General features: G+C 39.4%; 6 protein-coding genes and 3 pseudogenes across 27 annotated transcripts; 4 read left to right on the forward strand and 5 right to left on the reverse strand.

Annotated features, from left to right (window-relative positions):
* Positions 1–58329: 58329 nt before the first annotated feature.
* RMI1 (RecQ mediated genome instability 1) lies at positions 58330–77382 on the reverse strand. Of its 2 annotated transcripts, none has more exons than XM_078367640.1 (3): positions 77307–77382; positions 62887–62977; positions 58330–61406 (listed from the first exon to the last, which is right to left on the reverse strand). In XM_078367640.1, exon 3 carries the CDS (start codon positions 61368–61370, stop codon positions 59493–59495), a length of 1878 nt encoding a protein of 625 aa, XP_078223766.1. In that variant the 5' UTR covers positions 61371–61406; positions 62887–62977; positions 77307–77382; the 3' UTR covers positions 58330–59492. The 2 variants fall into 2 exon arrangements, with proteins under 2 accessions (XP_078223766.1, XP_002742827.1); XM_002742781.7 differs by lacking the exon at positions 77307–77382 and adding an exon at positions 76140–76416.
* LOC118147960 (U4 spliceosomal RNA) lies at positions 69477–69600 on the reverse strand (annotated as a pseudogene).
* Positions 76500–89408, forward strand: HNRNPK (heterogeneous nuclear ribonucleoprotein K). Of its 11 annotated transcripts, none has more exons than XM_002742785.6 (17): positions 76500–76624; positions 78667–78747; positions 78826–78910; positions 79301–79398; positions 80559–80615; positions 82107–82150; positions 83024–83096; positions 83606–83677; positions 84180–84293; positions 84607–84735; positions 85407–85714; positions 85843–85897; positions 86214–86297; positions 86674–86689; positions 86767–86849; positions 87255–87424; positions 88143–89408. In XM_002742785.6, the coding sequence occupies exons 3-17, from the start codon at positions 78853–78855 to the stop codon at positions 88174–88176; spliced, it is 1395 nt and encodes a 464-aa protein (XP_002742831.1). In that variant the 5' UTR covers positions 76500–76624; positions 78667–78747; positions 78826–78852; the 3' UTR covers positions 88177–89408. The 11 variants fall into 11 exon arrangements, with proteins under 11 accessions (XP_002742831.1, XP_002742833.1, XP_008992750.1 ...); XM_002742787.6 differs by having other exon boundaries at positions 88203–89408; XM_008994469.5 differs by lacking the exon at positions 76500–76624 and adding an exon at positions 76912–77005.
* An 11550-nt stretch (positions 89409–100958) lies between these two features.
* QNG1 (Q-nucleotide N-glycosylase 1) lies at positions 100959–120831 on the forward strand. Of its 2 annotated transcripts, XM_017972554.4 has the most exons (5): positions 100959–101124; positions 101462–101552; positions 102081–102340; positions 109598–109793; positions 116399–120831. In XM_017972554.4, exons 3-5 carry the CDS (start codon positions 102167–102169, stop codon positions 116629–116631), a joined length of 603 nt encoding a protein of 200 aa, XP_017828043.1. In that variant the 5' UTR covers positions 100959–101124; positions 101462–101552; positions 102081–102166; the 3' UTR covers positions 116632–120831. The 2 variants fall into 2 exon arrangements, with proteins under 2 accessions (XP_017828043.1, XP_002742836.1); XM_002742790.7 differs by having other exon boundaries at positions 100959–101552.
* On the reverse strand, positions 116397–118945 carry LOC100406284 (uncharacterized). The gene has a single exon (XM_078367781.1). The coding sequence runs from the start codon at positions 117176–117178 to the stop codon at positions 116849–116851; it is 330 nt and encodes a 109-aa protein (XP_078223907.1). The 5' UTR covers positions 117179–118945; the 3' UTR covers positions 116397–116848.
* Positions 117332–224820, forward strand: KIF27 (kinesin family member 27). Of its 10 annotated transcripts, none has more exons than XM_035303673.3 (18): positions 117332–117644; positions 141491–141875; positions 149880–150080; positions 154333–155291; positions 160814–160957; positions 169626–169832; positions 172169–172338; positions 172827–172930; positions 174881–175036; positions 177996–178201; positions 182887–183084; positions 192376–192489; positions 194831–195007; positions 199628–199843; positions 202009–202215; positions 206638–206836; positions 217328–217492; positions 223708–224820. In XM_035303673.3, the coding sequence occupies exons 2-18, from the start codon at positions 141578–141580 to the stop codon at positions 224187–224189; spliced, it is 4203 nt and encodes a 1400-aa protein (XP_035159564.1). In that variant the 5' UTR covers positions 117332–117644; positions 141491–141577; the 3' UTR covers positions 224190–224820. The 10 variants fall into 10 exon arrangements, 9 of the variants coding, with proteins under 9 accessions (XP_035159564.1, XP_035159553.1, XP_078223713.1 ...); XM_035303662.3 differs by lacking the exon at positions 117332–117644 and adding an exon at positions 135528–135631; XM_035303653.3 differs by lacking the exon at positions 117332–117644 and adding an exon at positions 135698–136649.
* On the reverse strand, positions 119919–120367 carry LOC118154460 (histone H2A-Bbd type 2/3; the record flags this gene model as incomplete). The annotated part of the gene is made up of 1 exon (XM_035303730.3): positions 119919–120367. A coding segment is annotated over one exon (282 nt), but the record flags the coding sequence as incomplete, so codon positions are not given.
* LOC144581856 (small ribosomal subunit protein eS1 pseudogene) lies at positions 181317–182262 on the forward strand (annotated as a pseudogene).
* Positions 221527–222669, reverse strand: LOC103792453 (protein PIMREG pseudogene; annotated as a pseudogene).
* Positions 224821–228806: the final 3986 nt, after the last annotated feature.

Raw genomic sequence — 228806 nt, forward strand, 5'->3', positions numbered from 1 at the left:
CACATGCTCACGCTCCTCTCTGATTTCAGGTTATACTGGAAATCATGTTAGACTTGTCTGCATGCTTCTTTTCCTTACTAGACACCAAGTTCCTCAGGAGACTGGGTCTCATTCATCATTAAAGACTAGCAACAAAGAGGTATAAATAATTACTTTTTTTGACTGGGTGAGGTGGCTCATGACTATAATCCCAGCACTTTGGGAGGCCAAGGCGGGCAGATCATGAGGTCAGGAGATCAACACTATCCTGGCCAACATGGTGAAACCTCGTCTCTACTAAAAATACAAAAACTAGCTGGGCATGTTGGTGCGTGCCTGTAATCCCAGCTACTTGGGAGGCTGAGGCAGGAGAATCACTTGAACCAGAGAGTTTGAGGTTGCGATGAGCTGAGATCACACCACTGCACTCCAGCCTGACAACAGAGTGAGACTCCAGCTCAAATAATAATAATTATTATTATTTTTTCTCCTCCTATATTTTATTCACAATATATTGTGCTCCCAAATCCAGCATTACATCCAGTGGGTATCAGGAGTACCTGGGGGAAAAGAACATATTGAATGGGTGATATCTTCCCTAATATCAAACTAATTCTATTACTAATAGAATTACTGATTAACGGTGTCCTTTCACCAGTTGAAGCTTACTATTTGTGGTAAATCTACACTGTGTCTTTCCATTTGATTCATGCAAGATCTACAGTATTAGATCATAGCCATTTCTTAGCCAAGAGTAATTCTGTTGCTTCAAGCTATACATCTATTCTAATAGGTATTTTTGTTGTTGTTTGTTTTTTTACCCAATCTTGTTTGAGGTTTTCCAATGTTTTTGCCAGATAAGCCCAACATTAGTTAAGCACCCATTGAATATTTTGCATGAATACCACTGATTTATTCAAAAATACTTTGTTGAATATTTTAGGACTAATGACTGTGGCAGTGTGATATTATATGGAATCTCTGCCTTCAAGCAATGTCTGATGTATTGAGGAAATGAGACTTATACTATTTATACTACTTATGAAAAGTAGTATATTTAATGTGTCAAATGAGTAACATAAAAAATAAATTCCCTGAATTATAATTATTTTGTCTTGCCAATTATACTATGAGTACATTGAGAATATATTATTTTGTCCAAGATATAGGTATACTTAAAACATGTTCATTTTTTTCTTTTCTTGGACTTCGTTTTTCTGGAAAAAGGTTTTTTCTCAGTCAATTGAATTACTTTTCTTCATTTTTGTTTTGCCACCCTTAATGCATGCATGAGAGGCCCTAAGATAACTTTTGATAGCCTGAGAAAAAAACAGAGAAGACACCATGAACCCCATTTGGGAGAAAAAAACCCTCTATTTTCCAAAAAAAAGAGAGAAGATATTACTTTGTAACCTCAACACCTGCTTTTCAGTAGACACTGATTTTTACAAACTTCCCAGGTGATTTTTTTTTTTTTTTTGAGACAGTGTCTGCCTTTTGATCTTGGCTCACTGCAGCCTCCACCTCCCACGCTCAAGCAATCCTCCTACCTCAGCAGCCTCTTGAGTAGCTAGGACTACAGGTGCATGCCACCATGCCCAGCTAATTTTTGTATTTTTTGTAAAGACGAGGTTTTACCATGTTGCTCAGGTTCATCTTAAACTGCTGAGCTCAAGCAATTCACTAACCTCGGCCTCCCAAAGTGTTGGGATTACATGAGTGAGCCACCACACCCAGTCTTCCCAGATGATTCTAATTATGCTGAAGTTTAAGAATCACTACTGCAGACAATAGGAAGAGATTATAGGATTTGGGCAAGAAGACAGCATGATAGAGATATTTGATGAAGATTCATCTAGTGGAGTGCAAGATGGAGCAGGGCACTGGGTGTGGTGGCTTACACCTGTAATCCCAGTCTCAAGAGATCAAGACAATCTTGGACAAATGGTGAAACCCCATCTCTACTAAAAATACAAAAAAAAAAAAAAAAAATAGCTGGGTGTGGTGGCATGCCTGTAGTTCAGCTTCTTGGGAAGCTGAGGCAGGAGAATTGCTTGAACCCAGGAGGCTGGGGTTGCAGTGAGCTGAGATTGTGCCACTGCACTCCAGCCTGATGCCAAAGTGATACTCTGTCAAAAAAAAAAAAAAAAAAGGGAGCAGGGCATGGAGAAACTGAAGATAGAGGAGACTCAAGATAGAAAAAAAGCTGACTGCATTTTCCCATGCATGAGATAATAACACCAGAACATTCGGAATAGTTATGAAGGAAAGAAGGGGTAGGGATGGAAAACACTGAGAAGGAGGAAATCACTGAACTTGGTGACTGAGTATTAGAGAAGAAGAGGGAGAATGAAAAATAACTCCAGCATCTTTAACTTTAAAAACTAGAACAATAATAAGAGTAATAGCTAACATATATTAATCACTGTGGCATTCACTGTGGGCTGTCTACCTCTACAACAATGCCCAACTCTCTTCTCTCAGTACAGAAGCTAGAAAACTAGATCATTAGAGAATCTGGAAAACTACGTCATCACTTTCTTGGCCTCCTTCAAAGTCACGGGAGGACTTTTGACTTAGTCCTGGCAATAAGATGTAGAGAGAAATCTTTTGGAAGGCTCCTGGGAAAACTTTTGCTTTCCTGATGAAAGAGGCAGTTGATGCCAGTCCTGCCTTTCCCCCTTCTCTTTTCCTTGATGTCTGGAGCTGCAACAGCCTGGTGACCACCATGGTGATAGCCATGAAGATGAAAAGCTGACATGCTAAAGATAGCAGAAGGGAGAGAGAAAAAGACATGCAGTCTTTGGTGGCACCATTGAACGGCTGCAGCAAGACTAGAACATCCCACTTCCAGAATTCTAGCTACGTAAGATAATTAAGTGTATTTATTGCCTAAGCTATTATTAATTGGTGTTCTGTTACTTGCAGCCTAACACAACCAAACTGATGCAAGCACTGAGTACATTCCAGGCATTGGTCTAAACATTTAATTCAATTCTTACAATAACTTGATGAGGGATGTGTTATTATTACACAGAGGAGGTAAGGGAAGGCACCAAGAAGTCAAATAACTTCTCCAAGTCCACATATCTAGTAAATAGCACAGCAGGGATTTAAAACCCAGCAGTCAGCCTCCAAAGCCCTCACTTGCAATCACTATATGTACAGATTCTCAATAATGGTGATAGCACAGATAGAAAATAAGGAAGTTGGGAACTGGTATTAATAGCTAGAAATCCAAGTAGAAATATACATCAGGCAGTTAGAAATGCCAAGTCTGAGGCACAAGAATATAAATTATATTATTTAGAACAAAGAGCGACCTGCATTAAAGTAAGAGTTTATTCAGAGCCTGTAGAGGTTCCAAATCCTCCTATCTACAAGGTGAGTTAAATAGAACCATCAATACAGCAACTCTAGTGTGGCCTGAATATTCTTTTGTTGACAGAATGCATTTGACTATCCAAAAACTGGCTCCCTTGTTACTGCAAACGTTTAAGTTCTGGCCTATGAATCATTTAAAGGAATGCTGTGAAGCAGGGTCCAAGGCTGCTCTCCACTCCCGGCTGCCAGGGAAGATTTTTGGCTACACATAGCAATTCTCAGTTGTAAGCCAATGCAAAACACAGCATCAATCTTCCAGCCAGCTGCCAGTTTGCAAGGCCGCGCTGACCCAACAAAGCTACTCAGAGTCTGAAGTGGGCTTCTAGGGCTGCTGACTGTTCTATTACCTTCAACATCAGGGCAGCCTGTCCTCAGAAACAAGAACGGATGCTGTTTACCTTTATTTCACTGGTATTCAGAGTAAAAGGGCAGATGTCCATGAGGACCAAAAAGAGAAAGGGAGGGAAACAGATAACATTAATTCTAAATAATAAAAATAATGGTAATAAGAGCTTGCCATTTTTGAGCACTGACCCTGTGCCAGACTCTGTGTGGAGAGAATGCCTTTCATGCATTATCTTACTTGAAGCAAATTAATCTTGTGTCTGCTTCTATTTTAACGACACACAAGGTTTCTAAAGAAAATCATTGTTAATCACTGAAGATACCTTGGCATTTGCCAGTTTCTTTGGTCATTCTTGGTTTGATTCGGGTTTTTTTCTTTTTTTTGCCTTCTTTATTTAAAGGCCTAACAAAGGTCAGCTGGAATATGCCACTGATGCCCATGGACACTGCAATAATTCTCAAACAAGGCTGACAACCAGAGCAATAGATCAGTCCTGTGGAAAACAGATTGACCTGCCTGGGAGAACAGAGAGGGCACATATATGAAAAAGAAATTTCTATGAACTTTCCTATCACCAAGTTTGTCAGGATGGTATTTATATAGTTCTAGAAATGGGGCCAACATAATCCTTATTGATCCAATACAAGGCTATAAACGCTCAGCGGCATTGGAAAAAAACTTAAAAAGGGAAATACATCTGCTATAGAGTCCTGTTATTAGTCAGAATGTTTTGTACTTTCCTTGGTGACAAGTGCAATTAACCCAGTTCGGTCTAATCTGGACGTGCTGATCTTCATCACAAATCACCGATGACACTGGAACAACTTCACTGTCATTAAATGCTTAAGATGTTACAATCACCTAAACAACTAAAGTACACAAATTAAAGCTTTAATTTATAATTTTTTTGCAAAAGCACTTCTGTTAGAATTTAATTTTTCTCTAGACTCACACTTTAAGTCCAATCATTACAATTAATTCCAATCTCTCTAATCAAGGATGCATGTCTTTACTTAATTTCCCTAAAAGTAATGGAGATTATAAATAAATGAATTTCATTACTGTTCATGATTGTGGTCAATTATTCTCAGGTTCTCAGTCTGGGGTCCTTTTCCTCTGGGAGGCTATTTGAAAGATAAACAAACCTATATCTAGATACTACCAACAACAATAACAACAACAAAAGACCAAAAAATACACATCAAGCTTATTGCAGAGATAAGAATGAGACAGGCTGAGTCATCATTGAAGTGGTCAGCAGTCCAAGGCTACTCATGCTTCATAATCAGCAGCTGTGAAGGGCTTTGCCAAGCCCACTGGCCAAAGGGCAAGGGGTCAGAATCACTCCTGGACTTAGAGAAGTGCATTAGTGGCAAAATCCAGACAGACAAGAATAAAACCCACCAGTGAATCTGATCCAGTATTTATAAGTGCACAAGCAGGAAAGTAGTTAGCGAATCCCTTCATAATTCTGCAAAAGTTTATTCTTTGTCCCAAAGGAAAATAAGGAAGTATATTCCCTCCTAGGCTTTAAACTCTGAGGATAAAGAACATGTCATGGGAGTTTAGTAAATGTTTGTTGAAACTAAAATTAACTAACATGTCCTATCATTGAATCTGTATAACAGCTTGACAGAGTAGGCATTGTTGTCCTATTTTGTAATAAAATTAAGGAATTGAGAAAGATCAGTTTCGTAACTTGTTAACAACGAATAAAGCCAGGACTCAAACTCAGGTTTTTCTGGTTCCAAAGTTAGGGTTCTTTTCATTATGTCATGCTGCTGCAAACCACCTGCTTTGCCAACTTAAGAAAAGACCCTCAGCAGGCACTTTCTCATTTAGAGAAAAAAAAGAAAAGGCCCTTTCTGTTTCTTTTCTAATTGTAAAATGCACAACACTCTTCTATAAATGTAAAGCCCCCTTCTACTCCAATCTCCTTATTCCCTGCAGATGATCTCATTGTTCCTTTATTCAAAATGTGGTAGTGCTTCTACATCCATGTCACTTCCTGTCTCTTCCTTATCTTTGCTTCCTTCACTGCTGTCACAGATTAAAAAGTGACCTTCCTCTATTTCAAGGTGAAAGCCCTTCTCTATGGCTCTTAAACTCCCCAACCTGACCACATTTTAGTACTTCTTCATTCTTTCTTCTGTGACTTCTTCCTGCCAGTGTATAAATGGTTTGACGTGCTTCCCATTTTAAACTCTCTCTCTCTCTCTCTTTCTCCCTCTCTCTTTCTTTCTCTACCTCCACTCGCCAGGCTATCCCTTGAACTACATTCCTGTCCCTCCCTCATTCCCTTTACTATCAAGTTTCTTTTTCATGGCCTTCATCTCATCATGTACAGAAAATACTCTCTCGATAACAATTGAAAAATGAGATCTAACAGATTTTCTTAGTTTTCATTCTCCTCAGATTCTCTGCAGCAAACTACCACCACTAATTCTTATTTCTTCACATTATCTTCTCCCATTATTTGTATAAAGCGGTTCACTCTCAGATCTGCCTCTCTTTCTCTGACTCCTCTTTCCTCTTCTTACCCCAGAGGTAATTGCTGCCCTTGGTTATGTCCATAGCCCATTTCTCCTCTCCACATTTCCTCCTTTAGGTATTGTACTCAGTCTTTTCTAACAATCTTCAGTTCTGACTAGTGAGTGCTGCAGTCCACATTTCCATTTCCTGTTAGGTTTTTCTATCTGCCTGTTTCCTACTGATATCTCAAACTCACGAGGCTCAAAATATAGTCATCATCTTTTTTCATACATATCTATTTATTACATTGGAAATACTATTCTCTCAGTCATTATGGAAAAAAAGACGTTACCATGTTAAGGTTACAGTGTTCAATGCTACAAAGGCCAAATATCAATCATAAGAGGTCCAATATTCAAACAGAACTCATTTTTTCTTTTGTTTAAAAATCATTTTCCAAAATTATTGCATTTTTTCAAAAGTAATGCATATACTAAAAACAATAATTCAAAAAACACAAAATAGTATATTACCTACAGTAAAAGGTTGGTTGTCTTCATCCCTGACCACCATAAATCAAATTCTCTTCCGCAGAAACAGTATTTTTGCTACTGAAAATGTACCAGAAATATTCTATGTATTTGCAAGTATATATGCATAGATGCCTGTCTTAGTTCATTTTCTGTTGCTTATAACAGCATACCTAAACCTGGGTAATTCATAAATAAAAGAAATGTATTCCTGGCCAGGCACTGTGGTTCACGCCTATAATCCCAGCACTTTGGGAGGCCAAGGCAGGCGGATCACCTGAGGTCAGGAGTTAGAGACCAGCCTAGCCAACATGGTAAAAACCCATCTCTACTAAAAATACAAAAATTAGCCAGGCATGGTGGTGAGCACCTGTAATTCCAGCTACTTGGGAGGCTGAGGCAGGAGAATCACTTGAACTCGGAAGGCAGAGGTTGCAGTAAGCCAAGACCGCACCACTGTACTCCAGCCTGGGTAACAGAGCAAGACTCTGTCAAAAAAAAGAAAGAAAAAGAAGGAAGGATGGAAGGAAGGAAGGAAGGAAGGAAGGAAGGAAGGAAGGAAGGAAGGAAGGAAGGAAGGAAGGAAGGAAGGAAGGAAGGGAGGAAGGGAGAGAGAAAGAGAGAGAGAGAGAAAGAAAGAAAGAAAGAAAGAAAGAAAGAAAGAAAGAAAGAAAGAAAGAAAGAGAAAGAAAGATGTATTCCTTCCAGTTATGGAGGATGAGAAGTTCAAGGTAGTGTGGCTGCATCTGATGAGGGTCTTCTTCCTGGTATGGACTCTCTATAGAGTCCCAAGGTGGCACAGGGCATCCCATGGCAAGGAGGCCAAGCATGCTAGCTCAGGTCACTCTTCCTCTTATAAAGCCACGAGTCCCATTCTCATAGTAACCCGTAAATCCATTAATTATCTGACATTGTCTCATTATGGGGATAAGGGAGTTGGGAAATGTAGTGCGAGGGCAAGCAAGAGTGGAACAGTCTTGGATTTTGCTAATGAGGGCCACCTGGAATAGTGTGAAGACCTCCACAGAAAGATGCTAAAGATGTTTGGACATATGTCCAAGGGATATTGAGGTCATCCTAACTGACCAGCCAAAGGAAGTCATTCAACCCTGTCAAGACACCTGCAGGTGGAGATCCCAAAGCAATGAGTCTTTGAAAAAACCACTAAGGGGCCCCAAGAAAGTCTGATCACTACTAAATTCAGACAGTCTCATCCTAATAGATTCAAAGTCCAGGGAGTAACAGTTGAGTCATTTCCTACCCCTTGCCTCTTTAACCTTGGATATGTCAGATACCATAACTACTGGGAACAGGGATTAATAGGAGGTGCAGCCCAAACTAAACTAATCTTACCTGATACATAAGCATAAACCCTCAACAAATTATTGCACATGTGCACCAAGACTTGTACAAGGAGGTTCAGAGCAACAACATTTGTAAAAGCAAAATATCGGAGACAACCTGCATGTTCATGGATACATGGATGCATAAAATGCGGTTTTTTCCTATAATGAAATATTATGCAACAAAACAAATCGAGTATAGCCACATGCATCAATATGGATGAATCTCAAGAATATAATGTTGAGGAGAAAGGAAAGGAAACAGACACAAACTGTACAATTCCATTCATATAAGTTCAGCAACATGCAGCACTGAGCAATATACTCTTTGAGAACATATATGGACTGGTACAATTAAATAGGAAAGCAAGAAAATATTAAACATAAAATTCAGGATAATGGTTCCTTCTGAAAGAGGGAAGTGGGATGAGGAAGGACAATGGGAATTCTAAAATTCAGGGAGCGTTTCTAACTCTCAAACTCTGGGTTGGGTGGAGACACTTGTTTCTGTTTTATCATCATTCTTTAAACCTTAATATATATTACAAATATTTTTAACCTAATCATTATTTAAAACAAATTTCAGAAAAAATATAACTATATATTTTAATTAATCTGAACATTTCTTAATTTTCTTTCATTTTCATAATCATGTGGAATATACATAAAGTACTATCACAATGCTTGCAAATGGGATCTATTTTCATTTGCCTTCAATTCACCACTTGCTTGTCATTGGGGGATTTAAAACATCCAATCCAAAAGTAGCAAGGGAATTTATTTGCTAAGTACAAGTGATACTAGTGATATTGAGCAGCTGTAAGCAGTCCTGTGCCTTGTCAGCACAGCACCCCACTGCAGTGGGAAGACTGGAATTATCACACTACCCTTACAATGCCAAAAGTCCAGTGGGAATTATCTTCTCATCAAAGTGAATAAGTCTGTCCTTCCTGCTTGCACCGTTTGTGTTCAGCTTCACAACCTATCACTGCCTGCCTGTAACCTCCTACTCCAGGACCCTCAGTCATTATCTTCAGCATACTGGGTAAATGTGGCCACAACTCCATTAACTGAGCACTACTCTGTGCCAGGCACTGCTCTCTCTTTTACTCACAACATTCCACAGGGAAAGTGTGTATTAACCCTATTTCGCACCTGGCATGCAGCAATCTTCACCACAGGCTTGCCTTGATGATCCAATTTCCCAACCAACCCTCTTCTTTTTTAAGCAGGCAACTCTCCTTAATGCCTCCTGAATTAAGTCAGCTCGATTTGTGTCTATGCTTTTCCTTATGCTATTTTCCTGCTGCAACATCCTCTCCTCTTTTCCTCCACTCACCTAAACACAACACTTCTTTTGTCTTCATTGGGAACTACTCTCCTTGGGACGTCCTCCTGAACCAACACAACTCCCGAGTGGTCTCACTTTCTCAGAATCCTTTCTAACATCTAATTGTTTTATTAACTGGACTACAGGTTCCACAGAGTTAAAATGGTACCTTTCTTTACAGCATTTTGTTTCACTTTGTTTGGGGTTCTCCAGATAGACACATCCAGTGATTGCTAAATAAATGAAGAAACCAGGGATTTGGGTACTCTATAGACACAAACATAATCCCTGGGGCAGTAGTTCCAAAAAGACTCCAAATCTCCCTTGAGACTTATTAAATGTATAGATGCCAAGCTCCATTCCAACAACCTCACAAGGCAGAATCTCCCAGGACAGGGGCTGAAGGGAACTGAGTACCTATTTTTGTTTTTACAGACAATTTTTACGTGCACCCTCAGATGAGAATCTTAAGCGTTGTTGGAGTTCATGACCATGTTCATCCAGATAAACACACAAGGAATAGCTAAATGAAGACTACTGAACTAAAAAGCACCATCTTTTTAACCTATTTGATACAGTCAATCAACAAGAAATGAATCTTAATTGTTCTTAATTCTAGACTATATTGTTAGCAAAGATTCTGTGGGAGAATATGTCAAATGCCTTGCTGAACCTAAATACACTAAATGCATATTCCTGTTTTCTCAAGTAATCTATAACATTTTATTCATTCATTAGACATACCTCTCAACACTTATGATATTCACAACATTGAGCTAAACCCTGAGAATGCAGCAGTGAAGAAGACATTCAAATCCCTGAATCCATGCAATCTACAATGTGGCAACAGAGATAGTCATTGAACAACAGTGTTCACAATTAATTATTAAATTATAATTACAATACCAAAATATTGGTGGTTAAATTGTATAATGTCTAGGTGCACAGTTAAAATAAGGCTGACCTTGAGTTGATAAGTATTTAAACAAAGTGACAAAATGCAAGGACTTATTATGCTACTACTTTTTTCTATGTTTAAAATTTGCCATTAAAATTTTTAAATTATAGTTACAATAAGTCATCTAAAAAAAGTATGAAGTATTAGGAGAACACATATCAGTGAAGAGCTAAATTAATCTGATGAGGCAGAGAAGGTTTCTCTGAGGAATTGACTTTTAAGTTTAAATCTGAAGAATAAGTAGGAATTATCTAAATTGAAAGGGAAATGGAAGAGAAGAAATCCTTCCAGGAAGACAGAATGGCATATAAAAAAATTAAAGCAGGGAAGAACCGTATATGTTCAAGGAAGAAGCCCAAATGTGGCTGCAGTACAAAAGGTAAAAAAGAGTTGCTTGGTCGAGACCATGCTGGTCAACATGGTGAAACCCCGTCTCTACTAAAAATACAAAAAATTAGCTGGGCATGGTGGCGTGTGCCTGTAATCCCAGCTACTCAGGAGGCTGAGGCAGGAGAATGGCCTGAACCCAGGAGGCGGAGGTTGCGGTGAGCCGAGATCGCGCCATTGCACTCCAGCCTGGGTAACAAGAGCAAAACTCTGTCAAAAAAAAAAAAAAGTTGCTTGGTTTAAAAAGTAGTCAAGTAGACAGATGCCACATTATGGGGACCATTTGAAAAAAACTTTTATCCTATGAATAATGAACAGTTCTAGTTACATGATTAGATTGGCACTTTTAGAACAGCACTCTATGTGCCTATAACCAATAGACAAACCCAGAAATCATTCATGTATATATATGAGTGAATATATAGACACACACACACACACACACACGCACACACATATTGTGTCACTATACATACTATTTTGAAACTAAGTTGTATAATATATATTTATTTTTTAATGGGAAGGTAAACTTTAAAAAAAAAAAATAGTTACCTATATGGAGAGGAAGAAAAAGGGTGATACAAGGGAAAGAGCTAGAAACTAGACTTTTTAAATACATCTTTTTAAATCATTTGACTTTGAAATTATATCAGTATATTTCGTAATTGTAAAATAAAGGTTAATTTTAAAAAATGAATCTCTAAAACTTAAAGGTAAAATAAACTTATCTGTGTATTGCATCTGTAGCATGACCACACAGAAAAGAATGTTTTCAAGTGTTTTAAAACATAATACTTTGTGAGCATTTTATGTGAATTAAAAAAAAAAAACATAATACTTTAGGGGAGAGGCTTCAAGATGGCTGACTAGAAGCACCTAGTAGTTGCCACTTCCATGAAGAGGAACCAAACCAGCAAGTAGATAATCACACTTTGAATAGCTCATCCAAGAGAGAGCACTTTAATTCAACTGAGAAGTGATGAGAAGCACTGAAAGCAAGGAAGGACAAAGTGAGGCAGCCTCTTCGGCCAGGACTGGCTGAGAGTCTGGAGAGGCTCCCCAATGTGGGGAAAGGGTAAATGAGAGGCCCCCAGAAGTCTGCATTCCTGCTACAGATGCTTATAATCCTAGCCACAGGAGATCCTCTTGGCCCTAATGGGTCCTGAGACTAACATAGGGAGCTGCCTGGAGTCCTCGCAAAGGCATTGCTCCAGAGAGAGAGCTCACATTGGGTTCCATAAACCCCTGTGTCCTCAGCAGCTGCAGCACTTTGCCCTTTTGAGAGCCCAGGACCCAGCAGACTGTGTCCTGTCCTGCTACCAGGAGTCAAGGCAGGAGCCACAGGTAACAACTCCACCCCCACCCCCAGCAGAGGGGCAGCCACACATTTTCACATGCCCTGAAAACAAATTCCACTGCCTGTAACCACTGTTACAGGCTGCTGTGGGGCCAAAGTACCAGCAAAGTTCACACCTGCACCCCCCAGCTGCCAGCATATAGGCTGCTTCCAGGGAAAATAAACCCACCCTCCCCCCCAGCACAGCCACTGCCAACCCCCACCTGAGAATTCCAACAGCCTGGGGATCACCCTGCCTTCGTCTATCACAGCCAGCACCCTGCAGTCACCACCTGGGTGCCTGAGGGCAGGTTCACCCAGTCTCGTTTGATTTTGATTCCCTCCCCCAGTAATCAAGCATACCATCCAGGGACCTGGGGATCGCCCATCCACACTGTCCTGGGGCCTGGGATCACCCAGCCCGGTCCACCACTGGTGGCACCTGAACATTCCTCGTGGGGTCTGAGGTCCAGTCTTTCAACATGCTGCTACCACCACAGCTGACACCTACCTGCATATGCCACCTGCAGGCATGGGGACCAGTCCACCCAATCTGCCATGTCCACTACCAACACTGCCATTTTTGGCACCTAAGCAAGCCACCTGGAGGCCCAATAATTGGCCTGCCTAGACCCGCTAACACTGGTGCCAGCATATACAACTCTGGGGCCCAAGGACAGGCATGTTCAGCCCATCACTACCACCATGAGGCCCAAAGGCTGGCCCACCTGGCATCCCAGTCCCCAGAAGAACTTCTCCACAGCCTCCACTAATGACCACAACCTAAGCCACCAGGTAAACCACAGACTCCACTGATGCTGTTTACAGCTGAAAAAATTGTAGAAACTAAACCAAGTCACAGACTCAGAATCAAAGCCAAAGTGCTCTAGCCAATCAACACCATATGTATGTGTGTGTGTGTGTGTGTGTGTGTGTATGCATATATATATATATATCTTCAGGAAAAAGTCCTCCCTTATGAAAGCAAATTTTAAACATTGGAATACGTGACTATTACACCAGATGATATGCAGATAACAACATAAGAACACAGGAAACATGAAAAAGCAAGGATATATGACAACTCCAGAGGAACACAATAATTCTCCAGCAACAGATTATAATCAAAACAAAATTTCTGAAATCCCAGAAAAAGAAATCAAAATACTGATAGTAAAAAAGCTCAGTAGAGAATTCCCCAGCAAGATGGCCAAATAGGAACAGCTGCGATTTGCAGCTCCCAGCAAGACCAACCCAGAAGGCAAGAGATTTCTGCATTTCTAACTGAGGTACCTGGTTCATCTCATTGGGACTGGTCAGACAGTGGGTGGAGCCCATGGAGGGCAAGCTGAAGCAAGATGGGGTGTTGCCTTACCCGGGGAAATGCAAGGATCGAGGAACTCCGTCCCTTAGCCAAGGGAAGTCGTGAGGGACTTTGCAGTGAGGGATGGTGCTATCCAGCCCAGATACTACACTTTTCCCACAGTCTTCACAAGCCACAGACCAGGAGATTCCCTCAGGTGCCTATACCACAAGGACCCTGGGTTTCAAGCATAAAACTGGGCAGCCATTTGGGCAGATACTGAGCTAGCTGCAGGAGTTTTTTTTTTTCCATACTCCAGTGGCACCTGGAATGCCAGTGAGACAGAACCGTTCACTCCCCTGGGAAGAGGGTTGAAGCCAGGGAGCCAAGTGGTCTTGCTCAGTAGATCCCATCCCTGTGGATCCCAGCAAGCTAAAATCCACTGGCTTGAAATTCTCACTGCCAGCACAGCAGTCTGAAGTCAACCTGGGATGCTCAGGCTTTGTGGGGAAAGGGGCATCTGTAATTACTGAAGTTTGGGTAGGCGGTTTTCCCCTCACAGTGTAAACAAGGCTGCCCAGAAGTTCAAACTGGGAGGAGCCCACCACAGCTCCACAAACTGTAGCCAGACTGCCTCTCTAGATTCCTCCTCCCTGGGCAGGGCATCTCTGAAAGAAAGGCAGCAACCCCAGTCAGGGGCTTATAGATACAAATCCCATCTCCCTGGGATAAAGCACCTGGGGGAAGGGGCAGCTATGTGTTCAGCTTCAGCAGACTTAAACATCCTGTCTGCCAGCTCTGAAGAGAGCAGTGGATCTCCCAGCACAGCACTCAAGCTCAGCTAAGGGTCAGACGGCCTCCTCAATAGGTCTCTGACCCCCATGCCTCCTGACTGAAAGACACCTTTCAGCAGGGGTTGACAGACATGCCATACAGAGCTCCAGCTGGCCTCTGATGGGTACCCCTCTGGAACAAAGCAATCTTTGATTTTCTACAGCCTCCACTGGTGACACCCAGATAAAAAGTGTCTGAAGTGGATTGCCAGCAAAATCTAGCAGACCTGTAGAAGAGGGGCCTGACTGTTAGAAGGAAATGTAACAAACAGAAAGCAATAGCATCAACATCAACAAAAAAATGTCCACGCAAAAACTCCATCTGAAGATTAACAACAGAAAAGACCAAAGGTAGATAAATCCACGGATATTTATTTAAATTTAAAACCAGCATGAAAGGCTGAAAATTCCAAAAATCAAAATGCCTATTCTCCTTCAAAGGATCACAACTCCTCACCAGCAAGGGAACAAAACTAGACAGAGAATGAGTTCAATGAATTGACAGAAGTAGGCTTCAGACAGTGGGTAATAATGAAATCCTGCAAGCTAAAGGAACATGTTCTAATCCAATGCAAGGAAGCCAAGAACCTTGAAAAAAGATTAGAGGAATTGCTAACTAGAATTGCCATTTTAGAGAAGAACATAAATGACCTCATGGAACTGAAAAACACAGCACAGGCACTTCATAAAGCATACACAAGTATCAATAGCCAAATCAATCAAGTGGAAGAAAGGATATCAGAGATTGAAGATCAACTTAATGAAATAAAATGTGAAGACAAGATTAGAGAAAAAGAATGAAAAGAACAAAGCCTCCAAGAAACATGAAACTATGTGACAAGACCAAACCTACGTTTGATTGGTGTTCCTGAAAGTGACAGGGAGAATGGAACTAAATTGAAAAACATACTTCAGGATATTATCCAGAAGAACTTCCCCAACCTAGCAACACAGGCCAACATTCAAATTCAGGAAATACAGAGAACACCACAAAGATACTCCTTGAGAAGAGCAACCCTAAGACACATAATTGTTAGATTCACCAAGGTTGAAATGAAAGAAAAAATGTTAAGGTCAGCCAGAGATAAAGGTTGGGTTACCGACAAAGGGAAGCCCATCAGACTAACAGAAGATTTCTCTGCAGAAACTCTACAAGCCAGAAGAGAGTAGGGACCAATATTCAACATGCTTAAAGAATTTTCAGCCCAGAATTTCATATCCAGCCAAACTAAACTTTATAAGTGAAGGAGAAATAAACTCCTTTACAGAGAAGCAAATTCTGAGGGATTTTTGTCACCACCAGTCCTGCCTTACAAGAGCTCCTGAAAGAAGCATTAAACATGGAAAGGAAAAACTAGTACCAGCCACTGCAAAAGCAAACCAAAATGTAAAGGCCATCGATACTATGAAAAAACTGCATCAATTAATGGGCAAAATAACCAGCTAGCATCATAATGAAAGGATCAAATACACATATAACAATATTAACTTTAAATGTAAATGAGCTAAATGCCCCAATTAAAAGGCACAGACTGGCAAATTGGATAAAGAGTCATGACCCATCGGTGTGATGTATTCAGGAGACCTATCTCAAATGCAGACACACATCGGCTCAAAATAAAGGGATGGAGAAAGATTTATCAAGCAAATGGAAAGAAAAAAAATCAGGGCTTGCAATCCTAGTCTCTGAGAAAACAGACTTTAAAGCAACAAAGATCAAAAAAGACAAAGAAGGGCATTACATAATGGTAAAGGGATCAATGCAACAAGAAGAGCTAAGTATCCTAAATAAATATACACCCAATACAGGAGTGCCCAGATTCATAAAGCAAGTTCTTAGAGACGTACAAAGAGACTTAGACTCCCACACAATAATAACAGGAGACTTTAACACCCCACTGTCAATATTAGACAGATTAGCAAGACATAAAATTAACAAGGATATTCAGAACTTAAACTCAGCTCTGGACCAAGCAGACCTAATAGACATCTACACAACTTTCCACCCCAAATCAACTGAATATACATTCCTCTCAGTACCACATAGCACTTATTCTAAAATCAACCACATAACTGGAAGTAAAACACTCCTCAGTAAATGCAAAAGAATGGAAATTATTAACAGTCTCTCAGACCACAGCGCAATCAAACTGCAACTCAGAACTAAGAAACTCACTCAAATCCACACAACTACATGATAACTGAACAACCTGCTCCTGAATGATTACTGCATAAATAACAAAATTAAGGCAGAAATAAATAGGTTCTTTGAAACAAATGAGAAAAAAGACACAATGTACCAGAATCTCTGGGACACAGCTAAAGCAGTGCTTAGAGAAAAATTTATAGCACTAAATCCCCCATAGCAGAAAGCAGAAAAGACCTAAAATTGACACCCTAATATCACAATTAAAATAACTAGAGAAGGAAAAGTGACAAATTCAAAAGCTAGCAGAATACAAGAAATAACTAAGATCAGAGCAGAACTGAATGAAATAGAGACATGAAAAACCCTTCAAAAAAATCAATAAATCCAGGAGCTGGTTTTATGAAAAGATTAACAAAATAGATATACTGCTAGCCAGACTTATAAAGAAGAAAAGAGAGAAGAATCAAATAGATGCAGTAAAAGTGATAAAGGGGAGATCACCACTGATCCAACAAAAAAAACAAACTACCATCAGAGAATATAATAAACACCTCTATGCAAATAAACTAGAAATATCTAGAAGAAATGAATAAATTCCTGAACATGTACACCCTCCCAAGACTAAACTAGGAAGAAATCTAATCCCTGAATAGACCAATAACAAGTTCTGAAATTAAGGCAGTAATTAATAGCCTGCCAACCCAAAAAGCCCTGGACCAGAAGAATTCACAGCCGAATTCTACCAGATGTATAAAAAGGAGCTGGTACCATCCCTTCTGAAACTATTCCAAACAATAGAAAGAGAGGGAACCCTCCCTAACTCATTTTATGAGGCCAGCATCATCCTGATACCAAAACCTAGCAGAGACACAACAAAAAACGAAAACTTCAGGCCAATAGCCTTCATGAACATTGATGTAAAAATCCTCAATAAAATGCTGGCAAACCGAATCCAGCAGCACATCAAAAAGCTTATCCACCACGATCAAGTTGGCTTCATCCCTGGGATGCAAGACTGGTTCAACATACACAAATCAATAAATGTAATCACATAAACAGAACCAATGACAAAAACCCCACATGATTATCTCAATAATCGCAGAAAAGGATTTCAATAAAATTCAACACCCCTTCATTGTAAAAACACTCAATAAACTAGGTATTCATGGAACATATCTCAAAATAATAAGAGCTATTTATGACAAACCCACAGCCAATATCATACGGAATGGGTAAAATCTGGAAGCATTCCCTTTGAAAACCAGCACAAGGCAAGAATGCCCTCTCTGACCACTCCTATTCAACATAGTATTGGAATTTTTGGCTAGGGCAATCAGGCAAAAGATATAAATAAAGGATATTCAAATAGGAAGAGAGAAAGTCAAATTATCTCTGTTTGCAGTTCACATGACTTTATATTTAGAAAACCCCGTCATCTCAGCCCAAAAACTCCTTAAGCTGATAAGCACCTTCAGCAAAGTCTCAGGATACAAAATCAATGTGCAAAAATCACAAGCATTCCTATGCAGTAATAATAGACAAACAGAGAGTCAAATCATGAGCAAACTCCCACTCACAATTGCTGAAAAAAGAGAATAAAATGCCTAGGAATACAACTTACAAGGGATGTGAAGGACCTCTTCAAGGAGAACTACAGACCACTGCCCAACAAAACAAGAGAGGACACAAACAAATGATAAAACATTTCATGCTCATGGATAGGAAGAATCAATATCATGAAAATGGCCATACTGCCCAAAGTAATTTGTAGATTCAATGCTATTCCCATAATGCTATGCTGAGACCAGCTTGGTTGTGGAGACTCCAACCCAGGCAACGCTGAACAAATTAAGAAACAGAAACAAAGATAGAGTGCAAAAGTGGGAATTAGAGTGGGACATCAGGGGACTGACAGCATTTTACAGCTGAAAGCCTAGAGCAGACTTTGACCCACATATTTATTATTTGTGAACAAGTGATTATTTTTAACGAGCAGGTGTTCCATGTTTTTTCATAGAATAAAGAGCAGACAGCTAGTGCCTATTCACTCCTAATTAAAAATAAACTAGAAAGCATTTTTTACAAGGGAGAAATGGGGGTAGGGTCATGTATCCTGTCTTTTCAGAACTGGTTTAACTAGTGCATGACCAGTACATATTGTTTACTATTCTACAACGCCCTGAGCAGTTTTCTCCCTGGGGAGTGCTAGGTGTTCCTTGCCATATTCTCTCAGTAGACAATATATAACCCATCACACACATCAATATTTGTTCTCATCAAAGCTACCATTAACTTTCTTAACTGAATTTGAAAAAACTACTTTCAATTTTATATGGAACCAAAAAATAGACCATATGGCCAAGACAATGCTAAGCAAAAAGAATAAAGCTGGAGGCATCACACTACCTGAATTCAAACTCTACTGCAATGCTACAGTAACCAAAACAGCATGGTACTGGTATCAAAACAGAGATATAGACCAATGAAACAGAACAGACACCTCAGAAATAACACCACACATCTACAACCATCTGATCTTTGACAAACCTGACAAAAACAAGTAATGGGAAAAGGATTCCCTATTTAATAAATGGTGTTGGAAAAACTGGCTAACCATCTGCAGAAAGCTGAAACTGGACCCCTTCCATAAACCTTATACAAAAATTAACTCAAGATGGATTAAAGATTTAAATGTAAGACCTAAAACCATAAAAATCCTAGAAAAAAATCTAGGCAATACCATTCAGGACATAGGCATGGGCAAAGATTTCATGACTAAAACACCAAAAGCAATGGCAACAAAAGCCAAAATAGACAACTAGGATCTAATTAAACTAAAGAGCTTCTGCACAGCAAAAAAAAAAAAAAAAAAAAAAAAAAAAACAATTATCATCAGAGTGAACAGGCAACGTACAGCATGAAAGAAAATTTTTGCAACCTATCCATATGACAAAATATATCCAGGATCTACGAGGAACTTAAACAAATTTAAAAGAAAAAAACAAAACAACCCCATCAAAAAGTGGGCAAAGGATATGAACAGACCCTTTTCAAAAGAAGACATTTATGCAGCCAACAAACATATGAAAAAAAGTTCATCATCACTGGTCATTAGAGAAATGCAAATCAAAACCACATGAGATGCTATCTCATGCCAGTTAGAATGGCAATCATTAAAAAGTCAAGAAACAAGAGATGCTGGAGAGGATGTGGAGAAAAAGGAACACTTTTATACTGTTGGTGGGAGTGTAAATTGTTGGGAAAAGGAGCAAAGGAGAAAGGACTTACAGAGTGCCTACATAAATTGGTTATGAGTAACATATAAACAAGGAATAACAAACTGCAGAAGGCCACAGGAGGCCTCTGAGGATGGATGCCTCTCCATGCCTCATGTTCCCATGCAGGGCGACCTAGTCTCTGTTACCATAAACATTGTGCTCAAGGACATAAAACCCGTTTGTAGCACTATGACATAGCCAGACTTGTAGGCTCCTTGTAAAGCCCGCATTCCACTAGCTACCCATAGATAATAAGTTAAAGATAACAACATGTTCTTGTTTTGTGAAATTCCCAAACTGCCACTGTTATCTATCTTTAGAATGATACACCAGTTCCAGCTCATTGATTCAGTTCTGGCCCACTGATTCACTCCACTATCACCCTCTCCACACCATTACTCCATCCCTACCCTGTAGTTCAAAGTGGTTGTAACCAGCAAATAGAGTAGATGATCAGAGCTCAGGGCCTTCACTGTTTCCTCCAAAGTAGTAAGTGATGGCCCCCTGGTCCCACTGCCTCTCATAATCTGTTTTTTTCTCATTCCTTTGTCACCACCAAACTCGGGGTGTCCCTGGGTGATGCAGGGCTGGCTCCCTACATAAATTAGTTCAACCATTGTGGAAAACAGTGTGGCAACTCCTCAAGGATGTAGAACTAGAAATACCATTTGATCCAGCCATCCCATTACTGGGTATATATCCAAAGAATTATAAATCATTCTACTATGAACACACATGCACATGTAAGTATACTGCAGCACTATTCACCATAGCAAAGAGTTGGAACCAACCCAAATGCCCATCAATGTTAGACTAGATAAAGAAAATGTGGCACATGTACACCCTGGAATACTATGTAGCCATTAAAAAGAATGAGTTCATGTCCTTTGCAGGGACATGGATGAATCTGGAAACTATCATTCTCAGCAAACTAACACAGGAACAGAAAACCAAACACCACATGTTCACATTCATAAGTGGGAGTTGAACAACGAGAATATATGGGCAGAGGGAGGGGAACATCACATACCAGGGCATCTCAGGGAGTAGAGGATAAGGGGAGGGATAGCATTAGGAGAAATACCTAATGGAGATGATGGGTTGATGAGTGCAGCAAACCACTGTGGCACATGTACACCTATGTAAAAATCCTGCACATTCTGCACATGTATCTCAGAACTTAAAACATAATAATAATAATAATAATAATAAGGCCAGGTGGAGTGGCTCATGCCTGTAATCCCAGCACTTTGGGAGGCCAAAGTGAGTAGATCACAAGGCCAGGAGTACAAGACCAGCCTGGCCAACATGATGAAACCCCCCTCTACCAAAAATACAAAAATTAGCCAGGCACAGTAATGGACGCCTGTAATTCCAGCTACTCAGGAGGCTGGAGCAGGAGAATTGCTTGGACCTGGGAGGTGGAGGCTGCAGGGAGGCAGAGGCTGCAGTGAGCTGAGATCATGCCATTACCCTCCAGCCTGGGTGACAAGAGCAAGACTCTGTCTCAAATAACAATAATAATAATAATTAATAAATAAATAAAATAAAAACTTTTTAAAAACATGAGAAAAAAAGCTCAGTGACATACAAAATAATTCTGAAAAACAATTAAATTCAAATATACCAGAAAACCAATTTAGGATATGAATGAAAATTTTACCAAAAAGATAAATTAAACACACACACACACACACACACACACACACACACACGCACACAGACACACAAAAAGATTCTGGATCTGAAACATTGAGTGAAATATAAAATACAGGTGGGGCCTGGCAGCTCACACCTGTAATCCCAGCAATTTGGAAGGCCAAGGCAGGAGAATCACTTAAAGCCAGGAGTTTGAGGTCAGCCTGGCAACATGGCTGATCTCTACAAAAAAAATTTTTTAATTTAACCAGGTGGGGTGCATGCCTGTAATCCCAGTTACTTGGGAGGCTGAGGTGAGAGGTTCGCTCTAGCCCAGACAACAAAGTAAGAACTTGTCTTAAAAAAAAATAAAAAACCTTGAATGCTTCAACAATAGGCTAGACCAAGCATAAGAAAGAATCTCAAAATTTAAAGACAGATCTTCTGAAATAACCCAGAAAAACAAAAATTTTTTAAAAGAATAAAAATGAATGAAGCTTTCATGATGTATGAGACACCATAAAATGACAAGATATTCTAATTTTCATTGTCCCAGGAGGTGAAGAGAAAAATGAAAGGATTAGAACATCTATGTAATTAAATAATAAATGAAAACTTCTCAAGTCTAGCAAGAAATGCAGACATCCAGATACAGTAGGCCTTAAGATCCCCAAATAGATACAATTCACAAAGTTCTTCTCTGTGGCACATGACAGTCAAACTGTCAAAAATCTAAGACAAAAAGATTCTAAAAGCAGTTAAGAGAAGAACATCAAATCACACATAAAGAAATCTTCATTAAGCCAGGAGAGAATATGATATATTCAAAGTGCTGAAAGAAAAAGAACTGTCAGCCAAGGATACTATATTTAACAACATTATCTTTCATAAATAAAGGAGAAATAAAGTCTTCCCCAGACAAGTAAAAGCTGAGTTCATCATGACTAGACCAGCTTTACCAGAAATGCTTAAGGGAGTTCTACACCTGGCAGTGAAGGAACAATAACTACCACCATGAAAATATATGAAAAAATATTAAAAACCACCACAAAGAAGAAAGAAAAAATGCAGATGTTACCACTATGGAAAACCACCAAACCACAATGATGAACAATGAGAAGGGAACAAAGGATACACAAAACAACCAGAAGTCAGTTAATAAAATAATAAGACTAAGCCCTCACATATCAATATCCTTGAAAGTAAAGAGATTAAACTTTCCACTTAAAAGATACAGACTCGCTGAATAGATTTTTAAAAACATGACCCAACTATATGCTGCCTATAAGAAACTCATCTCACCTATAAAGACACATATAGACTGAAAATAAGGGGATGAAAAAAGATATTCCATGTAAATGGAAACCAAAAGTGAGCAGGGATAGCTATCCTTATGTAAGATAAAACAAACTTCGGAGACGGATCCAAGATGGCCGATCGCTAACATCCCGGGATTGCAGCTCTCAGGGAAGGCACGGAGAACTAGAGGACGCCACACTTTCAGACAAATTCTGGTTGTTCACAGAGCAGAAGATTCCCCCAGTGGAGGAAACACACGGGTGGCCAGTGTGACTCTCGTGGCCGGCGCAGCAGTTCCGCGGGCACCTCGGCGCGGCAGCTCTGGGAGCAGAGTAAACAGGTTCGGAGGACCCACACGGGCCCCCAGCACAGCACCAGAGCCCAGTGCAGCGGCTGTGACGGCACCTCGGCGCGGCAGCGCTCGGCACAGAGTAAACGGGACCGGTTCCCCTTCTGACCGAGGTTTGGAGCCCCGGGAAGGCAGAGTCGCCTACTGAGGACACAAGAAGGAAGCCAGACAGGAGAATCCTGGGCAGAAAAGCACCATCAGTTTTAACGCCGCTGCTCTGACCCTGGGAACTAACAACCTGGACGCCCACTCAAGAGACCTAATATGAAAGTTGGTAAATTCAAAGACGGCAGGAGGATAAATTTACAATGACGGGAAGAAACCAGCGTAAAAAAGCTGAGAATACTCAAAGTCAGAACGCCTCTCCCTCTAAAGATGATCACAGTTCCACATTGACAATGGAACAAGACTTGATGGAGAATGAGCGCATCCTGATGACAGAATCACTCTTCAAGGAATGGATAATAAGAAACTTCGGTGAGTTAAAAGAACACGTTGTAGCCCAATGTAAAGAAACTAGGAACTTTGAAAAAAGGTTTGATGAAATCCTATTGAGAACAGACAACTTAGAGAGGAGTATGAGTGAATTAATGGAACTGAATACAATACAGGAACTCCGAGAAGTATGCACAGGTTTAAACACTCGAATTGTTCAAGCAGAAGAAAGGTTATCAGAGGTCAAAGTCCAACTTAATGAAATAAAACGTGAAGAAAAGATTAGAGAAAAAAGGATAAAAAGGAATGAGCAAAGTCTCCAAGAAATGTGGGACTATGTGAAAAGACCAAATTTACGTTTGATAGGTGTACCTGAATGCGACGGAGACAATGAATCCAAGATGGAAAATACCCTTCAGGATATTATTCAGGAAAATTTTCCTAAACTAGCAAAGCAGGTCAACATTCAACCCCAGGTAATACAGAGAACACCACAAAGATATTCCTCAAGAAGAGCAACCCCAAGGCACATAATCGTTAGATTTACCAGGGTTGAAACGAAGGAGAAAATACTAAGGGCAGCCAGAGAGAAAGGTCAGGTTACCCACGAAGGCAAGCCAATCAGACTTACAGCAGATCTCTCAGCAGAAACTCTACAAGCCAGAAGAGAGTGGGGGCCAATATTCAACATCCTCAAAGAACAGAACCTTCAGCCCAGAATATCATATCCAGCCAAAATAAGCTTCACAACTGAAGGAAAAATAAAATCTTTTATGAACAAGCAAGAACTCAGAGATTTTATTACCACCAGGCCTGCTTTATAAGAGCTTCTGAAAGAGGCATTACACACAGAAAGAAACAACCAGTATTAGCCTTTCTAAAAATACACCAAAAAGTAAAGAGCACCAACATAAAGAAGAATTTACACCAACAAATGGATAAAACAGCCAGTCAACATCAAATGGCAGTAACCCTAAATTTAAATCGACTAAATCCCCCAATCAAAAGACACAGCCAAAACCCAACGGCATGTTACATCCAGACCTGTTTCACATGCAAGGATACACAAAGACTCAAAACAAAGGGATGGAGAAAGATTTACCAACCAAATGGAGAGCAAAAATAAATAATAAATAAATAAAAAGCAGGAGTTGCAATTCTCATATCGGATAAAATAGATTTTAAAGCAACAAAGATATAGTGGTAAAAGGATCAATGCAACAACAAGAGCTAATGATCCTTACACCCAGATACATAGAGACTTAGACTCAATGAGACAGAAAATTAATAAGGATATCAAGGACTCGAACTCAGATCCAGAACAAGTAAACTTAATAAATATTTATAGAGCTCTCCACTTCAAATACACAAAATATACATTCTTGTCAATACCACATCACACCTACCCATAGGTTTAAATGAAACATTGATTGGCCATTATTAATACCCAATTTTTTTCAGAATAAAGCAATATTTCCATTTACTCTCCCTCTTTCTCTTCCTCTTTCTTCCTCTCCTTTACTTATTTTTTTTTTCTTTCCTTCTCTCAAAAAAAAAGAAATCAACGTGTAAACCTCTAGATCCAGGTCGGCAATGTCTCTCTCATTGCTTGATTTCCTTCCTTCCCTTCCCTCCCTCCCTCCCTCCCTCCCCACTTCCTCCCTTCCTTCCTTCCTTTATCCCTGCCTTCCTCCCTACCGTCCTCCTTCCCTCCCTTCCTGCAAAAAAAAAAAAAAAAACAAACTTCAAGTCAAACACAGTAAAAAGAGAAACAGAAGGCCATTATATAATGATTAAGGCATCAATTCTACAATTCTAAATATATATGTACCCAACACCAGAGCACCCAAACATAAAGGCAAATATTAAGTCTAAAGGGAGAATACCGTAACAGTTCGGGTATTCAACACCACACTCTCAGCATTAGACAGATCATCAAGACAAAACATTAACAAAAAAAGTTGAATTTATACTCTGTATTAAAGCAAATACACTTAACAGACATTTACAGAACATTTCATCCAATAGGTACAGAATACACATTATTTTCATTAGCACATGGAATATTCTTCAGGATAGACCATATGTTAGGCATGAAACAAGACTCAACAAATTTTTTTAAAACTAAATTATATGAGGTCAAGAGATCGAGACCATCCTGGTCAGCATGGTGAAACCCCGTCTCGACTAAAAATACAAAAAATTAGCTGGGCACGGTGGTGCGTGCCTGTAATCCCAGCTACGCAGGAGGCTGAGGCAGGAGAATTGCCTGAACCCAGGAGGCGGAGGTTGCGGTGAGCCGAGATCGTGCCATTGCACTCCAGCCTAGGTAACAAGAGCGAAACTCCGCCTCAAAAAAAGAAAAAAAAAAAACTAAATTATATCAAGTATATTCTCAGATCACAATGAAATAAAACTAAAAATCAATAACAAAAGGAACTTTAAAAACTTCCAATATATGGAAATTAAATAACATACTTCTGAATGACCATTGGGTCAAGACAGAAATTAAGGGGAAAATCAAAATATTTCTCAACACAAACAAAAATCAAAGCACGAAACTAAGTAATACAGTAGAAATAGTGCTTAAGAGGGAAGTTTATAGCAATACATTCCTACATCAAAAAAGGGGAAAGACTTTAAATAATCTAACAATGCACCTCAAGGAATGAATAAAGTAAGAACAAACCAAACTCAAAATTAATTGAAAGAGAAAAATAAAGATCAGAGAAGAGGCTGGGCATGGTGGCTCACTCCTGTAATTCCAACACATTAGGAGACCAAAGCAGGAGGATCACTTGTGCACAGGAGTTCAAGATTAGCCTGTGCAACACAGGGGAACGTCATCTCTACAAAAAAGAAAAATAAACTCACTAGTTGTGGTAGCATGCACCTATGGCCCCAGCTACCCAGGAGTCTGAGGTAGGAGGATCACTTGAGCCCAGGAGGTCAAGGCTGCAGTGAGCCACAATAGTTCCACTGCATTCCAGCCTAGATGACAGAGCTGTCTAAAAAGGAAAAACAAAAATAGAGATGAATTAAATAAAATAGAGACTTGAAAATAATAATAATACAAAGATACAAAGGATCAACAAAATGAAAAGCTAGTTTTTTGAAAATATAAAAACAATAAACCACTTAACAGACTAATCAAGAAAAAAAGAGAAGACCCAAATAAATAAAATCAGAAATGGAAATGAAAACATTAGAACTGATACCACAAAATATAAAAGATCATCAAAGACTATTAGGAATAGCTGTACACTAATAAACTAAAAAAAAAAAAAACTAGAGGAAATAAATTTCTGGAAAGATACAACCACCAAGATTCAATCAGGAAGAAATAGAAAACCTAAACAGACCAATAACAAGAATGAGATTGAATGAGTAATAAAAAGTCTCCAAACGAAGAAAAGTCCAGGACCAGATGGCTCCACTGCCAAATTCTACCAGGCTTTCAAAAAAGAATTAACACCAATTCTCTTCAAACTACTCCAAAAAGTTTAAGGGGAAGAAGTTCTCCTTAAATCATTCTACGAGGCCAGCATTACGTTGACACCAAAACCAAACAAGAACAAGAACGCCACAAAAAAACTAAAGGTCAATATCCCCGATGAACATAAATGCCAAAATTCTCCACAAAATACTAACAAACAAAAATCAAACAGCACGAAAAAATAAAAATAAAAAAGCCATGACCAAGTGAGATTTATCTTAGAAATGCAAAGGTGATTCAACATACACAAATCAATTAATATGATACATCACATCAACAGAATGAAGGACAACACCATATGATTATCTCAATAAATGCAGAAAAACAATTTATAAAATTCAATGTATTTTCATGATAAAAACTCTCAAAAACTACACATGAAGGATGACAGATGAGGTAGATCTATTTAAGAAAAACTACATATAGAAGAAATATCCCTCAACATAATAAAGACCATGTATGACAGACCCACAGCTAGTATCATTCTGAAGAGGGGAAAATGGAAAGATTTTCCTCTAAGATCTGGAACATGACAAGGATGTGAACTATCACCACTGTTACTCAACATAGAACTGGAAGTCATAGCTAGAGCAATCACACAAGAGAAAGAAATTAAGGGCATTCAAATTGGAAGGGAAGAATTCATATTATCCCTGTTTATAGATGATAGGATCTTATATTTGGAAAAACCTAAAGAACTGATCAATTCAGTAAAGTTGCTACTGCAACTTTACAAAAGCAACATACAAAAATCGGTAGCACTTCTGTATGCCAACAGCGAACAATTTGAGAAAGAAAGAAAAAAAGTAACCCCATTTACAATCACCACAATAAAATTAAATACCTAGGAATTAACCTAAGACGTGAAAGACCTCTACAAGAAAAACTATAAAACACTGATGAAAGAAATTTAAGAGGACACAAAAGAATGGAAAGATTCTACATTCATGAATCAAAAGAATCAATATTGTTAAAATGTCCATGCTACCTGAAGCAATCTACAGATTCAATGCAATTCCTATCAAAATACCAATGTAATTCCTATCAAGAATATCAAAATTCTTCACAGAAATAGAATAATCCTAACATTTAGATGGAATCACAAAAGACCCAGAATACCCAAAGCTATTGCATAAAAACAGACACAGAGGACAATGGGACAGAATACAGAACCCAGAAACAAATCCACACATCTACAGTTAACTCATTTTTGACAAAGGTGCCGAGAATATACATTGGAGAAAGGACAGTCTCTTCAATAAATAGCGCTGAAAAAACTGGTATCCTTATGCAGAAGAATGAAACGAGACACCTATCTCTCACTATATACAAAAATCAAATTAATATTAATTAAAAACTTACATCTAAGACTGAAACTACTACAAGCATGGTGGCAAGAGCCTGTAATCCCAGCTACTCCAGAGGTTGAGGCAGGAGAATCACTTGAACCCGGGAGGTGCCGGTTGCAGTGAGCTGAGATCATGCCATTGCACTCCAGCCTGGGCAACAAGAGTAAAACTCTGTCTCAAATAAATAAATAAACAAACAATGCCATTAACACACTTAAAAATAATATAATCAAATATCCAGGTAGAGTGAGATTTTTCCTTTTCTTTTTTAATCTCTAAGTGAGAAAGTGCCTGTGGATCCATAATTTTTTTAATACATTACATTAAATAAGATCCATATGTTACAATTGGTTAATATGTCCCTTTTTTCTCATTTACTCTGTAAATCTGGACCCCTGGCTACCCCACCTCCCTGTTGTTGATAATGAAAATCAAAACAAAGTAAAGCAAAACCTAAAGCTGATAATTATTTATCTAGCAAAGTTTTTTCTTAATTAAAAATGTCTTGGCTGGGCGCAGTGGTTCATGCCTATAATCCCAACAGTTTGGGAGCCGAGGTGGGCAGATCACTTGAGGTCAGGAGTTTGAGACCAGCCTGGCCAACATTGTGAAACCCCGTCTCTACTAAAAATAACAAAATTATTTTTAGTAGAGAGGCATGGTGGGGCATGCCTGCAGTCCCAGCTACTAGGGAGACTGAGGCAGGAGAATTGCATGAACACAGGAGGCAGAGGTTGCAGTAAGCAAACATCACATGACTGCATTTCAACCTGGGCGACTGAGACTCTGTCTCAATAATAATAATAATAATGTCTTGCTCACAGAGACACCAAGAGAACACCACATGAACTGGATCCAGAGAATGGGAGTGATGCTTCTATAAGCCAAGGAATGCCAGGTCTGCCAGAAGCTGGAAGAGGTAACAAAGCAACCTCCCTTAGGGGCTTTGGAGAAAGCAAAGCCCAGCAGACACCTTGACTTCAGACTTCTAGCCTCCAGAACTGTCGGAGGATAAATTTGTGTTGTTTTAAATCAAAATAACAACAATAGTGTCTTGCTTAATGCAGGAACAATACTAGCTCACTGAAGGAAAATTAAATACTGCACAAAAAGAGTAAAATTTTAAATACCCATAATCAGTGACATGAAGTAGGGCAGTAAGGACCTCTGAAAATTCTCTTCTCCATAAAAACAATGAAAACATTGGTTAAAAATGATCAGAATCAACTTTTTCAGAACTCTGAAATTAACAAAAGGCTTGCAGTAATTCAGTGTTTATTCAAGAAAAATGGGTTCGTCTGGATAAGAACGAGAAGCTTTGTGACATCTTAACTTGCCCTATTCCCATCATCCCTTTTCTTACGCAGAAGTAAGACTTGGAAACCAGCATCCCATAATGATGGTGAAAACTAGCAACTTCTCAGCTACTGAAAGGAGTAATGGTGTAGCAGCTCCTTCAAAGCCCCTCTTACTGAAAATTGTCACTATTTGACTTATCTGGTGGTTCTTTAAAGACCCCACTCAGAAGGCTGTCTTTATTTGACTTCACTCAGTGCACAACCAGTGCTAATCACCTTTTCCCTGTGGGCACATGTAGAAAAACTGAGAGGCAAGTGTGTTTTTTAACTTTGTGGCTGCCAGAGGCAGTGGATAAGTTATGCTAAGTGAAGGCCATATACTGTAAGATTCCATTTACAGGAAATACCCAGAATTGGTAAATCCATAGAAATAGAAAGTAGATTCATGGTTGCCAGGTGCTGCAGGGAGGAGGGAATGGGGAGTTAGTAATGAGTAGAGGGTTCCTTTCTGGAGTGATGACAAATTTCTGGAATTTGTGGTTATAGTTATATAAATTTATTAATATATTTTTTAAAACCACCAAATTGTACCCTCTGAAAGGGTGAATTTTATGATATGTGATTCCTATATCAATTTATGGACAGCAATTTTTAAAAATAAATATACTCTCGATTACAATTTTGTTGTTGTTGTTTCTTTTTTTTGTTTGTTTTTTTGTACAAATTTTTTCTTTTTTTTTGAGACGGAGTTTTGCTCGTCACCCAGGCTGGAGTGTAATGGCACAATCTCGGCTCACTGTGACCTCTGCCTCCTGGGTTCAAGGGCTTCTCCTGCCTCAGCCTCCTGAGTAGTTGGGACTACAGGTATGCACCACCACACCCAGCATTTTTTTTAGTAGAGGGGGATTTCGCTATGTTGGCCAGGTTGGTCTCAAACGCCTGACCTCAGGTGATCCACCCACCTCGGCCTTCCAAAGTGCTGGGATTACAGGGATGAGCCACCATGCCTGGCCACAAATTTTTAAAATTTAATTAGAAAGAAATTCATAAAAACTGCACTCAGAATCCTACTGCACAGAAATGGCCACTTAATAGTTTGGTCTATTTCCAATCATGCTCTGCTATATCACTTCTATGCTCATTGGTTAAGAGCACTGGCCCTGGATCTTCAACCTGAGTCAGAATCCTGCCACTTGCTAACTATGCAACCATTAGCAAGCTCCTTAACCTCTCCGGATTTGTTTCTTCATCTATAAAATAGGGACAATAATATGTACTTCAAATGATTGTGAGAATTAAGTGAGTTTAAAAGTGTAGAGCACTTAAGCATGTGCCTGGCACACAATACGTGTTTAGTATATGCTGGCTTTGATTATTCCTAAAAATAAAGCTGTGTAAATATCCTTGAATATACTTACCTTCTTATTTGTCCAATTATATCTTTTTGATTGCTTCCATAAACTAGAACCGCTCTTTCAAAATATATGCACATGAATCAGAGACAGAATGTTATTTCAAGGTTGCCTGGAGAGTTTTTTCTTTTTCTTTTTTTTGAAACAGAACTCTGCCGCCCAGGCTAGAGTGCAATGGCGCAGTCTCGGCTCACTGCAACCTCTGCCTCCCGGGTTCAAGGGATTCTCCTGCCTCAGCCTCCTGAGTAGCTGGGATTACAGGTGTGTGCCACCACGCCCAGCTAATTTTTGTATTTTTAGTAAAGACAGGGTTTCAGCTTGTTGGCCATGCTGGTCTCAAACTCCTGACCTGTGATCCACCTGGCTCAACCTCCGGAAGTGCTGGGATTACAGGTATGAGCCACCACACCCAGCCGAGAGTTTTCTATTACCAGAATTAGACATACTACTTGAGTGCCCACACTTTGGAAACATGTGGAGGGAAAAAACAAACAATAAAAAAATGGCCCTGGAAGAAACAAAACAATTGAAGAATGGGGTAAAAAAAAAAACTTTTAAAAGTTATAATCATATTCTCAGAGAAATTTAAGAAAAAGTATATAGTCTATAAAATAAGAAAAGGAGATTGTGAGAAGAAAACAACCTGTGAATAAGAGATGTTTTGTAGAAATTAAAGCTAAAATTTAGTCAAGAGCTAGAAGTTAAAGTTGAGGAAACCTTCCAGAATAAAGAACAAAACACAGTATTAATTTCTATTTTTATTTTTTTAACTTTTAAGTTCAGAAGCACATATGCAGGTTTGTTACATATGTAAACCTGTGTCAGGGAGGGTTGTTGTACAGATTATTTCATCACCCAGATATTAAGTCTACTACCCATTTGTACTTTTTCTGATCCTCTCTCCTTCCTTCCACCCTCCACCCTCTGGTAGGCCACTGTGTCTGTTGCTCCCCTCTGTGTGTCCATGTGTTCTCATCATTTGGCTCCCACTTACACATGAGAATATGCAGTATTTGGTTTTCTGTTCCTGTGTTAGTTTGCTAAGGATAATGCTGTCCAGCTGCATCCATGTTCCTGCAAAGGACACAATCATGTTCATTTTTAGGGCTGCATAGTATATGATGGTGTATATGCCCCACATTTTCTGCATCCAATCTGTTATTTATGAGCATTTAGGTTGATTCCATGTCTTTGCTATTGTGAATAGTGCTGCAATGAACATACGAGTGCATGTGTCTTAAGAGAGAATGATTTATATTCCTCTGGGTGTATACCCAGTAATAGGATTGCTGGGTCAAATGGTAGCTCTGTTTGTAGCTCTTTGAGGAATTGCCACACTTCTTTCTACAATGGCTGAATTGATTTACACTCCCATACAGTGTATAAGTGTTCCTTTTTCTCTGCAACCTCACCAGCACCTGTTATTTTCTGACTTTTTAATAATAGGCATTCTGACTGGTGTGAGATGGTATCTTTGTGGTTTTGATTTGCATTTCTCTAATGATCAGTGATGTTGAGCTTTTTATCATATGCCTGTTGGCCACATATGTGTCTTGAAAAGTATTCATGTCCTTTGCCCACTTTTTAGTGGGTTTCTTTTTTTTTTAATTTGTTTTTTGTTTGCTGTTTTGTTTAAGTTTCTTTTTTTTTTTTTTTTTTTTTGAGACGGAGTTTCGCTCTTCTTACCCAGGCTGGAGTGCAATGGCACGATCTCGGCTCACCGCAACCTCCGCCTCCTGGGTTCAGGCAATTCTCCTGCCTCAGCCTCCTGAGTAGCTGGGATTACAGGCATGTGCCACCATGCCCAGCTAATTTTTTGTATTTTTAGTAGAGACAGGGTTTCACCATGTTGACCAGGATGGTCTCGATCTCTTGACCTTGTGATCCACCCGCCTCAGCCTCCCAAAGTGCTGGGATTACAGGCGTGAGCCACCGCGCTCGGCCTTGTTTTGTTTAAATTTCTTATAGATGCTGGATAGTAGACCTTTGTCAGATGTATAATTTGCAAAAATTTCTTTCCTTCTGCAGCTTGTCTGTATATTCTGCACAGCTTCGTTGCTGTGCAGAAGTTCTTTAATTAGACACTGTCAATTTTTGCTTTTGTTGCAATTGCTACAAAAGACAATATTTGACAAAATATGAGAGATAGATAAGAGACAGCAAGAGTTAATCTGAGACATGTCAGATTTGATGGATAAAGTTCCAGAAAAAAAGAGAAGAGAAAAAATGGAGGAGAGAAGATCAAAGACCTTCTACAAGAGGTTATCCCAGAAAGGATACCAATCTTCATTTTGAAAAGTCCTACCACATATCCAAAAGGATGAATGAAAAAGTCATAGACCTTTGGGAGACCAAGGTGGGCAGATCATGAGGTCTAAATTTTGTACTAAAAGTACAAAAAATTAGCTGGGTGTGGTGGTGCATGCCTGAAGTCCCAGCTACTCGGGTGGCTGAGGCAAGAGAATTGCTTGAAACCAGAAAACAGAAGTTGCAGTGAGCCGGGATCATGCCACTGCACTCCAGCCTGGCGATTGAGCGAGACTCTGTCTCAAAAAAAAAAAAAAAAAAAAAACGGTCATAGACCTAGACACATCTCTAAAATTTCAGGACCCAAAGATGAAGAAAAGATCCTAAAACCTTGCAGAGAATCAAATTGTGTGATGTGCAAATAAAAGAAGAAAAAGAAAAAATATAAGGAAAAGAAAAATTTTTTTAAAATGAAGTGAAATTAAAAAAAAGATACTAAAACCTTCCAGAGGAGGGAAAATTATGCACCAGTCTGCTTATCAGCAACCCAAAGTACTAGAAGTCAATCATACAAGCCCTTCAAAATTCTTAAAGAAAATTATTTTCAAATTTGAATTCTATACCCAAACTTTCAAACAAGTGTGAGGAGAAAATAAGAACATCATCACGCATACAAAGACTCTGAAAGTTTGCTTGCTCTATATATTCAGAGGTTACTTCTTTGCCGTTTACTTCAGCAAGATGAGGGAGTAGAATAGCAAAGAGTAATAAATGAGGAGCATTAAAAGGACAATCTTGGCCAGGCACAGTGGCTCATGCCTATAATCCCGGCACTTTTGAAGGCCAAGGCCTTTCAAAGGTGGATCACTTGAGGTCATGAGTTCAGGACCCTCTGGCCAACACAGTGAAACCCCATCTCCACTGTTAGCCAGACGTGGTGGTGCATGCTTGTAATCCCAGCTATTTGGGAGGCTGAGGCAGGAGAATCTCTTGAACCTGGTAGGTGGAGGTTGCAGTGAGCCAAGACTTGTGCCATTGCACTCCAGCCTGGGCAATAGAGCGAGACTCTGTCTCCAAAAAAAAAAAAAAAAAAAAAAAAAAGGAAAATCTTAAGAAAATAACCCTGCAGCAATTGTAGAAAGCAACTAGTCCAGAGTGAAGTAAGAAAATAGAGGAGAGTCATGGTTTGCTAGAGAGGGTTCCTATCAGCTAATGAAAGTCAATTATTAATTTTCAGGAGCACTGCAAGTCAGTTAACGTACTGTTATTAACACACTGTTATTAACACTTCATTTTCATAAATTAACACTTAAACAAATTATATTAAGAACAAAGATAATAAAACATGCAAAGCTCTTCAATTCCTAATTATTGGACTACTATCTATGCTCTTGATAGTATAATATTTACATCTATTTTATCCGTTTGATGAAAATATGTAACGGTAGGCTCCCATGCATTCCTTCCCAACTCCATGTTCAGGGCCATTACATTGTAGCTTGAATCCAGCCATGGTAGGAATATTTATACCATGGAAATTGGCAAACATATAAATCAGGTCTTTATTTATCATTTTGTTATCTATGTAAGAATTAAAGAAAGAGGAAATAAACACGAAAGGTGGCTCAGGCTTATTTTAGAGAAATAAACCTGAGAAGGGGACTTCCTTCAGAGGCACACTTACAGACTAAGAGTTTTTAAAGATTTAGGGCAGGAGAGTTTATCAGAGGCTTAAACTGCTTCATTGTCTTTTTGTTGTGCTAATCTGGGAGGGAGCGTTTGTATTTGTTCCCATGTATCTTCCTGTAGCTTCAGACATTCCCTGCCGAGTCTGCTTTTAGCATCCCTATCTTAGTGCACCTGAAGGGAAAGGAATGTGCTTATTAAGGCCCACTATTTTACTGGGGCCCATTGTGTGAGAGTGAAGTTTGGCAGTTACCCAAGAGACTTCCCCCTTCCCCTTTTTCCCCCAACCCGACCTCCCTCTGTGCCAGAGCTGTCTTATCTGTGTTTTCCTGTCTGCTCTTTCTGGCAGCTCCTTGTTAGAAGAGAAGTGATTTCCTTGAACTGCATGAAGCTAGAAAGGGAGCTGGAACTGAAAGTGGCGTTGTTTGTCCGAGATGACAGTGCACCTGCTCTGTCAATCTAGACTTTAGAAAGTGTTACATAAAGCTTTAATGCAGACTAAAGTATCTGTATCTGTTACAATAAAATATTTATAGCAGTTACATTATAATTAGCACAAAATTATACTGAGTTAAATTTGAGTTGCAACAATAGGCTGGCAACAGATACAAGAATTTGTTAAAAATCTCAGCATCCTTTCTGGTTCTCTTTCTGTTACTTGCTTTCCAGCTTGATTCCACTACAGTCAGGAAGCATAGTTTGTATTTTCTTCTTTTTGTAATTGGTTGAGTTTTGTTTTGTGGCTCAAAATATGGTCTAATTTGTGAATGTTTCATGTACACTTGACAGGAATGTGTACTTAGCTTTTGTTGGGTTAAGTATTTTATAAATAAATCAGTTAGATTTTTTAAAATCGGCATCCCATGAGAATTATTTGGTTACGTGAAATTTACAATAAAAAGTAGTATTTTGTATGTTATTATAATTTGTAAATGTGTTATACATCCTTCATACCAGTAAGTCATAATATATATAGCCTACCATTACATATTATTTTCATCAAACAGATAAAATAAATGTAAATGCCTTCAAGAGCATAGATAATAGTAATTAGTAACTGAAGAGCTTTGCCTGTTTATTATCTTTGCTTTATATATTTATATATGCTTACTATATATACTTATCTTTGTTTTATATCTATAGCTATACATATACTAAAAGAACAATATACTAGCATACCACTGAAGGGAGTCCAATAACAAAGTTTGAGGCTTTAAAAAAGGGAATCAGGCCTGGCATGGTGGCTCATGCCTATAATCCCAGCACTTTGGGAGGTCGAGGCGAGTGGAATACCTGAGGTTAGGCGTTTGATACCAGCCTGGCCAACATGGCAAAACTCTGTCTGTACTAAAAATACAAAAATTATCTGGGCATGGTGGTGCGTGCCTGTAATCCCAGCTACTCAGGAGGCTGAGACAGGAGAATCACTTGAACTGGGAAGGCAGAGGTTGCAGTGAGCCAAGATTGTGCCACTGCACCCCCAGTCTGGGCAACAGAGTGAGACTCTGTCTCAAAAAAAATAAAATAAAAAAGGAATTAGAGGTTCCATTTGAACCTGTTTTCAGGAACATTCTCTTTTAAATGGCTCAAGTTTGGGGACCTAGAACTCATAGGTAAAGAAATACAATTCAACAAAATATTTTGACTTTGCATAAACACAACTTAGATACAATAACATACATGCTTTTATAGGTTTCAATTTTTAGCTTCAATCTGCTCAAAGTTAACTTCTACCCTCTGAGAAGGTGAGCTAGCCAAACATACATACAGCAAAATTATTAAGATGTGTGCAAGAAACCTGCAATGCTAATTTAAATTTATTACTTATGTGGGAGAACACTCAAAATCTGGTGCCAGAATGGAAACAGTGATTTTTAAGTGTTCAAGGCATTTACATACTGCATCTCACTTGAGGCTCACAAGACTACGGGCCCGATAAATCATCGCCCCAACTTTACTAGTAAGAAAACTAAGGTTCAAAGAAATTAGGCAACTGCTAAGGACACATGCCCTAAAAATCACAATCTAGCAGCCCAAAATTTTTCTCTGTAACGCTGGAGCAGATCTGCCTTCTTCCAATGACCATTTCCTCCACTATTAGCTCTGGGTTGCCAGTCAGCAAAAATCCTTATTAAGAAGTTGAAAGTTGACTCAAGAACAGAAAACCAAACACCGTATGTTATCACTCATAGGTGGGTGCTGAACTATTAGAACATGTGGACACAGGTAGGGGAGCATCACACACTGCGGTCAGCGGGTGGAGGGGGCGGTCAGCTAGGGGAGGGACAGCTAGGTGAGGGGGGGATAATGAAGGAAGAAATACTAGATATAGGTGATGAGGGGTGTAATGGAACAGAAGGAGTTAATTAAGTTTACAAGTCATGGACAGACTTTATGTTGTCTTCATTTCCTTATCATTGGGAGTATTCCGAGCTCAGAATTTTCCCAATGCAAAAAAAGGCTCTGAAGAGCCGGACCTGGGAACCTGGCCAGTTCCCTGATCCAATTTTTGGTAAACACCTCAAGGATGTTAGTTACATGATGAAGACGTGGACAGTGTCCTGACTTGACCCTTCTTTGTTTTAAAAAGTATAAAAGATTGTTTAGCAGAAGCTGAACTGAGCTTTGATGGTGATTTGGTTTGGACTTGCGAAAACCCGTGCTGCTTTACTGCCGGTGTTGAAGTTTGTGAGCGTCTCTAGGTATCCTTGTAAATAAACTCTTTTTCTCTTTCTTTGTAAATAAACTCTTTTTCTCTATATACCTCGGCTGGTGTTTTTCTTCCCACGAATCTTCCTGAAAAGATTAGAAAATCCAAGCTTGGTACTGAGCAATGCTCACACAAGGGGATGAAGGCAACAAACCACCTTGCCATGTATGTACCTATGCAACAATCCTGCATGATTTGCACATGTACCCCAGAACCTAAATTATAATTAAAAAAAAAAGTTGAAAGTTGAATGTCTAATTATAATACTGCAATTCATATTAAGGTTTGGATGTTCAATAACTTGATTTTTAAAGGCATTTTAATACACCAATTTTTTTTAATAAGCCACAATCAGAAGGATGAACTAATTTCTTAAATCTCTGGAGTGGTGGGAAAAGGGAAAGGATTGTTTTTGTTTTGGCATATTCGGGATGATTTGGGAGAGAAGATATGGTCTGGAGGTGCCTTCTCCATATCGCTTAGCTACATTTTTATGCCATTACAGAAAGGCAAAAGTCAGGAACTTGTTTCCCCTTCTGAAAGTTAGCTAACTCCAACTAAAAGCCAAAACAGAAATGCTTGATAGACTTCTTTTCCATTCCTCTTCCAATTTCTATCTCTACTTCCCCTACCTCCACTCAGAGTTTAATGTTAAAAACTTAAAATCCTCTTGAGGAAATAGCTGAACAATATTTAGTGATGTCATCATGTAAACTTCCCAAGGACAGCCTCTCGATCTATATTTCCTGGAAATGTAACATAACAAAAACAGCTTGGTCCACGGGTTCTTTTCCACAAAAAGAAAAAAAAAAAAAAACATTAAATACATTTGGGCTTAGAGAACTCTGTATCATTTGTTAGCATCAAAGTCCCATCAAATCGACATAAAGAACCAGGCAATCATAGAAAACTAATAACATCAAATACATATTTAAAGTTGATTTACATTGGGTCCTAAATGCATTATAGACCTACTGCCCCAAATCTCAAAGCTACAATGAATACCAACAGCATTAATTTACAAACATATAAACAGAGAGATACCAAATGTATTGGATTTATTTATGAAATAGTCACCTGTCTCTCACTCCTAATTATCAGAGACAGTTTCAAAAACTTGCTATCCTATTTTTCATCCCAACATTTGAGAAATATTTAAAATCATAACTGGGGAGTAGTTACAAATAATTCACAGAAAACAAATGATCAGATTGGCACAGGTATTTCTTAAATTATAATATTTTGTATAAGTATTTGAGAGGTTTAGAAGTCCTAAACTCTTTTTTTTTTTTTTGAGACAGAGTTTTGCTCTTGTTACCCAGGCTGGAGGAGTGCAATGGCGCTATCTCTGCTCACCGCAACCTCCACCTCCTGGGTTCAGGCAATTCTCCTGCCTCAGCCTCCTGAGTAGCTGGGATTACAGGCACACACCACCATGCCCAGCTAATTTTTTGTATTTTTAGTAGAGACAGGGTTTCACCATGTTGACCAGGATGGTCTTGATCTCTTGACTTCATGATCCACCCGCCTCGGCCTCCCAAAGTGCTGGGATTACAGGCGCGAGCCACCGCGCCCGGCCAAGTCCTAAACTGTTAAATACTCCAGGTAATAGTATTAACTGTAAGAATTTTTTAACGTAGTAATAGCTGCCACTGAGTACTTACCATGTGTGAGACACTATGCTAAGCATTTTTAAACAATGTATTCTTTTATTCTCTCCATTTTATGGATGAGGAAACCGATGCTCAAAAACATTAGGGAACATACTCAAGTTCACAAAACTAGTAGAAAAAGAAAACAGAGCTAGAAGGCAATTTGGCATCAGGTATCAAAAGCCTTTAAAATGTGTATATATTTAGAGCCACCAATTCTCCTTGAATTTATCATAAATAATTATAGAAATAAACACTTTTGGCGGGTTGCGGTGGCTCACACCTGTAATCCCAGCACTTTGGGAGGCCGAGGCAGGCAGATCACCTGAGATCAGAAGCTCAAGACCAACCTGGCCAACATGGTAAAACCCCTGTCTCTACTACAAATTTTAAAAAAATTAGCCAGGCATGGTGGCATGTGCTTGTAATCCCAGCCACTCGGGAGGCTGTGGCAGGAAAATCGCTTCAACCTGGGAGATTGTAGTGAGCTGAGATAGCGCCACTGCACTCCAGCCTGGGTGCAACAGAGGGAGCCTCCGTCTCAAAAAATATATATATGTATATGAAAAAATTTTTTATAACAATGTCCATTGTTGTAATACTATTTATAAAGATAGGACGTACAAACAACCTAAATGTCCAACAAAAACCATATGGCTAGTATACCCTGCATTGATGTAACAGAATACTATGCAGCTATTTATTGAAACAGAAAATCTAGTCCCGCATTACATGGAAAAAGCAAAATACAGAGAAGTACATACAGTATAAGGTTTTACTCTAAATAGTATAGGTAGAAAAAGTTAAGAATAATGTACTCCAAAATGTTACATCATTATATCTTGTGGTAGGATTTTAAGTGATGTATTTCTTTACTCTTATATACTTTTTAGTATTTCTACAACAAAAATGAACTACCTATATAAACATTTGCTTAAAAGTTCCTAAGAAAACTCTATATGCTGCTCATGGATGCAAAACAATATTATCATTTTGGAAAACTGGCATTTCTTATCAAATTAAATACACCTTCGATATAATCCTACCATTCTACTCTTTGGTATGTACCTAAGAGAAATGAAAGTCTATGTCCGCACAAATTTTTAAAGTAGCTTTATTAACAATAGCCAAAAACTGAAAACAATTCAAATATCCATCAACAGGTGAATAAACAAAATGTGTTTATGTGTACATCATACAATGGAATACTACTTAACAACAAAAAGGAATGAAATATTGATATATGCCTGGATACATAACATGCTTAACCCTCAAAATCATTATGCTGAATGAAGGAAACCAGACACAAAAGAGTATACATTACAGACATATTTTGGAGATACTGCAGAATCAGTTCCAGACCACTGCAATAAAGCAAATGTCACAATAAAGCAAGTCACACAAATCTGTTTCCCAGTGCTTGTAAAAATTATGCTTACAACCTGGTGTGGTGGCTCACACCTGTAATTCCAGCACTTTAGGAGACTGAGGCAGGTGGATCACTTGAGCCCAGTAGTTCGAGATCAGCTTGGGCAACATCGTAAAACCCCATCTCTACAAAAAATACAAAAAATTAGCCAGGTATGGTGGTGCATACCTTTAGTCCCAGCTACTCAGGAGGCTGAGGTGGGAGGATCAATTGAGCCTGGATGGAGGCAGAGGTTGCAGTGAGCCGAGATCATGCCACTGCACTCCAGCCTGGGTGACAGAGCAAGACCCTGTTCCCCACACCAAAAAAAAAAAACATGTTTACACTCTACTATAGTCTATTAAGTGTGCAACAGCATAACATCTAAAAAAAATGCACCTACCTTAATTGTAAAATACCATATTGCTAAAAAATGCTACAGATCATCTGAGCCTTCAGCAAGCAAGTAATAATCTTTTTGCTGGTAGAGAGTCTTGCCTTGATTTTTTTTTTTTTTTTAATTTTAGAGACAGGGTTTCACTGTCACCCAGAATGGAGTACAGTGGTGTGATCATAGCTCACTGTAAGCCTCAAACTTCTGGGGCTCAAGTGATCCTCCCACATCAGCCTCCTGAATAGCTGAGACCACACGTGTGCCCACCATGCCCAGCTAAATTTTTATTTATTTATTTATTTGTTTGTTTGTTTGTTTGTAGAGACAAGCCCAGGCGGGTCTCAAAGTCCAGGCCTCAAGTGTTCCTCCCACATACGCTTAAAAAAGTGCTGCAACTACACGCATGAACTACCACGCCCAGCCTTCCCTGGATGTTGATGGCTGCTGACTAATCAGGGTGGTGGCTGAGGCAATTTCTAAAATAAGACAACAGTGAAGTTTGCCAGATTGATTGACTCTTCCTTTAGTAACAGATTTCTCTGTATCATGCAATGCGGTTTGATAGCATTTTACTTACTGTAGAAATTCCTTCAAAATTGAAGTCAATCCTCTTAATCCCTGCCACTGCTTTATCATCTATGTTTATGTACTGTTCCAAATATTTTGTTTTCATCTCAACAATGTTCATAGCATCCTCACCAGAAGTAGAGTCTATCTCAAAAAATCACTTTCTTTGCTCATCCATAAGAAGCAACTCCTTGGCCAGGCATGGTGGCTTAAGCCTGTAATCCCAACATTTTGGGAAGTCAAGGTGGGCAGATCACCTGAAGTCAGGAGTTCGAGACCACCCTGGCCAACATGGTGAAACTCTGTCTCACTAAAAATACAAAATAATTAGCCAGGCATGCTGGTGGGCGCCTGTAATCCCCCCACTCGGGAGGCTGAGGCAGGAGAATCGCTTGAACCTGAGAGGTTGCAGTGAGCCAAGAAGGTGTCCTTGCCCTCCGGCCTGGGTGACAATAGTAAAACTAAAAAAAAAAAAAAAAAAAAATCTCAAAACAGTAAATCTCAAAAAATAAAAGAAGAAGAAGAAGAAGAAGGAGAAGGAGAAGAAGAAGAAGCAGCAACTCCTCATCCTTTCAAGTTTTGTTTGTTTGTTTGTTTTGAGACGGAGTCTTGCTCTTGTTACCCAGGCTGGAGTGCAATGGCATGATCTCGGCTCACCGCAACCTCCGCCTCCTGGGTTCAAGCAATTCTCCCACCTCAGCCTCCTGAGTAGCTGGGATTACAGGCATGTGCCACCATGCCCAGCTAATTTTTTTGTATTTTTAGTAGAGACGGGGTTTCACCATGTTGACCAGGATAATCTCCATCTCTTGACCTCGTGATCCATCCGCCTCGGTCTCCCAAAGTGCTGGCATTACAGGCTTGAGCCACTGTGCCCGGCCCCTTTCAAGTTTTATTATGAAATTGCAGCAATTCATTCACATCTTCGGTCTCCATTTCTAATTCTAGTTCTCTTGCTATTTCTACCACCTCTGCAGTTCCTTCCTCCACTAAAGTTTTGAACCCTGCAAAGTCATCTGTATAATGATAAAAGGAGAGTCACTGTATAATGATAAATGGGTCAATTCAGCAAGAGGATGTAACAATTATAAACATCTATGGACCCAACACTGCAGCTGCCAAGTGTGTCGAGCAAACATAGATAGATCTAACAGGAGAGATTAAATGCAGGATGATAATAGCAGAGGACATCCCACGCTCAGTAACAGACAGATCATCTAAACAGAAAAGTCAACAAAGAAACATCAGAGTTATCTAACACACTAGTCCAAATAAGCCTAACTGACATTTGTAGAACATTTCATCTAACTGCTACAGACAAGGACACAACAAAACAGAAAACTGCAAGCCAATATCACTAATGAATATAGATGAAAAATCCTCAACAAAATACTAGCAAAACAAATTCAACAATACCTCAAAAAGATCATTTACTATGATCAAGTGGGATTCATCTCACAGATAATACAAGGATGGCTTAAAAAATGTAAATGAGGCCAGGAATGGTGGTTCACACCTGTAATCCCAGCACTTTGGGAGGCCGAGGCAGGAGGATCACAAGGTTGGGAGTTCAAGACCAGCTTTGCCAAGATATTGAAACCCTATGTCTATTTAAAAAAAAATACAAAAATTAGCTGGGTGCGGTGGCACATGCCTGTAATCCCAGCTACTCAGGACGCTGAGGCAGAAGAATTGCTTGTACCCAGGAAGTGGAGGTTGCAGTGAGCCAAGATTGTGCCACTGCACTTTAGCCTGGGCAACAAAGCAAGACTCCATCTCAGGAAAAAAAAAAGTAAATAAATAAACATATCATTTGGATAGGAGAAAATTTCAGAAAAAAAAGAAAAAGAAAAAATATATAAAAACAAAAATAAATATATAACATCAACAAAATCAACAACAAAAACATGCTCTGTTCAATAGACACTGAAAAAAATTTATAAAATTCAACATCCCTTTATGCTTAAAAAAAAACTCTCAACAAACTGGATATAGGAGGAACATATCTCAAAATTACAAAGGCTATATTTGACAAATTCACAGCTCACATTGTACTAAACAGGGAAAAACTGAAAGCCTTTCCTTTAAGATCTTCAACAAGACAAGGATGCTCACTTTCACCACTTTTATTCAACATAATACTTGAATTTTTGGCCAGAGAAATTAGGCAAGAGAAAGAAATAAAGAGCATCCAAAATGAAAAAAAAAAAAAGTCAAATCAACCTTATTAACAGATGACATGATTTTAGAAAAATATAAAGACCACAAAAAACCTGTTACAACGGATAAAAATTCAGTAAAGTTGCAAGATACACAATTAACATGCAAAAATAAACAGCATTTAGATACACGAAGAGTGAACAATCCGAAAAAGAGTTCTAGAAAACAATTCCACTTACAACAACTACAAATAATATAAAATACCTAGGAATCAATTTAACCAAAGAAGTGAAACATCTATACAAGCAAAACTATAAAACACTAATGAAAGAAATTAAAGACTCAGGCTGGGTGTGGCTCACGCCTGTAATCCCAGCACTTTGGGAGTCCGAGGCAGGCGAATCATGAGGTCAGGAGTTCAAGACTACCCTGACCAACATGGCAAAACCACGTCTCTACTAAAAATACAAAAAATTAGCTGGGCATGGTGGCACGCACTTGTAATCCCAGCTACTTGAGAGGCTGAGGCAAAAGAATTGCTTGAACCCCGGAGGCGGAGGTCGCCGTGAGCCGAGATTGTGCCATTGCACTCCATCCTGGAGGACAGAGCAAGACTCCATCTCAAAAAAAAAAAAAAAAAAAAAAAAAAAAGAAAAAGAAAGACACAAAAGAATGGCAAAAGAATGGCCAGGCACAGTAGCTCATGTCTGTAATTCTAGCACTTTGGGAGATCAAGGCAGGAGGATCCCTTGAGGTCAGGAGTTTGAAACCATCCTGGCCAACATGGTGAAACCCTGTCTCTACTAAAAATACAGAAAAATTAGCTGGGCATAGTGGTGGACATCTGTAATCCCTGCTATGTGGGAGGCTGAGACAGGAGACTTGCTTGAACCTGGGAGGCAGAGGTTGCAGTGGGCCGAGATCACACCACTGCACTCCAGCCTGGGCAACAGAGTGAGACTCCATCTCAAATAAATAAATAAATAAATACACAAAAAAAGGGAAAGATATTCCATTTTCAAGGATTGGAAGATTTAATATTATTAAAATGATAATATTACCCAAAACAATTTACAGATTCAATACAATCCCTATCAAAGTTACAATAACAATTCTTCAAAGAAACAGAAAAAACAATCCTAAAGTTTATGTAGAACCATGAAAGACTCCACATAGCCAAAGTAATCCTAAGCAAAAAGAACAAAGCTCGAGGCATCACACTACCTGGCTTCAAAATATACTGCTCAAAGCTACGGTAACCAAATCAGCATTGTATTGGCATACAAACAGACACACAAACCAAAGGAACAGAATAGAGAACCCAGCTACAAATTCACATATTTACTCATTTTCAACAAAGGTGCTAAGAACATACATTGGAGAAAGGATATGCTCTTCATTCTGGGAAAACTAGATATTCATAAGCAGAAGAATAAAACCAGATCTTAGGCTGGGCATGGTGGCTCACACCTGTAATCCTAGCACTCTGAGAGGCCAAGGTGAGTGGATCACCTGAGGTCAGGAGTTCAAGACCAGCCTGGCCATCATGATGAAACCCCATCTTTAAAAAAAAAAAAAAAAAGATCTTGATTTCTCACCATATACAAAAATCAAATCAAAATGGATTAAAGTCTTATGTCTAAAACTTGAAACTATGAAACCACTAGAAAACACTGGGGAAATGCTTCAGGACATTGATCCAGGCAATGATTTTTTATGTAAGGCCTCAAAAGCACAAGTAACAAAAACAAAAACAGACAAATGGGATTGCATAAAGCTAAAAAGCTTCTGCATAGTAAAGGAAACAGTCAACAAAAAGAAGAAACCCATAGAATGAAAGAAAATATTTGCAAACCAGCCATCTGGCAAGGGATTAATAACCAGAATATACAAGAAGCTGAAACAACTCAATAGCAAAACAAACAAACAAACAAATAATCCATTTTAAAAACAGGCGAAATATCTGAATAAACAGTTTCACAAAAGACGACATATAGATGGAAAACAAGTGTAAAAAATATGCTCAACATCTAATCATCAGAGAAATGCAAATCAAAACCACAATGAGATATCATCTCACCCCAGCTAAAATGGCTTTTATGAAAAAGAAAAAACAGGGAATAACAGATGCTGGCAAGGATGTGGAGAAAGGGGAACCCTCATACACTGTTGGTGGAAGTGAAAATTAGTACAGTCACTATGGAACACATTATGGAGGTTCCTCAAAAAACTAAAAATTGAACTGCCATATGATCCAGCCATTTCACCACTAAAGAAAAAAAATCAATATATCAAACAGATATTTACCCTTTCATGTTTATCGCAGCACTATTCACAGCAGCCAAAATACAGAATCAACCTAAGTGTCCATCAGTAAATGAACAGATAAAGAAAATGTGGTATACCCATACACAAAGGAGTATTAGCCATAAAAACATGAAATCATGTCATTCGCACCAACATGGATAGAACTGAAGGTGATTATGTTAAGTGAAACAAGTCAAAAACAAAAAGACAAATATTGCATGTTCTCACTCATATGTGAGAGCTTAAAAAGTGAATCTCATGAAGATAGAGAGTAGCTTGGTGGTTACCAGGAACTGGCAGGGCAGTGGGTAACAAAAGACTGATTAATGGGTAGAAAGATACAGTTTCTTTCTTTTTTTGAGATGAAGTTTCCCTCTTTAGTCCAGACTGGAATGCAGTGGCTGCAATCTCGGCTCACTGCAACCTCCACCTCCCAGGTTCAAGCGATTCTCCTACCTCGGCCTTCCAAGTAGCTGGGATTATAGGCATGTGCCACCACCCTGGCTAATTTTTTTTTTTTTTTTTGAGACAGTCTCACACTGTTGCCCAGGATGGAGTGCAGTGGCAAGATCTTGGCTCACTGCAACCTCCGCCTCCCTGGTTCAAGCAATTCTCCTGCCTCAGCCTCCTGAGTAGCTAGGATTATAAGCATCCACCATCACATCCAGCTAATTTTTTGTATTTTTGGTAGAGACAGGGTTTTACCATGTTGGCCAGGGTGGTCTTGAACTACTGATCTCTTGATTCACCCACCTTTGCCTCCCAAAGTGCCGGGATTACAGGTGTGAGCCACTGTGCCCGGCCTAATTTTGTATTTTTAGTAACCTCTGCTTCTCAAAGTTCTGGGATTACAGGCATGAGCCGCTGTACCCAGCTGAAATGTACAGTTTCATAGAGGAAATAAGACCTAGTGTTTGATAGATTAGTAGAGTGACTATAGTTTACAATAACTTACTATTCCAAATAACTAAAACAATTAGAATGTTTCTAGCATAAAGAAAAGACAAATATTTAAGGTGATAGATATCCTAATTATACTGATTTGACCTTTACAAATTATCTAAATGTATGAAATTGCCAAAAATCCCCAAAATATGTATATTATATATCAAATTTTTTACAAAAAGCTTTCGAACATGCCTTTAGATTTAGATTTGTAAATCTGAAGACTTAGAAAATTTATCTCAAACACCCATTTTCAGATAGTTACTTGAGTATGTGCCTCTACAAAATGAAAGCATATGGCCAGGTGTGGTGGCTCACTTACGGTCACAAGTTCAAGACCAGCCTGGCCAAAATGGTAAAACCCCCGTCTCTACTAAAAAATGTAAAAATTAGCTGGGCATGGTGACATGGGCCTATAATCCCAGCTACCCAGGAGGCTGAAGCTAGAGAATTGCTTGAACTGGGAGGTGGAGGTTGCCGTGAGCCGAGATCACACCTCTGCACTCCAGCCTGGGCAACAGAGGGAGACAACATCGGGGGAAAAAAAAAAAAGCATATAAAATCAAATCCCAGAAGCAGTGGATCCAAGTTAAAAGAAAAATGGAAGATAAAAATAGAAGATAGTCAAGATGAGAGTTGAGTAGCATGCTAGAAAATACTGAGAACAGATTAAACAAATTGACTCCAAAAAAGTTTTAATACACAGTGTCCAGAATTTTTACTACTGCCATTCTCCAGTAAAAGAAGACATTAATGATTCTAGGTCTGAAGAAGGAAATATAGAAGATAAGCCTTGAGCATCTTGTAATACCAGAAAGTAAAGTGCTTTAAAAAATGATGGGAGTGGCTGGGTGTGGTGGCTCACATCTGTAATCCCAACACTTTGGGAGGCCGAGGAAGGCAGATCACTTGAGGTCAGAAGTTCTAAACCAACCTGGTCAACATGTCAAAACCTCTTCTGTACTAAAAATACAAAAATTAGCCAGGCGTGGTGACAGGTGCCTATAATCCCAGATATGGAAGGCTGAAACACGAGAATCACTTGAACCCGATGGGGTAGAAGTTGCAGTGAGCTGAGACTGTGTCATTGCACTCCAGCCTGGGCAACAATGCAAGGATCTGTCTCCAAATAAATAAATAAATAAATAAATGAAATAATGGGAGTGTGTCCAACGGACACAAGAACCAAGAGAAAGAAGATCCCAATTGTCAAAGCTGGAACGATTTTAACAACAAAGTTTAAAAAGTACTACTGAATTATAGCCCAAATTATAAAATATATATCCATGAGTCTATATTCATATAAATTATTGAATAAATTAATACATGAGGGAAAAGAAATCTGTTTCAAAATGACTTCAAATAATTTATGTAGACACTCTGTCCTCAAGGAAGGAGGAACATAAATGGAACATAAATCTTCACTTTTTAAGTATAGGTTACACACAGTTACTTCTTTCCAAAGCATTCAGTGTGCAAAGGTTAAGAAAGAGTGGAAGAATAACTACAGCAGAAAAACTACAAACACTACCTCATCCAGGTGATCAAGGTCAACATGAACAGTGATGAAACATGTTGATAGTGTGTACCCTTAATATGATATATTAAAAATGACACTTTACCTGTGTGGTCTTCCTCCCAGAAACCAATTACCCAGTATCATAATGAGAAAAACATCATATAAATTCAGTACTTGACCAATATACCTCAAAGTTGTCAAGGTCATCAAAAACAAGGAGAGTCTGAAAAACTGTCACAACCAAGAGGAGCATAAGGAAACATGAAAACTAAAGGTAATTAAATATCCTGGATGGGATCCTGGAAGAGAAAGACATTAGGTAAAACCAAGAAAACCTGCATACAATATAGACTTTGGTTAACAATGTAACAATATTGGATCATCAATTGTAACAAATGTACCATACTAATGTAAGATGTTAATAATAGAGCAAACTTGGTGTAGGTATGTAAGAACTCTCTCAACTATCATCTCAATTTTTCTGTAATCTAAAAAGGCTTTTTTTAAAAAGAGTTATCTAGAAAAGTAAGAGATGCAAGAGATTTGATATTGTCCCTAAGAAGCTGGACGATGAACAGGAATTTCTGATGTAAAAAGAAATAAAAGAAGTTGGAAGAACTTAAGGATAAGAAAAAGGTGGGAAATTACTCCCAAAATGGACAGGCAAATAACCTCCTTATCTCCCAAAAACAGTGTCTACAAAAAGACTAGTAATGTCAATATACTACACATAACCTATGCAACACCAATATTTAAATAGTTGTAATAATGTGATCACTGTTTGACATTTAACTTTTAGAATAAGCTTATTGGGAAAATAGATGTCATAATTCTGATTAATTAACAGAATGCAAACTTATCAGTCTGATAATGTTGATGTATGAGGAGGCATTAAGTAGAAAAGAAATTTAGGCGTACTAATTAGACTATTTTGTAATATGAGTAGTCAGGAGAAATGGCCTACAGTTGTAATAAGAAATCAAAGTGTAAGATCATCATTTCATGTTTTAATAATAACCAATAAAGGAACTAAAAGAGTTTTGTAATGGATGGAAAGAAGAGATGCAGAAATCAAGTGAGTTAAAGTTTTATCAGAGCTAACTTGACAGGTAGAAGTCTAAATAATGGAAATTTCCATATTATATAAAGAATGAGGACAATCAATAGATACACTAAAAACAGACTTAAATAGGCAACAGTAGTCCCTCTGGGGAGCAGAATGGGAGTAGGATGTGGTAAACAGTGAAAAAGAGAATTGCTGCTTTTTATCATGGGTCTTTCTATACTATGTAATTTTGCAATTATGTTTATGTATTACTTTGATAAAAGGATTTAAACCTTCTAAAGAAACATTCTTTGTAAAGCATTTAGCACAGTGCCTGACACTCAGCAAGGAGCTCACAACCATGGCAAAGATTCTTGGATCCATGTATGGCACAAAAGCTTCAAATCTTACTTTGGTAAAAACAGTAAAAAAGAACACCATTTCTCCATCACATCCCACTTCTGGCACCAATTCTAGAGTGTTTTTCCAACACCAACAACCAATTCTCTGATTCTCTGGACACAAACTGGGTGTCCAGCAATTCTAGTCAATACTGAATTCAATTCAATTCAATTCAATACTAACTACCCGGAGCTAAAGCAGACCCCACAGGTTAAGAGTTCAGTCTCACAAGACTGCTCCCCACATCCAAGTCCAGACCACCTGTACTTCTGACAAACTGGGTATAAATCAGAGGTTTCCACAAGCCCTTCCTCGGGTTCAACAATTTATTAGAACAATAATACTTACATTTACAAGTTTATTATAAAGCAAACAATTCAATGAAGGAGGGGTCATAGCTTCCATGCCCTCTCCAGTTATGCCACCCTCCCAGTACTTTGATGTATTCACCACCTAGAAGCTCATCAAATCTCATTATTCAGGTTTGTATACAGAGGTCAGTGGGTGGGGCAGAAAGTATCCACCTTCTAATCACTTGGACTTTCTGGTGACCAGCTTGATCCCGAGTCCTTTTTGGGGCCCCACCCTAACTCACTTCATTAGCATAAACTCAGATGTATTCAAAAGAGGCTCCTTATGAATAAAAATGGACATTTCTGTGAGTTATTTTACAACTCTGTTAATTGTAGATAACTGATAGCAATGCAAAACAACTCTTGCCTTGTTCAGAGTTTTTTTTTAAACTTTTGTAGAGATGAAGTCTCACTATGTTGCCCAGGCTGCTCTCGAATTCCTGGCTTCAAGAGATTCTTCTGCCTTGGCATCTCAAAGAGCTAGGATTACCAATGTGAGCCACTACGCCCAGCCTTCTCTTTGTAATCCCAACACTTTGGATGTTAAAGAGTTAAAAATTACAGACTGTTCTCATGTCTGTAATCACAACTTTGAGAGGCCAAGGTGAGAGGATCACTTTTATGACCAGCCTGGCATAGGGAGACCCCCATCTCTACAGAAAAATAAAAATAAATTAGCTGGGCGTAGTGGTGTGTGCCTGTAGTCCCAGCTACTCAGGAGGCTGAGGTGGGAGGATTGCTTGAGCCCAGGAATGGGAGGCTGCAGTGAGCTATGATTATACCACTGCACTCCAGCCTGGACAAGAGTGAAATCCTGTCTCTAAAAAATATATTCAATACACAAACTTTATTAATTGAGAGAATAACCCCATATTAGACTGTTGTTTTTTTTTTTTTTTTGCTGTTGTTGTTTCTTGAGACGGAGTTTCACTCTTGTTACCCAGGCTGGAGTGCAATGGTGTGATCTCAGCTCACTGCAACCTCCGCCTCCTGGGTTCAGGCAATTCTCCTGCCTCAGCCTCCTGAGTAGCTGGGATTACAGGCACGCGCCACCATGCCCAGCTAATTTTTTGTATTTTTAGTAGAGACAGGGTTTCACCATGTTGACCAGGATGGTCTCAATCTCTTGACCTCGTAATCCACCCGCCTCGACCTCCCAAAGTGCTGGGATTACAGGCTTGAGCCACCGCGCCTGGCCCTAGACTGTTTTTCAATCAGCCAGTGTGATGGTACCAAGTAGGATGGAAGTAGTGGTAGGAGAAACAGACAGAATTTCTAAATAGTAAATAATCTGTGTTGGCTATGCTTCATCCGTTAATTCAGAATTGTCCTTACATAACAGATAAAAGTATTTGCCTTTGGTGTTGAGTAGTGCATTTTGATTAGCTACTGACTATGAATTATAATATCAATTATGTGGCAGAGTTTATGTAGAGTATTGTTTTTCTTAATATTTTGGAAGAATTCAGTGGAGATGTCATGAAAGACTAGAATTTGTGGGAAGTCTTCAAATTACAGATTCCATTAGTTTTTAAATTTTAGAAATATATTAAATCACATACCACAAAAATCATCCTTTAAAAGTATACAACTGAGTGGTTTATTTGCACACTCACAAAGTTGTGCAACTATCACCACTAACTCTAGAACACTTAAATCATCTCCAAAACAAACTCCATATCCATATACATTTGCACAGGGGTCCTCAACACCCGCCACAGACTACTAGTGTGGCCTGTTAGGAACGTGGCAGCACAGCAGGAGGCAAAAGGTAGGAGAGCAAGCATTACTACCTGAGTTCCATCTCCTGTCAGATCACTGGCGGCATTAGATTCTCATAGAAGCTCAAACCCTATTGTGAACTCTGAATGCAAGCGATCTAGGTTGCATGTTCCTTATGATAATCTAATTAAAGCCTGATGATCTAGGTGAAACAATTTCATCCCCAAACCATCTGCCCCTCACCCCCAGTCAGTGAAAAAATTGTCCTCCACAAAATTGGCTCCTGGTGCCAAGAGGGCTGGAGACCATTCACTATTCACCCCCATGCCTCTGCTCCCCAGTCCCTGGCAACCACTAATCTCCTTTCTGTCTCCATGAATTTAACTATTGTAGATACTTCATGGTTAATCTTATACTAGTAATTAACAAAGTGATTATTATGGATATTTCTAGTTGAATTATATGCTATGGGGTATTTTCTGTTGCTTCTTTCACTTCGAATAATGCTTTCTTTTTTTTTTTTTAGAATGTTTTCAAGATCCATCTATGTTGTAGCATGTATCAGTATTTCAGTTTCTTATGGCTCAGTAATATTCCATTGTATGTACATAACAAAATTTATCCATTCATCAGTTAGACATTTAGGTCATTTCCTTTCCATGTTTTGGCAATTATGAATAAAACTGATATGAACATTCACACACAAGTTATTGTGTGAGCATACCCTTTCAATTCTTTCAGGTAAAAATAAAATTGCTGGATCACATGGTAACTGTTTAACTTTTTGAGGAACTGCCACACTGTTTTCCAAAGTGGCTGTACTATTTCATATCCCCATCAGCATTATATGAGGGTTCCAATTTGTCCACATCCTCATCATAATTGTCATTGTTTTCTTTTCAGTTATAGCCACCTTAGTGGATATAAAGTAGTATCCCATTATGGCTTTTATTTGCATTTCCCAAATGACCAATAATCCTGAGCATCTATTCATGTGCTTACCAGCTATTTATTTATCTTTGAAGATAAAGCTATTCAAATAATATGCCCATTTTTTAATTGGGCTATTTGTCTTTCTGTTCCTTAGAATTCTCTCCATTCTGGACACAAGTCCCTTATCAGATATATGATTTGCAAATATATTCTTCCATTCTGAGAGTTGTCATTTCATGTTCTTGATAATGCCCTTTGATCAAAATTTTAAAAATTTTGATGATCTCCAACTTGTTTTTTCTTGACTGCTTGTGCTATACATGTTACATCTAATAAACCATTGCATCATCTATGGTTACAGATTTACATCTATTTTCTTCTAAAGAGTTTTACAGTTATAGTTTTTACACTTAAGTCTTTAATCCATTTTTAGCTTATTTTTGTATATAGTATGAAGTATAAATTCTTTTTTTTAAATCTGACCCACGCATTCATTCTCTGATGAGGTATAAATTCAACTTCATTCCTCTGCATGTGGTTATCCAATTGTCCCAAATAACTTCAGCTCTTTATGTTTTCCTTCCTTCTTTGTGCTTAATTTGCAGTTTTTGCAACTTATTGGGATAAATGCTCAAGCTTACTAATGTTTACCCTTTATTCTTTTCTAATAAGATACAAAGTTCCCTCTAACAGCTTCAGTGATACTCCACAAATTTTGATGTTTTATTATTATAATTATTTTCTAATTTTTATTGTTTTTTTTCCTTAATCTGAAGTTCCTTTGGAGTACATTTTATAGTTTATAGTTATGTGGTGCAAAGTAAGTGAGGTTTCTGCATTGTTAGAATTTGCCATTTGATACTGGAATACATTCTTAAATAAGCGTGGTTATGTTACATACCATCTTAATGGGCATTTCTTGCTTTATGTTTTTTGGGGTTTTTTTTGCTAATGACTTACTACTTGCTGTTTATGTTTATTTTGGACTATGGAAATGTTAGACAAAAAGCAAATTTAAGCGATTTTCTTATTGGAAAATTTTCTTATTGTAAAGCAGCAGAGACAACTTGCAACATCAACAACACATTTGGCCCAGGAACTGCTAATGAACATACAGTGCAGTGGTGGTTCAAGAAGTTTTGCAAAGGAGATGAGAGCCTTGAAGATAAGGAGCATAGTGGCTGGCCATCAGAAGTTGACAACCACCGAGAGCAATCATGAAAGCCAATCCTCTTATAACTACACGAGAAGCTGCCAAAGAACTCAGCATTGATCATTCTACAGTTATTTGGTCTTTGAAGCAAACTGGGAAGGTGAAAAAGTTTGATAAGTGAGTGCCTCATAAGCTGAGCAAAAATTTTTTTTAAATCATCATTTTGAAATGTCTTCTCTTATTCTACACAACAGCAACAAATCATTTGATTGCAAAGTGCCACAAAATGTGGATTTTAAACAACAACCAGCGAAGACCAGCTCAGTGGTTGGATGGAGAAGAAACTCCAAAGAACTTCCCAAAGCCAAAGTTGCACCAAAAAATGGTCATGAACTCTGTTAGGTGGTGGTCTGCTGCCAGTCTCATTCACTACAGATTTCTGAACCCCAGCAAAACCCTTCCATCTGAGAAGTAGCTCAGCAAATCGAAGAGATGCACTGAAAACTGCAACGCCTGCATTCAGCATTGGTCAACAGCAAGGGCCCAGTTCTTCTCCATGACAACGCCCAACCACACATTGTGCAACCAATGCTTCAAAAATTGGGCTATGAAGTTTTACCTCATCTGCCACATTCACCTGACCTCCTGCCAACTGACTACCACTTCTTCAAGCATCCTGACAACTTTTTTCAGGGAAAACTCTTCCACAACCAGCAGGATGCAGAAAATAATTTCCAAGACTTTGTTGAATCCTGAAGCAGATTTTTATGCTAGAGGAATACACAAACTTATTTCTCATTGACAAAAGTGTGTTGATTGTAATGGTTCCTATTTTGATCAATAAACATGTTTGAGCCTAGTTACGATGATTTAAAATTCAGTCTGAAACCACAATTACTTTTGCACCAACCTATTAAATGTAACATTTCTAACCATTTTTTTCTAGCTTACTTTATGATCAGAGAATATACTCTGTATCATTATAATCCTTTGAATCATATTCAGACTTGTATTATAGTATAGCAGATGGTCAGTTTTTGAAAATGTTCCACATATACATTAAAATGTATACTATAGGGCCAGGCATGGTGGTTCATCCACCGCCTTGGCCTCCCAAAGTGCTGGGATTATAGGTGTGAGCCACCATGACCAGTCAAAACAGTCTTCTAATCACCATCAATAAACAAGCTAAGCTGGGCGCCGGAGCTCACGCCTGTAATCCCAGCATATTGCAAGGCAGAGGTGAGTGGATCACCTGGGGTCAGGAGTTTGAGACCAGCTTGACCAACATGGTGAAACCCCATCTCTACTAAAAATACAAGTTAGCTGGATATGGTGGCAAGCGCCTGTATCCCAGCTACTTGGGAAGCTGAGGCAGAATTGCTTGAACCTGGGCAGCAGAGGTTGCAATGAGCTGAGATTGCACCATTGTACTCTGGCCTGGGCTACAGAACGAGACCCCCATCTCAAAAAAAACAAAAAGTAAAAAAAAGTGCACATTGTTTTCTATAAATGTTGACTTGGTCAAGTTTAATTGTATTTTCTATACCTCTCTCCTGTCTCAGCCTCCCAAGTAGTTGGGACTCCACTATTTAGTGTCTACTAATAATCTCCACTATTTTTAGTAGAGAAAGGGTTTCACCATGTTGGCCAGGATGGTCTTCATCTCTTGACCTTGTGATTTGCCTGCCTCAACTCCCCAAAGTGCTGGGATTACAGGCATGAGCCACCATGCCCAACCCACATTTTTTGATTGTGGGTCTTCCTTTATGGCTGCAGATTTTCTATTTCTCCTTGTAATTCTCTGATAAATTTATAAGCTATTATTGAATTTTATAAGTCTGGAATTGCTAAACCTTCCTTGTGAATTAGCCCTTTTATGATTAGCAACTGTTTCTCTTTACTTAATTAGTAAGTCTTTTGACTGAAATTCTACTGTTTGATATTACTATAGCCACAGCAGCTTTCTTTGGTTAGTGTTTAGACATCTTTTCATAACCTTTCCCTTTCAATCTTTCTGTATCTTTGCATTTTATGCATCTTATAATTTGGTTGTATTATTATCTTGTTTCTTTTATTAGAGCATTTAGCCTATTAACATTTAATGCAATTTCTAATACATCTGAATTTAAACTTACCACCTCACCAGTTGCTTTTTCCCATATGCCACTCTTTATTCCCTCTTTCCTGCCTTCCTTTGGGTTGAATGCAATTTGTTCCATATTATTCCATTTTTGTCCCATTAGCTTGGTGGCAATACACTCCTAAAAATCTTTTAAAGTGGCTACACTGAGTATTATAAAAGCAACTTTGAATATTCGAGCTACTCGGTCCCAGCTATTCGGCAGGCTGATGCAAGAGGATCATTTCAGCCCAGCAGGTCAAGGCTGCAGTAAGCAGTGATTGTGTCACTGCATACTACTAGCCAGGGCTACAGAGGAAGACCCCGTCTCAAAACAAAAAACGAATTGTAAGTAACCTAGAAATTATTTAAAGTACGTGAGAGTATGTGCATAGGTTATATACAAATACTGGTGCCGTTTTATATCAGAAACTTGAGCATTTGGATGTTGGTATAATGGAAGATTCTAAAACCAATCCCCCATGGATAACAAGGGACAATTGTACTCTGAAAGCAGAGTCACTCTCAAGAGAAAGAGAAAGTTCATCTGATTACGCTTATTTGTTTCTCCCCATTTGCTACTGCCAGGAACTCTTAGCATCATTCTTTTGTGTTAAATTCTCAGTCTGGAGATTATTATTCAGGTAACTTAAGTGTCTGCTTAGCCCCACATAAGCACAGACATAGGGCTACAAATTCTCAGGGAAAAGAACAATTTTTCCCCCAACCAACCAGAATCTAAGCCAAATCATTCAAGTTTTCTCACAGTCACTCTTTACTTTTGGGCAGATTTTTCTAATCTATTTTTTCACTAAAGAAGGCAGCTCTTGGAGATGTTGGGTATGCATAGGTGTCAGGGCTTTAAGTACCATGCTATTGGAATGGACTACAGGAAATCACAAAATATATTCAGCAACAGATGATCATATTTGATGAAATACTTATTGGAACTACAAGGTAAACACCTCAACCATACCCTCAAGCAGCTTACATTCCAAGAGAACAATGGTTCTCAACTGGGGGCATCTCTAGCTCCAGGGAATAACTGGCAATGTCTAGAGAGATTTATGGTTGTCACAACTGGAAGGATGCTGCTCATATCCAGTGGGTAGAGGCCAAAGATGCTGCCCCCTACCATGCACACAGGACAGCCCCACAAGACTTATCCTGCCAAAAATGTAGCAGAATAACAGATAAACAAGCACAATAAAATGCATATAATATTAGTCTGTACAATGTACAGGAGAGCATGCAATTGGGCAGGGGAATTCAAGAAACACTGTAACAGGCACCTAAAGCTTAAATTGAATTGGAAATTATTTCGGAAGGTAGGGGGATCAGGCAGTATGGGCACTATAAGCATGAGTGTGAAAGTAAGAGGCATATTCTTCTACATGTTTACTGCATTACAAATAATTTGGTACCCCTAAAAAAAACTTAGGGGCAAAGAGCAATAGGGCAAGATAAGGCTAAAAAAGAAGTCGGGGCCAGATCACAAAAAGCCATACATACTCAATGAGGAGTTTGGACTTCACCCTGTAAGTAATGGGGTGGGAGGAGGTTGGTATTAAATGTTAATGAAGAGAAAACAAGAAGAAATTTATTTTAGAAAGTTCACTCTGGTAACATTACAAACAATGGTTTGAGGGCAAAAAAAGAGACCAATTAGTAAACCACTGCAATAATCCACGCCAGAGAAGACTAGAAACAGAATGAAAGCACCAAGAACCAATATAGTAGCATAGATTGATAAAAAGTATAATAGTCAATCTTTAATGATAATATGAAGAGAAGTTCTAATCTCAATTTTCAAGCCCCATTCAGAGATAAGAGTATAGGAGGAAAACATTTAATGAAAAGTAATGAAAGATAATGCTATCCCATTCAGATTACTTATTAAAAAGCTATGCAAGTATATAGACAAGATCATTACTAGGGCATGTATCTGCAATATCTGTGTTCTGGTGCATTGAACCCTGATACAACAATGAAAATATTTTAAAAATCTTTCTCTTCTATTATCACATTTTCATATGTGTATTTATCTTACTTCCTGATATTTCCCATTACATTATTTTCAATAAAACGCCAATGTCTTCATTTTGTTAAAGATTTAATGTTTTAAGATTCAAAGCACTTTAAGACAAATGATTAATAAAAATAACATGAGCTTTCAAATACAACTTTGTAACAGCGCAATGGAAGAACGGTAAACAGCCTCCCTTTTTAGAAAAAAATCAGCACTTAAAACTAAAGGTAGGCTTTTATGTACAGCTAATTCAGAAAGGAAACCATGACACCCAAAGACATAGACAAATGCCTTACTTTAATCCAATAAATGTCCTACCTACTGGATCTCAATAATGACATTTTCAATATACCATTTAAAATAAACTATCCTTAAAAATAAGGCTTTAAATCATTCAATATAATGTATGAAATAGTATCTAGTTAACTGGATTACCTTAAATATACCAAATATTATAATCAGCAAAATAAAAACCAGTAAATCAATTTCTGTCTGAAAGCCTGATGTTCTAATCTACTGGATTTTTCCCCCTAAGATTAACAATATAAACAAATCTTTTGGGAGTATTCAACATATTATGACAAGCTCAGGCATGTTCATGGTGGTATGGCCACAGACAGTACTCAATATATTAGAAGCAAAATTCCTATTTATAAATATTAACTTTCAACAATATGAATCACCACTGAACATCAGTACAATATTTTAGCAATCATTTTATGTGACATGCCAAGTGGAAAAAAATTTCTCAACAATAGTGGGTCATCATATTCCTTCATCTAACAGTTACTTTTTTAAAAAATTAATCCTTGGAGGCCAAGACAGGATTGAGAGGCCAGGAGCTTGAGACCAACCTGGGCAACATAGCAAAACCCTGTCTCTACAAAATAATAATAATCATAAATTAGCTGGGCATGGTGGTACAAGTCTACAGTCTCAGCAACTCAAGAGGCTGAGGCAGGAGGATTGCTTGAGCTCAGAGGTCAATGCAATAATCTATAATCATGCCACTGTACTCCAGCCTGAGCAACAGAGCAAGACCCTGACCACCAAAAAAAAAAAAAAGATTAACTTATTTTAAAAAGCTCCACATATAACAAGCATGATTAAAATTAAACTGAAATAAGCTATGAAATTTCATTTTTCCTTTTTACATAAAGTTTCACATGTAAAATTGTGAACAAATTCTAAATATTTCCTTGTTGTTTTTAATTGTTCCTAACACTATTTAAAATTATTTATTCAACCGCTTCTTTAGATTCTCAAGGTGTTCCATATTAACATTTTGTAATGCCAGTACCATTGCTTTAGACAAGGAAGGATTAAATGAAATAGTCATTAGACAGCATAAATCTATTAGATCTCTCTGACATTTCTGCAAACCTTCCAGGAACTTTTGGTATTGAGGAGGATCCTTTTTTAACTGTTTCATTTCTGGTACTGAGAACCCTATCAGACTAGTAAGTATTTCATCCACAAAGTCTACATCTAGATATGCAGTACCATCAGACACCTTTGCAGTTATACTCCAAATGCCACCAGAACTTGAGAGATTTCCAGTTAAGGTCACAATAAACGCTTTCACTTTCACTGTTGTAACTTCCTTTGGTTTGCTGGCCATTAGAATAGACAAGTAGATAAAGGGTGGAGAATACAAATCCATGGCAACAGAAAGATTAGTGCTATTCTCTGATGATCTTAAAGAACAAGTCTGTAAATTGTGATCACTTGTATTAGAAATTTGTGAGCTCTTTTTTGGTACACAGTTGACCGCCTCTCTACTTATTATTTTATTATTTAAGAAATGTCCACCTGAACTGCTGGTTTGTTTTATTTTATTATCTGTCTCTAAGTTCGTATCTTCATTTGTAAAATCATGGGCTAAGGGTACATTATGATGAACTGAAAAATTACTCCTGTTTCGGTCTCTAGCAGAGGGACAACCAAAAGATTTGTCTTCATTAGTCAGTTGTTCTGATACCTTTTTTTCACCCCAATTATTGTTTCCATTTTTGCAAGTCAAAGAAAAATTATTCATAGTATTAGGATTATGTGAAAATGTCTCTAAACTTCGACTGGTATTTCTGTTAAAAGTCAGTGGCTGCAATTCTTTAGTTTCCACCTGTTCTTTCTTGACAGTTTCTTCTAAAAGCAAGGCCTCCTCCAGTGAAAAGTCATCTAATTCCCCATCCTCGAAAGGCATAGATAGGTTTAATGGATCCTCTTTTGGTCTTGGAGAAATAACAGATTCTGGCTCAAAACTTGACTGTCTTCTGGGAATAGCATTTGAGGAACTACCTGTGGTGAAACATCTTTCTGAGGAAGTGCCATTATTTGCTGCAAGCTCATCATTTTCCTCAAGACTTGCCAAGAGTTCTTCATCAGAAGGACCTAATGCAGGATCTAGAACATCTGTAACTCTGGAAATGTTTTGGTTAGAATTGTTTGGTATGACTGAAACTATAGGATCAGGTTCCCCTATTAATCTTGCAAGTACTTTTTCTTGGGCATATTCTCCTAAAAGAGCATCTACTTCACCTCCTAACACTTTTACATTTTCTGGTTTCAATAAGAGAACACCAAGACTGAAAGATACATTTCCATAAATCAAAATTTTTGTACCCGGAGGAAGATCACTATGAAGAGCTGGAATAGACTGATATTCCATTCCCTGTATTTGTACAATTCCATCAGTCAGCTGTAGCATCAACATTCGTGAAGGCTTTGCTTCCCAAGATTTTAGAGTTACTTGTGTTTCAGCTGTAACTAGATCATTTGTTGTATTCTTTCCTCTCAACTTCTGTATCTGGGAATATGCAGGCTGACTTACATCAACCAAGGAATTAATCTGCAGAGCATAAAATCCATTTAGTTCTCCTTTTGGAATTTCTAAAATGCCGTCAGGTAAAAGAGGATGCTCCAAATCCCTCAAATCAGTAAGGAGCCACTGCTCAAACACTTGTTTATTCATTTGGGCCTGACTCAAGTTAACATTATTATTTTCTTCTTGGATCCAGTTAATACAAGCTTCCAGCCACATTGGAGGTACTTTAATATGCCATGTAGCTAAAAGCCAGGTTTCAGCTCTTAATACAATACTAGTCACACTCATTTCTTTTAAATATAAGAAATAATATGCATCTACCACCTGAAAACAAAAAACAAAAAAATTATGATAATTCAGTACATTTGAACACAGCTTCTGTAATTCTCTAAAATGCACAGACAGGCACACCCTTTAGATTTTTCACTCTTGAGCATCTTAAAAATCTTTACTTTTTACATGGTCAAAATTCAAACACTACACATAGTCAGATGGTATAATGAGAAAATCAAAAGGTTTGAGACAGCTATACCTAAGTTTGAAAGCTGGCTGTCAAGTTACAAGCTATGTAAACTAATATAAAATTCTCCACTTCTGTAACCAGTTTTTTCATCTATAATATGTCAATACTACCATCTATCTTACAGAATTGTTATCAGGATCACATGAATTATATTTGTAATGCACAATGTCAGACCTATAAAGGATATTCAGTAAACAGCAGTTACAGTAGCCTCCCTTATCTGTGGGGACTATGCTCCAGTACCCCCAGTGGATGTCTGAAACTCTAAATATTACCAAACTTAATATATACTTTTTTTTTTTTGGAGGAGGAGTTTCACTCTTGTTACCCAGTCTGGAATACAATGGCGCGATCTCGGCTCGGCGCGATCTCGGCTCACTGCAACCTCCGCCTCCTGGGTTCAGGCAATTCTCCTGCCTCAGCCTCCTGAGTGCTTGGGATTACAGGCACACGCCACCATGCCCAGCTAATTTTTTGTATTTTTAGTAGAGACGGGGTTTCACCATGTTGATCAGGATGGTCTCGATCTCTTGACCTCGTGATCCACCCGCCTCGGCCTCCCAAAGTGCTGGGATTACAGGCTTGAGCCACCGCCTCTGGCCAATATATACTATTTTTTTAAATCCAATAACCAACCAGCTACTAAGTGACTAAAGGGTGGGTAGCGTAAACAGCACAGATACACTGGACAAAGAGATTATTCAAGTCTAGGGTATTATTTCATCACACTATTCGGAACAGTACAAAATTTTAAACTTGTGAATTATTTCTGGAATTTTCCACTAAATATTTTCAGACCTTGATTGACTGCAGATACCTGAAACCACAGAAAGCAAAACCATGGAGAAACGAAGACTACAGTATATTATAATGGATCTAATAAACAGATTTTAATCATTTAAAATTTAGCTAAGAAATGATGTTCACTAACATTCTTTATGTATGTATAATAGCTCTAATATAACTCTACTAAAACATACCACTGTGTTTGTCCATTTAGTAATTGAATATGTGTTCTAAAGATAAAATTATAACAAACAGCAGACACTGAGCTGACAGATATAAAACATCTTATGTGTTGAGCTAAATATTTTCAAAAGTCATGCCAGACAAATATATTAATACTTAACTTCTGATTTTGTCAGTATGATAAAGTAGTAGCAAAACACTAAAGCCTAATCATCCTTGTGTTCACAAAAGTATAATTTCTTCCTTCTACAGATGAAGATATTTCTGAAGTCGAATATATTAAACTTTTAATATGCCCATAAGAAAACTTACCACTTGGAATAGAAGCACAGGGTTTGAAGACAGAATTTGGAACTGGTTGTTCAGTGGCTTACTTGAAACCTTCACTGATTCAGAAATAGCCCTGGGAGATAAGACAAGAAGCAGTAAGAATTATAAGATGAAGTTGTAGAAAGACTGGACTATTTTCTTAAGTGCAAGAGTTTGACAGTATGGTTCATGGGGATCAGAAACAAGTGACCATGAGAAAGTTACGCACTTTCTCTAAGCCTATTTCCCTTTCTATATACTTAACTCATAGGTTTACTGTAAAAATTAAAGATAGGAGGTGAGACATAGTATTTGATGTTAAGAGTACATCTCTGGTGCCAGACTTATACACTCTTACTTATAAACTCTGTGACTCTAAACAAGTTACTCAACTTCACAATATCCTACTTATCCTTATCTCATTTGTAAAACAAGAATAACAGGATTTTCCTCACATGCTTGTTATGAAGATTAGATTAATATGGAAAAAGCAGCACCTGGCTCATAGCAAGAAATATATACTATTACTAGACTTTCAGTGCCTACTACAGTAAATGTATACTATTATTAGACTTACAGTGCCTACTACAGCACCTGGCAAAAAACAGCCACTCAAAAACTACTTATTGAGTATAAGTTTGAGACCAAGCTGGTCTCAAACTCCTGACCTCAAGTGATCTGCCCACCTCAGCCTCCCAAAGTACTGGAATTATGGGATTAAAGGCGTGAGCCACAGCCATTATTTTAGACTGAATGACCAATTCCTAGATTGGATAAGTCCTACACTGCTCTGAAATTAGTGAAATGAGACTTTTTTGTAGATTCTCAAACAATACGCCTACATGAGACTTTAGGAGTTTAAACCCTGAAAATGCTAATATGGCTCACATTAAGCTACCATTGTAACAAAACTATTTTACATTGCATCCCCAAAAACAGCTGAAAGAAATGCAGCACATCCCTCAGAAATGGAAGGAACTAAAATGCCAGTTTATTGCTGATTCTAACGCTACCAGTTGAACATCTTTTTTTTTTTTTGAGACGGACTTTCGCTCTTGTTACCCAGGCTGGAGTGCAATGGTGCAATCTTGGCTCACCGCAACCTCCGCCTCCTGGGTTCAGGCAATTCTCCTGCCTCAGCCTCATGAGTACTTGGGATTACAGGCACGTACCACCGTGCCCAGCTAATTTTTTGTATTTTTAGTAGAGATGGGGTTTCACCATGTTGACCAGGATGGTCTTGATCTCTTGACCTCGTGATCCACCCGCCTCAGCCTCCCAAAGTGCTGGAAATAGAGGCGTGAGCCACCGCGCCCAGCTGAACATCTTTTCATATTTCTCAGTGGCAGAGACTCCTTATACGCCTCTAAACAATTTCTCCTCTTTTGTTCTATACTTCTGTCCTAGTGCAAAATAAATGTATGTAAATGCTTGCTACCATTCTTTAATATCCCACAAAAGAAGACATGGAAGCATACAGCTCTCAGGAACCTATAAACAGTGGGTACATTATTAATTTAATTTAATGGATGGATGGTTAACATTTAAAGAACATAGGGAAGTTAAGGTCAATTACAGAATGGATGAATCTTTATATTAAAGAAAATGACTGGTGGCCAGGTGCAGTGGCTCACACTTGCAATCCCAGCACTTTGGGAAATGAGGTCAGGAGTTCAAGACCAGCCTGGCCAACACAGTGAAACCCTGTCTCTACTAAAAATACAAAAATTAGCTGGGCGTTGTGATGTGTGACTGTAATCCCAGCTACTTGGGAGGCTGAGGCAGGAGAATTGCTTCAACCCAGGAGGTGGAGGCTGCAGTGAGTTGACATCACACCACTGCACTCCAGCCTGGATGACAGAACCAGACTCTGCCTCAAAAAAAAAAAAATAAAATAAAAGGAAAAGAAAAGAAAAGAAAAAGAAAATGACTGAGAGTATAAACTTTTTTAAACTATATGTAAAAAACAATATAAAAAATCAAAAGTAGGAAAAGTCTTTACCTGTTGTGACGAAGATAAGCTAAGCTATGTAGATCAAATCAGCAGGTCTCCTTAACAAAGAAACCAAATCTCTATGCCAGCTCTCTGATTTACCAAATGGAAATACTTCCTATCTTGGCTTGGCATGGTAGCTCATGCCTGTAAACCCAGAACTCTGGGAGGCCAAGGTGGGAGGATTACTTGAACCCAGGAGTTCAAGACCAGCCTGGGCAACAAAGCAAGATCCCATCTTTAAAAAAAATTTTTAAGTTAGCTGAGCATGGTGGTGCATGCCTATAATCCCAGCTACTAGGGAGACTGAGGTGGGAGGGCTGCCTGAGCCCAGAGGTTGAAGCTACAGTGAGCTATGATTGCATCACTGCACTCCACCTGGGCAACAAAGCAAGACCCTGTCTCTCAAAAAAAAAAAAAAAAAAAAAAATCCCTATCTTATTAAGAAAAGCAAAATATAGACCAAATCCCCAACGTTGGCGGTGGGACCTAGCAGGAGGTGATTGAATTATGAGGGTAGACTTCCCCTTGGTGTTGCTCTCATGATAAAAAGTGAGCCTGAGAGCTGATTGTTTTAAAAGTGTGCGTCACAGAGAAGAAACCTCTGTGCCAGTTTTCCATGTGACACCCTCCTCCCAGAGGGTGTGGAGCTCCAGCCGAGGCCAGCCCGCCTCACTCCTACATGACCCGCCCACAGCCCACCAGGGTCCAGGGAGATATTTGTTCTTGCTTTAAGTTAGGAGTAACAGATAACTATTTTTTTCCGATCAAGAAAAAAAACCCCACCTCTACCTTTAAAACCACACCCAGAGCCCAGCATCCCACCCTATGTCCAATGTTGTTGCTAATGACAATACGATGCTTACTGTTATTCGAAAATGATTTTGATGTAATTAATGTATGCTTTCTTGTTTATAAACACCTGATTAAAAAAAAAAACCGTGTGACACCTTCCCCCTCTGTCTCTGCCACACCCCTGCTCTGGCCACATAAGACCACGCCTGCTTCTCCTTCATCACCTTTGCCACAATTTTAAGTTTCCTGAGGCCTCCCCAGCCATGCTTCCTGTACAGCCTGCAGAACTATGAGCCAATTAAACTTCTTTTCTTTATAAATTACCCAGTCTCAGGTATTTATTTACAGTACTGTAAGAACAAACTAATATAAAGGACATTCGGTATGCCAAATTTTATATACAAAACAGGAAAATAAGCACATTATGACTTACACAAAGTACCTCTAGAAGGATATACAAGAAACTTGATAAAACTTAAATTATTTAGCTATGACAAGAGTAAGATCTTCGTTGAGTCAGGAACAGATGAGAAACTTAGAGTGGTTAAGTAGGCACTAAAGCCATGCAGCCCCCAGGAAAAGGACATTTAGCTAAGAACAGTATAGCTAAAGCTTCAAAGCTCTAAAAGTCCAGCATGCCATGCATGGGACAGAAAACCAGAAACAGACTCCTTGCTGGAACTGGGCCAAAAAAAGTTCCACGCAACACCTATATGTGGCGGGAACAGAACTACCCTGAGAATAAACACTGGGCCTGCAAAACACATATAAGTAACAACCCAAATTCCTAATAAAACAGTTTACCTAGAGCTATATCAATGTCAGCCAGAGAGTAAACTCCAAAGCTACACAAAAGGGGCAAAACTATCCAACATGAGCCCGCAAACTAAAATTATAATATACTTTAGGAAAATTACTACCATCAGTAGACATACCAAATAGAATTTACACCTGATGACAGTTTTTAAAATGAAGAATCTTAATTTTAAATGTCTTTGAGCATACTAAATATACTTAAGTGGGACTAATATCCTAAAAGAAGAATAGAAGATAATTAAATGATCCCAAGCATTTACAAAAATAATCTACTGCAAATCTTGTAAATAGAAAACAGTCTCTGAAATTAAAATCAGTAGATGGGACCAACACCTGGCTAACAACAAATGAAGAGATAACTTACGCATTAGAAGTTACTTAGAGCACAGTATAAAGATTTAGATACTACACAAAGGCGAGCATGGTGGCTAACGCCTATAATCCCAGCACTTTGGGAGGCCAAGGCAGGTGGATCACGAGGTCAAGAGATTGAGACTATCCTGGTCAAAATGGTGAAACCCTGTCTCTACTAAAAATACAAAAAAGTTAGCTGGGCATGGTGGCGTGTGCCTGTAGTCCCAGCTAGTCGGGAGGCTGAGGCAGGAGAATTGCTTGAACACAGGAGGTGGAGGTTGCAGTGAGCTGAGATCGCGCCATTGCACTCCAGCCTGGGTAACAAGAGTGAAATTCCATCTCAAAAAAAAAAAGATACTACACAAAGAGGAAAAAAGAATTAAGAAGTAGGGAAGACAGGTTCCAACAGTGAAGTAATTACAATCCAGAAGAAAAAAATAAAAGAGGTGAAAAAAAAATTTTTTTAATAATGGTTGAAATTTTTCCAAGATATTATTTATTTTCTAGGTTGAAAAAACTCTATACTTCCAATCAGTTTTTTAAAATCTACACTTATACACAGCAATACAGCAAAATATAAACATTAAGGATAAAGAAAACTACCAAAGTCCTAACAAGCTGGATCTAAAATACAAGATAATAAAAACATCGAAGCCAGGAATGGCGGCTCATGCCTATAATCACAATACTTGGGAGGCCGAGGCAGGCAGATCACTTGAGCTCAGGAGTTCAAGACCAGCCTAGGCAACATAGCAAAACCCCATCTCTACAAAAAAAAAAATCAGCTAGGTGTGGTGTCTCCTTCTGGTGGTCCCAACTACTTGGGAGGCTGAGGTGGGAGGATCACTTGAGCCCAGGAGGGACCTGATCAAATAATCTTTGACAATGGTGCCGATACTCCACAATGGAAAAACAATACTCTCTTCAGCAAAGTGTTGAGAAAATTGAACACGCCCATGCAAAAGATTAAAGATGGACCTTACCTCACACTATATACAAAAATTAACTCAAAACGGATTACAGGTCTAAAGGTAGCACCAGAAGCCACAAAACTCCTAGAATAAAACATAGGGAAAAAGCTTCATGACATTGAAATGGGCAATGATTTCTTGGATATGACACCAAAAGTACAGGTAACAAAAGCAAAAGTAGACAAATGGGATTACATCAAACTGAAAAATTTCTGTGCACCAAAGGACACAATCAACAGAGTGAAAAGACAACCTACAGAATGGGAGAAAATATTTGCAAACCACATACCAGACAAGGGGTTATTACCCAGAATATGTAAAGAACTTCTTAACTTGATAATTAACAACAAAAAATAATCCAATCTGAAAACAGGCGAAGATCTTGAACAGACATTTCTCCAAAGACATACAAATGAGCCAGTAACAGTGGCTCACACTTGTAATCCCAGCACTTTGGGAGGCGGAGGCAGGTGGATCACTTGAGCCCAAGAGTTCAAGACCAGCCTGGGCAACAAGGCGAAACCCCAGCTCTACAAAACATACAAAAATTAGCCGGGCATGGTGGCACATACCTTTAGTCCCAACTACTCAGGAGGCTGAGGTGAGAGGACTGCTTGAGGTCAAGGCTGCAATGAGCCATAAGTGTGCGAATGCACTTCAGCCTGGGTGACAGAGCAAGACCCTATCTCAAAAAAAAAAAAAAAAAATATATATATATATATATATATATATACAATGGTCAACAAGCATATGAAAAGATGCTCAACATCACTAATCATAAAAGAAATACAAATCAAAACTACAATGAGATCTCATCCTCATACCTGCTAGAATTGCCAACACCAAAAACACAGAAAATAACAAGTATTGGAAAGATTGAGGGAAAATTGGAACCCCTGTGTACTGTTAGTACAATTGGAAAATGGTAAAGCTACTATGGAAAACAGTATAGAACCTCTTCAAACAATTAAAACTAGAACTACCATATGATCCTACTTCTAGGTATGTTTCCAAATGAACTGAAAACAAGATCTTGAAGAGGTAGCTGCACAATCCACATTCATTGCAGCATTGCTCACATGAAGAATATAGAAACAACCACTGATAGATGGATACAGAAAACATATTATATTGAGTATTATTTTTTTTTCAAAAAATCCTATCATATGCCACAACACAAATTAACCTTGAGGACATTATGCTAAGTAAGATAAGCCAATCACAAAAGGACAAATACTGCATGATTCCACTCATGAGGTACCTAAAATAACCAAGCACATAGAAATGTCAAGTAGAATGGTGGTTGTCAAGTGTTGTGAGGAGGGAGAAATGGGATGCTGTCACTTAATGGGTCGTTTCAGTAATGAAAGGTGAAAAAGTTATAGATAACTGTTGTATATGTAAATAATTAACAATGCCATAATGTGTACTTAAAATCTGTTAAGAGGGTAATTTTTTTTTAGGGCAACTCAAGTAAAGCAGTGGAAACGGGGAAGGAACAAAGAAATCTATAACCGATTGTGATCAATTACTTGTAAACAGCACTGCACTCAGACCAGTGGGTAAATTTATTTGATGTGCTTTTAATTACAATTTTAAAAGAAGAAAAACATGGAAGAAAAAAGGAATAATAAATGTACTGCTATTTGCTGATGACATGAATGTTTATGATGAAAATGCCAAAGAATGTATAAAAAAAGCTATTATCACCTGAGAAAAGTTTTTAATTAGCAATAATCGTGCCTCAGATAAATCTCATTAGCTACGATACTGCCATCGTGCAAAGTTCAAAAAAAGCCATATCACCTGATCTAGGATATAAGGCCAATATATAGGACAAAAATCAATTTTACTTTTATATAGTTGATCTTCATTCACAGATTCCTTATTTGCCTATTCAGTAAAATTTATTTGTAATCCCAAAATCAATATTTGAGGCACTCCCATGGTCATTCATGAACATGTGCAGAGCAGTGAAAAATTTGAGTCATCCAACATGCACATTCCCAGCTGAGGTCAAACAAAATGATAATGTGCCTTTTTGATTCAGGTTTCATACAAAACCAAGTCTCCTTTTAGTGCTCTACTTGGTGCCATGTTTTTGTGCTTTTTTTTTTCCTGGCAATTTTGATGTTTAAAATGGCCCCCTGCCACAGTGCTCAAGTGCTGCCTGGTCTACCTAAGCACAGGAAAGCTGTGATGTGTCTTATGGAGAAAATATGTATTTTAGATAAGCTTCATTTAGGCATGATTTATAGCACTGTTGGTTGTATAAGTTCAATGTTAATAATTTAATAAGATATATTAAACAAGGTGTCTTTAAACCTTCAAATAAGGTTGTTGACTGTACAAGCAATGGACAAAACAGTACATTTTATAATAGCACCGAAAAGCCAAACACTATGCTGAAAACTATAGATTACAGATAAAATAAATTAAAAACAACTTAAGCAAATGGAGAGATATGCTGTGTTCATGGATTGGAAGACTTTATCTGGTTAAGGTTTCAGTTCTCCCCATCTATAGATTCAATGCAATTCCATTCAAATCCCCAGTAATCTTTTTATAAAAAATGACAAGCGGATTCTAAAATTTATATTAAAAGGCAAAGGAATTAGAATTGCCAAGACAATTTTGAAAAAGAAAAACAAAGTTGAAGGATTCACACTATCTAACACCAAAATTTCATATAAAGCTTCAATAATCGACAGTGAGATGTTGACAAAATAGGAAGAGAAGACAGTCTACATTAGACACACATATACATGATCAATTGATTATCCGCAAAGTTGTAAAAGTAATTCAATAAAAACAGGATAGTCATTTGAACACATGGCGCTGAAACAACTGGATATCCATATGCAAAAAACTATGAGCCTCAACCAATACCTCAAACTATGTATAAAAATTAACTCAAAATGGAACACAGAGCTAAATGTAAAAACTAAATCTACAAAATTTGTACAAGAAAAGTTGGGAGAAAAATCTTTGTGACCTTGGTTTCCTAAGTTTTCTTAGAAAAGTGACATCAAGGCCAGGAATGGAGCGGGGAGGGGAAGGAAGGAGGGAGGAGAAGGGAGGGGGGAGGAGAAGGGAGGGGGAGGAGAAGTGAGAGGGGAGAGGAGAAGGGAGAGGGGAGAGGAGGGGAGGAGGAGGGGAGAGGAGACCTTTAGTTGCACCAATTCAATAAGGTGCCTATTTCCTCCAGTAAAATTAAAATAACAGTGCTGGCAAACAGACCTAGTATAATTTTCAAAGGTGTAAAAATGTGATGACAGACATTAGGTAAACTAAAATCAGGATAAAGTGTACTTTCAGTTGACTTTGAGGCTTCACAAGGAATGAATCAGTAAGAAAAGAAGAAAGACTGATTAGTTACGAACTGAAAACGTCAAGGCTGGACAGAAAATGAAGAAAAAATTTCAAAGATATTAATCCTGTATTTCCCACCAGGTACAGATGTATAAACAGAGAACTGAAGACTCTGCTAAAAACAAATTAAAACTTATTTTGTAAGACTTTAAAATTTTTTCAAAGACTTTAATTTTAAAAATGTACCTCTACATCTGAAATGTTATCTAAACCTCAAAACAGTAATTTTTGATACAAAGAGTATTATTATCTATTCGACAGTGATGAAACTGAGGCATGAAGATTAAGGCATAAACATCATACCCAACAGCAGACCCAGAACTAGAACATAAATTCTGCTAATCTCCATTCCTATACCTTTTTCTGTCAACTTCAGTTAACAGAAAGAGGAAGCAAAACCAGTCCCTCAATTCATCTATAAAATCCACTTATGTATAAAGTCCACATGTAAACGGCCATTCTGTAAGAGTGGTTTGCTACTACTATAATGAACAGACTTCTCAGATCTCATGTAAATAACAAGCTCATCTAATCCACTCTAAATTGTTTCATTTACAAAATCAAATGAAAGAAAAATTTAAAAGAATCACCTACACCTACTATATTTATCTTTGTGATAACTTTGACATAGTGCTATGGTTAAGTACTACTTTTCCTTTCACTATAACTCTGCTAACATACCACATAAAATATTTTTTACTTTTTTCTGAATCTTACAAACTGATATTCTAAGGCTATGTATCAGTTTTTAAATTTTTTTTTTATTCCAAACTTGGCTCTTCCTTGTATGTGCTATTGAATACCGCAAGTGGCAAAACTCCTTTAAGTCAAGAGTTGGGATGAATTCTGAAAAACACTGCTCAGTGAATCCCAACAACTAAACTGTTCCATTAAATGTATGTCAGTCCTAATTAATAACTCTAAGTACTACCCTCAACTTCTGAAGCTAACTGACATACTGTACATTCATAATAATGTTATCATAACTAAGCAAAGAAAAAAAAATCATGACTAAACCCCCAAAAGATAACCAAGACATTTGTAAAACACATGCAAATGTGATAAGAGATACTTAACACTGTACAAACATTCCAATACACCTATTCCCAAATATTTTACCAAAAAGTCAAGAACTTTGGGGGAAAAAAATGATTGCTAATGTACATCTGTTACACAGATTTCCTCACTTAACAGCAAAGTAAAGTAGAAAGTAGGATCGATCTAGGACACAGATATAATTCCTACAATTGCATGTCTTAATTATAAAAAGATGATGTATAATAGGTTATTTTCCCTACAGATTAGAAAGTTTATTAAAATGTTTAATCAAATGGAAAAATATTATGTAAGATCCATATTATAAAGTTTAGACTAGATATTAATAATTGAGATCTTTAATAATTTGCTAAATTATATTAATGGCATCTAGTCCTTTAGAAAAATTCCTAAGGTTTTCATCTCTCCTTTGTTTAGGAAATTGGGTAACCATAGTCACAGCAGGTAGAAGCACAAATTCTCAGAGGCAGAAAGTTAGCTAGGGTGGCACAAATTCCCATGTGCTAATGTACAAAGAACAGCTCTTTGATCCTAAAGAACTCCACTGTCCAAGAAAAGAATAATAAATTTGGAAAGATGTATTTTAAATTGTACATTAAGATATGTTAAAGACCAGGTGCAGTGGTACACGTCTGTAATTCCAGTACTTTGGGAGGCCGAGGTGGGTGGATCACCTGAGGTCAGGAGTTCGAGACCACCCTGACCAACATGGTGAAACCCCGTCTCTACTAAAAATACAAAAAAATTAGCTGAGTGTGGTGGCACATTCCTGAAATCCCAGCTACTCGAGAGGCTGAGGCAGGAGAATCACTTGAACCAGGGAGGTGGAGGTTGTAGTGAGTCAAGACTGCACCACTGCACTCGATCCACTTCTTTAACCTTCCAGAATTAAGGACACAATCATAAATAAGGCCCAAAAAACCCATATGTTTAAGGAGATAATATCCCAAGTACTGTGATTTGATCTTTACAAATTAAGTGAATATATTAAATTATCGCATGTACCCGAAAATTATGTACATCTTTTATGCATCAATAAATAACAAAATAAAAACAAAGATTTGTATGGCAAAGTGTTTACCACTAAGTTTTTATATTTTGAAAAAAACAAACAAAACATTCAAAATTGGAAAAAAGTGGCCGGGCATGGTAGCTCACGCCTGTAATCCAAGCACTTTGGAGGCCAAGGCAGGCGGATCACCTGAAGTCGGGAGTTCAAGACCAGCCTGACCAACATGGTGAAACCCTGTCTTTAAAAAAATAAATAAATAAACTGGAATAAAGTTAAATACCTTGCACTGCCACCATGAAATGAAAAGCAATAAAAGCTTTAAAGAAACCATTTTTAAGAATCAATGACAGGGAAATACATTCACATTGTTTGGGGAAAAAAAAGATATAAAATTACATACAGTTTAATCCTCATTAATTTTATCATCAGGAAAAAACATTTTTAGGAAAGCTGATTAGCACTGTGTGAATGATAAACTTGGCTGACTACACTAATCTACATTCTATATCTGGACTGCCAGGAACTGAACAGAAGAGAATAAAGTAGGAAAATTTTATCAGCTACCATTAAAGTCTAGGCATATTTGATTTATAAATTAATTTGTCAGCCTCACATATTCCAATTTTTTAAATAGAAAGTAAGGCAGGAGTGTTATCCTTTTGGACCTTACACGTGTCATTCAGACAACAGCTGAGACTTAAAAGCACTAACAAATACTTAAATCTCTCCACATTTCCATTATCTTCATCTAAATAAGATAAGTCTACATTTTAATTCATTGAGGATGATATCAAGGTAACCCTGGAATTTTTAAGAAGATACTCTGAAAATTAGGGAAGAAAAATTTATATTGTTTATGACTGAAATCATTAAGAAGTAATCAGAGGAGCTTTTTGTGGATCCTCCATAACCTAAGGTAAGGAAAAGACAAAAAGAGAATAGGTTTAGGATCTGAAACCCAATTTTGCTATGTGACCTTGGATATGTTCCTTAGCTTCTCTTAGTATTACTTCCTTCATCCATAAAACAAAGATAACAACTTACTCAAAGGACTCTAAAAACTATTAAACTGCCAGCACAAGATTTAGCATACAGTTGGGAACTAAGGAAATGGTAGTTACATATAATAAACAATAATCCAGCTGGCTAGTGTACAATCTCAATTATATTAGCCTATCTAAAGCAAATCCCACATCTAAGTAATATCTGGTTTAAATTCACTGAGTCCAAAATTATCCTACACCATTACACCATTGTACCAGTTACATAAGACTGGAACCAATGAATGTATTGGTAAGTTCTTGAATGCACAGAGGTATAAAATTGTTGGGTTGAAAACTCTTAATTTCAAACAGAGAATAAAAGGATGGAGAAAAGACAGACCTTCCTGTTATTTAAAGAGCAAACCTAAAAATTAAATTAAAAGAAGGAAGAAATCAAATGGGGAAAAACAGCAATGATCTAACAAAGGTATCTAGAGGGGATGAATAATAGCTTACACCAGTCGGGGTCCAATTCGGACAATGAAATTGGGAGGAAGAAGTTCCTATATAGAGCTGCTTACTTGGGCGTCCCAATCACCACTGCTTATCAAGAAAATGATGACTGCAACATAAATAATAACTTGAAAGAAAGCACAGCATCATTATTACAGTACTGCTATTTGTGCCTATTAGTGTTAGTGACATGTCCAAGTTTTCAATGACAAACTCAATTAAATGTTGCAAAGCCTAACTGGCGGATTAAATCTCTATGATTTAAGTATCCCCAGCCCTATATAAACTCAATTTTGAATATTTAATAAAATTCCGAACTTTGTGTTTTAGAACTAAAATGTGAGGTAAATTTTACCTACCCAACAAGACTATACACACTTCATGGTGAGGACCATTTAAAAAATATTACCAAAGAGAACTTTTATAAACTCCGCAATCCCAGACATTAACGTATCTCTCAGGATGTAAATACTGGTGTTTATCATGAAGTCCTCAGTGCACCCTAACAAGAGTTTTCCTCTAATCAGGCAGGTAAAAGATGCTGGGATGAATGTAATCATGACCATTTAAAAGAATGCTGGTATATATATTTTGCAAATTAGCCAAGGAAACATTGTAACAGGAATAAGCACAAATTCATCACCACTAAAACATATGAACTTATTCATATATGAATATGAATGTGCAGATTATAACATCTTTATGCTTCAAAATAAGTTTGGGATCGTGGGCGGAGGCTGGAAGGTTGACGAGTGAGGATGTGGAAAGCGGGAACTATCAGGGCTGGAGATTTCCCAAGGTTGTTACCGACTGAAAGTGACCTCATGTGCCTTAACAAAGGAAGTCATGAAAGGTTGGCAAGGGGCCTTAGAAGCAAGGAACCGTATACAATTCAAGTGTGAACTGAACCCGCCAGAATGGGAGCACATTTTAGGGCGAGGGTTTTTGTCCGTTTTCATCACTGCCACAAGGAAGGTGCTTTGAATGGAATGTGAAAGTATGCAACATATTTAGCAATATGCATTCATTTTAGGAGACCAGTGCGATATTTACTGCCTAAAATTTTTCTCAGAATAAACTACAGCGACGACACTACAAAATATTTCCATCTCAGGCCCCATTACCCAAGAGGAAAGTCTCGTAAGAACGAAGAGCCCTGTGAAACCGTTTGTGCCCTCTCGGGCGTCCTGAATCGGGAAAACCAAAGGCGAGAAGTTCTTCAGGACTCAGGCTCGCCCCGCGTTTCCCCGGCTCCCGCCCCAGCGCAAGGCGGGCGGAGAACCGCCAGCTGTGCCCCGGGGCCCGGCCTCCGCTGATCGGCGCCCCGGACCGTTACAGCGGGTTTCCGAAGCGACGGCCGGGTCCAGCGGACGCAGGCGGCCCGCACTTACCGCGGCGCGGCTAGTCCCGGAGCCCACAGCCCGGGGCGGGGTAAGGGGCTTCCGGCGCGAGTGTGCGCTGTGGAAACAGGCGCATAAGTCTGGGCCGAGCACCGTCCTGGGCGTCCCGCACTCCCCTCGTGTTGCGCCGCGCAACTATTAAGAACAGGAACCGCTGCGGCACGCTCCCTGATCCTTTTTTGGCACTTCCCGCCCGATTTGCCGCGCGCTGGCGCCCCTCCTCTAACCCCAAAGGACTCCTTCGGGCCTAGAAAAACGCCCTTTCCCCGCCCCCCCCCTGTGCGCGTGAACTAGGCAGTTGTTAGATCTCGCGAGAGGTTCGCCCCCTAAGCGCCCCTCCCCCCAGCTAGTGAGTGCGCGAACGAGAAAGAAGGAGGGCGCTCCAGGCGACAGCACTGAAGACGCCATTATCCTCTGTTTCTCTCCTCCACAGACCTCGACGTCTTGCCTGTGTCCCACTTATTCGCGGCCTATAGGTAATTGGAGTTATTGGAGCTTGGGTAATTCTGATTCTGGCAAGGGTCTGGCCTCCCTGAAAGGCTGCGTTGACTTTTCCCAAGCCCGGGTTTTCTCGAGCCCTTAGTGGCCTCAGAGCCCGAAGGGAGGTGCTGGCGGTAGGTGGGGTTGTCGCCTCCTCCGTTGCATTGATTGACGTGGCCGTGGGCCAATCGCTACGCCCTCGCGCCATCGCTGAAGCCCTAGCAGCCAATCGGGCGCGACGGCGGGGAGGACGCGAGAAGGCGGGGGAGGGGAGCCTGCGCTCGTTTTCTGTCTAGCTCCCACCGGCTGAGGCGGCGCGGCGGAGTGACGGCGGCCTCGCGCGCTGAGAAGCCAGGTTAGGGGAGCGACTTGTGGAGGTGAGGGTCGGAGGCCAGTTTTTCCTTTTGAGGGAGGCGTTCTGGGGGCTGGTGTGGTGGTTGGCCGCTTCTCCGAGTGGGAACGTTGCCCGGTGTCCCCTCCCCCACCTCCGCCATTTCCCTGAGCATGTATCCGCAGTCCCGCGTTGTGGTCCTAGAGACTTCGGGGATTCGCGAGGCATGTTCCTTTAGGATAAGCTGGAGTTACATGGCACTGGGAACTAGGAACCTCGTGGAGGGAAGAAGGCCGGCGGGGGCAGAAGGCTGTGCCGCCGCTCTCTTTGTGTGGGCCCCGCCTCACCTTGGGTCTCCCGGCCCAGGGTCGGAGCTGGAGCGGCGGGATGGAACGGTCCGGGCTGCCTCGGTGGCTTTGTCTCGGGCGGTGGGGGGGGGGATGCGGGGGATGAGACCTCGGGACCGCGTGGTGGGTGGGGGAGGGGGGGTCGTCTCTCGGCTCCGCCTTGTAGCACGTAGTCGCCATTACGCGGGCCGCCATTTCCTGTCGGATCCGGGTGAGGAGAGGTGCGGCGCTTCTGCTGTCGACTCTCGCTTTTTCCAGTCCAGTTACCCGGCTGTTTGCGATCCCGGTACTGAGAGGCGGGGAGGGGAGGGCGTGTTTGTGTTTGGCCGGCCGGGCACATACTTAGGAGATTTTCGGGGCCTGGGGACTAGTGACTGCAGGACCCGAAGGGTGAACGGCACGCGGCAGGGTTATTCTTACAGATAAACCTTGCTGTTTTTGCTTAACTTCTTTACCCAAGTCTTCTCTCACCACACCTCAGAAATTAGTGACTGCTGGCCCAAAACGATGTCGTTTCAGTTAGGACAGCAGTAAGTCGACCCGTTAACCGTGCGGACAATGGGAGGCATAAATGTGCCTGGATTGTTGGCTCTCTGCTGTCTTACCAACAACCTTCAAGTAGAGGCAACTTGTCAACTCTTAGTCCCGACAAGAGGGAAGCTTTAAGAGGCTGTTTGCAGTCCTATCGGCCGTTCTGACCCACAGACTCTAGTTTTTGTGTTACAGGCATAATTGTCGGTTGTACTCTGAAGCCTAGTTTAAAATAGTCCGCTACTGACTGTTGGTTTTCAAGGGCTCCATTAGCTTCGCTGAAAAAGATTGGTGGTAGCAGGTTGGGTCTGGTCCTATATTAGATTTTTGGATTTATCCCTCCTGTGGGTTTTTCTGGTTGTTGTTGGATGTGCTCGCAATTGCCGTTGTGTTTGTAAACTTTCGAGACGTCACAGAAGATCGCTTCAAGCATGAGTCGAAAGAAATAGAAAAGCAGTTAGAGGTTTTAATATAAAATTAGTTTTTCCAGTGAATAAGATGCATTGTAACTTTATATAAATGTATGCTTTGTGGATGACATTTTTTTTTTAGAGTTTTGTGAATGTACCGTATAAAACAATTCATTGCTGCGGTGGAACTTAATCCAGCGGCTAAGTTAGTGTTCTAACTTAGGAAAAAAACAAACAGGCTCCCTTGAATTTCGTATTTGTTAGGCATTTGAATTGTGAATCCCTGAAATGAAGAATCAGGTCTTAGAAATAGCTCGTTTCTTGGGGTCCAATCAGTGGGTGTTCGCTGTAATCAGAAGCAAGTATTCAGTAATGAGAATAAATAAAAGCAAAACTGATCTATGCGTTGGTTCTTATAGGCTACTGCAGCACTGGGGTGTCAAGTTGTTGGTCCGACCCAGAACACTTCAGTTCTGCTCTGCGAGGATATATAATAACTGGTACGTTCTAGAAGCAATGTCTTTTTTCAGCTTGCTTTCCAATAAGCCACATGTACTAGCTTCTTTATTTTTCAACAGATTGGTGTATCCATTTAATACAAGAATATGGAAACTGAACAGCCAGAAGAAACCTTCCCCAACACTGAAACCAATGGTGAATTTGGTGAGAAGAAATTTTAATTTTAACAGTATTTTTTTATTCTGCTAATACTACCTTATGAGTGTGGTGAAATCGTGCTATTACTCTTTATGTAGGTAATTTTGATTTCATTCCGTGATTTATCAGTTACATCTTAGATTTTATTTATGAAGTAGAAGTAACTGGTTTGCATATAAAGAATTTTTTCTTGCATTTCGCTATTTTGAGTCCTTTGAAGTATTTTGTCGAAGTATTTTGTGTTTGGTGCATGTTATAAGATAGAAGCATAAGGTTCAAGTTTATAACAGTACCTTTGGCCTTTTTAAAACATGCCTGAGATTAGTAACAAGTCTTTTGAAACAGAATGAAGTTGCTTTGGAGACTTTGTTTGAAATCTGAACTGTTAATTTTTAGGTAAACGCCCTGCAGAAGATATGGAAGAGGAACAAGCATTTAAAAGATCTAGAAACACTGATGAGATGGTTGAATTACGCATTCTGCTTCAGAGCAAGGTATACATTTTATTCTTGAAAATTTGAAGGTGGTTCGTGCTCAAGTAGAAATTAAGATAAGGTCTGGTTTGGCTGTCTAGAAATCAAAGTTTTACACAGAATGGAGAATGTAAAATACTTGCTTGTGGTTCTTTCTAAAAAGACTTGAAGGGCCCTGGTGGTTTTGTTATTTCACTAATAATTAAGATTAAAGTCTTTGTAGTGAACCACTACCGGTCAAACTAGGAGAGGAGAGTGTGATTCTTTTTGAGAGTGAGTCTCCTTCTGTTGCCCAGGCTGGACTGCAACCTCTGCCTCCCAGGTTCAAGTAATTCTCCTGCCTCAGCCTCCCAAGTAGCTGGGATTATAGGGCATGTCAGCATGCCCAGCTAGTTTTTAAATTTTTTAGTGGAGACGGGGGTTTGACCATGTTGGTTAGGCTGATCTCAAACTCCTGACCTCAAGATCCACCTGCCTCCGCCTCCCAAAGTTCTCGGATTACAGGTGTTAGCCACAACTCCTGGCCAAGGGTGTGATTCTTAGAGTATTAATAGATTAAATCTTAATTATGTGTGAAGTTCTTTTTTTTTTTTTTTTTGAGACGGAGTTTCACTCTTGTTACCCAGGCTGGAGTGCAATGGCACAATCTCGGCTCACCGCAACCTTTGCCTCCTAGGTTCAGGCAATTCTCCTGCCTCAGCCTCCTGAGTAGCTGGGATTACAGGCACGCGCCACCATGCCCAGCTAATTTTTTATATTTTTAGTAGAGACGGGGTTTCACCATGTTGACCAGGATGGTCTCGATCTGGTGATCCACTCCGCCTGGCCCTGTGTGTGGACTTCTTAGGAAGCTTCTTGCTTAGCAGTTTATTGTTTTGTCTCGTGTCACAATATGCAGGTACCCACTAATATTACTTGATTTATTAAAGGAGATATAAAAATCTGTGCTTAGTCTTATTTTATACTCGGTGTATTTCTGACGTTGAATACTCTTATTTAGTCCTCAAAGCACTTAGAATTACATTTTGGTTTTTGGGTTGTTTGGGGCCTGGTCGTTTTTACATTCCCTAATAGATTTTTTTATTCTTGTAACGGGATTTTTTAGTGAAAACTAAGAGCGTGGGTAGACATTCATTTTAGGGAAAGACAAAGTCATTTTTTTGTCTTTGTATCTTCTCCAGAATGCTGGGGCAGTGATTGGAAAAGGAGGCAAGAATATTAAGGCTCTCCGTACAGACGTAAGTATTAAAGAGTTAAAACTACTACACGAGCAGCTTCAGTTTGTATGTCTATAGAAATTTAAAGATTTACATCCTAGAAATCATTTAATAGTTTAGCTACAAGACATTTGTAATAATTGAACACAGAGTTGATTTCGAAGTTAACCATTCCTGTTTTAACAAAAGCCCAGATTGAGCAGGATGGGGGTATATATTAAAGCTCTTCCCATTCTAATAATGAGTCCACCAAATTATTCACTTCATCAAGCAAGATAACATCTTAATTAGAAATAGGGACAAAGTGTAAAAATCCTTGATTACACCATTTCCTGTTTGAATCAATTACAGAATTACTGAAAACCATTGCAGGTGGCTGGTTAAATCCAGAAAATCTGTTTTTGTTTCCTTTGGGAAGAAAAATGTCCATCTGTTCTTTAACAGCTTGCACATGGAGCACAAAGAATTTAGTGTTGAGGTTGCATGATTTAAATATGGGTAAAGAATAGAGTAGGCACTTAATCTAATAATTGGGAAACTGTTTGTCAATGCCTATGATTTGTTTGAGTCTTCATTTTACAGTGGGTTGACTCTTGTGATTAGACACATTAAATGTTGGCAGTGCCAGAAGTGAGCACATTTATAGGACTTGGCTACACTAAAATTTCTAAATTTTTTTTCTCGTAGTGTACACATTTCTTAATGTTTTCTTGCTAAAAATGAGGCAGATAATAACTTTGTGTTGAGTACTTATTTGACAGTATTTCATTTCTCTCTTGGTCGCAGATCTTTGTATGTTTCTCTTGATTACTGTAAACTGAACTTGAAAATTTGTTTAGAATTTTACAAACTTGCTGTTAGGATCTAGAAATGCGTTTTATACCTCCGGAAAACCAAACCAGTCTTTTATTAGTTACGGTTTTTGGTGGTGTGGGAATTTTTGTTTTGTCTTTTATAAACCTCTCTCCTCTTAATCCAGATGTTCTGTATAATTATCTGGGTTATTATATTTCCCCATTTCCTCAAGATTTCAGTAAACTTTGAGTCAGGTTTTGTGTCTACCCTCATGAGCCAGCCTGCTACTGAAACATCGTTTGTTTTTCTTTAAAAAAAAAAAAAAAGGCTAGAAACCATCATTTGAGGTCCTTAATGTTAAGCCACAGTCAGATTTAGAGAAGTCCATTATTGTGTTAGTCTTCAGAACAACTTAAGCTTGTTTCATTAATTGAGAGTATGAGTATAGTTTGTATTAAATTAAAATTTATTGCTTTTCCCCCTTTTCCCTCTCCTTGTTTTTTTGGCCATATATCTCCGTTGCCCATGTACTGGATCGACTTACCCCTGCGTTGCCCACCATGACGTTGGCCCATCCGCCCCTGAACGCCCATGTGAAAACCCTGGTTGGCTATGCCCAAAAATGTGCTCGTTGCCAAACGGGTACCATACTTGACAACTTCTGATTGAATGCCCATGCCCAATGCCAACATCCACGAACGCCAATGACCAATGCAGTACAATGCCAGTGTTTCAGTCCCAGACAGCAGTGGCCCCGAGCGGTATGTCCCAACAGTTTATGCCTCACTGCCTGATTAGAAAGAGAGAAATGTATTTTATTACCTGCCTTTTATATAATTAAATAGTATCCCCTTTAGACGGTGTATTGTTTTTCAAGTTTCTGTCTTATTTTCCCCATTAAGTCTTTTTGTCACTGAACTTTTACCGTGAGTTGCCCACCGAAACGATCCACTAATTTTATTTCGATGGAAGGAGCACAGCTTTCAAGTGTTGCATATTTGCTGCATTGTAAATCAAATTGTTACCAAAATAGTCTCTCGCTCTGTCTTTGTGGCCCACCTTGCTTCCCAACATTGCCTGTTCATAATTTTTTCTGATGAAATGCTAACTCTGGTTCACTTTCCTTCACTTCTCATTTGTGTTGTCTTTGTTTTGTCTTGCATTTGTATTTGTTTTCTTGCAGAGCCCATTAGTGATCCAATTTCTAACTGGTATTCATAACCTTACTCCAGATACAATGTTCACCACTTGCATATTCTCCCACTTTGCCTAAGAGAAGGTGTGCCAGTTTTACCAATGTAACAGCGAGGGTATCCCTAACTTAGTGGTGGCGGGGAACATAACTATTCAACTCCGCTTCAGTTCTGGTCAGTTTATTGCCCACTTAATCTGAGCCCTTCCGAAAGCCCATTCTCTCTGTCTCTCTGCAAGTCTCCTAATATTGTTATCATGTCTGTATTGGGTCTAAAACAAAATGCATGTGAGAAATCTATAAATAGGCTACTTTAAATGGGGAATATTAAATAATTATATGTTACATCTCTGTAAAAGTTTGTATAACTTGGTGACAAACACAAAACTCATTTTTCTTTTCCACCTTTTTTGTACTATCTGGTATTTGTGGTGTTTGACAGCATATTGAGTATCAGTGCTGATATTGAAACAATTGGAGAAATTCTGAAGAAAATCATCCCTACCTTGGAAGAGGTAGGCTCATTTTTTTTTTAAATGTATTCGATAATATGAGGGTGGGGAATGTTTGTTGTATTGGGGCATAATAGGGGAGATGGAAAGACAGTAGTGGATATGACAGTTTGTAGCAGTATCTTAACCTGCTACATAATTTTGTACGTGCATAATTTGTTTTAAAAAAAAGTTGGCCACTCCTGGAGTAGATACGAACTTACTTGTGGTCATGTGCTCATGGGTTTAGTATGCATTTTCTGGGCTTTAGTTTTAGAAGAGAAACTTTTAAAATGAGAACGTTTGTGGGAGTCTGTTGAAAAGGAGAATTATTTAGATTGTTAGAATTTTAAGATTCTACATAATTTACTAGGTTTATATAGAGAAGTTTTATATTGTCTTAATGTTGAATAAAAGTTTCATTATTTAATAATATAGGTTTAAAATATGTTGTAGTAGCTTTACCAATATATGCAACAATAGCCTGATCACGCTAGACACTTAACCTATTACTCTTATTTTTCTACTTTCAGGGCCTGCAGTTGCCATCACCCACTGCAACCAGCCAGCTCCCGCTCGAATCTGATGCTGTGGAATGCTTAAATGTATGTCATAGTGCCATTGAACCCCACTGAAGTATGGAGCCTGGCCCATAGGATCGATTATATTTTTAACATAGTGTGCTTTTCCCGTCTCTATAGAAAAAGGCTTAAAAACATGATACATGAATGGTCTTACAACTCACTGTTGACCCTGCTCCATGCTGCAGTGGGAATTAACTACATTTGCAAAGTGCTTTGCAGTCATTTTTATTATGGTGTTATTTGAATGTTAATAATAATTTTGTGGTAACAGCGACATGCTAAATGGCTGCAGTGTGGGTATGGTGTTGCAGGACCTGAAAATAAAATAGTTTTTTAAGGTGGTGCAGAATGTCCTTTTTGGGCCTGGCTATTGAGGATAATAAGCACATAACTGGTAAAGTTATTGAAATATAAATTCAGGTTGCTCACTGCAACAGTATATTATTGTTACGCTTATAGCAGATAAGTGTGTGTTGGGGAATTGCTGATTTGAAACTAAAATTTTGTAACTCTCCCTCCACAGTACCAACACTATAAAGGAAGTGACTTTGACTGCGAGTTGAGGCTGTTGATTCATCAGAGTCTAGCAGGAGGAATTATTGGGGTCAAAGGTGCTAAAATCAAAGAACTTCGAGAGGTAAAAAAAAATTTTTGCCATATTTCTTGCTAGAAAGTAAATTTTAGTATAGACTTGTTTCTGTGGGCTTGTGTCGCTTCCCCTCTGAGTTCCCTCTGAAGATTAATTATCCCAAAAGACAAAAATGTCTGGCATTACTAGACATGTTATTTTGTCAAAATTTTTACATCATTGCAAAGTCCTGTAAAATACTTAATGAAACATTTATATTATGAGGGGATAATTGTTGAATTCAATAGCTATTTTCACTGAACCTTGAAAAGCTAATTTCTAGTACTTTTATTCTAATTATTTTTTTATGCTCTTATTACAGAACACTCAAACAACCATCAAGCTTTTCCAGGAATGCTGTCCTCATTCCACTGACAGAGTTGTTCTTATTGGAGGAAAACCCGATAGAGTTGTAGAGTGCATAAAGATCATCCTTGATCTTATATCTGAGGTACTTCAGAACATTTTTGTTTACATTTTATTTTATGAAACAAAGTGATAACTTGCAAAAGTAGCTTCAGATCATTTAGTCTTATAGTCTTTATCTGTCCTTTCCCCAGCAATTTTCTATCACCTGGCTTCAGCCATCACTTTAATTTAGAAATGGTTTTGGAAAAGTGGAGAGTGGTCTTTTGTTGGTGGTATTTTTATAGCCTTTGATCCTTCTAATGAATTTCCTATAGTGTTGATTGTATCTTTGTAACTACACTGCAGAGCTTCCTATCTCAGGTGCCTCAGTATGGATTACAGGCTTGCCAAGATACTGATCTCTTCAGCCGTTAGGATCACTTCTTCATAGACCCCTTTGTAAAATGTGCATTGTAGTTTGTCGTGTGTAAAATGTGAGAGCTTTGTGGTTTCTTAACAATGTAATCATGTAAGAGCAAGCTGTTATTTTTCCCTGTACAAACAAAAAAGAACTCACTTTTGTTTAGGATTTGCCAACAGTATTGCATTTCTTAGGAATCCCTTACTTTGCTACTGTTAGTGTTGGCATAATTCTCATCCTTGCCTCTAGTACCCCCTGGTGGGGGAATGACTTTTTGTTGATGATGATGATATTAGAAGGGTTGGTAGGAAGTGGAGCACTTTTTCTTCAGTTTGTTCTGTCTCTGTTTTTAGTCTCCCATCAAAGGACGTGCACAGCCTTATGATCCTAATTTTTACGATGAAACCTATGATTATGGTGGTTTTACAATGATGTTTGATGACCGCCGTGGACGCCCAGTGGGATTTCCCATGCGGGGAAGAGGTGGTTTTGACAGAATGCCTCCTGGTCGGGGTGGGCGCCCCATGCCTCCATCTAGAAGAGATTATGATGATATGAGCCCTCGTCGAGGACCACCTCCCCCTCCTCCCGGACGGGGTGGCCGGGGTGGTAGCAGAGCTCGGAATCTTCCTCTTCCACCACCGCCACCACCTAGAGGGGGGTAAGTTTTTTTCATCTGAATTACTAACATAAAAGAGGCTGTGTGCTGAGCTCTAGATAAGGTAGACTTTGATTTGATATGTGTGGCATGTAAACAAGTTTAGATTACAACAAGTACTGTGCTTGCAGAGACCTCATGGCTTATGACAGAAGAGGAAGACCTGGAGACCGTTATGATGGCATGGTAAGAACTTTGGTTTATTATTACCAGTGTGTGTATGTGAGGGCTGTATGGACATAGTTCACATTTTGTTGAAGGTTATAGTAATTAAAAAGCTTTTCTTAAAAGTAAATTTTGTTTTGGATTACCAGTTAAATCCTTACTTCTATTATTTGCTGCTGCAGTATTGCGACTTTATTGAGCTTTGTTCCCCTCAATTACATAATTGCCTATATATGTACTTTTAAAATAAGGTGACGTGCAAATTAGGTATATAAAACAGCTTTATGACAATGCGGGTTCATGTTAATATTTCTAAATATTTCTGTCTCTAACATAGGTTGGTTTCAGTGCTGATGAAACTTGGGACTCTGCAATAGACACATGGAGCCCATCAGAATGGCAGATGGCTTATGAACCACAGGTCAAGTATCATGGTTGTTCATGTGTATATCAGTGATAATTTAAGATGCTTACCTGCTCTCCCGTAAGATTTTTATTCCCCTGAGGATTGTCTTCTGAAGTTTACTCACTGAATATAGGGAGGACACAGGAGGACTTTGGTTTCCTGAGTAGAGGGATTTATGAGTATTAAAATACTTAAATAGCGAAGCTGGGTGCAGTGGTGCTCACTCATAATCCCAACTAGTCAAGAATCTGAGGCAGGAAGATCGCTTGACCCTGAGAGTATGAGACCATTCTGGGCAACACAGCAAGACTCCATTTTGTTGAATAAAATTTTTTTAGAGTACTTGGTAGTAATTACAAAAGCAAAGTAATTTTTTTTTCTTTGTTTTTAGGGTGGCTCCGGATATGGTAAGTTTTCTCCTTTGTGAAATCAAACATTAATATCATGTTTTTAAAATGAACTTACTGCTCATTATTTAAATCAGATTATTCCTATGCAGGGGGTCGTGGCTCATATGGTGATCTTGGTGGACCTATCATTACTACACAAGTAACTATTCCCAAAGATGTAAGTATCTTTAATACTACCAGGAATATTATACCATTTTTATGATTATTTCTCCTTTGTTTTTTTTTTTTTAAATTCAGAAGGTTTTAACAAAAACACCTTTGGTATTGAGATTATGATAATGGGCTTTAGTGACCTGTGATGTCTGCAGTTTGAGTCTTGGCAAGTGATCAGTTCTATTAATAAAAGTAGCTAAGAGGGATTTGAGCCCTAATTAGCTAATTAAGGGAAACATTAGTAAGTGTGACATAAATAGATTGTAACTTAAACCTTGATATGTTTAGGGAGCATTAATCAGTTAAGAGTCTGAATAATAAAATTTAATACGCTTCATTCTCCTTGAAAATACAGGTAGTAAATTTTAAAAGTATATCATAAACACATACTTTTAAAAAATCTTTTCAGTTGGCTGGATCTATTATTGGCAAAGGTGGTCAGCGGATTAAACAAATCCGTCATGAGTCGGGAGCTTCGATCAAAATTGATGAGCCTTTAGAAGGATCCGAAGATCGGATCATTACCATTACAGGAACACAGGACCAGATACAGAATGCACAGTATTTGCTGCAGAACAGGTCAGTTTAAGTTTAGCTTTGTGTTAGCGCATACATACTAAAACCTTTAAAAAGCTTTTCTTCTGAATTGATTTTTTTCTTTTAGAAGCCATGGTGTCTCAACCTTTTGGGGACCTAACTTCTAAACATTCTAATAGTTTGCCTTAATTTTCTCCTGCTTTCTTACTAAAAACGAAGATATTCAATACTAATCTTGCTGGAAGAAGCTTTAACCAACCACTCTCATTTCTCTGGTGAAAACTGCTGCCAAAACCACTTGTTATAAAATTGTACAGAGCCTGTAGAAAATATAGAAGATTCATTGGATATTGGCCTAGTTCTGTGTGGAAGACTAGTGATTTTGTTGTTTTTAGATAACTAAATTGACAACAAATCACAGTCTGCCATATGGCACAGGCCATGCCTCTACAGGACAAATGATTGGTGCTGTAAAATGCAGCATTTCACACCTTACTAGCATTCTTTGTCTTTTCTACCAAATATTAACAACTTTCAATTTCGTTTTCTTAATTCTGTTGTACTAATGTCTGATTTACTATTCATCATTTTTCTTGACACTTAACATTGCTTTAATTTGTAATTGCTAATGGTTTTTGAACTCTTCTAATTGTAATGGACATGTTTATCATTTTAATTTAGCATTGAAATTGTCTTGATGTTGATTAAGATGTTACGAGCAAAAATTCTAATTCGCACTTTTTTTTCTTTTCTTTTATAGTGTGAAGCAGTATGCAGATGTTGAAGGATTCTAATGCAAGATATTTTTTCTTTTTTATAGTGTGAAGCAGTATTCTGGAAAGTTTTTCTAAGACTAGTGAAGAACTGAAGGAGTCCTGCATCTTTTTTTTTTTTATCTGCTTCTGTTTAAAAAGCCAACATTCCTCTGCTTCATAGGTGTTCTGCATTTGAGGTGTAGTGAAATCTTTGCTGTTCACCAGATGTAATGTTTTAGTTCCTTAAAAACAGGGTTGGGGGGGGGAAGGGCGTGCAAAAACTAACATTTAAATTTTGAAACAGCAGCAGAGTGAGTGGATTTTATTTTTTGTTATTGTTGGTGGTTTAAAAAAAATTCCCCCCATGTAATTATTGTGAACACCTTGCTTTGTGGTCACTGTAACATTTCGGGGGGAGGGACAGGGAGGAAAAGTAACAATAGTCCACATGTCCCTGGCATCTGTTCAGAGCAGCGTGCAGAATGTAATGCTCTTTTGTAAGAAACGTTTTATGATTTTTAAAATAAATTTAGTGAACCTATTTTTGGTGGTCATTTTTTTTAAAGACAGTCATTTTAATTTTAAAATGGCTGAATTTCCCAACCCACCCCCAAAACTAAACACTAAGTTTGATTTTCAGCTCCTCTGTTGGATATATATAAGTGGATCTCTTCTTGGGCATAGGCAAAATAACTTGGCAAACTTAGTTCTGGTGATTTCTTGGTGGTTTGAAAGTCTATTGCTGGGAAGAAATTCCATCATACATATTCATGCTTATAATAAGCTGGGGACTTTTTGTTTTTGCAAATGCTTGCCCCTACTTTTCAACAATTTTCTATGTTAGTAGTTGTAAAGAACTAAGGTGGGGAGCAGTACTACAAGTTGAGTAATGGTATGCATATATACCAGTATTCTGATTGGCAGCAAGTTTTATTATCAAAATAACACTTGGTTATGGAAGTGACTGATGCTGAAAAAAATTCGTTATTTTTATTAGATAATTTCTCACCTATAGACTTAAACTGTCAACTTGCTCTAGTCTCTTATTAGTTAAACTTTGTAAAATATATATATACTTGTTTTTCCATTGTATGCAAATTGAAAGAAAAAGATGTACCATTTCTCTGTTGTATGTTGGATTATGTAGGAAATGTTTGTGTACAATTCCAAAAAAGATGAAAAAAGTTCCTGTGGATGTTTTGTGTAGTTTCTTGGCATTTGTATTGATAGTTAAAATTCACTTCCAAATAAATAAAACACCCATGATGCTAGATTTGATGTGTGCCCAATTTGAACAAGGGTTGATTGACAAATGTAAAATTTGCCGAAAGTTTCCTCTTAAAAGGAAATACAGTAATCTTAATTTTATATATATATAGTGTGTGAAATGTTTTTCTAGCATTTACAAATGAAAGCTGGCAGGGGTGGTAGATGCAAAGTTGTGGTAGCTGGACTTGTAATTTATTAAAGTGGTAATCTAGCAAAATGAGAGCCTAGTTACCCAGGTTTTTTTTGTTTTTTTTTTTTTTTTAACAGCCGAGGCTTTCCTTGTGTTACCTTTGAGAAATTTTGAGTGAGTTAATTGGTTTCTTTTCCAAAATAGCTTTAGTTTGATGTCTGAGAATATTGGAGATAATGTAAAATAGCTGCAGAGTATGGTTCCTGTCTCATATTCCTAAAACATTACTTGTCAACCTCCAACTGTTCAGAAAGCTTGAAAACATTTTTTTTTTTGAGACAGGGGTCTTGCTCTTTTGCCCAGGCTGGAGTACAGTGGCATGATCTTGGCTCACTGCAACCTCCATCTTTGGGACACAAGTAGTCCTCCTGTCTCAAAACAGATGAACAACTATATAGAAATGCGTTTATGAATGTAATTGTTGAATTTAGGTAAGAGGCTTGTGTATAATAGAATGTCGGGCAAGTCTGGAATTCATGTCAGTAGTAATGGTATGAACAGAAATGCCTTTTAAGGGAATTATAGTTGAGCGACATTTAGTTTGTGGAGGGGCATAAAACGTTCTTTTGGTTAACGAAAAACATGAAATGTCAAAATATTACTTAAAATTAGTGGATGCTACCTGTGATACCATTTCCCCCAAAGGTGAAAGGTTAAATTGCCACCTGATAGTTACTTAGTCTCCCTCTTGGGGTTGCTTAGGGTGAAATGAGCCCTTATTGCTAGAGAAAAATTAATAAGGACATTTTAGTCAAATTGTTCTACTGGAGGAAAGCATCCCCAGAGCAAATGCTGGCTTTCAAAGCTGTAATCTGTTAACCTATAAATGTAACACAGGGACTCTTAGCTGAAAATGTTTTCACGTTTGCATTTTACAGCAATTTTAGATCTTAAACACATGATCCTACTGAAGAATATCTGGCATTGATATCTTGGATATACACCTTTGGGAGGGAGGGGCCTTTTGCATTACCACTACTGTTGATTGGTAAATTATATTTAAAATTTGGGTGAGAATAGAGACAGGTTGGGAGAATTTTCACAGAGGGAGGGAGAAGTGAACATAAGCTCTAAAATGGAACATTGAGCCAATTCTGTAAGAAGTTACTGGTACATAGGGTTGGTTTCAAAATTTTAGCATAACTTTGAAAATCAAAACGCTGACATTCGTCACAACCAAGCTATTATCGAGAATTTTAATACCCCTACTATTCAAATTTTGTTTGCCTTTCATTACTGTACTAAAACATTAATAAAATACTTGGGTCCTAAACCTGGTAATCAAATCCGTGGCAAAGAGAATCAAGGAACCAAACTAAGTTTTCTTTTAAAAACCATTTCATTGGCTTACGTTGTTTTAGTATTCAAAATTATTCCATATGAATTAGGCGATGAATTGCTTGAGATTGCTTTTAGGTAATTTTCTTCAAATTTTAAGACCAGTGAAAACTTTTCATTGTTTAGTGCCATCAAAAATAATTTTTACTGGAAAGATGTTCAATCTTGAAAGTGATTAGAAGTAAATTAGCCCTGTGCAGTGACACACTTGTAGCCCCAACATTTCGGGAGGCCAAAATGGGCAGATCTCTTGAGACAGCCTGGGCAACACGGTGAAACCCCATCTCTAAAGAAAATGAGAGAGCCAGGCGCGGTGGCTCAAGCCTATAATCCCAGCACTTTGGGAGGCCGAGGTGGGTGGATCATGAGGTCAAGAGATTGAGACCATCCTGATCAACAAGATGAAACCCCGCCTCTACTAAAAATACAAAAAATTAGCTGGGCATGGTGGCGCGTCCCTGTCGTCCCAGCTACTCAGGAGGCTGAGGCAGGAGAATTGCCTGAACCCAGGAGGCGGAGGTTGCGGTCAGCTGAGATCGTGCCATTGCACTCCAGTCTGGGTAACAAGCAAAACTCTGTCTCAAAAAAAAATTAGACAAGTGTGGCGCACACCTGTAGTCCCAGTTAGGTTTGAGGTGGGAGGTTTGCCTGACCCCAGGAGTGGAGGCTGCGGTGAGCTTTGATGGCACTGCTGCACTCCAGTCTGGGTGTCAGACCTTGTCTCAATCCAGTAAAAAAAATTTTTTTCTTTTTTTTTGTCTTTCAATCCAGTAAATAAATTTTAAGTTAAAGGGAACCAAAAAAGGGATGAGTACTCTTTTTTTTTTTTAAGATGGTCTAACTGTGTCACCCAGGCTGGAGTATAGTGGTGCTATCTCAGCTCCCAGCTCAGGCCATCCCCAGAGACCTTCCTATATTTCAGCCTGAGGCAAGACCAGTGGGGGATGATGAGAGCAGGAACTCCAGATGGGTTGAAAAGGACACCAGTATCGGAGAAACAAGGCACTAGCCTCACTTCTAATTTGGAACCCTGCAAATTATGACCACATGATAGCGCAGAAGAAATAGAGATAAACCGTGTTTTGGCACAGAAATGATCTGAGATTACAGACATGCACAACAGAATTTCCTTTTGACTCCCATATGTCATAAGAGGTACATCAGTTGAGAGCCAGTGGGGCTTGTGATGGGATCATAGGGTGAGTATGGTTACTGCGTATCAGCAGCTGTAAGATAAAAGCCCAGCCTACGGCTGGATGGAGATGGCAGAATAGTAAAAGATTTGCAGTACCAGTGAAAGCCAAGGCAAGATCAATTTAGTCAAGGAAGACCACTGGGTTGAGTGCCAGTTATACTAGTTTTTGGTCATTCAATAGTAGCTTTGGCGAGGGCAGAAACCAAAATTCACACACCGGACAGATTACACCTCAGCTAGAGATCAGACAGCTTGCTGGCACCGTTTCCTCTCGAGAAAGGGTAACATCTAAACCCTAAATCAGAATAACATCTAAACTTCCCTTTGCACTCAGAAGATATCTTGGAAACGTGAAGGGAAAGAAAGACCTTGGGGAGAAAGTAAACTGCTCTAATAAGGGGTTGACCTTTAACTATTTCCCATACTTGAGACCATTTAAAACTGGAAGACTATCTGCTATCAGTGGGAATGGGAATTTATGAGAAAAACTCAAAGCATATGTAGAAATTTACAGACCCTGGAATTCCCAAGAAGCAGGAGAGTTAAGACCAATGCTATCAAACCATAAATTCTAGTTGGAGGTGGTCTCACTGGGGAATGGGCCTGCAGATCATTTATTCATACTTTGTGTATCAAACTGGCACTCATTCTGTGTATAATTCAGACTCCAGAACTTGGGATCAGGCTGACACTAATCTCCAGCTGAGACTGCATCATGGTTTGACCAATTTTCCCTGCCTTGTGCTCCTTTCCTCATTCTGTTTCACCTGAGAGCACTCTCCTAGTGAATCAGTTGCACAAGACTCCCTGGCTTAGGCTCTGCTTCTAGGACTTGATCTCACACAGTTAAGCTAAAGCAGAAATGTACACATATCCTGGACTTAGATTGTGATGCAGCAAATAATGGGACTGGGTTGTCTCCCTCAGAAGGCAGGGTGAGAAACTTCTTTATGAAAGATAACTGCATTATACTAGTATTTCTGAAAGTAAATGAGAAAATCTTTTGAATGCTGAACAGCGAAAGAGACATCTTGTTAATACCACATCCGTTTCTTCTTTCTAATTGCACACAGTTTTCCTTGTGGAGTTTTCTCTCTCCATGGTACATAAGTTTGATGAGAAAGAAATCCTGGTCCTTACAGATTCCAGGTTCCAGAGGGTGGGCATTTGATTTAGGCTTGGCCAACCAGACTCTTTCTCCTGGGATTTTCAATCTTGAGCAGAATAATGCAAGCAAGCTGTAACGATTATAGGTTTTTTTGGATTTTCTTGTTTGTTTTTTGAGACAGAGGTTCCCTCTGTCACCCAGGCCGGTGTGCAGTGGCACAATCTCAGCTCACTCACTGCAACCTCTGCCTCCTGGGTTCATGTGATTCGCCTGCCTCAGCCTCCAGAGTAGCTGGGACTACAGGAACTACAGGTACACACCACCATGCCCAGCTAATTTTTGGTAGAGACGGGGTTTCACCATGTTGCCCAAGCTGTTTTGTTTGTTTGTTTGTTTGTTTAGACAGAGTCTCACTCTGTCTCACTCAGGCTGGAGTGCAATGGTGAAATCTGGGTTCACTTGAACCTCTGCCTCCTGGGTTCAAGCGATTCTCCTATCTCGGCCTCCTGAGTAGTTGGGGTTGCAAGCATGCACCACCACGCCCAGCTAATTTCTTTTTGTATTTTTAGTAGCGACAGGGTTTTACCATGTAGGCTAGGCTGGTCTTCACCCCTCAGGTGATCCGCCTGCCTCAGCCTCCCAATGTGCTGGGATTATAGATGTGAGCCACCATGCCCAGCCACAGGTTGGTCTTGAACTCCCTAAGCTCAGGCAATCCACCCATCTTGGCTTCCCAAAGTGCTAGGATTACAGGCATGAGCTATCGTGCCCAGCCTTTATAGTTCATTTTTTAAATAGCACTACTGAAAGAGAACTTTGGGCAGTTCCTGCTCTCAGTACTCTAAAGCTGCCTGTTTTCTGTTTGAGTCTGGTTCCCGGTCTTCTCTTCCATCATGTGAGCTTTCTCATAACCTTTCAAAACATTCCTCTTACCACAAAAATAATAACTATGAGATAATGCATTTACTAATTAGCTAGATTTAAACATTACAATACAAATATACTTCAAAACATCATGTTATACATAAGTACATATAATTGTATTTGCCAGTTAAAACTTTTTTAAAATTTTGCTTTAATTAGCCATTTAGTTGCTATTACATGCAGCACTTCAGTGAGAGGTTTATCTTACACAGGCAGCATTGCTAATTTCAGGGAGGACATCAACAAAATATGGATGACAGCTCTTGCTCCACCTCAGCTGCCTCTGCTCTCCACCAGTATCACTGGACCATAGTTAGGCCATATCTGGGGGTGATCAGTCATTTCCTAGAAAGTGCCAGGCTCTGCCTCAAGGTTGAACAGCCAGGGCAATGAGTAACATACCTGGGGCTTTTTTTTTTTTTTTAATTGAGATAGAATAGGATCTCACTTTGTTGCCCAGGCTGGAATACAGTTGGCACCATCTCAGCTCACTGCAACCTTTGCCTCGCTGGCTCAAGCCATCCTCCTGCCTCAGCCTCCTGATAGCAGGGACTAGAGGCGCATGCCACTACACCCAGATAACCTTTTAAAATTTTTTGTAGAGACGGGGTTTCACCGTGTTGCCCCGGCCGGTGTTGAATTCATGGACTCAAGGCGATCTGCCAGCCTCAGCCTTCCATAGTGCTGGGATTACAGGTATGAGCCACCATGCCCAGCCCCTTCCTAGGGTTTCCAGCTTTTCCTTTCACTTTAAGACTTGGATAAAATGCCACACCTCACAGGGATATGACTTCCTGAGTAGCCAACAAAGGAACTGGATGATGCAACCTGGAATTATGGAGAAGTCAACTCCCTGTGGGGCAAACTCTAACCAAAGGGAATTTGTTCTCCTTCCTTGTTCCCAAAAACTGCACTGAGGCAATTTCTCCATATAGTTTGTCTAGAAACTTCCTCAATGATTGTGCCAACACTCCTACTGACTGTCTTTCTGAGCATGTCATCATGAAGCAGTGGCAGGACAGTATGTCCCCCTCAATGTCCATGCCCAAAGACTGCACCTCATAGATTAAATATTAGCACTTAACCCCTGTCTCAGATTCTGTTTTCAAGGGAATCCAAGTTAAATACCCCTTTGTACCTGTTTATTTTTGTACTGTTTTAAAATAATACTTAGCTCTTCCTAAGTATGAAATATTGACTTCACAAATTAAAAGCTAAATATTATTCAAAAAATTCTAATTGGTATTGAACTGTGGTAATAATGTTAATAATAATAATGGAAAACAATAGATTTATTCCATTATAATTTAATATTTTAAATCAGAAATTGAAGTATTTAAGAGCCATGGTTTTCACAGAAAGATTCCATTCTATCCCTAAATCATATCCTATAAATGTAACATTCCAAACTTAGTAAGGAGAGAGTAGGAAGAACCTTCAATGGCACATCTATGGCACTAAGAAAACTAGGACACTATAAATGCCCTGCAGGCCAAAGGAGAATTTCAAGGAGGTGCTCAATCTTAAATACTAGATATGAATAAATCAAGAAGAAAAGGAACAGAAAAATGACACCGTAGTGAACCATATTTCTTTTCTGCTATGGCTTCTTGGGCATTCAGTCTGTCATTTGCGGTATGTCAGGGGAAGTAAAAATAAGAGGTGTCTCTAGGCAACTTTTGCAACTTCCTCTGTTGCCCAGGCTGGAGTGCAAAGGCACAAACACAGCTCACTGCAGCCTCAACCTCTTGGGTTCAAGCAGTCCTCTTGCTTCAGGCTCCTAAGAAGCTGAGACTATAGGCACATGCCACCACAGCTAGCTAATTTTTTTATTTTTATTTTTTATAGAGATGGGGTCTCACCATGTTGCTGAGGTTGGTCTCAAACTCCTGAGCTCAAGTGATGGGCCCACCTCAGCCTCCCAAAGTGCTGGGATTACAGGCATGAGACACCACAACTGGCCAACCCTCCATTTCTTTAAATACCTGCCATAGCCTATCATAGAAAATAGAAGATACAGCAATAATCGTTGCCAAGAGCTTGATATGTAATTTAGCTAATCAAAAATGATGACTGTCTTGATTACTGGAATAATCTAACTTGGATACTGTTCAAGGGGGGAAAGTTATATGGACACATCATTGATCATGCCTTCTTCCTTTGTTAACCTTTAAAATGCAAGCTTAGAGGTTATTTAGAGGTCATCACCATCTCTTCAAAAGCCTATGCCTGCAGGGCATAGTAGCTCACATCTGTAATCCTAGCACTTTGGGAGGCCGAGGAGGGCAGATCACAAGGTTGGGAGTTCAAGACCAGCCTGGCCAACATGGTGAAACCCCTGTCTCTATTAAAAATACAAACAATTAGCTGGGCGTGGTGGCGGGCACCTGTAATTTCAACTATGCAGTAGGCTGAGGCAGGAGAATTGCTTGAAACCAGAAGGCAGAGCTTGCAGTGAGCTGATATCATGTCACTGCACTCCAGCCTGGGCAACAAAAGTGAAACTACATCTCAAAAATAAGTAAATAAATAAATATTACTTTCATTTGAAGTACAGAAAACCCAACTTAAATGGCTTTAAACTAGAAGGAAGTTTATTAACTCACACAACTAAAGATCAAAAGTAGGACAGATTGAAAAATTGATGTAATCCCCTTACTAAAGTCCATTTATTTCTCTGTTTTTTTGGTCTTGCCCTTCCCCATGTGTTGACTTCAAACTCAGGTTGCCACCAAAAGGACTGCAGCAATTCCAGGCCTTACATCCAAGTTCAATCAGGTCCAGAGGGAGCTTGAATCACTTCTGGAAGTTTTCCTGTAACAGTGAGGAAAAGCTTCTCTGCAAGCATTCTGCAAATCTTGCAGTTCACTGAGGTAAACTGGAAAAGATGCATAAACCTAATTCAGTTGCTTGCAAGAGGTTGATATTACCAGTCCAGACTACTCTTGAGGCTGAGGATGCTAAACTAAGCTACAACGGACTGTGGTTAAGAGAGGAGTTCCTGAACAGTATCACAGTATCTGTTGGGAAGGAAAAAGCAGGAAAACCACGTTAAGTAGGTGAAGAACTCTTTTTTTTTTTTTTTTTTTTTTTTTTGAGACAGCACATTGCCCAGGCTGGAGTGCAATGATGAGATTTCAAGTCCCTGCAATCTCCGCCTCCTGGGCTCAAGGGATCCTCCCACCTCAGCCTCTGGGAGTAGCTGGGACTACAGGTGAGAGCCACCTGGCTAATTTTGGCTTTTTTTTTTTTTTTTTTTTTTGGTAGAGACAGGGTTTTGCCATGTTGCCCAGGCTAGTCTCGAACTCCTGGGCTCAAGTGATCCTCGGCCTCCTAAAGTGCTAGGATTATAGATGTTAGTCACCACAGCCAGCTCAACTCACTTTTTGTATTCTCAGCATCTTGTAGACACACTTAAAAAACCAAAAACAAAAATCCCAGACACACAAAGTTTATTTCAATGTTGAGTGAAGGAAGCATGTTGTATTCTTGTGCATAAATACCTTGAACATAGATAGGAATTTGACTTTCTGGGTGAGAGGGGGAATAGGGGTCTCACTTCTTTTCGAAGGCTGGAGTGCAGTGGCACCATCTCAGCTCACTGGAACCTCTGCCTGCTGGGCTCAGATTATCCTCCGACCTCAGCCTCCCGAGTAGCTGGGACCACTGGCACACGCCACCACACTCATTTAATTTTTTGTGTTTTTGGTAGAGACAGGGTTTCCCCATGTTGCTCAGGCTGGTCTCAAACTCCTGCGTTCAAGTGATTCGCCCACCTCTACCTCTCAAAGAGCTAGGATTACAGGCGTGAGTCACCACACCTGGTCAGCATTTGATTTTTTTCTATCAATAAACCTCAGTGAAGAAAAATAACCTCTAAGTTATTTACCCTTCTGGATTCTTTTGTAGGTTGCTAGATTTCCTTGCTAAGTCAATTCATCTCCCATGACTTAGGTGCTATAGTAGAAAGGAAAAATCCCAAGCCAACAGACTTACATTTCCTTAACAACTGTATTAACGTACTAGTGACTTTTTCTGGAAAACATATCATAGTGGAGTGCTTAAAGTTCCTTTCTCTCTCTTCTTTAAAAGTTCCCTTTTCTTCTTCCTCCTCCTCTTTCTTCCTCTCCTTCATTTTTTTCCTTTCCCTCTTTTTTTTTTTAAAAGTAAATGCCATAAACTATCATAAAAATGCAAGAACTCACAGAAAAAAAGAACTCTATATAAGCAAAAACTCTATGTAAGCAAATGTGTTTGGACTTAGCTCTTTTCTCTCTCTCCGTGTGTGTGTGTGTGTGTGTGTGTGTGTATGTCTGCCTGCCTGCCTTTTTTATGGCAGCCCAATTTGCCTACATTATATGCAGCCAGATACATTATCAGAGGAATCCTTCCTCTTTCTGCACATAATTTCCAAAGAGCTCCTTCAATATTAAAATGTAAGAAGATATGTTCCAGACATAAAATATGTTGGCCAGCCATGCAGCATTCTTTTCATAATGCTGGCAATTTAGATGTTTTTTTCAGTTCTTCAGTTTAATCGGTGGAAAATCATCTCAAGAAGGAGTTAATTTACTTTTAACAGCTTGTGACTTCCAGGATATGTCAGTAGGCTCAGGACTTGGGCTTGGCAAAAACCAGGCAGCTGAATTGTCAAGAGAAGTAGAAAAACCTGAAAACTTTGATTCTGGATTGAGGATGTTTCCCAAAGAGGGTTCAACAAGACAGAAGAGAGTGCACTGGACATCTCTCACCTCACTCTGAATCACTCAACAGCTGCCATTTGAGAGGCTCTGTATGTCATGTCCTCTGCTGGATGAAATGGGAAATGCCGATGTCCACTGACAACAAGTTCATGCTGGAAAGCCAGCACCAGCTCATGTGAATCAGTGATTGAACACACACACAAATAGGCTGAATCCGAATGTGAATGAAATCATAGCAAACAGTATAAGACATAAAGCCATAAATATACAATGGTTAGGTTATATGGCATGAACTATAATTATAGTACTATAAGTACTATAATTTAGACAGAGGTCATAATAGAGGTTAAGAACATGAATTATCACTATAGTCGCTTTTGTCATGATCCATCCTAGGTGAGATTTAGTACTTAAGTACACTGTCAGGCATACAAAGTTAATTTAACAGTTTAATACATTTATTTCCTCATCCTAAACGTTGGTTCGCCCAAACGGGGCCAGGTATTCACTGGCGAGATTAAAGTATTTATTGGAGTAATTTATTCATTGAAAAATATTAACTGGGTGTGATAGTTCACACCCAGTACCCCAGTACTTTAGAGGGCCGAGGCAGGCAGATTAAAAAAAAAAAGAAAAAAGTTCCTTTTTCTTACCAAAATGAAGAAACTGAAGGGATGAAGATCTGCTTTTCTAGGGTAACAGCTGTCCATTTTAAAAGTTCCTTGGGGATGGGCATGGTGGCTCACACCTGTAATCCCAGCATTTTGGGAGACTGAGGCGTGTGGATTGCCTGAGGACAGGAGTACCAGCCCAGCCTAGCCAACACGGTGAAACGCTGTCTCTACTAAAAATACAAAAATTAGCTGGGCGTAGTGGCAGGCGCCTGTAACCACAGCTACTCGGGAGGCTGAGGCAGGGGAATTACTTGAACCCAGGAGGAGGAGGTTGCAGTGAGCCGAGATCGCGCCACTGCACTCCAGCCTGGGCGACAGAGTGAGACTCTGTCTCAAACAAACAAATTTAAAAGCTCCAAATCCTCCAAAAATCCAAGGAAGACATTTTTCTGTAACTAGAGATAAGTACTGATGTTTATTTTTAATAGGTTATTTTCAAAGATGTGAACGTTATCCATGGAGATTTAAGTAAGTCTCCAAAAGGGAATAAAAATGCACACCTTTATACTAATACTTCATCATCAGACAAATTTGGATCATCGCTAAATTGGCTTCTATACCTCTCTCCTAATATAAGGTACTCTTTTAAGTTTGCAGTTGTGAGACACTTATTTCCTCATCTTTAATGTCTTCTCAGTGGGGCCACTGATATAGTCACTACTTGACTGACGAGAATGGTTGGCACTGGTGATTGGCTCATAAAGTGCCCTCGGTTTAGGGGGCTCAGTTATCAAAGGTTCAAATCCTAGCCCAAACCACTGCTGTGATTGGAGCTAATCGATGAACCACTCAGCTTCACTTGCAAAAGGGTTATCACTATAGTCGCTAGTCGCTGTTGTCATGATCCAACCTAGGTGAGATTTAGTACTTAAGTACACTACACTGTCAGGCACACAAAGTTAACAGTTTAATACATTTATTTCCTTATCTATTTCTCTAAACCTTCCAACTAATCCTAAACGTTGGTTTGCCCAAACGGGGCCAGGTATTCACTGGCGAGATTACAAAAAAAAAAAAAAAAAAAAAGCAGACTCCCTGGGGCTTGGGGAGGGGAAACCGCCACCCCATGTCCCAGTCTGGAGGTGGTTCAGCCCTTAGCACACAGATCCACCGCCATAATGCTCCTCGAGGCCCAGGAACCCGGATGTGGGGCGTTGCCTAGGGCGTCTTGCCCAAGCCGCAGGAAAGGAAAGGGGCGGGAGCCGGGTGAAGGCATCGCGACCCAGGCCACCGCGGCGAGACTCAGTCTTCGAGTCCCACCTGTCCGAAGTGGGGTGGGGAAAGGCACAAGATGGCAAAGCCAGGCACCTCCCAGGGCGGGCAACTCACGGCCGTTAAGGGCCGGACCCTTGGCAGTTTTCGGACTTTCGGAACCGGAAGCGGCGCCTGGGAGCGCGCCCGAGAGAGCGTTAACGGGGTCGCTTTACCGGAAGTGCTTACGGCTTCGGGCCCCGCTTTGCCCCGCGGCCTGTTCGGTTTCCTAATCAGGGGAGGGCCGCGGAAGAGGACCATTACCTTGGCTACACTAAGTTCTCAGCGCCACTCCCTAGCAGGGCGGGACCCACTTTAGGCCCTGTGATCTCGCGGTTAGTAGGAGCGCAAGGCGCCTAGGGACCCTGGACCTTGACCCGCCTGGGGAGGGAAAAAAGTTTGGCCCGGCGAGTCCCAAAAGGCAGAATGGACGGGCTCCTAAATCCCAGGGAATCCGCTAAATTCATTGCAGAAAACAGTCGGGATGTGTTTATCGACAGCGGAGGCGTACGGAGGGTGGCAGAGTTGCTGCTGGCCAAGGCGGCGGGGCCAGAGCTGCGCGTGGAGGGGTGGAAAGCCCTTCATGAGCTGAATCCCAGGGCGGCCGACGAGGCCGCGGTCAACTGGGTGTTCGTGACGGATACGCTCAACTTCTCCTTTTGGTCCGAGCAGGACGAGCACAAGTGTGTGGTGAGGTACAGAGGGAGAACGTACAGTGGGTACTGGTCCCTGTGCGCCGCCGTCAACAGAGCCCTCGACGAAGGTTGGTGCCATCCACGCCGTGGGTCCCAACAGTTTTTGAGATTTCCATTTACTTGGGGGGGAGGTGTAGAGGGGTTCCAAGGAGCGGGTTGGAAGATGGAATAATAGGAAGCAAACCTGAAGTTCTTCGTTGCAAGTCCTTCTGCTTAAAATAGAAGTATGAAAAGGGAAGGATTTTAGTGGGAAATGATCTTAATATTTATCATCGCAGCATGGAAGTTACCGTAGTATAAAAGTCAGTTTTGTAAAGAATGCCATTTGAATTACACCTGAAGAACAAAAGGACTGATGTTATAAAGCAGTTTACTCAAAATAAATCTGATACAATATTGCAGTAGTTAGAAGTGGGTGAATAAGTACAGACGAGTAGCAAATGAGAGTTTTGCTTGTGATTTTTTTATTCAGCCACTTTCGGTGCATTCCTATAACACTTATTTGGTTTCATATTAATTACATGTTATAAAAAGCAAGGGTTTAATGAATATAAAAGTATGACATTGATCCTCTGAATTTTATTTTTTCACTAAAGGTATACCAATAACTAGTGCCTCATACTACGCTACAGTGACCCTGGATCAGGTTCGAAATATACTTCGTTCTGACACAGATGTTTCCATGCCTTTAACAGAAGAGAGGCATCGGATTCTCAATGAAACCGGGAAAATTCTGCTGGAGAAGTTTGGTGGCTCTTTTCTTAACTGCATTAGAGAAAGTGAGAATAGTGCACAGAAGTTAATGCACCTTGTCGTTGAAAGTTTTCCTTCTTACAGAGATGTGACTGTGTTTGGGGTGAGTTGCTTCTGTTGGGGACTTTAGAGGTCTTAGTCATCTCAGAGTTAACTCTTTTACTTCCAGAACTCATTTTGAGAATAAAAACTTAAAATTTTTAAGTGTATTCCTTGTGGAATAAACAGTAACAAAATTTGGTAGTTTTGAAGTCATTTCTTATGTTTTCTAATCAGTGTATTTCATTCTTTTGTATTTTTTTTTCTTTTAAAATGTTTCAAACCTAAAAAACGTGGAACCCTCCATGTAATGTTCTCCTTATGGATAATTAGGTCTCTTTAGTACTTCAAAAAGTTTACTTTATTGAATGAAGATCAGATGTATGCAAAACTTCCTAACAAAAAGTATTTCTGGCCGGGCACAGTGGCTCACTCCTGTAATCCCAGCACTTTGGGAGGCGAGGCTGGTGGATCACCTGAGGTCAGGAGTTTGAGACCAGCCTGGTCAATATGGTGAAATCCCATCCCTACTAAAATACAAAAATTAGCCCGGTGTAGTGTTGTATGCCTCTAATCCCAGCTACTTGGGAGGCTGAGGTGGGAGAATCGCTTGAACCCAGGAGGTGGAGGCTACAGTGAGCTGAGATTGCACCACTGCACTCCAGCCTGGGTGAGACAACGACATACTCTCTATCTCCAAAAAAAAAAAAAAAAGTATTTCTTGCAAAGTTAAGTGTACTGTATATATATATTTTGTGTTTTCTTTTTCATAAAGCATACTTGAACGATTTTTTTTGGCACAAAGAAATTAAATAGATATACTTGTAAAATGATGATCATTTTGTTACACCTTCCCAGGCTACACCTGGATTTTGTTTTTGCCAGATTCTTTTGGAATCTCTTAAAACTGGGAGATGGAGGTTGCAGTGAGCTGAGATCACGCCACTGCACTCCAGCCTAGGTGACAGAACTAGACTCCGTCTCAAAAAAATTAAATAAAAAATAAATTGGCCAGGTGTGGTGGCTCACACATGTAATGCCAGCACTTTGGAAGGCCGAGGTGGACAGATCACTTGAGGTTAGGAGTTCAAGACCAACCTGGTCAACATGGTAAAACTCTTGTTTCTACTGAAAATACAAAAATTAACCGAACGTGGTGGTGGGCGCTTGTAATCCCAGCTACTTGGGAGGTAGAGGCAGGAGAATCACATGAACACAGGAGGCAGAGATCGCAGTGAGCCGAGATCATGCCATTGCACTCCAGCCTGTGTGATAAGAGTGAGACTCCATCTCAAAAAAAAAAAAAATCCAGCTGCCATCCACGTGACTAATAGTCTATGTATTGTAGAATCAGTTCAGTTGTAGTAGAGGAAGGGGTAGGTTAAGTTTAATGTGACTTCAGGACACCATGTAGTTTGCTTACTTTCAAGTTGTCATGAGTTTTTATTTTTGTGGGTGAAAGGAGTAAATTTTTTTGTAGATTATAATATTGATTTAGCAAACATTTGCTGAATTTCATTTATAGCACAGTGCTTTGCTTTTGCCTAGCTGAAAAGTTCAATTTTTAAAAAATGTACCAAAATATAGATTAATTTTAAGTCTGATTTTTTTTTTTTTTTTTTGAGATGCAGTTTCACTCTGGAGTGAAGTGGTGAGATCTTGGCTTACTGCAGCCTTCCTGGGTTCAAATGATTCTCCTGCCTCAGCCTCCCAAGTAACTGGAATTACAGGCACCTGCCACCATGCCCAGCTAATTGTTAATTTTTTACTTTTTGTAGAAACAGGGTTTCACCATCTTGGCCAGGCTGGTCGCAAACTCCTAACCTCAAGTTAGGGTGGTTGAGGTAAGAGGATTGCTTGAGCCCAGGAGTTCAAGACCAGCCTGGGCAACATGGAGAGACTCCATTTCTACAAAAAATTTAAGAATTAGCCAGGTATGGTGGCATGCCTGTGGTCCTTTCCTAGCTACTCAGGAGGCTGAGGCAGGAGTATTGCTTGAGTCCAGGAGGTGGAGGCTGCAGTGAGCTATGATTGTTCCATTGTACTCCAGCCTGGAAGACAGAGCAAGACCTTGTCCTGTCTCCAAAATAAATGAAAATAAACAATTTGCACAAAATAGTCATATGTTTTTAATATATATTTACTGAGATTATCATTCATTTTTAGACATGAACAGATTAATAAAGTTGACAATTTTTAATTTAGACAGATTTTGATGAGTGATTTCTCAACCTGGCTATGCCCCAGAATCACTTAGAAGGCTTAAAATTTGAATGTATTTCTAAACACCCTCAAAGATCCTGATCAGTAGGTGAAAGAGCTTTTTTTTTTTTTTTTTTTGAGACAGAGTTTTGCTCTTGTTACCCAGGCTGAAGTGCAATGGCGTGATCTCGGCTCACCGCAACCTCCCCCTGCTGGGTTCAGGCAATTCTCCTGCCTCAGCCTCCTGAATAGCTGGGATTACAGGCACGCGCCACCATGCCCAGCAAACTTTTTTTTGTATTTTAAGTAGAGACGGGGTTTTACCATGTTGACCAGGATGGTCTGAATCTCTTGACCTTGTGATCCACCCGTCCCAGCCTCCCAAAGTGCTGGGATTACAGGCTTGAGCCACCGCACCCGGCCGAAAGAGCTATTTTTTAAGCTCTTCAGTTTACTTTGATTTAGAGTAATGCAGTAACTTTGTAAAAATTCCGGCTGGGCGCGGTGGCTCAAGCCTGTAATCCCAGCACTTTGGGAGGCCGGGACTGGTGGATCACGAGGTCAAGAAATTGAGACCATCCTGGTCAATATGGTGAAACCCCGTCTCTACTAAAAATACAAAAAATTAGCTGGACATGGTGGCGCGTGCCTGTAATCCCAGCTACCCAGGAGGCTGAGGCAGGAGAATTGCCTGAACCCAGGAGGCAGAGGTTGCAGTGAGCCAAGATCGCGCCATTGCACTCCAGCCTGGGCAACAAGAGCGAAACTCTGTCTCAAAAAAAATAAAAATAAATAAATAAATAAAATTCTAATTAACAAATTGACTTTCTTATTGTTACTGTGACATACTGATAAATACATATGAAGAACATAAGCTTTTTGATGTTTCAATAGATAACGTTTTATGGTTGGTTGGTTGGTTGGTTGGTTGGTTGGTTGGTTTTGAGACGGAGTCTCTGGAGTCTTGCTCTGTTGCCCAGGCTGGACTTCAGTCGTGTGATCTTGGCTCACTGCAACCTCCACCTCCTGGATTCAAGCAATTCTCCTGCTTCAGCCTCCTGAGTAGTTGGGATTAGAGACATGCACCACTACACCTGGCTAATCTTTTTATTTTAGTAGAGATGGAGTTTCACTGTGTTGGCCAGGCTGGTCTCAAACTCCTGACCTCAGGTGATCTACCAGCCTCGGCCTCCCAAAGTGCTGGGACTACAGGCATGAGCCACTGCGACTGGCCTTTGTTTTTTTTTTTGACGCGGAGTGTTATTCTGTCACCCACGCTGGAGTGCAGTGGAACAATCTCAGCCCACTGCAACCTCTGCCTCTTGGGTTCAAGTGATTCTCCCACCTCAACTCCTAAGTAGCTAGGATTACAGGCACCTACCATCATGTCTGGCTAATTTTTATAGAGGCAGGGTTTCACTGTGTTGGCTAGGCTGGTTTTGAACTCCTGACCTCAGGTGATCTGCCAGCCTCGCCCTCCCAAAGTGCTGGGATTACAGGTGTGAGCCACTGCACTGGGCCTGTGTTGTTCTTAAGTATTTGTAATCCTTGAACTTTCTATTATTCATGATAAAATTATGGAAAAATTTTTTCAGGAAACTTAACTGGCCCGATGTGATGGCTCTTGCCTGTAATCCTAGAACTTTGGGAGGCCAAAGCAGGTAGATCACTTGAGCCCAGGAATTCAAAACCAGCCTGAGCAACGTGGTGAAACCCCATCTCTGCAAAATAACAAAAAAGTTAACTGGGCTTGGTGATACACACCTGTAGTCCCAACTATTTAGGAGGCTGAGTTGGGAGGATTGCTTGAGCCCAGGGAGGTCAAGGCTGCAGTGAGCTGTGATTGAGCCACTGAATTCTAGCCTGGGTGGCAGTGAGGCCTTGTCTAAAAAAAAACAAACAAAAAAATTAACTCATGGTCATAGAGCTTTTTATTGACAGTTATTTTATAAAGGTGCTGTTGAGAAACTATTTAATCACAAAGCAATATCATGAAACATGTAGGGAACAGTTATTTGGAGATTTACTAGTATTTTTAGTGATACCAGTTAGTATTTTAGAGATCCAGAATTTGATTATAAAATCATTTGATTTCTAAAACCATAATGAGCTTACTAAGAAAATGTTTTATAGATTATTTGAATTTATTTTTAGATTCCTCACTTAAATCTTTTTGTCCTTTTTTAATCTTAAAATATTAAATCTGTTATAACCTATTATTTATATAGACTAGTCTGCTACTATGGAAACAGCAGTCACATGAAAATTTGTTTTCTTAGACGCTAGCACTGATTTTGTTATTTTTATTTTTATTATTTTTTCCCCTCTGTAGGTTGTTATATAAGTTTGATTCCTAGGTTTTTTTCATTTTTGCTCTATGAATCTTGTTAAAAATAGCAGATAATGGCTTCTATCTATTATAAACTTTATGGTGTAGTAATTGTATTTGATAGACATTTATAAATTGAGTCTTATGTCTTGCTGTTTTATAAACTAGATTTGAACTAGAAACCTGGTTGCCATATATAAATCCAGTGTATATAGAGGAACAATTGCCAGGTTGTCATATTTAAATCATATATATATATAATAATTATTATTATTGTTATTTCAGACAGAGATTTTTGCTCTTGTTGCCTAGGCTGGAGTACAATGGCTCGTTCTTGGCTCACTGCAACCTTCGTCTCCTAGGTTCAAGCGGTTCTCCTGCCTCAGCCTCCTGAGTTGCTGGGATTATAGTTGCCCAACATCGTGCCCAGCTAATTTTTGTTATTTTTAGTAAAGACGGGGTCTCGCCATGTTGGCCAGTCTGGTCTCGAACTCCTGACCTCAGGTGATCCACTCACCTTGGCCTCCCAAAGTGCTAGGATTACAGGCATGAGCCGCTGTGCCCAGCCATAGGTATTTTGAAATTGTGTGTGTGTGTGTGTGTGTGTGTGTATATTTAGTTGTCATATTTAGATAGGTTTGGGAATATAGGGTGATAGCATAATGTAGGAATGTTTTAAATTGTGATTTGATCCTTCAGCCCCTCAATTTAATTTAGAGACATTACACCACATCAGAAAAAGAGCATGTATGTTTGCCCTGGAAAACATATTCTGACTTTCTTAAATGTAGCTTTAGAAGTTTTAATTTATTTAGTATAATAAAAGTAGGTCTGGAACTCTTGCAAAAGGCATGTCTTAAGGTTAAGCAATGTTACGTTATTTCTTATTTTAACAGTATCACTGGAGTTTTCTTGGTAAACAATCTGTAGTATCATCTTAATGAATTTTTGTATAGAGCCTTTCCTTAAAATTTTAGTCTCATATTTATCTGTTTATTTCATTTACTAGTTAAAATATTCTCCTCCAAGGTGGTCAGGATATATTTTGGGAGCTTGTAATATTGATAAACATTTATAAAACATGATTTAAGGTTATTACCATTGGGGCTAGTAGTAGATTGTAATTATCTCATAGTGTAGGCTGATTTGCATTTGTAGATTTACGGAAGTTTTTTTTTTTTGAGATAGAGAGTCTCAGTTGCCCAGGCTGGAGTTCAGTGATGTGATCATAGCTCACTGTAGCCTCTACCTCCCAGGCTCAAGCAATCCCCCTGCCTCAGCCTGGTGAGTAGCTGAAACTACAGGCATGTACCATCATGCCTGGGTAATTAAAAATATATATATTTTTTGATAGCGACGGGATTTTGCTGTGTTTTGTAGAGATGAGGTTTTACCGTTGCCCAGGCTGGTCTTGAACTTCTGGCTTCAAACAATCCTCCTGCTTCAGCCTCCGAAATTGATGGGATTATAGGTGTAAGCCACCACACTTGGCTAGAATTTTTGTTGGCTAGAATTTTTGAGTTAAATTATAACTCGCTACCTTATAATGCTTGGTTAAATTTGTCTTTTCTATATATTTTCTTTCTTTTTTTTTTTTTAAGGCAGAGTTTTGCTCTTGTTGCCTGGGCTGGAATGCAGCAGAGCGATCTTGGCACACCTCAGCCTCTGCCTCCCAGGTTCAAGCAATTCTCCTGTCTCAGCCTCCCGAGTAGCTGGAATTATAGGCATGCGCCACTATACCCTGCTAATTTTTTCTTTTTTTTGAGACAGAGTTTCGCTCTTGTTACCCAGGCTGGAGTGCAATGGCACGATCTCGGCTCACTGCAACCTCCGCCTCCTGGGTTCAGGCAATTCTCCTGCCTCAGTCTCCTGAGTAGCTGGGATTACAGGCATGTGCCACCATGCCCAGCTAATTTTTTGTATTTTTAGTAGAGACGGGGTTTCACCATGTTGACCAAGATGGTCTCGATCTCTTGACCTTGTGATCCACCCGCCTCGGCCTCCCAAAGTGCTGGGATTACAGGCTTGAGCCACTGCGCCTGGCTAATTTTGTATTTTAAGTAAAGACAGGGTTTATTCATATTGGTCACACTGGTCTTGAACTCCTGACCTCAGGTAATCCACCTGCTTCAGCCTCCCAAAGTGCTGGGATTACTGGTGTGAGCCACCGCACCTGGTGTGGCTATTTTATTTTCACATTTGGACTTACATATCAACCTTGACCATTTCCAAAATTGATAAATTTGATAATTTTCTAGCTGTTGATCATTTAATGTCTTTGTCTATAAAACAAATTAATCATATTGTCTAAAAGGAAACAGTTAAAAATGAATCTTGTGGTTCTCTTCAGACCTGAGCTTATGGATGATTATTCTTATTTATTTATTTATTTATTTATTTTGAGACAGAGTGCAGTGTGGTGATCTCAGCTCATTGCAACCTCTGTTCTCTGGATTCACGTAATTCTCATGCCTCAGCCTCCCCGAGTAGCTGGGATTACAGGTACCTGTCACCACACCTGACTAATTTTTGTATTTTTAGTAGAGTTTTATCATGTTGGTCAGGCTGGTCTTGAACTCCTAGGCTCAAGCAATATGCCCACCTCAGCCTCCCAAAGTGCTGGGATTACAGGCAGGAGCCATGGCGCCCGGTCAATCTATAAATTCTTACCAACAAAGTAAGATTATTCTTCCTTTTTAAAAATGTTTCAACCTGCACCTTTAAAAAATAGCATATATAAAGCTTTCAGAGTGCTGAGATTACAGATAACATTTATATTTTCTTTTTCAGGGGAAAAGAGTTTCTTTTTATAAGCGAGCCCAGATCCTTGTAGCAGATACATGGAGTGTATTGGAAGGAAAAGGAGATGGCTGCTTTAAGGACATCTCCAGTATCACCATGTTTGCTGATTATAGATTACCTCAGGTTCTTGCTCATCTTGGAGCCCTGAAATACTCTGCTGAACTACTGAAGAAGCTTCTCAAAGGTTTGCAGCTTTAAGTCATTCTTTGTTACACTGTGAATTGTTGAGTCTTGGTTTGGTTTCTTTTACAAAAGGTCTCCTTTACTTTAAAAAAAAGTACTATTCATTGTTCATAGTATATGTAAAGGAAATGCAAAGACAAAATGTGGAGAAAATGATTTTTATTTTTGTTTACACTGTGAAATGTGGATATTGTAGAAAACTGTGCTATTTAACATTATAATTTCATAGCCTAATGAAACCTAAATTTATGTTGCATGAAAGTATGTAACACTGACATTTCATCAGGTATAGTATATGAAGAGCGTTAATTAAGCTTAAGAGCACACTACATCCCAGCTACTCAGGCGGCTGAGGCAGGAGAATTGCCTGATCCCAGGAGTCAGAGGTTTCGGTCAGCCGAGATCACGCCATTGCACTCCAGCCTGGGTAACGAGCGAAAACTCCATCTCAAAAAAAAAAAAAAGAGTACACTACATGGTGATATGGAGGATAGGCTGAAAGTTAGGTAATATGAATCAGATTTTGAGTGAAGAGACTCCAAGATCTGCACTGGGTTATCTTGTACAAGTCACTTACTTCTCTAGGCTTATTCACCATTATTGGCTATGATTATTGATGTCAAGACTAGGAGCCTTACGGTTTATAAGCAAGCATAGGTAATTGGGTTGAAAAGTTTGTATGAAAATTAGCTTTTTGTATTTTAAACAATCCTTTTTATGAGGAAAAGAAATTATATAATTTTCATGTTAATTTCTCTTTTAGGTACAGTATTTTCTGCTACTGTTTTCTTTTAAAAATATGTTGCCCAGGCTGGTCTCCAATTCCTGGGCTTAAGCAGTCTTCCCACTTCAGCCTTCCAAAGTGCTGACATTACAGGTGTGAGCCACTGCATTTGGCTCCTTTATGTTTTTTTTTTTTTTTTTTTTTGAGATGGAGTTTCGCTCTTGTTACCCAGGCTGGAGTGCAATGGCACGATCTCGGCTCACCGCAACCTCCACCTCCTAGGTTCAAGCAATTCTCCTGCCTCAGTCTCCTGAGTAGCTGGGATTACAGGCACGTGCCACCATGCCCAGCTAATTTTTTGTATTTTTAGTAGAGACGGGGTTTCACCATGTTGACCAAGATGGTCTCGATCTCTTAACCCTCATGATCCACCCACCTCAGCCGCCCAAAGTTCTGGGATTACAGGCTTGAGCCACCGCGCCCACCCTGTTGTATTTTTTTTTTTTTGAAACAGAGTCTTGCTCTTGTTGCCCAGGCTGGAGCGCAATGGCATGATCTCAGCTCACTGCAACCTCTGCCTCCTGGGTTCAAGCAGTTCTCCTGCCTCAGCCTCCCAAGTAGCTAGGATTATAGGCTTGCACTACCACGCCTGGAAAATTTTTGTATTTTTAGTAGAGACAGGGTTTCTCCATGTTGGTCAGGTTGGTCTTGAACTCTCAACAGGTGATCCGCCTGCCTTGGCCTCCCAAAGTGCTGGGATTACAGGCATGAGCCACTGTGCCCGGCCCTTTATGTATTTTTTAAGAGAAGTAGATTCTATGATTGAATAACTTCCTCTTGTGAAATAGATTTGAATCTCCCCAAATCAGAATAATACAGAATATAAAAGTACCATTATTTCTATGGTTGGCTATTCTGGGTTTTTATGCTGCCTTGGGCAATCTATTTTGTCTTCTTTTCCTCATTTGAAAAAGAACATACTATTTTTTTTTTTTTTGTCATAATGCTCATGTCAAGTGTCATTAATCATTGGATACCTTTAAAAGGGACAATCAGTGTTTATTTTTCATACGGCCATATCGAGCTGTCTTTTTTTTTTTTTTTTTGGCCCACATACATATACAATATTTATTTCTGTCTCTGAGCATTCTCTTACATGATTTCTGTTGTCCAAATTTTCTTTTTATCAATTCAACTCCTACATACACAGAGGCTTTACTCAAATTCTGTCCTTGCTTATAGTGATTTGTCCATCTCCTTCTGAGTTTTTATAGCACTTAATTGTCTCTGCTACTATGAGAAAAATCTTAGTGAGACAGGATCATCCAGCATAGTTGTACAGAGATGTCAGAGTTTTCTTCTCCTATTCATTTCAACTCCAGAGGCTCTTTTCCAGTCTCTTTCAGCAGCCTTTACTGCCTCCATTTATTCCTTGCTTCTAAAAGGGTACTCTGCTATCCTTAGCTAGGGTAGGCAAATTCTTTTGCCACTTAGTTCATTTAAGCAAAATTTGGATTTTGTTTTCCAAAAAGTATTTTACTGCAAAACTAGAGAAAAGTAAACAGAAACTGTAAATGTAATGTAACAGACATAAGCATAGTGTACTGATTTTCAAAAACTACGTTAAGTGAAATCTAGGGCCAGCTTAGTTGGACTAGGTGAGGTAGGACATTCCTTAACTGGCTTCCAATGGTACTTCCAAACTTGAGGATGTGCTTCATTTTTATTCCTTCCCTTCTCCCCTTATCTGGGTATCTCTGGGACAGCTCTTGAAAGGTGGACTTCTGTCCACCCTCTCTTTTTTTCTTTTTCATGATTTTAACATTTTATTTAGTAATTTAAAACCTTTTTTTCCTTTTTTTTATTATACTTTAATTTCTGGGGTACATGTGCAGATCTTGCAGGATTGTTACATAGGTATACACATGCCATGGTGGTTTGTTGCCTCCATTCCCCCATCCCCCACATTAGGTATTTCTCTCAATGTTATCCCTCTCCAATCTCCCCACCCCCTGCTATCCCTCCCCAGCGCCCTACCCACCATCAGACATCATTGTGTGATGTTCCCCTCCCTGTGTCCATGTGTTCTCATTGTTCAACACTCGCCTATGAGTGAGAACATGCAGTGTTTGGTTTTCTGTTCTTGCATTAGTTTGCTGAGAATGATGGTTTCCACATTCATCCATATCACTGCAAAGGACGTGAACTCACCCTTTTTTATGGCTGCATGGTATTCTATGGTGTATATGTGCCACATTTTCTTTATCCAGTATATCATTCATGGGCATTTGAGTTGGTTCTAGGTCTTTGCTACTGTGAAGAGTGCTGCAATGAACATACGTATGCATGTGTCTTTATAATAGAATGATTTATAATCCTTTGGGTATATACCCAGTAACAGGATTGCTGGGTCAAATGGTATTTCTATTTCTAGATCCTTGAGGAATCGCCACACTGTCTTCCACAATGATTGAACTAATTTATACTCCCACCAACAGTGTAAAAGCATTTCTGTTTCTCTACATCCTCTCCAGAATCTGTTGTCTCCAGATTTTTTAATGATTGCCATTCTAACTGGTGTTGGATGGTATCTTAATATGGTTTTGATTTGCATTTCAATAAAAGCTATTTACGACAAACCCACAGATAATATCATACTGAATGGCAACAACTGGAAGCATTCCCTTTGAAATCTGGCAGTAGACAAGGGTGCCCTCTTTCACCATTCCTATTCAACATAGTATTGGAAGTTCTAGCCAGAACAATCCGGCAAGAAAAAGAAATAAAAGTATTCAATTAGGAAAAGAGGAAGTCAAATTGTCTCTATTTGCAGATGACATGATTGTATATTTAGAAGACCCCATCGTCTCAGCCCAAAATCTTAAGATGATAAGCAACTTCAGCAAAGTCTCAGGATACAAAATTAATGTGCGGAAATCACAAACTGTGCACTCTCTTTACATCTCTTCACCAAAGACATAGTACTTGGCCAGTTATAAAGACTAACAATGCAATTTGACTAAATGTACCTTTTCACTGTGATTCCAGGGCCAGCTTTTAGACCAAATATATAGGCCATGTGACCTTCCCTGACGCTGTGTTTGTCAGTCCACTCAAATGTCTTTTTCTGTCTGAAGTCCATGTTCTGTCCCATACTGTAAGTTGCTGTAGTTTCCTAGGGCTGACAGAACAAATTACCACAAACTAGATGGCTTCAAGCAACAGAAATGTATTATCTTACAGTTCTGGAGGCTGGGGTCTGAAATCAAGATGTTGGCAGGACCATCCTTCCTCTAAAGGCTCTTGGGAATAATTCTTCCTTGCCTCTTCCCTGCACCTTGTGGCTTCAGCAGTTCCTGGCATTCCTTGGTTTGTAGCTGCATCATGTCAGTCATGGCCTTCTTATCCTTGTGTCTCCTGTCCCTTTGTATCCTGTTCTTTTCTCACATGCTTTCTCTTTTGTTTAGAAACAGGATCTTACTCTGTCACCAAGGCTGGAGTGGCATGATCATAACTCACTGCAACCTCAAACTCCTGGGCTTAGCAATCCTCCCTTCTCAGCCTCAGCCTCTTGAGTAGCTGGGGCTACTAGAGGTGCATGTTACCATGCCTGGCTACTTTTTCCATTTTTTGTAGAGATAGGGTCTCACCTCTCCTTCTTTGGATTTAAGGCTGATCCTAATCTAGTATGACCTCATCTTCACCTGAGTACATCTGGAAAGTCCCTATTTCCAAAGTCACATTCACAGTTACCAGGAGTTACGACTTGAATGCATTTTTTTGTGAGCCACAGTTCAATGCACTCCTATTATCTACTGCTGTGTAACAAATTACACTAAAATGTAGTGGTTAAAATAACAGACATTTATGATCCTGGGTCAGGAATCTGAGTGCTGCTTAACTGGGTACCTCTGCCTCAAGGTTACAGTCCAGCCTTGAACTAGAGCAGCAGTCTCATCTAATAGCTCTACTTGGGTGGGAGCATCTCCCTCCATGACCAGCCACTCGATTGGTTGATTTGGCAATTTTAACACGTTGATAGTCAAATTTCGAGGAAATGATTAACAGGAAAACTGAAGAGGAAGGTATTGGCTTCTATGCTGGCACCTGAGGCAAAGTAAGGAAATGGAGAGACCATTTCCTTACTTTTTAATTGCTTTTTTCCCACCTGTTCCACTGACCATTGCTAAGCCTGTGGGAGAGTTGGATGGAGGGGGCATAAGTAACACTACTTAAAATCACAAGATCTCTTGGGTACTATAAGGCTTTGTGTAAGGGTGCAGATTGGTGGTCAGAGGCCAAATACAGCTTACAGTTGTGTTATCTTTAGCCTGAACAGTGACGTAAAGAATTTTTAGTTTCCAACATTTGAAAATTAGGAAATTTCACATAAAAATCAAACTTCCTAACTTCTGTCATAAGAAAAATATGGAAACATACAGTACCGTTGCATAGGACTACATACACTACCTAGCTCACTACAGTTTGCATCCGACTGCTGCATTTATCTGCATGCTTCTTTGAGGCATTGGTTCACGAGTTCTACTCTAGTCTCAGTGGCAAGGCATAGCCAGTGCCTACATTGCAGGATCAGATATTCCCAAAATAAATATTTATTATTTTGGAGATCAGGTTGGCTCTGTTGCCTAGACTGGCGTGATCTCAGCTAATTGCAACCTCTGTCTTCTGGGCTCAAGTGACCCTCCCACCTCAGCCTCCCAAGTAGCTGGGACAACAGGCACATACCACCATGCCTGGCTAATTTTTTTTTTTTTTTTTTTTGAGACGGAGTTTCGCTGTTGTTACCCAGACTGGAGTGCAGTGGCACGATCTCGGCTTGCCACAACCTCCGCCTCCTGGGTTTAAGCAATTCTCCTGCCTCCACCTCCCTTAGTAGCTGGGACTGCAGGCACGCACCACCATGCCCAGCTAATTTTTGTATTTTTAGTAGAGTCGGGGTTTCACCTTGTTGACCAGGAGGGTCTCAACCTTTTGACCTCATGATCCACCCGCCTCGGCCTCCCAAAGTGCTGGGATTATAGTCGTGAGCCACCACACCCGGCCAATTTTTGTATTTTTTGTAGAGACAGGTTTTTGTCATGTTGCTCAGGCTGGTCTTGAACTCCTGAGCTCAAGTAATCCTCCCGCCTCAGCTTCCCAAATTGCTGGCATTACAGGCGTAAGGCATTGCACCCAGCCTGCAATAATATTTTTTTCTGGTATCAAACCCAATTTTAAATTCCATCTTTTTAGTAACTAGCAGTCATATTTTAAAATTTATGATCACTTATTAATTTATCAAATATTTATTGGGGAGCTAGTATGTGCAAGGTGCTATGCTAGATTCTGGGAATATTGAGACAAACAAGCCAGATGTGGCCCCTGTCTTTGTGGAATTTAACTTGTAATTTAAAATCAGTGCCTACGTTTTGAAACTATTTAAATTACCAAAAATAAAGTCTGAGCCGGGTGTGGTGGCTCATGCTTGTAATCCTAGCACTTTGGGAGGCCAAGGCGGGTGCATCACCTGGAGTCAAGAGTTCGAGACCAGCCTTGCCAACAAGGTGAAACCCTGTCTCTACTAAAAATACAAAAAATTAGCCAGGCATGGTGGCAGACACCTGTAATGCCAGCTACTTGGGAGGCTGAGGCAGGAGAATCACTTGAACCTGAGGGACAGAGGATGCAGTGAGCCGAGATCACGCCACTTTACTCCAGCCCGGGCAAAAGAGCCAAACTCTGTCTCAAAAATAAATAAATAAAGTCTGAGATTTACAGTTTTAAAATGAGTACTATTTAAACACCATGTTTTGTTCTACAGTAAAGTTCTAAGTAGATTTTGTATCATTGACTATTAATTTTTCTGTTTTTCTCCCTTGCAGGAGAAATGCTCTCATATGGAGACAGGCAAGAGGTGGAAATCAGAGGGTGCTCGCTTTGGTGTGTTGAGCTGATCCGGGATTGTCTTCTGGAGCTTATTGAACAAAAGGGTGAAAAACCTAATGGAGAGATCAACTCCATTCTTCTGGATTATTACTTATGGGACTATGCTCGTGACCATAGGGAAGATATGAAAGGAATTCCATTTCATCGCACACGTTGCATATATTATTGACCTCAAGTGTAAACTGATCCAAAGAAAACCCCTTGCATTTTTCTTTTCTTTTCATTTTTCTTTTTTTTGTGTGTGTGTTTTTTTTTTTTTTTGGTGCTGTGATTCAGATAACCTCCTGCATTTTTATATCATAATCTGTACATTTTGCTTTGACATTTAAAGAACATGATAGAGGTTATAGGAATGAGGAAATTGATTACCCATTCTCCCTTATGGTTCAGGGGGCCTCGGTCAGCAGCACGGGGTGCTTCTCCGGGGCCACACGCAGCTCGTTGTAAAAAGTGTGGTGCCAGATTTTCTCCATGTCATCCCAATTGGTGACGATGCCGTGCTCGATGGGGTACTTCAGGGTCAGGATGCCACGCTTGCTCTGGGCCTCATCGCCCATGTAGGAGTCCTTCTGGCCCATGCCGACCATCATGCCCTGGTGCCGAGGGCGCCCGACAATGGAGGGGAACACAGCTTGGGGAGCGTCGTCCCCAGCAAAGCCAGCTTTGCATGTGCCGGAACCATTGTCGATGACGAGAGCAGCAATTTCTTCTTCCATTGCGACCAGCGGCAGAGGAGTAGGGCAGCGGAGCAGCGAGAGAACACTACGTGAGCTGGCAGCGGCGACTCTTTAGGTTTCTTTTTCTCTCTAGCGGAGTAGACTGAATACATTAACAGCTTATCTGTCTTAACAGACAATAGGAAGAAAGAGGGCTTAATGATGCCTGTGACACAGCTATCTGTCCATTTCATGGATTACACACTTTATATTGAGTACCATTATATAAACAGGTTCCTTTCTGTGTCCCTGTACATTTATGAGAACTGTTGGACAAAAGAATGGCAGTAACTTTTACGCTTTACCTGGTGTACATACTGAAGGCATTCTTTAAAATTAATGCTCCTACTGTACAAGTCTAAATATTAAGAACAAATCCTACGATGAATTTCCTCATGCTTCGGCCATGTGTGGACCAGCCAGCTTCTAGGACATGGCTGGAGCAAGGCTTGTTGTCCTTTTTAAGGTGATTCTGCAGTTTTTGCCTTGGTCCAAGTCTCAGGTGTTGCTGGTTTTTACACGGCTGTGGTGGATTCAGGCTGGGATTTCTTTTACTTTCATAGCTGTGGGATTGGTCAGGATCGGGTCTGAGGTCCTTTCTAATGTGGCTTTAGAGGGACTGTACTCCTGTCCTTTATCCACACATGATTACTTAATCTCTCCTCACTCCCGAGGAGTTTCTAGGAGTGCTTAGAGTAGGGGAGGGGGGCTTATGGTATAAGACTTCATAGGGGAATATCCTGTTTTTTTTAAAGGGGGTGCCTCTAATTTTGAATAACACTAAGGGAAGTGCCTGCATCTACTTTAATCTTGTTTTCCTGACACACTTTCTTTAAGCTGTTTTTGATGGTCTGATTCATTTTTCCACTTTTCTGGAACTCTGAGGTCGGTAGGCAGCATGCAGTTTCTGGGTGATACTAAGGGCATTGCTGTTTTCTGGACTAAATCCTCTACAAATGCTGGTCCGTTGTCTGATCTGATGCGCAGTGGCAGTCCAAACCTAGGGATAAGATCTCGAAGTAGCACACGGGCCTTTTCAGTCCTACTCAGAGTATGTACACACCAGGACTAATAAATGCCCCCCCTACACTTGGATATTTCAGTAAAGTCTACCTGGAGATCTTTAAACAGAGCTGCTCCATAAGCTTGAATGCCAGGGAGAATAGTTGGGACCCTGCTTCACGTTGTGTTGCCGACATGTAATGAATGCATCACTGTGCCACAGTTTTAGTTAAGACTGATAAGTGTAAGATGTAAAAGTACCGACCTAGCATCTTTTCAAGTGACTCTTGACCTAAACGAGTGGTCTCATGTATGGCTTGTACAACCGCTGCACATAGCGGGCCCTGGTATTTGGCAGGCTTACTAATGAGGTCTTTTGGTATTCATTAGAGTCACTGCTGTGTGGGGTGCTTTGATATTTAAATTTTTCCCAGAGTTGAGGCTAGAATCTTTGATTGCTATTTTTTTCTTTTTTTTTTTTTTCTTTTTGACAGCATGAAAAGGCTGTGTATTAAAATCGGCTAACCTTAAAGCCAGGGCTAACAAAAGTCACTTTTAGCTTCTGCCTTATTCAAGGGGTGTCTTGTCTTTTCCCCTCCTCCCTTTGTCACTGTGTGTAAGGGTTTGGCCAGTACTGCAAAGTTTGGAAATCCATAATTTACAAAACTCACCACTCCTAGGAGCTCTCTTACTTGCTTTTTCATCTCAGGTTCTGTTACTTTGCAAGCGGCTTGCTTCCTGTCTGCTTCTAGGCTGCATTTCCTCTTCCGGATGGTGAGCTTCAGCTATTGCATTTGCTTTTCGGCAAATCAGGGCTTTCCTTTTAGACACTTAATACCCACAGTCCTCCAGGTGCCGAAGTAAGGCATTTGTTTGTGCACCCAACTGCTGTGGGGTTTCCTAATAGAAGGTTGACAGCATACGGAGACAGCATGCAAGCAAGAAGCTTCTGGGGGATGGTCACAGGCTGATGCCTCCCCATCGATGATGAGTTTCTCAGCCCCTGGGAAGCTGGGTTCAGGTGCATTGAGTGGTTACACTTGCTTCTGGGTTTCTCTCATTGAAATGCAAAGAGTTTTTGATCTTCCAAGGCTAGTCTAATGCTAAGGAGGTATTCTTTAAGTCCAATTAAGTGAACTAACAATCCGCTGCTGGCAAGAATCCCAACTGCGTGTGTAAGTTGGGTGCAAAGCCACGCAAACCCTGCACTGACCTGGGCGATAATATTAGTCTTCTGCTTCTGGCTAGGAACTCTCTACCCTCCTTCCCAAGGGACAGTGAGAGCTTGGCTGACCCCTGACTCAGGCAGTTTTAGCTGCAGGTAGTCTCCTTTGTTGAATGGGATAGTGGCCCTCGATTTGCACAACAGGTTTTGCTGGAGAAGGGGGCAGGGGCAATTCATTAAGTACAAGAAAGTCTGTCCTCTTAACACTTTAATAGATTTAACAACACTGGCTTTGTTCCTTTCGATGGGAGGGGTTACAGTGCTGTCGTCTGGACCTGGGCTCTTTGGGGGCATGAGTCTGGCCCCCCTCTTTTAGTCCAGTGGCCCTTCCATTAGATTGAACACAGCCCCTTCAAGCTCATTTAGATCCTCCTGCTTAGGATCGTCCTGTTCCTTAGTTAACTGTGGACATTTTTTCTTCCAGCGTTCTATTTCTCAACAGAATGCACACTGCATTGCAGGCCCGGGCGGGCAGACTGGGGGGGTTTCTAGGAACTCCCTTTTTCTTTACTCTTGGGGGTTCTGGTAATCTGAAGGAACATGCTCCTCCAGCCAATTAGAAGCAGCTTGGGAGTATTCTCCGCCTTTCGTCTGTGTTAAAAAAGATGCATAAGCAGCTGATGGGTGGGTGGACGGACGAGTGGACCTGCTAGGTCCCAGAAGTCGGGCGTTGTCAGCAGCTAGTCCTGGTCGGGAACCACTTGAGAGATGGTTGTTGTGTCAAAGAGGGTGCTCAGCAGCGCGTTGTTGTGAAACGTCATGTCCAGCAGTTGCGGAGTGATGGTCCTCTCTCCGTTGTTGTGGGCCTCATTGCCTGCCAGCTCCAGGATCTGGGCCGTCAAGTACTCTATCACTGCAGTGAGGAAGACTGGTGCGGAGGGACTCAGGCGCTGGGCGTAGTGGCCTTCCTGTAGGCTACGCTCCACCTCCCTCACAGAAAACAAAACGTCCACCCGGGCGGAGTTTTTTTACATTCTCTTTTGTCTGCTTTGGAGGATTTTAGGGGTGTGCAGCTCTGGTGGGAATGCCGAGGCCTCCGGCCCAGGGACAGGGAGTCCTTGAGGAGGAGGAGGAGGCATTATCGACAGAAACTATTCTGCCGCTGGGTCGACCAAAACTTTGGGAGTTGTCTCTGCTAGGACCTTGAGATTCTGCATATCTTGGCGGCGAGGGGGATGGTGGTTTCTAGCAGTCTGTCCTTTGGCTACTAAAACAGTTGCTACCTGCTCTTTCTGCCACTTCGGAGGGTTTAACACTAACTGCAACTACGAGTCTATGTATGGAAATTGATCAAGGTGTTCTAGCTCGCTATATGTAACCTCATGCCTTATTCTGGAGACAAGGACCTGTCTAGGGTCCCCTCTGGGGGCCAACCGACTTCAAATGCTGGCCAATCTTTCTTACATAAAGCCTTTAATTTCTCTGGTGTCATAGTTACTTTATAATTTCTACTAAATCCTTTCATGAAATGTTTCAGCATGGTTTCTAAAGGGGTGGGCTTGCTATGGGAGTGACCTATTTTAACACTTCAAAGAAACAATTCTTACCGTTAGGAGAGTGCTAGTTTACTCACCACAGTTCTGCCTAGCAAGACGCAGCCTGGAGCACTCTCTGATTTACATTCACTTCAGTCTTTTTATAATTGCCTAGAGGCTTCTTCACCTAAGCTTTCTGTGGCTGTCTTTAATTCTTATAAATTGCTCGATGCATGAGGCCCTTCCTAATGGGCCTGATACCTTTTATGACTGATGAGTCCGGTCGGACACATCTACACACACAGACACACATTCAATTGTTCTCCTTCAATTTAAAATTTTAAGTAAAAGTTTTTAAGGTTATAGAGAGCTACTTTTTAACGTGCCAATCTGGCACTTGTGGGTGATCAGGTTACGCTTCTATTTAAAATGGGGTGGGCTATTTTCCTGGGGACACACATCTAATTGCTCTCTCTCTAATTTAAAACTATAAGCAAAAGCTTCTAAGGTTACAGAGAGAGCTACTTTCTAACGTGCCTATCTGGCACCCGTGGGTGATCAGGCCATGCTTCCACCCAAAATGGGGTGGGCTACTTTCCCGGGGACACACATCTAATTGCTTTCCCTCTAATTCAAAACTATAAGCAAAAGCTGCTAAGGTTACAGGGAGAGCTACTTTCTAACGTGCCGATCTGGCACCCATGGGTGATCAGGCCACGCTTCCACCTAAAATGGGGTGGGCTACTTTCCCGGGTTCTCTTCTCTTACAAATTGCTCAATGACACAGACACACCTACACACACAGACACACATCACACCTACACACACAGACACACATCCGATTGCTCTCCCTCTAATTTAAAACTATAAGCAAAAGCTTCCAAGGTTATAGAGAGCTACTTTTTAGCGTGCCGATCTGGCACCTGTGGGTGATCAGGCCACGCCTCCACCCAAAATGGGGTGGGCTACTTTGCCAGGTTCAATCTGACTACATTCAGTGTCCAGACTTCCCTAAATATTCGTTCCTCCTCGGTGTTCAGCCACTGGGTGGATCGACATTGCAGGGCCTCCTTGCTCTGCTCTGGCAAGGCTTTTCCACCAGGCAAACACCTGCCCGGGAGCGCTCTCAGGATGTGTCACCCCAGCGAGCAGGAGTCCCCCTGCAGGGATGCTCCACAGGGCCAGGCAAACTACCTAAGAGACTTTTGCCTGCCGTCTGCTATCCAAGACTTGCTTCCCGGCCAACGCACCAAAATGTAGCAGGAGCGGCTGCGGGAAAGGATCTCTTGGACACCGAATACTGGAGGAAGAAATTTATTTCAGCTGGGAGCAAGGTGGCATAGGTGTTTAACAGCCAAGCTCTTCTAACAAAGGGAGGTTCAGCCTTTACATAGGCTTATACTTTAGATGTTACACGTGGAAGAATCTTAGGTTCATAGTTTTAGGACTCACATGTGAAAAGGTTTTAGTTTACACTTTCAGGAATTACATATGAAAGGGTTCCGGTTTACAGTTTTAGGACTCACATGTGAAAAGGTTTCTGGTTTCATCTTGTTTTAAGTAAAAATAGTGCCTTGTGGAGAGTTTCCCCAAGGCCTAGACTGTTGTTTTCAGGAAGCAGATTCAGGAGGTGCCAGCTGGCCTGCTCTCTCTTTTATTGAGATGCACAGAGGATGACAGAGGGGGAGGGAATCCCAAATGCCTGGATCTCCCTCCTCAGCTGCAGTGAGCCATAGCCATGCCACTGCACTCTACCCTGGGCAACAGAGGGAGACCCTGTCTCAAAAAAAAAAAAAAAAAAAAAACCCCGCAGAAAGTTCCTGACATGTCACTGTGTATTCCCAACTTTATCATTTTTCTGCCTGTTTAGTTTTAGCTTATATTTTTATTTTCTGTGGACATGTAGTTGACAGAAATAAGGAACTTTAATATTTTCTTTAAATTTCCTAAAACTATGTCTTATGTGATTAATCTTCAGTGATAATATTTTATCTATTGATATCTTTTCTTGAGGTGTAGTAATTTTTAGTATGCCTTAATCATGTGGTATAAAAAAGGTTAGGTTTTTGATGTATGAATGCTGTCCTTGTAAAAATCAATCTTGACACTTTAAACTTATTATTGGTAATGATAGTGGGTTTTGTATATCATGATTTTCAATGTAGGACATCTGTTTGTCTAATTTTGTTTGTTTGTTTGTTTGTTTTGTTTTGAGACGGAGTCTTGCTCTGTCACCAGGCTGGAGTGCAGTGGCGTGATCTCGGCTCACTGCAACCTCCGCCTCCTGGGTTCAAGCGATTCTTCTGCCTCAACCTCCCGAGTAGCTGGGACTACAGGCGCGCACCACTATGCCCAGCTATTTTTCTTGTATTTTTAGTAGAGATGGAGTTTCACCATGTTGGCCAGGATGGTCTCAATTTCTTGACCTCGTGATCCGCCTGCCTCAGCCTCCCAAAGTGTTGGGATTACAGGCGTGAGCCACCGTGCCCAGCCTTAATTTGTTTTTTTAGAGTAACTATAATGGAATTGAATAAAAATATTGAATATTTTTCTTAAACCTGGAATGGATTATTTCATTAAAATAGAATTTACCATATATAATTTTTAAAAAGCTTACTGTAAGTTAGATTATTTATATCTTCTGTTGCAGAACTCTCATTACCTGTCAAGCACTCATTTCCAACCACCACCCCCACATTCCTTCTAACAGAATCTTGATTTTCTTAGACCTTGTCTGCTTGCTGTGACTTGAAAAAAAAATAAGGAAAAGACCCTTTTCCCAAGCAATTCACTGCCATCTGCTGGAAGCTTGTCATAATAACCTTACAAATGACAATAGGAGTGAGGCCTCCTGGAGTTGTGCGGTACACAACTTGCACAACCACAGCAGTGGTCCTATGTCTGTCCCTGTCCTGTGTGACTCGGGATGGTGATTCTATCTCCAGTTCTGGAGTTAGATCTTGTATGGTATGAATGGTTTACTACTCCTGGTCACCTTATTCTCCTTGCCTGTGATTGCTTTGGTAATGGGTATATAATCTAGTTCTGGCCAGTGACACTGGATAGCAAGTCTGCTGGGAAGCTTCTAGAAAAGGATTCTTATAAGAAAGAGATATAGGAAAAGGGTCCCTTTTCTTCCTCTGAGCAATGCTTTTAGCATAATACTTGCTATTATGGTAGCTATTTTATAGAGCTAGAGCCCAGCTGTACCTTCCATGCCTAAGCCCATCCATCCATGGACTTCATACTTGAGTTAATAAACACATTATAACTTGTACCAGAAAGCATCTTAACAGTTTGCAATGTAACCTCTGGGCCTCTGCTTTTGCCACCCTTCCTGCACCTCTCCCTGTCTTCCCTTCCCCCTTTCCCTCTTCTCCCTTTACTTCTCTGCCCTCTTCCTTCTTCCTCCCCTTTTCCCCACCCCCTTCTTTATCCTCTCCTCTTACTTCATTCTTTCTTTCTCTCTCTCTCTCTTTTTTTTTTTTGAGATGGAGTTTCACTCTTGTTGCCCAGGCTGGAGTGCAATGACACGATCTCGGCTCACTGCAACCTCCGCGTCCTGGGTTCAAGCAGTTCTCCTGCCTCAGCCTCCCGAGTATCTGGGATTATAGGCATGCTGCCACGATGCCCGGCTAATTTTTGTATTATTAGTAAAGATAGAGTTTCATCATGTCGGCCATGATGTTTGGTCTTGAACTCCTGACCTAAGGTGATCCACCTGCCTCCCAAAGTGCTGGGATTACACAGGTGAGACACCACACCCGGCCTTTTTTTTTTTCTTAGAGATGGTCTCACTGTCACCCAGGCTGGAGTATAGTGGTGAGATCATAGCTCACTGTAACCTTGAACTCCTGGGCTCAAGCAATCCTCCCAAAGTGCTGGGACGTGCAGGCGCATGCCACTACATCGGGCTAATTTTTTAAACTTTTTGTAGAGATGGGGTTTCACTATGTTGCCCAGGCTGGTCTCAAACTTCTGGGCTCAAGTGATCCTCCTACCACTGGCCTCTAAAAGCACTGAGATTACTGTGAGCCATGGTTTCCTAGATCCACCTGCCTTTTCTCTTCTGCCACTGCCATAACCTGGACTCACAATCCTGGATGTCTGCATTCTAATCTAGGCAGCAGGATTGAAGAAGTAATGAAGAGTATAAAAAAAGGGTTGAAGCTGGGTGCAGGGGCTGTCTCCTATGGTCGCAGCTACTGGGTGGTGGGGAGGAACTGACATAGGAGGATCCCTTGAACATGGGAGTTTATGTCCAGTCTGGGCAACATAGTGAGATACAGTTTCTTAAAAAAAAAGTGTTGAAAGGCTCTGGTAGCCACTACATTCCATTTTGGCACATGACCACAACTAACTGCCAAGTAGGGTAGGAAAGTGGCATGTATTATGGGCACTGGGTACCAGCTAAACTGTGTAAATAGAAATGGATGGGCCTAGGCACAGTGGCTCATTCCTATAATCCCAGCACTTTAGGAAGCCAAAGCGGGCATGATCGCTTGAGCCTGGGAGGTCGAGACTGCAGTAAGTAGTGATTGCCACTGCACTTCAGCCTGAGCAACAGAGTGAGACCCCAGTCTCAAAAGAATAAAAAAGTATGGATGGATACTGGGAAACAGCAAGAAGTTTTTGCCACCCAGTGCATGGATTTTATAATTTTCTTACCTGATACAGACTAAGAGCACTAAAATAACATTTTATCTAATGGCTTTAACAGCCATCGGTGATCATTTTTCACATCTATTATTTCATTAGGGATTGCAAAATGGTAATGTTCTAGTCCTAACATTTTGGTTTTTGGGGATTTGTGTGGGGATAACATCCCTCTCGGATTTCAGGGTAGTCTGGGGGAACATAATTAACACAACATTCCAGAAGAGAATGGAATGTAGAATTAAGTTCTGAAAGTGTTTTTAGTTGTGTTGATTCATTCTGCACACCCTTTTAAAGATAATGAAAATGTACACAGCCTCCTGAAACCCCCTTGCACAGCCCTCCATTCAGAGAAGTCCTTTCTAATTCCTTGGTGACTTGGTTTCCTTTAGCAGCCTTTGATTTGCCGCCAGTTATAAAATGTTTTGTTTTGCATACAAATTTCAATTATTTTTCTTAAGTGGCCTCCTAATGATTTGCCTCCCTCTGCAGACTCAAGTTGTTTAGCCAAGGCACCTTGTCAATGCCTTCCAACCAAAGTAAACAGGTTAGATGTATTACTTGTAGCATGGGGTGTCTCAGTAGGAGGATTATTTGGGGCAGGGTCTAAGGAAACTATTCTGTTGAGATTGGATACTGTCAGAAAGCAGGATCAGTTCTACCACTGGTTGCTCTACCATTGGCTGCCTCAAATTTTACCTATAGGGAGGGCAGACAAGAGCAAGGATAAAGCTGTCATTTGTAAAGAAGTTAGCAGTCACTCATTTTAGTAGAGATAGGATGTTTGGGCACTTTGTTTGGCACAGTGGTCCTGTACTTGTCTGTGCTTAGGCAAAATTCTGAAGTGGCCTTATTTAGGCTTACTTTATCAGGGTCTCTGAGTAACCTTTGTGATGTTAGTGTTCTGTGAGATTATGTCCAACAGAAGACTAACATGCAGACTAAGCAGGCCAGCTTTTTATCAGGGGCTGCTTTTTTTCCTTTCTTAACTTTAAACTTCCCCCTGATTAGCACCAAAGCAAATTAATAGATTTCATTTCATTAAATTAAGAGATCCTGTATTGAACTTCCTCACAGTGTCCCCTCCCCTGAAGTTGAATGGATAATGGCTTAATAATCTGGTTGGCACCCCAGTCTGCCCCAGATGCAGATTTAATGACTGTATATGACTTAGGGAATCAGCTTTGAGGCAACTAGACCTTGCTTTTCCTTGCAACTCTATGACCCATCTTGCTTTAGGTGTGCTTGGACTTTTTTTTTTTTTTTGCTTTAGTTTAAAATTTCCAGCTTTTTGGTGGGTGCTATAGTAAAATACAAAACCTGAACAAGTAAGGGAATTGATCTTATTCAGGCTATTACAATAAAAAAAGCATTCCAAATCCAAAGATCAGAGTCTCTTGGCAGGGTGGTTTTGCCTTAGACTTTTATAGGGAGGAGTATACAAGTTACAGGTGGAAGACTTACAGGTGGGATTGTTTTGCAATCAGAAGTCTCAGTTGCCAAACACGAAGTATTTATCTCTGTGTCATGCTGGTTTTGGGTGGACAAAGAGTTCTAATATAGAGACAAAGAATGGAGAATTGGGCTGGGCACGGTGACTCACGTCTGTAATCCCAGCACTTTGGGAGGCCAAGGTGGGAGGATCACTTGAGCCCAGGAGTTCAATACCGGCCTGGGCAACATAGCAAGATCCTGTCTCTAAAAAAAAAAAAAAAAAAAAATTGTAAAAAAGAATGAAGAATTGAAGGGTCTGTGTCTGGTCTTGTCCCACTGGGATGGGATAATCTCATGGAATCCCATATAACACCATAGTGTATGTAGTTCATGGGTGACCAAAACATTGTTATGTGATCCATGCGTGTAACTTGTAAAATTCCTTGCAGGTTTACAATTTATTGACTAAACAATTGGAAGTTTGGAGAAATATATTGTGCCATTCAGCTAAATTACTCTTTTTCCCATACACTGTTATCTCTTTCCCTTTTTGTTTTGGTTTATCCCTTTGGGTTAAGGATATTTTAGTTTTAAATGAAAGAAACCAAACTAAAACTAGCATAGTGAAAAAGCAATTGTAATGATCAACAAAATAAGCCTAGAAAAGTAAATAAATAAATAAATAAACAATAAAAAAAAAATAAGCCTAGGGGTAGAGCTGCCCTTAGCCATGATCATGCAGCTAGTTACTGTCAAGAAATTAAAATGCAAAGTTACAGTTTCGGGATTAAAATCCACACCTCATATTTCTTTTTGCTCCTTGAAAGAGATGATTTTAACATCTGGTGATTCCAGGAAACAGTGCAAATCACTGTCAACAGGTCAAGCAAAAATCAGTGGCTTGGCTGAGGAGCCTGGTTTGGGTCCTAGGTCCCCAACCCTGGTCTGGGAGCAAGGGCCATGTGATTGGCTGGCCTACCAGGCAGATCAGGGTTAGTTCTTAATGGAAAAAAAGGTCTGCTAGCAGAAAGGAAAGGGATGGTGGGCAGCCAAGACAACTTTGCTTCCAATACCTTCATATGTTCAGAAGTTTTCAGCAGGGGGATCATTTCAGATTGGGAGCTGTTGAAAAACAGCCAAGGAGAGGCTATTTTCCGAGTTGATCCAAAGAAAGCACTAATCCTAGGCCAGACGTGGTGGCTCACACCTGTAATCCCAGCATTTGGGAGGCTGAGGCAGGCAGGTGGATCACTTGAGGTCAGGAGTTTGAGATCAGCCTGGCCAACATGGCGAAACCCTGTCTCTATTAAAAAATACAAAAAATTAGCTGAGCGTGGTGACACACACCTGTAATCCCAGCTACTTGGAAGGCTGAGGCAGGAGAATCATTTGAACGCGGGAGGCAGAGGTTGCAGTGAGCTGAGATTGTACCATTCTACTCCAGCCAGCCTGGGCAATAGAGCCAGACTTCATCTCAAAAAAAAAAAAGAAAGCACTAATCCAACTTCCTGTCTAGCAACTCTCTCCCTTTCTTCATTATTCCCATTTCACTACTCTCAGGATAGACTAAGAGTCAGTTGATATAGAAAACTAATCAGTATTCGGTTGCAGGAGTAGAATGCAATTATTAAGGCTCAATAGCTTTGTTGTTTTAAAAAAAGTGTTGCTTTATTTTTTAGAGACAGAGTCTCACTCTGTCACCTAAGCTGGAGTGCAGTGGTGTGATCATGGCTCACTGCAGCTTCAACCTTCTAGGCTCAAGAACCTCAGCCTTCCAAGTAGCTGGGATTATAGGCATGCACCACCACGCCTGGCTAATTTTTATTTTTTGTAGAGATAGAGTCTCACTAGATTGCCCAGGCTGGTCTCAAACTGCTGGCTTTAAGCAATCCTCCTGTCTCAGCCTTCCAAAGCATGAGCCATTGTGCCCAGCCAAGGCTTAATAACTTTGATGAAGCCTGAGTCAATGTGAAAAGAAACAAATAGGTCACAATGGTATTTACTGAGAAGCCTAGAAATACTTACTTTGAGAACTGAAAATAGTATTTTGAAAACAAGTAAAAAAATATTTAAAAACTGTAGTTCATACTCACCCTCCACCACACACATGCTCAAAAAAAAATCCATATTGTTTAACTTTGAAGGTTGGTAGGAACCAATTTGTTATTTTGAAAAAATGATAAATAAAAAGAAAAAAGTGTGTATTCTTTAATTCCTGTATTAACTGCATTTCAGGATAACCTGATAGAGGAAAAACTCTTTTTTATAGAAGAATACCAGCTAATGCATGCAAAAAGGAATATTAGAACATTACCATTGCGTAATCCTTAATGAAATAATAGAACTGGGAAATGATCATCAATGGCTACTAAGTAAAATGTTGATGAGGAACTTTTTTTTTTTTTTTTGAGACGGAATCTCCTTCTGTTGCTTAGGCTGGAGTGCAGTGGTGCCATCTTGGCTCACTGCAACCTCCGCCTCCCAGGTTCAAGCGATTCTCTTGCCTCAGCCTCCTGAGTAGCTGGGACTATAGGCGTGTGCCACCATACCCAGCTAATTTTTATATTTTTAGTAGAGACAGGGTTTCACCATGTTGGCCAGACTGGTTTCAAATTCCTGACCTTAAGTGATCTGCCCATCTTGGCCACCCAAAATGCTGGGATTACAGGCCTAAGCCACCATGCCCAGCTGATGAGGAACTTTTTAATGGGTGGATTACACTGAAAAACATCTGCACTCAGCCAGGCACGGTGGCTCATGCCTGTAATCCAGAACTTTGGGAGGCCAAGGCGGGCAGATCATGAGGTCAGGAGTTCAAGACAAGCCTGGCCAGCATGGCAAAACCCTGACTCTACTAAAAATACAAAAAATTAGCTGGGCATGGTGGCAGGCACCTGTAATCCCAGCTACTCGGAAGGCTGAGGCAGGAGAATCACTTGAACCTGGGAGGCGGAGATTGCAGTGAGCCTGGATCACGCCATTGCACTCCAGCCTGGGCAACAATGTGAGACTCCATCTCAAAAAAAAAAAAAAAAAGAAAAGAAAAACATCTGTATTCATTTATAATCTTAAAATCACCAAAAGCAGGATATGCAGACATTATATGCTTCCTGGTGTGTTGCAATAGGAAGTATATAGCCCCATCTACGAATTATTCTTGCCAGAATTGAACCTGAATCTAATCAAGGATCTAAATCTAACTTACTAGTTTACAGGAAATGTAGGAAACAGAGGAACAAGTTAAATGAAAATACAGGATATGGTCAGCCAGTTCTAAAGTATGAGGAATCCTATAGGACAAATGGCAGCTTCTTTCTTTCTTTTTCCTTCCCTTCCCTCCCTCCCTCCCTTCCTTCCTTCCTTCCTTCCTTCCTTCCTTCCTTCCTTCCTTCCTTCCTTCCTTCTCTCTCTTTCTCTCTCTGTCTCTCTCTCTCTCTCTCTTTCTTTAAGACTGGGTCTCACTCTTGTCACCCAGGCTGGAATACAGTGGCATGATCACAGTTCACTGTGGCCTCAACCTTCTGGGCTCAGTCAGTCCTCCCACCCTCAGCTTCCCAAGTAGCTAGGACTACAGGCACATGCTACCATACCCAGCCAATTTTGAAATATTTTGTAGAGACAGGGTCTCCCTTTGTTGCCCAGGCTGGTCTTAAACTCCTGGCCTTAAGCCTTCTTCCCACCTCAGCCTCTCAAAGTGCTGGGATTACAGGTGAGAGAGAGCCACCACACTCGGCCTCTTCCTCCTCTTCAAATGACACTAATTCCATCATGGGGTTCAACCCTCATGATCTCATCCAAATCTAATTACCTCCTAAAGGCCCTACCTGCAAATACCACCACATTGCAGTTTAGGGTTTCAACACATGAATTCTGGGGAACACAAGCATTCAATCCATAGCAATACTCCCCAGACTGAAAAATTCTCAGAGATATTTATGCATACATGTTCATAGCAGCATAACTAACAATAGCCAAAAGGTGGAAACAACCCAAGTGACCAACAATGGATGAGTGAGTGGATAAACAAAATGTGATAAATACATACAATGGAATACAATTCAGCCTTAAAAAGGGAAGAAACTGGGCCGGGCGCGGTGGCTCAAGCCTGTAATCCCAGCACTTTGGGAGGCCGAGGCGGGTGGATCACGAGGTCAAGAGATTGAGACCATCCTGGTCACCATGGTGAAACCCCGTCTCTACTAAAGATACAAAAAATTAGCGGGGCATGGTGGCGCATGCCTGTAATCCCAGCTACTCGGGAGGCTGAGGCAGGAGAATTGCCTGAACCCAGGAGGCGGAGGTTGCGGTGAGCCGAGATTGCGCCATTGTACTGCAGCCTGGGTAACAAGAGCGAAACTCCGTCTCAAAAAAAAAGGGAAGAAACTATGATATACGTTACAATATGGATGAACCTTGAGGACATCACACTATGTGAAATAGTCACAAAAGAACTAATCTGTATGACTTGGCTTCTATAACCTAGAGTAGTCAAATCCATAGAGACAGAAAGAAGCATAGTGGCTGCTAGGGGTTAGGGAAAAAAATGGCAGAGTTATTGTTTAATGGGTATACAGTTTCAGTTCTCCAAGATGAAAGAGTTCTGGCGATTAGTTATACAACATTGTGAAGGTACTTAACTAATTTATTGATTTATTTATTTTTGAGACAGAGTCTTGCTCTGTCACCCAGGCTGGAGTGCAGTGGTGTTATCTCGGCTCACCGCAACCTCTTCCTCTCGGGTTCAAGCTATTCTCCTGCCTCAGCCTCCTGAGTAGCTAGAATTATAGGCATGTGCTACCATGCTTGGCTAATTTTTTGTATTTTTAGTAGAGATGGGGTTTTGCCATGTTAGCCAGGTAGTCTCAAACTCCTTACCTCAGGTGATCCACCCGCCTTGGCCTCCCAAAGTGCTGGGATTACAGGCATGAGCCACCATGCCAAGCCGATACTTAACCATTTAAAAGTGTACATACAGCTCAGCAGTGTTAAGATAGTCCATTTTGGCCGGGTGTGGTGGCTCATACCTATAATTCTAGCACTTTGGGAGGCTGAGGTGGGCGAATCACCTGAGGTTGGGAGTTTGAGACCAGCCTGACCAATACAGAGAAACCCTGTCTCTAATAATAATACAAAAATTAGCCAGGTGCGATGGCACATGCCTGTAATCCCAGCTACTTGGGAGGCTGAGGCAAGAGAATTGCTTGAATCCAGGAGGCGAAGGTTGGGGTGAGCCGAGATCGCACCTTTGCACTCCAGCCTGGGCAACAAAAGTGAAACTCCATCTCAAAAAAACAAAGGTCAATTTTATGTTATGTACATTTACCACAATTTTTTAAAGGTGAGGGCAATTATATTGATTAAAAGAGAAGGTGTTACGGGCACGGTGTCTCGCGCCTGTAATCCCAGCGCTTTAGGAGGTCAGAGGTTTGAGACCAGCCTGGCCAACATGGTGACACCCCGTCTCTACTAAAGATACAAAATATTAGCCGGGCGTGGTGGCACATGCCTATAATCCCAGCTACTCCAGAGGCTGAGGCAGAAGAATTGCTTGAACCTAGGAGGGGAGATGGAGGTTTCAATGAGCCGAGATTGGGCCATTGTACTCCAGCCTGGGCAAGTGAATGAGACTCCATCTGAAAAAAAAAAGAGAATTAGGGTACATATTAAATGCCATATATGGACCATGTTTGGATCCTGATTTGAGCCAAAACAAACAAACAAACAACAAAACTTGAGATGCACTTTATAGAAAACTGCAGCTCTGCTCAGCTCAGCCTTTGGTGAGGTGTGTTGACTTTGTTATCTGACAGATGGAGGCTTCAGTCTTGCCTCTGCTACTTAACCATGTAGGCTTGAGCAAGTTACTTGTTTTCTGTTTTTTAATTTTTTTTATTTCCATAAACATGTATTAACTCTCTGGAATGTGCTTGTTATATATTAGTCATTGACTGTGCTCAACAAGAGGGACATAAAGATAAATAATAGGTTGGGCATAGTGGATCACACCTCTAATCTCAGCACTTTTGGAGGCCAAGGTGGGAAGGATGGCTTGAGACCAGGAGTTCAATACCAGCCTAGGCAACATAGGGTGACCCTAACTTTACAAAAAATTAAAACAGGCTAGGCGTAGTGGCTCACACCTGTAATCCTAGTACTTTGGGAGGCCGAGGCGGGCAGATCACCTGGGGTCAGGAGTTTGAGACCAGCCTGGCCAACATGGCAAAATCCTGTCTCTACTAAAAATACAAAAATTAGCTGGGCATAGTGGTAGGTGCCTGTAATCCCAGCTACTCGGGAGGCTGAGGCAGGAGAATCACTTGAACTCAGGAGGCGGAGGTCGCAGTGAGCTGAGGTCATGCTATTGCATTCCAGCCTGGGTGACAAGAGTGAAACTCTGTCTCAAACAAACAAACAAACAAAAAAAACAAATTAAAATATTAGCCAGGCATGGTGTTGTGCACCAGTATCCTAGCTACTCTGGAGGCTGAGGTGGGAGGATCATTTGAACCCGGGAGTTTGAGGTTGCAATGACCTGTGATCAGACCACTGCACTCCAGCCTGGGCAACAAAGTAAAACCCTATCTCTAAAAAAAATCATAACATTTAACTCCACCATCCAGAGATGATGGTGGTTATTATTTTAGTGAATTTTGTTGAACATTTTTACATCTTAAGATTTTTTATTTTAGTTTTAAAAATTTATTTTATTTTACAGACAGGGTCTTGCTCTGTCACTCAGACTGGAGTGCAGTGGCTCAATCATAGCTCATAGCAGCCTCCAACTTTTGGGCTCAAGCAATTCTCCTGCCTTAGCCTCCCAGGTAGCTAGCACTCCAGGTGTATGCCATCATGCCCAACTAATTTTTTTTAAGAGAAGGGGTTCTCACTGTATTGCTCAGGCTGATCTTGAACTCCTATCTTCAAGTGATCCTACTGCCTCAGCCTCCCAAAGTGCTGGGATTGCAGAAATGAGCCCCTACACCTTCAGCTTTCTTCTAATCTTCTGTCTTCTGGGTCCACGTGGTCAACCTATGTTTTTTTCCAGCACCAGACAGGACAAATGTGCCTGTTAGCAATGCAGACATTATTGAAGATTTTGCAGGGGAGAGAGAGGAAGGGGTTTGAATTGCACAACTTACAGCATGAATATAAAGGCCACCACTGGCTGGGCATGGTGGCTCACACCTGTAATCCTAGCACTTTGGGAGGCCAAGGTGGGTGGATCACAGGGTCAGGAGTTCAAGATCAGCCTAACCAACATGGTGAAACCCCGTCTCTACTAAAAATATAAAAATTAGCTGGATGTGGTGGCACCTGCCTATATAATCCCAGCTACTCAGGAGGCTGAGGCAGGAGAATTGCCTGAACCTGGCAGGCTAAGTTTTGACTTTTTTGTAGGGGTGAGGGTCTCATTATGTTGCCCAGGCTGAGCCAAACTCCTGGGCTCAAGTGATCCTCCCAGTTCAGCCTCCCAAAGTGCACAGATTACAGGTGTAAGCCACTGAGCCCAGCCTGAATTTTTAAAATTTTAAATAATTCAGTTAAAAGAAAAAAATAAAAACCATAAATAAAATATTCAGCTTTTTCCCCCACCTTCATTCCTATATTTCATGAGAGAAGGAAGGCTTTTTGAAGATTCTTAGATTGTGTTACTATAAACAAGTGGCACTAAAGTATTTTAAACTAAATTGGAAAAGTTAAATATTACCATATGACCCAGCAATTCCATTCCTAGGGCTATACTTAAAAGAACAGAAAACAGACATCCAAATATTGCACGTGAATGTCCATAGCAACAAGGAAAAAGCCCAAATGTACACAGCCGATAAATGGATAAACAAAATGTTGTATGTCCATATCTATACAATGGAATATTATTCAGCCCTAAAGAATCCTGATAGATGTTACAACATCACTGCAGCTTGAAACATTAAGCAAAAGAAGCTAGACACAAAAAATCATACAGTATATGATTGTATGATTCCATCAATATGAAATGCTCAGAATAAGTAAATCTATCATAGAGTCAAAAAATAGATTAGTAGCTGGCTGGGGTTGTGGAAAGAGGGGAACGGGAGAAATGACTACCAACTAGTTTGGGGATTTTCTTTTGGGGTGATGAAAATGTTTTTGAACTATATACACAGAGGTGGTTGCATAATAGTGTGGATGCATTAAACGCCACTGAATTGTGAGCTTTAAAATCGTTTATGTTATACTATGCGTTTTACTTAATAAAAATAAACCTCATTGGTAGCTAAGATATTGAAACGGAGTGTGGAATCGTTCTGATTCATTTCACCAACCCGTGGAATGATGCTTACGCTCAGCTCTCATAGACCGGTTCCAGCGCGTTGGTGGGACGAAACTCGGATTTGCAGGGAAGCCCGGGGGCGGGTTCTTTGAGGATCTCTGGCGGGAGAAGACTCTCGCGCGGCGGGCTTGGGGGCGTGGCCAGGACCGGGGGCGGGTCCAGGACGCGACGTCCGGGATGGGACGCGGGGGGCGGAGTGCTTCGCCGGTTGCTAGGAGAACCCGCGACAACAAAAAAAAAGACGCCGACGGCGGCGACGGCGGCGCGGTGCGGTGCGGTGCGGCGCAGCAGAGCTAAGCGGAGTTAGTCAGTCCTGCGCTCGCCCGGCACTCTGCAGTCCCGAGCCGGTCAGTGCGCGGCGGGTCTGGCCCCGCGGTGCGAGGAAGTCGGGCGCCCTCCCTCCCTCGGCACCCGGGCACCCGCCCTCCAGCCCGCGGCGCCCGCGCCTCCAGGCCGCCGTTGGGACTAGTAGGGCCGCCGCGGGGTGGGGCGGAGGTTGGGCGGTTGGGGGGCCAGCGAGACCGAGGGGGGCGCCCGAGGGGTCTGGGTCGGGGTTGGGAATCCGGCGAGCGATTGGAGACAGAGCGCCCCTTCCGGAGGAAGTAGTTTCCACACTGAGGAGTAGGCCCGGGGAACTGGGATCCATCCGAACGCTGGTCCCAGCTCCTCGGAGCGCACTCCGTGTTCGTCTTGCGTCGCTGTGGGGCATTAGGCACAACTCGAGGGTCACCGCCACCGAGCGCTTTGTTTTGTCGCAGGCCTCTTTTTCCTACCGTAGTTGAAACTTTGGCCCATTCAAGCCCGAGAGTCCCCTCTCTGGGAGACAGGTGACTATAGAGAAAGAGAAGAGCGCCCAGATTCTTTGAACCCGCTTTTAAGTAATGCTGCCCTCTCCAATTTTGAAAATCCTTGTTTTCCCTTCTGTACTCCATTGTTGTTGTTTTTGAGTTGGAGTCTCACTCTGTCTCCCAGGCTGTAGGGTAATAACGTAATCTCAGCTGACTGCAGCCTCCGCCTCCTGGATTCAAGTGATTCTCCTGCCTCAGCCTCCCGAGTAGCTGGGGCTACGGTCGTCCACTACTACGCCCTGCTGATATTAGTATTTTTAGTAGAGACGGGGTTCCACCATGTTGGTCAGGCTGGTCTCGAACTCCGGACCTCAGGTGATCTGCCCACCTTGGCCTCCCAATGTGCTGGCATTATAGGCGTGAGCCACCGCGCCCGGCCTCCTTTCTCTCTTTTAAGCATTTGGAGCCTTTTCTGAGATCCTTATGTAATTTACTATGCATCTACTGGGAAGTTTCTTATGAAAAGAATGAACAGATCATGCATTTAAGACAACCACTGCTTTCTGGGAAATCAGAGGTATGGAATGGTAACGGTTTTTGGAGATACTCATTCCTGACCAGTGACATGACATGAGGGATTAACTATTTGTCTTGCCTTTGCTCAGATTTCAAAAACCCATTGAGTATGCTTAAATACGACCAGCCAATCAGATTTTGCCTTTTTAGGCATTTATTGGTGACATAATACACTTGTTTCTGATAACTATAGTTGATCAGAATCTGAAGAAGTATTAGTGAAATGGATTGTGTAAAAATTTTATTGTACGTTTTTTGTTTACAAGCCCTATGATTGTGGACTGTAAGGATTATTGTCTTGTGAGGTTTATTGCCGAGTTTAAAATGAGGAAACTGAGGCCTGCATGAGAACAATTAGACGCCAATTTATTCGGCTCCTGGGCGAGGTTCTGCTGTCCCGGGGAAAGAGGCCAGAGAAGTCACGCCTGACTCTTCTCAGGCTGGGGTTATATAGGGAGGGAAGGCGTCCTGATTGGCTGTGGAGAAACAGGACGTGGATAACAAGTTGCTATTGGTAGGTAGGCGGGATTTCCAGTGAGCGGGCTAGGTGCTGAGTGCAGAGCTTAGTGTTGAGTGCAGAGGGGATTTCCAAGGCGGAGCTAGATGATGAGCTTATTCTGGTGATGTAATTTTCAGGCCGGTAGAGGGATGGGCGTGTCTGAGCTCCCGGCGAGGCGACCGGCCTTAAGTGGACCATTATTATTATTTGTTTGCTTGTTTTGTTGAGACAGGGTCTTGCTCTGTCACTCAGGCTGGAGTGCAGTTTCATGCTGCAGCCTCATCTTATGGGACTACAGGTGCATCACCATAGCCTGGCGAATTCTTGTATTTTGAGTAGAGACAGGGTTTCACCATGTTGCTCATGGTCTCGAACTTGTGGGCTGAAGTGATGCGCCTGCCTTGGCCTCCCAAAGTGCTGGGATTATAGGCATGAGCCACCGTGCCCAGCCCCATTATTTTTTTCAATGCATAGAATGAGTTTCAATTGCCTTTATAGCCAAATTATTTACAGATATTACCATTAAAAAAACCCCAAGAAATGAGTCTAGGCATGGTGGCTGACGTCTGTAATCCCAGTACCTTGGGAGGCTGAAGCAGGCGGATCTCTTTAGCCCAGGAGTTCAAAACCAGCCTGGGCAACATGGAATTAGCTGGGTGTGGTGGCCTGCACCTGTAATACCAGCTACTTTGGAGGTTGAGGCAGGAGAATTGCGATGGGCCAAGATGGTGCCCCTGCACTCCAGCCTGGGTCACAGAGCTAGATCTTATTTCAAAAACAAAGCAAAAACCCAAGAAATGAAAATTGACATTTTTTATTAGCAAATTTGGCATTTTTTATTAACAAATTCATTAGAAGCAGTTAGGTTTGGCTTAACATAGTCCATGAGTTTTGCTTTAATTTGATGGCATACAAATAAATAAACTAATATTTTTGATTAATTTGAAGTAACTTCAAATGTTGGTGTTCAGAGATGTTGGAAGAATTAACTCAGCATTCCTGCAATTGGAAAAGTTTCCAGTACCAAATAATTGTAGAGTTCTTTAAGATCCAAAAAAGGATTTATCAGACACATGAGCATTTTTTTTTCCAGTATAAAATTGATTAGAATGATTTAAAAACTACTAAGGTTAGGTGTATCTCTTTGTTTTAGTCATTAAAGATATTTGTTGACTCTGTTTTGGGATTTTGCAGCCCAAGGGACCTGATTTTTTTTACTCTCAGTGGACTTTTAGAAGAGTGATGTAAATGGTTTTTGTTGTCATCCTCTTCACGCCATCCACTCACAGAATTACAAATACTGTTGCAGTGTTTTGTTTTATTTTGTTTTGTTTTTGACAGGGTCTTGACCCTTTCAGGATCAAGGGATCCGCGCTTCAGTCTCCCGAGTAGCTGGGACTACAGGCACGTGCCACCACATCCACCTAATTTTTGGATTTTTTGTAGAGATGGGGTTTCTCCATGTTGCCCAGTCTGGTTTCAAACTCCTGGGCTGAAGTGATCCACCTGCCTTGGCCTCCCAAAGTGCTGGAATTACAGGTGTGAACCATCGTGCTGGGCCAGAGTTTGTTTATTTTTTAAGGCTAGTAAATATTAATATTACCAGTTCACTGTTATTAATAAAATGTCATTTCAGTCCAGTAGTCTCTGATACTTACTGGTAATCTTCAAGATTCAGCAGCTGCTTCTTTCTGGTCAGTTTGAGACCAGCCTGACCAATACAGAGAAACCCATTTCTACTAAAAATGCAAAAATTAGCTGGGCGTGGTGGCGCATGCCTGTAGTCTCAGCTACTTGGGAGGGTGAGGCAGGAGAATCGCTTGAACCCAGGAGGCAGAGGTTGCAGTGAGCCAAGATTGTGTCACTGCACGCCAGCCTGTGCAACAAGAACAAAACTCCATCTAAAAAAAAAATGGCTTTGTAGACATGGCATCTCACTATGTTGCCCAGGCTGGATCTTATTTATTTTGTAATCTATACTTCAGCTTTATTTTTTGCTTTTATTAATATTTTTGGTTGACGTAATCATTGTACGTATTTATGGGGTACAATGTGATATTTCAATACATGTATACAATGTGTAATGTTCAAATTGGTATTCTTTATTTTATTGCTTTTGGTGTCATATCTGAGAAATTATTGCCAAATTCAAGGTCATGAAGAGTTACTCCTGTATTTTAAAAGTTGTATAGTTTTAGTTCTTACATTTAGGTGTATGGTCCATTTTTGGTTAACTTTTGTATATGATGTGAAGTAGGGGTTCCAACTTCTTTATTTTATCCGTCGTCCCAGTGCCATTTGTTGAAAAGACTATTCTTATACCTCAGTTGAAATGTGTTCTCACCCTTGTTGCAAATCAGTTGCCCGTAAATGTGTGGGTTTATTTCTGGATTCTCAGTTCTGTTCTGTTGATCTATATCCTTAATGCCATTAACACAATATCATGATTACTATTACTTGGTTTTGAAATTAGGGAAGTGTTAGTCCTCTTACTTTGTTCTTCTTCAATATTGTTTTGGTTATTCTGTGTCTCTTGAGTTTTTTGTGATTTTAGGATCTGCTTGTCAATTTCTGTAAAGAAACAAGCTGAGATTTTGATAGGTATTGTATTGAGTCCGTAGATGAATTTGGGGAATGCTGACGTCTTTATCTTTCAATTCGTAAACATGACATGTTTTTTCATTTATGTTCATCTTGTGCTTTCTTCTAATAATATTTTTATTTATTTATTTTTGAGATGTTGCCCAGGCTGGAATGCAATGGCACAATCTCGGCTTACCACAACCTCTGCCTCCCAAGTTCAAGCGATTGTCCTGCCTCAGCCTCCTGAGAAGCTGAGATTATAGGCATGCACCACCGTGCCCTGTTAATTTTGTATTTTTAGTAGAGACCAGGGTTTGATCATGTTGGTCAGGTTGGTCTCGAACTACTGACCTAAGGTGGTCTGTCCGCCTCTACCTCCCAAAGTGCTGGGATTACAGGTGTGAGCCACCAAACCTAGCCTAATTTTATTTTTAAGAGTGTTAATTGTAAATGTAGTTACCAGTTATTTATTTACATATACTTTTAGCCAGGAAACTATAGCCAACAGTTTAGTTTTTAATGTATTAATTCTAGCAGAGATCTTCAGAAATAAGTACAACATAATATTTAGAAGTAGAAAAAGCAGTTTTTCTGTTAGTTTTGGTTATTTTTGAATAGATTTAGTTTTAAGTTTATATTAATTTATTGAAATTCTTTTTTTTTTTTTTTTTTTGAGACAGAGTCTCGCTCTGTTGCCAGGCGCCAGGCTGCAGTGCAGTGGCACAATCTTGGCTCGCTGCAACCTCCACCTTCCGGATTCAAGCAATTCTCCTGCCTCAGCCTCCCAAGTAGCTGGGACTACAGGTGCACACCACCACACCCAGCTAATTTTTGTATTTTTAGTAGAGAAAGGGTTTCACCATGTTGGCCAGGATGGTCTCGATCTCTTGACCTGGTGATCTGCCTGCCTCGGCCTCCCAAAGTGCTGGGATTACAGGCTTGAGCCACTGCGCCCGGCCGATTTATTGAAATTCTTAAAACTATTTTCATGGATTTATTTCTAATAATTGTGGCAAAGAGGAAATGCTATTTTTAAATGCCTAGCTATAAAATCTAATACTAATGTTTGTTTTTAATACATGTACGGCCTGAGCATGGTGGCTTACGCCTGTAATCCCACCACTTTGGGAGGCTGAGGCAGGCGGGTCACCTGAGGTCAGGAATTTGAGACCAATCTGGTCAATATGGTGAAACCCTGTCTCTACTAAAAATACAAAAAATTAGCCAGGCATGGTGGCAGGCGCCTGTAAACCCAGCTACTTGGGAGGCTGAGGCAGGAGAATCACTTGAACCTGGGAGGCAGAGGTTGCAGAGAGCCGAGATGGAGCCACTGCACTCCAGCCTAGATGATAGAGCGAGACTCCGTCTCAAAAAACAAACAAAAAACACATGTACAATTTCTTACTTAGTTATCTTCTTGGCTTAATTTTCTAGCTCCCTGGTTATTATTCAGTATTTAGATTAATGAACTGGGAAACATCACTGTAGAAATAAAGGCACAATGGAATCCCATGTACTTACCACTTAGCTTCATCATTTATCAACTCATGGACCCCACCCTCTAAATTGTTTTGATGCAAACCCAAGACATACTATTTTGTCTACAAATTAATGATGTATCCTACAAGATAGGTTTACTCTTTGAACCTGTTTTATATTGGAAGAAAAACCTGTTCTAATGGGCTCTTTTAGAAAGTGGTTTGTTTATTGGGCTAAAGGGAATTAGTAAATAAAATTACTTGTTTATTTTTGATACACAGGAATCCAGATCTTACATAAGATGGAAGTTTCTCACACTAGATGCTGAACATTAAGTAAAAAGTCTATTTAGTAAAATCTAAGGTGCCATGGAAGAAATACCAGTAAAAGTTGCTATACGAATTAGACCTCTGCTTTACAAAGAAGTTCTTCATAATCATCAAGTTTGTGTGAGAGTTATTCCAAACAGCCAGCAAATTATCATTGGGAGAGATAGAGTCTTCACTTTTGATTTTGTTTTTGGCAAAAATTCCACTCAAGATGAAGTTTATAATACATGTATAAAGCCCCTAGTGTTGTCACTCATTGAGGGCTATAATGCAACTGTTTTTGCCTATGGACAAACTGGATCTGGGAAGACATACACTATCGGAGGAGGCCATGTTGGTAAGATTCTCATACTCTTTGACTTTTATTTGTGACACTAGAAAGAAGCTAAAATATGACCAATACCTGACACATGGTATGTGCTTAGCATATTGATTGAATAGTGAAGGAATGAATAATATAATCAAATGTGATCATAAGATCATTGTCTTTGAAAGATTTGTTTTTAAATATTGAAGTTTTATTAAGTAATCTAATTTAGGATTATATTTGCTTGAGGAAAGAAGTTTAAGACAGTTTTCAGTGGTCAGCCCCTGTTGTTTTGAACAGAATTTAAAGTAGAGGTAAGTGAGTTAGTTAACATAATCAGATTTTGCATCCTTTAACAAGCCAGTTGTAAATATTGAGTCCCACAATCAGGACATAGGGAGAGTAGGAAAAATTTATTATGTAAGGTATCTTTTTTTCATATTCTAGCCAGATTTCATTTTTAAAAACAATATTTTAGGATATAATTTCTCCTGCTTGTAATTATAATTTAGAAAAGATGGAATTATAGGATCTTCTGTAGAGCTGGAGGGAACCTTGGAAATCCTTTTAGTTAAGTGTCTGGTAATAGAGTCAGGGACTTGACAGCCAAGTCCTCTGTTAAGATTGTTTACTGTATTGATATTTTTCTACTAAAAACAAACTTTTGAATAGTGCACATATGCATCATTGTCTAAAATTTTAGTATTCTCTGTATATATAGTGGCTCTCAATATTTTTCTATTTTCATATTTCACAAATGTAAAACGTGGCTATCAGAAGCCTTTTTCTCTAGCTGCTCAGATGTGAGCTAAAACAAAGTAAAATAAAAAATTTTAAAAAAGAAACTTCTCTCATTATATACATGGAAGGGAGCATGATGTATATACATCAGAGCATGTAGTTTGAGGAAATCTTTATTCCAAAGATTAAATGGAGGAGCCTTTAGAGGCCAATACTATCCAACTAAGAGAAAAATCTCTATATTCTGTAGGATTAGGAGATCACAGATACTAGATTGTTTCAGGGTCTCACAATAAAAAGGATTCAGTTTTTTTCTAGTATATATTTTAGCTTTTCTTGAGGATTGTAGGGTTTTTTTTTTTTTTTGGATTGGTAAATGTTTTATAATCCTAATAACTCAATAGGTGCTTTATACCAATAGGAGTTATAAGATATTCAGAAGCTGGTGACTTAAATAATAGCTATACTGGTTTTTTTTAATTAAGAAACCATGATTCCTGAGATGTTTAATTGGCATTAGATTAAAAAAAAGAAGAAGAAAAAAGAAACTATGAGTACTATTTTAATTTTGTAAGGGAAAAAGTTATTAAAGTTACCTACTGTCCTAACAGCTTTTAATTGCTTTAAAATTTTCTCTATCAGAAGAAATAGACCACCATTAAGAACATTTTGGATGTTTTCCTTCTCCTTTTTTTTTTTAATTAAAAGAAATGCTTATTATAACAAGGATTGCAAGTGATGTATAAGAAATTAAAGTGACAGCTCCTCTCACCCCAAAGAAATAATAGTTTGATGCATATAACTCATATTACTCACATATGTAGTGTTTTTGGGTTTTTGTTTGTTTAATGAGATATTATACCTATGATTCTGTAACTTTCTTTTTGCATTTAACAATGTAAAATATCATTTCAGACCAGGATTGGTGGCTTATGTAATCCCAGCAGTTTGGGAGGCCAAGGCAGGCAGATCACTTTTGAGACCAGCCTGGCCAACGTAGCAAAACCTGTCTCTGGTAAAAATACAAAAATTAGCCAGGTGTTGTGGCGCACACCTATAATCCCAGCTACTCAGGAGGCTGAGGCAGAGAATTACTTGAACCTGGGAGGCAGAGGCTACAGTGAGCCTAGACCGCGCCATTGCACTCCAGCCTGAATGACAGAGCAAGACTCTGTCTTAAAAAAGAAAAAAGTTGCTCTTTCTTTTCCGTGGTGCCTGAAAGGCGCATAGCTGTTTCAAGATGAAGCTGAACATCTCCTTCCCAGCCACTGGCTGCCAGAAACTCATTGAAGTGGACGATGAACGTAAACTTCGTACTTTTTATGAGAAGCGTATGGCGACAGAAGTTGCCGCTGACGCTCTGGGTGAAGAATGGAAGGGTTATGTGGTCCGAATCAGTGGTGGCAATGACAAACAAGGTTTCCCTATGAAGCAGGGTGTCTTGACCCATGGCCGTGTCCGCCTGCTACTGAGTAAGGGGCATTCCTGTTACAGACCAAGGAGAACTGGAGAAAGAAAGAGAAAATCAGTTCGTGGTTACATTGTGGATGCTAATCTGAGCGTTCTCAACTTGGTTATTGTAAAGAAAGGAGAGAAGGATATTCTTGGACTAACTGATACCACCGTGCCTCGTCGCCTGGGGCCTAAAAGAGCTAGCAGAATCCGCAAACTTTTCAGTCTCTCTAAAGAAGATGACGTCTGCCAATATGTTGTAAGAAAGCCCTTAAACAAAGAAGGTAAGAAACCTAGGACCAAAGCACCCAAGATTCAGTGTCTTGTTACTCCACGTGTCCTGCAGCACAAATGGCGGCGTATTGCTCTGAAGAAGCAGCGTACTAAGAAAAACAAGGAAGAGGCTGCAGAATATGCTAAACTTTTGGCCAAGAGAATGAAGGAGGCTAAAGAGAAGCGCCAGGAACAAATTGCGAAGAGACGCAGACTTTCGTCTCTGCGAGCTTCTACTTCTAAGTCTGAATCCAGCCAGAAATAAGATTTTTTGAGTAACAAATAAATAAGATCAGACTAAAAAAAAAAAAAAAAAAGTTGCTTTTTTTTTTTTTGGTATATTAGTGAGCATTTTCTATTTCCCAGAATGTCTCTATAGGATACCAGTTGTGGGTCACTTACATGCTTTTTGATTGTTGACCGTGCAAATAATGTTTTTTTCCCCCCAGTGAATATTTATTGAGCATATGCACTATCTAAGTTACCATGCTGGGCACTAGGGCAGAACGAAACTCTCTTATTTTAAAATGTGTTTTACTTTATTTTAAAAACTTTTTTGTAGAAACAGGGTCTCACTATGTTTTGTTTTTGATTTTGTTTTGAGATGGAGTCTTGCTCTGTCACCCTGGCTGGCATACAGTGGCACAATCACAGCTCATTGTAGCCTCAACCTTCTGGGCTCAAGACATTCTTTCACCTCAGCCTCCTGAGTATCTGGGTCTACAGGGGTACATCACCACTCCCAGCTAATTTTTTTTTTTTTTTTTAGTATTTTTTTGCAGAGACAGGGTTTTGCCATGTTGCCCAGGCTGGTCTCGAATACCTGAGATCAAGTGTTCTGCCCTGCCTCGGTCTCCCAAAGTGCTGGGATTACAAGCATGAGCCACCACGCCTGAGTTTATTTTTAAATATGATGCTTATTTAAGTTAATACTCATTTTCCTGCTTTTGAGAACCTTGGACTTACCTTTACAAAGTAGAGCCTTTTCCAAAAACTTTTGTGAACTCTTTAAATACCATGTAATAGCTAAATGATAGCTGTTGAGGTATAAAACTTTGCAGGTTTTCTCTTGGAAATGGATTATTTCAGGAATATAAGACTAATATTGCCAATTTTATATTTAAGTTATCAAAATACATATTGGAGCTTTATTATAAATATTTGAAATTAAGTTTTTTTATTGATGTGGGGAATAAATGAGCTATTTCTGGTCAATTATTTATTCTGGATAATCAAGATTGCTTATCTAGACTATAGTTTGGAAGGTTTAGATATTTCCCACAGGCTAGTTCCTATAAGCTCTTAAAAGGGAATCTTCGTTTGTACTGTATTAAATGAAAACCCACAACTTGCTTTACTTGCCACATGATGGCAGTCTTGCATCTTAAATTAGGGGAAGGCAGCCATACAAGTTGATGGAAACTCAGATTTTCAGAATATTGTTGCCAAAACCCTAATCTTTGGTAATCTTCAACTTGGAAGCAAGCTGTTTTTAAGGTTTATTCGTAAGTCAACTCTTTGTTGCTTTGAATATATTTTCCAGGGAACAATGCTAAAAATGATGGGCATTGTTTTTAAAATTAGTCTACAAAAACTTTTTAAGTCCCAGTTTTTCCCTCCACTTATTTTAAATTTTATCTCATACACTTTATTTTTACTGTTTTTACAATTGTGATAAAGTACATATAAATTTACAGATCATCAAACTTACTGTTTTAACTACTTTTAAGTTTAGAGTTCTGTAGCATCTATTAATTGTTAATGCAATAATAATGACTGTTTCCAAAATTTTCATCACCCAAACAGTAGCTATGACCTGTTAAGCAATAACTCTCCCCACATTATCTGATAATCCCTAATTTACTTTCTGTCTCTTTGAATTTGCCTGTTCTAGATAGTTCATAGAAGTGAAGGCCGGGTGTGGTGAGCTCAGGAGTTTGAGATCAGCCTGGGCAACATGGTGAACCCAATCACTACTAAAAATCCAAAAAATTAATCAGGCGTGGTGCTGTGCACCTGCAATCCCAGCTTCTGGAGGCTGAAGCAGGAGAATTGCTTGAACCTGGGAGGCAGAGCTTGCAGTGAGCTGAGATCGCACCATTGCACTCCAGCCTGGACAACAGATCAAGACTCTGTCTCAAAAAAACAGAACCAAACCAAACACATAAAAGTGGGCCGGACACAGTAGCTCATTCCTGTAATCCTGGCACTTTGGGAGGCTCAGGTGGGTGGATCACGAGGTCAGGAGATTGAGACCATCTGGCCAACATGGTGAAACTCTATCTTTACTGAAAATACAAAAATTAGCAGGGTGTGGTGATGGGCACCTGTAGTCCCAGCTACTCAGGAGGCTAAGGCGGTAGAATTGCTTGAACCTGGGAGGCAGGGGTTGCAGTGAGCTGAGGTTGCCCCATTGCACTTCAGCCTGACGGAGCGAGACTGTCTCAAAAAAAAGTAGAATCATACATCCTAGCACTTTGGGAAGCTGAGGTGGGAGGATTGCTTAAGGCCAGGAGTTTGAGACTAGCCTGGTCAAACTTGTGAGAGTTTGTCTCTACAAAAAAACAAAAACAAAAAAAATTAGCTAGATGTGGTGGAGCAACCCTGTAGTCCCAGCTACTTCTGAGGCTGAGGTGGGAGGATTGCCTGAGCCCAGGAGGCCAAGGCTGCAGTGAGCCATGATTGTACCACTGCACTCCAGCCTGGGTGACACAGTGAGACCATGTCTCAAAAAAAAAAAAAAGAAGTGGAATTATACAGTAGTTTTCCTTCTTTGTCTAGCTTTTCTCACTTAGCATCAGAACTTCATTCCTTTTTCTGACTGAAGAACATTCCATTGTATGTGTATACTGTGTTTTATTTATCCGTTCTTTTGATGGACATTTGGTTTGCTTCCTCCGTTGTAGCTCCTGTAAATAATGTTGCTGTGAACACTGATATAGAAGTATCTGAGTCCCTCCTACGCCTTTTTGTAAAGTTGCTTTAATTCCTTTTTGAAACAAGGGGGCACAGAAATAAGTGTTCACTCATAATGTTATTGTACTAGTCTGTGTTCTGGGTTGTAGAAGCTGTGGGCTTAGATAGTGTTGGAGGAGAAGAGGTGTAGAGATGTTCCCTTCCTCACTCTTGAACTGACGTCTAGGCCTGGGTGTGACAGGCCTTTCTGCACCTGTCTTCTGTACACGTTTTCTGTCACCATCGACTCTGGCTTGCTTTCCTGTCTCTTCTTATTATCCCTTTCTACTCTATAGCTCCTTGCACCTTTTCACGCCATCCAGAAATCTCAGAACAGATACACTTGGTGATGTGCGAAGAAATAAAATACAAGAATTTTTTTAAAAAAGCATTCTCAATCTCTTAAGATAACTCTTCTAACTGAAAAAAAAAGCATTCTCGTTAACATAAATGAATTGTACTCCAGTGATTGAGATTCCACCCAGATCATAATAAATGATGTAAAGAGAAAGATATTTTAGTGCAAAGGATTGTGAAATAGGTTGGTCTTACCTAGGGCCAGTTTCCTGCTTTTTACAGCTATTTTCTGCTTTAGAATTATATGTCATCTAAAAGCACCAACATGTTTTTTTAATTGTACTTTAGGTTCTGGGGTACATTTGCAGATCATGCAGGATTGTTGCATATGTACATACATGACAATGTGGTTTGCTGCCTCCATCCCCCTGTTACCTACATCTGGCATTTCTCCCCATGTTATCCCTCCCCAACCTCCCCACCCCTGTTGTCTCTCCCCTAGCCCCCTGCAAGAGACCCCAGTGTGGGATGCTCCCCTCCATGTCCATGTGTTCTCATTGTTTAACACCCACCTGTGAGTGAGAATGTGTCATTTGATTTTTCTGTTCTTGTGTCAGTTTGCTGAGAATGATGGTTTCCAGATTCATCCACGTCCCTGCAAAGGATATGAACTCATAGTTTTTTATGGCTGCATAGTATTCCATGGTGTAGATGTGCCACATTTTCCTTATCAGTCTATCATTGATGGGAATTTGGGTTGGTTCCAGGTTTTTGCTATTGTAAACAGAAGCACCAACAGTTATAGAACATGGCTCCCACTAGTAGTGAATATCCTAGCAATGGAGTCAGCAGGGGAATCCCTTTGTGTAGAAGGACTTTTTATGAGCCAAGAGCCACCTCTCTGGATCTAGTATTTAATGAACAGTGAATTGGGAAAGATAAAATATTTATTTATTTTTTGAGAAAGAGTCTTGCTCTGTCACCCATGCTCTGTCTCCTGGCTCACTGCAACCTCTGCCTCCTAGGCTCAAGAAATCCCCTCTTTTCAGCCTCCCAAGTAGCTGGGACCTTAGGTGTGCAACACGATACCGAGCTAATTTTATTTTCTTTTTTTTTTCTGTAGAGAAGGAGTCTTGCCATGTTGCCCAGGCTGGTCTCAAACTTCTTAACTCAAGTAATCCACCCAACTTGGCCTCCCAATGTGCTGGGATTACAGGTGTGAGCCACCATAGTATGGAATAAAATGCCACCCCATATAGTTTTATCATTTATATTAAAATGGACATCTACCGCATCTACCTACTTTGAAATTCACCTGTGCCATTTACGTCTGTTTCATTCCTGGGCTTTCCAAATATATTTTCTTATTAAATCTTTTTATTTTATTTTATTTTATTTTTTTGAGACAGTTTCTCTCTGTCGCCTGGGCTGGCTTGCAGTGGCACTATCTCAGCTCATTGTAACCTCCACCTCCCAGCCTCAGGTGATTCTCATGCCTTAGTCAACCAAATAGCTGAGATTACAGGCATAGTCACCACGCCCAGCTAATTTTTCTATTTTTAGTAGAGATGGGGTTTCACCATGTTGCCCAGGCTGGTCTCCTGGCCTCAAGTGATCCACCCGCCTCAGACTCCCAAGGTGCTGGGATTACAGGTATAAGCCACTGCGCCTGGCCTCTTTCAACTCTTGCTCAGATGTCACCTTCTAAATGATGCCCACCATAACCTTCCTGTTTAAAGTTGCAAGCACCTCCCCGCTGGTAGTTAGGCTTCTAGTCCCTTTACCCTGCCCTATTTTTTTTCCTCCAGGTACAATGAACACTTTTTAATAACTTACCAGTTACTCTTTTTTGCTATTTTCTGTCTTTCCTCACAGAATCTCACCAGGGAAGGGATTTCTTTTCTCTCTGTTTTGTCTATTGTTGGATTCCAGAGTCCTAGTATAGTGCCTGGCACACAGTAGGTACTAAATAAAGATTTGTTGAATGAATGTATTAATGAATTATTGGTAAGGGGATACCTGTGAAAACTTGTGAATTTTGTAGCTGTGGTTTAAAAAAAGTTATAGTAGCCTGGTGGTGGGTACCTGTAATCCTAGCTACTCAGGAGGCTGAGGCAGGAGGATCACTTGAACCCAGTAGGCGAAGGTTGCAGTAAGCCAAGATTGCACCACTGCACTCCAGCCTGGGCAACAGAGCAAGACTCTGTCTCAAAAAAAAAAAAACTTATAGAGAAATGTAATAAAATAACTGTAAATTTGGGGTTGCTTTTCTTATGTTTTAAGTTCCAGGTGTTCTTTCTTTTTCTAAATTTTCAGCTTCAGTTGTGGAGAGCCAAAAGGGTATCATTCCTCGAGCTATTCAAGAAATATTTCAAAGCATTTCTGAACATCCTAGCATTGACTTTAATGTAAAAGTATCTTATATAGAAGTATACAAGGAAGACCTAAGAGATCTTCTAGAATTAGAGACATCCATGAGGGATCTTCACATCCGAGAAGATGAAAAAGGAAACACAGGTAAAGTAGCCTGCTTAATCAGTTGCCTTCATTAGCAAACAGACATGCTGTAATTCAGTTTCTGGATATATTCCAAGGAATCTTTAAACAGATACAGAAGCAAAATGAATTTGTTTTTACTTTTAAATTGAATAGCCTTATTGATTATTAATCTCTCTCTCTCTCTCTCTCTCTCTCTCTCTCTCTCTCTCTCTCTCTCTCTCTTTTTTTGAGACAGAGTCTCTCTGTCACCCAGGCTGGAGCATAGTGGTGCCATCTTGGCTCACTGCAACCTCTGCCTCCCGGGTTCAAGCGATTCTCCTGTCTCAGCCTCCCAAGTAGCTGGAATTACAGATGTGTGCCACCACAGCTGGCTAATTTTTATATTTTTAGTAGAGATGGAGTTTCATCATGTTGGTCAGGCTTGTCTCAATCCTGACCTCGTGATCCACCCAGCTTAACCTCCCAAAGTGCTGGGATTACAGGTGTGAGCCACCATGCCCAGCTTCTTTCTTCCTTTTTTGTTTTTTAAGTTAAGTTTATATATATATATATTTTCATATTGACATTTCCTTGTTTTTTGTTGTATTCCTCAAGGTCTGACTTTCTACATTAGTAGCCTATTAATTTCATTAACCAATACCCATTTGTTGGAAATGGGAGAAGGTTAGAATGGGAGGGTCAACCTGCAAGGATTTTAAAGAATAACAATTTCTGCTTTTCTAGTTTATAAGCTAATATGTTCATCATAGAGTATTTTGGAAACAGGAAAGTATAAGGAAGAAAGTTAAAGATAATTTTTAATCCCAGAGCCTAGAAATACCAACTTACCAACTTCTCTTTTTGGTGTGTTTCCTTGCAGATTTCTTTTTCTATATACATGTAATTTTTAAAAATACATACTTGCAACCCTGCACACAGTTTTGCATTTTATATTTCACTTAATATTTATATTGTGAAAAATTTCACATGTGATTAAATATTTTTCATGGTTACATGGTAATTTGTCTTATGAATGCATTTATAGTTATTTAATATTAGACATTTAGGCTGTTTCCAGGTTTTAACTATTATTAATAATATTGCAGTGACTATTCTTTTTTTTTTTTTAAGACAGGGTCTCACCTCTGTCACCCAGGCTGGAATTCAGTGGCATGATCATGGCTCACTGCAGCCTCAACCTTGCAGGCTCAAATGATGCTCCTACCTCAGCCTTCCCGAGTAGTTGGGACTACAGACACCTGCCACCATGCCTGGCTAAGTTTCATATCTTTTGTAGAGATGGGGTTTCACCATGTTTGCCCAGGTCTGTCTTGAACTCTTGGGCTCAAGTGATCTGCCTGCTTTGACCTCCCAAAGTGCTAGAATTATAGGCATGAGCCACCATGCTCGGCCTATTCTTGGATGTCTTTTTCTCCTAAAAAACATATTTAGTAAAACCTTCCTGGAGATCCTGCCAGAGAAGGGAAGTTCCTAGCAGTCAGGAAAATAAGATGTCTTTAGTCGTTCAAATAGCAGTCTACAGGAAGCAGCAAATCTTGCCTCTTTATAGCCCTGTCCTGGCATTTCTGGATGGTTGAAGAAATTATTTTTGTTTTTGTTTTTTGAGGAAGAAACTATATATGGTAGTTTATGGTCTTACTAGATAATTCGGTACAGTTTATCTCTTCTGGATAGAGTTCAGACTGATGTTTTGAGCTCCTTTATCTTATGGAATACAATTACTAAATGTTTTTATCTTTTATCAGAGAGTTAAAAAATAATACATGCGGCTGCAACTTTGGGAGGCTGAGGCGGGTGGATCATGAGGTCAAAAGATCGAGACCATCCTGGTCAACATGGTGAAACCCCGTCTCTACTAAAAATACAAAAATTAGCTGGGCATGGTGCTACGCGCCTCTAGTCCCAGCTACTCGGGAGGCTGAGGCAGGAGAATTGCTTGAACCCAGGAGGCGGAGGTTGCAGTGAGCCGAGATCGTGCCATTGCACTCCAGTCTGGGTAACAAAAGCGAAACCCCATCTAAAAAAAAATAATAATAATACATGCTTCTTGTAAGATATCAAGCGACATAGAAGTATACACTTCACTATCACTCTTGGTAAACTTGATGATCAAAATATTCCATATCTGATAATGCTGAAAAAATTTTGGAAGGATGTTACAAATTATCTTAAATTACAGTATGTCTTACATAATGTCCCACTCACAAGTAAAGTGCATTTGTTTGACATATTTCTTTAGAATATCTGTGTGAAGCAGGGATGTCCATGCTGACTGCTGCACAATTAGTACACATGGGAACCTTTTTAAAAATGCTGATTTCTGCGTCCTACTTCTCAGGGATTCTGATTTAAATGGTCTGAGATGGTGCCTGGGCATTGCCACTTTCTTTTTTATAAAGCTACCCGGTGATTTGTGTCTGGGTTTGAAAACTAGAGTGCTAACTTATAGCCTAACATTAGAAAAATTTAATGAAAGCTTTACTGTGATTTACAGGTATTTAAATGGACTGGATTGTTTAAAAAGTGTCATGATGGTCTCAATCTCTTGACCTCGTCTCTACTAAAAATACAAAAATTAGCTGGGCATGGTGGTGCGTGCCTCTAGTCCCAGCTACTTGGGAGGCTGAGGCAGGAGAATTGCCTGAACCCAGGAGGCGGTGGTTGTGGTGAGCCGAGATCATGCCATTGCACTCCAGCCTGGGTAACGAGCGAAACTCCGTCTCAAGAAAAAAAAAAAAAGGTGTCATGATGGAAATAATGAAAGTGAAGTGATTACTTTTTAAAGAAATAGTGATGTGACACAATCTGAGTAAACAGGAATTATGGCAATATAATTCGACCATGAAACCAGAAGCTTTTCTTCTCTGATTTAGTTCCTAAGTCCACCTACTTCTTTTTGAAATATTTTTGAATATAAACAAATAATGCAGGTAGTAAATGTGGTTTATTTTTAGTTCATTTTGCCATTGAAATAACAACTGTTTTTCTTTTTTGAGTACAATAAATTATGGCGTTCGATGTGTTTTCTTTTAATTGCCATTTCATCTGTTTACCTTGCACCCTGATATTATGTAAAGCATACCTGTTTTTTTTTTTTTTTTTTTTTTTTTGAGATGGAGTTTCGCTCTTGTTACCCAGGCTGGAGTGCAATGGCGTGATCTCGGCTCACCACAATCTCCGCCTCCTGGGTTCAGGCAATTCTCCTGCCTCAGCCTCCTGAGTAGCTGGGATTACAGGCACGCGCCACCATGCCCAGCTAATTTTTTGTATTTTTAGTAGAGACGGGGTTTCACCATGTTGACCAGGATGGTCTCAATATCTTGACCTCGTCATCCACCCGCCTCGGCCTCCCAAAGTGCTGGGATTACAGGCTTGAGCCACCGCACCCGGCCAAGCATACCTGTTTTAAAAATGAATAACCAACTTTATTTGTATTGATTTTTTTTTTACTCATCATTGAGTATGACCTCACAATACCAAAAAATCCTAAAAGCTAAGGATGGTTTGATTATTAACAAAATTGGGAAAAAAAAAAAAAACATAATGATTTTTAATTGATACTAATTAATTTTTCGAATCTACTGATTACCTCTTTTGAATTATAGATTTAATTAATTTATAAAAGATGAATCTAGGCCAGATGCGGTGGCTCACATCTGTAATCCCAGCACTTTGGGAGGTGCAGGCAGGCAGATCACCTGAGGTCAGAAGTTCAAGACCAGCCTTGCCAACATGGTAAAACCTCATCTCTACTAAAAATAAAACAAAAATTAGCCAGGTGTGGTAGTGTATTCCTGTAAACCCAGCTACTCAGGAGGCTGAGGCAGGAGAATTACTTTAACCTGAGGTACACATTGCAGTGAGCTGAGATTACGCCATTGCACTCCAGCCTGGGCGACAGGCTGAGACTCCATCTCAAGGAAAAAAAAAGATTAATCTATTAGGCTTTACAAATCAAAAGACTGGAATGAAGAGTTTTTCTCTTGTCGGTCATTATAAGGAATTGAATGTGACTCATGACTCTAAATAAACTAGATAGTTTAAAAAAAATTATAGTTTTTAGAATTTAAACATTAAAATGAGTGCTGTCTGTTAAAATAGTTTCTTTGGGAGATTATCTAAAATTATTTGCTAACGTTATTATTATTATTTGAAATGCTGTTGACTTTTTAAAAAAAGACTATCTTGGCCAGTTTAGCAAATGGTAACTGTTAACTATAGTAGGTTTTGATGAAAACTTGGCTTAAAAACATGTTGTTGCTATTTTAAGTGATTGTTGGGGCCAAGGAATGCCATGTGGAGAGTGCAGATGAAGTGATGAGTCTTTTGGAGATGGGGAATGCAGCCAGACATACGAGTACCACCCAAATGAATGAGCACTCCAGCAGATCACATGCGATTTTTACAATCAGCATTTGTCAAGTTCAGAAAAACATGGAGGCAGCTGAAGATGGATCATGGTATTCCCCTCAGCATATTGTCTCAAAGTTCCACTTTGTGGATTTGGCAGGATCAGAAAGAGTGACCAAAACGGGGAATACTGGTGAACGCTTCAAAGAATCCATTCAAATCAATAGTGGATTGCTGGCTTTAGGAAATGTAATAAGTGCTCTTGGGGACCCACACAGGAAGAATTCACACATTCCATATAGGGATGCTAAAATTACCCGGCTTCTGAAAGATTCCCTGGGAGGCAGTGCCAAGACTGTCATGATTACATGTGTCAGCCCATCCTCCTCAAATTTTGATGAGTCCTTAAATTCTCTCAAATATGCCAACAGAGCACGGAACATTAGAAACAAACCCATTGTAAACTTCAGCCCTGAGTCAGACCGTATAGATGACATGGAATTTGAGATTAAATTGCTTCGAGAAGCTTTGCAAAGCCAGCAGGCTAAGGTCAGCCAAACTAACCAGATCCATCGAGAGGGGAGTCCTGATACAAATAGGATTCATTCTCTTGAGGAGCAAGTAGCTCAGCTTCAAGGAGAATGTTTGGGTTACCAATGTTGTATAGAAGAAGCCATTACCTTCCTGGTGGACTTAAAAGATACTGTCAAACTAAACCAAAAGCAGCAACACAAATTGCAGGAGTGGTTTAACATGACCCAGGAGGTCAGGAAGGCTGTCCTCACTTCATATCGAGGAATCGGAGGCACTGCAAGTCTGGAAGAAGGATCACAGCACGTTACAGTTCTCCAGCTGAAGAGAGAGCTTAAGAAATGCCAGGTACTTAGACATCATTTATTTATTTATTTATTTATTTGATACATAATGTATGTACATATTTTGGGGGTACATGTGTTAATATATATAGACATTATTATGGATAACTAAGGACTAAATTTATTTGAGCAAGTAAATTCTAAGAGTCATTTTTGAATTTTAGTTTTTTTTTTTTAAAAAGATTTACATATAGAATCTCACTTGCCTCTCTTACTTTGTTCTTTCTACCCTCCCTTTTCCTATTGCTTCCTCCTCACTCTTCATACCCTTCTTGGCTCCTCCTCTTTTCTCCTTTGGTTAAAATATATTTTAATTTGTTATATTTATTAAAGAGAACTTTGTGGACCTGGTTGTCAATTTAGAGATTGAAAATAAACATGTTTCAGAAATAAAATTAAGTTATCTTCTACTGAGTTTTTCTCCCTCTATGGGTCAGTAGTTCTTGAAAGAAAAAAATACTTCATCCCTTGTGTTTGGAATATAGGTTTTAAAAAAAACCAACAAGTTAATATATTTATTAATATTTAAGGAATATATGTATGTACATGTGTGCATGTTATATGTACATATATTGAGTTTCCCCACTTCTCATTCAGAAACTATTTATTGTGTGAAGATTGTATGTCATGGTGGGAATAGTGGAGGACAGGACACACCTCGTTATTGCTTGCTTGAAGTTTGCAATCTAGTGAGCAAATGAATGGTCCTTCAGTTTTTCTTGAGATAACATTGCTTCCAGCTTCCATGGTTCTGTCCATTTTTCAAAATAAGAACACTTACAGTTAAAAAGAGCTTTTTAGTTAAAAAAGAAATATCCTTTAAGTATATTTCCTTTTTTTTAAAGCTCTAAGCTTACTTCTTATCTAGCTAGAAGTATTTCCTCAAAGCCTTTTTATGTGTAGCATTATAAAAAAAGGCATTTGTGTCATCCTTTGTTACAGCAGTTCTCAGAAATTTTTGATCACAAGACTTCTTTATGCTTTTAAAGCGAGATCCCTCAAAGAGCTTTTGTTTATGTGGGTTATATCTATTGATACTTACCGTGTTAGCATTAAAACTGAAAAAAATCTAAGCTATTTATTAATTCATTCAAAACTAACAGTAACCCAATTACATGTTAATATAAAGAGCATTTTTAATGAAAAATATTTTCTAACACACAATTTTAATGAGAGTAGAATTGCTTTACATTTTTGCAAATCTCTTTTAACATCTGGCCTAATAACAGTTGGATTTTCATATCTGCTTCAGCATTCAGTTTGTTGCAATATGTTGTTTTGCTTGAAGTTTGTGAAGAAAATTCAGCCTCAGCCTCATATTATAGTATAGCCTCATAGTTGTGTAGTTTGAAGGGAGGAGTATTTCACTGATTTTTTTCAGATAGTTGTGGATATTCTTCTTTACTATTACACCAAAACTCAACAAGTAGAAATTTCTAGTTGCCTGAAATATGAGATTTGAAACTATTTTGTTACATTAAGATCTGTACATTAAAAATGTACTAGTCTTAGCCAGGCACAGTGGCTCATGCCTGTAATCATAGCACTTTGGGAGGCTGAGGCTGGAAGATTGCTTTGAGCCCAGGAGTTTGAGACTAGTCTGGGAAACAAAGTGAGACATGTGTCTCTACAAAAAATCAAAAACTTAGGCATGGTGGCTGTGGTCCCACCTACTCGGGAGGCTTAGGTGGGAGGCTCAAGTGAGCCCAGGAGTTCAAGACGGCAGTGAGCTATGATTGCACCACTGCACTCCAGCCTGGGTGGCAGAGTGAGACCCTGTCTCTAAATATAAATGAATAAATAAATAACATAAAAAGATGTAATACTTTTGAAATCATTTTTTTGAGTTTTTTTTTTTTTTTTCTGAAAGTTAATAACTCTGCCTAGGTAGAGTAGGCTGTTCCTTGTTAGTATAAGAAACTGCCAGGTGCAGTGGCTCACGCCTGTAATCCCAGCACTTTGAGAGGCTGAGGCAGGTGGATCCCTTGAGGTCAAGAGTTCGAGATCAGGTTGGCCAACATAGTAAAACCCTGTCTCTAGTAATAATATAAAATTAGCTGGGTGTGGTGGCTCATGCCTGTAATCCCAGCTACTCAGGAGGCTGAGGCAGGAGAATCGCTTGAACCCAGGAGGTGGAGGTTGCAATGGGCCAAGATTGCATCATTGAACTCCAGCCTGGGGACCAAGAGTGAAACTGTCTCAAAAAAACAAACAAAAAAACTGGTGGAACAGGAAGTACTGGTAATTGGAAGCTTGAATGTTGGAACGCATATAGGAGTTGGCAGTAGGAAGTACTTTTCCTTCATGCTTCTAAGGTGGCTGAAATGGAAGCCCATCAAACCCATTGCTTGGGGGTAAGGTAGGTAGTAACTTCCTCTTTCCACATGCTGGAAAATAAATTTAAGTTTGCTCTCGATTATGTTCTCTAGATTATTACATCCTAAAGAAGTTAACAGTTTTGTTGAAAAAGTACCATAATGAGATTATTTTGGGAATGGTAGGTTGCAAAAAGCAATCAGAATTCTTTCTCTCTTCTTTTTTTTTTGAGACACGGTCTCCCTGTGTCACCTAGGTTGGGGTATAGTGGCATGATCATGGCTCACTGCAGCCTTGACCTCCAGGGCTCAAGCAGTCCTTCCACCTCAGCCTCCCAAGTAGCTGGGAGCACAGGTCACCATGTGAGGCTAATTTTATATTTTTTTGTAGAGACAGGGTCTTGCCACGTAGCCCAGGCTTGTCTCAAACTCCTGAGCTCAAGCGATAACTCCTGCCTCAGCCTCCCAAAGTGCTGGGATTACAGGCATGAGCCACCACAACCCACCTTTCTTTTTTAAAAATCTAAATCTTATGCCAGCAAACAGCTTTCTTAATCGCAGGAGCTCTCAGACCTTTGAAAGTGCTAATGCATATTATGAATCTCAAAGTAAAAGACATGTGGTACCTGATTTTAAAAAATGGATTCCTTTTTTTGTCTGGGATCTTGCAGGACTAGGACTAGTAATCTTTGCATACCAATCTTTCCTTTTGGATGGCAGATGGCAAAATGATTTGTGTCATTCCTCACCTTGTGTATCTTTCTTTTTTTTATTTTTCTCACTCTGTCACCCAGGTGGGAGTGCAGTGGTGCAATCTCAGCTCACTGCAACCTCAGCCTCCCGGGTTCAAGCAATTCTCCTATAATCCTGAACAGCTGGGATTATAGGCACGTGCTACCACACCCCAAGCTGTTTTTTGTATTTTTGGTGGAGGTGGGGTTTCATCATGTTGGCCAGGCTGGTCTCAAACTCCTGACCTCAGGTGATCCCCCGACTTTGCCTCCCAAGGTACTAGGATTACAGGCGTGAATGCTGTGCCCAGTTTGTATCTCTTTTAAAACTTGTTTTGGGCTGGGTGCAGTGGCTCATGTCTGTAATCCCAGCACTTTGGGAGGCCAAGGTGGGGGGATCACTTGAGATCAGGAGTTTGAAACAGCTTGGCCAACTTGGTGAAACCCTGTCTCTACTAAAAATACAAAAATTAGCTGGGTGTGGTGGCGCATGCCTGTAATACCAGCTACTTAGGAAGCTGAGGCAGGAGAATCACTTGAACCTGGGAGGCGGAGATTACAGTGAGCCAAGATCACACCACTGCACTCCAACCTGGTGACAGAGCAAGACATTGTCTCAAAAAAAAACAAAAAAAACCGTTTAGGCCAGCATAGTGGCTTACACCGGTATTTCCAGCACTTTGGGAAGCCAAAGTGGATGAATCAAGAAATTCAAGACCAGCTTGGGCAACAGAGTGAAACCCTGTCTTTACAAAAAATTAAAAAAAAAAAAGTAGCTGGGTGTGGTGGCATGCACCTGTAGTCCCAGCTACTTGGGAGATAGCCTTTCACTTCAGCCTCATGAATATCTTGGGACTACAGGTGTGTGCCAGTGTACCTGGCTAAAAAAACATTTTTAAAACTTTCTTTTCTGTTCTTCTGTGAGAGGCAGAATAACATACTGGTTAGGAATATGGATACCAAACTCCCTAAGTTTCAATCCTGCCTCCTTTTCTTACTACCTGTATGATCTGGGTCAAATAGTTGACCTCTCTGTGCTTCAGCTTACCCATCTATAAAACGGAAACAGTAATACCCACCTCATAGGGCTGTGCAAATATTAAAGCGTTAGTTCCCATAAAGCAATGAGATGCCTGGCCTGTTCTAAGGCTCAATATATGTTAGCTTATTACTATATATACTTGTCATTTATTTTTCACCTGCCTTTGCCTAGGATATACATCAGTGGTAGCTAAGCTCAGTAGTTGTGGGTAGGGATACATCCCAGGGGTTACTCTGAAGGCTGCTTGGTAAACTCAGCTGTTTAGGGAGATTGCTGGGCAAGGTGACCAGAACATCTGTGTGATAAGCAAGGATATTCTTTTCTCAACTCCTGTTATCCTTGAGCCTATTAGGCAAGCAGGTAAGTACTTATTTTAAAAATTCTTAGTCAAGTTAAGATCATGGGCCATCTTACAGATGGAGTAACAGCTGGATTTTTGCTAGGGAAGTAAGTGTCATTTTGAAGTTACCATCTTCTTTTTAGAAACTGCCAGATGCTGTTGCAACCCTGATTTTGCACCATGAGTCAATTTTTGGAACATTCCACCTGCTCATAAATAATCTCTTAAGGGACTTTATTGCCCTTTTTAATCCAAGTTTTGAACACAGAAAAAATACATGAACACAAATGCATTGAACAGATAAATGCTCTTTTAAATAAATAATAAACCAAATAAAACTAAGTTATAAAGCATATGTAAAAATATCTAAATATTTAAAAAATATTTAAGGAAGCTAAAATTACAGATTCAAATATGTAAAATGCTTATTTATAATGTTTTAAATATTATAAATATTTAAGTATGGGAAAGCCATTATATTTTAAGCTTCTCAAGTAGACAGTTTTCATATACAGGAAGTTAAAAATTAGGAAAATTGGCTGGGTGTGGTGGCTTGTGCCTGTAACTTTTGGAGGCCTAGGCAGGCGGATCACCTGAGGTCAGGAGTTCCAGACCAGCCTGGCCAACACGATAAAACCCCATCTCTACTAAAAATATAAAAATTAGGCGTAGTGGTGGACGCCTGTAATTCTAGCTACTTGGGAGCCTGAGGCAGAGAATCGCTTGAACCCGGAAGGCAGAGGTTGCAGTGAGCTGAGATTATGCCATTGCACTCCAGCCTGGGCAACAAGAGTGAGACTCCATCTCAAAAAAAAAAAATCCATCTATCTGTCTGTCTATCTATCTATCTATTTATCTATCCATCCATCTCAGGAAAATCTTCCTGTCTTCATGGTAATGAATTCCTATGTTGTAGCAATGATAGGTTCTCTCAACTATTTCTGCCTTTCTTAGAAAGAAATCAGAGAAAGTTGAAAATGAAAAAAACAATTTGTGAGACATCATCAAGGTATAATCAAGTCACCTTTTTTGTTACTATATGGGGTTTCTTGGTAATTTTCCATGGTGAGTGTCACTTGTGCCTTCTTTCCCCACTAGTATGCTCTCGCTGCTGAAGAAGTAGTATTTAATCAGAAGGAACTGGAGGTAAAGGAGCTGAAGAATCAAGTGCAGATGATGGTACAGGAAAACAAAGGGCATGCTGTATCTTTGAAAGAAGTACAAAAAGTGAATAGATTGCGGGTAGGTTTCTTAACGTATCTATCTCTGTAGATTTACTTGAAATAGTACCTAACTAAACACGGTAGCATTTTAAATGCTAAATGGGAACTTATGTTCATTTGAAGAATTCTGAACATAGGCACCTGAAAGAATTATTAGCTTTTCCCTTAAATCTGCTTAAATGGAAACATTTTTTATTGTTAGCTTGACTTTGGTTTTAGAAATATAAAGATAATATCCAGGAAATTAATTTATAAATCATATTATGGTTATGATTTTTCCATACTTTTCCCTCCTGTTGTTTGCCAGGGTACTATAGGCAATGCAATATTGTTAGGAGTTGAAAGGTAAATACAATAATTTAAACTTTAAAATGTATTTAAGTTATCCTCTTATACCTTGTGAGTGATTTGCTTTTTAACTTTGCTTAACTATTTCAAATTTTCTGTCTTAGCTTTCCTATTATTAACATGGATATGTCTACAGTATAACATAGTATGCCTCTAAATATTATGCTCCCTGGCTGTGGCTTCTCCCATCAGCCCAAATAGCTAATATCATTTAAAGCCTTTAGCTTCCTATCAGGGAATAACTAATGCCCTGAGAAATAATCTAATCCAGGACATACCAGATTTTGATTTTCACATTATTTGATTTTTGTTTTCTTTTTTAACCCTTCTAATTGTGTTTTGTTGTTGTTTTTGTTTTGAGACAGGATCTCTGTTGCTCAGGTGGGTGTGCACTGGCACAGTCACAGCTCACTGCAGCCTCGACCTCCTGAGCTCAAGTGATCCTCCTACCTCAGCCTCCTGGGTAGCTGCAACTATAGATGCACACCATAATGCCTGGCTAATTTTCTGATTTTTTTGTGGAGACAGGGTCTCACTGTGTTGCTCAAGCTGATCTCAAACTCCTGGGCTCAGTGATCCTACCATCTCAGCCTCCCAAAGTGCTGAGATTGATTGCAGGCATGAGCCAACATGCATGGCCATAATTGTATAATTTAAAAACGTAAAACTTAAGTATATACAAAACAATACATATTATTCAGTGATTTATCACAAAGAGAATGGCTGGGTAACCACCACCAGGTCAAGAAATTGCTAACTGCCAGTGCCTCAAAATTCTTAGTGCCTCCTTACAATCACTGTTACTCCCTCTTCCTTAAAAGAGAGCCACTCTCTTGACTTACATGGTAATCATTTCTTTGCCTTTTCTTATGGTTTTATTATCTAAATATGTGCCTTAAACACTACAGTTTAGTTTTTGGAATTTTTGTTAATCTATTCAGTATACATTATTCAGTATCTGACTGGTTTTGTTGAACATTGTTATGATTCATCCACTTTTTAATGGTAATATTTTTTCTGTAAATTGTAATATTTTATCTATAATGCGTAACTGTGGTTTGTTTAGTTTGATAGCTACATAGGATTTTATTGTGTGACTATACCACAATTTATTTTCTGTTCTACTGTTTGATGGACATTTGTGGTTTTCTGTGAAATTTTCTCGTGAATTTTCAGTGTCTCTTGGTACACATGCACACACATTTCTTTCAGATTTCGTGCTAGGAGTTGAATTGCTAGGTCATAGGGTAGGTGTATCTTCAATTTTTATAGGTAATACCAGATTGTTTTCCATTTTACACTCCCACCCAGCACTATGTGGGCATTCCCACTGTTCCATATGCTTCTCAACATTTGTTATTGTTAATTTTTAAATCTTAGCCAATCTGGTAGATATGTAGCATCATTTTATTGTGGTTTTAGTTTGCATTTCCACGATGACGAGTGAGGTTGAGCATTTTTTTTTCATAGGTTTTTGGCTATCTGCATATCCTCCTTTGTGAAGTACTCAGTCAAGTCTCTTGCTTATTTTTCGATTGAGTTACCTGTCTCCTAAATTAATTTGTAGAAGTTTGTTATATATTATGGGTATGAGCTCTTGTTGGATATTTTGGGTATGATTGCAAATAATTTTTCTCTTTCTGTGGCTTCCTTTTTACTCTTAGTGGTGTTTTTGATGAAGAGTTCTTACTGTAATCAAATTTATCAGTCTTTTTCTTTATGGTTAGTGATATTTGTTCCCTAGTAAGTTTTTCCTTTCCCCAATTGTTTTCTCTGAGGATATTTTCTATATTATCTTCTGAAGCTTTATTGTTTTGTCTTTCATATTAGCTGTATAGTCCTTCAGGAATTGATTTCTGTGTATGGGATAAAATAAAGATCAAATTGCGTTTTTTAAACAGAGATACTCATTTGTCCCAGCAACATTTATTGGAATCCATCTTTTTACAACTGTTTTGAGTGCTATCTTTATTATAAATTAAGGTCTATTTGTGCATGAATCTCTTATCTATTTCTTTTTTTTTTTTTTGAGACGGAGTTTTGCTCTTGTTACCCAGGCTGGAGTGCAATGGTGCGATCTCGGCTCACTGCAACCTCCACCTCCTGGGATCAGGCAATTCTCCTGCCTCAGCCTCCCGAGTAGCTGGGATTACAGGCACGCACCACCATGCCCAGCTAAGTTTTTGTATTTTTAGTAGAGTCGGGGTTTCACCATGCTGACCAGGATGGTCTCGATTTCTTGACCTCATGATCCACCCGCCTCGGCCTCCCAAAGTGCTGGGATTACAGGCGTGAGCCACTGCGCCCGGCATCTCTTATCTATTTCTTTGCCTTCTATTGTGTTGGTTGATTTGTATATACTTCAGCTAGCATCACATTTCTTATTTATTGTAGGTTTATAAGTCTAGGTATTTTGTAGAGCAAGGCCTTCTGCTAGTCTCCTTCCTTCCTCACTCTCCAAATGTCTTGGATGTTCCATATACATTTTATTTTAATTTAAACATTTTTAAATAATAATTTTATTGAGATATAATTTCCATACTGTAGAATTCAGCTTTTCACATATACAATCAGTGATTTTTTTTAGTGTATTTACAGAATTGTCTAACCATCACACCATCTAATTTTAAAATATTTTTATCACCGCAAAATGAAATCTTGTATCCATTAGCAGTTGCTCATTTTCCTTCTTTCCTTAGCCTCTGGCAAAAACCACTTTACTTTCTACCTCTATTGATTTGCCTATTCTAAACATTTCATATAACTGGAATCATACAGTAAGTGGCCTTTGTATGTGACTTCTTTCACTTAGTATGCTATTTTCATTTATTTTTCATGGTCAAATAATAATTGTGTATGTTTCTAGGATACAATGTAATGTTTTGATGTACGTATACATTATAGAAAGAGTCAATCAAGCTGGTTAACATTAATTCACTAATTAACATTGAATTACATTTATATATCTGTTTAGAATTAATGAACATATTTTGATTGAGTCTCTTAATTCGTAAGCATGGTATAGTTCTCTATTTACTTGTATTTAGTCTGGTTTTTCTCAGTAATGGCCTACATTTTTTCGTGCAGAAATACTGCAAATAATTTATAGATTTCTTTGTAGGTACTTGATTTTTTTCTGTCACTATAAATGGTATTTTTAAAAAATTTCATTTTTCTGATTTCCTAATTGTTGGTATGGAACATGTTGTCCATATTAATACTTCATTTATCCAGCAACCTGACAACTCACTTTTTGATGGTATCAGGAGTGTCCAGTTGTCACTAGGTGGGAAGCCTTAAAAATTCCTGAGATAAATAGAAAGATCCAAACTTTTTGGAAGTAATTCCTTTTTTTTTTTTTCCCAGAGACAGAGTCTCACTGTGTCACAGTCTCAGCTCACTGCAACCTCTCCCTCCTGGGCCCAAGCGATTCTCCTGGCTCATCCTCTCACGTAGCTGGGATTCTAGGAACCCACCACCATGCCTGGCCATAAACTTACTGCTTCTGCTGCTTTTTTTTTTTTTTTTTTTGAGATGGAGTCTCTCTGTCACTCAGGCTGGAGTGCAGTGGCGCAATCTCGGCTCACTGCAACCTCTGCCTCCCGGGTTCAAACAGTTCTCCTGCCCCAGCCTCCTGAATAGGTGGGACTACAGGCATGTGCCACCACGCCTGGCTAATTTTTTTGTGTTTTTAGTAGAGACAGGGTTTCACTATGTCAGTCAGTCTAGTCTCAAACACCTGACTACAAATGATCTGCCTGCTTTGGCCTCCCAAAGTGCTGGGATTACAGGCATGAGCCATAACACCCAGCTTAAACTCACTTTTTAATTCTAATATTTTATCTGTAAATTCTTTTGGATTTTCATTTGTAATTATATCACCTGCAAATAATGACAGTTTCATTTCTTTATAATCCTTTATCTTTCTGTATCTTTTTCTTCTGTATTGTCTATATTGTATACTTTAAATAGTTGGATTCTATAGTTTGTGAATTTTGTCTCAATAAAGTTATTATAAAAATAACGTATATTTGCTGGGATCTCAAATGCAGTGTTGAATACAAGTGGTGATAGAAAGCATCTTTGTCTTGTTTCCAGTTATAGAGGAGCTTTCAAAATTTCACTCTGAAGTATTATATTTTCTATAGGTATTTTTAATTTACCCTTTCCCAAACTAAGGAAATTACTGAGAATTTTTATTAGAATGGAGCAGTCACAGAGGATGTGCTTAATCCCCTAGCAAGGAGTTGTGACAACACCTATAAAATGTTACCTGCTAGGGAAACTCAGTAGACTCAGTGTCCATGGGTTATATTGAGGACAGTGGGTCATGAAGGCGTCCTTTGCCTAGCATGAATCAAAGTCCCAGACTACCTGAAGGAAAGCAGGTGTAGAGCATAAACCGCATTGATTGTGCCAGTAATTAAGCATAGTGAGTCAGTGTTATCAGGGTGTTTAGGAACACTCCCGAAATCTAAGTTCTCAGATATCTGACAACCTCATAGCAGGTCTTCTAAAAGATAGCAGTCAAATCTGCTATGTTAACTTTTTTCTGCACAATTGTCCTAGATTTGGTTTGCTAATGTGATGTTTAGGATATTTGTCAGTGAGCTTGTCCTATATTTTTCTTTCTTATAATATTCTTGTCAGGTATTATAACAAGTTATACTGGCCTCATAAGATAGATTATTTAGTGTCCCCCTATACCTGGAAGGGTATCCAAAAAATTGATACTATGTCTTTCTTTCTTTTTTTGAGTTGGAGTTTTGCTCTTGTTGTCCAGGCTGGAGTGCAATGGCGCCATCTCGGCTCACTGCAACCTCCGCCCCCTGGGTTCAAGCGATTGTCCTGCTTCAGCTTCCCAAGTAGCTGGGACTACAGGCATGCACCACCAGGCCTGGCTAATTTTTTTTTTTTTTTTTTGAGACAGAGTCTCACTCTGTCACCCAGGCTGGAGTGCAATGGCATGATCTCAGCTCACTACAATCTCTGCCTCCTGGGTTCAAGCACTTCTCCCGCCTCAGCCTCCTCAGCTGGGATTATAGGTGTGCACCACCATATCCAGCTAATTTTTTTGTATTTTTAGTAGAGATGGGGTTTCACCATGTCGGTCAGGCTGGTCTCAAACTCCTAACCTCGTGATCTGCCTGCCTTGGCCTCCCAAAGTGCTGGGATTACAGGGATGAGCCACCTCACCTGGCCTAATTTTATATTTTTAGTAGGGACAGGGTTTCTCCATGTTGGTCAAGCTGGTCTTGAACCTCTGATCTCAGGTGATCTGCCCACCTTGGCCTCCCAAAGTGCTGGGATTACAGGTGTGAGCCATCACACCCGGCCATTATTTCTTTCTTAAATGTTTAGTTGAATTAGCCTGGTAAGCATTTGGGACTGGAAATTTTCTTTGGGGGAATGTTTTATGAATTAAATTATATTAATATTTTCTTTTTCTCCAGTTTTGATAAGGTTTATTTTTCTAGGAATTTGACCACTGTATCTAATTTCCAAATGTATTGGCATAAGTTTATGATAGTCTTTTATCTCATTAATATCTTTCGCTATGTAGTCACATGTCCCCTTTCTCATTCCTGATTATTTGTGCCTTCTCTCACTTTTTTTTTGCTTGTAGTTTCACTAGTAAAACTACCAATTCATTAGTCTCTTCAAAGAGACAATTTTTCCCTTTGTTAATCTTCACTAATGTTTGTTTGTTAGATTAACAAAGTCAAAAGTCAAGTACTTCATTATTTCATTAGTTCGTTCACTATTTCATTTATTATTTAATTCTTTCTTCTTTTGGGGTAATCTGTTATCTTTATAACATCTTTAGATGAATATTTAGTATATTGATTTTTAGCTTCTCTTCTTTGATAATATATGCATTTAACATTATATGTGTATTTCTAAGTTTATCTTGATTGCACTCCACGTTGAGCTCAAAATGTTTCCTAATCTTCATTGTGACTTTCTTTTTGACTTGTGAATAACATAATTATTTTACTTACAGGACATGGGGGATTTATTTTTGTTTCATCAATTTTTATTGCATTGTGATCAGTTAACATACTATGTCTGATTTCAGTCCTTTTGAAGGTATTGAAATTTGCTTTTTGGCTTAGAATAAGGCAAATTTTTATAAATATTACAGAAGTACTTGAGAAGAATATGCATTCTGCAATCATTGGGCACTGTTAATCTTGTTTTTCAAATCTACATTTTTAACTTATCTTGGAAGTGTTTTTGTTATATCACTAATTTATAAAGTGATGTTAAAATCTCGCATGTGACAGATCTCCAGTCTGTCTCCCAGGCTGGAGCATAGTAGCACAATCATGGGTCACTACAGCATTGACCTCCTGGGCTCAAGCAATCCTCCCACTTCAGCCTCCTGAGTAGCTGGTACCACAGGTGCACACCACCATGCCTGGCTAATTTATGTATTTTTTTGTAGAGAAGGGGTTCTTCCCTACATTGTCCAGGCTGCTCTCAAACTCTTGGACTTAAGTGATCTACTGGCCTTGGCCTTCCAATGTGCTGGGATTATAGATGTGAGCCTGACCCTATTATAATTTTGGATTTTTCTTACTTCTCCATGAAGTGCTGATAAATTTTTGCATTATAAATATTGAAACTGTTTTATTAAGTGCATACAAATGTAGAATTGTTATATCATCCTGGAGAATTGCTCTTTTAATCAATTTTACCTCTTTTTATCTCTTCTAATGAGTTTTGCCTTAAAGTCTACCTTGATATTACTATAGCTACACCAGCTTTCTTTTGATTAATATTTACATGGCATCTCTTTTACTATCTTATTTTTAATCTGTGTCTATTTTAGATATGTTTCTTGTAATCAGCATATGGTTAGATAATTTTAAAATCCTGATAGTCTTTGTATTTAATTTCATTATTTAATTTATTTATTAATATAATTACTATTTTGGTAAAAATCCACCATTGTGCCTTTTATTTATCCTTCCTCCTCTGTGTTCTTTTTTCTCTTCTTTTTACCCTTTTTTTGGATCCACTGGGTATTTTTACTTTTTCTGTTGTTTTCTCCACTAATTTAGAAGTTAAGGTTTTGCTGTTTTTATAGTGGTTATTCTAGAGAGTACATGCACCCTAATATTAATTGGTACTTTTATCCCTTTCCCAGACAATGTAAGAACTCCACTGAATCCTTTTTAATTTATATGCTATTGATGTATATTTTAATTATCTGAATACATGATTTTAAAATAAGATTGCATTTTTATTGCTCAGCATTTATACAATGAAAATGTAAGGGGTGTTTTTTCTGTTTGTTTTTTGTTTTTTCCTGTTTCAACATTGTAGTACATGTGAAGTATTAAGATGAATGACTGGTTGGACGTGGTGGCTCACACCTGTGATCCCAGCACTTTGGGAGGCTGAGGTGGGTGGATCACAAGGTCAGGAGATCGAGACCATCCTGGCTAACATGGTGAAACCCCGTCTCTACTAAAAAATTAGCCAGGCATTGTGGTAGGCACCTGTAGTCCCAGCTATTTGAAAGCCTGAGGCAGGAGAATTGCTTGAACCTGGGAGGCAGAAGTTGCAGTGAGCCAAGATTGCACCACTGTACTCCAGCCTGGGCGACAGAGTGAGACTCCATCTCAAAAATAAAAAGATGAGTGACTGTTTCTTATTTACATAAATTTGTGCTTGTAAAACAAAGATTGACATTAGAGCTTTCTGGATTAGATACACTTCAAAAATTTTCTTTAGAGATTACATAAAAAACTAAACCACATACACACACTAACACACACACACATAGCCCTGTGTGCATAGTCCTTGCACCTTTGGTTTCCAAGTTCTCTCTCCTCTCAGGATTATCAGTTGGCTGTATACTATTTCTGTGCTTTTTGCTTCCATTTTCATTAAGGCTTTTACTTCCCTGCACTTGTTACCTCCTTCTGCCTCCTTTGCTGCAACCTCTGCTGTCTACAATTCTTTCTGCACTTTTTCAACTTTCTTGTTTCTTTTACTTCTTAGGTTTTACTCAGAAAGTCCATATTTTAATAAAGAAAGCTGATCAAAATGTTGAGGTTTGCACAGCAACCAGTCACAGTGGATGGTGTATTATCTTTGAGTATTTGACTTTTTTTGACTGTTTGTTGCTTCTTGCTATTAAAAAGGTTTTGCCACTCAGAATAATCTTAGTTACTTATGAATACCAGAGGGCTAGTCTCTGGATAAATGAAAATTGACTGTATTATTAAAGTAGTTGTGATTTTGGTCAATGTAAAATTCATTTTTAATCAAAATCCAAATGTCCTGAAAGGCTCTGTTTTTAAAATTTTCATCTCTCTTCTACAAAGAATGAAAAAATAATAGAACAACAACTTCTTGTGGATCAACTGAGTGAAGAACTAACAAAACTTAACCTGTCAGTGACTTCTTCAGCTAAGGAAAATTGTGGAGATGGGCCAGATGCCATGATCCCTGAAAAGAGACCATATACTGTACCATTTGATAGTCGTTTGGGGCATTATATTTATATCCCATCAAGACAAGATTCCAGGAAGGTAAAGTTCAAACATTAATCTTTTTCTTATTTTGAGGTTTAAAAAATTTAGCTATATATAATATCACAGTGTATTTGTACAGTCTCAGCACTATACAAAAAACCAAATATCAGTTTGGTTTTATGGAATTTTGTGTATATCTTTTAAGCATATTTCTTTCTAATAAAAAACTAATAAATGAGAATACATAGTTATATTTGGAGGGAATAGTTGGGTGGATATAATGTCTATACTTCAACAATGTGAAAAAGATATCCTTTGCTATGATATTTTCAGATATGATCTTGTTTAATATCTACATGAATTTATTTCTTCCTTTCACCACACAAAGCTGAGATGTTAGAGGGTATTTATTTCAACTTGTTTGGTCTGTCATTATTTTTGAAATAATATTTATATGTTATTCAGTCTTACTAAGTAGACATAATCAAGACTATAAATATCAATATGAATTTTAGGTTGTGTGTGGTTGGTAAATATATATACACACAGATATAAGAATCCTCAAGGAATCTCTATTATGGAAAAGACTTCATTAGCAGATTCATGAGTTTTGGTTTAGCAGGTTCATGAATTCTGGTTTTTATTTCTTTTTTTTTTTTTTGAGACGGAGTTTCACTCTTACTACCCAGGCCGGAGTGCAATGGCGCGATCTCGGCTCACCGCAATGTCTGCCTCCTGGGTTCAAGCAGTTCTCCTGCCTCAGCCTCCCAAGTAGCTGAGACTACAGGCGTGTGCTACCATGCCCAGCTAATTTTTATATTTTTAGTAGAGATGAGGTTTCACCACGTTAACCAGGATGGTCTTGATCTCTTGACCTCGTGATCCACCTGCCTCGGCCTCCCAAAGTGCTGGGATTATAGATGTGAACCACCACACTTGGCCATATTTCCTAATTTTATGAAGGAAAATGACTTATTTATGTCAGCTCCATCTGGTTGTTACAATCAGAAGGATAAGAAATGAAAGGCAAGTGATGTATAAGCAGTGCCATAGACTTTGCATCAGGCAGTCTTGGGTATGAATACTGTAGTAGCTCTGGACATTTGGTTTTCTTTGTAAAAAGAAATTTTAAAAGGAAATTACAATCCCAGAGAACAAACTTTGACTCTGAACCAAAGGTTTTATTTGTTCCTTCAATAATTCCCACACTCTCACAAGAGAAACCTAGATGCCTGCCAGTTATGGGACAAAATAGCCATGTATTATACTTGTTAGATCAATACTTCTTGAGTTGGTTCTTCCTTAAAGAATTCCCCTTCCTCATACTCCACTGGGATGCCAACTAAAAAACTTTAGCCCCATCTGTCATGATGCTGTTGTGATAGATGATGTAAGGTGGCTGACAGCGGAAGCACAAAAATCAGACATAAGATGATTTTCAGAATCACGTAGGATTTTTTTTAGGAGAGAATACATGAGGGGCCTGTTTGTCAAGTGATTAAATCCCAAACACTATATGATACTCATATTCTACTATGTGTTACAATTTTAACAGCTTATAGTAATTTATATTGATAAATGGACTGTCTCCTCTTAAGATTTTATTACCTTTTGTGATAATTCATCTCGAGGTTTGGTTATAGAGGTGATGAAAAGGGAAATATTTTGCAATAGAAACCAGAGCAAAGGTATAAAGGCAATTTCTAATTTATTGTTGTTGTTTTCTAAAGTCATTTTTTTTAGAATTTAAAGTGCATTTCCAATGGAAAAATTTTATAATACAGAAAATTCCCAGGCTAGCCCATACAATTTTACTTATCTTATGAAATATATTAACTATTTTTCCTGGAGCCTTAATTCAGCTATACCTAACCACCATCTATAAAAAATAAGTAGATACATTATGATTTCAAATTGGGAGTATTGGCCTGTCAGAAGGAGTGGAGATGGCTCTGAGTTTCTTCCTGTGGTGGGATTTGGATTGGAGAGGATGCAGACTTTTGGCAGCAGCACCACAGTTCTCCAGGTGTTCTGAACTGGGAAGATGGGGAAACGGGAACATTTTTTGGGCTGTGTCTGTGCTGTGTTTTAAAAGCTGGGATGTTTTCTACACCTTTTGGTTTCATTTTTGAATACTACTTTCCATAAGTGAAGATAGAAGAGTTGTCCAGAAGAGAAGATGCTGTGTATATTCTGAAAGAAGTATTTGTCTGTGAGGCACAACAATATTGTTAAATTAATTTTGACCTTTGTTTGAGGGGAGCATTTTCCATTGATTGGCTATTTTAAGAGTGCCTATTTAACAACCCCTTTAAAATCATCTAGAGTAACAGGATAAAATTAGACTTGTAAAATATCTTTTTTTTGTTGGTGGTGGGGGAATCACTTGCAAGGTCTGTACAAGTCTGCCTATGTACTCTCTGGATCGAATATTTGCTGGATTTAGAACACGAAGTCAGATGCTCTTGGGTCATATAGAAGAACAAGATGAAGTCCTCCATTGCCAATTTTCTGATAACAGTGATGATGAAGAATCAGAAGGCCAAGAGAAATCTGGAACTAGGTATGTTAAATATACACTGATTTAATAAACATTTAGAATTATGTGATGCAATAAATATAGAAGTGTAGGTATTTTACACTGGAGTATATCTTTTCCGTTTAATATAAGAGTAGATAACTTTTGCTAAAAGTACTATCATCGAATATATTATGAAAATAGTATTTGAATCCAAATCATCAGACTTATAATTGAAAAATAATTTTGCTTTTGCTTTCGGAGCTTTTATAGTAATCAGATTCTAATTTTCAGAGGGAATTTTTTTTTTTTAATTTCCTTATTCATCTGCCATGATTTCAACAAACATGACTTTTCTACTGGATTCAACATGGGGAGGCATCCTTTCATTTTGAACAATAATAGTAAAATTCTGTTTATAAATGTAATTAATTTTTTTTTTTAACATTGCTGTCACTTTTTTGGGGAAACTAATTTGAGGGCAGATTAGAAAATGCTAACACATAAGTTAATTTTCTGATTTTTTTTTTTAGATGTACTAGTCGTTCATGGATTCAGAAGCCAGACTCTGTTTGTTCCCTTGTTGAATTGAATGATACTCAGGATGAAACACAAAAGTCAAATTTGGAAAATGATGGTACATAGATTTTCATAAATAATTTAGACCTAATGGTTATAGGATATTTACCTTTTGCCTCAGTTGATAATTAAGAAACATCCAGGAATTCTCAAAGACCATAACTAGGTACAAATGCACTCCTGGTTGGTAGAACTTCTTTTATGTTCTCTGTTTTAACCTCTTTCACTCTTTCTACTCCTTAATAGAAAAGATTTTCTGTCAATTAATTATGGCTAGAGATATAGGCTAACTCCCTCAGAATAAGGATTTTTATATTCAGATCTGAATTGGTATGCTTTGTACTCCTGATGACTTTAAAATACAGTGTAAGTAATTGTAGTAGGTTTCTGCTCCTTCACTAACATCAATGATGTATTTGGCATTAAAATTCAGTTAATATACTGGGTGTTGGTAATGTTTTAGTATACAACTGCTAAGAATTTTTATGCATCAGTAACAGCATCAAAAACATTTATGAGCCAGGCATAGTAGCTCATGCCTGTAATCCTAGTGCTTTGAGAGGCTGAAGTGGGAGAATTGCTTGAGGCCAGGAGTTTGAGACCAGCCTGAGCAACATAGTGAGATCTTCTCTCTACAGAAAATAAGCCCAGCATGGTGGTGCATACCTATAGTCCCAGCTACTCAGGAGGGAGGCTGAGGTGGGAGAATCACTTGAGCCCAAAAGTTCGAGGCTGCAGTGAGCTGAGATCACACCACTGTACTCTTAAGTCTGAGTGACAGAGCAAGACCCTTCTCAAAAAAACAAAACAAAACAAAAAACAACAAAAAAGAAAACTACTACTACCCTATAGTTTTCAAAACATTTTATTTATTTATTTATTTGTTTGTTTGTTTGTTTATTTATTTATTTTTTAGACAGAGCCTTGCTCTGTCACCCAGGCTGGAGTGCAGTGGTGCAGTGTTGGCTCACTGCAACCTCCACCTCCTGAGTTCAAGTGATTCTCCTGCCTCAGCCTCCCGAATAGCTGGGTCTACAGGTGCGTGCCACCACACCCAGATAATTTTTGTATTTTTAGTAGATACGGGGTTTTACTATGTTGGCCAGGCTGGTCTCAAACTCCTAACCTTGTGATCTGCATGCCTCAGCCTCCCAAAGTGCTGGGATTACAGGTGTGAGCCACTGTGCCCAGCTGGCAGTAGTAGATTTTAACTCATCTTTCTTGGGCAATGTGTGGTTGACTCACAAAAAATAAGGGAATAGTGAATATAAATAACATGATAAGTGCTACACTTTGAAAATATAGAGCATCTCTATAAGAACCTATACATGGCTTAATGAGCCAAAAATTTAAGTATAACGAAAATAAATTTCAAACTGTAAAAATGATAAAGGTAAGTGCTACTCAAGCAGCCATGCTTGAGCTGTTTCTTACTGCTCTGCAACCAGGGAAAAAACTTATGTCAGAATGTAAATGAGCTTACACTAGTTCCTTCCATAAGAAAGTCTGGCGATGAAAAAAATGTCACCTGAACTAAAGCAGTGTGCTTAGTGACACAGTTCATGTACATTCTGGTGCAGGATAGTAAGAAACAGTGCTAGACCACATGCTGAGTAGCCTTGTGTAGACTGCATTCTCCTATTACAATAAAAGTAGAAGTTAATAGGAAACAAATTCATCCCTCTTTCCATCTGGAAATTTTATACCTGTTTCAAATAACTCAGGTTAAAAGCAATGAAAAATTGTGTGTCTGAACCTATGGGATATTATGAAATAATATATACATATATATTAATTTGTAAGAAAATGAAAACTCTTACTGTAAGCCGGAATGCTAGAGTCCCAGTTGATGTATACTTTTTCCTTTCTTTTCTTTTTGTCTCTTCCACTGCCACCTCTAAATTGCCTTTGTGTCTGCTTTTCTTAACTCTGCTTCTGTTGAATGTCTTACCAGCAGATAGTTTTATTTCTCCGTTTTGGTAGGTTTTTTTGTTTTGTTTTGTTTAAGATGTAAAGATTGAATGTCTCCAGGAGAGTCAAGAATTGAATCTGCAAAAATTAAAGAATTCAGAATGCATACTTACTGAAGCTAAACAAAAAATGAGAGAACTTACAATTAACATAAAGATGAAGGAAGATTTGATTAAAGAATTAATAAAAACAGGTAATAGTATCTTGTGAACCAGCTTATATGACAAAGAAAAGTTCTAAAATTGTTTCTGATGTGGTAACATTTACTTTAGTTTTTGAAGCTCAGGTCTATCCACTTAGCTTGGATTGGTGTAACAAGGTGAGTTTTTAGGCCAATATGTGGAGGTTATTTATCAAAAGAATTTTTTTCTTCGGGGATTACACCTCTGAATTGTTCTAACCAGTGTGAACTCTGCATTGTGCTGAAATTCTGTGGCACTTATGAGTTCCTTTTTCTTTTTTTTTTTTTTTTTTACATTTTTTAAGAAGCATCCTCTGCTTAGCTACTTTCCCAAAGCTTTTTGTTTTCTCATTCCTAGTGACATATGTGCTATGCATCATCCTAGCTCCAGTTACCCAGATGTTTAAATAAGTTTGACCATGCTGCTTCCTCAGAGGCAGGATCAAACCCCACTTGACCCCTTGGGAGTATCTAGGAGCTGATCTAGAATGGCTTCTCCGTTCCCAAGATTTCAGGGTACTGCCTGTGGAATTTGAGGATATTTGCCAACTACAATGAATTACTTTCTTTCAGAAAGGTTATCTTACCATGGATCTCATTAAACAAACATGTTTTTGTAGCCTGGTATATCCAACATGGTTGCTTTAAAATAGAGGACACCAGAGCTTACACAGAGAAGGTCCTTTCTTGCTCATTAGAACCAAGGGCAATTTGGAGCTTTCCTAAAAATCCTCAGAGATGGTGACTCGTGAAAGTGTCAGTGAGTGCTTACTTTTCAATGCCCTCTCACTGAAGACTTCTCTTGAATAGCAGCTACTTCTGCCAACTAACAATAACAGGACATCTATATTATATTTTATCAATTCTGATACACTGCAAAAAAATTTATAAAAACTACAGGAGCGTATTGGGTATTGTGGCATATGTCTGTAGTCCCAGCTACTTGGGAGGCTGAGGTTGGAGGATTTGTTGAGCCCCAGAGGTCAAGGCTGCAGTGAGTCATGGTTGCACCACTGCACTCTAGCCTAGACGATAGAGCTAGACCCTATCTGAAAAAAATAAACAAACATGTAATTGGCACTGTTTTTTTTTTTTTTTTGAGATGAAGTTTTTCTCTTGTCATCCAGGCTAATGTGCAGTGGCGTGATCTCAGCTCACTGCAACCTCTGCCTCCTGAGTTCAAGTGTTTCTCCTGCCTCAGCCTCCCAAATAGCTGGGATTACAGGTACCTGCCACCATGCCCAGCTAATTTTTGTATTTTTAGTAGAGATGGGGTTTTGCCATGTTGGCCAGGGAGGTCTTGAACTCCTGACCTAAGGTGATTCACCTGCCTCAGCCTCCCATAGTGCTGGGATTACAGGCGTGAGCCACTGCACCTGGCCTGGCACTGTATTTTTTTGTAGTGGCTCATAAAATATTGGTGTGTTGAACAATTAATGAATAGTCCAAAATGATTTATTTAAATCATTGTTGTATAAATTTTAAAGGTAGTCAAATAGAGAGTAAATTAGAGTCAGAGGACAGCTCACAATGCATTTAATTAAATAACTTTTATTTTAAAATGATGAGCATTTTTGGATACCAGGTATAACCAGCTATATAAATAGTATAATAGGCTAGGTGCCGTGGTTCATGCCTGTAATCCCAACACTTTGGGAGCCCGAGGTGGGTAGATACTTGAGTTCAGGACATTGAGACTAGCCTGGCTAACATGGTGAAACCCCGTCTCTACTGAAAATACAAAAATTAGCTGGGCATGGTGGCATGTGCCTGGAATCCCAGCTACGCAGGAGAATTGCTGCAACCCAGGAGGCAGAGGGGGCAGTGAGCTGAGATTGCACCACTGCACTCTAGCCTGGGTGACAGAGTGAGACTCTGTCTCAAATCAATAAATAAATACATAGTATAATAAACTGTCTCTGGTGATTATTCATCAGCATCCCCCAAGCTTTAGACTCCTATTTTTTATTGCCACGAGTTTTCCAGTCTAGTTCAGGGACAGTTGCCCATTCAGAGCAAATCAAAACCAAACTTTTAGGGTTAGTAGCTGGACTTAGAATGAAAAGAGATGTAGAAATATCTATAGTATATTTTTTCTGTTCTATATATTTATAAGAAAATAATTTAAAAGGAATTAATCTCAAATAAGTGCAGTGAAAAAGGAGAATCAGCTTTGGATGAAAAGATTCTTAAGAGACATAACAATCAAATATATTGTGGATGTTGTTTAGATCCTGATTAAAATAAACCAATTGTGAAAGACATTTTGAGGCAATTAGGAAAGTCTGACTATGGACTAATTGGTATTAATATTGTTAGTGTGATAATGACTTTTTGGTTATGTCCATATTTTATATAAATGGTTATTGCAGTATGTATAAGTAAAAAGGAATTTAACAAAATGAAGTATGTATAGGTGAGATGATATGACATCTGGGATTGCTTTATAATAGTTAAGCAAAGTAAAACAAAAGGCATATTAAGTAGCTATTGCAAAATCTTGATAACTTCCAAATCTGGGTGATGGAGGTTCATTTTATTATTTCTTTTGTTATGTTTAAAATTTTTAACAGTAATTTAAAAAAGGAATTCAAGGAGACAGATCATTGGTAGCAGGAGGCTAGAGTATACTAAGCAAGAGGACAGTCACTCCAAATATTGTTCTTAACTGAGTTTGATGCCAGCAAAGCTCAATTACAAATTCAGAGGACCAGAAATGTCACTCTAAAATGCAAAAGATTAAAAGGGAGCCTGAGTGGCAGCAGATGGGAACAGTCATTAAGGAATTAATCATTAAGAGGCCTGGTGGCAAGCTGTGTTTGATGGGGGTGGGTGGGGACAACTTGGTTTTTAATTCTGTATCTTAAATAGTATCACTGCCTGGCTGGATTTTAGAGTAGAGTATTTTTATGTTTTTGATGTTTAACTTCTTTTTACATAATTTATACTAATAATAATTATTATGGTTAAGGTAACGATGCCAAGTCTGTAAGCAAGCAGTATTCTTTGAAAGTAACAAAACTAGAGCATGATGCAAAACAGGCAAAAGTCAAACTCTTTGAAACACAAAAACAGCTACAGGAGCTGGACAACAAAGATCTTTCTGATGTTGCAATGAAGGTAAAATTACAGAAAGAGTTCCGTAAAAAGATGGATGCTGCAAAGCTGAGAGTTCAGGTAATTTAAAAAATGTAATTGAGAAAACTTATTTAAGCTTTCTTGCTTTTGAGGATTCTTGTACTGAGTTAGGAAAGAATTGGAATTCAGTTTATACAAGCAAGAGAAACAGGGTGTCAATTTTTCTTTCGTAGAGTGCTGGTCGATTTACCTGTTTTAAAATCTGGGTTGTATATTTCTTCATTCAAGAAATATGTATTCTTTCAATCTTCATATCAGAAAACCACATGGTAAGAGATACAGATAACCACAAAATAGTGTTTTTTTCTGAAGGACAAAGGATTAAATAATGGTTAAATAATACATATAAAACAGGTGGTACCTATGTGACACTTTGTAGACACTCAACAAATGGGAACAATTTTGAGATACGGTTTTCTGAAACCATAACTGATTGGCTTAAGAAGAGTTAATAACTTTGTGTACTGCAACTTATCCTTAACTTCCTAATGCCTGGTTTTAGCTTTAACTTTAGAAATAGCTACATTTAAGAATTCTATTCTATGAGAAATATTCCATCACATAGAGATTTTATGTGATGAAGCCATTTCCAGGTGCTTTGGAGATAGTCACAGTGCTTTGTTAGTCTGATCATAATGAACTTTCTAGGATGCCTTCTCTATTTCTTTACCTCTCATGATCTCATGATCTACTGCTTCCGTGCTATAGAAACATTTTTATATTGTTTTCATTATAGGTAGAGTTGTAATTAACCTATTCACAGCATTATTATTATTTTTGAACTATGCCACATTTATTTGCTTTCAACAAAATAGATATTTGCGATATACCTCTCGTGTGCCTAGTCCTAATCTAGGTAGGGAGGCGGAGGTGAACGGGCCAGAAAAGTCCCTCCTGGAGTTTCTTATGCCACCTCAAACATCTGGATATTTCCACTAAAAGTTACTACCTAAATAGCGTCTCAAGTCAATACCAAATTAAAATAATAAGACTTGAATATTTGAATTGCTTAAAGGAGGACATAGGGTGGTTATCTATGTCACACCTTCCATTTTCCTTCGGAATTCATATTTTCACTTTGGAATTCACCTCTGAAAGTGTTGGGATGAATTCTTTTTCACTTCTTAATTCTTTAAATTAGGGCTGTGATGTCTAACAAAGTACTCGTAACAAAACATTAGTAGAATATAATGATTAACATTTTTCCTTGTGTTTATTTTGAAATTCTATTTATAATTTAATAGGTTTGTATTCTAGCTTCAGTTCTTAATATAATTCTTATTCTCAACATTGAAAACCAAAATTATTATTTTTCTAGGGAGGTTACTTATCATATACATCTATAGTTTAAGCCTTGTTTATGAATTCAGCAGAGGTTATTTTTGTATTTCCTATGTCTCACACAACTAAAATGGGAGAGATTAAAAGATTAAAGATTATTAATAGGATTTGTGAATTGTTATGTCTTTCCATGTTTTCTATGCTTCCTGCTGTATATCCTTTTCTGCTAAGAGTACTGATAAGGAAAGGGAAAGAAAGGTGTAGAACTTAACGTCAAAAGAAACATCTGATACAGCAGAGGACAGAAACAAAACATAGTTTAGAAATTTTGTACCTTTGACATATCCATGCACTACTGATGGGGATAGGATGATAAGGAGGATGAGGAGGACAGTAGTTACCATTTGTTGAAGGCCTATACATACCAAATGGTTTATATACATTATTTAATCCTTTGAAGTGGGCATTTTTAGCCATTTTATAAATGTGGAAACAAAGGTTTAGAAAGGTAAAATAACCCAGTCAGAGTCCCGTAGTGGTGATGACAATACCAGTTTTCAGTACGCTAACATAACATGGTTTTTTTTTTTTTTTTTTTGAGACAGAGTCTTGCTCTGTTGCCCAGGCTGGACACTACAACCTCCACCCTTCACCTCCCAGGCTCAAGTGATCCTCTTGCCTCAGGCTCCCAAATAGCTGGGATTACAGGTGCCTGCCACCATACCTGCAAATTTTCGTATTTTTAGTACAGATGGGGTTTCACCATGTTGGTCAGGCTGGTCTTGAACTCCTGACCTCAAGTGATCCGCCCGTCTTGGCCTCCCGAAGTACTGGGATTACAGGTGTGAGTCACTGCACCCAGCCATATCATGCTGTTTTAAAATTCTGAAATACTAGTATTTTTATTAGTAGAATACAGTTATTTCCATTTTTAAAACAAAAAATTTTAAATTAGAAACTTGTAAAACCTATATTTTTAATGTTTTTAGGTATATGTAGAGTGTTACATGCTGCATTAATAGTTTAATGCTGATGCACTTTTGAGCAACTATGGAATAATTGCAAAAGACAGTGGGAACAGTATCTCACTCTTACGATTTTCAGGATGTACACTCTTTTTAATATTATGTGAAAAAGACACTAAAATGCTGGTATCATAATTTTTGCTGCAGTATTGTAATTATTGTCAATTGTAAGTGGCAAAGCCAGTGTCCAGATTTAGGTACTGGAAAGTGCAAAGGCTTGTGGCCTCCAAGCCAGTGGTACCCAAAGTAGTCCATCTGCAGATCGTTCTTGTTCTGTGATGAGATAAAGGTCAATCATTGCACAGCTTCCTTCATCAAAAAAGTCTTGCATGAAAACATCAACTGAATCTAATAGTATGCTGAGGGGTGCAAATTGACAACAGTGTCTGTGAACTAACACTGGTCCACAGATCACATTTCGAGTAGCAACTGCTGTAAATTGCAGTGCCTCTTGGATACTTAATTTAGTTAAAACCAAACCTGCTTATGCTAACACTTTATTGCCAAAATAAAGGAAATAATTGTGGTCTGCATAATTTATGAATGACATCCCCTTAACTTTTTTATGCCACCTAATTGGTACTTAGTGCAATGCTAATCACATAATACAAGCCTAATTTTGGTCAGGACTAAATTGTAACACAAGTATTTTATATTAGTGGTGTGCACACTTTGAAACCCTAATGCTATCTATACATAATTTTAGTTAGATGAAAAGGAATTTAAGATAAATGTTAAAACAGTAATTATAATGTTCACTCTCAGAAAATGTTATCAGCTCTGATCATCTTAGCTCAGGGATTAACGATTGAGGCTATAGCTGTAGCTATAAAAACAAGAACGTCCCCTTTTGGCTCTCTGAGCAGCACCATGGCGGTTGGCAAGAACAAGCTCCTTACGAAAGGCGGCAAAAAGGGAGCCAAGAAGAAAGTGGTTGATCCATTTTCTAAGAAAGATTGGTATGATGTGAAAGCACCCGCTATGTTCAATATAAGAAATATTGAAAAGACGCTAGTCATCAGGACCCAAGGAACCAAAATTGCATCTGATGGCCTCAAGGGTCGAGTGTTTGAAGTTAGTCTTGCTGATTTGCAGAATGATGAAGTTGCATTTAGGAAATTCTGACTGATTACTGAAGATGTTCAGGGCAAAAACTGCCTGACTAACTTCCATGGCATGGATCTTACCTGTGACAAAATGTGTTCTATGGTCAAAAAATGGCAGACAATGATTGAAGCTCATGTTGATGTCAAGACTACCGATGGTTACTTGCTTCGTCTGTTCTGTGTTGGTTTTACTGAAAAACGCAACAATCAGATACGGAAGACCTCTTATGCTCAGCACCAACAGGTCCGCCAAATCTGGAAGAAGATGATGGAAATCATGACCCGAGAGGTGCAGACAAATGACTTGAAAGAAGTGGTCAATAAATTGATTCCAGACTGCATTGGAAAAGACATAGAAAAGGCCTGCCTATCTATTTATTCTCTCCATGATGTCTTCATTAGAAAAGTAAAAATGCTGAAGAAGCCCAAGTTTGAATTGGGAAAACTCATGGAGCTTCATGGTGAAGGCAGTAGTTCTGGAAAAGCCACTGGGGATGAGACAGGTGCTAAAGTTGAATGAGCTGATGGATATGAACCACCAGTCCAAGAATCTGTTTAAAGTTCAGACCTATAATAGTGGCAAATAAAATGTCTTGTTTGTGGCCGGGCGTGGTGGCTCACCGCCTGTAATCCTAGCACTTTGGGAGGCTGAGGTGGGTGGATCACCTGAGGTTGGGAGTTCAGAACCAGCCTGGTTATCATGGTGAAAGCCCATCTTTATTTTTAAAAATAAAATTAAAAAAAAAACAAAACAAAACCAAGAGCACATTGGAATGCTGTGCCCCCACACAGAACATCTATATGAAAAGACCTCTGAGATAACTAGGGAAAAAGGGAGATAGTAGTCTATATAGAATATATATGAAGCTGTTTGCATGCATATGCATACATTTTTTTCTGGAAGAATATTTAAGAAATTGGTAATTTTGTGTTGGGAAGCAGGACAGGTAAATTCGGGGTGTATGGTAAGAGTGACTCTTAAAATATAAATTCAGTTTTATGCTGTTTTAACTAATTTTTAAATTAAAATGCTTATTAATAAAAAGCAAATCATCCATTTTATTTTGTTTGTTGTCCGCATCAGGAAGTCTCATCATTCTTTATACTTTTACATTTGTGATGAAAGTGGTGATGGTTTCCCTAATTGCAAAAATGCAAATGTAGGAGAGTAACCAATTGTTTATGAACCTGTCAAAAATAAATGAAAATCTAGGGAAAATTTCTTCTTTTATCATTAAATGAAAAGATTAAGTTTAGTTAGGGAATGTGAGAGATTCAGTTTTTCATTTTGAAATATTCCATATGATTTCAGGTCTTACAGAGAAAGCAACAAGATAGTAAGAAATTGGCATCACTGTCAATCCAAAATGAGAAACGTGCTAATGAACTAGAGCAGAATGTAGATCACATGAAGTATCAAAAGGTACAGCTACAAAGAAAACTTGGAGAAGAAAATGAAAAAAGGAAGCAACTGGATGCAGCAATTAAGCGTGACCAACAAAAAATCAAAGTAATATTGTCATACATTCCTGCTAAGTATAATATGAAATGTTAAACGGCTCAGAGCTAACGAAGCCGTGGTCTTGATTCAGTTGGCTTGTGAAATATCTATCCTTGACCTGCCCTTCACTGCTGTCCTTATTCACTTTAAAGCTTTGTTCATCTACATAGTAAAACCTATTTATTGAATTCCGAGTACTGTCTTGAAGGCTTTGACTTCACAAAAGAAGGTACAATGATAATTTCTCTTAGTAGGATCTTAACTTTAGGCTGTCAAAAACATACATTTATAAAGCCAACTTTGTAAATAATACCTACCATTTGAATAGGATTTTCTGTTTTCAAAGTGTTTTGACTTGCATTGTCCATGTGGCTACATAGGACATAGGTAAAGTGGTACCATTTCATTCACAGCAGAACAATGATCAGACCTGTATGTACAGCAGTTCTAGAATAGATTGGGCTGGGGAGGAACTTAATGGTGTCAGCCTGGGCTCTTGGACTAGTCTATCATGTGTTCAAATCATAGCTCTCTTGGTTGCTGGGTGAGAGATTTATTGAAAAAATAAATTTTCTCAAATTTCTCAAAAATTTTACCCTCTCTAATTATTCTTATCGAAAATGGCTTTAATCATATTTGTCTCACAGAGCTTTTTTGAAAAGATGATGATGATCATAATAACAGACATTTATCTAGTACTGTATGCTAGGCTCTGTTTCATTGAAATGTTAAGCTGAACCCAAGGCAAGGGACATAATTGGAGATTTCTTAGATTTTTTTTTTTTTTTGAGACAGTCTTGCTATGTCACCCAGGCTGGATGGAGTGCAGTGGCACTATCTTGGCTCACTGCAACCTCCGCCTCCCGGGTTCAAGCAATTCTCCTGCCTCAGCCTCCTGAGTAGCTGGGGTTACAGGTGAGCACCACCATGCCTGGCTAATTTTTGTATTTTTAGTAGAGACAGGGTTTCACCATGTTGGTCAGTCTGGTCTCGAACTCCTGACCTTGTGATCCACCTGCTTTGGCCTCCCACAGTGCTGGGATTAAAGGCATGAGCCCCTGCACCTGGCCACTAAGGTTTTACTTTTTTTGAGCAGTTTTAGGTTCACAGCAAAATTGAAAGAAAGGTACAGAGATAACGCCATATACGCCCTGTCCCTGCACATATTTAGCCTCTCCCATTATCAGTATGCCCCAGATTTCCTAGACTTTTAACAATGGACATAACCTATTTTCCAACCTTAAAAATATCACAGAATTCAGCAATGGAAGTGAACTTAAAGAACATTTAAACCAAGTTACTCATTCTATTTTTTTTAAACAGTCTTTATTGAGATATAATTCATATAATACCATATAATTCACTCATTTAAACTATACAGTTCAATGGGTTAGACATTCTTTTTTTGTGTTATTCATTTTTAAGTTGTGATAAATTATATATAACATAAAATTTACCATTTTAACTATTTTAAGTGAGTAATTCAATGCCATTAATTACATTCACAATCTTGTGCAACCAACACCACTATCTCTTTCCAAAACATTTTCATCACTCCAAACAGACACTCTATAACTATTAAGCAATAGCTCCTCATTTTCCCCTTACCCCAGCCCCTGGTAATCTCTAATCTACTTTCTCTATGAATTTGCTTATTCTAGATACTTCATATAAGTAGAATCATATAATATTTTAACTTCAGTGTCTGGCTTGTTTCACTTAGCATAATATTTTCAAGGTTCATCCGCAATGCAGCATGTACAAGAACTTCATTCTGTTTTATTGCCAAATAATATTCCATTGTATGGCTATTCCACAGTTTCTTTATCCATTCATCCATCAATGGTCACTTGAATTGTCCATTTTAATTTTGTTGAAGTCTGATTTATCTATTTTTTTTCTTTTGTTGTTTGTACTTTTTGGTGTCGTGTCTAAAAATCCATTGCCTAAATCCAAGGTCATGAAGATTTACCCCTATATTTTCTGCTAAGAGTTTTATGGTTTTTGCTTTTATATTTAGGTCATTGGTCTATTTGGGGGTCAGTTTTTGTATATGGTGTGAAGTAGTGGTTTCAGATTTATTCTTTTGCATGTGGAACTCCAGTTGTACTAGTACCATCTGTTGAAGAGACTGTTCTTTCCTCCATTGAATGGACTTGGCACTCTTATAAAAAATCAGTTGGAGGGGGAAATAGGGTGATGCTGATGAGGGAAATGGCGAGATGTTGGTCAAAGGGTACAAAGTTGTGATTATGTAGAATAAATAAGTCTAGAGACTTAATGTACAGCATGTTGACTATTGTATAGTGGAAATTTGCTAAGAGAGTGGATTTCAGGTGCTCTTACCACATAAAAGCAAAATGCTAACTACATGAAGAAATAAATATGTTAGCTTGACTAGAGTAATCATTTCACTATGTTTATCAAAACATCATGTTGTATATCTTACATATGTACAATTTTGTTTTTTTTGAGACAGGGTCTCGCTCTGTCAGCCAGGCTGAAGTGCAGTGGCATGATCATAGCCCACAGCAGCCTCCAATTCCTGGGCTCAGGCAGTCCCCCTACCTTAGCCTTCTAAGTAGCTGGGACTACCTACGCTTACCACCACACCTGGCTAATTTCAATTCCTACTTTTCGTAGAAAATGTCTTGCTATATTTCCGAGGCTGGTCTTGAACTCCTGGCTTCAAGTGACCCTCTGGTCTTGGCCTCCCAAAGTGTTGGGATTACAGGCGTGAGCCACCATGCTCGGCCCCAATTTTTATTTTTAAAAAATCAACTTGTGGCCGGGCGCAGTGGCTCACGCCTGTAATCCCAACAGGGAGGCCAAGGCGGGTGGATCCTTGGTCAAGAGATCGAGACCATCCTGGTCAACATGGTGAAACCCCGTCTCTACTGAAAATACAAAAATTAGCTGGTCATGGTGGCGCGTGCCTGTAATCCCAGCTACTCAGGAGGCTGAGGCAGGAGAATTGCCTGAACCCAGGAGGCAGAGGTTGTGGTGAGCCGAGATTGCGCCATTGTACTCCAGCCTGGTAACAAGAGCGAAACTCCGTCTCAAAAAAAAAGAAAAAAAAAAATCAACTTGCCATAGATGTGTGGTTACTAAACTCGCAATTCTGTTCCATAGGTCTATATGTCTGTCCTGACGCCAGTATCACACTATTTTGATTACTGTAGTTTTGTATTAAGTCTTGAAATGGGAAAGTAAGTCCTCCCACCTTGCTCTTCTTTTTCAGGATGATTTTGGCTATTCAGGGCCCCTACAATTTTCCATGTGATTTTTGAGGATGGGCTTTTCCATTTCTACAAAAAAGGCTATTGAAATTTTGATAGAGATTGTTGAATCTCTAGATTGTTCTTAGTACTGACATCTTGACAATACTAAATTTTCTTATCCACGAGCATTGGAAGTCTTCCCATTTGTTTAGGTCTTCATTAATTTCTTTCAGCAATGTCTTATAATTTTTAGTGTACTAGTAGTATTTTACCTTTTTACTTAAACTTGTTCCTAGATATCCTTTTAAACACTATTATAAATGGAATTGCTTTTTAAATTTCCTTGACACTATAAGACAATCCAGAGTATTGAGTTTAATTGCAGCCATGGAAAAGTATTCTACAGTCACCTAGGATGAAGTATAGAAGATACAAGGACAAAAATTAGAGCTATGAGGAACTCTTGTATTTAAAAGAACTGGTAATAATAATGATATGCATAATAATAATGGTAATAGTAATTATAGCAATAGTTAACATTGATATTTATATTCAAGCAATACTGTGCTAAGCATGTATGTGTCATCTTTTATCCTTTTATTTTCAACTTGTGGATTTGTCTTTAAACATCTTAGATTTTTTTCATCCTGAAATTATCCTCCTTCAACCTTTTTACCCCTCCCTTTCTTACCTCCCCTTTGTAATAGAACTTGGAAAAGTTGACTGCATTTGTTTCTGTTACTTCTGCTTTCATTCATTCACTTATCCTCTCCAGCTGGCTTCTGGCTCTATCATTCACTTCACAACTCTTGAGAAGTTCACTGGTGCTCTCTGTCACTAATGTGCTTAGTTTAACACTGTGCATCCAGCACAGTTCAGCATTCCCTCCATCTTGAAGTATTTTCCCCTTGCCTTTGTAACATTATACTTCCCTTGTTTTTTCCTCTTTTTTTGATTGCTCATTCTCTGTTTTGGCTAGCTCATTCCACTCCACCAGTCCTTTTAAATATGGGAGTTCCTCATGGCTCTGGTCTCTGCCCTCCCTCTTATCTGCTATACTCTATCCTAGGTGAGTGTAGGATACTTTTTCATGGCTGCAATTAAACTGAAAATTCCCACATTTAGTGCTTAATCCCAGATCTGTTCTTTGAGCTCCATTGTCTTCATTAGGTTGTCTTATAGATGAATTCATGGTCTTTCTTACTTATCTTTTCATGATTCCCTACTCCCTGCTCCCTTAATGGGAGGAAAAAAATGTAGTTCTCCAGTGTGCCTTACATGATATATCAGTTGGGTGAGCTGGAAATTTAGGCATCATCATTGGCTCTTGCCTCTTTCTTATCATGCATATCCAGTGAACCACTGAAGCCTTTAGGGTATTATCTTTAAAATACCAAGAATCCGTCCAATTTTCATTTCTGCTGCCACCAATATAGTCTGTTTTGTTTTAGCTCTTCTTCCCATGCGAAGGTCAGGCCTGCTTGTTCAGTGCTGTGGTCCTTGGGTTTTAGCTCCTCGTCTCTTATAGGTCATGGCTTAAACCAGAAAGACATAGCATTCTCTAAATCCATGTTTGGAAAAAAGAAAAAAACTCTCTTCTTTAAAGAGTAGAAGTCTGCTGAAATGCAACTCTGCCTATAACTCAAATTTTTTACCTTCTTATCTAGGGCACTTTTTTTTTTTTTTTTTTTGAGACGGAGTCTCACTTTGTTACTTTGTTGCCCAGGTTGGAGGGCAGTGGTGAGATCTCAGCTCACTGCAACTTCTGCCTCCCAGGTTCAAGTGAATCTCTTGCATCAGTCTCCCAAGTAGCTGGGATTACAGGTGCCCGCCACTACTATGCCCAGTTAATTTTTTTTTTTTTTTTTTTTGTATTTTTAGTAGAGATGGGGTTTCACCATGTTGACCAGGCTGGTCTCGAACTCCTGACCTTGTGATCTGCCCACCTTGGCCTCCCAAAGTGCTGGGATTACAGGTGTGAGCCACTGTGCCTGGCTACTTTTTTTTTTTTTTTTTAAACAAGATCTCTGTCATCCAGGCTAGAGTGCAGTTGTATGATCACGGCTCACTGCAGCCTTGGCCTCCTGGGCTCAAGCAATCCTCCCGCCTCAGCCTCCCAAGTAGCTAGGACTTCAGGCACATGCCAGTGCACCTCACTAATTTTTTAATTTTTTTTGTAGAGATAAGGTCTTACTCTGTTGCTCAGGCTGGTCTCGAACTTCTGGGCTCAAGTGGTCCTTCTGCCTCGGCCTCCCAAAATGCTGGTATTACAGGCATAGCCACCACACCTGGCCATTTAGGGCACTTTTATTCCATCTAGCCACATCTCTAATTCTAGTGAAATGACTCATTTATGGGGGATAGCAAGTATTCGAGAAAAAGGAACCAGACTGTCCCAAAGATACATTGATGTATCCACTACTTAATGCAAAAAACAGAAAACCTGCTTACAGTCGTAAAGGATATTTGCTGTCTGTTTGGAGCTAACTTTCTGACACTCCTGTCTGTTCCTTTTCTACTTGAGTAAACCATTTCCAAAGTATAGTACAACTTCTGCATAGGTTTTCTTTAGAGCAGCAGTTCTTAACTGAGGTCCATGGATAGGCTTTGAAGAAAAGATGTGAGAACTCCTGAAATCATGGGTAGCAGTATGATCTTGAGCTTTTTAACCATTCATTTCCTCATCTATAAAATTGATCTTATAATAGTCCCTATATCATAGGATTGTTTTGAGGGCTAAATGGGATAATTAAATAGACATAAAAAGTCTAGCACAGTGCCTGGTACAGAGTTATTTTAATATGTATAACAAAGATTACAATACAAGAAAAAAGGTTTTGTCTGGAGCAACATGTGGAAGATGGAATTAGAACTACTGCAGTATACTTATAAAGTGTATGTGGACAAGCAGAAATAGCAGAGAGTCAACTCTATATAAGGTTATTTTATTTAAGGTCGCTTTATTTCATCATCCTGAAATTTCTAGGACTATGACAGGGGCTAAACTGTAGCTATGAACTAGAGCTAGGGAAGCATGAAGAACTGTGGCGGCAAACATAATAGGGTCCACATTCACTCATCATTCAGATGGGTGTAAAATTTTTCTTTATTTAGTCTGTAGCACCTGTCGTCTTTGTGAGTGCCCCTCTCCTCTTCTATCCACATCATGATTATTGCTGGAAATACGGTGGAAACTAATCAGATGTTCTCTCTGTTCAAACCTTATTCTGAAAATGTAAACACTTCCTTTAAATACTTCTCAGGTCTCTCGAATAAGAATGCTTAGTCTCTTAGCCTCTTCTTCCTGTGCTTCTCTTCCTAAGATGGCATCCAGTTGTATATTATGGTTGGGTGTATAGGTTTCTTTTATCCTATGCCTTGGAGTTGAGGAATGTGACCAGCTGGAAATTGTTCTCCCTTGTCCACCTTACCCTGCCTAATCTGCTGCCCCAATGATGAAACCCCTGCCTGACATAAATCATAGTCTGGTCTTGCTTCTGTTTAGAGCATGAGGGTGCTTTCCCTTCATCTCATCTCCCACTAGCATTATAAGCCCCAATCGAGGCTACTAGGCATTCTGTCTAGCTTGATAGCCCAGTGGCCTGTTCTAATACCCAGTTTGGGAGCCAGTTCTTCATAGTAACTACCTACATTAGCTCTCAACTCAGGATCCATGCCGTGTAAGACCAAGGAGTCCAATTAGGGTGTCTTTGGTTTTTTTATTTTTTTTAAGCGGGGTTTCACCATGTTGGTCAGGCTGGTCTCAAACTCCTGACCTCATGATCTACCCACCTTGGCCTCCCAATGTGCTGGGATTACAGGCGTGAGCCATCGTGCCCAGCCGGGTGTCTTTCCTAATTGTACCTCTCTGCTCTTTCAGTAAGACTGGGCAATCATATATGGGTGTGGGGCTTCTGCACTGCAGTCTGCATTTTCTCTCCCAAATGAGTTAGGAGCACCTCTGTCTTCACTGATACCTTTACTTATCATTCTCCTTTCTGGACCAAAACTCAGACAGAGGAAAACAAGTCTTTCTTACTGTCTCTTTTCTCCTTTTTGCCATTCCCAGGGCTGGAGAACACTAGGCTTTTCTTTTACTTTCTATCAGTGCTTCTGAAATTACTTGTGGAGAAGGTATAGTTTTTATAGTTTGTTATAAATTTGTCACAGCCTAACACTTTTGTAAAACATGAATTAGTAGAAAATTGAAATTTAAAATATACAAATAAAAGTCCATTTTAAAAATTATTAAAGTCATCAGACATAAAATTATTCTGTCAAATTGCTATAAAAGTATCTCAGCACTTTCAGTTGTGTACTTACCTGTGGACTGGCCCACTTTGACTCAGGGCCTCCTTCCTGATTCCTGCTAAGCTTTAGTGATGAACATCATGAGATGTTCATTGTGCCTTTTTTTTTTTTTTTTTTGAGACAGAGTCTCACTCTGTCACCCAGGCTGGAGTGCAATGGTGTGATTGTGGCTCACTGTAACCTCTGCCTCAGGTTCAAGCGATTCTTGTGCCTCAGCCTCTTGAGTAGCTGAGATTACAGGTGCACACCCGGCTAATTTTTGTATTTTTATTAGAGACGGGGTTTCATCACGTTGGCCAGGCTGGTCTCGAACTCCTGACCTCAAGTGGTCAGCCTACCTCGGCCTCCCAAAGTGCTGGATTACAGGTGTGAGCCACCCCACCTGGCCAGCATTGAACCTGTTGCCTTGACCCTTAAGATGTGAATGAAGGCTGGGCATGGTGGCTCACACCTGTAATCCCAGCACTTTGGGAGGCCAAGGAAGGCGGATCACCTGAGGTCAGGAGTTCGAGACCAGCCTGGCCACCATGGTGAAACCCCATCTGTACTGAAAAAAACAAAATACAAAAATTAGCCAGGTGTGGTGGCACACCTGTAATCCCAGCTACTCAGGAGGCTGAGGCATGAGAATTACTTGAAACCCATGAAGCGGATGTTACAGTGAGCCAAGATTGTGCCATTGCACTCCAGCCTGGGTGACAGAGTGAGACTCTGACTCAAAGAAAAACATTGTGGATGGAAACTAAAGAATTTGGAAAATATGCTTCCTAAGACCATGATCTGTCTTTTAAGGCTATTCTCATAGTGCAAACTCCCATTTTTGAACACCAGATATTGAACGTTTCTTTTTGCATTTCTACTATAATAAATTTTAATATACCCACAGCAGATGGATGTCGTAGGTGGAGTAACCTATGAAAGTAATAAGCTCAGAAAGGCAGAAGAGAAAACCGCACTTATAATTTCAGAATCTTATCCCTGTTGTGCTAAATTGTAACACTCACGAAGAATGAAAAAAATCCTCAGTTTTGTTAGTATATCCTAATTTTTGCAGTTACATTTTATTGCGTCAGTGAGAGCTAACATTCCTTTCTTCTTGGATATGCTAATTGCCCTGGTTTGTCATTATACATTATATGTATTGGAATATCACTATGTACCTCATGAATATGTACAATTATTGTTTGTCAACTAAAAAGGCTGAGCTTGGTGACTCATGCCTGTAATCCCAGAACTTTAGGAAGTTGAGGCCAGAGGATCCCTGAAGGCCAAGAGAATCACTGGAGACCAGCCTGGGCAACATAGTGAGACCCAATCTCTACAAAAAAATTTTTTAAAAAGTAGCTGGACGTGGTGGTGCATGCCTGTAGTCCTAGCTACTTGGGAGGCTCTGAGATTACTTGAGCCCGGGAGCTCAAGTTTATAGTGAGCTGTGATCACGCTATTGCCCTCTAGTCTAGGTGACAGAGTGAGACTCTATCTCTGAAAAACTTTTTTAAACAAAAAAACTCCACATTATTTTCTTCTCAAATAGCCCCAACCATCATCTATTCATTTTCTCTTTCTGTGACTAAGCAAGTAAATGTTAAGAAAATGTGGCTGGATGGCTTGAGCCCAGAAGTTTGAGGCTATGATTGTGCCACTGCACTTCAGCCTGGGTGACAGAGTGAGACCTTGTCTCCAAAAAAAAGAAAAGAAAAGAATTATCTGCATACTTAATGATGGTCAGGTATAAAAGCAATAAGGTATTTTCAATTGTTTTTTATAGGAATTACAGTCAAAAACAGGACAGGAAGACGGTCTAAAACCGAAAGCTGAGGACCCTGATGCATGTAACTTGAAAAGGAGAAAAGGTTCGTTTGGAAGTATAGACCAACTCCAGGTTTGTCAATTCTACTTAGTGTTTCCTGGTTTCTCTTCAATCTGATGGTTGTCTAAATAGAGGTAAACTCATGCCTGTAATCCTAGCACTTTGGAGGCCAAGGTGGGTGGATTGCCTGAGGTCAGGTGTTCAAGACCAGTCTGGTCAACACAGTAAAACCCTATCTCTACTAAAAAATACACAAATTAACTGGGCGTGGTTGTGGGCGCCTGTAATCCCAGCTACTTGAGAGGCTGAGGCAGGAGAATCACTTGAACCTGGGAGGTGGAGGTTGCAATGAGCTGAGACCATGCCATTGCACTCCAGCCTGAGCAACAAGAGCAAATCTCCCTAGACAGACAGACTGATAGACAGATAGATGTAAAAACTGGTGGACTCCGAATAAAGCTTTTAAACACTAAACTGTTTGCCATCCAAATGCAAAATTTCTGGTATTTGTTTTCAAACTTTATTATTTTTCTTTTCTTAAATTTTGGATTTAGGGATACATCTGCAGGTTTATTACATGGGTATATTGTGTGATGCTAAGATTTGGACTTCTAATAATCCTGTCGCCCAAGTAATGAAACTTTTATGATTACAAAATTATTTTCTCATCCAGAAATGTGCTATATTTTTTTTTGCTCTCAGCAAAATAAATATATTCTTATTTCAGTAGAAGTGAGTTTATTTGAATGTTGTAGACTATAAATTGAAATCCATGTTCACTGGATTGTATTTATTCCCATCTCATGTAGACAAATATATTTCTAAAAATCAGAGCTCTACATTCAAATAAAACCAAATTGTATATGTACTCTATATATTAAAAAGCCATTATTTTAGTGCCACCTTTTTAAAAGAAAGTCATAAACCACAAACTAATTTCAAAGTTCAAAGAAAATGAAATTATAAATTTTATATAAGAAGAAAATATTGTATTTAAAATACCCAGAATGCAATTAAATCTACCTTACTTTAGGAAGATTTATTCTCTCTTCATAAATTTTACATTTTATTAGTGACATTTAATAGTGACATGGATGCATTCCCACATACACCCATTCCACCTAGAAATGTCATTACCAGTTGTAATTTTTTAGTTTTTTTCATTTTAAGTGGAGCTTAAAAAGAATCTCTTACTCATCTTTCAAACCCCACTCACAGTTTAGGAATGTTTATAGAATATGTTTAAATTACTTGCTAGACTTCATAGGGTCTCCTCCTGGAGTATCTATGGATATAACAAAACTAACATTTTTATAGTTGTTCTTTCTGTTCCTAGTAACTGTAGAGCTACAATTACAATTAGGCTCCAGTGTTACCTGGACATGATAGTGCTTAAAAGATCATACTATAAATATCTTGGTATTATTGGAAGACTGAAGAGCTAAGCATCTTCTTTGCCTTGGCCATTTTGCTCTCTTTATCTCATATGTCTTCACTGTGTCATTGTTACAGATTTCTAGGAACCCTTCCTATAAGGTTCATGAAGGACTGGGAAATAATACTATATTGTTTTCTTTTTTTATTTATTTGTTGTTTTGGTGGCAGTACTTCATTATGGTGTCCATTTGGTAGAGTTCCTTTTCAACAGTCATATTTCATCTATATTTATGTTTGTACTTGTTTCTAGGTATCTTTAATTCAAGAGAGTATTAAGATGTTTATTTTGAAGATCTTTTCAGCAGTTTTTTTTTTTTTAATTAATTATATGAAGTTGTTGACAAGCTACAATGCAAATTGGGTTTCCTTCCATGCTCCATCTTCTCTGTCTTCCACGGTGTATATTCATTTATTCACTTCAATGATGGACTGAATCAGGCATTCATTCACTCATTCATTTAACATTTTATTGAATGCCTGCTGTGGCCCAGGCAGTATACCAGGCATCTGGATAGACAGGTAAAAACTACAGTCCCTACAATCAATCAAGGAGCTCAAGCTGGGGAGATAGATTATAGAGTATAAGTGGATACTACTTATAGTAGTATATAAGAGTATAACCATTAGTATAAGTGCTAATGATGGAAGTATGCACCACTGTAATAGAGAAAAGACTCCCAACATGTTCTTATTATAGGTATAGAAAATTATCAGCCCTTTCATTGTCAGGCTAAAAAATCTCAGACTGTTTAACATATCTGGGAGTACATTTTAATTCTTTATAAAACAACCTAGCTACATCTTGACTAGAACCACTGATGTCTTTAGGATTTCAGATGGGAACATGAGTTACTCTGAGTGATAGTTTTTAAGTGTTCATTAAAGAGATTTCAGCCAATCTGAAATTACATAATTATCATGTAATTTTTATGGCAGAAGGAAAAGCAAGTAACTTTTTTTTTGAATTTTAATGTAGAAATTGGATGAGCAAAAGAAGTGGTTAGATGAAGAAGTAGAGAAAGTTCTGAACCAACGCCAAGAATTAGAGGAGCTGGAAGAAGACTTAAAGAAACGAGAGGCTATAGTTTCTAAGAAGGAGACCCTGTTACAAGAGAAAAGTCACCTGGAAAATAAGAAATTGAGATCTAGTCAGGTATTCTGTTTAATCTGCTACTTGATTCTGGTTGTAAACCACTCCCCACTCCCCACTAGGATGGCTATAATCAGAAAAACAGATAATAAGAAATGTGGGGGGAAGAGGTGGAGAAATTGGGACCTTCATACACTGCTGGTGAAATTGGAAAATGGTATAATTGCTTTGGATAACCATCTTGTAGTTCCTCAAAAGGCTAAACTTTGTGACCCAGTAATCCCACTCTGAGAGAGAGAGAGAGAGAGAAAGAGAAAGAGAGAGAGAGATACTATGTGACCCAGTAATCCCACTCCTAGAGAGAGATTTCTATATGTATGTCTCCATGAGAAATGAAAGCACACAAAAACTTGAACATGAACGTTCATAGTAACATTATTCATAACAGCTAAAAACTGAAAACAGCACAAATGTTCAAGTGATGAATGGTTAAACAAACTGTGATTATCCATACTATCTATACAATAGCATATTATTTGACAATAGAAAGGAATTAAGTACTGATATATACAATAACATGGATGAACCTTGAAAACCTATGGTAAGTGAAAAAAGCCAATCACAAAAAAAAAACCACCTTTGTATAACACCATTTATATCAAGTGTCCAGAATAGGTAATTCCATTTCTGTTCAGAAACAAAAAGTAGAATAGTGGTTACCTAATGTTGGTGGGGGATTGGGGAGGAAATAGAAGGCATACTAATAGGTGTGGGGTTTCTTGTTTTGGGGGGTGATGAAAATGTAAAATTGATTGTGGTGATGATTGTATAACTGTGAATATACTAAAACCACCGAATTATATACTTTGAACTGGTGGATTGTATGGTACGTAGATCATATTTCCTTAAAGCTATTACATGTTTTGAAAAGCCATAAAGGGGAAAAGACAGTAGAGGAGATACCAGAGAACAAAAGAGTACAAAGAAAGAAAAGATAGAAAGCAAATAGATGAGAGGTTATTAACCTAGCAGAACAGAAGATGCTGCAATCCAAGAACCTAGAGAGATACAAATGAGAGCTAGGCCAAGATCCTATATATATGCTATCACCACACATCTTACCAGCTTTTTAATACCTGACTCTGAAATGTGATGGGCATTTTAAGAATGCTTTAGATGTTTTCCTTTTTTAAAAATAACAGCTTTAGAGAGATGTAATTCACATAGAACATCAAAAAGACTCAGAAATTAAGAAACCAAAATTTTCAGAAGGCAGGAGTAGCATAAAAATGAAAACGGCATAGTCAGGAAACTATTTTTTCTCATTCTGTGACCGATTTATTTTCTGAAGATTGAACCAGGCATAGCAAAGTTTGTGGTAAGTCAAAAAACTCCAAATAGGGAATGAATGCAAGTCTGTACATGAATTGTGAAACATCTCTTTCCTAATCTCTGCCTAGATCCAAAAACGCTGGCAGCCGGATTTATACTTCCTAGAAGTATAAATTGGCATATTTTCTGAAACATCTAAAAAGATACAAAAACACTTAAATTTGGGAGCCACCAACTAAGTGGCCCTCAGATATGCTATCACAGATCTTATCAGCTTTTTGATACCTGACTCTGAAATAGGATGGACATTTCAGGAATGCCACTATTAAAGACAAAGAACAAACAAAAGGAAAAAATGAACTCAGACATTAGAGCAAGAAGCTGAAAAGACTTCACAGAAATCTTAATATCCTCAATGTACTAAAAGATGACTATAAAGAACTACAAGTTGTTAAAAACATGAAATAACTCTTTGAAATTAAAAGAGTTGGAGGATAGGCTGGGCACAGTGGCTCATGCTTGTAATCCCAGCACTTTGGGAAGCCAAGGTCGGGGGATCACCAGAGGTCAGTAGTTTGACATCGACCTCACCAACTTGGTGAAACCCCATCTCCTTTAGGAATACAAAAATTAGCCAGGTGTGGTTGTGGGCACCTGTAATCCTGGGTACTTGGGATGCAGAGGCAGAAGAATCACTCGAACCTCAGAGGCAGAGGTTGCAGTGAGCCGAGACTGCCATTGCACTCCAGCCAGGGCATCAAGAGCAAAACTGTATCTCAAAAAAAAAAAGAAAAAAATAGTCGGAGGATAAAGTTGAGGAAATATCCCAAAAAGTTAAGTAAAAATATAAGTTAATAGAAAGTAAGAGAAAAACATTTTTAATTGGCAGATAAATCTGGGAAGCCCAAGATCCAAGTAATGGAAATTATAGAAAGACACAACAGAGAAAACAGAAGAGAGGATATCATCAAAGACATCATATAAAAAATTTTCTTGGCTAGGCACGGTGGTTCACACCTGTAATCCTAGCACTTTGGGAGGCTGAGGCAGGTGGATTGCGAGGTCAAGGAATCAAGACCATCCTAGCCAACATGGTGAAACCCTGACTTTACTAAAAATACAAAAGTTAGCTGGGCGTGGTGGTGCACACCTCTAGTCCTAGGTACTCGGAGGCTGAGGCAGGAGAATTGCTTGAACTGGGGAGGCAGAGGTTTCAGTGAGTCAAGATCTCACCACTGCACTCTAGCGAGGGTGACAGAGTGAGACTCTGTCTCAAAAAAAAAAAAAAAAATTAACACTAGTAATGTGAAGCTCTAGACTGAAGTAGCCCAGCAAAATGAGTACCTAAAACATAATATTGTGAAGATTTGCATACACTGACTAAGGAAAGAAGAAGGTCCTGAAAGCTTCTAGACAAAAAAAACTACTTGTAAATCTCAAGAATCAGAATGGCATTGGACTTCTCACCTCTCCTCATTAGAAGTTTAAAGATCTGAAGCCGTCTTCAAACTCCTAAGGAAAATTATGTCTAATAAAATAATTTTCTTCTTAGCCAAACTCTCAATCAAAAGTGAAGCTAGAATAAGGTCATTTTTAGGTTAAAAAATTTGTATATCCCATCAAGTCCAAGGAAACTACTAGAGAATGTGCTCCACAAAAATAACGGCACAAACTATGAAAAAGGAAGACTCACTATTCTGAAAATGTGCTCCAACATGGAAATTCTCAGGAAATACCAAAGGGAAGACCCAGGACAACTGGTCCAATGTTGAGCGGGAGGATGAATGCTTCAGGCAAAATGTTTCCATAAAAGAATAGATTGAAAAGGTTTCCTGATAAGTTTGATGAATGAAAAAGTGTTGAGAGGAATTTTGTAGTTCTGTTGGAGAGGAATTAGCTATAAGGTGCAATAAAAAGTTGTATCAAAACAGAAGCATGATCATTTCACACTAGATCATTCACCTATGAATAATAAAATCACAGTTTTTTTTAAACTAAAAACTGTAATATAACATATTGGGAGACTGGAGAAGTAGAGTAGGTATAGGGGTGCTAAATCTTTATCTCCTGTAATACATAGTCAATAGACAATGTCTAAAATTGACAGTGCCATTTAGAAACATGCCATAAACACCGGAAGAACCAACTGAAACGGTTGAAGGTGGCTGTCTGGGAGTAGGATTCAGTTAAAAGCTTGGGGAAGGGAATGCGTTTTTAAAATTATAAACTTTATGAAAGTGTGTGTTTATATAATAAATCTTATGGTAGTATATACAAATAATTACTATGAAAAATACTTTACAGATTACCTGAAATTTGACCACAATGAACATCTCCATAAATCTAGCCTTATTTTCTCATCAGAATGAAATAAGAGCAAAACAAATTATATGTTTAAGCCAACCAATCATATGTATAAACACACCAACTCTCAACCCCTAGGAAATTGTAACATAATTCTACAATGTAGAATGTAAGCCAATAAAGAAAAGTTCAGGCCGGGCACGGTGGCTCAAGCCTGTAATCCCAGCACTTTGGGAGGCCGAGGCTGGTGGATCACAAGGTCAACAGATCGAGACCATCCTGGTCAACATGGTGAAACCCCATCTCTACTAAAAGTAGAAAAAATTAGCTGGGCATGGTGGCGCATGCCTGTAATCCCAGCTACTCAGGAGGCTGAGGCAGGAGAATTGCCCGAACCCAGGAGGCGGAGGTTGCGGTGAGCCAAGATCGCGCCATTGCACTCCAGCCTGGGTAACAGGAGCGAAACTCTGTATCAAAAAAAAAAAGAACAATTTAGAAAATAATAAAAAGAAAAACACTGCCTCTGAAAACCTAGTCAAGGAAATTCTTGGTAGTAAACTCAGAGTTTAAATAGACATTTTTTTAAAAAGGCATTCAACTTAAGATTTTAGAAAATGAACACCCTGGCTGGGCGCAGTGGCTCACGCCTATAATTCCAGCACTTTGGGGAGGCCAAGGCAGGTGGATCATCCAAGATCAGGAATTCGAGACTAGCCTGGCCAACATGGTAAAACCCCATCTCTACTAAGAATACAAAAAATTAGCCAGGTGGCGGGCGCCAGTAATCCCAGCTACTTGGGGGACTGAGGGAGAAGAATCCCTTGAACCTGGGAAGCAGAGGTTGCAGTGAGCTGAGGTCGTGCCAACAGAGCAAGACTCCATCTCAAAAACAAAAAAATAAAAATGAACACCCCTCTCCCTCAAAAAGATCCATAGGAGCAAACAATAATGTGAAAACTAAAAATATATTTAGCAATTTTCTCTGTTTTTCCTAATTTTTATGCAGTCTAGATTTCTAGTAACTATTTTTGGGGTATCTATTTTTAGGCCTTAAACACAGATAGTTTGAAAATATCAACTCGCCTGAACTTACTGGAACAAGAATTGTCTGAAAAGAATGTGCAGCTTCAGAGCAGCACAGCTGAGGAGAAAATAAAGATTTCAGAACAAGTGGAAGCCCTCCAGAAAGAAAAGGATCAGCTCCAGAGACGAAGACACAGCGTGGATGAAAAACTTAAGAATGGTAGAGTACTATCACCTGAAGTAAGTCAGTATTCTTTGGAACTGGAGGTGCTGTATGATGGATCACTTGAGTGATTTCCTCAAGTCTTTTTCACATAATCATATATATGATAAATTTGGTAAACTTGGTTCCTTGAGATTTTGTCAGATGTAGTGAGTTCACTTGTCACTTACTTGGACCACAAACCATGCTTGACTAGAGACTGAGATATCCTTACATAGTGGTCCCTGGACATGGCCAACTCTTAACATTTGTTTTTGATAAAATATAATCACAGTATGAATTGAAAAGTCAGGTACAGTAAAGTACTTACTGAACATTGTGGATAGGTTCTTGGAAATTGGGACTTTAAGAGACACCATGTATATCAGGTCCTCAAATTACATTGTTTTCCTTCAGCATAGTTGCTTTTATTATAAAGTTAATAAGAAAAAAAATTTCCCTTATATATTCTCTTAAAGTCACAGTTTCTAAGAACCTATTGATGATAAGTAAGGACTTACTCTATATTAGAAAATTCACTTTTATTTGTGGCTCCTCTTATTCATTCAGCGAAGTACATTTTAGTATTTAAGGGTTTTTTTCTTGAAAAGGTAAATATTATTTTATTCCTTACAGAGCAATTATCAAACCATCAAATTCCATATGGTTAATGATTGCACAGAGAAATAGAATGGCTGTTGATCATTTTTCTTTAGGTAGATCAGAAATATTCACACTATTGGCTGGGCATGGTAGTTTACTCCTATAATCCCAGCACCTTGGGAGGCCAAGTGGGCAGATCACCTGAAATCAGGAGTTCAAGACCAGCCTAGCCAACATGATGAAACCCTGTCTTTACTAAAAATACAAAAATTAACTGGGCGTGGTGGTGTGCACCTGTAACCCCAGCTACTTGGGAGGCTGAGGCAGTAGATTGCTTGAACCCAGGAGGCAGAGGTTGCAGTGAGCTGAGATTGCACCACTGCACTGCAGCCTGGTTGACAGAGTGAGTGAGATCCTGTCTCAGAAAAAAACAAAAAAAGAAATATTCACATTATTTTCCTTTGGGATGTTAGGAGGAGGACTTGAGAGAAATAACATGGGTCCTGTAGCCAAGGATACATGAAGTTATTTTTTCTCCTCTTCGTTAAGTCAACGGATATTTACTGAATTCAAACTATGTGATAGGTACTGTGCTAGGGTGTACATATGGACAAGACAGTCTGCCACAGGAACTTACTGAGGTGGCCTCCACAATAGTTACAGGTATACAGAAACATATATCCAAACCTCACCAATCTGAAGTAATTCCTTACCAGAGATTTGTATCACCCAAATAACATGTATTTAGATAGTTCAAAGAACTGGAAGACCTGGGCATGGTGGCATGTCCCTGTAGTCCCAGCTACTCGGGAGGGCAAGGAAGGAGAATTGCTTGAGCCCAAGAGTTTAAGTTTAGCCTGGGTAACATAGCAAGACCCTGTCTCAAAAAAAAGAAAAAAAGAAAAGAACTTACAGGTTTTCTGACAGAGATTCATCAGTCTTCTCTAGTATTTGAAAAAATACTATGTTGCCCCTATTTTTAACATCTACATTTTCCTTCTAACAACATTTCATAGGAATCTTAGGAAATATTTCACATACTTAAATCCTCATTACTTTTTAAATGCCATATTGTGCATTTAAAATTACTCGTTCTTAATAACTTATTCTAAATATATACCTTATACCTTGAAGCAGTATATTGTTTTGATAGATCATTGAAGGGACAACAGTGAGTCTCTAGATCTCACTAGTGGAAATACTGACGCATAATATGGACTTAAGCGGTTATGGAGGAGATATTTCACAATACTGCTAATCCTGTGTACTTAGGCTTTGTTCAAGTATATTCCTTGGATTAGATGATCAGCAGTTGTTGTGTGACCTTGGAACATTTCAGAACTCACCTAAACTTTGTCTTTTCCACTTTATTCCACCAGGTTTATTGTGAGGGCTTAATGATTATATTAATATGTTTGTGTGTGTGTTTATACACACACTGCATTATGTGGCATAGCAAGCACTCAAAAAACATTTTTTAAAAATTTAGTAAAAGAGTGGTAATGTCCATTAGATTAAAATAGTTTAGTAGGATCTGAATATATGACAAAGTCAAAGTTACAGTATCTCATTTAAAATGAGTGATTTCTGTTATATCTAGGAAGAACATGTTCTTTTCCAACTTGAAGAAGGGATTGAAGCTTTGGAAGCTGCAATTGAATACAAGAATGAAAGTATCCAGAGTCGCCAGAACTCACTTAGAGCATCATTCCATAACCTCTCTCATAGTGAAGCAAATGTCTTGGGAAAACTAGCTTGCCTGAGTCCTGTTGAGATTAGAGCTATTCTTTTCAGATATTTCAATAAGGTTTGTTTTTGAGAGTCAGAGTATTTTTCTTGTAAAGATGGGTCAAGATGCTTACATACTTATATTTATTTTGAATTTTTAAAGAATTGAAAGGCTTAAAGATTTGATGGTGTAACTACAAATTTAAGCATGATTTCTCTTTATAGAACTAAATGTTGTCACCTGAAAGCTTTGTGATTATCCAAATATGTAGGCCTAACTTTGTGATGTTCTTAAAGTTGGAGCGCCTTTCAAAAGAAGGTCTTTTTAGAAAGTTTTTAAAACCAAATAATTTATTACACTCCTTATTATTTCTTGGACGTTTTTCTAGATTTGGATGTTGCTAACCAGCACTCATGAAAAATCGAGTCTCCCCCAGTCCCCTGCCCCACCCGCCAAGTTTTGATTCCCTTTTCTTCATTGCTCTAGGGTAGGGGAATCTATATTTTCTCATAATGTATAAGTTGAAATTAAGATGAAGTAGTGTATCAGTGGCAAAGATAGTAATAGATTTTATTAACCTGAATGTGCTTAAATCAATTTAAATATTGTATTTTTTACAGATTAGACAATTTATTGATCCACAGATGTCTCATAGCATTGAGAACTATATCCATCTTTTCTCTAATGTCTTTTCCACTTAAGATGTATATTATGAAGTTTTAAACAATGAGATAACTCTTTTCTCTGAAAAGTACATTCAGTTTATGGGAATATCACATAATTAATGAAAAATAAAACATTGATATTTTAAAATAAAGCCCTAAGGCCAGGTACAGTGATGAGCCCAGAAATTTGAGATCTTGTCTCTACAGAAAATAACAAAATTAGACAGGTGTGGCAGCATATACCTTTAGTCCTAGCTATTTGGGAGGCTGAGGCAAGAGGATCACCTGAGCCCAGGAGTTTGAGTTTGTATGATCACTACTGCACTCCAGCCTGGGACAACAGAGCAAGAGCCTGTCTCAAAAAGAGTTAAATAAAATTATAATTCCGTGAAATAAGGATTAAATGCAAATGTTATGCAAAGCCTTCTCTTGGATAATCATCAACAGTAAGCTACTGTTACTGATGAGAGTGCATCCTTTTTTTTTTGTTTTAATTGCATTTTAGGTTTTGGAGTACATGTGCAGAACATGCAAGATAGTTGCATAGGTACACACGTGGCAGTGTGATTTGCTGTCTTCCTCCCCTTCACCCATATCTGGCATTTCTCCCCATGCTATCCCTCCCCAGCTCCCCCCCGCGCTGTCCCTCCCCTATTCCCCCCAATAGACCCCAGTGTGTAGTGCTCCCCTCCCTGTGTCCATGTGTTCTCATTGTTCATCACCCACCTATGAGTGAGAATATGCAGTATTTCATATTCTGTTCTTGTATCAGTTTGCTGAGAATGATGTTCTCCAGATTTATCCACGTCCCTACAAAGGACACGAACTCATCGTTTTTGATTGCTGCATAATATTCCATGGTGTATATGTGCCACATTTTCCCAGTCTAGTCTATCATCGATGGGCATTTGGGTTGGTTCCAGGTCTTTGCTATTGTAAACAGTGCTGCAATGAACATTCGTGTGCATGTGTCCTTATAGTAGACTGATTTATAGTCCTTTGGATATATACCCAGTAATGGGATTGCTGGGTCAAATGGAATTTCTATTTTTAGGTCCTTGAGGAATCGCCACACTGTCTTCCACAATGGTTGACCTGATTTACACTCTCACCAGCAGTGTAAAAGTGTTGCTATTTCTCCACATCCTCTCCAACATCTGATGTCTCCAGATTTTTTTTTTGAGACGGAGTTTCGCGCTTGTTACCCAGGCTGGAGTGCAATGGCGCGATCTCGGATCACCGCAACCTCCGCCTCCTGGGATCAGGCAATTTTCCTGCCTCAGCCTCCTGAGTAGCTGGGATTACAGGCACGCACCACCATGCCCAGCTAATTTTTTGTATTTTTAGTAGAGACGGGGTTTCACCATGTTGACCGGGATGGTCTTGATCTGTTGACCTCGTGATCCACCCGCCTCGGCCTCCCAAAGTGCTGGGATTACAGGTGTGAGCCACCGCGCCCAGCCTGTCTCCAGATTTTTTAATGATCGCCATTCTAACTGGAGTGAGATGGTATCTCAATGTAGTTTTGATTTGCATTTCTCTGATGACCAGTGTTGATGAGCATTTTTTCATATGTTTGTTGGCCTCGTGTATGTCTTCTTTTGTAAAGTGTCTGTTCATATCCTTTGCCCAGTTTTGAGTGGGGTTGTTTGTTTTTTCTTGTAAATCTGTTTGAGTTCTTTGTAAATTCTGGATATCAGCCCTTTGTCAGATGGGTAAACTGCAAAAATTTTTCCCCATTCTGTTGGTTGCCAATTCACTCTAGTGACTATTTCTTTTGCCGTGCAGAAGCTGAAGCTGTGGAGTTTGATTAGGTCCCATTTGTCTATTTTGGCTTTTGTTGCCAATGCTTTTGGTGTTTTGGTCATGAAGTCCTTGCTTACTCCTATGTCCTGAATGGTTTTGCCTTGATTTTCTTCTAGGGTTTTTATGGTGCCAGGTCTTATGTAAGTCTTTAATGCATCTGGAGTTAATTTTAGTGTAAGGAGTCAGGAAGGGGTCCAGTTTCTGCTTTCTGCACATGGCTACCCAGTTTTCCCAACACCATTTATTAAACAGGGAATCCTTTCCCCATTGCTTGTTTTTGTCAGGTTTATCAAAGATTGTATGGTTGTAGATATGTTATATTGCCTCCGATGCCTCTGTTCTGTTCCATTGGTGTATATCTCTGTTTTGGTACCAGTACCATGCTGTTTTGATTACTGTAGCCTTGTAGTATAGTTTGAAGTCCGGTAGTGTGATGCCTCCTGCTGTGTTCTTTTTGCTTAGAATTGACTTGGCTATGCGAGCTCTCTTTTGGTTCCATATGAAGTTCAAGGTGTATTTTGCCAGTTCTGTGAAGAAAGTCAATGGTAGCTTTAGCTTGATGGGGATAGCGTTGAGTCTGTAAATTATGAAAGTGCATCCTATTGCATGTTTGGAGGGTAGAAAGACAATGGAGTGCTTTGATACAGATAAATTTTATGCTGTTCCTTTTTTTTTCCTGAGACCAGAGTCTTTCTCTGTCACCCAGGCTGGAGTGCAGTGGTGCAGTCGTAGCTCACTGCAACCTTCACCTTCCAGGTTCAAGCAATGCTCCTTTTCAGCCTCCTGAGTAGCTAGGATTACAGGCATGTGCTACTATGCCCAGCTAATTTTTGCATTTTTTAGTAGAGATGGGTATCACCATGTTGGGCAGGCTGGTCTCAAACTCCTGACCTCATGATCCACCTGCCTCCCAAAGTGCTGGGATTACAGGGATGAGCCACCATGCCCAGACCTTATGCTACCCTTAAAGCAGGGCAACTTGGCTAAGGTCAGTGGATTTTCTGATCCTGAGAACCCTTGTATTAATGATTATTTTTTTGGACAAAGGTCATTAGATTATTAACAAGTTTTAGGACATAGACATTGTCTGAAGTATTTTTACTTCACATCAGCAGGGAAGAATCCAGTAGACAAAATGCATAATCTGACTGGGTATGGTGGCTCACACCTATAATCCCAGTGCTTTGGGAGGCCAAGGCAGGAGGATCATGTGAGGCCAGGAGTTCAAGATCAGCTTGGGCAACACAGTGAGACTCTGTCTCTATGAAAAAAATTTTAAAAATTAGCCAGGCATGATGGCATGTACCTGTGGTCCCAGCTGTGTGGGAGGCTGAGGTGGGAAGGATCCCTTGATCTCAGGAGTTGGAGGCTGCGGTGAACTATGATTGCACCACTGCACGGAGTGACAGAGTGAGACTCTATCTTAAAAACCCAAAACTGTCACTTACTTATAATATCCATTCTGGAGTTAAAACTTGGAATTGTCTAGATGTTTCAACAGTATACTAGAAATGAAAGTGAACAAATTGCTTTTTTTTTTTTTTTTTGAGATGGAGTTTCACTCTTGCTGCCCAGGCTAGAGTCCAATGGTGTCATCTTGGCTCACTGTAACCTCCGCCTCCTGGGTTCAAGCAATTCTCCTGCTTTAGCCTCCCAAGTAGCTGGAGTTACAGGCATGCACCACCATGCACAGGTAATTTTGTATTTTTTTTTTAGTAGAAACAGGGTTTCACCTTGTTGGTCAGGCTGGTCCCAAACTCCTGGCCTCAAGTGATGCACCCACCTCAGCCTCCCAAAGCGCTGGGATTACAGGTGTGAGCCACCTGGCCTGAATTCCAACAAATTCAAAAGGCTGTTAAGTTGTTTTATGAATATGTTACAAAGCATTTGCTTAAGGACCCAATACCTGGCAGGAATAATTTACACTATGGAGGTTAAGGAAGTTCATCTTTAAGTAGTCCAAGAAAAGTAGATTATTATGTTAGGCTATCTAAGACACACTTAACAGGTCAAAAAATGTATTTGCTAGGTGGTGAATTTGCGAGAAGCTGAACGGAAACAACAGTTATATAATGAAGAAATGAAAATGAAAGTTCTGGAACGGGATAATATGGTTCGTGAATTAGAATCTGCATTGGACCATCTAAAATTGCAGTGTGACCGGAGACTGACCCTTCAGCAAAAGGAACATGAACAAAAGACGCAGTTGCTGTTACATCATTTCAAAGGTAAACTTCCCCTTTTTGACAGTTATGCAAAGTTGGTGTGTAGGTGGGGGTACTGGAGGAATATAGGACAGAATTTGATCACTTAAAAGCTCAACATGTTTAAATAGTTGCTACTTAGATCAGTTTTTAGGCTTTACATGTTTTGGTTGCCGCATTTTGGGAAAGCTGACTTTGTTGTAGGGCTATTTGTGCTTGGAATGCCATTCCTTCTCCTTGCCCCCAGTATGCACATAAGAACTGCTGAAATCCTGTGAACTTGCTGTTGGTCTAGTTTTTACATAGAGATGTGGGACTAATTCAGGCTTTTTGGTATACAGTTGAAATTTTTTTATTTTCTAGGGATATAATACTATCAAATTTAAATTATTTTCCATTCACAAAATTAAAGTGACTGGTTCTGTCATATTCCTAGTTATATTTCTTGTTTTAATTGTCAGTTGATTGTAAAATTTTATGCATTAAAGTTACATCTTGCGTCAAAATTAGACTGCCATTGATGGGCACACACCATTATCAGTGAGCAGTAGTTCACCACCAACTCTGATAGAAAATTCTGATAGTGATCTGGCCTCAGTTTACCTGGGTATATGGCCAGTATACAAACAGCTACTATGGCAGCAAAATAATTATTAGGTGATACTGTTACTGCTTTAACTAAGGCTGCTTAGTCTTGATTCTCATAAATCTATGAACCCATAGCTGAAAATAGGTCAAAAGGGATCTGGAAGAAGCAACCTGAGTAAGCAGAAAATTAGAAAATCTATCAATTTGAGTTTTGAGGCAATTTGCCTCTAAGTTAATTTCGTCACTGGTTAATTAGCAACCAGTTGCCTAATGACAGAATTTCCTTGCAAGATCTCACACATCATTACATTCCAACATGCTCTCCTTACCTTAGTTTAGTTCGGAAACTGATACTTTAATTTTTTTTTTTTGAGACGGAGTTTCGCTCTTGTTACCCAGGCTGGAGGGCAATGGCACGATCTCGGCTCACTGCAACCTCCGCCTCCTGGGTTCAAGCAATTCTCCTGCCTCTGCCTCCTGAACAGCTGGGACTATCGGTGCGCACCACCATGCCCAGCTAATATTTGTATTTTTAGTAGAGACGGGGTTTCACCATGTTGACCAGGAATGTCTCGATCTCTTGACCTCGTGATCCACCAGCCTCGGCTTCCCAAAGTGCTGGGATTATAGGCATGAGCCACCACGCCTGGCCTACTTTAATATTTTTTAAAGTGACTGGGATTATACTACAGAAGTCATGCTGTAGCCAAAAAATAATATATAAAAACTCGGCTGAGCACAGTGGCTCACACCTGTAATCCCAGCAGTTTGAGAAGCTGAGTCAAGAGGATTGCTTGAGCCCAGGAGTTTGGGACCAGCCTGGACTACATGGTGAAACCCCATCTCTACAAAAAAATTAAAAAAAAACTAGCCAAGCATAGTGGCACACACCTGTAGTCCCAGCTACTCACAGGTTGAGATGAGAGGATCACCTGAGCCCCAGAGGTTGAGCCTGCAGTAAGCTCTGATCACACTACTGCACTCCAGCCTGGGTGACAGAGTGAGACCCTGTCTCAAAAAAAAAAAAAATTAAAATATCATTTCTATAGCTGTACAAATTATTCATAAGAAAATTGTGGCTGGGTGCAGTGGCTAATGCCTATAATCCCAGTGTTTTGGAAGGCTGTGGTGGGAGGCTCACTTGAAAGTATCCTGGGCAACATAGTGGGACCCCATCTGTATTAATCAGGGTTCTCTAAAGGGACAGAACTAACTATATATATATATAAAGGGGAGTTTATTAAGTATTAACTTACATGATCACAAGGTCCTACAATATGCTTCTGCAAGCTTGAGGAGCAAGGAGAGCCAGTCCAAGTCTCAAAACTAAAGAGCTTAGAGTCTGATGTTGGAGGACAGGAAACATCCAGCACAGGAGAAAGATGTAGGGTGGGAGGCTGGGCCAGTCTCCCCTTTTCTGCCTGCCTTATATTCACTGGCAGCTGATTAGATGGCACACCAGAGTAAGGCAGGTCTGCCTTCCCGAGCCTACTGACTCAAATGTTAACCTCCTTTGGCAGCACCCTCACAGCCACACCCAGGATCAATCCTTTGCATCTTTCAGTTCAATCAAGTTGACACTCAGTATTAACCATCACAAGGCTACCCCTTGTCAACTTGAACCCATATACATCTCCTGAGATCACACATAATCTTCAAATAAAGACAATAATAAAGTTATAATTAAATCTAACATAATACAACTATCCTTCATACAACCGGAAATGCAGCAGTCCCCAACCCAAATACTATTACATAAAGTCAACGATACTTAAATGCTGATGTGAAGTCAATAAATATGTCACATGATAAAGGAAAAGGAAATAAAATGAAGATATTTTCTTAGTACAAGTGTATATATACACAAACATGTATTAAAATAATGTGGAAATATGACAGTTACAGTACTTGTTTCTATAGCTGGTCACATGGTCGTAGCTGGTATTGATGACTACCTTCTTCTGCTACCCATTCTGTATTCCCTTTGCCTTCAGCAAGCACCTCAGCAGGTTGTGGTTTTTTCCTTGTGGAGTGACCCAAACCTTCATTCCCGAGGGGTCTGGACCATTTGTAGTCCTGCCTGGATTGGGCTATTGTAGTTTTTCATTGACCTTAATCTCAGGGCATGGTAATACTAAGAGATGCCTGATGGATCTTCTGTATTCCATGTGTGCTCTTCCTTACCTCTGTTATGGAGTAGTAGACTAATTTCATCTTGATAGTCCGGGTCAGTAACTCCAGCCAACACTGTAACTCCCTTCTTAGTCTGTTGTCTTAAAGGTAGGAGGAGCCCAAAGTGTCCAGGTGGCAATCATAACTTCCAGTTTGATGGGATCATTGTTGTGTCTCCTGGTGGTAGTGTTATTCCCTCTGGAACAAAGTCTTCTAGGCCAGCAGAATGTTATGTTGCGGGAACAGGAAACAAAAATTTTGCTAGTGGATCACTAGGGGTGATGGTGAGTGTGCCACTTCCACTTCCACCCCTTGATTCCTGGACCTGTGAATCCAAACAGTACCATGTATTGGAGGTTGATGTAGAGCATATACGGCCTAATGGAGGACTCTGTCACAGCCCTGCACAGTATTGTCACCTATTTGGTGTTGTAATTGTGACTTCAAAAGGCCATTCCACCATTCTTTTAATCCAGCTGCTTCAGGATGATGGCACTGGTAAGACCGTGAATTCCATGAGCATGAGCCCACTGTCACACTTAAAGTGAGTGCCTGGGTAAGAGGCAATGCTGTGTGGAATACCATAAGACATTCCATGAGTCCACAGATGATAGTCTTGGCAGAAGCATTGCATGCAGGATAGGCAAACCCATATCTGGAGTCTATTCCAGTGAGGACAAACCTCTGACCTTTTGATGATGGAAGAGGTCTAATATAATCAACCTGCTACCAGGTAGCTGGCTGATCACCCCGAGGAATGGTACCATATTGAGGGCTCAGTGTTGGTCTCTGCTGGCAAATTGGGCACTCAGCAATGGTTGTAGCCAGGTTAGCCTTGGTGAGTGGAAGTCCATGTTGCTAAGCCCATGCATAACCTCCATTCACCAGTTTTCCAATCATGCTTCTTCCAAGTCCCTGACCATCTAGTGAAACCATTGGCTATAGCCCATGAATCAGTATATAATTGCACATTTGGCCATTTCTCCTTCTATGCAAAGTGCACAACCAGGTTCACTGCGCAGTGGGAAGATGTCCTTTCACCACTGTCCTTCAGGGATGTCCTAGAAAGGGGCTCTAGGGCTGTAGCTGCCCACTTTCGGGTGGTGCAGCCATATTGTGCAGAACCATCTATGAACCAGGCCTTAGTCTTCTCTTCCTCTGTCAACTGATCATAGGGAACTCCCCATGAGGCCATCAGTGCAGGCTTGGGGTGAGAAGGCAGGGTGGTAGGAGTAGAGACTATGGGCATTTGAGCCACTTCCTCATGTAACTTAAGCCTTCAGGACCTGCTTGAGCCTGATCATGTATATAGCACTTCCATTTGATGATGGAATGCTGCTGTGCATGACCCACTTTATAGCTAGATAGGTCAGAAAGCACCCAGTTCAATGATAGGCAGTTCAGGTTGCATGGTGACTTGATGACCCATGGCCAAAAATTCAGTTTCAACTAAAGCCCTGTAATAGGCAAAGGGCTGTCTCTCAAAATGAGAGTAGTTATCAGCAGAAGTTGTCAGGGCCTTGCTTCAAAATCCTGGAGGGCTCCGCTGTGATTCACCTATGGGGCATCCCTATCTGCCACTGACACCTCAAGCACCATTGGATCTGCTGGGTCATATGGCCCAAGTGGCAGAGCAGCTTGTGTGCAGCAGCTTGGACCTATTGCAAAGCCTTCTTCTATTCTGGACCCCACTCAAAACTGGCAGCTTTTAGGTCACTCAATAAATGGGCCAGAGTAATACAACCGAGGAATGTGCTGCCTTCAAAATCCAAATAGGCCCACTAGGCATTATGCCTCTTTCTTGGTTGTAGGAGGAGCCAAATGCAGCAATTTATCCTTCACCCTTAGAAGGAATATTTCAACAGCCCCCATACCACTGGACCTCTAGAAATTTTACTGAGGTAGAAGGTCCCTGAATTTTAGTTGGATTTCCCATCCTCTGCCACATAAATGTCTCACCAGTAAGGCTAGTGTGTTTCTAATTCTTGCTCACTGAATCCAATCAGCATGTCATCAATGTAATGAAGCAGTGTGATAGTCTTGCAGAAGGGAAAAGCAATCAAGGTCTCTCTGAATATGATCATGATACAAAGCCAGTTAATTGGTATGCCCCTGAGGTAGGAAGTAAAGGTATATTACTGACCTTGCCAAATGAAGGCAAATTGCTTCTGGTGGGCCGTATGGACTGGAATGGAGAAAAATACATTTGCCAAGTCAATGGCTGTATACCAGGTGCTAGGGGATGTGTTAATTTGCTCAAGCAATGAAACCACATCTGGTACAGTAGCTGCAATTGGAGTCACCACTTGGTTAAGCTTGGGATAATCCACTGTTATTCTACAAGATCCATCTGTCTTCTGCATAGGCCAGATGGGAGAGCTGAATGGGGATGTGGTTGCATTCAACACCCCTGTGTCTTTCAAGTTCTTGATAGTAGCATTAATCTCTGCACTCCCTCCAGAAAATTGTTTTTGATTTACTATTTTCTTAGGTAGAGGCAGCTCTAATGGCTTCCATTTGGCCTTTCCCACCATAGGAGCCCTCACCCTCCCAGTCAGGGGCCAATGTGGGAGTTCTGCCAGCTGCTAAGTATGTTTATGCCAATTATGTATTTTGGCACTGGGGAAATGACCACAGGATGAGTCCAGGGACCCACTGGATCCACTGTAAGTCAGATCTGAGCTAAAACTCCATTAATTACCTCACCTCCATAAGGCCCTACTTTAACTGGAGGACCACAACAATGTTTGGGGTCCCCTGGAATCGTCAGCTCGGAACCAGTGTCCAGTAGTCCCTGAAATGTCTGATCATTTCCCTTTCCCCAGTGCACAGTTTCCCTGGTAAAAGGCCAGAGGTCTCCTTGGGGAAGGATGGGAGAAAGATTTACTACATAAATTGTTGTTAATGTAGTGTGGTCCTTCCTCAAGGGGACCTGGCCCCCCTTCATTCAAGGGGTTCTGGGTCTGTAAACTGGCTTAAGTCTGGAAATTGAGGGGTCATGATTCTCTGTTTTTTTAATTCAAATTAGTCTTCCGTTCAATCTAGAAGTTTTCTGCTTGTATAAATTAAGTGGGAATGTAGTAGGCTTCCTATCAGTTTCACTTTTAGCAACACTGATTAATTAGCCAATGCCAGAGCTCTACATGAGTCAGACTATTCTGATTGCTGCTTTGTTTCCGCTGTCCATTATGGTCACTACGCCCACCTTGACTTTGACGGTTGAGTGCTGCCACTTTGCCCCTACCACCTCTGGATCCAATTATTCCCATTGTATTTAAATTTTGTAGTTGAGTGACTGTGGTTCCCACTGTTAAATCTGCCATACAGAGAAGAGCAAGTAGAGGGCTCTTTAAAGACATAGGTTTTACCCTCACAAGTCTATTTTGCAAGGCATTGGTCAAGGGTATATCTTCCGGACCCTCCCAGCTGTGATGAGTAGGCCTAAAGTGACTAATCCACTCCACCACCCTACTCCAAGGGATCTTAAGCCTTTGGATCGCTTCCTCTATATTAAACCAAGGGAGATCAGGCATTTCCACCTCACTCACAGTGAGCCATCTTTTAATCCATATTTCAGCTAACCAAGCAAATAAATGATTAGAACCTTTTTTAACTCCCCAAGATGCAACATTAAAAGCAGAGTCCCTATTTAGTTAGCCCAAATCAATAAATTCTGCCTGATCCAACTCTGTATTCCTTCCATCATTATCCCATACCCTTAATACCTATTCCCATGCCTGTTGTCCAGATTTTTGTTTCTGTAGAGAACTCAAAACAGTTTGAGTGTAGTGCACATCCTCATGGTTCACATTCTCAATCTCACCTTGAGGGGCCCGCCAGGACTTCAGTCTAGTTATAGGTCTAGAATCAAACAGGGGTGTTGGGGGTGGCTCCTGAGGAGAATCAACATTATTTTTCCTGGTAACTGCCTCAGGGGAGGCCATCACTGTTGCCTCAGGCAGTGCAGCGTTTATCTCCTCAGACAAAGGTGGAAAGACTGATGGCAATGTGGGCCAGGGAGGGGATGCTGTCACTACTGGGAATGGGGAAGCTGTTCCTTCTGGCAAAAAATATTCATCAGCATTTAGAAACTCAGTGTCCCCAGCTTCATCAGGGTCCTCCCACATGTCCTCATTCCAAGTTGCAGGGTCCCATTCTTTTCTAAGCAGTGCCCTCACTTTAACAGTAGACACTTGGCAAGGCTGTGCCAGGTCGGCTACTTTCATGTTAAGAACTTGTGTCTGGTACCAAAACAGAGATACAGACGAATGGAACACAACAGAGGCCTCGGAGGCAACACCACACATCTACAACCATCTGATCTTTGACAAATCTGAGAAAAACAAGCAATGGGGAAATGATTCCCTGTTTAATAAATGATGTTGGGAAAACTGGCTAACCATGTACAGAAAGCAGAAATTGGACCCCTTCCTGACACCTTACACTAAAATTAACTCCAGATAGATTAAAGACTTAAACATAAGACCTAACACCATAAAAGCCCTAGAAGAAAACCTAGGCAAAACCATTCAGGACATAGGCATAGACAAGGACTTCATGACTGAAACACCAAAAGCATTGGCAACAAAAGCCAGAATAGACTAATGGGATCTAATTAAACTCCAAAGTTTCTGCACAGCAAAAGAAACAATCATTAGAGTGAACTGGCAACCAACAGAATGGGAAAAGATTTTTGCAATCTACCCACCTGACAAAGGACTTATATCCATAATCTATAAAGAACTAAAACGGATTTACAAGAAAAAAAACAAACAAACCCGTTCAAAAGTGGGCAAAGGACATGAACAGACATTTTTGAAAAGAAGACATCTATAAGGCCAACAAACATATGAAAAAATGCTCATCATCACTGGTCATTAGAGAAATGCAAATCAAAACCACATTGAGATACCATCTCACGCCAGTTAGAATGGGGATCACTAAAAAATCTGGAGACCACAGATACTGGAGAGGATGTGGAGAAATAGGAACACTTTTACACTGTTGGTGGGAGTATAAATTAGTGCAACTATTGTGGAAGACAGTGTGGCGATTCCTCAAGGACCTAGAAATAGAAATTCCATTTGGCCCAGCAATTCTATTAGTGGGTATATATCCAATGGATTATAAATCATTCTATTATAAAGACACATGCATACATATGTTCACTGCAGCATTGTTTACAATAGCAAAGACCTGGAACCAACCCAAATGCCCATTGATGATAGATTGGACAGGGAAAATGTGGCACGTATACACCATGGAATACTATGCAGCCATACAAAATGATAAGTTCATGTCCTTTGTAGGGACATGGATGAATCTAGAAACCATAATTCTCAGCAAACTGACACAAGAACAGAAAATCAAACACTGCATGTTCTCACTCATAGGCGGGTATTGAACAATGAGGACACATGGACACAGGGAAGGAAGCATCACACACTGGGGTCTGTTGTGGGGGACTAGGGGAGGGACAGCGGGAGGTAGGGAGTTGGGGAGGGATAACATGGGGAGAAATGCCAGATATAGGTGATGGAGGGGTGGCGGCAGCAAACCACATTGCCATGTATGTACCTATGCAACAATCCTGCATGTTCTGCACATGTACCCCAGAACCTAAAGTGCAAAATATATATATATATATATAAAATAAATAAAACAGAGCTTGGGTCTGTTTTTCTACAATTTCAGTTCTTTCTCTGCTGGGGATAAGACACTCACTCAGGGCAATCTTAGCAGATTTGAGGCTCAGTATCTCCTTCTGAAGCTGGGAGACAGAATCCCTGAGTTTATCATTTCCTTTCATCACTTTGTCCACTGAACTTAGGTGCAACCAACCAGCTTCACTGGTTCTCCACATATGGTCAAAGGTATATGTATAGAGTCACTAAACTCCTTGCTTCTCACAAGCAGTGAATCAGGAGTGTCAAATGCATTTATTCTGCATAATTCTCTAAACAGTTCATGCCAAGGACTATCAGTGTTCTCTATACTATGAGAGTAGAGTCTTTAGCATTTTGGGGTATAATCAGATTAAGCAGCCAACTCCAGAAACCCCAAAACCATCCTTTTTATTCTGTTCCTTTAGAACCACTTTAGAACCATTTCTGTTCCTTAAGAGCTCCATCCTTAATATTCTGTTATTTTAGAACTACTCCTGTTACCAAAACCTGTATTAGTCATGGTTCTCTAGAGGAACAGAATAGTATGTGTATATATAAAAGAGGAGTTTATTATTGACTTACACAATCACAAGTTCCCAGAATAGGCTGTCTGCAAACTTGAGGATAAAGGGGAGCCAATCTTAAGTCTCAAATCTGAAGAGCTTGGAGTCTGATGTTCAAGGACAGGAAGCATCCAGCATGGGAGAAAGATGTAGGCTGGGAGGCTGGGTCAGTCTTTTATGTTTTTCTGCTTGCTTTATCTTCACTGGCAGCTGATTAGATGGTGCCCACCAGATTAAGGGTGAGTCTGCCTTCCCCAGCCCACTGACTCAGATGTTAACCTCCTTTGGCAACACCCTCACAGACACACCCAGGATCAATACTTTGCATCCTTCAATCCAATCAAGATGACATTCCATAGTAACCATCACACCACAATTTTTTTTTTTAATTTAAAAAAATTAGCCAGGCGTCATGGCATGTGCCTGTGGTCCCAGCTACCCCAGAGGCTGAGATGGGAAGAATATTTGAACCAGGAAGTTGTGAGCCTTGATTGCACCACAACACATTCTAACCTGGGCAACAGAGTGAGATGCTATCTCAAAAAATAATAGTAATAGAAAATAAAAATAAAAACAAAGTTATAACTGACAGTGTTAACAATTCATGAATTTTCTAATTTCAACTGAATATCTGTTATAAATAAATACAGGCATTCTGATTTATTATGTCATTAATTTTAAGTATTTTTTAAAACAAGATGATGGACTAATTTAAAATACACAAATATACTTGGACAAAATTCTACAAAACAATTGTAACCAAAGAAAATCACAAACCAGTAGGATCATTTTATAAATACACCAGTAGGAGAGAGAGCAGGTCTGAAATTATTTTTTTTCTGAAGGTCAGTACACTGGATTACACTGGTTCAAGAGCATAACCCAAGGGAAACAATGTTAGACATTCATAAATATTAATGAACATACTAATAAAGTTTCTAAACTTTATTACCTCTAAATTTAAAGTTTAGAAACTTTAAGTTACACTCTGGCATAAACTAGGCCTGGCTAGCTATATTCCCTCTTTTTCTGTGGCGTCTTCCTTTGTGATTTAATCTTTATGGACTCTTTTAACAGGTTTTTGTTTTTCTGGGGGGTTCGGCTATATATTTCTTGGGCCTGTAAATCCTAGTTATATGACTTTATATAACCACAGTTCCTGATATAAACTTTATACAAAATATTAAAGCAGCCAGTGAACAGAGTTCCACAAGTGAACTTTTTATAGAAAACACCTTACTTCTGGTATTCTAAGGATAGGTCTAGTTGGTAGCAACTGCAAAAAAATTCTTACAAAAGTGTGAGCGGTTGGTAGGGGTAGGAACGGAGGTGACTAATGGCTCAATACTACTTTGGAAAATTTTACAGGCAGAAAAATCCAAATTGTAGCTGAAAATAAACCTATTCAGGTAACAGATTTGTGTAAGATGCTTCTTGTCCTTTAAATAGAGGCCAGGGGATATGTTAAAACATAATTTTCATCATTTATTTAAAACTGATTTTAAATGCAAATTTCTGTTATGTAGAACAAGATGCAGAAGGCATTATGGAAACTTTCAAAACATATGAAGATAAAATCCAGCAGTTGGAAAAAGATCTTTATTTCTATAAGAAAACTAGCCGGGATCTTAAGAAGAAACTTAAGGAACTGGTAGGGGAAGCAATTCGGCGGCAACTAGCACCATCAGAGCGTAAGACTTTTAGTGTTACTTTTCATGATAACACTTTCTGTAGCATTTGGCGAAGTCATGCCAGCTTTGTAGTGTAGCCTTTACCAACTGACTGAGTTATTTAGGATTAGATACTTCTATGTTTGTCTCTGTAGATAAAAATCGTTGTCTAAGACTGAACCACATGAGAAGTGAATGAATGAATGAATGAACAAATATATAGATGCAAAGGAAAGCTCAATTATTGATTGTCTGCCATTTGCCAGGGGCTTGTAGACCTTAACTCATTTAATCCCTACATTAACTCTGTAACATAGCTGTTGTTTTTCTATTTTATCGTAAATTAAGCCTTCTGATTATCACCAAAAAAAAAGATGTATGGCAGGTAAGAGTAAAAGTAAAGTTAAAGTATGTATTTTTTTTTTTTTTGAGGTGGAGTCTCTTGTTACCCAGGCTGGAGTGCAATGGCACGATCTCGGCTTACCACAAGCTCCGCCTCCTGGGTTCAGCCAATTCTCCTGCCTCAGCCTCCTGAGTAGCTGGGATTACAGGCACTGCGCCACCATGCCCAGCTAATTTTTTTTGTATTTTTAGTAGAGACAGGGTTTCACCATGTTGACCAGGATGGTCTCGATCTCTTGACCTAGTGATCCACCCGCCTCGGCCTCCCAAAGTGCTGGAATTACAGGCTTGAGCCACCGCGCCCGGCCAAAAGTATGTATTTTAAAGATAAATCAAGTCTTTATATATCATGACTCCTGGAAATTCAAAAGTGTAACAGAACCCATTGTTGAGACAAAGATGTTTCCTTGTATAATTATATGTAAATATGTAGATTAAGTACATTCCTAAATGACATAACATATGACAATATTATACTTTGCAAAAGTAAAAAATACTATGAAAATAATAAATTGCTATGATTAAAATATACCCTCTTTAAGATAGCTGAATAGAGAAGAATCAATATTTCTAAAATAATAAATTCTACATTTTATAAAAGAATTAGCTAATAATTTCTAATAATTTTAATAACTTCAATAATTTAAGTATGGTTTATGAAAAGTTGATTTTAAAATCTTTTAGGAACACACTTATTTTTTACCTGGAAAAACTGCTTAAAGATGGGCACATAAAATGTAAGAAGACAATGAAAAATTATATGGATGAGCAATGAAGTGATATATGTTGAATATGTAATAGAAGTAGAATTGGCCAGGCGTGGTGGCACAGACCTGTAGTCCCAGCACTTTGGGAGGCCAAGGCGGGCAGATCATCAGAGATCAGGAGTTCGAGATCACTCTGACCAACATGGTGAAACCCTGTCTCTACTAAAAAATACAAAACTAGCCAGGCGTGGCAGTGCATGCCTGTAATCCAAGCTACTCAGGAGGCTGAGGCAGGAGAATTGCTTGAAGCCGGGAGGTGGAGGTTGCAGTGAGCCGAGATCACGGCATTGCACTCCAACCTGGGGAACAAGAGTGAAACTCTGTCTCAAAACAAAAAAAAAGGAAAAAGAAGAAGTAGAATTAACATAGTTTTAAAATTTAAAAGGCAGTACTATTTAGAAAAGTCATACTAACTTATATTTGTGGCATTTATCATGTATAGACATTCTAAAAATAATTCCCTTTGGCCTTCAAACTCAGGATAGGCTGGGATCTGCTAACTCCATTTTCAGATGAAGGAATTGACACCTAGGCAAGTGACTTCTGGACAGAACAGTAATTATAACATAGTCTTAAGTCCCTCATCTTCTGACTGATGGTTCAGTATTCCAGGTTAAAAGTTGTCTTAGGATAAAGATGTGATGCCAAAGAGACTACACTTTCTGATTCTCAGTTCTAGTGATACAGAGGTGCTTACTAATGTAACTCATTTACTTGAAATACTGCCTGCTATATATAGCTAAAACTTTAACTTGGAACATTACTTGTCAAACATTTAAAAGTAAACAGGTATCAAGTAAGAGATAGAGTAATCACCATAAGACTGCTTTAGCTTTTAAAAAAGTCTACTGTCATATTTGAGGTTTCTGATATTAGACATCTAGTTTGTAAATGGCCTATGTTTATACCACTGAATCTACTAGACATTTCTTTAAATGACAATGAGGTATGGTCGTAGACAGGCTTAAGAAATCTGAAGGCTCATCCTGCTCTTTAACCAAACAAACAGAAATGTCAAACAAAGTTAATTGTGGAGAGGTGTAAAATGAGAATGACACTGTTCTGACCAACTTACCCAGAGTGGAGTCTTGATAATGATGTTGGAGATATTATTTCAGCTAATTTGCCATTCTACCTAGAAACATTTAAATAACTTCTATATTTGGCTATAAATAGTAATATATAGTCATTATAGAAAATCTGAAAATGAAGAAAACAAGTAAGTTATAATCCTACCCACATTTCAGCATAATTCTTTTCATATTTTTCCCATGCTTTAAAATATACAGTTGCAATTATATTGGGGAGAGATATATATATGCTATATCCTATCTTATAATGCTACTCTAATGTAATGACATGAAACAAGGTTTGCTTGAACTAAAAAATATAGCTATTTATATCAAACTCTGAGTTCCATAAAATGTTTTACATGCTTAATAATCAGCATCATAGTTAATAAGTATCTTGGTATTTGGTGCAGTGTTTTTGTTTTTTGTTTTTGAGATGGAGTTTCACTCTTGTTGCCCAGGCTGGAGTGCAATGGCACTATCTCAGCTCCCTGCAACTTCTTCCTCCCCAGTTCAAGCAATTCTCCCTCCTCAGCCTCCTTAGTAGCTGGGATTACAGGTGCTGCCACCATACCTGGCTGATTTTTTGTATTTTTAGAAGAGATCATGTCGGCCAGGCTCATCTCAAACTCCTGACCTCAGGTGATCCACCCACCTTAGCCTCCCAAAGTGTTGGGATTATAGGCATGAGCTACTGTGCCTGGTGGTTCAGTGGGTTTTGATAGAAGTCTGCCTATAAGACTTATATTTGTATTTTCTTTGAATATTTTTGGCTTTTTCAAATTGCAGAAAAATTCATCTTTTGACTAAAAGATCTTGGTCACTTGATGATCATGCCTCTGTTACAGTGTATCTGTTTTCTAACATTTTATAAGGATAAAATCAGTTTTATATGAACCTGCATTCTCTCTACTTATATTTAAACCTATCCTTGTATCAATTTAAATCATTATAAAACTATATGTAAGGATAATAGAGTCAGAAGATCTGACTTTTATAAAACTCTGACAATTATAAAACTCCGGAAGAGGGAAACTTCCTTGTGAAAAATCCAAGTGGGCTTTGGAGTGAGCCTCAGCAATAAGCCTATCTCTTTTCTTATGATCTTTTAAAAATAAGATGGCTTTCTCCTTCCCCCAGATACTGTCACCTGGGGAGCAGGACTTTTTTTTTTTTTTTTAGAGTTGGCGTCTCGCTCCGTTGCCCAGGCTGGAGTGTAGTGGTACAGTCATGGCTCACTGTAGCCTCAAATTTCTGGGCTCAAGCAGTCCTCCTGCCTCAGCCTCTCCAGTACCTGGGGCTACAGGCATGAACCGTTGCACCCAGCTAGGGAGCAGGATTTTTTTTTTTTTTCCCAAAGGCAAACAGTCTTTATTATGAGAAAGCAGTGTTATCTAGGAAAGTCACACGCTGGTTTCTTTCTAATAAAATGACAAAGCAGATTTCTTAAATAATTTACAAAGGGCAGAAATTGCTCTCGAATAGGCTACCCCTCCCGGCATACCCACAGCACTCTGCATAGAGCATATAAATAGGTACCTGTGAGCCCAGGGTCTTAAGCCTGGAAATATCTCCTATGCCTTCCTCTGAGTCCCTGGTAGGGAAAGTAGGGATGAGAGTGGGGCCCTCAGGAGCCTTGGCACCAGAAACAGAGACAGTGAGTGACTCTGCGGATGACACCCCCAAAACCAGACACCTGGGTACACGGCTAAGAGCTCTCAAACATCGGATGCTAGCAGTTCACGTTACAGATGAGGCAAATACAAAGCTCAAAGTCAGGTGTATAATGAGTTTCTAAGCTCAAGAGTCCCCTGGGGAAAGCAGAAGGCACAATTCTCCCCACCTCTGCAAATTACTCTCCCCAAGACACTCTCGGGCTATGGCTGGCAGTCACTGATGGGTCCAGATGTAGCCGGAGCATGGGGGCTCCAGGCCCCTTGTTAGTCAGGTCCTCATTAGCAGGGGCCCAGGGGTACTGGTGACTCCTGCGGACTTCCTCCAGGAAGTGCATGGGGAAGCACAGACATCCTTGGGTGTGAAGCCTTGGCGGTCAGACAGGGCTTGTTTCCTCTCTTCTGCCATGATGGCTTCATCTAGCTCTTGGGACAGCTTCTGTAGGTGCTGAATTCCCGCCCCCACAGGCTCTAGATCACTGTCAGAGGGGCTCTGTAGACGAGTAGGGGCTCCAGAAGGCTGCCTCTCGCCTCGACTGCCGTAATGGGTGGGCACATGAGCCCATCCGGGCAGAGAGGCAGTGATGCTCCTTCTCCCAGGGGTCTGCAAGTGAGTAGGCAGGGGAGGCTCCAGACAGCCAGGTGTTCTTCTGGCTCAAGCTGTGAGTTGGGGATCCACTGCCCTTCTGTGCCCCTCTCTTCCTCCTCTTGGCCTTCACCTGGGTCTCCACCAGCCACTTGGTGCCACTTTGGCAGGACTCCTGGATTCTCTGGGACATGGCACCCAAGGCACTCTTAGCTGAGCGAGCTGCTGCCTGGAGGCCCTGCTGCCCTGGCTCTGGGGTTTCCAGGCATTTCCAGGAGGGGCCTGCGCGGAGGTTGAGGTTGACGGCTTTCAGGGGCAGCCTCCTTTGGAACTGTGCACAGGGACCCTAGGGCCCCGGAGGAGGTCTCCTGATGGCTGGCCACAGGCTGCAGCTCCTTGCTGTTCTCCAGCTGCTCCTGGTGCCGGAGAGATCTCCAGTGCACGGAGGTCCCCATGCTCTGCCACCGAGAAGCCATCTGCCTGGCCAAGTCTTTTCTGCCCACTACACTCAGACACCAATGCTGATCACACCCGAGCACCGGGAGCAGGATTTTTAAAAGCTTCCCAGTGACTCTCATTTACAGCAAAGTTTGAGAGCCACTGTCTGTGGTCAGTTTTTTATGAGTTTCATGTATGAGATCTAGATAGATCATTTGCTAGTTCAGGTTATTTGATTTTGAGAGAATTTAAAAAACTAGAAAGTTATGTTTTAAGCCAGGGGTTACGAATGAGAATGCCTACCTGAGCCAGGGAAGCCAGAGTGAGCAATGGGGACTGCAGCAGCCATCTAAATGGTCAGTGGCAACTGTGTTCCAGCTGCTGTTGCAATTCAGAAACTGTTAACTCATAACTTTTCTAGAAAAGCTGTAAATCTGTATTTTTATATGAAACTTTTCAATTTTTAAATTTTGGGTCAAGTGTTACTACATTATAGGTTAAATAAAACATGTCTATGGGCCAGATTTGACTTGGGAGCTGCCAATGTTGTGTGTTTTAAAACTTTGTCTTTGCAGGACTGAAAGTATACTAAGCATGTATCAATATGTTAAAGTTGGCATTTTTCATTATATTAGATCTAGTACTTAAATGCATTTCCTTTAAGCAAGTTTTTCTCTTTGATATTAGATATTCTTTAAGAACCTCTAGCTTTGATCTCTTCACCGTAATTCCAGTGGGGTGTTCCCCCCACCCCAAGGGAGTATTCTGTCATCTCCATTTTGATGGTGGAAGTTGTGGCACACACCCCAGAGTACATTCAGACAGCAGAACCCTGCTATCATGCTGGGAGTGCCAACCAAGACCAGATTTCCACACATATAATGCCAAGTCCCAGAGTTTTCCCTGGAAATGTGGGGCAGAGCCAGTATTATCCAGTGCTGGCATCACTTGGCCATGATTTGGAATTTACTAGCAGCAAGACCAGCAGAGAAGGCAGGTGTGGAAAGGCACCAGAGGTGCTCAAAGCACTCATGTTTCCAGGGAGTACCAAACCCCCAAAAGACTATTTCTCAACTTTGTTCCATGAATTAAAGTTGTGAGTTACTCACATGCAAGATGGCTATAAGTAAAATAAAAATATTCATATTCACACATCTGTTCATCTAAAATAAGTCATTTAACAAAAAAGTTGAAAAACATTATGCATATTGGATGATAATGTATTTATGTTAAGATATGATTAAAATACCTAATTTTGAGGAAATAATCTCTAATTTTTTGGTTTGGGGATTGTTTTTAGATCATGAGGCTGGAGATGGAGTCCTGAAGCCAGAAGAAGCAGGCATGCTTTCAGAAGAATTAAAATGGGCATCCAGGCCTGAAAGTACGAAATTAAGTGGAAGAGAAAGAGAAATGGACTGTACAGCATGCAGCTTAAGAACACAACCAAATCCCCACAAACTCTGGGAAGATGTCCCAGAATTACCTCCAATTCATAGTTCTTTAGCACCCCCCAGTGGGCATATGTTAAGCAATGAGGATAAAACAGAAATAGATGATAATCAGTTTACAAAATCTCACAGTCGACTACCATCCCAAATTCAGGTTGTGGGAAATGTGGGGCAACTTCATGGTGTTACACCTGTAAAATTATGTCGAAAAGAATTACGTCAGGTTTCCGCCTTGGAACTATCATTGCGACGTTCCAGTCTTGGAGTTGGGGTTGGATCAATAGCTGCTGATTCTGTCGAAGTATCTAAACCAAGTGACTTAAAAACTTAGGCATTTAATAACAGAACTTTCAGTAGACATGTAAAAAGATTCCTTTTTCTAACCTGTTAAAAATGAAAGCTCAAGCTCACTACCTCTTTCCTCAGGATAAAGGAAGAAGGGGAGGAAGGAATCCCTAATCCTTTTATATACTATAGATATGTACATCTTCTGTAACATTTGGGGATTTTTAATTTAAATTCCCAGTAACCAAACACGTTTCCAATACTTGATAACATTTAAGTATTTACATTTACAAATATGCTTAATGTTTTTTCCAGGCATATTTGAAGAACAAAACTAATAATAGACTAAAATATCTAGTATATATTATTATATACATGTACATTATAAAAGTATATGATATGACTATATTATTGTTATTCTCATATACAAGTATATTGTTATTTTTAAAAGATCCAGCTAAATCTTGCTTTTGTCAGAGGGAGTCACCTGCTGCATATGTGGGCTAAGACAACCTGTCAGCTTTATGGATTGAGGCTAATTTACAGTCCTCAGAGCTCACAGAAATGGTCAGTTGTGACTTTTTAAACTTGCTCACTGTTCTGTTTCTGGAACTTTTTTATATTTGTAATGTTGTGTTTTTGGTTTGCTCATATTATGCAATATAAGTTTTCATGTCTTTCCTGCTCTGTACACTCAATATATCTCTCATTATGCTACTAAAATTGGGAGAAATGGATGCTGTTCCATGGAACAGGGAAACAATAGAATAAAACCTAAAGCATTCTAACATTTCAAGAGAAAGAACACTGGTTACGACATCTCTGGTCACATGGACTGTGTCTGTAAAGCTTGAAGTCTGGCCAAAGCATCTTTAATGATCTGATGGGCTTAAGTCAGATTTTTCTCTACAACCTCCGTAGTTAGGTTTTACAAACTGGCTAAACTACATTGGGGCTATAAATATGTCAATGAAATTTTTACTATAATCTCCAAGTTTTTCTGGTCAAAATTTTACTATATAATGTACAATTTAGTTTGGTATTAAGAACTAAACAATTTGCCCACCAAATGTAGTTTGTACTTTTTAACTATACTTTTCAGGAAACATCCATTGTAGTGACCTGAGGAATTATTTTGTTACTTATGTTGTTGTTACTTTTCCAAACTTTCACTTGTAAACCAAAGTTGAGTTTCTTAAACTAATTACTGTTTGGGTGTGGGCAATAGCAAAACCATCCTGACACGGATGCTTACTTAATTAGAGTCACCCACTTCCTTGCTGAATCCATTTTTTCTGATGTAGCACTACCACAGACCTTTTCCTTTTGTCCTTTCCTCTGTTGCCGTGGACTTGAGCATTTCACATAGGACCCAAGCTGTCACCCTGTGCTCAAAGACTGAAGGCTTCCTTTCTCTAGCTGCTAGCCCCTAGGGAGTAGTTTCTTGTTTTCCTTGCTAAAATCCAGTTCCTTTAGGAAGCAGATCAAAACAAAACAAACTTATGAAATGGGTAATAGTTTATCTCTTAAGCATGGTACTAAAATTCATTTAAATTAAATAGATTTCTGTGGACTTATCTGGGAATGAAACAATTTATAATATTCATCCAATGAGTTACTGTTTTCTAAATTTCAAACAACTAATTTAGAAACTAACTGGAAAATTTTACACAAACCAAAGGTAAAACATACATGTTATAAATATGTATAAATGCACTGACCTTTTGCCATTTTATATATATATATATATATACATATACACACGTATATATGCAAGGATATAAGGAAATGTGTTTGTATTTCCACAGGTAAAACCAGTATGTGTAAATTAATTATTTCTAATTAGGGCATAACACATTACTTAATCTTACGAAGCATTTATAATTAGGACATTCATTAATAAATACATATTTATTTATAAATACATTATTGCTGTGCCTTGTTGAAGGCACTGAACTGACCTTTTGCCATTATCTATATCTATATCTATATATACACTTATATATAAACACTCGTATATATAGTATTATATATACACTTGTATATAAATATAGATATATCTATAGGGTATACATTATAATTTCATTTTATAATATATTTCATATGATTTTTTATTATATATAGCTATAATATATATAGAGATACACTTGTATTATACATATATATAATGGCTGAAGGTCTGTGCCTTTAATAATAACCACAGCATTTACTTATTTATTTAGAGATGGAGTCTTGCTCTGTCACCCAGGCTGGAGTGCAGTGTGTGATCTTGGCTCATGGTAACCTCTGCCTCCCAGGTTCAAGCGATTCTCCTGCCTCAGCCTCCTGAGTAGCTGGGATTACAGCTGCACGCCACCATGCCTAGCTAATTTATTTTGTATTTTTGGTAGAGACAGGGTTTCACCATGTTGGCCAGCTGATCTCGAACACTTGACCTTGTGATCCACCCACCTTGGCCTCCCAAAGTGCTGGGATTACAGGCATGAGCCACTACGCCCGGTCAATAATATTTTTATAAATAAATAAATACTTATTAATGAAGATCCTAATTATAAGTTCCTTATAAGATTAAGTAATGTGCCATGCCTTATTTAGAAATAATTCATTTAAGAATGTATCCTGATACTGGAATCCTACTTGCTCAAGAAATTAACACATACTTGTTAATTACCTGTGGAAATATGCATTTCCTCAAAGCAAGTCACTAATAAAGCAAGAAAATGGATATCAAAACAACAATGATTAGGTTTGATTATACAAATGTGAGTTGATTTTTAATAACAAAGATATGATTTTTTTCTTCCTTTTGGTTAAACATATATCCTTTATATACGATGACAGATTTCATGCTACATATGCAAACACACATATAAATAATGTGAATAATATATTCTGGAAATGAACCTCTGGTCATTCTAGTTTAGTTGGTGTTCTCACAAAGGAAAGAAAAAATTAGACACCTACCCAAGGCAAGTAAAATTGTTTTTTTACATATTCTAATAATGATTTTACTATTTTTCACATGCTTTGTCTAAACATTTTGTCACTTTATTGCCTTTTGCATGTATATAAAATGTTTGTGATTTTCTTTTGTTTCTCTGTGATAAAGCATTTGAAAAGGAAAAATATTTATACAGTACCAGTTACTTTCCTAATTGTAGAGTGTTATAGCTAACAGAGATGGAAAGTTTTTTAAGTTGGGAACCATAGGTGGTGAGAACATTGATGAAAGTGCTTTTGTGCTTTAATATTTGCTTTATTTTGTTAATGTATTTTTTTTTTGTTACCTCAGTTCTTCATATCTTCATGAACTCAGGGTCCAGAGACTCAGTAAAAATACCTATGATCTTCATTAATGTGGTCTAGATTGCCACTAGCTGTTGCCTTATTCAGTGTAGGCCAATAAAGTGAGGAACGCTTATTTGAGACTAAATTCCTTACATTAAAAAAAAATAAAAGTCTATACTAAGTTTTGGAATGAATGTCATGGAGTGAAATCCTTAGTGGGAGTTGGGTTCTGTGGACAAAATAAATTCTCATACATTAAATGCAAGTATGACATTTTGATCTTTCACGTATTTCCTTAGGCACCTACTCATGACTTTAAAACAGTGGGATATCAGTATTTAAAAGTTGAGATAGAAAGTTACTTATGTCCACAATTCCTCTCTCAACTTCACTGGAATTTTTTAAAAAATTCATTATGTATATTTTACATTTAAAGTTATAACAGATTGTAAGCTGCCTTGATTAACACTGATAATATACTCTTCTACATTTATATTTTCAAAAATTGACATAAAGGTGAGAATGAGATCCATCTACAATAAGCATCTCAAAAGCATTCGGCATGTAGTACTTTTGAGCTTATATTGGCAGAAGTGTACCAAGGGTAGGGTACTGGGGAGCCTCTGCCCAATAAGGAAAAGTATTTTATCACTGTCATTGCTGCTGCTAAAAGCAGGCTGACTTCATAGATTATGTTGTTTTTAAATTATCACAAACGATGCACCCCTTATTGCCTACGCTAAGGTTGACTGCTGTGATTCCTTGCTGTTGGAATGTACTGCATACAAAGCATCAAACACAGGAATAGTGTTTGATATTTATAATGGCTTTTTTTTTTTTTTTTTTTAAGTCGGAGTCGTGCTGCTGCCCAGGCTGGAGTGCAGGGGCATGACTTCGGCTCACTGCAGCCTCTCCACCTTCTGGGTTCAAGTGATTCTCCTGCCTCAGCCTTCCCAATAGCTGGGATTACAGGTGCCCTCCACCATGCCTGGATAATTTTTGTATTTTTAGTAGAGACGGTTTCACCATATTGGCAAGGCTGGTCTCGAACTCCTGACCTTGTGATCCACCCACCTCGGCCTCCCAAAGTGCTGGGATTACAGGCATGAGCCATTGTGCCTGGCCTATAATGGCTTTCAGGTTGAGCCCAAACATGAATCCATAATAGATGTAATTAGAACAAAGGAAATTATGAAAAGAAATCCCAGAAAAAGTTGATGTTATAATGATGGCTTTTGATATTTTACATAGTTCTCATTTGTCTGTTTTTATATTTCCTTTTAGGAATTTCTTCGATGAGCAATATTTGAAATGCTAACGGTATAATTTGATTAAACCCAAATATATTCAATTAGACCTAGATATTATATTCTAC

This window comes from Callithrix jacchus, chromosome 1, assembly GCF_049354715.1.
Source record: "Callithrix jacchus isolate 240 chromosome 1, calJac240_pri, whole genome shotgun sequence".
Taxonomy (NCBI): domain Eukaryota; kingdom Metazoa; phylum Chordata; class Mammalia; order Primates; family Cebidae; genus Callithrix; species Callithrix jacchus.

Bases quoted from the DNA above. Each gene is read 5' to 3' on its own strand.
- RMI1 (XM_078367640.1), bottom strand. From the start codon at position 61,370: ATGAGTGTGACTAGTATTGTATTAAGAGCTGAAACCTGGCTTTTAGCT.
- HNRNPK (XM_002742785.6), top strand. From the start codon at position 78,853: ATGGAAACTGAACAGCCAGAAGAAACCTTCCCCAACACTGAAACCAAT. The intron at 84,294-84,606 runs GTAAAAAAAAAT...CTCTTATTACAG, and splicing joins AAATCAAAGAACTTCGAGAG to AACACTCAAACAACCATCAA. The intron at 85,898-86,213 runs GTAAGAACTTTG...TCTCTAACATAG, and splicing joins GAGACCGTTATGATGGCATG to GTTGGTTTCAGTGCTGATGA.
- QNG1 (XM_002742790.7), top strand. From the start codon at position 101,216: ATGGACGGGCTCCTAAATCCCAGGGAATCCGCTAAATTCATTGCAGAA. The intron at 101,553-102,080 runs GTTGGTGCCATC...TTTTCACTAAAG, and splicing joins CAACAGAGCCCTCGACGAAG to GTATACCAATAACTAGTGCC. The intron at 109,794-116,398 runs GTTTGCAGCTTT...TCTCCCTTGCAG, and splicing joins ACTGAAGAAGCTTCTCAAAG to GAGAAATGCTCTCATATGGA.
- LOC100406284 (XM_078367781.1), bottom strand. From the start codon at position 117,178: ATGGAAGAAGAAATTGCTGCTCTCGTCATCGACAATGGTTCCGGCACA.
- KIF27 (XM_035303634.3), top strand. From the start codon at position 143,827: ATGAAGCTGAACATCTCCTTCCCAGCCACTGGCTGCCAGAAACTCATT. The intron at 175,037-177,995 runs GTAATAGTATCT...ATTATGGTTAAG, and splicing joins TAAAGAATTAATAAAAACAG to GTAACGATGCCAAGTCTGTA. The intron at 178,202-182,886 runs GTAATTTAAAAA...ATATGATTTCAG, and splicing joins CTGCAAAGCTGAGAGTTCAG to GTCTTACAGAGAAAGCAACA.